The sequence below is a fragment of the Zonotrichia leucophrys genome, chromosome 6, assembly GCF_028769735.1.
Source record: "Zonotrichia leucophrys gambelii isolate GWCS_2022_RI chromosome 6, RI_Zleu_2.0, whole genome shotgun sequence".
In the NCBI taxonomy this organism is placed as follows: Eukaryota; Metazoa; Chordata; class Aves; order Passeriformes; family Passerellidae; genus Zonotrichia; species Zonotrichia leucophrys.
The window spans coordinates 5,496,712-5,783,897 of NC_088176.1; the positions used below are offsets into that span (position 1 = coordinate 5,496,712).

Sequence of the window (287,186 nt, forward strand, 5' to 3'; positions counted from 1 at the left end):
GGAGGGTTTGAAAAATCAGAGTGGGGGGAGAGAAAAAGATTTTAATGTTCCTGTCTGGATAACAGTTTGGAACGTGCTTGGTTTTTTACTGACAATTCAGACATTTTAAGTGGGTTAAAAACTATTTAGGTCGGTGATGCAGAGAGGTCCTGTATAATTGTGTGACTGATCCAAAGATGAAAAGTGGTATAAACTCCCTTATATAAATTGTTTATAACTCTTTTCAGCCTAAAATAGGGCAGCAAGTCCTACAAAGTGATGCATTTTTTGGCCCGATGTCCCCCCTGACAAACCAGAAGCCCTGTTTACATGACAGCGATGATTTCCCCATGCCAGAAGCAGTTCCTCTTGTTTGCATCCAGCACAGCTCATGTCCCAGGGCTTTTGGCAAAGCCTCGGTGCAAAGTGAGCTGTGGGGCATCCTTGATCCATCCTTTATCCCCAGGATTTCTGGGATTTTGCTGTGCTGCCACAGCAGCCGCAGTTCCGATCGCTCCCGTCTGGCTGTGATTAAGGGAAAGATGCTTCTCATCAGGGCTCTTCCATCCTGACCGATCCTGTGCAGATCCAAGGCAGCCAGGAGTTAAAAAGTTCCCCATTCCCATTCCAGGGGCTTGGGAAGAAGCAGGGAAAGCTGCTCCTGGCAGGAGGAACGGGAGCATGGCCAAAATTAGCAGCACCCTCTCCTGGCTCTCGGCTGAATAACTCGCAGGGATTCGGGGCTTGGAGAGAGAGCCCCAGCAGGGAAAGGTCTCAAGCTGCTTGTTCCTCAAACGCAGCGCACTTGGTGACCTTTTCTGGCAGCAGGAAATGCAGCTCAGAGACAGCAAAACTCTGCTCAAGCGGCTCTGCCTGTCAGCTGATGCTGCTCTGATCAAAACTTGGGGGATCCCCGTGCGCTGAGATTAAAATTGCTTTGAAAGTTGGCATTGTAGAGCAGATAACGCTCTGATAACATGCTTTGTGACACAGAGCAGAGCCAGCAGTTGTCCTTTCACCCCTGCTGCTCCTGCTGTGTGCTGTGCCCTGCTGAGCCCCCAAAGTCAGGACATTTCCTGCAGGAAGCAGTGACCACAATGCTGACAGCTCTTACCTCTGCTCCTGCCACTGATGCCTTGAGAAGGCTGCCCTAGAACAGAGACTGAACAGAGCTAAAGAATAAAGCAGGGATTTATTCAAAGGATCTCCTCCATGGATGCACCTTGGGCAGCACCAGAGCCCAGCCAGGGCTGCACCCAAGATGAACCAAAATGGCCCCAAAATGCACGGGGCACGGGCTCTGTCCCTGGGATCAGCTCTGCTCCATTTGCACCTTGCAGTTCATTGTCCCATCCCAGCTTTAGCCCAGGCAGTCCCACCCTGCTTGTTTTTCTCTCTCCAGCCCACGGTGTTTTTGTTCCTGGGCTGGATTTGGATCATTTGTCCTTGGTGCCCAGCTGGAGCAGGAATTGTTTTGTCTCCCTGCTCTGTGCACAGAGCTCACCATGCCCTAACATGAAGACCAGACCCACACATTAAAGCAGCACAGAATCTGAAAAATATAAAAGCTAAAACCTGAGGCATCACTCCAGCCTTTCCAGAGGTCATATGCCCAAAATTGAACCCCGTGCCTGCCTGAGCCCTGGGTTACTCTTAGGCTCTTGTTTCACCTGGCACAGAACTCTGCAAACAAGAAAGGCTGGCTGGGAAGAGCAGAGCTGTGGGCTCAGGGCTGGGGATTTTGCACTGCTCTGTGTCTCAGGAAAGCACCATCAGGGGGATGTCCAGACATGGGGCTCCTCTTTTCTTTGCCATACAAATTTCAAGCAGAATCTGTCAGTTTGTCCCCTTGCTGGAGCCTGGCAGCCCAAGGGGGATCATGGTGGTCAGTGTGTGTCCTGGACAGGGTGACATGCCCAAGGGTGACACTTCCAAGAGTGACACATACAAGGGTGACATGCCCAAGGGTGACATGTCTATGGTCCAAGTGCCAGGCTGCACTTCAGCTGGCAGGAGCTGAGCTCGAGCTCTATCAGCATTAGCAAATGTGGTTTTCATCAGGCCCATCTCAGCTGGGGAACCATTTGATGAGACAGATTTCAAGTGTTTTTCCATGTCATGACTAAGATGAGATAGCAACTTGAAATGTTTGTCCAACTTAGGTTAACAATTGCAGCACTGAGGCTCTCCCAGAGTTACCAAAAACCCCACTGACTTGGCAATAATTGAAACCTTTCAAGTCCTTTCTTGAGCTGCAGTCCAGAGGAACACCTGAACATAAATTTTTCTTACTTCCTGTTCTGTATTTACTGATTTCATCATTTTTCCATGGTTTGAATTCTAGATTTAGACATTTTTTACACCTCTGCACCACACACAACATAAACATATCCTTTAGGCATGCCTGAGGTGCCACAGCCAAGATGTGACAGCCAAGACATTGAGGAGAAGCTCATGCTCCTCTTAGTGTGTCGAGAGATACCAAACAATATGAAACCCCAAAAGATGAAGGACAAAATGCAATTCTGCCACAGATATCACTGAGACTGAGAACCCCAGCTCGTGCTGAGACCTCAGGGGCAGAGTTTTGGGCAGAGATGAGTGGGAAACCCATCCCTGTTGCTTTTCTTGCAGTGTTCAACCAGCCACTGCTAAAAGCTGTTCTCAACATCCTGACCAGGCTGCTGGGAGAATCCCCAGACCTGTGGGATTGAAATGACAATCTAACCCCATAATGAAGACAATTGGGCTCACAGAGCCCTGCCCCTGACTGCTGCTCACTCCACATCTTGGACACCGTTTCTCCTCAAGGAAGTATGAAATTACCAGGGTTTTCTTTAAAGCAGATCTTTTATCCTGGAGCCAGGAGGGTACGAGCTGTGTGTTTCATCCTTTCATTCCTTCCCCCCACCCACTTCCTTTCCTACTGCAGAGCAATGAGTGAACTCTTTGTGATCTCTGCTTTCAGGAGGTTCCTTTGCCCAGGCTGCTCCCTGCATTATCAGAGACTTCCCAGCTGACAGATGGCTGGAAGTGACAGCAGTGCTGCAAGGAATTAAGGAAATTATTTCCATCTCGGGGCTGGTCTCACTCCCTGCCTTCTGCAGCTTTCAAACTTTTTCCATCCACTCAGATGAAAATTTGTGTATCATTTACGGAGCACGAACGAAATCCCTCTGAAGCAGAATTTCCAGCCTCGGGGTGAGTTGTTGTTTTTGGAGTCATCACTGGGCAAAGGCTTGAGGGAAATCCTATCCTCTGTAGCTGGGCCAACAGCACTGCAAACTTAAAGATGATCTGTCTTTTTCTGAGCTCAAGATTAGGCAAGGAACCAGTAGCAGCAGTCACAAAAACTACTGAGTGTGGCAATTTTTTTTTTTTTTGGGTAATTGTTTGTGTTTTTTTATTTTGGTTCTTTCTTCTGGTTGGCCAAAAATTCCCTTTTGTGTGCAGGCGTGGAATATTCTTCTGTGAGAGGTGGAGAGCTGCCAAAACCTGAATCAGTCTTTTTTTCTTCTTCTTTCATTTTTGAAAAAGAGAGGCTACAAGTTAGGGAAACAGAACTGGGAAGTGCTGAGCCTTTTTCCAGGGCTCAGCATTTTCAAAGAGGGATGCCCAAGGATGCAGCTGACCCCCAGAGGGGTGGGAGTGGATGGAGAGGGAAAGCTGCAGGGCTGGGAACTGCCAAAGGCAGATTCTGTTCCAGGGTTCAGTGCTAAGGGCCAGCTCTCCTTGTGGATGTAACTGATGTCCCAACAGGGCTCTCAAACTGCACAGAAGAAGGAGAGGAAAAATCAGTTTATATTTTTGTATTTATCAGTTTTAAAAGGTATTCATGGTGTGTTAAATAAAATTGAGAAAGGCATAATAGTAACTAAAGTGACATAGACAAAAAAATCTGCATTCAGCCAAGTTCCAGTTTTGGTCCCAGGGGAGCTGTAGCTATAACCTGAAAACCATTATTTACCTCACTGTTGATTCCTAATTTGCCTCTGGGTGGGTGCAGCTGGGAACTAAAACCTCCGGAATCATGATATGGGGATGTTCTGACGACTTTAATTTTATTTATGTGGCAGCAATCTTCCATTGAGCAGCATTTTCCTTCAAGGCACGTCCTGCCTCACCAGGGTGGGAGATTTATGAGCATCTGGAGCACAGCAGAATGAGCACCCACTTCCCAGAGGATGTGCAGACATCCCTCCTATCCTCTCTTTGGTCTCTGTGGCCTCCACCCTGCTCCTTCACCTTCCATTTAGGAATAACCTACACCAGGATTATAACTTTGTCCCCCCTCTTCATATTCTCCTTTAAATTTTATAAATACAGTGGGCAGGAGTGGTTGTACCTCTGGACCACAAACTTTCCTAAATATCTTATAAAAACCATTAATTTTCAACATGGGTAAAAAGACAGTGATGGGAAAGAGAAGTCATTGCTACCGAGAAAAGGAAAATCACAGCTCCCAGTGTGGTGAGCATCACTGTTTTCCATGTAACCTGTTCCATGACTTTTTCCCTCTGACACTGGGCTGTACTACACAGTTCTGCTTTAAAAACAAAGAGAAGGGTTTTGCCTGGGGGTATTTTTTTGGTTTTATTTTTTGCCAGTGAGACCAGCAGCAGAGGTTTCAGTTTGCTGTGCTGGTGTGGATGGAGCTTTGGCAGGAGCAGCTCTGGCTGTGCCTTGCAGTGAATCCTTCCTGGGAGCCTGCAGGTGCCTCAGGTGGGCTCTGCCCTTGGCCTGGGAGGATTTGCAAACACGTGTTCCACCAGGGCTGCAGCCCCATCTTTTATTTCCACACATAACAGCACCAATTTAAACGTTAATTTATCAGGTGGCAGCTTTTGCATCTGCTGCAGGTTCATTGCATTAACACCATTGAACAGATTTGCTTTTTGGGGACCTGTCTCACATGCCTGGTTGGACTGACAGAAGCCAGAGATTCAACCTCCACCACGACATTAATGCTGGGATTTTCAGGGGCTCAAACAGCACCTGAAACTGCAGCTGGGGCCAGAGGGGACATTTTGCTAAATGGATGGAGCTCTGGTGGCCTCAGCACAGGGTGGACAGAGGGGGCTTGAGGATGGTCAGGGCTGGCAGTGAGGAAAGGATGGGAGGGTTGGGGTGTCAGACCAGAAGAGGAGACTCCAGAGGGATCTCAGAGCCTCTTTCAGCCCCTGAAGGGGCTCCAGGAGAGCTGGAGAGGGATTTTGGGCAAGGCATGGAGGGACAGGACACAGGGAATGGCTCCCACTGCCAGAGGGCAGGGATGGATGGGATGTTGGGAAGGATTCTTCCCTGGGAGGGGTGCAAAGCTCCATTCCCAGTGAGCTCCGTGTGAGGGGGGCACGGCAGAGCTGGGACCCCAAATCCCCATCGTGGCAGCAGGGCCCTCAAACCCCGGTTGTGGCCATGAGAACCCCAAATCCCCATTGGGGTCTCTGGACTCTCAAACCCACATTGTGGCTGTGACAACCCAAAAATTCATTGCGGCTCCAGGACCCCAAAACTCCCATGGCAGCCCCGGGATCCCAAACCCCATTGTGGCTATGGGACCCTAAATCCCCATGGCAGCCCCAGGACCCTCAAATCCCAATGGCAGCCCCAGGACCCTCAAACCCCCACTGCGGCCGTGAGACCCCAAATCCCCATGGTGGCCCTGGGACCCCTAAATCTTCACGGCAGCCCTGGGACCCCAAATCCCACTGAAGCTGTAGAACCCAAAACCCCATTGCAGTTGTGAGACCCCCAAACCCCTGTGGCAGCCCCAGGGCTCCCAAAACTCCCATGGAAGCTCCGGGACCCCCAAATCTCCACGGCAGCCCCGGCACCCCCGGCCCGTGCAGGGCCCCGAAGCACCGGCAGAGGGCGCGCTGGGACGGATTTTGGGGCGTTTTTGAGGATTTTGGGGTCCCTGTGGGTTATTTGGGGTTCCTGTGGGTTATTTGGGGCTTGGGGGATCTCAGTGTTTTATTTAGGATTTAGGGGTCCCTGTGTGTTATTTGGGGATTAGGAGATTTCAGTGTTTTATTTGGGGTTTTGGGGTCCCTGAGTGTTATTTGGGGCTTACGGGATGTCAGTGTTTTATTTAGGGTTTAGGGGTTTCTGTGTGTAATTTGGGGATTTTGGGGATATTTAATTTGACTTTTGCTGTATTTTTCCTGCACCCTGGATGCGTGGCTGTGCATTTGCTTATGGCTCTCTGTGCTTTGGAAGCTGCCATGGGATGAAGGTGGGTGGGTGAGGCACTTTGGAATAACCACACTGGCTCAATGTGTCCAAAACACGTGGCAGTGCCAGCACTGTGGTTGTGTGTAGCCATGATATTTTCTGAAAAATCCTTTCCTTGGGATTTTTCCTCCTGAAAAGCTGAGAGGCCTCAGGAGCAAAATGTAAAGAATGATTATCTGCTGCTGTGGAATGCAACAGGTGCACCTGTGATTGGTCTCATGTGGTTGTTTCTAATTAATGGCCAATCACAGTCAGCTGGCTCGGACTGTCTGAGACACAAACCTTTGTTATTTATCCCTTCTTTTTCTATTCTTAGCTGGCCTTCACATGAAATCCTTTCTTCTATTCTTTTAGTATAGTTTTAATATAATATACATCATAAATAATAAATCAGCCTTCTGAAACATGGAGTCAGATCCTCGTCTCTTCCCTCATCCTCGGAACATGGTCACAATTGTGCTCCCCTTTAATTCCCAGAATTAAGAAGGAGGAGGATGCTTTAGTGCCTTACAGAGCCCTTTCCTTGGAGATGGGCAATGTTGTCCAAGTGCCACAAAGCTGCTCCAGGGCTGAGCAGGTCCAGGTGGGTTCATTCCTGACCCAGAGCAGCTCTGAGCAGACACAAGGAACCATCACTGCCCTGCCAGAGGGAACAGCATATTCCCTGAGCTTCCAGCCACCCTCCAGGAAGCTCAGGAACCTGGGCTCAAAAACAGGAAAAGAAACAAAGAAACAGAAGCCCGGAGAGCTGAGTTCTGGGAGATGCAGCAGGGAATTTCTCAGCTTCGCAGCTGCTTTGCTCTGTGCCAAGAGAGTCACAGCTGCCTGCCCCACTGCTCACCTGGGGAAGTTTGCATGGAAGGAGAGCCAGGTGTAAATCAGAGTGTAAATCAGAATATTCATCACGAACACCCATGGCATTGCTCCCAAATCAGCTTCACATGTACCAAGAAATGTAGGTCCTGTTCTGCAGCTCTGCCCTTTCCCTCCCTGAGTGCAGCAGTGACATTTTTTTATTCTTTTTCCATCTTTTCTTTAGCACCCACTTCCAATATTCTTCCTCCTGCACTCCAGGCATTCAATCCCTCTGCTGTACTCCAACCTACAAATGATTTTAAAAGAATCAGAAGCAGTGAGTGATGTAATTGTGGCCAGACCTGGTCATGGAGTGTTTGTTTCACGTTTCAGGCTGGTGATTATGACTGAAATCTCACTGCCTGGACCACGAGCCTCTGCTGAAATCCAATAGTGAACGTGCCACGTGAGGCAAGGGTTTGACATCTGCAAATGGGTGCCATCTGTCTCTCCCTGTAAGAGCATTAACTGTCTAAAAAAGGAAAAGAGATGCATGAAACTTGGTCTGAGGTCAAAAGAATGTGAGTGAGATCAGGGGTTTCTGATTGCAAAGTAAAACGGGGCATAGATTCAGCCCCCTGTTACAGGAGCCTCCTCGTGCCAGGTCTCATAAGCTCTTAAAAGTCTGTAACACACCCAAGATAACTCAGCTGCCTTTGGAGGCATCAAATCAGCAAGATAGCTTCTGTTGCAGTGTTGGAAACAAAAAGGTTTAATAAAAAGGCAAAATAACAAACAGAGAAAAACCGAGCCAAGTGCAAGTGTTCTTGCTCCTATTAAAACACCTCCCAAAAGCCATTAGTTTCTTTGTTCACTTCTTTGTCTAGTAAATTGTCCAAGCAGGACTTTTTGGCTTCTGTCCAATTAGCTATCCTTAGGTTTAAGGTGAAGTCCCTTGGGCCTATGAGATGGCTTTTTCACTTAATCAAGGAGAAAAACTTCTGTACTTCTTTCCTTTTTGAGGGGACAAAGTTTTGTCACTCCATCAACAAAAAGCACATTGCTATAGCCCCCAGCTGTTCTTGGGAACTGGGGGGAGATAACTGCAGAAATCACACCTGCAGGTTTGGGGGAACTTGGGATGCACAGGCAATCATACAGCCCAGCCTTCTTTTTAGGGCCAGACCAAATGAGGAACTGAGTAACATCAGAACACACCATTTTGACTCGGCTTTCTGCAATTCTACTTCTGCTCCCACCCCCAATCTCTGGAGCAGGGACCAGGGCCCTGCTCTGTGCCAGAAACAGCTCCTTGCTTCTCTTTCCAGGACACACATTGCTCCTGGGGGCAGCAGCAATGGGGTTGGTGTGTCCATGCTCATTTTTCCCACTTTTGGGCTGTTTCAGAGCCCTGGGCTGCCAGAGGAACCTCAGCTCTGCCTGGCTCTGCCTTGTCAGGGATTTGGGACTGGCTTCTCTGTCTCTGTCCTTAGGTGTCACAAGCCAGCCCTTAGCCCAGCTTCACAAGAACTCCTTTTTTTAAAGGCTTTACATCACACACAAAGGCTTTACATCACACATAAAGGCAAATTGCTTGTTTTTAAAATTTTAAAAGTTTAATAGTAATAAAATGATTATAAAAATAGTAATACAACTAGAGTAATAATAGTCTGGACAACTTGAATTAGGACCATACGAGGCAATAGAAACAAAGAGTTACTGACAGTCCAGGTACGTTTTCTGGGTAACATAATCCTGAAAAAAGACCCACGTTAACAAAGGATTAACCCTTAAAAGCAACAGCCTGTTGCATATTCATACACCTCATACATGATGCATAAATTCCATTCAAACACAGGATTCTGTCTGGTCAGTGTCAGCTTCTTCCTCTGAATCCTGACGGTGTCATCCTGGCTGAGTGAGGTGGGAAAAAGTTCATTTCTCCTGATAATGGGGCAATAAATTCTCTTTCTTTGAAAGATTTGGGTGTCCTGTGGCTGCTATCTCACTGCGAGTCCTTTCTTTAGGAAAAAAAGTATCCTACATAGCATAGTTTATACTTTAACATTTTGTTATAACCTAAAACTATATTTAACACACTACTTAAGAGAATTAATAGAGCATTAATTTCTAGCACAACATATACAATATTCATTTTAATATTTATGACATACAATATTCATTTTAATATTTGTGAAAAGCCAATCATAAAATACACATTTTTCACACCTTGAAAACCAGAGCTGAGGAATCTCGACTTCTTCCTCGGTTGCAGGGCTGGGAAAAAAGACTTTTAATACCTCGGGAGCCATTCCAGCAACACAAAGCCCGAGACCATGGCATGGGAAGGAGCATGGAAAAGAGCAAAACTCCAGTTCCAGGCTGCGGGAGTAGAACCAGACCCTCCCATTAAAGCCGGAACGTGGGGCTGGTTTTTCCCGGCTCCAGGAATTCACCCATCCCGTGTGGCGCTCGCACATCCTTGGAGCACAATCCGCAATTACAGGCGGAAAGCTGCGGGTGTCTCACTTGAACCGGGAAACGCTTCGGGGGCCAGCAGGGTTTGGCAGCGACAGGTTTTACACTGCAGGTTTGAATGGAAAGAGGGAAATCGTTACCTGTGGTTTCACACAGCTCTCATTTGGGCCAGGACAAGGTGTGGGCAGCACCAGGAGTTCCTGATCTGTGGAACAGAGGAACCCTCAGTGAAACCAGCTGGGCTCCTCCTGCTGCTGCTCTGTGTCCCCCTGGGCAGGGCAAGGCAGCTCTGCAGCGCACATTGCTCTGTCCTTCTTCTTGCTCCTGTCCTCCATCTTCTGCTGGGATGGTGGCACTTTTGGCTTGGTTTAGAGTAGAGACAGACTGTCTGACAGAGGTGATGGGTATTGGAAAATTATTGTAAATAAAGTACATGTAGTTCTTAGTATAAAAAGCTAACACCACCCCAAGGGTGGTCAGCGTGCCATGAACCGACGGGCTGGACAGATCTCAGCAGGTCAGAGAAAGAATGCAATAGATAAAATAAACAACCTTTGTGGAAAACGCCAATCACTTGTTTTTAAAATTTTCAAAGTTTAATAGTAATAAAATGGCTATTATTAAAATAGTATTAAAATTAGAGTAATAATAATTTGGACAAATTGAATTAGGACAATATGAGACAATAGAAACAAAGAGTTAGGGACAGTACGGGTACCTTTTTCTGGGCAGTGACCTGCTCTGAACACTCACAGACAAAACCCAGCCCCTGCTCGTCTGCAGGGACTTACTGATCCTGGTTTGCCTGGAACATATCCCCAAAACTGTCACCAGGATATTCTCTGAAAAATCCTCTTTGCCCAGGATTTTCTCTTGGGAAGCTGAGAAGCCTCAGAGAGGAATGAAAACAATAATTATCTGATTGCTGCTCCTGTGTTTTGCTGCTTTGGTGAATGTTTGATTGGTTCCATGTGAATTGTTTTTAATTAATGACCAATCACCATCAGCTGTGTTGGACTCTCTGCGTCAGTCACGAGATTTCATTATCATTTCTTGCTAAGCCTGCTGATATATAATTTTTCTTTCTTTAGTATAGTTTTAGTATAGCACTAGCAATATAATATAATATAATATAATATAATATAATATAATATAATATAATATAATATAATATAATATAATATAACATAACATAACATAACATAACATAACATAACATAACATATCAGCCTTCTGGGAGCATGTAGTCAAATTCTCATCTCTTACCTCAGTCCTGGGGACCTCACAAACACCACAGAAAACAACTGTGGCCTAGGGTGTATCTGAAAAATTTTGGAAGGATGACTAGTAAAAAAATTAATTTTTTCCCCCCTGCCACATGGGACAAGGAAAGCCTTTTTGGGGAAAATTCCTTTCCAGGAAATCTTTTTGATTAAAAAAAAATATTTTTGCTTTTAAATTTTTTTCTCAGGTACTCCTAGCAAGGCCACATTGTATTTCTGTCTGAAGGTACCATTATGCACACAACAGCACTGCAAACCATCAGGGCTGCAGCAGCAGGGATGACTCACAGCTCCATTGCTTTGTGAGCATTGTGGCATCTCTGCATGCAGATTGTGACTGCCAGCCTCACATTTGAATTTTGTGTGGCTCATACAGAGCTGTGGGCACAGACCCTGACCTGCAATAGCCACTCACACAGAGAGATTTGTTCTCTGCCTGAGAATTGTTTTAGTCACTATTGAAAAAATGACAAAGCAGGTAAGAAAAGGAATGTGCAGCTTTGCAGCTGGACAGTGAAGGGCTGGGTGGAAACATTTCCATGGGTCCTGTCCCACTCCTGATGTGCTGCTCCAGCAGCCAGGGGGGTGCTGAGGGTCCTGCCCTGCTGCCATCTGCCAGAGAGCCCAAGGCACTAACCTGAGTCCAGCTGATGGCCTCATGGAGCACATCCAAAGCTCTTTAGCTCACAGTCAGGGCTCTGAAAACGTGCATGCAAGTGTTGGTGGATGCCCTGGATTGATGAGGAGCTCTAGCTCATCCAGGGCACCTGCAAATATTTGCATGAATGTATTCAGAGTGGGCAAACATTTATGAATACCTTGAATAAATGAGAAGCCTTGGAGGGTGAGGGGATTGCAAATCTCCTCTGTATTCCTTCCACAAGCAGCAGAGAGCACAGTAATCACTCCAGGGTGTGTGATGGAGAAGAGGCAATTCCTCCCCAGTGCCAAAGCTCTGCATGCAGTGGGGCAGTGGCTGGAGGTGTCCCCTGTCACTGGGGACAGAAAGGGGGAGCCCTGTGCTGCCAGAGCTCGTGCAGTGCCAGCTGTGGCAGCTACATACATTCCAGCAGATGATCCCACCAAGGTATCCCCAAACCCAAGCTGTGGAGCTGCTCCCTGGCTGTCCCTGCCATGTGTGGGCTGTGAGCTGCTCAGGGCAGCCACGGCTTCTTGCTGGGAACATTTGCTCAGCTCTGGCTGAAAGGAATCCTGCTGTTTCCACGATCCCTTGCCAGACTTGCCCTGGTGCTGGGCTGTCCGGAGGCAGAGCATCCCTCTGCTGACACACACAGTGAGGCAGTTTGGGTCTCCTTGGATCTCCAGGGCTGGAGCCCATCTCCAACCACACTGGGGAAGCCAAGAGGCACAGGATTTCTTGGGAGGAATTTTTTACTGCAGCTTCCCACACCGTTTGTTCATTGTGTTAACTTAACTCACCTTTCACCTTGCTGGGCTAAAGCCCTGAGGGTTTTGGTGTCAGGGATCCCTGTCGGTGGCAAGGGCAGCGATCTGCCTGCTCCAAATGGGCTGAGCGACGCCTCCTGCTGTGGCTGCTGATCCTCCCTAATTGCTGCCACCACGTCAGAGCCACATCAGGCTGGCTGAGATGGCACGGGACACTCCAATCCCTGCAAATTCCCTCTCACCTGAGCCCTCTGCGTCCTTGCTTCAGATCTGCCGACCTTCTGTGGGGAGTTTTCAGGGGATAAAAGCAGCAGTAATGGTTTGAGGGTCCCAGACCTCAGCACAGGCATCTCCTGCTGGGATCTGTTTGTGCTGCTGGAACTCAGCGCCACAGGCTGTACCCTGGGACCAGGGAATGCAGTAGAGGAGAGCTGGGAGAGAGAGATATTCTGGAATACACACAGCTTCCAAACTCCTGGGAGAGAGAGATATTCTGGAATACACACAGCTTCCAAACTCCTGGGAGAGAGAGATACTCTGGAATACACACAGCTTCCAAACTCCTGGGAGAGAGAATTATTCTGGAATACACACAGCTTCCAAACTCCTGGGAGAGTTACTCTGGAATACACACAGCTCCCAAACTCCTGGGAGAGAGAGATACTCTGGAATACACACAGCTCCCAAACTCCTGGGAGAGAGAGAGTTCCTCTGGAATATGCACAGCTTCCAAACTCCTGGGAGAGATATTCTGGAATACACACAGCTCCCAAACTCCTGGGAGAGAGAATTACTCTGGAATACACACAGCTTCCAAACTCCTGGGAGAGTTACTCTGGAACACACACAGCTTCCAAACTCCTGGGAGAGAGAATTACTCTGGAATACACACAGCTTCCAAACTCCTGAGAGAGTTACTCTGGAATACACACTGCTCCCAAACTCCTGGGAGAGAGAGATATTCTGGAATACACACAGCTTCCAAACTCCTGGGAGAGATATTCTGGAATACACACAGCTCCCAAACTCCTGGGAGAGAGAGATATTCTGGAATACACACTGCTCCCAAACTCCTCTGCATCCTGCTGAGATGGAGGGCCCTGCCTCCACGCTGTGCATGAGAACTTGCTACACAAAGCACTGCAGAGTGCTTGGCATTGCTGAAAATCCGCCTGAGCTGGGGCAAAGCCCCCTCTCCAGGAGCTGCAGGTGCTCTCGTAGGATTGTGAAACAACAGTGGCCAAACAGAGCCAGCAAGTGTGCCCTGCCCATCATCCCAGAATACTCAGGCTTCCAGGATGTCAAGGTTTGCATGCCAAAACTCTCTTTGCAATATGTGGTGACTGCTACCTATTCTTCTGCTGGATGAATAGTTCCCTTATGTTCTGGGAAGCTGATGTTTGATATGATAATAAAGTCTGAGCTGTGGTTGGGTGTAGAAAAACTTAACTTGAAAGGCTTTTATTCTGCTACATTTTAAAAGCTGATTATTATTTTTAGGTTGATTTTGTTTTTTAAACCATTTTTAAAAGTTTGAGCTAGGAGGACTGCTTTGGCCAGGTTGAAGTGTCCAATTACCTAACTTATTCCAAAAGAACAACCACTGCAGGCAGGGACATCAGATTTGCTGGGTCCCCTCCAGAATGAAGTGTGATGGAAGAGTGGGAGATCAAAACCTCGATTGCTTTTCAGTTTACATGGCATGTCCAAGCCAGTATTTCTCATTTGAGCTCAATGCTGCTCATTCATTTAGGAGCAGGCAGAGTGCCAGGGGCTGATGATGGAGAGCCCCACTGAGACATTGCTGGGCTCTCAAACCAGATTTGTGGCTGGACCCTTAGTGAGGATCTAGACTTAATTAGAGATTGTCAGAAACTGCATGAGTGATGGCTTTTTTTTTTTTTTTTTTTTTAAATACCAAAGGCATTGTCAGACATAATAAATGATTGCAAAATGTTCCACGACCCCGCTGCGGCTGTCATCTACATACAGTATAGTCTTTCTTTTTATTGATTAGAAACAGTAATATAATATAAAACAGTTCTTCTCTCAAGCCAAACTGCTGAGGTTTTCAGAGAAAAAGGCCATGGTTTGTACAGAAACCAGCTGCTGCTCCTGGTAGCTTGAGACAGGCCAGGGTGTCTGGGAGTACCTGGGAGAAAGGTGGGAATGGCAGGGCAGGGATTTTGGAAACCCAGAGGACATTAAACTGTGGGAAGGCAACCTTTTACATGGTGAATTTCTGCCAAAATTTTATATCCCAGTCAATAAAAGGATTTATCACATGGATGTTCCCCTGAAATCAACCCTAAAGATGCCCAAGTGTATCAATGGGGGCTGGGCCAGGTTTTCCCTTACTATTTAAATAATTTGAGTGTTTATTTGGCTGGTTTGAAAGGAGAGAAGCATTCTGCAATGGGAAAAGAGGAGAAAAAATATGCATATTGATGATGATGATGATGATAATAATAATAATACAAAAAAACTTCATAGTTTCAAGATGTAGAAATGAATGGATATTGAATAGTTCACAGTTGTAGGATGTAGAAATGAATGTATATTGAATGTGAAAATTGCAATTTTTGTAAAAATGCACTGAGTTCAGCAGTTACCTGGGATTAAAGAAGGTGGGGGGGAAATGAATCTCTTAGAAGTAGGATCAAGGTTTGCCTTGGGAAACAGCAGCTACAAGCTAATGGGATTTGGAAAAGATAAACCTAAAGTTCTGTTAATACAGACAAGTGAGAAATTAAAAGAGTTAGAATTTCACAGAGACAACACAAATTGTGTCACAGTCAGCTGGAGGTAAAAATGCTCAGCATTAACCTCAGCCCCCTGGACTTCTGTTCCAGAGAGGGATTGGTACCAAACTGCTTGGTCTTCAGGAAATTTGGGTTAAGAATCTCAAACATCTCAACAGCTGTTTATTGTACGGAATCTTATACCTGAGATCTATTTCTATGTGGGGGCCTGAATATATGTTGTATTGTAAGATCTGTGTAGGTCCGAGTTGCTCCAAACGAGCTACAGCTGCAAAGTCCTTAGTTGGGCACCAGTTGTAGCTCGTGAAGAGAACTGAAATAATTAGGGGTGGGTTGAGAGCCCAGGAGGAGCCCCTGAGAAGGTGGGAAGGATTGTGGAGAATGGCCCCAGCAGAGAGGCAAGAACAACACTGCAGAGAAGATTACAACATTTCTACTTAAGCCAACGTATCTTAATTCATATTTCCTTCTTCTTTTTGCCCCCAACCTGGCCTTTTTCTCTCCCCCTCTCTTTAAAACAGCTGTCAAAAAGTTCTTTGGCAAATCCTGCCTTCAGCCAAATATTCCAGGGCCTGGAGAGAGGGAAGAAGCTCGGTGACCGCCCAATGAGGGGCTTCTTACCCCATGGCCTGGGGGGCTCCTCTGGAGGCTCCTCTGGAGGCTTCCAGGACGAGCCCCTGCAGGAGTATTTCACTGAGAGGCTGCTGGAGCTGGGGAGCTGCGAGGGCAGGAGGAGCAGCAGGAGATGCAGGGGGTTTGCAGAGAGGAACCAGAGCCGGCGCTGGGCCGGGAGGGAGAGCGGCCCTGCAGCCCAGCACAGCAGCACAGGAATGGACAGCAAGGCTCAGCAGGAGATCCACAGCATCCTAAAGGTCTACTCTGGCGACTTCTTGGAGCTTTTGACAGTGCCCATCGCCGCTCCTCTGGAAGCGTTGGTGCAGGAGAAGTGATGCTGGAGATGGTCACAGGTTGTCGTGCAGTCCTGAAGAGTTGTTCCTGTTCTGCACCACTCTCATTTATAGCTCAGTCCCCTCTGATGCAGAAAGGGGCTTGTTTTGGGATTGCTCTTGATTAACATTGCATATATTTGTTTTCAGTTATTTCCTGGAAAGAATCAGCATGATTGAGCCATAGGTGCAGTACATACATGCATGTATTAGAATACTTAAGTTGCCTTCAAAAAAGCTGATTAGTGTCAGAGGAGTAGCTTGTTTCCTGCTGTGCACTTTGTGTTAATTAATCTGAGGAAAGGCTGTTGTATTCTGCCTCTTTATTTCGCTTTTTTAAGCCCCTTGCTTTTATGATGTCACTGTGGCCTGACTAATTTATCTTCTTACTGTGACTTATTTCTGACACAGATGCAAATAGTTGATGAGAAATTACTGATTTTCAGTCATTGCCATGAAATCATGAGGTGGATCACTGCTAGAGTCTGATGCATGAAGAAGCAAACACAGACATAAGATCTACTTTTAAATATGATCTGCCATTATGGTTTTATTTGCAGACTCAAAACCCCTTGACTGAAAAACCACCGCAGGGGCAGAGAGGAAAAAATGCTGGATTTAAGTTAGAGTGATGGAATTAAGTATGAAAGAAGGCTCCTTCCCTCTTTCCTTCTGTAAATACAAGAACCACATAGGGAATTCCTAATGTAATCTGAACTTCAAATTGTTTATTGTATTTTAATGTTTATCGTGGTCATGTAAGTATAAAATGTCAGCTGCAGCTGAATCCTTTTACTATGGGAAATGTCAATGTTTAATTCCACAGTGAATATCAAACCCAAACGAAGCAATGACTTTAGGCTTCCAGAAAGATCTATTACTGCCTGTGGTATCATCAGCAATAAATTCCTCATTATAGTTGTGGTTGGAATGGATGTTTCTCTCTTTGCTTTCAGACTTGTTTTAATGTGATTTAGCAAATAAACCATGGCCCTGGCTATACCCAGCCCCATCCTGTCTGACTCCTCTCCATCACTTTTCCCTCCTTGTTCCTCTGTTTCTTCAGCCCTGGTGAAACTTGCCCCAAGTTGTCTTGTCCCTTCTGCAGGTCACATTTCCCTTCTTCCCAACACCTGCTTGCAGAAATATTTCTTCTGCATTGCCTCCTCAGCTCTTGGCCTCATGTTTGTGTTTTTCAGACTTTGAAGATACCAGGAAAGGGGAGAGCAGATTAAGGAACTTCTCACATCCCTCTGCCACTTGCCTCAGGAAACAGCCAAGAGTTTCCCCCCTAAAAAAAGGGGAAGGGAAACATGTAAGACTCATTCCACATCCTTTTCCCCATTCTGGGATCAAGATAATCTAAGAGAAGCCAGATAGGATACTGAGAGCTCTCAGTCCTTTGTGTGTGGAAGAAAACTCTAAATATTTAGGACAAATAAACTTTTCTGAATTCCCAGTTGTCTTCCTGCTGCAAACGGAGGGAGCAGCCAATTAGGTGAGATTTTCCCTTGCAGGAAAATATTTTTATTTTGAAAGATTTAAATGGAAGTCTGAAACTCATAACGTATTAGCAGATGCCATTGAAGGGATGCATCTGGTTTTCATTGTGAGCTTGCCAGAGGTTAGTTTCTCCTCCAGGAGTGGATGCACAATAATAACACGGTATTATGTGAGGGCATAATAATAACAGTGCATGAGGAACAGTATTAATGGGACACAGGCAACCTTAATTCTTTCATTTCTTAAACATGTGGCTTTTGCACACTTGGATGTGTCCTTTTGAAGTTTGGTTTTGCAAGTCATTTCCCCATCTACAAGCTTTTCAGAAAAGGGAAACTGCTTGCCTTTTTGCTCCTGATGTTTTAATGGCTGTCACAGTGTAATAACCCCAGATTAGCAGGTCTGGAGCATCCTGAGCCTCTCTGCCATTTAAATGAACAGAGGAATGTGGAGACTTGCACTGTTAGGGTGAGACTGACATTTGCTGACAGCAAAGATAAACAAAGCTCCCTTAAGAAAAAAAATTAGCAGCAAAAAGCTGCAATTAAAAAGAAACCAGAAAGCCAGGAAATTTCTTCTCTGAAGGAGTGGTGAGGCTTTGGAATGGGTTGCCCAGGGAGGGTGGTGGAATCCCTGGAAGTGTTCCAGAAATCACTTAATGCCATGGTTTAGTGGACAAGGTGGTGTTTGGTCAAACGTTTGACCTGATGATCTTGGAAGTCCTTTCCAACCTTAATGATTCTATGGTTCTGTGATTTACCCAAGCACCTGTAAATGGGTTATTCAAGATGCTCAGCCTCTTGGCAGTTCCTCTTCTCCACTCAGGACAATTCAGAGCATCAGTTTTTCAGTTTTTAACAGGCCATGGTTAAACTTTAGTTTTTACTTTTACTGAATACCAAATGTGAAACAGAATTTCAAAACTCAAAAAAATAGACTGACTTGGCAGAAACTTGTAATGTTTCCTCCCCCAGAAGGACCCCATAGACCTGAAATTTCACAGTCAGGCCCATTTATGGTATTTTTCATCTGTAAAGCACCCTGAGGAATTATAAAAAGTTGACGTGTGTCTTTTAAATTGGATTTCCTTCAAAATAGTGTCATGACTTTCCTCTGAGAAGCTGCACATCCCATGTCAGAGATAGTGGAAAAGTCTAGGAAGACTAAATCTCCCTGGAGGGAACATTTCTGGATGTTTCTGCATAGAAAAGACATGAAGTTACAGAGAAAAAAAAGCAAAACAAAACAAAAAAAAACCAAAACACCAAGAGCTGTTAAGAGAAGAAATAAAATTTCATCTCATAGCCTCTCAGATTGTTAAAACCTTGTGAAAAAATGGCTTGGGTTTGTTTGGAAAGGGATAATATGCATGACCTGAATTTGTATAGTCTATTACCTTGGGTTTTACTGAGCTTAGCTGTTGGATGTAGCTGCTTCTTTCATGCAGATAATCTGTTTTCTCAATGTTCTTCCGTGCAACTTGATGCAGACACTGCCTGCCATTAGTAGTCTCATAAAAATATTCTTTATGCCTCTTTGAAAAGTTCTTCTTTCTCCTCTTAAAGGAAAAGCAGCGCACCATCACTGTCCTGCTGGTGATTTTGCAGCCACCCTTTATCTCTGTTTCTGTGTGGAACTCTGCACAGCACCCTTGGCTGGTTGTTGTTTTCCTCCTGTAAATTTATTCTCAAAGCAGGGCCTCATAAATCAGGCAGTGCTCACTTCTCTTAAAGCAGAGCTCAGATGTTCTGCAGCTCGTGTTCCTGCTGGGATTTTGTCCCCTTCTCCCTGAATTTACCCCAAAAGCTGCAAAAGTTGTGTTGGCTGCTGGTGCAGGGGAAGGGAAGGGGAAGGGGAAGGGAAGGAAGGGGATATCAGGTGAAACACAATCTGATGAGAACAGAACCTGCTCAAAATGAGATCCAACCTCAGGCTGGGCCCCCCAATCTCTGCGGTGGGACAGAAAACACAAACCACACAAAGCCACCCAGAAGAGATGGGCTGCACCCCACCCTCATTGTAACCATCTTCAGGATCCAAAGCACCTGAGGAATCTCTGCTTGATTAGGTGCCTCATTAAAGCAAAACATATGGTTTCCATGTATTTAAATTAAGGAATTTATTAAAAAAAAAGCCAAAAAACCCAATCAAAACAGTGGTTTGATCTAAATACAGCAGCACTGTGACATTACTAGGACATTATGTACGAAGAATCCAAGCAGCCATAGAACACAGAAGCCTTTATCTTCAGTAACAATCTCAAAATGAAACTAGCTTCATCAAACAATGTTAAAGATCTCCCTGGAAAGAGAAACAAAACCAAACAGACCCTCCCCACCCCTAACCCCTTGGATATTAGAATGACTTTTTTTTTGTACAATATCAACAGCCACTAGCTCTTCTAATTGAGAACACTTGCTTTAATTTATTACAAAAATGATCTGTTGACTCAGTTATGAAAGACAACTTTTAACATTGCTTTAGAAGTGTCTGCTCCTCTTATAGACTACAGTATTAGAAGTGCTTAAAAACATTTACTCCTGGATATGCTCTTGAAATTCAATCAGAAGGATATTCTGTGTGTGTTTATATACCAAATATGATTTTTAATTTTTAAAGCAGGTGAAAAGACTAACCCTAATATGAAACTGCAATTTTACAATTTAATTATTAGTCAGATATGGGCAACCACATGATAGTTCATGAAATCTTTAGGTCTATCTACATTGCTCAGAAACACAAAATAAAGTTTTTACAGCTTTCAGCTTCAAAAGGCTAAAATGTTCAGTCTTTTAGAAGAGTGTCCAGTGTTTAAAAGAAATGCAATTGAGGGAGACCGCATTCAATACACATGAAACAACTCGTTTGAGCTTGCTAATTAACATATCCAACAGCTGCATGTGGGGTGATGAGAAAGGAAAACACATTTGCCATCCAGCCACTACCTGAGATGTTTCTTCTCTGGGAGTGAATCTTCTCTGCAGGACCACTCCAGAAATCCTGGAGCTCCCCTCTGCAGCCCACGGACCCCAGGCACTTTTGCTCTTTCTGCCTCTTTTGCTTCCAGACCCAGATCCATGTTTGGGACTTCACACAGCACCTCTCTCTGTGGGTGCCCAGGGAATCCTTTGCAGGCATGGCCAAAAAAAGCTGAACCAATGAATGTTGTTTTGCTCCCCTCCTCATAACTATTTATCTCCATTCTAAAATCAGAGGAAGTGTTTCCATGTGAATGCCACACTCACTGGCCAGCTCTTCAGCAAGAAATGAATGCTTTAAACATTTGCACTGCCACCTCTTTGTCTGCTGGAGATGTCTTACAGAAGTGCAGTTTGTTCTGTTTCAGTATCTCTAAGGAGCTAAGACAAACAAATAATAAAAGAGTCCTAATTTAGGAGAGTGTCTCACTAGTCATGTAAATAAAGAGCAGCTACACTAAGCCTACTTCATTTAAATAATAATACAAAGGCTTGATACTGATCTGGTTTATGCACAGACTCCAAAGTGCTTTCCATTGACAGACAGAGAGCATCCCTCCGTGTTTGGGAATGGGAAAACAAAATTGCACCGAGGTTTGCCCAGGGCAGTGAGGAAAAACACAGCCAGAAGAGGAATACAAACCATCGCTCCTGGCTCCAGTACATACAGCAAGGAGAATACATATGTGCCAGCAGTAATATTCATGTTAATGAATAGGCAGCAATCTGTTTAAAATTGCTTCTTTCATAAAGCCCATTTGTCGGTACAGCAGCTTAGCTGATCCAACTGCAGCAGATTGTATTTGTATTATCACAGAGACATTTGGGGGAGGTCAGCCCATAATACTGTAGCATATTGTTGGCTTTCACCTTCTTTGATGAAATTTTTTCTTTTCCCCAAAGGAAATAATTTTAAAATCCTCTGAACCAATTCCTTTATCTTTTCAGTTTTTGCATTTAAGGAAAGACAATTATTACCAGCCAGCACTTTAATATTATTTAGTACAAAAGGAAGTGTGTCCTGCCCAGCACACAGAAGAGATGTTTTTAAATGATGCAGACTTTCTCTTAACTTTAGCATGAGGGTGGTTGTAATTATTCTCCTTACTCCAAATCTTTAGTATTATTTTCAGTTAAAGGTCATATTTGTGAAAGGCTTGAGAAAGACAACTCTGGAACTTCCTGATTTCCATGGAGCCACTGAACATTTGATTCTTCCAGAATTCACTGCCAAAGGAACCTCCCTGCAGCCTGAGACAGACTGGGACCATCCCTGGGCAGGAGAGCCTTGGAGTGAGGACTTCCAGAGCTCCTGCAGGCTTCCACATGATGGAAGATGGTCCACATGCCAAGAGACAGAAAGGATGTTCCTCCAAAGAAAAATCCAGTCTTTCCAAGATTGTATGGAAATGCCTAATGAATAAACTCCTCTGCAGTAACTTCAGTGAATATGACAAATATTAACTGAACAAATCAATGATCACAACTAATTGTGGAGCAGGGGTGCAAACACCAACATCTTGTTCACAACGGAGCCCGTTCCTGTCCCATGGACGATGGTGAGGAGCAGCAGCTGTGCTCTGGGGCTGTGCATTTATTGCTCTTGCAGAACAGCCTGTGCAGGGAGCTGCTGGCTGAGGCTGGGGTGCACAGGCCTGGCTGATGCTGGGGGATTCCTGCTTGCCCCATCCAGTTCAATGTTGACCCTCAGAGGGACAACATTGTCCTTGAGCCATGGGCCAGCCCTTGTGTGTGCCACCCCCAGGTCACTGCAGGAACTCTGGCCAGCACATGGTGGCCCCAAGGAAGAAGGTGCAGCAGTGTGGTGCCACTGCACCCCTGCTGAAGATCCACACCCCGTGGGACTTCACAGCCTGTCCTCCAGAGCTCACAGCTTCTGTGTCCTCCTCACCCTGCCTGTGCTTTTACCACTAATGCAAGTTCATTTCCGGCTGGTTCTTTCAGCTGAGGCATGGCCACTGAAAAAGATCAACTGGATTTGAAATGTCAGCAAAGCATTCAAGTAGATCCTGAGGTTTGGGTGAATGACCTTAAGAATCTGTGTCTTCAAATCTGGTGCTTTACTGGGTCAGCCAAGTTTGACTCCTACTGCTGATGGCACTCCCAGCTGATGGCTGCAAATTGAGGAGGTACCAAGCTGTGTTTATGGAGAGCTGCTTTGTCTCTGAGCTGGCAGGAACCAGCAGGGCCAGGTGAACACTGAGATATTGAATTCTGCATCTCCCTAACACTCTCTTTGATCTGCACTACCTGCTTGGTTTGATTACCTTCACACCTTTCCCAGCTTCACAAGCAGGTTTTTGTTCAGAAACAACATATGAGTCATGGCCATTCTTGTGAAAAACCTCTTTTTAGATAATCCAGGTCAAGAGTGCACATCTAAGAGTTTGGTTTTTTTTTTTTCCTTCATTATTCATTTGTTTAAAAAAAGCCTCACATCCAACAGTGAGAAAAAAATGCTACAAGACTCAAGTGAACCTTGAGACACTGTAGGAAATGAATAGCAAACACCTGACTCATGAAAGTCTGTCAACTAATTAGTGTTCATCAGACTCCTCAACAAAGATTTAAAAATAAAAGGCATGCTTGCATAATTCAGGATCAGATTGCAAACGATTTCTGATTCTTAAAAAGAGCTAAGTTTGCTCATCTGTCTATTTAAAACAAGCAACCAGATCTGAGCATATGCATTTTTTGGAAAGAATTTGGATGCTAACTGAAGAGGAGATAAAGAAAATTAATCAGTCTGGAAAGCTATTACAGAACTACTCCTTTCTACTTCTTTGTTACCTGCAAACCCACCTCAAAATTCACCTGGACTCAAAATACTAAAAATCTTATTGCAAATGCTCTCCAAAGTTGTATGACAAAATTGTAAATTTTTTTTCTCAGAGTTCCCAGTGGTTTTTAAATTTGATTCCATGGAGCCAATGCCAAATGCCTGTGGAAGCCTGGCTGTGCAGGGCACTGCCTGGACAGGGTTTCAGCCCTGAGTTCTGGGCCCAAACTGCACCTGGTCACACTATGGAAGTGCAAGGACTGTGCTTTTACTCCAGCTCTGAGTGCAAGGTAAGCTGAAAAAATAATAAAAATCATCTCAACAAAAATAAGAAGGAATAAACAAGAAATCCTGCAGGTTTTGTTGTTGTATGCAAACCACGACAAGGAGATCCCTAGGACTGGTCATTAGCACTTCTGATGGATTTTAAACTTTCCAGGGCTGGGGGCTGCAAAGTTCTGCTGCCCCAGCATGGTAATACTGTTTGTAGAGACACTGCAGGGAGGAAATCTCTGTCTGCTGGTGGTGTTTTGTGTCTCTCCCCTTCCTCTCTCACTGCTCCAAGGAGGTGGGATTCAGAGGGGCTCCATCCCAGGCTTGATGCCTCCAGGTGCACAGCAGCATCCTTCTTCCATGCCATGAGAACTCAGGGTACCCAGCCCTAGCATCACACCCTGCAGGTACCCAGGGAGAATGAATGCTCTCACCCTTCCAGGACTCTGCCAGAGCCCCAGAGCTGCTGAGTGAGCACTGTCCTGCCTGAGAGGACAGCAGGACAAGGCACAAATGCTGTCCCTAAAATGTCATCCACCACAGGGTAAGGCTGGGAGCATCTAAAAGGTATAACCAACATTTGCAGTTTGTTCACCAGCTTTCAGTAAGGGATTGGCTGGTATTTCTCAATACTGGGAAATGGTGAAGAATGAAGATTTGAGTCTTCACATGCCAAATTAGCAACATCTCTAAAATCCTGCATCTTCTATAAGATCTGCAATGCCACCATCTGACATGGGAGAATGGTTGAAGCCTCGTCTCCCTGTCTTGACTCTTCTCTGTCAGCTGCTCTATGCAAGTCCCTGTTCTGTCCCTCTGTCTCACAGCTTCAAGCTGCTTTGCTATGTCATTCCTGTGTGTTTCTCACTCAGGGATTTGCCACCACCAACCTTCATCCTTTTCCCCCTCAGCACTGGCCACACAGAACATGCACGTGGCAGTCTAATGAATTTTGGCTATTAACACTCCCACTGGAACATCACTTCCTTGGACCCTGGGGTAGCTCCACTGCTGGCTAACAGGATTTTAAACACACCAGGGTGGCTTTCAGATGCTCCTGATGACCCAAAGGTTTAAACAATTCAGGATAGTCTAGCCAACATTGTAAGGAGTATGGGGAACCAACACACCCTACAGAACACTTTGGGCTGCAGTTGTGGGCACAAAGGATTTCCAGTTCCTGTGGAAGGGAAATTACCCTATTTTTTGGCCCGGTGTTCTTAACAATAAGAGTGAAATACTTGAGAAGAGCCTGATTCTGATGCCTGAGGTACTGCTACTGATCCTGCCTGATCGGCTCATCCTAGTGGGGCAGAGTTTTTGTCAGTGGTTAAAGGATCCTGGACAAAGAATGATGGAGCTGGGAGTGGGAGTTATTATTTCATGCTGGCATTTCATTCAGTTGAGGATCTAATTGAGGGGATGTGTCAGGGGGTGTTTGCATGACACAGGGCAGTATTTTAAGTGCAGGCACAGACTGTGGGTTCTGCTACTGCCCCAAAGCAGCTCAGATCCCACCCTGAGCCTCCACAGCTCAGCCCCACAAAGCTGTCACAAATCTCATGGCTGGCACAAGCCAGACTGCTGAACTTCCCTCCTGCTGCCTTTGATGTGGGCAGCTGTGCAAAGACCTTGGGCTTTTGACTGCAGCATGGAGAACACTTGGAGTTCTGCTCTCCTTTCAGCAGGTGCAGGTTTGAAGTCCTAGAAAAAGAAATGGACATTTGCTATCCTGGTCACCTCTCCCTCAGCTTTGTTCTGCCTGTTGCTAGAAACAGCACAAACACTAGTGAAGGAAAAGAGCTTAAAACAGGGCTCCCTGTCTAACTAAAAAGCCTTTGATGGAGCAACAACACAAGTGCAAATCTCAGCTGTGCTGGTCCCAAGACATCACAAACCATCAGCATAGCAAGTAGCATTTTTGAATGCATCAAAATCTTGTCTTTTAGCATTTAATGCGAGACATTACAAACTAATGAAGAGGAGAAATGTATGCAGTGTTGCTGTAAACCAAATATACAGATGTAAAATAATTAAGAATAAACTGTTCCATAAAAATGCATGTCAATAAACCCCCGTGTGATAAAGTGATTTATGAAGAATTTTCTAGAATTGCTAAAAAGAATGATTTCTCGTTTGAGGCTCTGGAAGTCTTGAGTCACATTTTGTTTCTTTTAAAAAAATGTCTTAAAACACATGGCTTTACAGCTGCTGCTTGGAAAATATACACCTCCAAAGTCTGACTTTCATTTAAATACAAATGTACAAAATGTAAACTGAGACAATAGAGAAATTTACAAAACTTTTCTTTAAAAATAATAAAGACAAAATTCAGTTCTAGTATGATGCTATTTAAATACGTGCAAGTAGTCATGTTCATTGAATTTCTATTGCAATGTTCTAAAGAGACAAATTTGATTCACACAGTCTTGAGTGCCACCTCCAAAAACAGACCTGAGTGGAAATTTCTTCTTAAAATGTGAGGCTCCACTGGAAGGAATGGATAGAAAATCTCCATTTTGGGAGATCCAGATTTTCTTTCTTTTCACTCAACGGTGGAGGCTCCCTCATCCACAGAAGCTCCAGAGATTATAGTGGAAGGATGCAACATGTTGTTTCATGGGACTGAGCTGGAACTAGCTGCTTCCAGTGGAGTTTGAACTTACGTGATTTGAATTTATGTGATGATTTAAACTGGCCTTTGAATTTGGAGAACTCTTTGAATTGTTCTGATGCTGTAGGAAGAGGAAGAAAATGACAATTAGATTTCCATAATATGCTATGGTTTTATTTTTAATCCAGCATCTTTCATTTTATGATACTGGCTGGGCTGCAGGATTCTTGCTTGAAGATCTTCAGATGGAAAATATTCTTCATTTTCCTACCTGTAGTCTCTCTAGGTCAGCAGAACCATGGCAGTTCTTGAGCAATGCAGCAAAGACGATTCACTCCAGCTCCAGGAGCCAAATCAATTCACTGCAAAATGTCAGTATCTGCTAAATCTGACTAATACAGAGGGTACCTGCCAATGCTCAGGCATGGCTTTAACCCTACAGAAATAGCCCAGTCTAAGAATGTTATTGACATTTGCAAGTGGTGCCATGGTGTCTCATGAAAGCTGCACATCATTTTTTATCCAGGCTGCTCTCTTCTTTATTATCTTGCTTTCCTCCCTCAAAATGTGCATTTGCCTTTTTTTTTTTTTTTTAAACACATAAATCAAGGATTTTCACAAGGAACTTCTTAAAGGCTATTTCAGCATACCACTGAAAAACAGGTTGGGTGAGAAGTTTTCAACTGCTGGGAACAAAACTCATGGGCAACAATGGAACTGCTGGTGGCAAAAATCACACAGGGTAGATGAAAAACTTGGGATATGGAGGAAAATGTGAGAGCCAGCCCTCTCTAAGATGCTCTGCTTTTCTCCTAGCACAAATATCACCAGAACAGGGCTGAAAAAAGGTATCTACAGGAGTTTCCTGGTCTTAGTCATAAAAGATCTCACCTGTCGCTTAAATATTCTCTGTAGCAATCCTTTCTTGGGTGGCTCTGGGGGGTAGCTTTTGTTTAGGTCTGGTGAAATAGTACCATTTGGTCCAAATACATTCAGCTCCTTGAAGCACTCTGTTTCTATCATCTAATGGAATATATAGAGAGAGAGAAAAAAAAGGGAATTATTCATCTGCACTAAATAAATTCCAGTAGTGCTAGGTTCTTCAAAGTCAGCAGTGTGTGAGGAGAGTTAACAGTTGGATTCCTGCTGGTGTATTTGAGAGTATGAAAAGCAGAGGCTGAGTCTGCTCTGTGTGTTTGCACATCAGGCTTGTCAGAAGCTGCCCCACAAGACTTTCTGTTCTTTCCTCCAGCATTGCAGAGAATACCAGGCAGAGACAGGCACACTTACAAAATCCCAGTTATTAGCAGCCCTCTGCCCAAGTGGATCTGCTGTTTGATGCAGAGCTGGATTCTGAAATCCACTGTTGGCTGTGTTTGGATACCAAGCAGAGACAAAGACCCAGACATGGGAATGCTGGAGGAGCTCAGGGTGCAGGGTGAATGCTGCAGACAGTGGGTGACAGCAGGGTCACCAGAGGAGGATCCTTAAGGATTTCCAGCTGAGCCACAGAAGGGGCTGAGAGCTGCCCAAACACCTCTGCAGAAACCCAGGAGGAGGAAGTACAGTAGGATCCTTGCCAATTCACACAAGCACACAGAGCCAACAGATACAGTCACCTGAACCTGACATCTGTGCTACATTACAGATCTTGAAAGAGGCCATTTGTAACTCATGAAAGCATTAGAGTCTGGCAAGTTGTCCAGTAGCTATATATTACTGGAACATAGAGCTCCCCTTAAATCGTCTGTGTTACGGGCTTTATTGCAGTAATTTTGCTATGATACATCCTTACCTCATTTTGCCATGGAATAGACACCGATCCTGTGGAAAACTTGGAATAGAAATCGTCATCTGTTTGGTCCAGGTTAACTCCTTTCACTGTGGAGAACTGCTCAATGTCTAACACATCCTTGCAGTACACTGCTCTGGGCTATGTCAGCAGAAAAAAAAAGGAGAAATGACAAGAGGAAAAATATTTCTGAGTCGGACCATGTGCTTTCATTCACAGATTCAGTCAAGTGAGAATGTCTAACAAGTGTGTGTCTGCATCCTCCTTCTCCAGGCTTGCTCTGCCTGCATGTTTATCATCAAAGGCTGACTTCACTTTAAGCACATTAAGCTTCCTATTCCAAAGTCCTCAAAGCATCAGTCAAAGGGGGTTTTAGTCATCCATGTACCATCTGGTTAAGAGGTGAGGGGAAAAGGACAGAAAGAGCCAGAAAAGAAAAATGGAACCCTTCAGCAGTCTTTTCATTTAGAGAGGGAACAACAGAAAACCAGAATGTTTACCAGTGGCACACTGAGAGAGCCCAGGAAAGAGGCCTCAGATAGAAAGTGCCCTCCTGCCCAGATAGCTGTGGAGTTTGCAGCTTGGAAGTTTAAAGGAATGCATCCTAATTGCTAAAGAAAACAGAGGAGGTTTGGCACTTTTCCATTGTTTTTATTAATAGCTCAGCTGCTGGAAGCTGCCCAGAATTACCTCTATTAACTCTTTTAACTCGGCTGCATTTCTTCAAAGGAACAGTCAAATGGCTTTGCCTTTTTGAACCACTCAGTTTTCAGGGATGACAGAGACAAAGCTCTCTGCAGTGATGGAACTTTCAGCTCTATATTTCAGCAGTCAGCCCCAGGGAGCAGAAAGATCCATCAGTGGCTGCCTGTCACAGGCAGAGTGTGTGCCCAGGGATCTCCCACCCTTTGGTGTGCAGGGATCACTGAGGGGTGGCTTGTGGGACCAGCCTGGAGCCCAGCCCATGTGCAATCCTGCTGTCTGTCCCTGCTACCAGGACTGCACAGCCAGGGTGTGCAGCACTTTATTGATCTGGTTCTCAGCACTGTGACCAAACAAATTGACCTAATTCCTGACAGAAGTCCTGTTTGCTGGAGGCTGTATCCCTCTGCATTCCTGACAGCTGCAATCCAATTTTTGTAGAAGAGGATGGAGAGACATGGTTTGGACAACAACTTCTGCCATTGGCTATATAGCTTTGGGTGATTCAGCTGACTACAATAAAGACTGGGAGATCTATGGATGAAGTGCCAAATAAATTAAATTAGGGGCAGCTCTCGAGCTCCCAATAAAGAGCCATAAAAATTTATGTGCCTTTGCTTTTGCAAATATGTCCCTAAGAGGTGCCTTCTAGGCCTTACGTGCCGCAGTTTTTATGCACTCTGGCGGATTCCAAATTTGAGCCCAGAATTTTATAATTTTCTACATCAGAAAGAAATAGTAGCTTGTCTCTTATTTCTTCCCACTAAAGCAGGTCGTAACACCACGGGCTAATTGGCAGGAATAACTAGGCTGCATAGTAAAATGTAAAGCAAAACCAGAGCAACTAAAGTAAACTTTTGTAGCGTTCAAACCACTTTGGTTTGGTTGAGCCTGCAGCAAGGGGAATGGGAGCTGCCAAGATGTTACTTTCTTTAATATGTTAAAATGGCAGTGTTTACTCAGAACCATATGGGGACTTTAAGGATAGAAGCTCCAGCCAGAAAGAGAGCCCTGCAGGAGGGAAATAATCAGATAACTCTGCGCACTGGGCTAGAAACCGATACCACAAAAGGGTGGAAAAAGTTTTGTTGTTGCCAGTGCAACAAAGCCTTTCAGTATGTGTGAGCCTGGTGTGTAAATCTGGGCAAGGACTCAGTGTTGGGTTCTGTGCCCCAAAATGAGAGAGAAAGAGAGATCCAAATGCTCTCTAAGGTCCAAGTCACCCTCTCTGCTTGAGGTGACACTTGATGCTGAGCCTGGCTCAGATCTCTGCAGCAAATGACTGTTCTCATGATGATCCAGCTCCACAGAGCCCTGGACTTTGCATTTCTGGTTTCACCTCTATAAACCTGCATGCACACATTTGGCTTTCACTGCTGATTGTCCCAAGCACCACCCGGTTCTGAGCACACTTATTTTCACAGTAATGCCATGGATAAGGGCTCCCAGTGCTCCAGTGCCGTACAGGAACGCTGTGGTAAAAGCAGTGGGAATGGATCAAGCCCCAGGTTACATCTCCATGCCAACAGAGCCCTCTCTCCTCTTCCTCCCAGGCTCCCCACTCCAGCCCCACCACTCATCACACCTTCCTGGGGTAGCTCCCCGTGCAGAGAGCGATGACAGCCCTGAGAGAGAGAAGCTATTTTAGAAACAAACCTCTTAAAAGAGGCCACTGGGGGTCCTTGCTGTTGTACTTACATCAGGCACGAAGGGAGGATCCAGCATTCCTGCTTCTAACCGCTTGAAATTCATGCTCTTGAAAAAGGGGTGTCTCTTCACCTCTGCTGCCCCTTCCCCCTGACATCCCAGCCGCTGCTTCACGTCTTTGGTGAGGAGCTGAAACGTGCCAACAGGAAGGGGGAGGCTGTCAGAAAAGCAAGAGCTCCACAAAGATATTTTTATCTCCACTTGTTGTTGAATGTGCCCATAGGGATGTACAGAGGGGAGTTGCAACTGCTGTTGCTTAAAAGCTGGAGTTAAATGGATTAGGATTGCACTGTTCTACATGCTGGTGAAATCCTCAGAAAATCACCTGCTGTAAAGTGTTTACAGTCAAAATAGAGACCATTTCTTTTGCCTGCTTTCAGCGAACACTTTCAAGAGGAGACCTACATATCCTAGTAACACATAAAGATTTTACTTTCTTATATGTTATTTACATATAAAGATGCACATTCATAAGTTCCATGTGCTTTGTCTCAGTTCTTTTTGTTTTGCTTTTTTTTATGTTTGTAAGAATAATTTTCCCTCAGAAGAACAGGTGCTTAGGAAAAACCAAAAATACCAAACTGCATTTCCCTCACCCATTGCACTACATTCCAGAGCATCACATGGCAAACTGAACCACCCCTTTACAGCCATGGGGAGTTCCATCCATGGGGCCAGTGCCCAGTAATTATCCTCAGTTCTGCCTTGTTTGTTTTCAGAGAAGGGCAGTGCACAACCTCTACCTGCTACAGAGAGTCCTGCCTGTTTCCTGGGTACCCATAATGGAGCAATGCCCACCAAAGTGAACTCAGCATCTTTGCTCTATCAGATAAGCAAGTCCATGAACAGAAACACCGTGATAAATATACAGGAGAGATTCAACAGGGGAGGGTCAACAGCACCTTCCAGTGCAGGAGAGCTGGAGAGGGACCTTGGATAGAGGCATGTCACAAACAGACAACAGGGAATGGCTTTAAACTGAAGGGATATATACAGGGATATATATACAATATGATATATATACAGGAGAGACTCAATAGCACCTTCCAGTGCAAGAGAGCTGGAGAGGGACCTTGGATAAGGGCAACTCACAAATAGACAAAGGGGAATGGCTTTAAATGAGGGATGGCAGGTTTAGATAGGATATTAGGAAGAGATTCTTCCCTGAGGGTGATGAGGTCCTAGCACAGGTTCCCAGAGAAGCTGTGGCTGCCCTGGATCCCTGGAAGCACCCAGCTCCAGGTTGGACAGGGATTGGAGCACTCTGCTCCAGAGGAAGGCGTCCCTGCCATGGCAGAGGGTTAGACTGGACAGTATTAAGGATCCCTCCGAGACAAACCTTCCTGCGGTCCCTGGGTGATGCTGAGCCGCTCGGGCGGTGCCGCCGGGAGGCAGCAGAGGAAAGGGCACGGCAGGGAGCGCTGCCCGGGGACGGGGGACGGAGAATGGGGCACGGCAGGGAGCGCTGCCCGGGGACGGGGAACGGGGCACGGCAGGGAGCGCTTCCCGGGACGGGGCTGCTCCGGGGGATAGGGATGGGAGCGCTGCCGCCGCTCCTCCGCCGCTGGCCCCGGCGTTATTGGCCCGCAGCCGGGCCAGAAGCAGCGCTCAGCCCTGCCCGGGTGGGCTGTGCTCGGTGATGGCACCGAGAGCATCAGCAAAGCATCAGCAAAGCCCGGCGGGGCTCGGCGGCAGGCGGGACAGGGGCAAGGGCTGGGTTGGGCTCTCTGAGCCCGGGCAGGCACCGGGAGCACCCCCGGGAGATCCCCGGGACGGTCCCAGCTGCGGGTGAAGGGATGCCGACACCTTTGGGAAGGCTGGGGAGGATCCCGTGCTCTCGGGTGCATCCCTGCAGGAGCAGGAGCGGGAGCCAGGCGGGTTTTCCGCTAGGGCAAGGCTGCCTGGGGATGCTGATCGTGTGCCCAGCTCGGGGTTTGTGTGCCTAGATCAGGGTTTGTGTGCCCAGCTCAGGGTTTGTGTGCCCAGAGCAGGGTTTGTGTGCCCAGCTCAGGGTTTGTGTGCCCAGATCAGGATTTGTGCGCCCGAGCACGTTCTGCCTCAGCCACGAGGCAGCAGCCCAGCTCAGCTGCCTCATCTCACCAACAGGGAACGTGGAACTTGTTTGTTGCTAATGTCATGTTCTGCTCTTTCCTCTGGTGCCTGGCTGGAGCTGGGGTTTCTTGTCTCTGTCATGGGTTTACAGTGTCACAGCTCTTCAGGCCTTGCTACCACTGGGCGTTTTTACCACCTGGGCATTGGTGGTTTTCTGATCTGACTTCCAAACGCCACCCCAGTTCTGTTTCTGTGCTGCTGGGGGCCTCATTTCCAGCCTGAGATGGCAAATGGCTTTGGCAATCCGTGTGCCCCACGGTGCAGAGGCAGCAGCCAGGCCAGAAATGATGCTGAAGGGACTTGTAGACATTTTCTGCTCAGGTCTTTCTGCCCCAGCAGCAGTAGCAGGAGACTGAATGGTCAGAGGAATGGGTTTAAAGCCACTGCTGCTGGCCACAGCAGCAATGTTCAGCTTCCAAACAGCAACAGCCCTTTCTTCCCCACACTTTGCCTCTGATGCTGCCAAGCTGGTGACATCTGGGCTGACAGATCACAACTGGCTGATCCAAAATTGTAAAAAGACTTGAGGAAACATCTGTATGCCCTGTCATTCCCTGAGCAGAGAGATTCACATGATACTGTACCACATCCATCTGACTCACTGCAAAAGATCTGTCTCAGAGCACTTCTCTGGACTTTGCTTCCTCTGCTAGAAGGAAAGAGGGATGCTTTGCTTTCAAATAATTGCATTAGACTTTGAGTTCTCATGGTCCTGAGACTAGGATTTTTGTTGTGAGGAGTTTTTTGGGGTTGTCTCTGGGTTGTTTTAGTTTTTTTGGTTTTTTAAAATCTCAACAGTTTTATGCTCTAGCCTATTGAAGATGATTGCTTTGGAATTTCCAATCAGAATCAGGTTTATTCTATTCTGGTTGGGCAAAGAAATCAAAAGTTCTTTTAGTCTTTTATTCTCGTGTCAATAGGACTTTCCTGACAGTTGTAAAGAAGAATATGAAAGCAGAAAGACCATTTTTAGTACCCGTGGCTCTGGAATACTTTTGGAAATGATACCTTGGACCTTTGAGGAACAGCTGAGGAGCAAGTGGTGGAAGGAAGGGACAGATTTGCACCTTCCTGGAGATGATACAGGAGAGCTCTGCAGTCTCTGCCCTCAAGTCAGCTCTGAAGGGATGAAAAGGGGGTTATTTCCCATCTCTGGAGTCTGGATTCTGGGCTCAGTGGGGAGACCAGGCTGATGTGTGAATTTGCCCTTGTCAGGCTGTAGGATGTTTGGAGTGTGCGGTCAGAGAAAAGGGTAGCTGAGGACAGAAAAAGCTGCCTGGGGATTCCTGGGTTCCTCCATGACAAACAAGGGAGTATTCAGTAACTTCAGATGCAAGAAGGAAGTTTCTGGAGCATGAATGCAGTTGGTTGTGGGTGGCTTGGCCACTGCTGGCTGGAAGACACAAAAGGGAACAGGCCACTGGGAATAGGCTGGGGCTGAAAGAACAGGGAGAGGAGAGGGTTCTCCTGCAAAACCCTGCTGCAGGGCAGCTGCAGTCTCCTGAGAGTCCCAGGAGAGGCACAATGGAGAAAAAGGCTAGAAATAAATGGAACTTGAAAAGCTGTAGATGGAGCCAGCTCTAGAGATGGCAACAGGTGAAACCAGACATTCTTCCTGGCTTCTGTTGCGGATATCAAGACACAGCATGGATTAGAATATTTTCCAGAAGGGAGAATCCTTCCTTTCACCAAGGAATTATTAGTCTTCCACCATTTCCTGCTGCCCCAGAAGCTTTCTGCAATAATGAATCCATTCAAGAGCCTGAAATATGCATCCCATTTGGGAATGTGACATGGAAAAGAAAATGGAGATAACAACAGTATGTTATAAGTCATCTCTACACTTTTGTTTAATTCAGCTTCAAAGGTTTTGTTTAATTTGAATAGAGAGCAGAACAAAAGCAACTCCATCAGGCTGATGACAAGCCCTCCTGGGACAGCAGTGCAAGGGACCCCATCAAATGTAATTTAAATGTAATTTTACAGTGGAGCCTGCAGATAATTCACAGTTTCAAACCTGGAGATGGCCTGGGCCACCCAACCATGCATGAAGCTAATGCCAAAGAGCAGAGCTGTGAGTTCTGGTAAAAAAAACTCCAGTTGACACTGGACATTTAGGGTTTAGTCTGCAGAGTTCATGGGCAGAGCATGACTAGAACAGGACTTTCAAAGAGAGTCTTGAGTAGCAGCAGTAAAGTTCCATCAAGATCTTGATACAAAGAGCTCTCTGATACTTTTATGTCACTCATCTGATCCCCACTGGGGATTCAAACTCTGCAATGTCTGAGACTTTTTTCCATGACTTTGTTTTGCTTCCTTTACAAAAAGAAACAACTGTTGTGAGGATTGCTAAAAAAAGCCAGAAGTCCCCAAAGCACTGTTTTATCTTCATGTGATCAGTCAGTTCATCTCCAGACCATACCATGTAATAAATAATTCCAAGTTCTAAGATGTTAGCCCTAAAATTATAGGAGCAAGGAAAACAAAAAATTGCCACTCATGAAAGGAGACAAGGGGAATGCTAAAACCACTTCCATTGACTCTGCTGATCAAGCAGTTTAAGGAATCACCTAGGTAAAGTTCAGCCCTGACACTGAAGTAAACATTTTATTTTAAGCAATTTTTAGGGAACAGAAAAGCAATACTTTGGTCAATTACTAAATGAGAGCAGAGAGATGAAAGAGAAGTTATTCTTGGGCACTGCTGAACTTTAAGGTGTCATAATGCTGATTTCCTTGGGATGAAAGCAGAAAGGAGGGATGGCAGCAGGCAGGAGAACCTGTATGATGATAGAGTTTCTGATGGTAAGTGAGGAACAGGAAAAAATTGCTTTTAAGGAAAACAGAACCTGTTATATTTTAGTTGGTTGGGGTGACACTTTGAAAAGGGAATGGAGAACAGAAACATGGAACAGCTGAGGCTGGAAGCCACATGGCCTAGTCCAATCCCTCCAGTCCCTGTCCTAGTTCAAAGCAGAGGTTCCTAGAACAGGTTGTTCCACACCTTGTTTTGTTGGGCTTTGGATATTTCCAAGTGTGGAGACTTCACAGCCTCTCTGGGCAACCTGTTCCACTATTTGGTTACCCTCAGGATGGAAAAATGTGTCCTAATGTTCAGAGGGAACAGAACAGCTCCTGTGCCCCAGTTTGTTTCCTTTGTTTCCTGCCCTGTTGCAGGACACCCAACCAAGAGTTTGGCCCTGTCTCCTTTACACCATGCCACCAGAGACCCCTTGTGCAGGGTAAAATGGGAGCTGCAGGGATAAAAGGCACCAGGGAAGGCAATTCTGTGGGAAATGCAGACAAGCAGGGCCCTGACAGAGTGACAGAGCAGCACAGCAATGAGGGCCCATCCAACACTGCTGACTTGAATGCACTTCAAGTCACATCTCTGGATGCATGACTGCACTTGTCAGGGAAAACAGGCATGAACATCATGGAGTACGAGGCATAACCACAACAAACACGGAGCATTTCCTAGAAAGACTGGATTTTTTCACAGAAAAAACACACCAGGAGCAGCTATGTTATATGGGAACTATGGGTTGGGGAGCTTCCCAGAAAGCCAGCTGCCCCTGTTCCTAATTATTTGTTATTCATCTCTGTTTCAGTCCAAAATGAGGTCTGATTTATGGGAAATTACTTACAAAATGAAACATGGAAATATGGGATGGATGATGATTAATGGGAGCTATGATATGTGCCTGCAAAAATGCAAAAGGGCACAAACATCCAGGAGGGGCAGGCTGACGTGGGGTGACACCAGAGGGTTTTCCTATGAGTAAATGAACAAAGACAATGCATTTCCTGGTGGTGATGCTATTAGTTCATGGAGAAAGCTCTGAAGAGAAGGCTGGGCAACATGGTGGGAAACATTTCCTCACTCCTGCCCTGAAGAGTCCACCATGGGAAAGCCTTTTGTGCTGGATCTTCAAGAAGGCTCAAGTTTCATTTATATATTACAACTTTTTGCTTCATTTTGCATTTATGGTGGGTACTTTATGACTCTTTTGTTTCCTTGTTAAGACGCTGATGGAAAGCAACAAAGTTCTGGCCTTCATTATAAAAAGCAAAAAGAAATGGAGAAAATATGAATTTGAATAATGGATTTAAAAATAAAATACATCACTTGATAAAATAAATTACTTTTGGATGGGAAACCACAAAGGCCATCACACTCAGTACCAGGACCCAGACTCTTCCTGCCTCAAGATGCTAATGCTCAGAAAAGGAAAGCTTATCTTTGGATCTATTAATAGTTTGCACAAACCACCTCAATAAACATGCCACATGATTGGACAGGGAAGCTGCAGTGATCGAGTTTTCAGGAATAATTTATATATAGTCCAAGCTTCCCTGAGGCAAGAGGAAGAGCTAGATCATCTCCTGAGGTCCCGACTCCCTGAAACCAGAGTCTCCATGGCTGGAAGATGAAAATGACCACTACAGTGTCATGCCTGTCTGCTGCCCTGGGAGTGTGGGAGGTCATCCACAGCACTATCCCATCAATGCTACATTTAATTCTTCCCAGCTTTAAGCTCTCATGGTTATGTTCAAAGTCTATGTTCATTCTGTTATGCAAGGGAAATAAAGAGTAGCAAGAAGGGCTTCTACAGGTATGTCAGCCAGAAAAGGGGGGTTGGACTATGTGATCTTTAAAGGTCCCTTTCAACCCAAACTATCTTGATTCTGTGCCTCAAGCAGCAAGGTAGAATTTTGGCCTCACATCTCCATTTCAGATTAACAGCAGGACACGCACACAATTCCCTGCCACTCCAGCAGACTCTGCTGCTCACCTGGTGAGAGCTGAGATGCTGCCCGTGGAGAGAGGGCAGCCAGCTGGGGCCCATGGGATGGTGTGTGAGAGCCCATGGGATGGTGTGTGAGAGCCCATGGGATGCCCTGTGAGAGCCCCTGGGATGGTGTGTGAGAGCCCCTGGGATGCCCTGTGAGAGCCCATGGGATGGTGTGTGAGAGCCCATGGGATGCTCTGTGAGAGCCCATGGGATGCCCTGTGAGAGCCCATGGGATGGTCTGTGAGAGCCCATGGGATGGTCTGTGAGAGCCAAAGGGGGGTTGGTGTTGTAAGTACCCAACTGATTGATTGTGCTCAAGCCCAGGGATTGATCCCTTTGATGAGACACACCATGGGACTTGTGTCCCGTGAGAGCTGGGATGCTGCCTGTGAGAGAGGGAGCTCTGGGGCACATGGGATGGTTTGTGAGAGCCCATGGGATGGTGTGTGAGAGCCCATGGGATGCTCTGTGAGAGCCCATGGGATGCCCTGTGAGAGCCCATGGGATGGTCTGTGAGAGCCCATGGGATGCCCTGTGAGAGCCCCTGGCTGCCCCAGGTTCTCCATGCCAGCTTCACTGGGGGCTCTGCATCACCATTTAAGGGCAGTGAAGGGCCCAGAGCATCTCTCAAGAGTGATGTCAGTTAAACACCACCCCAAGGATTCAGGAATGACTCGGTGCACTGTGAGTTAATGACTTCCAGGCATGACTCTTGGCGGTGCTACCATTATTATTTTGCAAGGAGACTTCAGTGTCTCTTCTTGCAGCCAGCCAGCCAGAGTGTTGTGGATCTGCTCTTTGCCTGCCTGTTGCACAAGGCATTGGTGAAACCTTCCCTACCTATTTGTTGACCTTTCCTCCCCTTCATTCTCCCTCCACCAGCAAACACAGATAGGTCATTGTCTCCAAAGGAGACTTCACTCCTTAGCAAACAACACCCAGAAAAAGGCCACATCCTTTTCCAAATTACAATTCAGCCTTCTAAAGATGGATGTCAACAAGACATTGATGAATTCAGACGCAGCTTTGAGATTTCTCAGAGGGATTGAGGATTTCCATTGTCAGACATGGCTATTGTGCTACGAAAATGACTCCCAGCTGAAGGAGTGAGAAAACATTTTGAAGAACAGCTCAACAGTATTAAGAAAAGCTGGATACCCTGACACCCCGGGGGAAAAGCTGCTAACAAAGTTAGTGAGATGGGCTGGGACAACATTTGAGTGTCACAATAATTTCATTGCATAATCTTTGTCCTGCTTACCCCCAGCTCTCACCAAAGACAATGGAAGCGTGGGGTTTGCAGTTCCTTGCAGGAGACAATCAGATTCTTGCATCATCGAGTCCTTTTTCTTTTTTTCTACAAGTTTATAAAAGACAGAGATGCATTCTTGACTGCAAACTAACATTCAAAGTCTCATGAGAATAGACACCGCTCCCTCGGCCATAAAACTTTGGAGAGGGCTCGGGATGACCGAGATGAATCTCACGGAGAAACAAGCCCAAATAAACAGAGTTTGAATGAATAGAGAGTGCAGTCATCCCATCCACAGATGAGCTTGGTTAGTCCCTGTTTCTGCAGCCCCTCCATGGCCCCCTGTCAGTGCTCAGACCGTGTCAGACACAGCTGGTTAGTGAGGCTGCCCCACTGAGCTCTCCAGCCCCTTACCATTTTACAGATGGACTTGGCCTCCTCAGAGAACTTATGGGAGTACACCTCCTCTGTCTCCAGCACTCTTCTGTCCACTTCTTCCCTCTTCACCTTCTCTTTCCTCCCACGGAACGGCGATTGCCCAGCAATCATTTCATAAATGAGGCAGCCTAACCCCCAGTAGTCAGGGCTGAGTGTGTATCTCTGGTTGTTCAGCACCTCTGGAGCTGTGGAGAAGAGTGAGATTCCTTGTGGAAATGCTTGGTATTTACACAGGCACAGCATTTAAATGCCTCAAAGTTTCATTTTGGTGACTGAATACACATGCACAGAGAATGGTGGGTAAAATACAGAAATGCCTTCTGAAATGCAGCATGCTGCATGCCATGGTGTTCTCTCTACATGCTACATGCCTTGTGCATGCTATCTTCTGACTTCTCTACCAACTCAGTCCAATTAAAATTAAAAAAAAAATCATGAAAGAAGTTGGGTCTAAATATTAAGCAGAGACCTAATTTTAAGAGTTCCTCCAGATTTCTCCACTTAGGGAAGAAAGGAAATGCAAACACACATCCTGTAAACAGCCGTGACATTTCTTCAAAAGCAAATTCTGTCTCTTTGGTCAATTCATAGCTTCTCTTTTTCCCCTTTAAAGAAACTCCAATCCATTAATTTTGTGTTGCAACCACAGACAATGCTTTTGGGCAGAGAGTCACTGTCTTGCAGGCACCCTCACCTCCATGCAGGGGTACAAACACACATCCCCACGTGCTCACAAGCACAGAGCCTTGGTGTGCACGCAAACTTACACTGGGATAACAAAATTTAGACATGACAACTGATTTGCTTGCTTTCATTAAAGTCTCCATATGGTGTAACAGTGGCTCACATCAGCTAGTTTCTATTCAGTCAAATAAGCATAAGCAATTTTTACTCCAAGAAAATATGCCCACCCAGAGAATGCATGAAAATAATTACATTGAGTTTAGAAAACAGATCTAGTTAAATAAGGGAGTGTAGTTGTAGGCTTTTTTTTTTACCAATGTACAAATCTCTACTTGTCTTTTGTGCAGATACTCCTTTGCACACAGAGGAAAGCTCAAGCTGACCCTGGTCAAGATGACCATAGGTGTGACTTACCCATTTTATCATAACCATGCAAATACATTGTAACTCCTATACAAAGCAACAACTAGAAAGAAACCTTTATTTTGGCACATAACCCTCCTAAGATAAATCTACAATAAAATCACTAGAATCCCAGTTGCTGTCTCCCCTTTCAATTTTCTTTGCTGATTTAAGGTTATAGACCAGCCTCACTGAGAGCTGTAGAGGTCCAGCCTTTCACCCTCTTCTGATTTTCATTATCAGGATTTCTGTAGGAGTTGCTGCATGAAACTGCACCCAGCTGAATGTGAATATTTTTTATTCTTTTTCTTAAGCTTTCTTGGCAGAAATATCTCTAAAAGTCAAGTAACCTTGGTAAATTTTTAAAAAGATGAGCTGTGGAAGACTTACCCATATACCCTACTGTTCCTACTCTTCCACGGATTGATTCACCCTCGGGGATTTTGACAGCTAGACCCAAATCAGATATTCTAATATGGCCTGGAAGGAAAAAAGAAAAAAAACAACACACAGCAGATATAATAACCTGACCCAAATTAGTCCAAAACACACAACTGTGGTCATTGCTAAGCGACTCCTGCAATTTACTGCTCAGACATTTTAGGAAAAGAGTGTTCTGAATCACTGAATTGGAGCAGTTCCATTGATTGGGAAAAGAGGAATTATTAAGGGCACTACAACACAGTGAAATAGATGCTAACAGTAAGGCTGTGGACTGCAGTGGATTGCATCAGGTATTTTAAAACCAATGAAAAAAGGCAGAGAGAAGCATGCTGTGGGGAAGTATCTTGAACTGATCACAGAGGATGGATGGGCTGACACAATTCTGTAACTCTGTGATGGCTGAGGAGGCCACATCTGGTCTGCAAGTCAGCATGAGATTCGATTATCGCTGCCTCCAGCAATGAACGGGTACCTGGGTTTGCATAAAACCAGACTTGGCTCAGCAGAGGGGGAAAGTACTTTCAAAAATGGAGAGGGAAGCACAAATTTAGAAATCAGAGCTCCCTTTGTGTTGCACCAGCCTTGCTACAAGGATGGAAAAGCGGCGAGGGAAGGCAGAGAGCCCCAGCAAGGCCGAGCTCTCGAGAACAGCCCCTGCTGAGGGCACGGCTGCTTCCCTCCATCTGTGCAGAGCTCCAGCAGCTCAGCCACCCCTGGACAGGAATATCAGTGTATGCTGAGCCTCTTAATCACTTCAGAGCATTATTTGTCTTTGTGCGATATATATCCTGAAACTAACTTAATCTACTTTACTGTGAAAGCATCTCTGTAAAGCTCTGAGACTTACCATAATCATCCAGCAGGATATTTTCTGGCTTCAGATCTCTGGAAATGAAAGACAGCAGTTATGGGTATGAAGCTGGTTTTGATAACATAACCATACAACTGTGTGGGGGCATTTATTACTTGTAATAAACCAATTGAGTGTCAACTCAAACAGCAAGGAACTCCTGAAACCAATACAACCTTTTACAACTCACTTCACAGATAGACTGAGACCATATGTCTTTTCCTAAACTGGAGTTACAATTTTTCACTAAGCCAAGCTTTTAGTTCCTAATCTACCCTATAATGGACTCATCCATCTAGTCCTGTAAGCCCTGTAAACGAACCCCTATAGCCCTGTGTGTTGTAAAATCTCTCTAACATTTTCTGTTATAAAATCATATGTTAAAAAAGAAGAGGTTTTAAAATACTTTATTTACATGTGAAAATGGAAATAGCAATCTGCTGGGCTCTAATTTTCTATGTCTGGCATCTGAGTCAGACCAAATATGTGAATGTGTGTCCATGCACATGCACACATGTGCAATAACTTTGTTGAGTTTGGAAAACGCGGGGCAGAGGGGGGAATGCTGTGCCCAGATTAAGATTATTCTTACAAGCATTTGTGAAACTCTAGTTAGTGCCTGTGTGGTTTGGAGCAAAGCCATGAAAATGGGCAAGGTGGTCAATCTGATGTCAAAGATGTGCCTTTTACTGTTCCTGAGAAAAAGAAAACAAACAAAAAAAAATCCCCAGATCTGGGCAAGGTATAAACTTCTGAAGTAAATAATCTCAGTTTTCATATATTTAGCAGAGCCTGGGCAGTCTGAAAAGTTTGAAGGGGGAGCCAGGCAGGCTCCTTCCCATCCTGCTCGTGCAGAGGGGAATGAAGGCAGCCCAAGAGGTGGGAGCAGAGGTGTCGGAGGGGGACATGGACACGCTGGGCAGGAGTGTCCCAGCAGTGCCCCAGGACTGGGCTGTGCTGGCCTCAGCCTGAACGAGGCACCAGCAGCTGGGTGAGGCAGGAAAAACAGCATTGCTTCAATTCACCACACCATGCCCTGGCTTTTATCTAAAGACAGTGCTCAGCCTGCTGCAAATCCAAGCCCTGCTTGGCCTCTTCTTTTTTGTCAGTGTGTCAGTGTAAGGCTGCCTTGCATCTGTGAACCAGCTTGGTTCTGGTAACTTCCCAGAAAGAGTAATTTCTGTGCAAAGAGCAAAGAGAAAGCCTCACATCAGGGCACAGGGCAGAGCACAGAGCCCACCCCACCTCTCCAGCTGCACCACTCCAGTATCATGAATTTTCCTGTGTATGAAGAGGGGTACTTTATAGTTTTGACAATGCCTAAGTTGGAATTTTGAATCTTGCCTTGTTTTTATTTATGATTTCAAGCAAGAACACAGAGCTCTGTGAGTAATCTCCTCTCCTTGCTTGCTTCAGACCTTCCTGATCTCCCAGATAAACCTCACCCAGTGCCCAGTGGTACCAAGCCTGCTTTTCAAACAAACTGCTGAAATATGTGAAGGGCATATTTCTGAATACTGAGGAGAAGCTGTTATTTTGTTTAACATACCACTGTGGGCTTTCCCTGCCACTCAGCAGAAGGTTTCCAATGCAGTCATTGGACAGTCAAGGGCATTGTCCATTTATTTTTGAAAATAGGTTCTAAATCCTGTAAGAATCATTCCCTTGAAGAACTCAGCCTTCATCAGTTATTTCATCTTCTGCTCAGCAGTTATTAGTCCCACATAAAACTGCAACTGGGGGCAGTGATAAGAATCTTATGTGCAACTTGGGAAATTGTTGTCTTTGAATGAGAAAATGGGAGACTCCAGAAGGACTCTGAGAACATCAGTTCAGTTCTTAGGGTCCTCTGTGATTCAGGGCAATTAGAGGAAGCTTTCCTCCCCTCCCAGGCATCAGCTGTCATTCCTGTTTTCAGGATTCTGGCTCCTCAGGATCAAGGCTGGCTTCCTTTGCATGGCCAGCACTTCCAAGGGTTCATGACTGAAAAAAGTCCAGGAGGAATAAAACTCCCTGGTGGACACACTGACACATAAAGCTGCTTCCCAAAGGCTCAGCTTCCCATTTGTAAATTAGCCTTGCCCAAACACACTGAAACATAAACTGCTGGCACTGTGCCCATGCTCAAAAGGCAATTGTTTGGCTGTGCAGGACAGCCTAAACAACTCAATTAATCACTTTGGACAAGGCTTTACCATGTACTTGTGCAATGCCTGGGACAATGTGAGCTTGGAGCTTCCAGGCATCGCTACAGTATAAATGAAAAAAAATTACATGCATAAAAAATATTTCTAGAAACAAAAAAAAGTTATATACATATACATATATATAAAAATTATAAAATAAAAATCTGAATACATAATATAAATTATGAGCTTTAAATGAATAAAAATGAATTTTATATATATATATATAAATAATTTGAGTAGAACCAGCAGCTTTTTACATTTGCTTTCCACGAACAACCAACCCATTGACCTTTACTAACATGCTGCAGTTGAGAGATGTAGCACAAGTGCCATGTTTGACAAGGGAATTCTGAATGAGATGAATCTGACTCTGAGCCTGGTTGTTCTCCCAGGTCACGTCTGCAGCGTGCGTCAGCAGCGGCCCAGGAGATGGGGATGCATTTTCCAAAGCTGTGATTTACTCAGGAGCATTTTGTTTAAAGAAAATGAAATTAAGTCTGAAGAAGAAGTGTTTTGTGATGAATTATTCGCCTTGAGAAGGCAGTGGCATTTAGCTGCTATTTTTTATTGACCTATATAGCACTTCTCACGGGTCCCACAACACGCTGCGCTGTTACAAATGAGGGGTCTCTGCAGATGCTCCTGACATACTGCTAGAAAATGTCACCTACAAGGATGTAGTATCATTCATCACCAAAATGAATGTGCCATCTGAGGTGTAAAGTAGCAGCTCTTTTAAGAGTAGCATGAAAACTCCTGCTTAAGGAAGTAGGTGCCATTTCTCTCAGAGCCACACACTATTTTATGTGGCCAGATCTGATTTGTTCTATTAGAAAATGGAATTAGTATGGCATTTTACCAGCCATGTTATGAATGAACCAGTCATTTTTTTCACTAAAATATGATTGTGAAACACTACACTACCTCCTAAAATGTTTGAATGTGTGGTAGGAGGTTTTCTAAGGGAAAAGGAAGCCAGACGCTTCACTTATGATTTGATTTTTCAATTGACGTTAGACATTTAGTACCATTTTGTTCCCTGGGGAAAGAAAAAACTTCCTTCTTGGGTGAGCACCAACTAAATCAGCATGTTATCTGTCTGCCCTCTGTGTGCCAGCTAGCAAGATGCAAGGCAACCAAGTGTCAGTTTCTTAGAGATTTCCAAGGAACAACAATATTGCATTTTCCACGTATACAAGTGCATGCATCATATGTATTATACCCAGGCATATAAAATGATTTAAAGTGTGGCTTGGCTTTTAAAAATAGCATCTTATTGTCTATTAATCATTGTCCTTGGAAGTTCTTTCATCAATTTACAGGCCCTCTTCTGCTGTGAATGCCAGCAATGATGATTTCACAAGCGGGGATGATGAAGACAAACAAGAACCGTTGTTTACAACTACAGTGGCTGTTGATTAAAAAAAATAAATCCTCGTGGAGTCACAAGAACTCTGTCTGCAATCTGCTTGCTTTTCCAGCCTGCCCTGGAAAAGTGCTTGTGTAGAGCTGGGAGCCAAAGTGGAAGCTGAGAACTTGGGATGTGCCCTCCTGGAAGCGGCAGTGCCGGGCAGCGCTGTGCCCGCTGGCTGCACCCAGGGAGGGTGGGATGCTGCCAGCAGGATGCCTCTGTGGTGTGCCTGGGAATGGGCCCCCTTCCATGGCTGGCACGCCAGGATCACCAGGATCCCATCCAGCTAATCACACTCACACCAGGGGAGATCCATGCCCTCTGTCTCAGACACCCTCTTGGGATTGCAAGCCCTCTGCAACAGAAGTTTTCCCACACCTGATGTGCTGCAGCCCCTCCTGTAAAAATAATCTAACTAATTAAAACAGAGGCTTGGATGGAATGATCTCCATTTCATCCCAACTAAGAACTCAATTCCTTAATGAAATCCCTTTAAAGGAACTTCCATCATTTTCTTCTGTCGCCCAGTGCACACTGAGGTAGGGTTTGCGGAGCTTTGTGCTAGTTCTGGATGATTTAGACAGGATGTATTTAGGGAAGCAACTGCTTCCTTCCATGATTATTGTATCATGCTGTATTTACACAGGGCTCTGCAAAATTTCAGCCAAAGCACTCGGGCATCTCAGCTGTGCAGCACCACAATAAGAAGGGAGGAAGCAGACAATTCTTTCCTACCCAGAGAAGACATCCTGAGACTCTAGAGAGTGCTTACCTGTACACAGTATTTTCTCTGTGAAGGTCTTCCAAGCCACAAAGAATCTCTGCTGCATAAAACAAAGCTCTTTCCTCCTCAAAGCCTGGGTTTCCCATGTTGTAGATATGAAACTTCAGGTCACCTCCATTCATTATGGTCAGAACTAAACACAGTGCGTCCTTTGTTTCATAGGCATAGGCTAAATTGACCTAGAAAAACATTTGCAGCACAGTTGTGACAGTTCAGATGGCTGCTAAGAAGGAAGTGCTAGCTCTTCATTAAAGATTTTCATTAAAGTTTTTCTCCAGAAAATGAAAAAAAAAATTACATTGACTGAATTTGGTATGGGCTTTCTTACAACGGCAAACAGATTTTAAAAGTACGGAAAAATCAGATGCTAGGATTCTACAGAATAATTTGTGGACCAGAAACCCTCAAGGCTTAGATGGCTTCAGAGGCTGGACAAACATACTAATTCCAGGCATATTTCCCCATGTATGAGAAATGTTAGTAATCAAGGGAATCTACACCTCCTGCTGCATCATTTTGCATCCCAGTGAGTTCCCTGGAAGTCCCAGATACCCCAGTCCTGGGGTGATCAAACAGACCATCATGGAGATGGGAAGGTCAGCATCATCCCTGGGGGCTCTGGTGGGTGCCCAAGGAAAAATCAGACCAGCCAAAATCTACCCATCACTTTTAAATACGTGCCGTCCTCTGTCAGAGGCAACTAAACACTAAGCAAACATCTGTTGTATACAGAGTGTTTCCTGAAATAAGTATAAAGAACATGACAGGTGCTGAGATAACACCTTTTTCTAAATCTAAGGGAAGCTTTAAAGGAGGCACAAGAGCTGGTGTGACTCAGGAGAGCCCTGCATCAGGCCAAGCAGCTCCACCTCACTGCTCAGATGCTTCTGCAAGTCAGTCTCATCTGATCTGTTTGGGCTGAATCTCCTTCAGTCTCCTCCAAGCACCTCTCTCCCAGACCCTGGGAATTCAGGTGATCACACTGGATAAGAGCAGCTCATCCTGACGCAAGCCAAGGCTGTGAAACACATCCTGCTCCCATGGCAGGCACAGGCCCCTTGACTGCTGCACTTCTCATGGACCAGAGACTGAAATGAGACTCAGCAAAGGTACCCAGAGCAGGGCTAAGGAGCAAAGCAAAGGGATTCAGCTCCTGGCACCTCTCCAGGGGCAGGAGATGGAGGAGGCACTGGGTTCAACCAGAGCAGGTGAGCAGGGAACCACGGAGCTCAAACAATACTCACTACAAACTGACTATTGACTTTCTCTAAAATCTGCTTCTCGTTGAGCGCCATGGATTCGCCTTTCCTCTTCTTGATCCTCTTCTTCTCCAACCTCTTGCAGGCGTACATCTTCCCCGTGGCTCGCACTTGGCAGGCGCAGACCTGCGAACAAACGGAGCACAACGATTGTGGGTGATGCAAAGCAAACCCAGCTGTGTCTGGGCTGCTCTTCCCTCCTCACATCTCCTCTGCTTCAGTCCTTTTAAGGCCAGAGATGGAGGCTCAGTGAGCCAGGCCTAGGCGGGGGCAGCTGGGGGGATCAACTGCTGCTTCCAAACCTGCTGCGGAATATTGGTTTAATTATTTCACTTTCCTCCGCCTGCTTCCTCTCCCACCTCCTTTTGTCTGTGCAGATTTTAATCTCTCAAATCTGCACCTCCCCTGCCTCTGCTGCCACCTCCAGACACCAGGAAAATACAAATAAGGGTGTGACCCCAATTCCACCGTGAATGCAACAGCTGAACACAAAATAACTCTCCCAAGTGTCCCTTTGAGATTATGGTGTCACGAGGGGTTAAGTAGAACTGTCAGCAATTAATGTAAATCAGCCTCTGTCACATCAGGCTCCTGTACCTGCACTGTCTGAAAAGTAAGAAACAAAAAGTAAGAAACACTTAACAGAAAATTTCAGAATTACTCACCTCCCCAAAGCCGCCTTTCCCCAGCACCCTGTACTGCCTAAACGTGTTTTTTGTTACTGGTTGCCTGGAAGAAAAGGAAATAAATAAATAAACCCCCCCACCACACTATGTTTAATGCACTGTCTGTGATTTATTTATTTCAGAGCATACTTTTGAAAAGCAAAATAGATAAATATTATATAATCCCATTATTTCAAGGTAATTGTATTATATAATATAATATATAATTACATAATTACATTACTTCAATACTATGTATGGCTTGAACTTTTCAATTCCAACATATTAAGCTGTAATAAAATACAACACATTAGTGAGTCATCAGTATAATTTCTGCTAGCATCTTAGGACCAAGGAGGGTTCTGAATCTCCATTATACAGCTTTGGCCTTTGTTAAGCAAAGAGGAAGCCTGAGATCTTCCAGTGAGATATTAATTCCCATGACACATAGGGTGGGCTAACACATTGCTTTGCTTGGCCAGCAAGATGAGAAAAAGAGATCCAAAATTCAAACCACAACAGAAAATACTTCTGTTGTGTTAAACAAAACATGAAACTCATATGAATGAAAGGCAGAAACAATCCTGGGAGCAGGAGGATTTGTGTGACATTTGCAGGCTGGGAGAGCAGGAAGACAAGATCCAAGCCAGGCCATTCCCTCTGGGCTACCTGCTTCCTGGGGGAGCATCAAGGGCAAGAAGGGATCAAGAGCTAAATTAAGGTTAAATAAATCTGTCTTTGAGGGCAGAGTGCTCCCTTGACATCACTTGATAGGATCCCTACACAACCTCCCAGGCTTCCCACAAAATCTGCTCCAGCAGAACTGTTCCAACCCTACACCAAGCCTTTACTTTGCTACTGTAGAAGTTTTACAACACGACAGAAGAAGAATTCCAGGTTCAGGGCGATCCCGTTTTGTTTCCAGCACCAGGGTTTTACAGGGATCCCAGCAGTGGATATGAACATTCCTGCTCCCCTTGCTCCCCTCTGGCAGGCAGCCAGCCCACAGAGGGAGCACAGGGACGTGGCTGTTCTCACCACAGGGATGATGAGGTCGATGACAATGAAGAATAAATGCTGAACTGAATCCTTTCATTAATGCCCTTTATTGTTTTCCAAACTAGGGGAAGAATAGTATGCAGACACTAAAAAACTAGAAGAGGAAAAGATGTTTTTTTCAGTATTCCATGAGGCTGCTGCAAATGCTTTTGGGGTTAAAAGCATCAATTAGTATTGATAGCTACATGTTCAGCAATGTCCCTGGAATAAATGGACTCTGTGACTGCTCCTTTGGAGCTGTTGATCACTCCATGCTACTAACATCTCTTTGCTAATCCTAAAAACAATTCTCCCAGCTTCTTAAGCCAGGCATATCCAATAGCTTGTCACACTTGTTGGGGGAATGGAAAAAAAAAAATCCTCAAAGCATTGCAGAAAATTCCTTATCCCTAATGTGAAAACAGATAGGAAATAGCCTGGCTAGAGATGAATCACCCGATGTTTTTTTAATTGAAATGGAAGAGTAAATGCTGGGCTCAGTGAAGATGGCATGTGGAGCATGTCTTGGCATGAAATGGCTCTTCCCTGTGCCCACCCCTCCAGAGCAGCAGCTCTGCAGCTTTCCAGGGAGAGGAACTGGCACAGCTCCTTTGATCTGGAGGCGCCCTGCTGCCACACAGCGCTCACGGATCCGGCCCTGGCTCAGCCGCCGTAATTAATGCCATTTGTGCAGAATGGGGCTTCTCCCTGCCCAAGGTCACTGTCACCCAGCAGTGACCGTCTGTGCAGCACCCCCTGACAGGGGAAAGGCACTCTCCTTGCAAATTAATACCCACCAAGGCTGCCTGGTTATTAAATGTGCTCAGGAATGTCCAGCCAATAAATACAGCGAGAGGACCTATACGCCGCATTTTCCCTCTCTTTGGAGTGATTTAATAACAGTGACAACTGGTCCAGACAAAAAGTCACCACATTCAGAGGGCAGCTAAACAGAAAGACAGCTCAAGTTGCTGAATGTACATTAATCATACCTAATATGTTTAATGTACCTAAGCCCATTAAATGGTCCAGCACTTAAGCTGTAGAAGCAAACATTATCTCAAGTGTCTGATTTTGAGCATATTCGACAGACTTTGCATGGAAAGTAAAAACAAACATTTTAATTTATTTTTATTCTAAAAAGTCTTGTGACACTTACCTTTCCAACCACTTCCACTGGAGGAACCTGTCGAAGTACATGCTGTTTAGGTACTCTTGGAATGGTTCCCCACTGAGGTGGTCAAGGACAGATCTATCTCAGATGAAAAGGATATATAAGCATTTTATAATCCTGAACTTTGAGCAAAAGAGAAATAAAACAAGAGGAGAAAAGTCCAGAGTTCTCTTCTACTTTATTTTACACTATACTTTGTACTTTATTTTGCTCACTGTTTCAACATAGAAACAAAGTGATGTGCTTGATGTATCTCATAACAGGAGGCCTCATACAAGCTGAATACTGGTGATGCTTGCTGAAAATTATCAGGGCAACTCCCACTGGTTTTAAAGGACTTTTACAGAGGTTGTTAGCCACCACAGAGTGAATGTCTTTGCTTCTGTTAGTAAACTGAAACAACATCCTCAGGAACTGAGCTCCTAAACTTTGAGGGATGTTTACATCTGGATAGAAAATTTCTGGCTGAAGCCCATTTCTATCAAAGAGAGACCATCTGAGGCATCATTTTGAGCAAAAAGATCAGTTTCAATTCCTGCTATACAGAAGAATTAGTACATGTAACTAAAGTCAAAGGGGATTTCCTAACAGCTATGTGCTTTGTAGAGTAAAACAGAGGAAAGAAAAGTCTGAACAGGGATGTGGATTTGTTTCTGGATCAGGAAAAGAATTTTGGGGCTCATGCAGTAGATGGAGCCTTTTGCATAATGGAAGGAATAAAGGAATAAAAAGGTGAGTCTGCAAATGTGCGAATACAGTCTGCTGCTTGTGGCAGGCAGCAAACAGCCAGAGAGCATCAGGCATCCCATCAGAAAGGCCAAGGGCTTGGAACTAAGAAAACATGGGCTGAGCTGGGAGTTATCTAAAATGAAGGTGGTCAGGTTGTTTATCAACTGCTGGTGCTGGTTCTTGCTTTGCTTACTGGGGCTGCTGCAGCCACCTCTGCTGGCAGCACTGGCAGGACACAAGTTGGGTTTGGGTGAAAAGTGTCCAAAGAAATGAGCATTTCTGTCTGGGTATATACAGACACATTTGTGTCTGTGTCTGAGGGCATAGGGACACATTTCCAGATCTTGCTGGAAGGAGGAAATCCTCTCTGAATGACTGCTCTAGTCTGGGGATGGATAGTCCATGTCTTACCCTGGGGCAGTTCTCAGAGCAAACAAGTCACCATGAATAATGTGTCTCCTCAGTTCAGTTCCTCCCCGTTCATGAGCTACTATTTTGGGAATTTCTCAGTTACAATATTATTATTTTTTGTAATTCTTGCACCATCAATTTGGAGAAGGCAGGTAATTGCACATGTTCAGTATGCACAAGTCAAATTGTTGCTGTCTTCAATAGCTTTGGCTGAACACAGATCATAAGAGTTTCCCTTAATGGATTTAAGACTACAAAATGAAATTAAAACTACGTCTTAATTTACTTTAACAAATGTCCAAATTCAACATCAGATTTCTAGGTGATGTTGGAGGAGGGCAGGAGCAGACAGTCAAAATATTAAAGCTAAAAGCAGAAGTTACATACATGCACTTTTCTTGATTTTATCTATGAAGATGTGAATGGAACTCATCCCATCCCTGCTCCTCCAGGACAGCAGGCTTCATATCTGTATGTATGCCTCCATTTCCTGGTCTGACTGTGAACCCTTCCAAAATTAACATCATTCAGCACCAGTAAATACCAACAGCAATTTTTTAAAACTTCCTTTTGACCTCATTTTAGTCCGTGTGAGATGATCAGCATATTTATTAACAAGGTCCCAAACCTGGCTCATTCCTCAGTTTCAGGATGGGATGAAGGAGCCTGCATTAAGTGGTGCCCAATGCTCGCCCTTTCCATTCAGTTAATTAAAAGCTGCACGTATTTTAAAAGAACAATAGCTGCCTTTCAGCAGTTGTTTGCTTTTTAGTTCCCCTCTTTGGCAACAACAAAGTGCATTTTAGAGGGAACTGTCAGCTTTCAAACCCATTTGGGAGCTGGAAACAGGCACCAGGGGGGTTTGTGTGGAGCACAGCTCTGCCTTTGTCACTGGGACTGGCACCCACAACTGGTGCGAGGCACAGAGCATCTCTACAGGACACCACGCAGGGAAACTGCCTGTGCTACAAGGGAAGGCCAGAAATAACCCACAGCTCCTACCAGCTCAAAGAATAACTGGAACCAGAAAAGGTCAATGAAATGAGTCAAAACAATGAATGACAGCGGAGCAAATTTTACAAATCCCCATTACATCACCCAGGGAAAACAAACTGCGCTCAGCCAGCAACCGCACAGGCCCGCGTGCCACGAGCCCTCCTTTTCATATTTTTATTGGTTTATGATCTGCTGGTGTGGATGCACTCAGGGCAGGGTTTGCAAAGGCAGATTGCATACCTGGAGCTTTAGCACATAATGGCACAAATGGCTGCAGAAACTGATAAGCCTTTTCCCAGGCAAAGGGGGAAATAATGCACGTTGGTTTGAACGCCATGGGCAGACAGAAAGAATTAAAAAAGCCCTGTTCTCCTGGTGAAGATTTTCTGGAAAAGCCATGCAGAGCAAGTTTGCACATTCCTCTGTCTAAATGGACTGTATAGCCACTTAATTTTTATTCACTTTGAAACAGAGATGTTTTCTTTGGATACATTATCATTGTAGCTCTTTTCACACAGCATGAAATCCACGGCTGGCTTACTTGGCTGGAACACTCTGTCAAATACCTGAAACAGTAAGTGCCTGTGTGCATGCTATATAATGGCATGGAAATATTTATTACATTTTGTTCAGATGAAATGACTTCACCGCTTGTCAGCTCTGCCTCAAGGAGTGTGAGCAGAGATGTGAGCCTCAGGTTCAGGCTGGAATGTCACATTCCCGACCTGCCACATCCATTCCCCACGAGCTGCTGGCTGCAGCCCTGGCATCTTCGGGTGTGTGTGATACTTACTTTGTACAGGGAGAGAACAGCTCCTTGCAGGGGCTGTTTTCCAGTTTCTCCTCTGTCTGCTGGATAAGTTCTTGACTGACTTCGGGAACATAGGCTGGAGACTGGGGAGAGAAGAGAGGGGCACATTAAATCCTCCACGAGGTGCAGGTTCTGCTCTCCCAATGTGTGAGAGGCACATTCATTATTTATGCCCCCGAGCTGCTTCCATTCAATTCCAGCGGTTGTGTAAAAGCAAAGGAGCTTTACGTCAAAGAGCAGTAAAATAGGATACCGTGGCAACTCGCTCCACATTCCACTCTATCCTCACATTGCTTTTCTGCCTTCTCCGGTGCTTTCACCTCCTTGCCCAGCCTCATGAATATGCAGGACCCACTCCTTGCCAATTCTTTGAACTGCTCCCTTGCATCCCATGAAAAATGTGCTGGCCTGAGCTGTGTACAGCCCATTCTATTAAACAAAAGAGAATTTGCCCAGTATTTTCACTTCATGGGTGATTCATTGTGCTGACTGAAAAATTCATCTTTTTTTTTCCTTTTTTTACCAGGAAAGCAAAACAAGAGCAGAGCATTGGTACTTACTGATATAGATTGACATCTATCTATATATTAAAAAGATGTTCACAAAAGTATCTGGACACTTTAGTTCCTCCTTAGACAAAAATAATTTAGCAACTTTAAAATAATAATTTCAGAAAGGAACTTTGCCAACCAACCACATACACTCTTTTCATCCTCTCCTCCCTTTGGAGAGAATGTATATTCAACCCTTCAAACCTTACCAAAGAGAGGTCTCTTGCAATATGCCTTGATGGTTAACCAGTTTAGGACTTTTGGGACTAATTATCTAAAATGACAGATTTTTAGGCAGTCCACAGCCTTACACATTGACTGTATACTGTAATTATATTACAAAGTGTATATTTGTGTGTGTGTGTGCACCTACTTATTTCTCCCATCTACATGCAAGTCTCTTTATGTAACCAATTGGATTTGGGTATTTTCAATAAACTCAGCCATAGAGGGTAAAATCCTCTTTCCTTGCAGAAGCCTTAATGCTCAGTAAGGTCCCCATCCATGCCCACAGCCACCAGATGTGCTGAGTGGGTGGGGCACAGAGCATCATCCCTCATTCCCGGCCAGATGTTCTCATTAACTCACCCCTAGTCAGAGATATCTTGGCAAGCCCTGAAATGCATTGCAGGCAGAGTTCAAAAACACTGGGAATGAGGACAGAGGAAGGGGCAGAGGTGGAGCCACAGAAAATCTCCAGCATGTTGAGAGCTGAATTAAGTCTTTTATCTTTCCCTTCCCACTGCTGAAATGTGAATATGATCCCGGTTGTGACATGAAAAAGTAAGTTTGTTCCACTTGAATGTTTTTAAATGGGAACATGGTTTACAGAACTGTCTGTGCACTCTGTGCAATGCACTCTCACTGCTCAGCCTTGACAGACAATCTGCAGAACGTGCTGGGGACACCTCTGACCTCACTGAAATGTTTCCTCGTTCCCTCAATATATTCCTCCATTTCCTCAGCAAAAGATATCTAGGGAACACTCACTTTTAATCACAGACAGAGTAGATTACTAATAATTAAGAAGTCTCATGGTTTTTTGAGAGGTAGATCAGCCCCTCATGTCAACATCTAAAAGGTAGAGACTGAGACAAAGCCAGATTTTGTCAGCTTGAGTGACCACTGAGGTAACTACACATGCTCATAACAAAATCTAAGTCCCAGTTTTGGTTCAAGAGAGTGAGTAGAGGCAAGAGGGAAGCAATGAAACAAAAAAACCTCCTGTTTTCCAGTCCTACAGCACTGAAACTACTGGGGGAAAGACAGGGAAGCAGATTAAACCAAAGGCTTTTAAAGCAATATTCAGATATGAACAAAAGCCTAATAATTAGCAGTATTTCAGTTGATTTTGGCCAGAAACCAGATGAATGAATACCTTTAATTTACAATTTATGCACTCAGTGGATACACATTTGCACACACATGCTCACTGGTCGCCCAAGGTTGGTAGGTGGCTGTGTGAATCCAGTGGTCCAAACCCTGTTTCAAGATGATCATCCCTCTGATTTACAGGGAACAGAAACACCCCTGAACTCCACAGTTTTGGGGCTTCTGTGGACCAGGAGTGTTTCTGATGTGAATGGAGCAGCACTTCAGTAAAATCCGTACCGGGGCCTCTAACTGAAGTTACTACTGAGTACATCTGGAACTTGTTCTCCCTTTAGAGGTCAAAACAGGAATCCAAAAGCTAAGTACTAAACTGCATAATTAGTCATTTAGACCAAGTGACCTGATTCTTACTCATGCCAGGCAACTTCATCTCCCATTGGGAGTTCATTTCCCAGTGGAAGGTAAACTGCCTTGAGGTTAGTGTTGAAGATCATGCCCATGACACATTACTAGAGTACTAATCCCATCAGACTTTGTCTGAGATCAAAGTACACTTAAAAATAAATTATAAGCATCAGCTAACTCTTATTCATAAAGAGGAAATTAAATTCTTGTAGTGAAAGGGGGGAAGAATGAGCAAAAGAAATAGTAAGTAAGACAATGTGGGAAGCATTTACAAATGACACAAACTGCGATTCCTCTCTCCAAGTTTGTGGGAGATACAGTCACCACTTGGTTTTTCAAAACCACTCATTGCTGACCTCTGAGTCTTTACTCCCTCTGCACAAACTTGAGCAAGGTAAAAATATCAAGGTGGGCAAAGACACGAACTCACTGAAACCCCATGGATGGAGTAAAGCCTTCGAGTGCTGCGCAAACACCTCCCTAGACCACTCCATTTTCTACAACAAGGAATAGAGGTTTGGGGTTTTTTTTCCAAAGGCTGATCATTTCCAAAGCTTCTGTAGACCCACCAAAACATTTTGTGCTGTTCTACAGCCCCTCACAGAGTTCAGGGCACCACATGCCTGGGGAGAACATGCCCAACCCTTCCCAACCATGCCTGCAGCTCCAGGGAGCCTTTGTAGGATCCTTCCTGAGACTCTCCTTGAGACTTGCCAGTCCCCACTGCTCCCATTAAACAGCCATGGCTGCCACTTCCCCTGTGTGAATGCTGTGCATACCCACAGCCTTCGGAAGTTTAAACAAAGCCAGAAATAATTACAGCCCAAAACCCAACCCACCAACCTACTTCTGCTCCCCTGGAGAACCATTAGGTAGCACAGGTTATGCGTGCAAGGAAGCCTTTGGATCCCAAGAGTGAAAGCTTCCAAAGGTAACACTTGGGCCTTTTTACAGATGAAAAAGTTGCTCCTTCCCTGGAGAGGTGCAGAAGATTTCTGCAGCCACAATGAAATGGTTATTAACACCATTCTCCTGCTGCATTATGGGCAATGGCTGTAAAAGCAAATTTGGCTTTTACAAGGGAACAGAGACACCTTTTCCAACATATTAAATGTCCTGTGGCAGCTAGGAGAGCCATACACCGTGATTAAGACCATTACATCTGAGCTTGTGACAAAGAATATTCTGCTAACTCTTGAGAAACACCTGCAGAAACCAGTTACACCTTCTTGCATTCAAAACAAAACACTGGGGAGTTACAAGCATAGTTCCACATTTCCCCTAATGGCTATTCTGTTTCCTGAAGGCAAAGAAGGAGATTCTTGATCTCACTTACAATAATGTAATCAGAAATTATGCCAGTCAAACCAATTGATTAACGCTAGGCTAAAGCTGATGGAACTGAAACCAGATACATGGCAGCACAAAATGTGCTGAAGTTGATCCTACAACAAAAATTTCTCTCATCACATTATCCTTGTTGATCAGACATTTTAATAACAGTACAAAAGTCTACAATACTTTTACCAGGTTTTAACCAAAATCTCCTACCTCCTGTACCTTCTCTTTAATGGCCAGAAACTGAAAACCGCTCTACAAATATTTTGCTGGCATAGAAATAGCTCTGTTTTATGATACTCTCCCATTTAATTTTTAGGAAAAGAATGCGACTAGGAATCATGTTAGTGGTTATTTGAGAAACAAGAAATGGATATTTCTTTCAGTTACTTCTGAGTGCCATTAGCCCACCCTGAGAAAAGTCTCCTCTTCTAAACTTTTATTTTTTTCTGTCTTTATAAAAGAGTTCCTCTCAGATGCTCTTCCCTTTCCATTAATGGCATGAGAACAGCTGATACATCTCACACTTGCTCAGGGTTATTTGTGTTTGTGCCCACAAAAAGACTGCAAGCCAGCAGGGCCCTGTCCAGCAGCAGTATCTGGTGCTGCCCATGGCCTGGCACTCCACTGGAGTACTGAAGAGTAGCAAAGTCTGACTCAGATCAGATGAAAGCTTCCAGGCTCTGTGGCTCCCCATCATCTGTTATTGTGAATGTCATGTTGCATCGCTACTCTTTAAAACGTGGCCTCTCCTTTCCTGACAGCTCTGTAAGTTTTGCTACAGGCTATTTCACCCAGATCTCCAAGACCCAGTCTTTGCTGAGTTCACTGAACAGCACAGCCATCAAAAAACCTTCTCCTAAAGTCATCACTATGTGTTTGCCATGCCACTCACAGCACCTCTCAGTGCTTCCCCTGCGACTGTGTGGGGGAGATCCGACCTTGTGTGGATCTATCAGCAAATCAAACTCTTTAGCAAACAAGCTGAAGTGCTGGCAGTACCAAGGGAGGCATTCAGAAGATTCTCTTTTACTTTTTCATGAAGACGTGTTATTTGTTCTAGCTTTTCTTATGAGATAAGATACATTTCCCAACATTTACTGTGCATGACCTCGGTCAAGACATGGCGCGCTACAGGCGTTGCCTCCACGCCTGTGGGAGTGAAAGCAGGCAGGCAGCAAGCAGAGATTGGCACTTTCAAGGAACAGGAGCATTTTTCTGGCAGCCCAGCAGCTGGGGTTCACACTGGTGGAGCTGGGGTGAGGTGGGAAGGTGTCCCCAGTTACTCCCAGAGCAGATGCACACACAACACAAACCTGCGTGGGCAGAGCTGGCTCATTGTGGGTAACACTGGTGTTCCTGTGGGAAAAGTGCCCAAATGACAAAGTGGACTGAGAGGGATGTGTTGAGGATCCAGCTAAAGACGTGTCCAGCTGGGGTCACCACCATTTGAGAAACTTACAGAGAGCTGACAAGAGCACCAAGTGCCTGGAATGTTGGGAAACAAGCTTAGGAAAAAAAGCCCAGAGGAAAGCATTGAGGAATCTTAGAATCTGTTTAGGCTGGAAAAACAAGGGTGAAACTTGATAAAGGTCTTTTAATATAGAAATGTTTTTAATAAAAAGGGCAGGGATCAATTATTCTGCATATTCTGGTCTGCTCTGGGGGAATGATGTGAAGAAATCCACTTAATTGGATATGAAGGCTTTTTATTCTAATTTTTCACACAGGGAAGCAGAAGAACAGGCCTATGAATATTGTGGAATCTGTTCTCAAAGGTCTGAAAGACCTCCAAGGGCACTCAGACATCTGTTGATCATCTAAGTGTATTTGATCTCTGTTCAATGCAAGAAGCTCTTGAGCCCTTTCCCAGTCCTTTGTACCAATGATTTTGCAAAACACTGGGCTTCATAAAGCACAGGCACATGGCATGGCCATGAGAACAGATGAGGAAGGGAGTTTGTTTGCTGAGTGCTCACCAAAGGAAACCTGTAGCTCTGAGTAAAGGAATAAGAATCTTTTCTGCAAATTAGCAATCCTGCTTCAAAGACTTGTCTCAATCATCACTGTCTCCTAAAAAAATAAATGACGTGGCTTGCAGATCCCTGAAGTTCAGAGCAGAAAAAGGGAAAGCATTGAGTTTGGCCAGACTGACTTGGTAAGAAACAGAGCAGGTCCATAGTTCCGAGGTAATTCTTCATCCTTACATAATGACTTTCATCTAAGAACGTCAGAATATTAAATCTTCAGTGCAGGATTAAGTCTTCATGAGCTAGGTGGCAATCTCACAATATTTTACAGAAGGGTGCACAGGAGGTTGAGAGATGTGTTTAGCAGAGGATTTGATCATCACCTGTGACTGAAATCAAAGAAGTCGCACTGGGATAAATGAAAGCTAGAGATGCTCAGATTCCTCAAATCAGTCCAATTGTCCCTTGCAATTAGTGAATAAAGAATAGAAACCTAGAAGTACAGGCTTTCATTTCATACCAGCTCCTGCCAGTGGATGTGAGTCATCAGGTGTCTTACAGCACAACTGCTCATCACTACAGAAGCCATATGAACCAGAAAGATTCCACACTCTTTAGATTGAATAGACCTGATGCAAACTTCTGTCACAAACACAACTGCTTTCCTGGCAACTTTCAGGCATGCAGCTGATACTGAAACACGATGAGTTATTTTAAAAGTCACTTGCGTAAAATAAATAACGTGCAGCATATGTTATGTTTCAGGTTATGAAAACATTCCACAGCGAACTGGCTTAAAACAATTAAAAACCTTTCAGTCAATGGACAAAAGTTCAAGCTGTAACTTTTCTTGAGCTGCGTCTCAAATTGCCTTCCAAGCATTTGTCTTCATGATATGTGTGTTTTCAGATGTTGACAGCAATGTTCCACATATAATCTGTTTGAAAATCTCCACACAGATTTGCTACTAGTAGAGACCTCAAAAATATGACAGAAACAGGCTAAAATGAACTTTTTTTGTGTGAGATGATGCATGATCAGACAAGAACAGTTCATACACAAAAACCTGGAAATTCTGGCTTTATCCAGCACTCTAAACTCCAGCCAGGGAAGTTTCAGCCACGCAGCCAGAGACTGACTGAGGGAAAGTGTGAAGGGACTGACAGGGGGAATCCAAAATTCTTTTAGGTTGGGAAAGACCTTTAGAATGACTGAGTCCCATCAAGAAATTCAGAGGAGAGCAGCAGATGAGGAGATGGAATGTCTTGGTTGTATTTAGATTTTGGGAAACCAAGGCTGGGCATTCCTGGTGAGGGAAAGGATCCCAGCACTGCCACAGCACACGCAGTCTCCTGATGCCTTTTGGTGTTACACAAAGAAATCTTGGAACATTCTTTTGCCTTTCCCTGTGTCTGATCTTATCTATTCAGTCTGAGCTGTATGTGTGGTAAACAGCCAATTTGACATCAGGAGCAGCTGCAACACTTTAACTAATCAACTTCTGCATTTTCTCTTTACTTTTATTTTTTTCCCTTGCCACAGCCATTTGGGTCTGTATGAGCAGAACCAGCAAAGCAAAATATCCTGGAATTCATAATTCCAGGATATTTGCTTTGAGAGGACAGATGTAGGAATTGGCAGTGGGGTGGATGGGGAGCATGGAAGGCAGCTGTTATTAGCAGCAATTTATCTATTACAAGGGTGTAGACATGACACCTAAGAACGGGGGCCCACAGTGACAGACATTATAGACATGTCATGGGAGCCAGAGCTTCCAAAGCAAACCAATCCCACCAGGGGAAAAAGACATGAAATACCTCATCAGGATTACAGAGAGGGTCAGTGGCAGAGAAAATATTGAGCCCAATCCCAATACCCAGGGCAGGATCACTTGCGGTATCTGAATGAAGCAAATCATCAGTGCCTGTCAGCTGTGGGGTTTGTTTTGTAGCTGCAAGCTGATCTGGAGTCATGACAAATCTGTTTTCCCTCATATGCTGCTAAACTATCAAAACACATGTTGACACACAGAGAAATGCAATGAGTGGAGGCAGCAGAGCCCTCAGCCAGCAGCTGAGCATGTTCTGGCCTGGAGGGGTTGTACTGATACTGCACAAGGGGCCACCTCAGCTCTGGGGCTCGATCTGGAGCAGCTTCAGGCTCCCCCACTTGCCCTGGACTCCTCAGGTAGCCTCTTGTGCCTCAGCAAGCCCAGCAGCAGAAAAAGGAGAAGTTTCCTCCCTGGGTTCCCAGCATCCTTCCTCTTTGGAGCTGGGATACAAGCTGCAGTCTAGAACTGTGCCTTTCCTTGGGAAACAGCTGCCTCTGAGGTTTCCCTTCCGACAGGTGCATAGGAAGCATATGAATTATTTTTTGGCCATTCTGTTAGTCAGCAACAGGGCCTGCTATCTGGCTGTACCTTGTTTTTCCTCTTCTCAGCAGACATTTTTGTAGCTGCTCCTTTCTAGAAACCGCATTTGTGCTCCTGATAGTGGCAAACAAGCAACTGCCATGCAAGTGGTGTGAGTCAACATGCTTCCTACACACAGCTCTTCTGTCCAAAGTGTGGTTTCCTTGGAATGTTGACTTGTTTGATTCAGAGAAATCTGGGGGCCTAACCACAACAGGAGTTTCGGAGCAACAAAGGAAAAGGCTGCCTAGACTCAAGAAGGAGAAAATTCTTCCTGGCTCCTATTGGTGACCAGAGCTTAAACACCCAAAGCCCCATAGAAAGTAATTTTGAAATAACAAATTGTCCCATGAGACAACATTTAGTTGCTTCATCATCTCCTTTTGCAAGTCCAGTGAATCAGCTGCAGACTTTATACTCTTCAATTAAACAGAAACACTCACCACAATCCCAACCAGTGACAGGGTTTTTGGTACAGCTTATTTTATGGCTCTAAACTGGTCAGCACAGAAGATATGCTTTTGACTTCAATTAGTGAGAAATTGGGCCTCACAAGAAGTGCTTGCAGAATATTTTCCTGGATCTTCAAACCCTAGTCCTTCCCTAGCCATACTTTTAAAATGATTCTTTAGAAACATGCTCATAGAGGTTTCTTCACCAAAGAAACACATTTTTTCCTCCTTTCTGTAGACATGCTCATAGAGGTTTCTTCACCAAAGAAACACATTTTTCCTCCTTTCTGTAGACAATAGGTTTATTGGTGGAGGGGTGCTCATAAATCAGCTAGCTGAAATAGTTTTAAATAAATTGGTTTTTAAAGCAGGGGAAGGGAAAGTTTTGCTTGGTTTGTTGTTGCCCTTTTTCTGCCTTAAAAGCATTTTGCACCCAGATTAAAGGATGGAAACAGATGAAATAACCTGTCAGCAGGATGAGGAGGGCAGCTTAAGGAACAGAGAAGAGCAGGTTTATATCAAGCAGGATTTTCTGTCCACCCCACAGTGAGGCTGCTCGCAATCCTTTGGAGTGTCACAGAACCACTTTTGTCAGCAACCCAACAGAGCCATGGCTACAAGCAGTCAGATATTTGATAAAGCTTTTTGGGAGAACAATGTATTCCCACTATTACTAGCAGCAAACATGACAGGACAATTCTGAAAGCTTCTCTTCTCAGGAAGTTTTTTTTCTCTTGTCACATGTGCTTAATAGGTCTGGACAACATCCAGTGTCCAGCCTCTTATCAGGACCTTCCTACCTTTTAACATCCTCCTCCTGCACTGATGGATGGCCTAAACATTAGCAAGCAACCTTATGTTGCAATAGTCATAGCTTGGCTTCCTCTGGTAAACCAAATGTCATTTGTTCCATTAAAAAAACAAAAAAAACCAAAAAACAACAACCCCTAAACAGATAAACTCACTTACAACCTAAACGTTACAGAATGGCTTTCTTGCAGGAAAACAAACAGATCCCTGCTTGAATTCACTCCTGAGACACAAGGCTGTAAACAGGAGTAACCCTTCCCCTGCAGGCTGAAGCCTGATCCACACTGAGCTGATGTTTTGCCATCACTTGCAGAGGAAATTCTACACAATTTGCCTTCATCTTTATCCATTAGCAAGTCAAAATCCTGAGAAAAATCTTGAATGAAAAAAATGAAAATCTCAAAGAGAGTTCGGGAAGGTCTTGCAAAGAATTAGGAAACAAATGAAACAAACATCAGGCAGGAGCCCACTCACAGACAGACTGGAAACACCCAGGAAGGCAAACAAAATCACTGCTGGAAACAGGGCATTCCCACATCACCTGGATCACACAACCCATTAGCAGTCAGATGGCAACAGCCATCTGCAAGGAGCTGGGAGGGAGGACATTTATTGTAGGCAATGACATGCTGTTTGCAGTGGCATATTCCACTCTTCCTCACTTTTGCTTGTTGGACAAACAACATCAGTGCAAGGATAATAAACTTGCTATGTGCTTGATTTTTTGACTCAGGTCAGAGTCTGACTTGGTTGAAAAAAATAAATTAGAATACAAGCTAAAGTTTGGCAAGCAAGTTAAATGACTTTTTCAGCGTGTTGGATTACTGGGGAAAAAAAATAAACATTAATAGCTTGAAGTGTCACATATCCACAATTTAAATATGCTGGTTATCTCTAAATCAATTTGTAAAAAGACTTTTTAAAAAATCTCACTTTTTACAATAATATTTTAAGGAAATGAAATATATTTTTTCTGTGACATTTAAAACCCTGTGATTCCTGGTTCCATGTTAAATTAGCACAGTCTACCAGCTTACTGATTCTTCTAGTTACATCCTCCCAGCCAAAGGTGTCAGCCTCAGGCATCTCACTGGAATTTGCCTGACCTGTTCTTCTGATGCTACTCAGATGCTGAAGTCTCCAGATGCTTTTCCAGAATCCTAATTTCCTATTTCAAGGGAACCAGGTGAGAAATAAGGTATGATTAACTTCTATTCCCACCATGTGCCTCTTCATTCTCTGCTTTGTTGGGGTTCTCTGTTACTGCTTCTGAGTTTAGCACATGGAATCCTGAGCTCAGGGAGACATTAGTTGATCCATTATACTTTTATCTCCAGAAATCTGAAACTGAACCAGCAAAGCTGCAGCAAGTGGGGGAATGGATGGGCTGGGTAGGTCAGGACTTCAAAGGACTCCTGAACTATTGAGAAATTGTGCCCAGAAACCTGGGTGGATATGCCATGCCAGGTAATTTAATGTATTCTGCATGACACCTAGCATGGAATTCACCTCATCACACTTAAATCACCTAAAAGCTGAGACACTCAGAGCCTGCCCAGGCTCCCTGCAGCCAGTGGGCAGAAAGAGTCATCCCATCTCTCCCATCCATCTCCCTCCAAGGCTGAGTGCTGGGAATGCAAGGGGCTGGACTCACCAGAGGTCTATTTTAATGTCATCCTGTGCAAACACACAAAAGCCATCTCCTGCAGATTCCTGGATGGTTTGCAAGTCAGTGTTCCAGACAGCTGGAAAAGGCTGATTCCTTTTTTCCCATGTGAGCAAGGTTTTCAGGCAGAAAAGGCAGTTTCTGGGAAAGCTGAATGGACCTGAAAGTCTTTCAGAATTAACTTCCCTGGCCACTGGATAATCCATACAAACCAAATAGAAGTCATGAGGGGCATGCAGAGGGGATAGGGAAAAGATGACCCCCAAAACAGGGAGGAGGAAACTATAATTAGCATATTCATTAGCCAAGGGGAGGCAAATAGAGCCTTCCTGCTGTCAGATAACCCTGAGCAGATCTGCTCTCTGTTTGCAGAGTCCCTTTGGACGGGCTGGCTGCTCTGGGAGGAGCTGGAGCAGCCTGAGGCCTGCCCTGCCTCACAGGCAGATGGAAGCCAGGTTCACATGTGTGGCTGACATCCATTAGTGGAATTGAGTTTCCACTGTCCAAAGGGTCAAGTCAGAGCAATTCCAGCAAACACAGGGAAGCCAGAAGGCTTCTTCTCAATGAGCAAAGCATCCCAGTGCTTTTCCTGACCAAAAATGACAAAGAGTGAGGAGGCATGTGCACTGGGGGGGGGGGTGTAACCTCTCCAGAAGAACAGGGAAAGAGAAAGAGAGCGTCAATAGCTCTGATGAGCACAAAACCAGAGGAGGTGATGACTCCATCCCAGACCTTCTACCAGTGTGAGCAAAGGCATTGCAAGGACAGGACACAGGGACCACCCAGGGACCTATTCTGGGGCAGCATCATCAGCTCAGGGCAGGCTCCAAGTAGTTTCCACAGGCTCTCCTGCAAGTTTGGCACCACTGCAGGAGACAGAAGCCCTCAGTAAGTGTTTAGTTAACTAACATTTGTATTATAAACAGTGGGTAAAGGATGAGGAAATAGGACTCGAGCAAACCGTGAGAAAAAAGCCTTTTTGCCTGAGACCACAGCAAAGGGACTCCTAATCAAGGCAACACTGTGATTCTTCAGATTCCCTACCACACTACATTACAGCCTGGCCTCAGTGGCAGACAAACGTTTATTAAAAGAAATCCTGACTAGAAAGCATTAATTTGAGTAACACAGTTGCCATTCTGCCACCCAGACGTTTTCCCAGAACTGAACCTGGGAAAGATGAGCTTTTCCAGAGAGCCCACTGAGAAGGCACTTTCCTGGGCTCAGACACAGTGATCAGCAGAGATATTGATCGTGCTGTCTCTGCAGCAACAACAGGAATTATCCATTGATTTCTCTGGAGACTGGATTATGTATTGATTATGTGAGCTGCAAAGCAGAGGCCTAAGTAATGCTATCATGTCTGGCTAAAATGGTGCTCGTAGAGTAGTGAAGTCAATAGAAAGGGGAGATGAGAAATCCATCGAGGCAAAGGGCAGAGTCCCAGGGTAATTAATTAAATGGCAAAATTCTCCTGGCTCAAGTGATGCCAGGATTTCTGCTTAAGCATTTTGCATCCTGAAAAGTCCCCTAATAGGAGCCCAAAGGACGTAGTGAATAACGCTTTGAGCAAGTAAATAATTCTGGCCCATCCCGAGCCCATGTAACACTCTGTGGACAGACAGGCACCTCATTCATTGCTTACTTCAATTGGGTCATTAATGAAATGCATAGGGTTTAGAAAAATTTGAAAACTAGCTGTGGAGATAACTCCTGGACCAAGCCTGAAGGGGCCATCCACTGCAGCCAGTGAAAAGAGATACTGTGCTGGCCTTTTATCAGCAAGATAATGAGCTTACAGGGGGACAGAGATGACTTGCTGGATATAAGTGACATAAGCTGAATTTGCAGGAGAAAGATAACAATGTAGAAAACAGCCCCTGAAGGCTCACCTTTCAAAACACAGAGCCTCTGTCTTGCATTAAACTCTGCAGATTGCTTTACAGAAGCTTAATGTTTCTATCTACCACTGCTTCCCTTCGCGTGGCATTCAGCTTTTGTTCTGGACATCCCAAAAACTAATTATAACATGTTCCCGAGGAGGCATTTAGTAAAACTAAACAGGTAGAGGAAGAGGTCTCAGGACTTGAATCCAATTCTTGGTATGGTGTGACCTGAGGATTCAGCCAGAATCGTTAAGAAGTGATAGATGGAACTTCACTGATCAGCAAAGATGACTCACCCAGAAGCACAAGTGCTGAACTTTGCATTTATTTTGGAGCTGGAAATGGGAAGGAGGGGAACAAATCCCAAGGAGAGAGGCAAAGGTCCTTGTTGTCAAGATCAAAGCAATGGCCAAAAGGAAACTATCGGAGGATGGTGCACAGAGATGGGAGAGGTGTCTGTGAGCAGCAGCCTGGCTCAGATGTGTGACCTGGCCCAGCAGAAAGCCTCGTGCAATTTTAATTTCATCTACCCATCTTATGGAGATGTTTTCTTCTCCATAAACAACTGGTTTGAGAGAAGGGCACATTTTTGCCAGTAGACAAGTGGAAGGCCAGGCACTGCTGATCAGCCAGAGGCCCTTTCAAGGGACTTTTCCCTCCCTTCCCTATCCTATAATTGTTCATAAAAACAAAGACATAGTTTTGTTTACCAAAATCCCCACTGATAGCCTCAGACTGGTGTAAGGAGGTTATTGCTGTGCCCAGCCAACCTCTTGCAGCAAAGAAAGTGCAAACATGGCCTTTATTCTGTGCATTTCCTGGAGGAAAGGGTACTGGACAGGAATTCAGATAAGAAAATTCATGTTGTTGCTGTTCTTCATATTCTGTGAAGTATTTTAATGGGGATAACAATACACATTAGACATCCTGTTCAGTAACATTTTTAGTACCCAGCTGAGTCCAAATATAAACTATAATGGCATATGGAGACTGTCTTAAGAGCCATTTCAAATCAATTTAGTTTTATATAGCGTCTCTTCAAGTCTCTCAAGGTGATTTACAGTGAAAAAGCAAATAGTGGGATAGTGATTTAGTGGAGTAAGGCATGGCAGCTGTCAGGCAGGAAGGAAAAAATGCTGCATGGAGACGTAAAACTCTAATTTAAAAGCAGTACAAAGGTAAATATATCTCTTTGCTCTTCCAGTACAAGAAGCAGTCAGGTAATGAAGCCAGGTTGGGTTCAGTTTAATTCAACAGTTCAATGGAGCCATTTACAGATGGAACTGGACCTAAAACTGAACCTTTTCCACTCAACTGCTGAGATTAGGAAAAAAACAGGGAAGAAATATTTGTGACCAATTCATTTTACCATCATATTTCACAACCTCAGAAATTTCAGACTTCCTGTGGCTTGGACTTCTGCCCTAGGGGCTTATGAAGTCAAGAAGGCAGCTTTAAGTGTCTTTTTCATGGAAATTGTTAAAGCCTTTTTTAAAGAAGCAAGACTCTAGTCAGGAAACCTTGGCCTGGCTGGTGTGACAACCATTGTGCTGCTCCTGTGCACGGAGGAGGAATAATTCTTCAGAGAATGTTTCCCTCAGCTACAGGACACCCTTCCTGTGGGTTTTTTGCCCTCCTGCTCACCCCTCAAGCAAAGCTGCTGCAGAAGCCATGAAAACACTCATATTTTGGTGTTCCTAGTGTGGAGATCTAACATTTCCCTTCCATCAAAGAGCTCAGAACAGGCTGTTGGATGTGGCTGTTCCAGTGAACTTCAGGCAAGAGAGAGGGAATGCTGCTGACTTCCTAGGGCCTAGGTACACAGGATCCTGGGACAGCTCAGCATGGAAAGGACCTTTGAAGATTTCATGGGAAAGAGAATCTAGATGAGATGATGCAGTGCCCAACAGCATCCTGAAAACCTCCAGCGATAAGGCCTCCATCACACCCTTAGGGAGGTTGTTCTATGTACTTCTTGTTTGAGAGGCCTAAACCACCCATGTTTCCTTCCACCTAAACCACTCATGTTTCCTTCCACCTAAACCTTCCACATTTCCTTCCACCTAAACCACCCACATTTCCTTCCACCTAAACCTTCCACATTTCCTTCCACCTAAACCACCCGTGTTTCCTTCCACCTAAACCACTCATGTTTCATTCCACCTAAACCACCCACATTTCCTTCCACCTAAACCATCCACGTTCCCTTCCACCTAAACCACCCACATTTCCTTCCACCCAAACCACCCACGTTTCCTTCCAGGTGCCAGCATTTGTCAGGATTTGTCACTTGCTGTTGCCTGTATGTCAGGGACACGGTGGAAGCCTGACCTGCTTGTCCACCAGGACTAAGATTTCAATTTCCCCACAAGCAGGTAGGGGCTGTTGAGGATGCCAAAGCTGTGGAGAGCCTGAGCTGTGATCACTTGTGAAAGCACCTCCTTGCTCCAGCATGCTGGCAAAGGCAGGGTTTGCTGGGTGGCCTCAGGGCAGACGTCTCACAGGCTGTGACTCTGTGACTCACACGGGGCTGGGAGTCCTGCTGGGATGCCTGCTCATCTGGGAAAGTGCCTTCTCCTGCTTTCTGCTGCGCAAGAAGTGTATGTTTTATTAAATAAAGTGCATGTTCCCTATGCAAATGAGCGCCCTTTGGAAGGGTGATACACTGACACGTTTTATGTTAAATATGTATGCCCTTTAAAAACCGAAGCAAGAGCTAAAAATCATTTATAAATATTAAAGAGCGAGAAGTCTACTTTTTGTTTTCACTGTGTTTCTGATCCTGCACTCTGGGAAAAACACTCCTCACATTATAAGACTGAATTATCTGTCCAAGAACTAAACCTGTAATTTTATTCTATCAGTCAAGCTGTATGTCACGCTTTTTTTGTATCAAGACAATCAGGTTCTTTGAAGCACAGACACACACCTACTTAAAAGAAGCTTTCAGCTGAAAGCAGAAGACTCCAGAAACAGCAGCAATTTGTACCTTTCAAGGGACTGATTATTAAATAGAGAAATGCTGATTCCAATAAAAAGAAGGTTTCTTTGCTGGCCAGGATGATGTTCTATTAGGACATTTTGGGTCCAGATTCATCTGCTTGGACTGCAGACATCAGTCCTTTCAATCATTGAATTCTAATGTGTCCTTTGGAGATACTTATTTCTCTTTCTTGACAAGAAAGGACAGTAGGCCATCTGCACTCCTAACCTGACTACCTTAGTTAGGTATCTAAAATGAAATTAGATCAATCCAGGCCTTTCTCTGGTTTTTAAAGTATTCATTGCATGGGACACCTATCAGAAAGTCTAGTATCCAACCCATTGTTACAGCACAGTCACCCTTGCCTCCAGGAAGCATTTTCTGCTATGCAGGGTTTCCACATCCCTCTGGGAAGAAGCAGAAGTTTCTCATTAAGGAACAAAAGTGCAGCAAGACCAATGCAGACATTAAAGCACCACCAGCAGGGAGGCAGTTTTAGATTACAAGTGAAGGAGGGCAGCTCTGTGTTTCACAGGATCACAGAACGGGTGATGCTGGAAGGGACCACTGGAGATCATCCAGTTTCCTTCTGCTCAGAGCTGTTAAGGTAACTTGCAAATACCAGAAAAGTCTCAGGGCAGACTGTAAATATGCTGTGCCAATTTTACATACTGAGAAACCAGGTACATAGGTCAAATAAGAAGTCCAGGGCATGGCAGAGAATGGAAACTCCAGCTCTGGAGTCCCAGTATTTTTCCTTCTTGCAACACCACTGTTCTTTGTTGACGAAGAAGCAGCAGTTTTCAGCTTGGTCTTCACTGCACATTCACTAAATTATTCCATGTGCTTCTGGCTGCACCATGGATGGCAGGAGAGCCACTGGACAGCAGTGAAGGGCTTTTGGAAACCTGCAGCAAGACTGGCTGAAGTGAAGCAATGCTATCCTCCCCTCATTTTACTAGCTCTGCTATCAGCAAAATGCCTTTCTCCCCTTCCAGATGGGAGCTGGAGCAGTGGGAAATATTTTCCCTCAGAGTTTGTTGCTCTGTTGACAGGAATTTTAAGACAAAAGGTCATTTTGGTGGATTTAAAAAGCAGTGGAACTTCGTGCCCCTAATGAATGGGCAGCAGGAACTCCTACTGGCAGTGCTCAATGGCTGCACATGAAACTAGCCAGGCCCAGTAAATGAAACCAGATCCCAAAATGCAGCCTGAGATAACTGAAAGTATGCATCAAAGTTTATTGTAGGAAAATGACTGAGTGGAAAAAGAGTGGTCTGCTCTGCCCCTGCACCTCCAAAACATATTGTACCACTTAAACCCTCTAGAAAGACATCTGCCAAAAATGTGATTAATTCTCCTGAAGGTCAAATGTATTACTTTTGTAAAATAGTTGAAGCAGCAGTTGTACGTCTTTGATGACTCTTACGAAAGCAACTTAGGAAAAATCCCAGGATGGCTCTTGTGTTTGGAGCTGCTCTTGTGTTTGAAGCTGGATGTTTACTGCTTACTGGCAGTGACTTGTGCAGCAAAGGTGAAATGTGGTCAGGAAATGATTGTAACCCCCCCAGAAGGGCTGGTCCCAGAGCAGCCTGTCCCAAATTCCAGCAGCACATCCTGTGTCTCTGTTTGGAGTGCCACCCTGTGGATGCTGCTCCCAGGAGCTCCTCTCCTTCCCACAGACACCAGGCAACACTCAGGACCCACCCTGGGCACGAGGATGGGTGACAGAACCTCTGAGCTCCCAACCCCTCTGTCCCCTGCATGTCCCCAGCCTGGGGGAAATGGGGCTGGGGGAGAAATGGGAATTTCTGTACCAAAATACAGTCTCTGCTATGAAAGACCAATTTTGCCTGTGCTTTCTACACAACAGAATATGAAATGCCACCACCACTTCTGAGCTGGATAGGAAATAATTGGGGCATCTGTTGGTAACAGGTCTTTTGTATTACATCCCCCAATGCAGAGCTTTGTACACTGAGGAGAGCCCAAAAAAGCTATCTGCTCACCTACAGATGAATTAAGCCCCTGGTAAGTCCAGTTCATCCTTAGAAGTAAATTTCTGGACTGCATTATAATTTATTTTTTTTTCTGACTGTTTGTGTAAGACTTGCAGGTTTATTCACTGGAGATTGCCACCATAAATTTTAGGAGTCTGGGTTACAAAGCCTGTAACAACCTTGTTTAGTAAAGGTGTGCCGTGCAGAATTCCTTCAGTAATGCCACTTTGGCTGCCCCTTACCTCTGGGGTGAGGTATTTCATCATGATTTCCTTTCCTTTCTCTCCCAGCTTTTCATCTGGAGCAATTTCATATTCTGCCTGGAACAGACATATAAAAAATAAAAGTCAATATTTGCACTCATATTTCACCATTATAACTTCATTTTGGATGTGGCCTTAACAGAACACTCTGTATGAAAAATCTGAAGGACAAATATAATTTTCTGGTGGAAGTAAAACCTGAACACACAATCTTATTAAAAACCTTCCACTATATTTTGACCAAACCCTAGCAGTGCATCTTCTGGGGCTTTGTCTCTTAATTAACACCAATACCATTTAATTAATTTATATTTTATAACCTTGCAAAGCCAGCTTTCAGAAAGCATTCAGTGACAAGAGACACCTACTTCATTTGGTTTTGCTCACAAGGAAGTTGGACACAGAAGGTAAAATTATTTCCCTGAATAGTAGAGAAAGTGAATGTTTGTTAACCCTTGGTGTTTCAAGTGCCAACTGAATATATATATATATGTAGTCTTTTTTGTTTAATGTGTCTTTTCTATGCATTTATGCCTTGACCTTGGTCTAACAACACCTGTGCAAAGCAGAGTGACCTGCCCATTACTATTAGTGACCTTTGGCTCAGCCCTTGCTGATTTCTTAGACAGATTTCTTAGGACCAGGAGGAAACAAGAGAGACCACTTAGAGGAATAGGCACCATAAGCAAAATTCTCTTTGGCTTCCCTAGTGTATTAAAAAAGGAAGCACCCCATCCTCACACCCTATCTACATTTTAAAATTCTGACTGCTCTAGGTATTGAAGCATTACTGACTTTTGATGAATTTTGTTTACATTAGAAGCAAAAGAAGCACAATGTGTGTACCATGCAGATATTGATCACTTCAGCTAAACTTTTGGATCCATGGCAGGCATTTGAAGGAAACACATGCTGCAGGGGAGCCCAGTGGCTAAATGACAACAAGTTCTCTTAGGGACATTCTTGGCACTGCTTGGGATATGAAGCTTTAGCCTTCAGGTCAAAATATTTTCCAGAATTAAATAAAATAAAAATAAAAAAAAAAGAAGACAACAGCCTAGCAGTTTTTATGACTGTATTAAAAAAAGGATCCCAGAAAATCCTGCCAAGCCAATTAAATAACCTGGTCCAATACAAGCTGTCTGTGATGATAAACGAGGAGGAAGCTTAACAAAAAAAAAAAAAAAGGTAAATCAGACTGAACTGGCAAACACTTGGAAGAAGAAATTTCAGAACTATTGCCCATTGGAAGATGTATGTGCTGCTCCAGGCTGGATGCAATAAATCTGCAGGCTGGCTGTAATGGATACCCCAGCTAAGCAAACCCAGGAATGACATGGAAACCACAATGCAGTAATAATGCTATTCCCCTTCTCTCTGGCCAGGGCTCATTTAGCTATTGCAACTCAGGTCTGGAGCTGCATATTTACACACAGGCATGGCAGGTTGCTTGAACAATCTGGAATTATGACCTGACTTGGTTTGGGAAATGATAATGGCCACAAATAAGAATGATGAAAAAACAACCAAAAACTAAAACCTACAAGTACAGTACTTCTTTTTAAGTGACAGTTTTGGGGATGAAACTGATTAGGTTCTCATAAAACTTAATTCAAGGGTTTAAAATAATATTTTATCTAATTTCCTGTCCTTTTAGATGGTATCTGAGTATGGGTTATTTCAGCTCTTAAAGTACAGGAACTCTGAAATGGTTAGAGCATCTTAGCAGCATTTTTCTCCATGATTTCTCTCTCTTTCATTTGCTTTCAAACTCTGATAATATATTGTCTCCCAAGCAAATAAAACCTGATTATAAGTCATCATCTCCTATTTGAAATGAACCAGGGAGCTGTTGAAAAATTTGTTGTCCTTTTTGCCACACATAACCTCCAACAGTTACCTCCCATCAGAACTGTACAACAGGAAACAAATCAGGACAGACCAGGAGGCAGAAACTCAGCAAGAACTGACGTCTTGAAATGCAATTCCAACATGGGAAATGGGACCCAACATATGCTGAGCTAAATGCACACCTATACATGCACAGAGGATCTTGTTCTGCCTCAAGACAGACAGCAAAGAATAAAAGGAAAGTTAAATTACACTTGCATTTGACATTCCCAGAGAATGTGACATGGTGGTGGCGAAGGTGGGAAGTGACAGACAAGTGAGAATGTGAGAAGGAACCGTAAGCTCCAACTATGCACAGTGTTGATTTCACTGCAGGTCTGCACTAGAAGCCTGTTCCATTTTGTCCCTAAGCTCATTATTATTTCTCCCTTCAGTGCCATTCTTGAGCTATTCAGACCCTGGTGCATTTCCAGCCATGACCTGTTATTACAGCAGATAGACAGGGATGTCCCCATGCTCTCTCTGCCACCTGCCTGGGAAGCCACCAAGGTCCTCAACCCCTGGTCTTGTGCTTAAATCACAAGATACCTCCCCTTCTTTCCCAATGCTCAAAAGCACAGTTTGCAAATCCCTAATTGCTAGAAATAACATCATTTCTTACAATCCGTGGAACAAACTATTTTCCATTATTCCTTTGATGAATCCAGGCATGTGTTTCAAGGCTCCTGCTCTGAAGTCTAATAGCTTCCCCATGCCCTGGTTGGGTCAGACAGGGCCCTATTCATAGCCCATAAATGAGGGGAGGATTTACGATCACCCTGACTCCGTGGGACAAGCTGCAGGGAAGGCTCTTTCTGTGGGCAGGCACAGATCCTCCAGCACAAATGGTGAGAGGATGTGGGCTGGCCGCTGTCTGCTGCTAGCTTTTCTTCTGGCTGCTCTTTTGGAGGCAGTAGTCATCATGCTGGTGGCTCCTTCTTCCATGGAAGCAGCCGTGGCTGGGTGGGGGAATGGGAGTGCAAAGTGTCCTTCCCTTTGGAGCAGCTGCCCTCAGGATGGGCTGAGATCAATGGAAAAATGCTCCTCAGCTGGGAAAGGAGTAACATCCAGCCTGGTTGTGGGGTGGGACAGCCACAGGCTGAGGGACAGCTCAGGTCTGGGGCCTGTGATGCATGGAGAGCTACCAGGGCAGTGACACAGGGACCCCACAGGGGCTCACATTGATTCTGACACATCCATTTAAGGAGTATCTGATTTTCACCTCAATATTATTTGAGCTCCTGAAACTGCCCAGATAAAAATATGTGAAAATGGAAAAACATATCCAAAGAGATCTCTCTGCAGCTCTGGAGGATGCTCTCCCACAGCAGCATGGCATGGCTGAGGGAATCATCACCCCTCGTACCCACCAGAAGATGGAGGTGGGAACAGACACTCCCACCAGAGCAGTTCTGGCTTCTTGGTAAAAGTCAGGAACAGTGGAATCACCTTTTGAGCATCTGCAGGAGGTTACTGGCATTTCAGTCCCAATTTTTCACCTCCACTTTCTCAGCTCCCTCCTCCGTTATCTGAGAACATCTCTCTGCTCAGTCCTTCCTCAGACTCCAGGCTCTGCCCTGCTATTGCTCTGTCCTCAGTGCCTGTCCTTGCACTTGCCTCTGCTGGAGATTTAAAATCTGTGACTGAAAACTGGAAGGCAAACCCCAAACAGCTGGGATTCATAATAACTCACATTTCTAAATGAAAAGTGAACTTGAAACCATATTTTTCATATTTAAAGGCAGGGCAAAGAGAGCCCTTTCAACTGTTTGAAAACACGTTTTGAGTTAATGAGTTTGTTGATACCAACAAACTGGCATTTCTGATGGGAAAAGCCTTGAACAGCTTTAAGACACACACACACAGATGGTTTATATACCACAAAAGGGACTTAACCAAATGAAATCTCCCTAACAGCAAGGCAGGGTTTTCACAAATGGCATTAAATGGATGCTCACTCATCCTTCAACCCCAGGTAAGTGCCATGTCTAGTGAAGCATTCAGCTGAAAAGTCCACCCGAGGAGATTGTGCCTCTCACCCTGAGCCCAAATATCACAAGCAGAAATAACCTGGAGAGGCAGCAGGGCTACTTTCCTCCAGAGGATGTATTCCTGTGTGACTCGAATGTAAAAATGTAACCTTATTCACATTAGAGAGAAAATAATGACCAAAATTGTCCACATTCTCCACCAGTCAACCTAGATCTGGTCCACATTAAATTGTTAAAAGCCCTCCCTTGGCAAAAAAACCCATTATGAATGTGAGTAGATGAAGCAGGAAAGGGAGTCCAGAAGTGAAAGTCTTCATTTTAATGACAAATGAAAATCACAGGAGAGGAGAAGGAAGTGTCAGGGAATGTGCTGATGAGAAGGGGACAGGAGCAGGAGGTCCCTACTGAACTGGACAAGGTCCTCACCTTCCTGTGCTGGAAGCACTGGCTGTGGAGAAGCAAACACATCTTGCTAGCCCCTTGCCTGCTCACTGATCTGCCTTTTAGCACAGGAAACATTTTCCCTCGCACTTGATTCTGATGGCTCTCTTTCAACAGCTCCAATGTTGCTAGAATATTTGTAAGCAGAGCGAAGTTTGCTTCAGGGCTGTGCGTGCCTCCTCGGCTGAGGGCTTCTAGAGGAGCCCATGTAATCACAAACCATCTCCATCTAATGACAACAGCTTGTGCTCACACAGTTCCTCCATGTGAATGGCTCCACCAGGCTTTGCTGAGCCTTTCAAGGAGATCTCTGTGGTTCCAAGCACCCAGACCAGCACGTGATGCCTCCAGAACCCCATGGGAGCTCGGTGCATATTTCTTCTCAGCAATCAGGACCTCTGCCATGAGCTTGTTTGCACAATATCTGCAGCAAGAGATGGCTGTCTGTCCTTACAGCCCTCCTGCCAGCTGGGAGAAGGGGCTGCTGTTGCTCCATTTCCCAGACAGACAGACAGACAGACAGACTGACAGGTCCCACAGCAGCAGTGGGAACCAAACACCCACAGCTCCAGCAGTGCTGAGCTGCAGAGCTCTGCATCTCTTTGTTCTTATCACTGTTATCATCTAGAGTTGGGGCCTGCTGCTTACAAACCACATGTCGTGTTAGTCTGGGCTACAATCGATTGTGACTAATTACCCAAACACTGCTCTCACAGAACATGGGGAGACTTTATGCCTCTGAGCACTTTCCTCTCAATTACTGGTTGAAATTGGCCAAGGTATTCACAGGTCTCAGAGGGAGCTGACAGCTACACGCCTACATGCATGCAGAATTCAGTGATACAAATCCCTTCTCTTCAGAAGGCAGCTTAACAACTGTTTAACAGGGAAAAAATCCCCAAATCCTGCCATAATTACATTTGCAGGAGACTACTTCAAACCAGGTTAGGTATTTCACACAACAGCTGACATAAATGTCCAGTCAAGAGAGGATTTTTTTTGTCTCTTTACATATTCTGGTCTGCAGGTCTGGATGATTCCACCAGCCTTTGGAAGCAAAGGTGCGAGAGAGCTCAGTCTCTCACAAGGATGGTGAGAGGTTGTTAAATGTCTGACTCAGCTTCTGGTTTTCTCCCAGAAGCCTCAGTCACTTCTTTCCTTGCAGACAGTTGAGTGCAAGAGCACAAAAACTGAATAAAATATTGGGAGGCATCAAGCACTGGCTTCTGCCAGTGTCTTACTGTGCCACCTGGTAAAGTCACTTAGATGGGCACTGAAAAAGAGAGGTGGTCCTCTCTTTCAGTGTGCAGAAAGCTCTGTGAGTCCCTCAAGAACAGCTCAATATTATCCCCTTTTATCTTTTCCCCTTATTTGACATTACACAAAAGGTAATTTTTGCATCTTGTGGGGTGGGACACATCTTGTGTTAGAAAAGTAACTGAGACAAAAGAAAAGGAAGGCTTTTGGCTTTTCCTGCTTGTTACAGCAGGTGGTCTAGAAAAGGTTTCCCATTCCTGGTGGTCTCAGATTAGGGCTGTAAAGTCAGACTCCTGGTCTCATTATAGGGCCTTTTTTGCCTAACACAGGGCTTGGCTTGAATCCCACTACTCACTAAACACAGTGCGACCCCGCTGGGCAAATTTCAGTAGCAATCATCCAATTTAATGGCCAAGGGCTGTGTTGCTTGACCTTAATATTGCCTAATGCAGGGATTTTCATGGGCTGGGAGCAAGCTTATACAGAATAATTATATTTGAAATCAATAATATTTGAAAATTTAAAAATTAACTGCAGTCTCATTTGTTTATTGATTTCAAATATTTAAAAACTGATTCAGAGTTTATTGAACACTTTTTGTGATGCTTCAGATTTGCTGTTGTTACTGCAGGAGTAATATAAACCTTAAGATACCATATGTCCTCTCAGACTGTTACTTTTACAGCTTCAGGGCAATCCTCACATTTCCCTATACTTCAGAGTAGCTTCACCATGGTGCAAACAAAACAATTTTATTCCTGTTGGTGTGCATTGTTTTGCTCCTGAGTTCAGTGTTAGCCAGGGAGCGAGACCCTGTGGGCACTCACAAGTGCCAAGTTCATCTTGTTCTTTGGTACCATTTCACCTTTTGGCTGATCAACACCTTCCCCTCACACAGCAAAGGAAGTGACTGAGAGCCTTTTCCACTGTGAACAGCTGGCAGGACACATGGCCAAGCGCTGCCAGACTGGGAAAGAGCGTCAGGTCCCCCAGGGCTTGGGGGTGATGCTCAGTGCCTGGGTTAACTGATGGCTCACTGGGGTGGAAAATGGAGCAGATTTGTTTCTCAGTGACCTCAGTCAAGCTATTTCTGTACCTTGCGCCTCTGTTCTCTCTTATTTGAAAAAAACAGGGTGATTATCAGGGTGTCCTTTGTGAACCATCCTGAACTCTGTGGATGAAAAGCCTTGGTAAGGGATATTAGGATTACTACATTCCTCATCCTCTCTTGTCAGCCCATTCTCCACTTGCCTCTCCTCCCAGTGCCTCCCAGCAGGGCAGCCTTCACCCCCATCAGCAGACAGTGCTCACAACAGCTCAGGTGTTCACATGAAAGGAGGCCACAGCAGCACTGTGGGGGTGACTGTCCTTTCCCTCTCTGGTGGCTCATGTCCCTGAGTGTCCCTGTGCCACCAGCGGTGCCAAGCTGATGCTGGGGCCAGCCCTGTCCTGCTCCAGCACTTCAGACACAAAATCCCACAAAACAGCGATTTCTTGAGGTCAGAGGAGTCTCCTCTGTCAGGGGAACATTGCAAAGCACCCCAGAATACCACAAGAAGTGACTTACCACCGAGTCAAGGAACCTGATGCAGCACTCGAGCTCGGGCCGGGTCTCACAGAACTGCCGGAACAGGAGCCTTCCAATGGGCTGCTTCTCACATATGCTGCAGTAATCTCTCTCTGCAGGCAAGAAAGAGAAGAACAGAAGCATGAAAATGAGAACAGCTCTGCCTTTTGGGTTGTTCATGAGCTTAAAGCATTGCAAGTGAGTGCAGGACTACTACCCCAAATCACCACAACCTCCTTCTCCCTGCCACCACGTTTCAGGTATCCAAATACAAATATAATTAATGGCTTTAGGACTCAATTAAGAGAGGCTGAATTTTGTTGGTAAAGGTCAAGCGAAAGCCATTCAGCTATTATGAAGAAATCATTTCATATTTTTCTGTGGTGGAAATGTATGCAAAGGTACAGCACAGACTGGTGGTGCTGGTGGGAATGTGGGGAGCAAATTACAAGTCCTTGAAATATGAGTCATACATTAAAGGGCAGAAAAAGCTGGAATTTGTGGAGTCCTTCCTGGATGCTTCCTAGATATGCACTAAAGTACTAAAGTGCTCCACATCTCTGGAAATGCTTAGCCTACTTTCTATTAAACAATTATAGTAAACACTGCATTTTCAAAGGTTTCAAAATTTCTGCTATTTAATTGCTGAGCATTAAGGAATGGATAGAGCATATGGCATCTGGCTCATTTCAGTTTAACACAGCACTCCTCACAGAACTGCATTTCCCCTCAAAAGCCATGTTTAAATGCCATTCCTCTGTGCTGGTGCATCCACAGCCATCACTCACAGTACAGCAAAAGGTCCTTTGCCCATCACAAGGACTATCAGCAGGAGAGTATCAGCATCATTAACTGGCATGGCACCAGCACAAATGCCAAGGGCTCTGGATATTTTTCTGGTGAGAGCAGAAAATCCCCCAGCCTGATTGGAGCAGCAATACTTGCTTGAGACACGTTATTCCTCTACAAGTACACACATGTCAAACAACATACTGTGTTTCCTTAGGCATTCTTCTCACCACCCTCCTCGCTGCCATATGGCACTTGCTGTTATTATGGAAACAACCAGCTTCTAAACACATAACACAGCACTGCAAACAGACATACCAAACCCACACAAGTTGTCAGTGCCTTGGCTATTTCTCTCTTGGGCCTGTAGTTGCTCCTGAAATGTCTTTGATTCCCACTCTGCTTTGGCCTCCATGCCCTTCAGCTCCTCCCATTCCATGGATGAAGGCATCCAAAGCTGCCCTTTGCCATTGAGGCACCCAGCTGAAGGACCTGCTCAACTCAGCTTGTGCCCTGGGGACCATGTTCTGCAAAACCAGAATTGTCATAGAATCATGGAATGGTTTGGGTTGGAAATGTTGGAAATGGGTTGTCCGAGAATAACAAAATGGTTTGGGTTGGAAGGGATCCTAAAGATCACCTAATTACACATCCCCTGCCATGGGCAGAGCCACCTTCCACTATCCCAGGTTGCTCCAAGCCTCATCCAACCTTGGACACTTCCAGTGAAGAGGCACCCGCATCTTCTCTGGGCAGCCCATGGCAGGGCCTCCCCATGCTCTGGGGACATTTGTCCTGAACAGAAAATGCTGTTTGAGGTGCTGGATTTCTGCCCTGTAGCTGGGTGACAGCAGGCAGGAGCAGCCAAGGCTGCCTCTCCCTAGGGGAAGGAAGGAGCCTGCCCAGTGCTGCACCTGGCTGTGCTTCAGGAACTGATTCCTGAAGTACTTGGTCAGGAACTTGGTCTAGTGGTCATAGAGACATGGGCTGGGGATGGCTGAAATGGGCTTTAATTCAGTGTGTTCCTGCTCTGGTCTGGTTTTCTGAAGCAGCTACCAAAAGGGCCAGTGAGACCAGGTAAATTAGTGTGCTAATTGCACATCCATAACTTCACAGAACAGCAGGGAAAGGAAATAAGCAGCTAAACACTACAACATACAAATAAACATATAGATATACACAGATAAACACAACATAAATAAGTCATGAGCACAGACTTCCTCCTACTCTACAGAACTTGGCCAGCATGTGAGAAGGGTGACCCGCTGGTAACGAGGAAAAAGGAAATACCAGAAATAATCTCTGAAAATGCAACAGCTAGAGCAGCTCCCTGGAGCCATCCACGCCTCCGTCATGGATGTACCAACACAGACAATAAACACACGACAAAAACGCTTTCATTCCTTGTAGGTGACACAAATTATTTTCTTAGGCCCTGATCTTGCTGTTGGCCTCTCCAAGTCAGCTAAAGGAATCTGCACTCAACTAATTCTTGGGATGCATGGGCCCGGAGCGGACTAAGAAAGAAAAACACGTCTGAGCTCAAGCTGGAAAAGGAGTGGAAGGTTTTATTAGAGCGAGAAGTGTTTCAGCAGCATGCTGCACCCCAGAGATGGGGCTGGGGCACCCCGAACCGTGCTCAGGAGCTGCTGCAGGATGGGGAGGGACGGGGAGGCGGGCGGGCACCGCAGCCAGGGCTGGGGCTGGGCCTTGTGTCGCTCTCGTTCCGCCTGCCAGTAAAAACATCCATCCCGTTTCCAAAGTTTAAAAAATAGAAGGAATGATTTCCTGAGGAAATGGAAATGTTAAACACTTGGAAGTGAAACCATATGCTTGTGATGATGAAGTGTAACTAAAACAGCTCTGAGAGTGATATCTTTGGTAGTCAGACCCTCCTGCCTCAGTGCCATCCTGTTTAACACCTGCAAAGTCACCCAAAATGGGGGTGAAAGGCTGGGTGGGTCAAACTCTTGGGAAAGCAGACACTTCTCAGTGACGCCAAACTCTTTATTTAGAAAATATCGCTGGCAAACAACGCACACATGCGAGTGAATTCTCCATCTTCCTAACAGAGCAACAACACAGATTAATATAGAAAAGGTATTATATAAAATGCCATAATTAACATTCATAAGATAAATAAAGATAAATAATGTTTATTCATAATTCTACTGACTCATTTTTCCCTTTACTTCATAGCTTATGTACTGAAATACTAATTTCAGGAGCAGCCAGCACAAAGAACACACTGAAATAGTTGCACCTGCACACGTCATGCTGTCACCATTCAAAGCCTATGGCCAAATTTGTTCCCAAACAGATATTTTGGTAAGGTTCTGAAAAATATCTGAGCCCGCGCCTAAGAAAAATAGTCCTATTAACAAAATTTCATACCTGTCAAAACCTACCATTGATGAAGTGAAAAGCTCAACACAAGGTAATAGAGTTGCTGATGTCAAAATCCCCAACTTTCAATTAAAAGAGGAGAAAATCTAATATTTTAATTATATAAAAACCTTCCTGTGCACCGTGAAGATTTTTTTTTTGTCCTAATTTCTCACGTAAATACCTTTCATTTTTTTTGGCTGTCTCAAAATACCATCTTTTGGAGAGAAACTGGTCTGCAGAGACCAGGTCCCCCCTTCTCTCTCACATTTGCAATCTACCTGTGGGTTTTGATGGGCTAGTGATGAACTAAAAAACTGTGTGATAACTCTTGGCTGAAAATCAGTTTTTATGATATTCAGTGTAAACTGCAGGTGTCTAAGACTGCTATAAAAGCTGCACTTCTGCAACTCATTCTGAAGAGCTGCAAAGCCAAGCCCTGCAATCAGCTCGTGAGGCTTCCTCCTGTAGATGTCTGTGGGAAGGGATGAGCTCAGTTTAAGCCTCACTTTTAAAATCTACAAAAGCCAGGAACATCTTTTCAGCTCTTTGGTCATTTATTGCTGTGGCCAAGGACTGTATTTATGTACTGTCTGTTAAGTAACATTTTATTTTCCACCATACTGGAATCCCAAGAGCAGATTTTCCGAAGGAATGTGTGGAGAATTGCCAAGAAGAATGCACCATGCTGCTGCATGGGAACATTTGGGCTTGACCTCTGGATCCCTGCTATCCTTGGCATTAAATCAGATGAAAAATGAGTAAGATCCAAATGCAAAGTAATTATGCCGCCTAAAAAAGCCCCCACAAAACAAAACAACCAACAAACAAACACCTGGAACCCCCAAAGAGGATGTAGGAAGACTTAATTGTTGATTTCCTGCTCATGCTCAGTGATCCAAGATCAGAATTCATCTTCCCTTCCTGATTTTCTTCTTTAAGGTGAACCAAAACCACTCAGATGCTGTTGCAAGTCTGTGATTTGTCTGCTGCTCTCTTCCTCTCACCTGCTTTGTCCCAGAATAACAAAAATCACCCCAAATTAATGGCAGAAAGCATTTGAATGGCTCAGTCCCTACACTCAAGCTGGGCAATGGGAGCAGCATCTCCTGAGGGAGCAGCAGTCAGCTCTCAAGATGCTGGCACATCAGAAGTAAAACTTTCTTTTCCAAGGGGCTGGGGCTTGCCGAAGTGATCCCCAAAATCTGTGAGATGGATGGAAATTTCTGCTAAAATTGTCCCAAAATCACATGTCTCCCTCCTCAATCAAACTCAGGGAGATGCTGCTAAAAGAAATCCTACCCTGCCCAGCCCAAATACAAAACCACTTCTGGTTTTTTTGCCCATCTTTGCTTTCTTTATGTAAGTTTCCTTACAGGGACACACAATGAAAAGGAGGACAAAGGCAGGAACTAAGAGCAAGATTAAAGAATGAAGCACAACTGAACCAAACAGACTTTCACAGCCCATCATACACTGTGCACTTGTAGCAATTTCCTTCTTTTTGTCAAAAAAAGGACTAAATCCTTTAAGGTTCACAGAATTATTTTGTGTCCATTCAGAGTACTAACAGAAAACAAATTGCATCTTTAAGCACTGAATAACCCCATTTAGAGCTATATTAATATAAATACATTTTTCATTTTAAACCAGCAAGTCTAACACTGGTGCTTATAAAGATGTCTTATAATTTACTGCTGCTCTTCTCCAGCCAAAAGTGGAATTACCACTGTCTATGTATAAACTTAATAAACAGCACACACTAAACTGCCTAGTCTTTCAGGCTGATGAAAGTTGCTTCTTATCAAAGGATCCTTTGTGGATGTTTTAAAAGGATTTAAATTGCTTTGATTGCATTATTAACAGTGTCTGTGTTGCTCTTGTATTTCAGAATGATCTGGAAAGCTGAAACATTAGCTCTTGCATTCTACAAAAGGCAGTTTTCCATCTCTAATAAAAATGCTTCAATACAAAAGATAATCCTTGTGTTCAAGAGCAAAACCCCAAGTTGGGCCATGTTAGCACATCTGAAGATCCTCTTACTACCTTTTTACTCTTACTCTTAATTTTCTATGGTCTTCAGTCCTGGAGATGTCATGGCCAATAAGCCTTCATAAACTTTGCTGGGAACCCAGGTACTTGCAGTGGCAAACATATCAGATTTTTCTTTTTGAGAAACTGAAAATAGGGGACCATTTCTGATGAAGAAACTGGGATATTGCTGTTTAAACTGCAGAGCCTGATCAAAAACCTGTACAGCAACATAGAGAGGGATCTCTTTTTCATGGTGCCTGTTTGGGAATATTGCAGGAATGGGAGGAAGCAACAGGAGGGAAGTTCCTTGTTATTTGTTCCCAAACAGATATTTTGGTAAGGTTCTGAAAAATATCTGAGCCCATGTCTAAGAAAAATAGTCCTATTAACAAAATTTCATACCTGTCAAAACCTACCACTGATGAAGTGAAAAGCTCAACACAAGGTAATAGAGTTGCTGATGTCAAAATCCCCAACTTTCAATTAAAAGGGAAGAAAATCTAATATTTTGATTTGTTGTCTTTGTTGTCTGTTATTTTCTGGGATTTTTTGGGTTTGGAGGTTTTTTTTTGTTGTCTGGGGAGCGAGGGGGGCTGTTTTACAATGCAAACCTGTGGTTAAAATGCTGAGGACTCTCCATTCACCCTGTCCCCAGCAATGCATTTAAAAAGTGAGGCAAGCCAGATGGTTAGAGAGCACAACACAGGGATAAAAACGCCACGTTTCGGTTCATTCAAAAATTCCTATAAACTGTGGCAGCAAGTCACGTCATAAAAGCCTAACACAAGCATGCAGGCTCCCGTGGGAATTCATTTACCAGCACTGCCAATATTCTGTGCCCTGCAGACCTCAGTGGCATGCTGCATTTATAAAATGGGGCTAATGGCAGTGCCTGCCTCAAGCAGCATGGCCAGAAAAGGTCCATGGAGGTGTGGGAGCCCCGAGTGCTGCTGTTGGCCCTGTGGCTCCTGGCTATCCACCTGCAGCACAAACTCCAGCAGAGGAAATTCAGTCCAGGAGAGCACAGCAGAGCCCTTTTATACATGAACCACTCTGCTGCTCCAGAGCTTCACCTGGCACTTCAGGGAGATTAAAAAGGACGAGGCAGCCTCTGTCTCAGGGAGTGTTTGTCTTGGCAGCTCCAGAGCCCTGCAGGTGCCGGACAGCAGCTCTGGAGCCAAGGGCTGTGATGAAGTTCTCCTGCTTGTGGCAAAAGCACACTCTCTCTAACCATAAATATTTCATCTGCTTTCTTTCTTTATTTTTTTTTTAAATAAAACTTGGAAATTGTTACAACCTATGACAAGATAATGGCTTGATAGATTCCTTATTCTAAACAGCAGCTTGTCCTGCTCTGCGGTTCAAACCTGCCCTTCATTGCTGAGGAAAGCTCCAGAACTAACTTATGAAGTACTGGGGGAGAAGATTTTTTTGGCCTTCCTTTATTTTTTCAGCCTTCCTTTATTTTTTTCCAATTGAATTTAGGATTTTCTACAAGAGACTTGGAGACCCTCATCTACGCTGTTACAGCAAGAGTTGTTCTGGCACTGACTATCTAAGTTTAATTAATTAAAAATAAGAATGCAATCAAGCTTACTTGAGACAATGGAATTACCCCAAACTGGTTTTAAGTCCTGCCAACTTAATTTTCTCTATTTGTCAGCTGTCTTTTTTAAAACAAACAAAATTTAATCTCCTGATCATCGAACATCTAATGTAATTATTCAGATGCAGACAGTGTTTGCTTTGTATAACTTCCCTTATTTCCACTCTTTTCATGGCATTAGGCTACAAGGATAAACTCCACACATCACAGCAGCATTACACTGGAGATGGAAACAGTCCAGTTGGACCGATATGGAAAATATGCTTGGAGAATATTGGAACAAACTCACAGTTAAATACACTTCAGTGATACATATGGATCTTCTCATTTGTTTTTTGAAAGCAGCTGCATTGAAGCTTTGCTCATGGAATTCTATTTGAAAGTCAAATCCTACAAGCAGTCGCATAAATATGTTTGCACGAGTACTTGAACCAGAACTCGTTTGCGGCTTTGTGGATTTTGGACAAAGATTTTGACAGGAGGGATAACAACCCACCCACCCTTTTTGTAGCAGCAGCAGGAGGAGGATCAAACAAGATCCTGTGAGCTCAATATAATCACAGCACAGGAAAACAGGAGTGGGGTCCAGAGCCTGGGGAGGGACCCTCGGCTCTCACAGGGGAGACATTTGGTCATCCAGCCTCGTGCCAGGAGCAGAGTCAGATGGCAAAGTGAAAATGCCCTGCCCTGAGACCAGGCTGTTTGCCAGTGGAACACAAATTCTCATCTTAACAAAATCTGAGCTACTCTGCTGAGTTATTCCAGCCCTCCACCGACACTCCTGGTATCTTGTAAAAGTTACTCGCTCAGGCAACTGCAACCCTTCCATATGGGTCACTGAGCAAGCCCCGTGCTCAAAAGGAGGAACTGCAGGGTCAAGGCTCACCTCAAGAAGATAGAGTTCGCCATTAATGCTTGAACCTCTCAATCAGAGAATCAAAAATACCTGTGTGAATGATGGGGTGCAGGGAAAGACAACAAAAAATGGCTGCCAATAATGAAGACATTTGTTAAACCTGCTGAAACCACGGAATATTCTGAGTTGGAAGGGACCCAACCATCAAGTCCAGCTTTCAAGTGAACAGCTCATATGGGAATGGAACCCCCAGCCTTGGTGTTATCAGCACCATGCTCTGACCAACTGGGATGGAAAGAATGACTCCCACCCATTCCAGTAGCTCTTTGATCCAAGCCCACCTTAGTTTTCCCACCTCTCCTCTGTCAAGCACAATTTACATGAATAAACCACTCACTCTGTCTCTCAGTTCCACAGTCAACACCAGCAGGACAGTGGAAATGCATGCACCAGGATTAATCACCAGGAAATCTGGACTGCGAATGTGCAATGGGAATATTTTAAAGCCTTTTTTTTTTTTAAACTTAAATTATTAGGTACCATGTTCTTAAACATATCCTTTCTTTTACATTTGGCTGCCAGTTAAAATAACAGTGCACAGAAAGGGAACAAAAAGCAAAAAAGAGCAGGGAGACAGAATGACTGGCTGACAGACAGATGGGCAGGTGTGTTACATTTCTAGTCAAAAAATTCCCATTACTAGTAGTAAGCTGCTTTCCATTCCCATAAATCACACTTGAAAAGCACATGGCCCTGGATCAGTGCCTCTGGTGAGGTTTCCCAAGCACAGTGTTTGAACAGTCGCCTCTGTGGCCAGTCACAAAGGTATTCAGGGCAGGGTGGGCTTCCAAACTGCTTCACCCTGATCACAAAAGATGCCCCACCAACATTTCCCAGCAGTTTCATGTGGTACTGGTGCAGCCCCAGGGGTAGGGCTGCCCACACCAAAACGCTGACCACCACCCTGGCTAGAAAAAGGGTTTGCCTTTATCTTCTTAAATGGCTTTCAACAATGTCTCTGCCGCAAGGCCAGAGGACTGGAAAAAAAAATCCCTCAGAGAAATATGAAAGCTCACCTCAGAAACGCCCTGTGAAATTCGGGGAACAAACACTTAGTTGTTCTCATTTTGTTCTGCCTTGGATGGGAATGACAGAACTGGATGATTTGTTCTCAAAGACCGTAGCTACTGAGAGTTTTTTTCTTTTTATTTGGGACTTTTATGCCCAGTCTGAAAGTTTTTAACTGAAATACCAAACTTACTTTCTGTCTAGTGCTGTTATTTAGACTCCTGCCTGGTGACATTCTGGGTAACGCATGCTGAAAGAAAATTTCAGTAGAAGTTGCAATTTGAATGTTTAATGTTATGAAATCTACAGAACTGTTGCTGTTGTACATAGCACAAAATAAACATCTCGATTCCAGGAAACCAATGCAGACATCTTGTGAATCACTTTCTTAAGACGAAAAGACTTCTGCAGAGCTACTCTTTGACTTCTAAAGCAGCCCAGGTAGAAAGCAAAGCAGCTTTCCCTTCTCAAGATGAAACTTTTACCGGGTCAGTAAGTGGCAGAGAGCACAGAGCCACCAGCACAGTCACTCTGTGAGTGCATATTTAAGCAGCACATGTTACTGACAGGCACATAATAAAACTATTCACAGGCTTTACTTACTCTGCATGCTGCTCAATAGTCACTGCAAGTCCTAAGCATCCCAGCCCTTTTATTAGTGAATCCTTTTACAGAATAGTAGATGCTGTTAGTTGTTACTTCACTGCTAAATTTTCTTGGGTATTTTTCTTTCCATTTTTTTCTCCTGATGTTTTGAAACCCCAAGCTTCGAGTGCAACAAAAACCCACACTGGTAAAACTCTACTTATTTTATAAGTGTTTGTCAATCCCAACCTTTAAAAAAATTGCACAATCAGCTCAACCACCAACCTAAGTAATCAGAGACAATAATATACTGAAAAACATAATCAATCCTCAACAATTTTTAAGGGGTACCACTGACCTGTGACAACACTGCTAAATTACCACTTAACTGGATCTTTTGCTCAACTACAAGTGGCTCATTTGTATTAATAAAGACACTGACTTTGCCTTGGTTTTTATTGACAGGCTGATTTGACTGCCTGCTGAGAGACAGCCCCCTCTGAGTGGGTGTGAAGGAGCTGAGCTGCTGAGTAAAATTGATAGGAGGAGTGGAAAGGAGGCTTTAAAGTCATTTAGAAACTCCAAATGTACTGAAAGTAGCTTGTGCAAGAAAGGGATTGCCAGTGGTAAGTATTTTTTCCTCCTCTTTGACAGAAGTCTGCAGTACCAGGGATCCCTTCATACCAAATTACTGGGATGGATGCAGAGGGTGTGGCAGCTTGTGTCCAGACACAAAAACCATGAGCAGTCTTACTTAGGTCTACAAAAAAAGAAAAACCAATTTTAGAGAGAACTTCAATCTTATGAAAACTGCATTGTCATGGGGAAAATATGTGAAAACTTTTGCAGTTTTAAAAGTTGTTCTAGTGTTTGCATTTTTTCAGTTTATCTCTTTTTTTTCTGGTCATTTCTTGGTCTATTTTTCCACTGTCATACGAAAAACATCTTGCCCTTATGAAGTGTTTTTCCCCACTTTTTTTTTCCTAAATTTCAACATACAAATATCCAGCAACACAAAATAATGGTGTTTGTTTCAGATAATGTTTCAGATTTGCAAAACAAGAAGCCCAGACTATCACCTCCAAAGTTAGTGAAAAGATTTCAGTGAACAGAAGGCAATAATGATACAAACTTCAAGTAGGGTTGCCTACCTCATAAGCAGTGATAGGATATTTAGATGCTGAAAATGTATTTAGACATTTTACTTCTCTCTTGGAAGAGGATACTTCAACATGTTGGAGCTGAAGAAATAAATTAATAACTGAGATCCTAATGCTTGCCATCTTCAGCATCCTTCCACCCAGGTGCTGACCCACCAAGAAATTGCTTTGCTCAAATATATCAACTGGGTACACTGAAATCTAATCTGGTTATCTCATAAACTTTTATACCAGAGTAACACATGGCAAGGAGGAACTCTGGTGTGGTAAAGCAGCCTCACAACGACATGAGAAATTCATTCCCAAGTTATTCTGGTCAAGAGCATATGAGGAAGTGAGGTGGATGAAGTCAGACATAAGAACTGTGCAAGTGCTCATGCTGCCTTTTCTCAGCTGGGTGACACCACCTTCCCTCAGTGTGAAGCATCACCTCTGAGTCTGTAAATGTGAAGGGATGCCCAGACATGGGGAAAAGGATCATTTTTATGGGGCAGCCACTTAGATTTGGGTTGCCCCTTCAATTCTACCAAGCAGAGTAGCCTCTTGTACTTTCCTGCTGACCTCCAGAAAGGGTAGGGCAGATGCTGCATATGGCTTTTGGGTGCACAGATGTTTGGAGTAAGCTGTGGCTTCACCAACAGTATTCTGTGTCAGTCTGTGCATGGACAGACTGCTCCTGTCACCTCATCAGTCAGGGCAACAGCTGCTGGGAGTTCTCTAAAAATGGAATTCAGTGTGTAATTATCACTTTGGAGATGGGTAGGCTCTCCTGTGAGGGTGGGATATGGGATCACTCAGCACAGTGCAGGAGGCTGGGAGAGACCATTAGTTAAGGCTAAACAGCTCCATTCCCAGGACTGAGGTGCACTGTCTTCTGGGTCCTCAGTCCAGGAACTCCACAGAAGACAGGGATTTCCTCTTCAGCAGACACATAAAATGTACTTCTCTGAAGGGAAAAGGGGGAAAGGGATGGAAAAGAAGAGCCACATGGCTGATCTGAAAGGAAAGCATGCTTGCATTGACACTGAAACATTAGAGACATTGTTGGAGTGCAGTTCATCCTTGCAAAAATATTATCCTCGTCTCAATGCCAAGGTTGGTGAAAGTATGGGCTACTTGCCATGGAAGTGCTGGGTAGTTAGGCTAGACCTGTCATGGGGCTTATTTACTCTCTGCGCCCAACGTTTCAGACACACTCAAGTGTAGTGTTCATGTCTTGGCAGGAGCTTCTCATCCAGGCACCTTCTCCTGGTCCCCTTTGAGGAGTCTTCCTCCTCCGACATTGCAGTGGTTAAAATTTCATTGCTTGCTGAGAAAACCAACACTGATTAATTTCATCCTACTTGCATGGAAGAGGTAAAGTATGCATGTCTCCAGCCAGGGACAAGGAAATCCCTGCTGCTTACACGCCACATCGAATAAGCAGCCCATGGTTGAGGCCATTGGACTTCAACAGTCTTCATTCCACCCGCAGGAAAGAGGCAATTATCCATAGCAGCATGGGGAGCAAACAGGAAGTCATGCAAGACATTCACTTTTGATTACAGAATATCTTTTTTTATAGGACATAATATCCCACAAGGAAGAATTCAGCTTCAGCATTACATCGACGCACCCCAAATTATTAAAGGAACGTGACTGAGGTTGCAAAGCTCAGCCTCAAGACCCAGGAAAAACCTAAATTAAAGTTGCTGGTGCAGCCTGAATGCCACTGCTCACTGTTCTGGTACAGTCTGTAATTACATCACTGCAAACTGCTTTTCCCACAGGGCCTTTCCCTCATTCAGCGCACAGGACAGACAGTGCCTAATAATGAGCAGCTATTCAGTGTTTGGTGCTCTCCTCTGGTTCAGTGTGTGGCCCTGGACTGTATTTACTGCACACCAGTCAGGCCTGCTCTGGAGACACAGTGATTCATCTCCCCATGGATCTTTCTGTGACATCTCCAACACAGCCCTTAAATATCTCAGGTGTATTCATGGATCTATTTGCACCCCACCTTTGGGAGACAGAGACTCCAATTTTGCAGATGGGGAGCTGAAACATGTGAAGCTTAAGGCAAAAAGTGTCCACTGATTGGTGCTACTTGATTTTCTGTGTATTTAACTTTAAATGCTGTTCTCTCTGTCCAAAGCCAACCTTCCATTTGCTTCAGTTGGACACGTTTGTAACCAAGACCCAAAAATCTCAAGGCAGCTACTCAGAAAATGGAAAAAGCACAATTAGAGGCCAACTGTGAAAAACTAATTTTAAGTGACTTGCCTGTCATCACATAAGATCTATCCCTGTCCAGTTCTTTAGTATGCTATTCAATTGCTTTGGCTATGAGACCATTTCCTTTGATGCTGCAAATCCCCATTTAAATTTATCACACACCTTTTACCTCATGCCGTAAATGAGTCAGCCATTCTATGCTCCTTTATTAGACAACCCAGTTCCAGCCCCAGACTAACTCAGGCTTTTGAACTGACAGCATTAGGGCTCCTGGGGAAGAAAATTAATTACTTGATATATATATACTGAAAGATTAATTTAAGCTGCATAGGCAGACTTAATTCAAAATTTATTTTAGGTGCTCATTGTTTTAACACATATTTTTTGCACGCTTAATTTCCTAAGCTTTTAAGGAACTGAAGAAAAACTGAAGAACAAAACCTGCTGTGGACCAGTGAAGAAAATCTTGCTCATTTGGAAGAGTTTACACAAAAGGCTGGGAACTTTCGACTTGGCAACTTGAAGAATGTTCTTTTAACACAGCTTTTCTTGAGCTCTTTGCTAAGTTTTCTTTGAAACAGAAACTCCATCATGCTGACACTCATAGTGATACCCATAGCAGCAGAGCTGACACAGGGGTGTCAGTGTATCTGTTTGTGCTGCTTGTGCTGGGAAAGAAGCTGTAAATTGTGTTGGCTGATCATCCTGGGCTCTCCGGACTCTGTGGACCATGACTGCCCTATTTTTTCTTTCACCTTCCCATCCTAATTTTGCAGCAGTACTGCTCCTCCATTCTGCTTCCTCTAAGATGATTTCCTCCATTTCTACACTCATTCTCAATCTCTTTAGACAGTGGGTCCCAATTTCTGCCCCATCTGATCCCAGCACTTGTCCTACACTGACAGTGAGAGCAGTACAGGTGGGATATGGATTCACAGCACACCAGTAACTCTGCAGCACCTCTCCAAGTGCCACCCTTTGGGAGATATCTGCAAGACTTTGAGGCTCAGTCTGAAGCGGCTGCTGTCTTTCACTGGAGGGAAAAGCATGGAGAGACCCTCAAGATGGGATCATTCCCTGAAATCCCTAAATGGCCTCTCCCATTTTTGACCGAGACAATGAGCAGCATCACTGAGTTGCAGCAAAATACTGTTAAATTTGTCAGCTCCCTCAGCAACGTCCAATGCAAATAATATTCTCTGAAACTGAACTAGATCTCATACTTAGCCTGGACATTTAAGGAATAGCTATAATGGTCTTAATTCACCAGAGCTCATTCCCTCACCAGACTGATGACACTTCTTTGTCTTTCTGATCAATCTTGGCTTCCATCTTCAGACTGTTAGTTTTAATAAAACAAAATTAAAAAGAAGGAAAAAAAACCCGAAAAAATGTAGCACAGAAAATATCCAGCATGGAAAATTTCAGTCTACATAATTCTGGCAAGATCTTAATCTTATAATGTCCAATATTGGACAAATTCAATAATGGATGGTGCTACCCAGTCCACCAGTAACAGCAATCCTTATACAGAAGATTTAGCTTTGGGAGAAGAGTTGTTATTATTTATCATGTGTTACAGGGCCAGTTTGGGAACCTTGACTTGGGAGCCTCACTGGATGCTGACTGCAAAACACTCAGAGGATGCTATCTTTGAGGGTCATATGGGAACCAAAACACAAACAGCTTCTTTTCCCAGAGTTTTAGCCTAAATAGATAAACATAAAACAGCAGAAGATGAGGAAAAATAAGAGTGACTGCATAAGACTCATGAAACGTTTTTATAATTTTATGATTTGTAATAATCAAGCATTTCTGTCAGTTTATTGGGGATTAATATCACCTTGCTTTCCTTGAATTCCATTCAGTTCTTACATTATACATATTCCACATGAGCACTCTCTTCTCCCAATACCTCTGGCACAAATCTGAGCCTCTCTGGTAAGGACTCATAAGGTTATGAATGTCTGGACAGCCTGAGTAATGAAAGGCCATTTGGGGCCGAACCATTGACCACAGCTTTAACTTGCCAGGAAGCATAAAACATAAAATGTAAATTAGGTACTAATAACCCATTTTTCTTCTAAATCCCTGGTACAGATGCGCAGCATGAAGCACAGATTATGTTTTGAGAGAGATTTTGGAATAATTTGCAGTTAAAAATATTGCATGGGACCTTGTGTTGTGGCCTCAGAAGAGACTGAATTGTGAGTTGTTACTGCTGCCCTTGAACCCACTTCAGTCGATGGAAAGTTTCATTGGCACCTGGATTTGTTGCTTTGGGTAGCTGCCTAGCTACCAGCAAAACCCAGCACATAATACTGTCATCAGGGAAAGGGGAATGTGCAGTCCAGCAAGCAAGACATGCATGGAAAAGTACATTTCTCCCAGCATGTTTTGCAATCTCCATGCTATTCCCTCCCCATCTTCCTTTCCACTGATCTCATCTGTGGAGATGAAGTCAAGAAGAAAATTTAGGAAGTAGCACTTGCAGGGCAAGATCATTTTACTGCCTGTGCATGACCAGCATCATCCTTAACACAGCTTTGACCCTCTGGATGGGGCCAACCCCGTGTGAAACAACAGAAAATCAGGAAAAACAGCTCCTCAGTGTGTTCCTCAGTCAAGGGATCTGAAGGCAGCTTGAGGTTGGCTGGGCACATTTAGTTCCCATGTGACTTTGCCATTGTTGTGGTCTTGGATTCTGCCGGCAACAGTGTGCATGAAACTGCTGGGAAATGGAGCTACACGTTATGCAAGTCACAGCACAACATTTCTGTCGTGCTGCTTTCAGAACACATTCAAAGACATGTCCTTCATGTGTGAATTCCAACCTCCAGCTGCTTTATGGAAAAGGGCTGGAGCTATCAGTCCCCCCTCAGAAACCATTTCTCTTTTTCTGCTCACTGCAGCCCAGCTATAAGGAAATGACCGGCTTTCATCTTTTTCACCTCAGCCCAGGAGTATCTAAAAATATAACCTGTGGAACTTGCTTCTTGAATTAATTATGCTTCAGGTAAAAATAAAATAAATGTGCTTGGCCTTAATGAGATCTGCAACTGCTTCTCCATCTCATGGCACGCATCATTTTTAAGCAAAACCTGGATCCTTGTTATGTTTAAATAGGTCAGGGCACCTGATATGGCTGAGTCAAACCACTGCTCTACAGCTCAACAATTTCCACCATTCTTTGCACCTAGAAAATGAGATAATTCAATCAATACTTTTAAAAAATAAATAAATACCTGGTTTTGGCATGCAAAGAGGGGAAACGTGGCTATGCCACTGATGCAAGACTTAAAGAGAAGGCAGGAGTAGATCTCTACTGCACCTCTGCAGAATTGCTTTCCTGGAATAGATAACTCCCCCCAAAGAAGCAATGCAGGGGAAAGCAAACTCATTTCTCTTCACTCACTCTTCCTGGTAATAATTTGTAGCATTATTACTAATAATGATTATTTTACTGTGTGAATGGCTAATCGTGGCACAGAAGCAAGAACATATGGAGGGGAGTATGGTGCTAGGCACTGAATAAACACAGAAAAACTGGGCAGTCCTACCCTGATGAGTGGAAAGGTTGAGATAATACAAACAAATATTCATTGCTTTTGGACGCCTGTCAGAGACACCTTCCAAGCCTTCTCAGGTTCAACCACTACTGTTGATGTAGAGAAAGAGAATCATGACTTAAACAGGGAAAGGAGGAGACTCCTAAAAACACAATACAGAAACAGACTAAACAAGCCTCTTGAAGAAATATGCATTTGAGAAACTACCCTGATGGAAAAGATCTGGCTTTTTATCCTTCCCCCGCTGCCTGGACCTGCGGCACAGCAGCACGCTGGAGATACATCATGTGGTAACTCAGGGACACCAACACGGCAGGAAAAGCAACAATGCTGCAAGAGCAAGAAAATAAACCTTGAGATAAAGAAAAAAACAAGGAAAAGAATCCACAAGGTCTGGTCCAGTGCACACTATCACATTATTGATGTGAATCGTGACTGATCCTCAGAGGAGGGTTGATGTGCCTCTCCATAAATCAGGTCTTCAGGGTATATACATTACTAGCAAAGGACAAGCACCACAGTTTGCTTTCACATAATGATCCAGCAATGGCATTTAATTGAGCAGAATATAAACACCCAGGCTGGAATTTAGCCAGGACACTACATTTAACATCCTACTCTAAATAAGAAATTCCATATAGGCTGCAGTGTCCAAGCAGAGCAGAGACAAGCTAAAGTAAAAGATCTCCTCTGATAATCCTTCTCACAACAAACTACACAGACCAGAATTTATAGCCCTGGGCAACATTAAGAGTTGAGTCGACCCTGGCTGCAGCTGCCAAATGTGGTGGAGCACTTGGAGAACATTTGCTGCGGATGACAGCAAGCTTCTTTTGTCTTGGAGTGTCCTAGCTAAGTCCCCTGGGGGGAAAAAACCAAACAACCATCTGCAAGAGGTCTCTCTTCCACCCTGTCCTGCTGGCCTGCTTCCCTTGACTGATCACTGTGCTCTCAAATGAACTCACTCATAAATGTGACGACAGCCTCCCCGTTTTTTGGATGTCGGACTCTAAGCGAAAGGAAATCAGGGTGTTTGGAAAGTTGTCACCTTATCCTCTGCCAGGGACCAGGAGAATTTTCTTTTTTCATTTTTTTAGGAGTGGCCAAACCACTTTTGAATCACAGAGTCAACATGGTGAGCATGGCTGCCTTGCCTTGCTTTCCCCAGAACCAATCTGCACTGTTCAACGACAACGGCATGTGCAAATACTGGCAGGGAGTCAGAAAAAATATGACAGAAGGAAGATGTAAAATTCCAGCACAATTAAGCAAACTGGTTTGGGCTACTCTCATCAGTTGAGAGTAATTAGATCAGTAAGAGTGGCCAGACCTGGCTCTAGTGTGGAATAATCTGCTTGCATCTCTCACAAATGATATTTCCACTGAACAGACCCAAGACAACGCTCCCTTTGCCTTAGGTGTCTGTGTTGACCAGGCTGATTTCATCCATCCTGTCACCTGGTGCTGCCCTTGGCACAGCCTCACTGAAAGTACTGTAGCACATTATTCAGATAATTCCCCTCTTCATCCATCATTGTGAAAAGTCTTACAAATGTTGCAAGATAGTCCAGGAATTCATATAAAGTCCCTTGATTTCAATGGGAACTGTTTTACTGCGGAGATCTCCAAAGCAGATAATTTATATAATTGAAATGGCCTGCTTCTCTTTTTTTACCAATTCAGCATCCTTGAGAGACAACATTTTAATTTGTTATCTTCCTAAGTTTTTTATCAGATCTTCCTGTATTCTTCACTCCAGCCTTCACATAATTTTTTTATTAAATAACTGAAAACACCTGGTATAGACCAGGTCTTTCTGCATGTACTCAGAGGAGCCCAATGACTGTGAAAAGCTCAGCAAGCAAGGCCAGAGCTTTAAAATTTCCATGTGGGCATTCACATTTCAGTTGGAATATATTTGGGTTCGACAAAAAAAGTAAATAGGGAATGTAAGAAATCAATAATTAACAAGATCTGTTACTGCCCACAGTTAAGGCAGAGACCACCTTTTACTTGTGTCTGGGATCACATCACATCTCACAGCTCTACATCAGTCCAGCTATATGGCATTGACTTCATTCCTGGATCCCACAAACCTCACTGTCCATGAGCAGTTCGTTGTTGAGACGTGGGTAAGAGCAGAAATTTCAAAGAACTACAGTAGGTCATTAATAATAAGAATAAATGCCTGAGAGAATGCCTTAAAACAACCTTTCTCTAAAATTAACAGGAGCATAAATTTCACTTGCTGCAAATTAGAGACCAGGAGGTCCAAGCACGATCCATTTTCTAAGCATTCTATTTTAAAGTAGCATAGATCAACACCATGAAATGGCAGTGCATGTACACTTTGAAATAACAAATGCCTGCTAGTCTGTGCCAGCTTCAAAGGGCAACAGCATGAAACACCCTGGCACGTTCCTCTTCTGGCTGGGGGAAGCCTCTCACAAATGTTAGATGCTCCTGCTACCTCTTCACAAGGCTGTGCTGCCATTGTTTTCCCATGCCCACTGCATTAACCACATACAATCACACCTGTAATTCATGGGCTGCTTGGCAAGGGCCCTGGGCAAACAGCTCCTGTGAACTCAGCCAAAAGATCACAAGGAGTTCCACCAGCCCAAAATCAGAATGCCTCTTGTGGTGCTGATTTTGCTCTTCTCCATTTCATCTTGCCTTTTCATGATGGCTTTTTTATGGTGTCATTACCTACCATTTAGAACCTCATTTCTTTTCAGACCTACCACCACATCTTCTAAGGAGAAATCATAACATTTCATAGCAACATAGGGATTCTAAGTCACGCCCACCAAATTAAAATACGCCAATTCAACAGAACTCTGTGTGGATATGAAGTTGGTTTTCCTCCCTATCAGCAAGCAAGGTTGTCTCTGTAAAATGGAACTTTTAGTTCTTGAAAGCTCTGAAATGGAAAACTAGGAAAGCAACAGCATCACCTTTGCTACTGCTGCTGCAGAGGTGGAAAATAAAACTTTTCATGGCTTTTTTATGGTGGCAATAACGTTTTCCTACTCATCTCATGCTGCCTGAGACATCAGCTTTTGTATTAACTTTCGTACTTTGTATTCACTTTTGTATTCATTAGCTTTTGTATTCACTTTTGTATTTTGTATTCACTTTTGTATTCATTAGCTTTTGTATTCACTTTTCCTTGAACTAGAGCACGATCTTTTACCATGGCCAGAGCTGTGTTGCTCTCAGATGTTTAACCCTGATCTGTTTGATTCCAGGGCTGAATATGACCCAGAGTCCACATTCCTTGTGCTGACTGATAACCTCCTCCAGGCCACAGAGAGCTATTTGCCACAGCAGTGCTCCCACATAGGTCAGCTGTATTTATTACTGACCACATGGCCTTCCCCTTCTCCAGCAACAGAAGCTGCAGAGCAATGCCAGGCTCTGATTCTCTGACCCCAAGGACTCCATGGGAGATCCACACCATTCCCAGTTTTATTTCACATGCAGAGCTCTGACAGAACATCACATCTGGATATCCCTGGGTGCCCTCTTGGGCAGCTGAGTGACAGGCCAATCCAATAGGATGCAGAGACATTAACTAGAGCTTTCAAGCCTGAGGTGAGGAATAAAACTCATTTACTAAAACACAATGGAAAAGTCAGCACTTATGAGAAGCCAGACTGAAGGAGGCTGTTCTGTCACTCAGGTTCAGGGCTGGGCTGGATTTGCCAAGTATTTTTCTCCTTATGGCTGATGAGGAAACTGTGGGCTTGACATTTGACTGTGGACCTCTCTGCAGTGACTCTGCCTCTGCTGACTCCCCACAGCCATCTCCCCTTTCAGATGTCTGAGAGCAGCAGGATGCTTTGCAATGGATTTTTCCTGCTCAGCCCTGCACTGCACAGGGTTCCCATGGCTGTCATTAGCTGGGAGCTGAGTTCCAGCTCCCGTGGAAAACCCCACACCATAACAGCCTAAATAGCAGACATCTGCTGTCCCCTGCCCCAGGCCATGTCACTGCACTGGCTCAGCAGTGTGGGCTGCAGCTCTGCAAACACTCCTGGTGCAAGGGTTGTCTCCTCTGGAATGTGCTTCCCCATTTCAGCTCCAGCAGCCTGGATTTCATGACCCCTCCCCAGGTCATCCTGCAGGGTCCATCTGCTTTCCCAGGCTCTGGACGGGGGGAGAAGTGTGGGGAATTGTAAGGCTGCTGTAGTAAAGGCTTAGCTGTAACACAGCAGGGAGAGTTTGTGCCCAGAGACATTGGCTTGGTGGGTAGAAATCGCAGTGGTATTGAGTAAATCCGCCCAGAAAGCAGAATGGGGAACTGTTACTGAGCTGAAGAAGCAGACACTTATTGACTTTCTGGGACAGGAAATAAAGGGTTTTTACAACCTGATAAGTAAAACTGTCCTGATTAAGGCTTAAAGTCTATAAATTAAAAAAGAGGACTAGGAGGAAACACAGGACTTATGTCCTAAGAAGACAGAGGGATGGGGAAGTCCATTACAGGATTCTTCCAAGAGCCTACTTAAAATATTCAACGCTGATCCCTCTGCCTTCTAGCTCCTCAAAAGAAATCACCTCTTACATCATGCCATTCAAAATGAATTATGCTTTCAATTTTCCTTGTTTCCTGCTATATTCATATTAAACTATTACATTGTATGCAGGAAAGAATCCAGCAAAAGCAGCTCGGCGCATGCTAGGAATGGTTTTCTTCAGATGGCTTTAATGCTGAAGACAAAGGTCAGCAATTTCCCCCAAACAAAGCACTGGAATTTAATCTTTCCTCTGCTTGGGAGCAGCATGATTCCACAGTCTTCACTGCGTTCTTCAAATACATTCCTACTGGAGAGCAGGCCTTTAAAAAACCTTTTATAAAGCTGGGTTTTTTTTGCTCCCTGAGAGACTTGAAGCCATGAATACAGTATTAGGGAGCTGCCAAGTTATCTGCAGAGGACCTCCACCACTTTACCTCTTCCAGAGATTCTTGTTTAATTAACGCATTCCACAAGCTGTAGGGCTCCTCACAGCTGAGGATTCCTTCTGGAGGATGAGGGCACGGACAGTTCACACCAAATCCTGCAGCCCCCTGAGCAGCTTTTGGCATGCCAACTGCACAGCCTGGAAATGCATCCCAGAGCAAGGCATAAAACCAGCAAACTGCGCTCTGGAATTGGGAAGGAAGGGGAAGACAGCTGGAAATGTGCATTATTTAAAATGCTGTAGGATGAGAAACAGATGCTGGCATGGCATTTGTGGAGTTGAAAGTCACCCAACTCACGCTGCCAGTTGGCAAGCTAGGCTGGTATCAAACCCACAGCTATGCAAAACCCACCACCACAGCTGGCACCCAGGCTGGCAGAGCTGGCCAAGGGCCACTGGAATGTTCCCTCTCCTGCCACTGCACCTCCACCCTGCACCAGAGCACACACAGGGAACTCAGACTGCACCTGCCTGGGACATACACACAATATCTCCCTTTCAAGGGCTGTCTGTGCATCACCAGGACCCAAATTTGCTTAAATCAAGGGCAAAAAAGGCAGGAAGAAAAGCAAAGGGATGTGTTTGCTCTCTGATTTGTCTTGATGACCCACATCTCACAGGCAGAGCCTCCAGCTGAACTCCCAGTGCCTCCTCTCTCTGAGGCAGTCAAAGGAAAGGCTTTCTGATCCCTTCCCAATGCCTGCTGTAAGTGGGTGAGCTGGCAGCAAGATGAGATTCCCTTCCTCATTGCTGCCTACCAAAAAGGGAAGCCCTGGAAAACTGCCAGATCTGAGGACTTGTTAGGGAAATACGAGTTTGTTGATAGGAGGCAAAAAAACAGATGAGGCAGAATTCCACATAATTCTGCCAGCTAAAGCATTGTTTTGACTTGCATCAGTAGAAGGAAGCTATCAGCTAATTTACACAAAGAATAAAGGCTTTTGGGGAGATGTGATTTAGTATCATCAGCCTCCAGCAAAGAGTGAGACAGAAGGCTAAAACCATAGAGTCATGGAATAGTTTGGGTTGGAAGGCATCTTTGAAGGTCATCTAGTCCAATCCCCTGCAATGAACATGGGGGTTTAGGAAAAAATTATAATCTGTCCTTGGGGATGGAGAAGGACAAGTTTTCTCATTTGATATGAACAAGGAGAAAATAAAGGAATATCCTACCTATGCTAAGAGTTACAGTGAGCACTAATGGAGCACTCTGCCGATTTCAGTCTATAGGTGCTTTACTGGGAACTGGTTGTGGGTGATGGTTACTTTCCACTTAGCTCAATGGTGCTGTTGGGAACAAAATCCCATCCCTTTTTTTGAATGGGGATGGCAGGTCTCCATCAGAGCTCCTTCAGGATTTGGAGCAGAGGCCAGAGAGTGCCAGAAAACTTGCGAAAACCACACGGCTGCAGGGTGGATCCGTGTCTTCCCTGTCTCTGTGCTGGCCCTGCTGTAATCCCAGCCTGTGCTGGTGCACAGAGCCCTTTGCAGAGCACACTGGGAGTAACCACAACCTTGGGTGACCTTTGCCTTGGCAGCTCCTCTGAAGTTTGAAACTTCGCGTTGCCTCCTTTCGCTCCTTGAGATCTCACCTAAAGAAGATGATTTTTAACTCATAAGAAAGGTCCCTGTGCCCTGAGGAGACTTTGATGTAGATTCTAAAAAGGACATTAGTGCCAGTCATAGGACTTGGGGCTGTCCATGGCAAAGAACAGGGAGAAAAGGCTGTAATTCTCCCTTGCAGCTCTGACCACTGATTCATAGTCACACTGGCATAGACAATACTGACACAGACAATATTTTTAGAAGTTGGTTAGGGTTTTTTTCCATTGAAGATAATGAGGTTATAGTGCCCCATGGACACCCACAGTCTCCTGGGCAGGGATGAAAGCAGTCTTAGAAGGGAAGAGCTTCTACCTTGGAGGAAGAAAGCCTCCATGGAGCTATGGACAGTCATGAGGCCTACTCCCAGCACTGGGGCTGCTTAACAGCAGCTCTTTTCATGCTGGCTCTTCTCCCACAGGCAGAACGAGCCTTGGGAATACTCCCACTGATGAGACAAAGGGGATGTAGCTTTATTTACCTACAGGGGTTGTAACTTTTATTTCCCACTCTCGGTTCTCCATCCTCCTCAGGCACAGACCTGGGCACACAGAAGCCCCAGGAGCCAACAGTGCTGTTGTTCCCTTCCCAAGGCCAGGTTTGTTCCCTCCCATGTAGGGCCCACTCTGTCACCAGCACAGAGCTCTTTTCCAAAGATTTCCCACCTAGGTACTCATGGTCAGGCTTATCAGGTTCAGCTGAAGAGATCTGAAAAGGAAATCTGAAAAGGATCTTGCTTGAAGTGGCAGGGCTGCCAGCTGGCTTTGGCTTGCTGGAGAGCTGATCAGCATAAACATGTCAAACTTTTCTACATTAAATCAAATATTCCCTGTTATGCAGTAAGTTCCCAACCATGTGTTTCTCTCTTTGGCATTATAGAGTCAGTATTGTACCTTTTTAGACCTCTCTTGAAGCTCAGTGTGCTCATGAAGCCACTGCTCATGAAACAAACTATACCCACACCAAAAGGTCAAATGTGAGGAACCTGGTGCTCAAGAGCTGAATGTTGTTTGTTTGGACTGATCAGAATAGCTCTGAAGTGACTTACACCAAATTCTTCCTGTGCTCAAAACCCATGTTTCTCCATAAGCCATGTTTACAAATGCCAAAAATATTTTGAAGCAGGAGTTATGAAAGCCTGAAAGCACTTACTTATAGAGAGCTGTTTCAACATTGCACATACTTGTATGTAGTGGAGCCAGGTCCTGCTGCTCATGAGAACAGCCTTCACCAATCTGTCAACACTGACCTAACTTGTCCAAGAGAGGGCTCAGAAAATCAATGTGACGTGGAGAGACCTTCAAAGTGCCACTGTACAAACACAAAGCTGGTGCAGGGCTGGAGGATGGTGAAATCTGGCAGGTACAAGGAAGTTTGTAACCATCTCCAAAGATTATATTTTTGTGGGTCATTTAATGATAAAAAGACTCTCCATCTTTTGAAATCCATAATAGTTCTGGAAAGGTAAAATACTTCACGTTTTTCTTAATATATTAATTGAATTGTAATTTAAATGTCTTGGTCCATAACATATTTTTAAGGATTATAAGAGTTCAGAATATTTTTTACCATTTTTCACTGGCTTTACCAATGCCAGGACAACAGGGGGTTCTTCAACAAAATCAAGTATCAGTCTACCATCCTATCCGAACTTGGGAGTTTTTTTCATAGTTTGCATTACAGTATCCTGCTCTATAATTTCATTTCCTTTCCCTAAACTGGACTTTCACTCATCCTTTCCATTAGTTCAGCTAAGGGACAGCAGTTGAGGGAAATAGAGTATTTTATTTCATTTGTCTTAGAATTCCCTGGAATCAGTTTAGCATGGTAAAAATGTGATTAATAAGTAAATAACAGTACTGGCACAACCAGAGGCTGTGCTCAGAAAGGGCCTCATAGCTCCTGCTTTGATCCTGCAGAGTGGAGGTTCTATTTTAACAGCAATATGTAGCAGAATTCATGGCCATGCCCGAATTTCTGACCTACACAGCACAGAGAAATATTTCAAATTATCACCTCCAAGAGTTTCCAAAGCAGCACAGAGTGATTACCTGAAAAATAAATGGAATCTCTCAACAACTTCAGGGACTGAGCCAAACCACTGAAAAATCAGGCCTGGAGCATTCCACATGTGAATTCCCTCATGCTGTCTTGAAATCAAAATGAAAAGATAGGTGTAGGCCTATCTTGAAAACACTCAACCTCTCTTTTCCTTGACAGCTGGAAGCTGTGAGTGCATGGACAGCAATGGGCCATATTCCCACTAAGAGACTTCCCCTGGTGCATGACTGTTCCCAGAAAACCCAGAAACAAAGCCCAGCCACAGTCCTGGAGGCCTCTGTAGTAACCAGCAGAAGCCAAGTCAAAGTAACACTTCCTCTACCACTACTGCAAATGAGTTCTTTTCCTCAAGAAGCATTAATTTGGCTAATCCCATCCCAATCCCTGTAAGCCTGAGTGTATCCCCAAAGGTGAGAATGCCAGGCTGCTCACTTCACAGCGTCCCTATAGAGCAGGTCTAGCAGATCTTTTCTCTCCCTTTTCCCTCCCTGCATTTGCCTCCTTCCATTATGAGAGCGTTCCTGCACAGTTTAATTTAAGGGAAGCTTTCTCTCTGACTCCAGCAGAGCCAGCCAAGCTTTGTCCTGCCACCACCTTCCCCTCACCACCAGGAGCAAAGCCACAAGAGAGTCCTGCAGGGATAAGAGCAAGGTTTTACCATAAATGCAGCCCTACCTCTCATTCCCCATACCCAGCAAATGCTGAATTGGTTTTAAAATAAATTTCCTTAACAACCAAGTACTACTATTTAACAGGACCCGTGAGCACTTCTATAGCATTTTACAAATCACTGCATAAGTATTAATTAGACTTAATGACTCATATTACCTAATGAGATAATGAAAAACCCTGCAGCTCACAATATCTACTTCTATTTTCAGCAAGAGATGAAATAGATCTTGTAAAAGGATATTCTCTTCTAATTCCCTTCCTGCATATCCCTGTAATAACATTGGAAAGTAATTCAAAGTGTGCAAGTCGTGGCATTTTTTTCCTTCTCAGTTTGCAAAGGTTAATAGAGTCTTTGCCACAAAACACAAATGCAGAAGTTCAGTGATAATATTTGTTCCTTAGGAGGCTTTCTGTTGAAGGATGACTGGTGGGGGCTCACTTTTTGGTAAGGAGATGTGGATTTGCTGCCCGTTCTTTATGGGGAATAGCAAAGTCTTTCTTGCTTGCTTTCTTTCTGGGTTGCCCCTGCCAAGGTAATACTCAATGGATTAAGTCTTGTGAAATAAATTCTGTAAATAGAACGTGGGCTGAGATCATTTCAACTCATTTCCCCTGCGTCCCCTTCCCGTCCTGGAAGCTGTCAAGCACCAGCAGCCTGTTCTCCCAGTGTTAGTCTTGAGTCTCACTAGATGCATAAAACAGCTTGTTTTTCACATATTTTCTGTGATGGCATTAAAAAAAAATTACAAGGAGGGAAAAAAAAAAAAACAAACCCCAACCCTTCTCAATTCCACCCATAGCTATAAACTGGATACAGCTAATCTTGCAAGGGCACCAAACATTGCTCTGTTTGTCCACATTTGAGCACTAGAAACCTATGTTTATGATGGAATTACACTTGAATCTGAAGGATTTTAAAGAAAGGAACTGAACCAACTGTGGGTTTGTAAACAAACACTATGGTTTTGACGTCAGCCATATCATTTCATGAGCTGGAACTGTTTCTATCATGTGGCCAGTTCCTGCCCCTGAAGAGTATCTAATTTAATTTAGATGTATTCACGATATGGGACAGCACACCAAGTCCAAGAAACTACAGGGCAACTCTGCAGGAAGGTCTGTGCTGGAAAGATTGCATAAGCTGTGCTTTGAAGGAGCAACAGAGACCTTTTGGCTCAAGGGAGAGAGGGGAAAGCAATGTCTGCTGCAGAAAAAGAAAAAAGAAAGAAGTGTGTGGAGTGGGCACTGTGAAGGGGAAGGACTTTCTTTCTCCTTTAGAAATGAATTAGTTTGATGTCTTTTTCTGCATTAACGTAATCCAAAATACTCTGCATAACTTTTTCCAGAGCAATAAATCCTATCCAGAGCTTTCAGGAGTCCTTCCAACTTTGTTTTCAGTCCTTCTTGGGTTCTTCTCTCTGGTCTTTCTGTGCTGGCCCTGCAGACAACCACCATGGAGGATAACTCATCCAGGAGATCTTCTGTCAGGCATCACTCCAGCATCCATGGGATCACCCACAAGAAGCCCTCAGGTCCTGGTGACCCCAGAGGTGAAGCAGAGCCCCACTCCCTCACCTGAGCTGAGAACAAACACCCAGGTGAGGGGCTGGCACCTGGGTGATGGGAGAACAGCAGCAAAATATCCCTTTGCTACTGCTGATAGTGACTGAAATATGTCTTATGTTGCAGATATCTAAGGGCATCAGTGTGGGAAAACTGCTTTTCACACAGAGCATGATTCTGATTGCTAAAAACCCCCCAACCTGGCATCAACTGAATTTAAAGGGACGCCCTGTGTGATAAAAACATTATTTTTGAGCCTACATGTTTACCAGCTTGGGCCTTAAATTATATGAATTTCTCTAGAAATATTTTCAATTAAGAGTATAACAACAACAACACAGTATGCTGTCTTACTTATTCATTTAAATCTTTTTACTAGACAGCATTTTCTACTCCAGTAGTTCTAATTCCCCAGGTTTCCAGAAAAGCCAGCTCCTCCCAGAAGTGGTGCAGAGCTCTATGCTGGTCCTCAGCTCTGGCTGTGCACACACACTCCCAACACAGCCACCCTGATTCCTGCACTTTTGGAAAGCAAGGAGGAGATGGTTCCCCCTGCGGTTATTTAATGCCATGGAATCCTGACTGCTTGCTGAAAAACTATTTCCAATTAAAATGTAAGGGTTTTTTTCCAAGGAAAGCTAATGCCTTCTACCAAAAAAATATTTCTCAAAAACTTAAAACTCTAGTTGTATCCAAAAACACGACAGCAGCCTTACGTGCAGGACTCAGACCAATACTACAAGACAATCACAGAAGTTATAACCAGCTGAGCTTGGTTATTTACAGTGGAAGGCAAGCTGCAATTCCTTCCTTTGATCTGTTTGTTGGCTTCAGGATTACATTTCCCAACCATGCTTTTTAATCACTGTAAACATCAGAGGTGAAGAATTTGGTGGAGAGAAATCTGGCTGCTTCTTTGTGTTTTTGATCAGACCGGGGCTTTGATGCCTTCTCCTTCCCCATTCCAGTGCCTGAGCTTTGTATGTGACACCACCACAAGGCCTCAGGCTCTGGGTTCTCCACATGGAGAGCATTTCCCTGCCTACATCTCCATCTCCTGAGGGATGCAGCCCCAGGGGTGATGCCCTGCCCAGTGAAGAGGCGCCACAGCTACCTCACAATGAACACGACAGCCCACGCTGTCACTCAGTCTCTCAGGGACTCCCCAGCAAGCCTGGAAATTCACACTTTGCTTTTGCAACACCTCTCACCCATGGGTTTCTCTCTGCAGTGTTGGAAAACCTGTGGAGTCAGGAATCCTGGTGGGAATTCATGAAAGGAGAGAGGGAGGTCCAAGCCACCTCTGAATGAGACACCAGGGGTACAGCAGGAGGCTTTCTGCCACAGGATGGAGCTCAGTGCAGGCTGCAAAGCATTTCTAGGAAGCTCCACAAATACTCAAAGCATCTCAGTCTCATTGCACTGCCAGTTGTGCCTCCAGGCAGATGAACTGCAAAGTGACTGGGAAATAAAAAATGGTGTAGGTGAAGGTCTTGATCATGTCTGAAAAAAGTACAATACCCAAGAGAGTGATGGGGGGAGAAAAGAGGCAGCTTCTGTAAAAAGGGAGCATGTGAACTCTGTGGCTTCAATTTTGTCCCACTTACTCTGTTCACCAGCCCTACAAAGTGTTTCTCACACAGAAGTGTATTTTTAACAAGACAGAAAAGAATGGGGCAAAATTGGAAGCTCGAGCTACTTTTACCCCAGGTAAAAGGCAAATGCCATGCAAGAGGTTGAATGGCAAAGGAAAGATTTTTATTATTTTTTTTTAAACCAAGAATGGCCAAATTAGTGTTAATGGGGCTGATATTTCTGACTGTGAAATCTTACTGAAAAAAAAAATTAACAAGAGAAATCCTCAGTGATCTCTTCTACCTGAACATCCTGCACAACCAGAAACTGCTTTACCAAAGGAGTTAAAAGTTGTCTGCAACAATGCAGCAAATCACTCTGTGCAACAAGCACAGACACATTCTGTGGCAGTTTCCCCACAAGGTTCAATCTATGGGGTAAAAAAGTCTTGATTTATTATATAGCATTTGGACAGTTGTGAATGAAAATTTGCCAAAGATCAGAATAATCAACTCTTTCACCCAGGCAGGGTTTTTTTATGCAAGAAAAAAGCACAGAATGGGTCTGAGCAAAATAAATAAAAATTCCACACTTTTAACCAACAGAACCTTTTGCGTCATTCAGAAATATTTACAGACATCCAGAATCTTTTATCATCAGAAAGACACTCTGGCCTTTCAAATTGCAACTTTTTCTTATAATTTTTTGTTTACTGATGGCCTTTAAACTGGTGGATATCTCTAACTTTTGGCATCTCTTCATGTCATGTCAAATGCAGGATCTTTTAAAGCTGTTCCTTGGTATTTTTTTCTCTTCCCTTGAAACACCTCTCTTTTGCTAAGCTGTCATCTGTGAGTTTTAAAGATAGCAGAACCCCATCTACAGCAGCACCCATCACATGAGTCATGGTAGCAATGCCTCAAAAATCAGTTTTTATTGACTGACTGGGCCTCTGGTGCCAATATGGAAATCTTCCAACCTGGAAAGGGCCGGCTGTTTTAATACAATTAAATACAGCCAGGAAGAGGGCTGCAAATGGAAACATGCATTAGCCATTCATAGTATACAAGCCTCTCTCAGAGCCCAGCAAAGTGCAGCATCCCTGCTTCCCCTGCTTATTTAATTAGCACACAATGAAGGCCACTGAATTTCCCTGCAAAAGGTGTTGCGTACTTTGGACAAAAAAGAAAGGAGAAAAGAAGTTGCTTTTAAGTCCAGTCCAAAAAAATAGCTCCTTGGCTAAATGGCACTTTTAATAAAGACGTTTCCAGTGTTTGTTTATTTATCAAAAAGCAGTGTTTCTCTCGGGTGTTTTGATTTTTATTTCTGTGCACAAGAAGGAGGGGAAAAAAAGGGCTTCACTAAGCAAGTCTTTCAGTGAGACACCAGATGATGGATAGTCAAACACAGAGTCTCCTGTAAACACAGAGGTAACCAAAAGGTATGAACTGACTCATAATTGTGTCAACACAGGTCGCAGACCCTTGGTTTATTTCAGCCTTCCTGTTTTTCACAGATTTCTTTTCACACTACAGTATTTTTTTTAAGACACAGACTCTTTTCAGTACATCTTAGCGGGGTGCAAAAGCACACACGTTTTTACACCAAAATGTGGGCACCTACACACACATGTAGGCTGTACTGCCCCAACTTCAACAGCAGCATTTTCCACCTATTGCTTATGGCTACATTAAACTAAGCTGTGCAGTCCATGACTGCTCTAAATCAAAAAGTCCATCCCATTCCTGCCTCCTGCCTTTCCCTGGAGGCTCTTGGGAAGCATCCAGAAGAGAGGAATACAACAAAACCTCAACAGCCTAGTGCTCCAGCTCATCCAACCCTCCAAGACTTGCTGTGATTTTATTTTTTTTAACCTAAGTGGCAAGACTCTGTCTGATGGAAAATGCTGGGAGGAGGTCAGGCAGCAAAGAGGTCTGAGACGAGCAGAACCTGCCTGTATTTGTCCTGATCTCTAAACAAATTCAATTAGGCTGTAGCCTCTCCCTTGTATAAAGTTTAGAACCATGGTTTGGAAGGTTGGAAAGACCATCAAGTTCCAATCCCCCTAAAAGACCTTCCACTAAAAGCCCCATCCAACACAGCCTTGGAGGAAAAAGCCTTTCTGGGCTCTCTATTTCTGAACTAGAAAGGTAAAAAATTGTTAGGGTATGGGCTGAAGTGCAGACATCCCAAGACATTGAATCCCCTGCATGTCCCACAGCAGCTGAAGGACCAGGAAAGATGTTCCAGTACATTCCCTATACCTGTGAAGACATTAGTCTGAAATCCTGAGATCCTTTTAAAGGACTTGCAGAAAATAACAAAATAAGAACAGACTAAAGCCAGGGAAATTGTTCTTCCTCAGCAGAGGCAGGAAAAGAAGCCATTTAAGGCCAGATTGCAATGAGCAGTGCTTGTTCCTGGGCGCCCAGGGAGCACAGAGCCCAGTAAAGGGATCTGCAATGGATCCAGCCTGAGCACACACATGAAAAGGACTTAATGCTACCCAAGATGTATCAGACACCCTGCATGAGCCAGGAGAGGTTCAGACAACTGTTTATCTGGGATGTTTCAGCTTCAGAGATTCACTGAAAATGGCAGAGCCAGCAAGGACAGATAACATTATTCAGGCTGAGCAGTGCCTTATTCCTTGTGTAATTACATCCAGCTCAACTCAGCAAAAACCAGAGTTACAGAACCAGGATTTAGACCTTATTTCCCACTGTAGAAAAGGCAGGGGCTAAAATTCCCAGCTAACAGGTAATCACTGTAATGACTGAAACCAAATCGGCCCAGAGATCCCACAACAGCTCTGGCCTGGTTACATCACCAAATCATTCACTGAAAAAATGCAAAACAAATTACATTAGGGTGAAGCTGACACACACAAAAATGCCAGAAATAGCATTTCAGAAACAGAAATAATTGGCAGACTTAATTTTTTAAAGACTATTTAGTAATCTAGATAGTAGACCTTTGTAAAGAGAGAACATTTTATGCGGAGCCATTTTCCCCTTTGGAAACCAAGGCTGACAGAACAATGGGGAGAATTGCCTTTGCAAATTACAACATATTAAGTCAGGTTTGCTTCCAGCAGGTTCTGTACCTTCAGAAATTGGTCAGGCTTTGCATGTTTGTCAACTGGGGAAACCCTACACTCTATTCTCCTGCTTCTCCTCTTTTCTTTACCTCCCTTTAGCTACCACAGAAGGCAAAGGAAGAAAATTTTACTGAAGGAGACCATGAAAAGAGTCTTCCAAACATTCCACATATTTCCTCTGCATAAACATGCTGTGGATTTCTAATGTAAATAGTGCCAGGGCACTGTCACTCAGACCCCAGGAGCTCACCCAAGTTAGACAAATTATGCTGCCCGTTATCTCAGTTGTTACAGATTCTTGCCTTTCATTCATTTCTTGCCAGTGGCTGGATTTTATGTGCAGGGGACAAAAGAAGCCTCAAATGCTGAAGTTAACCTCTTGTGGTGAGACCAGTAATCCTGGGCTTTCCAGGGGAGAATGCAGAAGGAGATAGCTACTGGCCTTGTCTGCCAAGGCAGCAGTCAAAGGAATGCTGAAATTTGGCATGTGTGAGCAGGAGAAATGCAGGGCTGTGAAAATGGACACTGCAAGCTCCCTGCCAAATCTGCAGCATTTGGCCCACATGAATAAAACAAATTAAGTTAAAATAAGTTTTTTGCTCCATTAAGTTGAATAGGGGATGGTGCTGCTGAGCAAACCTGCCTGGCAGAAGCCTGGCTGCTGCTTCAAGCATCATATCCACACTATAATTAACACTAACTTACAGTCAGAAAGGCTCATTTCCTTCCAGATAAGGAGATACTTACTAGAAGGGAATGCAGGATGTGATGAGGGGATTCCTTTCTGAATGTGTTTTTACAGCCACACTGGCAGGGACAGAGGAAAAGCCCCTGCCCCACATGCCAGGTGTTGTCCAGCTGTGAAACCCCTTTGGGTACTGGAACCTGTGCATGGAACACAAAGGGCCTGGAAGCTGCCAGCCCCATGCCCTGCCCTGCCAGTGCAGCATTCCAGCCTCTCTGTCTGGTCCACAACCCCTTCAGGAACAGAAAATCAGCATTTTTTGCATGGCAGCACCACGGGAGGAACGTGCATTGCATGCCCACCTGTAAACTGACTCCCTGTAATGATGAGCAGCTTTAATGCCATTCTAATGAGCCAGTTCTGATAGAATCTTTTATTTATGCTGTGCTTCCAAAGAAGGGAAAAGCTCTTACCTATTGTTCTTCGGAGATCTTCACACTGGCTAATGTGAGGGAATTTCAGGATTTCCTTCCACTTTTTGCTTTTGCCTTTGCGTTTCCCTCCACCCCCTGCAGAGAGAGAAATACCAGGATTAGATGGCTTTGGGGACATAGTTACACCTAGAGTTTACCTGCCCAGTCACAGTTCTTATGGATACCATTGATGATTAAAGCTGAGACACTGTGGGTTGATGTACAACAGATCCCTGGAAGTGTTCAAGGTAAGGCTGAATGGGGCTCTGAGCAATCTGGTCTAGCAAAAGAGATCCCTGCTCATGGCAGAAGGTTTGCAACTAGATGGCCTTTAAGGTCCCTTCTAAGCCAAACCATTCTATGATTCTATGATACAGATCAAATCTCAACTTGTTTGAACTGAAAACAGACCAAGGGGGTGGAATCTGCCAGATCAGCTCCCTAAAAGTCAGTGGACTTGCTGCCCACCAGGTCCAGCTGAGATGACAGCATCACCTCTTCCCAGTCAAGAGCCATTTCACACAAGTCAAACCATCTTGTAAAATTACAGTTCACACCTTTTCAACACAGATATATCCCCCTTCTGTTTTTGGGACAAGCCTTGATTCTATCCCAAAAAAGTGCTGAAAAGAAGATCTGAATTCAATTCCTGCCATCTTCTCCCATCCTGCCATGGCACTACTGCTGCTCTTACACACTCTGGTCACTGCTGCTACCACAGGACAACTCTCTGACAAAATTAATAGCTTCATGAGGAAAAAAATCACTTATTGGTTCTTCTTTCTGTTCTGCTTGGAGAGGCTGTGCAGCCAATGGAGGAGGAGAATCCCTGTGGACATGAGAGCCCAGATGCAGACTGGGATTCTCTGAGCCCCTGTATTTACTGCAATTCAGTCCCTGCACACAAAATCGGATCCACTTGAGTCTATTTTGCATGCACTGGCATGCTGAATGACTAATTCAGAGCTGAGTTAATTCTGTAGAGGGGTTGGTAGAGTCACAATTGCAGATTGAGAGTGTCTTGGGTCCTGCATGACATTACAGGCTAAATTAGGAGAGCACTGACTCAAGAAGTAGCAGACCACCAGAGAGAAAACAGGAGCCTTGGAAAAAAATCACAAGTATTGCTCTCTGTGGGGCATTTCTGATCACACTGTCATCTTTGGCACAGGAAAGCTTCTTTTGAATCTCACCTTTTATTCCTTTGCTTCTGATGGCCAAAGGTTTTGCCATCATAGAGTCTGCCTTGAATTATTTTAAACTCCTTATTGACAGGAGCTGATTATATTTCTGCAGCATGCAATGTAGACCTGAGATGTCTGCACTGGCCCTGCAGGAACCAGCTTGTTTGGACTTTCAGGAGCACAGCCCTGCTATCCTTTCCAGGAATCAGACTGCGGAAAGCACAGAGAGCTGTGACTGCCTCCCACCACACAGCATTCTGCAACATAGACATACCCCTTGGGTCCGTCATGAACTCTGCTTCAAACCCCCCATCAGTGCATCCCAGCCACTGCTGCTGAAGTCATTTCCTCCCCATCTCTCTGCCCACAGCATCATAGAGCTTGTCCTGCTCTCTTGGTCCTGCATGCTGAGGGCCTTAGGTGAACTACAAAGTGCTGTTAAGCACTTTGTGGGCTGGGGTGAGCTCTGTGATCATCTGTTCACCAACTTGTGGAGCACATCTGCTCCCAGATGGCTCTGCCCTGGCTGCCAGTGGCCACAAGGGGCTGGATTCAGCAACCCTAAGAGTCTTCACTGGTGTTCATGTCCCCAGAAGCCCACTCCTGCCATCCTGCACAGTGGCTCCTGCACGCCAGGCTGCCACCTCCACTTGCTCCTCCTTTCCTCCTCTTCCAGGGGCATTTTCCTTTGTGCTCCTGCCCTTATGCCTCATCACACTGTACTTACAGTTCTGTCCCTACACCCTCCCTTCACATACTCCTCTGGGAAAATGATCCTTCCACCAGGAATTCCCGCTTCCTTCTCTTCCAGTTGTTCTCTATGGCTGCATTTTCTTCTCTGAACCATTCTTCCCTGAACTTTTCTTCTCTTTGTGTTTTCCTCACACTTATCTATCTTAGAATCACAGAATCCTACAATACACTGAGTTGAAAAGAACCCATCAAGGTAATTGAGTCCAGCTCCTGGCCCTGCACAGGACACCTCAAGAAACACACCTGTGCCTGAGAGTGCTGTCCAAATGTGTTTTGAACTCAGATAGGTTTGGTGCTGTGAGCCCTTCCCTGGGGAGCCTGTTCCAGTGCTCTGCCACCCTCTGGGTGAAAAACCTTTTCCTACCTAAACCTCATTTCTGTGACCCTCATTTCTGTGCCCCTCATTTCTGGCTGTTGCCACTGCAGCACCTCTGCCCCTGCCAAGGGTCAGACAGAGATGCTGCTTGGGGCAAGCAGGAGCTCTCTGCTCAAGGGATGCATTTTCAAACACTTTTGGACACAGGAGGCAGTGGGGGTCAGCCAGGTGAAACCATCCTTTAGGCTAATCTGCTCAACACTGGTACATCTTCACCCACTGAAGATCTACCCTGTAAGCACTAGAGATTCCAGAGCACACCTGCTTCTCCAGCCACCTTTACAGAAGTCCTCCCCAAAAGGCTCCATCTTTAGCAGCACCAAGCAACACAGAATACTGCAGAATAGCCCTTTGCTCTAAATGACAGCTCTGAGATTTGTGCAGAGGTGATATGATCCTGCTAAGCTGGGCCAGAACATCTTTAAAATCCATTCAATGTAAAATATGTATCGATGTATTTACATGGAATGATGTATTCCTGACATTAAATTCCCATCAAAACCAGGGAAGGGCTCTGTGGCCCCCCGTTACAACCGTGATCAATACAGCCAGCATGTTCCCTTCTCTTTTGTGGCTATCCTCCAAAAATAAGCAGCCTTGCCTGATGAATCATTTGCTCTTAGCTGAGCGTGAAGCAGCGTTCCTGCTTTGCTTGTGACGTCTTTATGTTAAAGATTCTGATCAAGTGCTTTAATCGACCTGACCTTTCCGCTCCCAGCTCTTCTCGTGGAGCCAGCAGTGTTTGCTGCCTCCAAACGTTAACTCTGGGGGGGTTTGAAGGACATAATGCACTGAGACAGCTGAGACACACAGTAAATTGTCTGGCAAAGCTAAAAGCTAAAAGGGGAGGTTTCTCTGAGCAGGTCATGGTGCAGGTTGCAGAGGGAAGCTTTTCACACGTTGCCTCGACTGCTGCCTTTGCACCCTCTATTCCATACAGGAGGATTTGCACTCTTCAAGGCAGCTCTCAGGGCAGGACTTGACAGACAGGCCATGTTTAAAATCTAAGTTCCATCAAGCAGTGTTGGAGGGTTTGACTGCTTTAAAATTTTGCTGTGCTGCTGACAACCAAAGGTGAGCTGCCAGCAGCAGCACGAGAGCTCAGCCCCGCTGCCTTGCCTGCACTCAACAACTCAGCATTTGCAAACTGAGGGCTGAAGCTAATTCTCTAACATGTCAACCAGTCCTGCAGGAAACAAAAGCATTTGCTCTACATCCTATCTACTGAAAAATACATGGCACTTTTCACATCATCTTGTGATGCTGCATGGCAAATCTAGCTCTGATCTCTGCTTGTGAGGAGAGAGACATAACCAGAGGCACACATGTAAAACATCTGCCAGCAGGAGTTACCCTTATCTAAAGTGCCTACCTTTTTTTCCTCTCCATTATTCAGGATATACTTATTCTCCTAACACCAAGAGGAGACAGGAAAACACCTGCATATTATTAAGCCAGTGAGATATTAAGTCAAAATTAAATGAGAAATCAGAGACAGAGGACAGAAGAAGATAATGCTGAAGAAGCATTTGAAGGCTTTGAGCCTGTTAATTCTGCTAAAGACAGCACCAAGCCATGCTCATGCTCAGATGATTGAATATTATTTACAACACAGAGTACAATATATTGTTGGATGAATTTTATTCCAGCACCACACCCGTAGCATATTCCATTTGTGCCTCATGCCACCATGCAAGGTGGATTTTAAGGATGAACAATCTGGCTTCATACTGCTGCTCTGTTCTTGGCCAAGTTGATAAGGCAGCAGCACATCCCCTGCTGCCAGGCCTGGCTAATCCAAGACAGCCAAGTATTTAATGCAATTGTATTAACTGCAATCTAGTTTACCCACAGATCACGGGAGGATGACTCCAGCTTCCATCTTCCCCTTCACAACAGTACCTGGGTTGTCACCCAGGGCCTCCCCAACAACAGCAGAGAGCTCTGTAGCCTCAGAATGCAAGGCCTTGATTACACAGTGAAAAAAACCTCCAAAAAAAATAAAAGTCAGAAAAATCATGGTTAGTGTCCTGTTTCCACTCACAAGATGTTCATGTTTCTTCTCTTCTTTCTCTTGCAACCCTTTCTCTGCTCTGTCCCAGGGAGGTGTTTGAAGCTATGTGCTCTATATGGAATTGCCATATTAGAGTAAGGTCTGCCAGTACAGGATGGACTGCAGGCAGCTTCAGAGGAAGATCCTGGAAAGCTGTTTCTGAAGTACTTGAAAAACATTAAATTTGTTCCATATTCTGTTAATTAGATATAGCTAACAAAACATGAAGGTGTATGGCTTCCAATCAATTTCTTCTTCTTTTTTAGCATCTGTGCTACTTAGAATCAGGCTGTTCTTATGATCCTGGTAAACGCCCTGCACTGCTGAATGCCCTCATGTCTCATGTGGGTGTGAACACCAAAGATTAACTGTGTATTTGTGAAGGAAAAGAATACTAATTTTAATCTTGTTTTCCTAGAGCGCCTTGTCCTAATGAGACAGCATGAATAAAACTTACCAGCCCATCATTTTCCCCTAGGAATTTTTCATGTCTAATACATTCAGCCTCTGAGGCGAACAGTTTCACCCTTATTAGACCTGTTTCATGTGGAAGTTCTCCCAGGTTCACTATTCTTCTTTCCTATTAGTTCCACCTACGCTCAGCTGTACTAGCAAATAAAACCAGCTTGTTTTTAAAGAATAAAAGACTGCTTGCTCTCTGCCCTTCATCCTGCCTCTCTCCTCTGGGGATAAAACCCCAGGAACCCTGGTTTATTCTGAAAAGATCTTAGATGATGCTCCTGATTTAACCTGTGCTTACAGCACTTACAAAGCTGTCAAGAACCTCTTTATGAATCCCCTCCTGTCAGCCCAAGGAAAATGCCATGAGTATGAGGGCTGGATTTCCAAGAGCAGGTGGGTGTCCACCATGGGGTGCAGAGCCTCTGCAAACCAGTCTCTTTTATCAGATACAATAAAAAGTCCACTGCAGGCCCTCAGAAGAGAATCCTGTTACACAGCCCCTCTTATCGACGCTAATCTGGTTTTATCTCCCGCAGCCTTTTTTGATGAGCGCGGCTCTGGAGAGTCACAGACCATGATAAGGGTTTTGTGCCCATCTCCCCTGCTGCCACAGCACATTTGCTCAAAATGCTGCTACAAATACCTAAGCCTGACAACCACTGTGTCAAACACCTCACTGCTTCTTGGGAATGAAGAGCAGATGTGTTTCTGTGCAAGCCTCCAGAACCACATTGCTGGGAATTTCACAAGCAAAAGCACAAGCAAAAATATGATGCCAGTTCCAGAGGGAGAACATGTAAGAGTCAGGCTGGCTTTGCAATCTGAGGGCAAAATATTTTATATACAACTGGCATCTAAAGCACCATTAACCTTGGCTTACAGAAGTCAGTGTTGATAAACACTTACTGCAGGAGTATCTGCCTATGATTTAAAGAAGAGGTCAGGTTAATACTGCAAATACTGATAAGAGGCTGAAACATGACTTTAACAGCACATTTTTTATGTTAAGTATAATAATAATAATATGCTTTAGTAACATCTACTGCCCTGAAGGGACAGAGAAAGCTAAGGGATTAGTCTTTGAAGACTGATCCTCAGGGCTTTACTATCATATGTCAAGGCCATTTTGTTACTCCCCTAGGAATATAAAGGAGTCTGCACAAGCTACCTGCATGCCTGGTCAGAGCACACTGAAAGGACTTAACTAAATTTAAAAATCAAGCCTTTAATTTCTGCTCTAAACCTTAAGTAGGCATCTCAGTTTGTGGCATTCTCCACACAGCTCTGCCTACATCATCCACTGGATATTTTTAATGCATCTTTTGAGATTATTTGAACAAGTTTTCTTTGGGTTTTGTGGGTCAGTTCACATATACTGGGTTTACATTTCACTGCTATGCTAACAGAGAGTTGCCTGGTCACAAATTTCCCTGGATGCAGTTTAATTTCCCCCAACATAAACAGCTATAGTTTGTCTATTATGGTGTCTCTCTCTTATACCTTGTATTTAACTGCATTGTGTTTATCTGCAGCTGATAAATGAGCAAAAAGAGATTGTTGGCTTTTATATCATGAACAAAAATAATCCAAAATATGCAAAATCTATGGAAGATTTACAATCTATTAAAAAACAACAAACAAACAAACAGTAAATTGAACAAAAATGAAGCCAGCTATAATCTAAAACAGTAAAATTGAGAAGAGCCCAAAATTTCAATTTCCTATTCTTGACTTCAAAGTAAACAAGGCTACTGGCACATTTTTGCTGGGTTTAGAATGCACTTCCATGTTCTGGCTGATTCAACACATCTGGGGGACTGTCTGGGGACTATTGAGAGGTTTTCTTCATCAATAGAGTTGATACCATAAAAACAAATTGTAACACCCCCATATCAATGATTACTATGGGAGACTAAGCTTTTGAACGGAGTTGTTGAGATTCAAGGTTATCACCCTGCTGAAAATATTAAATCCCTCAGTGGACCTTTCCTCCCAACTGCAGCTGAGACTGTATTTCAAAGTTCTACAAAATTCTGATGTAAAGACATGAAACCATTTCACTGTGATAACATTTGAGTCATCTCAGTTCTCTAACGTCAAAACATTATCATAGAACATATCAAATAGAGTGCTAAGATATCACTGGAGCAAAATGGGGATGGTAAATTGACATTCTTTACTTTGTTAAGATGATGTTTCTATATTGTCAATAAGAAGGTAGAAAAAGCAAATCATCTTTTCTCTTAAGCAGACACTTTCCTGCAAACCCTTTAATTTTTGACAAAACTTCATTCTCTGAAAGGAAGATTCTTTTGTCAGAAATGTTCTCAACTGTCACATGCTCTGAAGTACACAAGAATTAAGCAAGGAACGTGGTCTCCCCATAGTTGAATGCTTGAGTGACTCTAAATTCCCACATTTCTTACCAATTCCCTCGAGTTAATTTGCACAGCTGTGAATTACACTGTAAGAGACCTCCTTCCCATTTTTCCAAAGGAAGAATGCAAAGCCCTGCTCCAGAAATCCTGCTTGAATAGGGCTTGATAACATCTTTCCAGGAAGGAACTCCTCTTTAAGCAATGGCTTTTAAACTTATGACCTGTTCTATATATTTATTACCCTGTTTAGCAACATGCATGCAAGATACCAACCAATGCCTCCAAACCCAAACCTGCAAATGCAACGTGGGGTGGTCCTGTGCATGGTCAGGATGATGATCTTTGTGGGTGCACAACCCAAATGCTCTCAGGTCTGGCTCCTAAACCCAAAATACCTTACAGGGATTCCTGGATCTTAGTTAGATACAGAGGTAAGTGAGGAGAAACCTAAAAAGCTCTGCTGATTTGCTGATCCATAATGTGCAGTTCTGATATTTAGCAACACAACAGCACAACGTGCAACATGAGACAGGCAGGAGGATTGCAAGGAAACCTGACCCTGGTACAGGTAAATACCAGGGGGTCAGCTCTCCCGAAAAATAGGATGCCAGTTCCAGAGGGAGAACATGCAAAAACCCAGCCCTGAGCAGGAAACCATGTGGGTTCTGTCTGTCCCTGTCAAAGAGCTGTGTGGGCTTTTTCTCCTGCAAATAGTTCTGCAGTATCTAAAAAAATAACTTAGCCTCTGTGTTCCTGACATTTGAGTCTCATAAGGAGTATTTCTGAGCTGTGGGGAGGAGATCCAGCTGGAGGGGAGGTGAGAATTCAAGTGTTCCTATCAGCAGTCTATAGCTAGGCTCTAAGAATTATGTTCTATTCTGTTTTTTTCCCCTCACCTAAATAAATTTACCAACAAGACTGATGAAAATAATTTTTGTAGACATCATGAAAAATTAACAGCTTGAGACTAAAACAATAGCTTGTTTTATTAGACCTGGCTGATTAATCAGTTCCACCAAATTGGTAGAATTGGTAAAGCTTTGAGATGTTCTGACAAGAACTCAGAAATCCACATGTTAAAAATGGTGAAAATTAGGCTGGGAACCTCCTTAGTACATGTGTATGGGTTGTACTGACAAAATGTTTTTAGGGGAATTTCCCTTCTGTGACACCTTTTGCTTCCAGAGTCAGCCAGGAAGGAAAGTGCAGCATCGCAACATGTCTCACACTAGATCATGTTCTATTTGGGATCAGAATCAGACACATTTTTCTTCACCACAGAAGCAGACAACTACCATTCTCCTTGCTCCCCGTGGTCAAGCAACACACTAATTTCTCAGACATATTCAAAAAACATAAATTAAACGTTAGATATATGAGAAGCCTTCAAACACACCATAAGGGCAATGAGGAGAGGGGGTGAAACTCCCTGAAATGCCTGGTTACAACAAGCATTTGCCAGTTGCAGTGACTGACTGGCAGAGGGGAAAAGGTGTGGGCACAAGCACTGATTTGGAGGAAGGGGATTCTGTGTGGATACCAGGGAAAGCTGTAGGAGGGTGCACAGCACTGATGCAGAAGGACATGGCCAGCTTTAGGGGAGACTTCCCCCTCACTTAGCTACAAAGCCTGGCCTTGGCCCCATCATCTTGTCCAGCAACAAGGTACCAACAGCTGCTTTCTGTGGATGGTGCTGCTAGATCTCCCCTGAAAGCACAGCAAACATCCTCTTCCAAAACCCCTGACAGCCCAAGCTGTGATGGCAGCAGTATTGTCTGCGTCATCTTTGGGGATCATTATTGTAAAAGGTTACAGAAGGGATTTGGGTTAATGGAGGTAATCTGTGATTATCTGATGCAACAGATTGCTCTGCCAGTGACTCATTCCTTCTGCCACAATATACTGTGGGCTGCAGCTGCAAATACAGAGCAGGATGGAGCTGGCTCCCGAGCTAAGACTGTCCCTGTTGTCTGGAGAAAACCCTACAGGAGGGGTGCCAAGGCATTGCAGGTGTGTGACAGCGTGGCACAGCCTTCCTGAGGGGAGTGGGCTGCAGAAGTGTACTACAGTCACTCAGTCAGGGGTGTTACTATAGCTACCAGTTGAAGGACTCAACACAAAAAGCAGAACTAAAAAAAAAAAATAAAGAAAAAAAATAGGAGGTAGAAGACAAAAAACAAGGGAACTTGCAGAGCAAAGGCAGAGGGTTCCTCTGATTAGCTAATGAAGTGCTTCAAAAGCAGTGAGTGAAAAATGAGGCTTGAAGGTTGCATGGTGTAAGCGTCAGATGATGCAAGCAGCTGGCCCAGCTCGGCTGCCTCTCCCACCCACCCACCCGGCTGTCTTCACAAACACAAACCAGAGCTCCGTGCCAGGCATGCATTAACTATTTCCTCATGGCTCACACAGCCCTGCACTTCCACTGGCTCCCACTGCAGCCCTGGGGCCAGAACTAAAGCAAGGTATTGATTTGGGCCATCAGCCCCCCTGAGAGCAGCAAAGATCCTACCACCAGGGACTCCAGGAGTGAGCAAAAGCCAAGTACTGCCATAGCCTGGAAGATGCAGCAAGAAGAATAAACAGCACCATGCAGCAACCCCACACCTCCCAGTGGAAAGCCCCTGCCTCTGGTCTGGATGCCCAAGGCAGCCCAAAGCACCAAAAGCTGCTGCAGCCAGGGATGGGCATTTCTAATATGTACATAAATCTAAATAAATGTATGATTCCCACTCACATGCTTTCCTGACAGCCAGCTGCTCCCTTTGCTTGCTGTTATCGTCACTCGGAGATTAATGTCACTGCCTGGGACAGCTTATTAGCAATTTTTATTACAAAGCATACACATTTGGCTGGTGGTGGGCAAGAGCTAAGCCTCAGAGTAAATAAAATACCAGGACAGCTCTGAGGGAATGACAGAGAACAGATATCTGTGGGGTCTTTACCCTGGTTCTGAAAGGCAATAATGGCAGGAGGTCAGAGATCAGCGGCTTAATTGTCCAGTGAATTAATGGTGACGAACGTCTGTTTCCCCTCTTGTTAAAAGTGACACCAGATATTTCAGAGAAAGCAGAAGCACACTTGGCTACAAAGGAATGTTTTGAAGGCTGAGGCTGAGATTGTTGCCAGCCCCAGCCTGTCAGAGCAGCGCAGGTCAAACGAAGTCACTGTAGGGAACTGCTGCTGACTCCAGCACAAACCAGAACCTTCTGGGCCCAGACAGAGATTACCCTGCTCACTCTGGAAAGAAACATTGTTTGCTTGTGTTTAATAAAAAAGTCAGATCTAGAGATTTGAATATGCAAGCATAAAAAATAAAAAAAAAAAAATTAAAATTAGAGGAGTGTGAATTGCACCATAAAAATCAGCCTGCGCTTGTTTCCTCTCATTTTGAAGAAAAATAGAGAGCAACAGGAAAAAAAAATTACCAGAATATATTAAAAAATGCAAAAAAAAAAATCTGTACTTCTTCCCTCTCCAGAAAATGTCCCTCTTTCATTGTCCTGCACAACCCTGGTTCAACAATGCATCTCTTGGTGGAAATTGTCATCATGGGAGGAGTAAGGAAACTGGGAAATGCATGGGGACCACTTTCACCCTGTTAGTGACATTTTCTGAAGCTGCCTAATACTTTTCTATTGAAACAACTTCCACAGGGAAGAATGAGGTCTACTTATTTATTTTCTTCCAGTTGCTCAATCTCATTGCAATTCAGATTTTCATGTGTAGCTGTAAGAAGAAGGATGAAAGCTTCCCTTTGTTTTAAGGTGGTTATGTTAGCTTTGAGCTGTTGTGAAAGAGACTGTAGGGCACATCTCTCCCCTTCATCTGAATACATGTGGACCCCTCTGGTGTTTAATTTAATCTTCACAAACAAGGAACAGGCACTTTCTGAATATTAAAAAACACAGTGTCAACCTACCAGTCAGTTTTTGAGAAGCATAATGTGACTTCTTACGTGGCACGTAATCCCCCTCATTAGGGGACATGCTGATACCTTTAATTAACAGTGGTAACATATAACACTGTTAACAAGGATGCCTAACCCTGAATTAGGTGACTAAAGTCTAAGTATTCTTTCAGCAGTGTTTTCTACAGGGGTCATGATGACTGCAGACAGCCACACTGTTTTTTAAGTCAATCTATGTGCCCAGTCTCTGGCTGAGCTAATTATAATGGTGCCTTTAGCATCACTGCCTTTAAGCGTCTGCCAGCATGTCCCTAACAAACCACCAGGTCCATGTTTTTCTAGCCCAGACAGGAGAGTCTGATTATCAGCTCAGAGTTCATTCATCTCCAAGGCCAGGCTTCCATCCCACATGAATCCAGCTTGCTGAACTTCAATTACCAGTGGAGAAGTTCATGACACAACATCATTGATCAGTGTATTTGCTTGCTTCCTGCTGCTGCCCCTAATCAGTACCTGGGGGAGGAAGGCTGCTGGATCCTCAAAGGCTAAAAAGACTTAACATGGTCCTCAAGGGCCAAGAGAAGCATCTGGCTCAGCATTTGCAGTGTGAGGATGGTCTGACCTTCACATGGGCACCAGACAGACAGCGGTCCCTGCATGCCCCATGGCCCCTGTCCTTCCTGCTGAGCAAAACTAAGAGCGGGCTTCTGACAAGACAAAACTAAGAGAGGGGCTTTTGAAGACTTCTGAAAGGCCAGTGAGCTGCAGTTTTGGGAGGGGCAGTGGCCAGGGTGCAGCCACACAACCTGTAACAGTGCTGGTGGCACAGAGCACAGCAATGCAGTGCCAGGGGCATGACTGGGTATAAAGCCAATTGCATGGAGTGTGATTCTGATAAATGAGGTCTGTGTACTGCTTGTGTGGCACTTGGAGTCACTCTAGAGCTGAACAGATCTACAAGGAAGTCACAATCTCTGCAGCAAGATGCACTTTCTGTCCAGGTGTTTTATGAAACTCATTTTTTAGGGCTTGCTATCATCATTTCTTGTCGGATGTCAGGGCAGAGGAAAGAAATACAGCTATTGCTTTAGATAAAATTCTGATTTTCAAACTCATGAGAGAAAAACCCCAAGCAGCTGGGCAGAAAATCCCAGCTTCCTTATCTCACCCAGCTGCCCCAGTGACGCCACACGCTCTGCGCAGTGCTGAGCAGCACAGCAGCAAACACTGATCTTTGTGTCTAAGCATCTAAGCCCAAGTGGCCCATGTGCTATTTTAGCGCCTCCTGGGACCATTCTGGGAGATAATGTAATTAATATTATCTTGGTGACGGCTATTTACCACATCCCACTGGGAAACTGCAATCTGTGCTCGTGGAACTTGAACCCAATTAATCCCCACTTCCTACCAGTTTCAGGTGTCTCCTAATTTGAAGATACATTTACAGACAAAACAGGTCAGTAACTCTTCCCAGAGAGCCAAACAGCATCTTAATCACTCGTGTTTAATAGGAAACAAAGAACTGAGCACTGATAAAGTTCACCATTATGCTTTTGAGGAAAAGAAAAGTGACTACAGAACAATCTGATAACAGGAGAATTTGCTTCCTGTGTAACTCGATATTTATAAACCCTCTCAGCAAGGGGGCAAAAAGGAAATCATTTCAGCTGGATGGAGTTAACATTCCAAAACACGATTTGAAATGACAACACACACAGGACCCCAGCTGAAAACAGTGCTTCTGGGAAAAACATGCAGAAACAAGGGGAGGCAGGCAGGCCAGGGCTCCTGGCCCAGGTTCTCCAGGTGCTGGGGACATTGCTGCACCTTGACAGCACAGAGCCACCCTCAGCCTCCCCAGCAGCAGCCGGGCACAGGTGTCAGGGCAGCAGGTGGAAGCAGGATTGTCCTGGCTGTGCTTTCTACCTGTGATGGAATGACTGGATTTAACAACCTCCCTCTGTCTCCAGAAAACATGCAAGTGCTTCCACACTATGAAGATATGTTTTTTTTTTTTTATAGGTAAAGGCTAGATTTCCAGTCTTACTAGGATTTCAGTTATTTTCTATGCTTTTCTATAGTTAATCCTCTTGAAATGCAGGCTGTGGTTGCCCTAAAACCTGTCTGAAGAGCAGAATTAGTTCTCAACCCCAACAGCCTCAAGTCCAGCACCTACAACTCCAGTTGATTTATGGGGAACCACAATTCCAGCAAGCCCTTCAACAGGCCCCTTGTGAGAGGGAGAGATAAGGACCTGCACTGAGGAGTGCCCTCTGCACAAAATTGCAAGTACGGAGTATTTCTGGTGCAAGTGCTGTTTTCCAAGGTTTCCTGGTATGGAAGTTTTTCATGGGAGTATACCATGGGAGATGTGGAAGAGTGCTTACAGTGAGAGTAAAAATAAAAATAAATTATTTGTATTTTATGACTAGAAAGGCAATGTTCTAAATTATAAAAATCATCTCCCAGAGGCACAAAAACAATTTTGGGGGAGGAAAAAACCCAGTAGAAGGTACACCTATTTTGTTTCCCCTTTTCCACATTAGTAGATGACAAAGTCATTTGCACTTTGCTGCCTTGGCTTCAGATTATCAAGGAAAAGATTTCTGAGTTGCTTTTAAAGTACATAAATAAAAATAATAAAACCAACACAAACCTTGGCTTTTCAGCAGTGCCCTCTACTTAAAAGACATAAAAGCATTTTGCAAACAAAAACAGGGAAAGCTTTTCCAGCTTAAAGATTCATTTTGCCCTCACATAAATTAGCATGACTTTTACAGTCGTGTTGAGACACTCCACATGTGCAACTGGGAAAAGAAATTATCACAGGCAGTTTAAATGCTCAGCTTTAATTAGGAAAAAGAAAACCAAAATAAAACCAGACCCATTCTTCTTGAAAAGTTTTTCAGTTGATATTGTCAGAAGACATAAGAAAACTAGGGCTGCTAGATGCTTGCAGGAAAAGCATGCTTAAATTTGCTTTAAGCTGGAAAGGAACACACACACAGGTGTGGATCCCCTCCATCAAAGGGCTGGTCACTTGTCCAGGGGTTGCACATCACCTTCCTGCAGCTGAGAGAACAAGCAGCAAAAAGATCTGCTGAGAGCAGCCTGACACTTGCCCTTTACCAGACACCGGCATCCAATGGCACGGATGTTTCATCACTTCCACTGCTCACAGGACGACTTAGCATTTGCTTTTCTGCACTGCCTGGGGGCCAACAAATTCAGGACCTCTTTGTACGAGGCAACACATGAACACAGATCCCATCTCCAAGAGTTTGCAGCTGGGTAGAGCAGCCAAAAGCACTCCCCGTGACACGCTGGACCCGCTGCTGCCGCTGGGGATGCTCCTCTGCCTTCAGCAAGGGTTAGGATTTCATCCCCTGTGGCTGCAGAGGGTCACAGCTTTCCCACTCATCAACACAATTGCTTTCTGAGGAAGGCCCATTTTTCAAAATGGGGTGGTATTACTGAAAAAACATTAAAAGTTGCCAGGAACAATCAAGGGCTGTAAATGCGCTGTTGTCCAGAGCTGACTGCATTTCAAACAGATTCAATAAAAACATGATGATGGAAAGAACATTGAAAAATTAAGAGCAAGTCAGACCAGGTGTTTCTCCTCACTTTCACCCTGACATTTCTTGTCTTTCTGTCTTCTGCCCATCTCTAACATTTCTAGCATTAATGACTTATTTTATTTTCCAATTTTGTCCTCTTTTCACCTCTTGTTGACTATCAGCCTCTGAGGACACCTTCTATCTCTGACCTGTTCCAAACAGGACTGTTACCCCCCCACATCCCTTCTACTCTTCAAAGCAACCCTCAGAATAGGGGCTGGGAGCCTTTTGCTCTGCTCTTCCCTGGTTTCAGGGAAATGCCTCTAGGAATGGACTGCAACAGGCATGCATCAGTCTCTGAAGGATAAAACACAAGGGATTTTCCATCTGAAATCACTTGCCACAGGCCTGTTCAACCTCTTCAGGAGCTGACACAACTGAATAGAAGGAATTTATGGCAATTTGCTCACAAACACAAAGGGAAAAAAAAAAGCCAAGAATAGTACTTTGGTCTTGTCCTGAAATCCAAGAGAGATACAACAGCAGATGTCTTTCATCTATATGACCTTTTCCACTAAGACAAAGAGAGACAGGATATTAAATCACAGTTAAAGATTTTTATGACTCTTGGCAAGCATTTATTTATTATGGGTTTGTTTGTTTTGGGACTTTGTTTTTAGGCAAAGTGTTATTTTTTTGTACTTTTCATGGAACTCCAACTGAAATACCATAAAAACATCTGAGACAAATTTCTTTTGGGTGATTTGCACATTTTCAAAGTCACAGGCTGACTCCCCTTCCAACTCACATCACTCAGACCAGTGTGTTTAAACCAGAACAACCATATGACATGAGAACAGCAATTATCTTTCCACAAAGTCATGGGAAACCTTGCTGGTATGTGCCATCATCATGTGAGGGGGACAGGAGCAAATCCTTTAACCAGCAGATCTAGATCAGAAAACATGCTCAAAAGCTGTACCATGAAAATTCCTCAGTGGCTACAGTGGGGAACACACAGTGACAGCAGGACACAGCATGAGGAAGGTGAGAGAAAACACAGATTAATTGCATTTCTCTTCTTAATTTGCTTACACTCTTGAGGGGAGCTTTCCCTTCCATGCTCAGCTTACCTTACAGATGACTAAGCAGACAGGAGGATGGGGATGGCACCAGGAAAGACAATCCAGGGGAAAGGACATTGACCTCAGACCCTGGGAGGATTAGTTTTAAGTCCTTCTTCTAGCACAGATTTCTCACGTTATTTTAGGCAAAGAGCTGGGCTGTGTAAACACCTTGTGAAAGTGTGATCATAGGAGGAGGCTGAAGCAGACACAGGTCTGTTCACCCAGCCAGGGGCTGTTACCCCTGGAGGACAGCAGGTTTAATGGGCTGTGCCCCTGATTCACAGCTGCTGAAACTCCCTTTACCCAAAGGGCTCTGATCCCTGCCTGCAGGCTCATCCCACCTAAAGCTCCACAGCATCTCCACTCTGAGCCCTTCATCTTGCCCCCAGTCAGCTCCCAGCACATCACACAAACCCAGAGCATTTCCTAAGCCTCCCTTTGATATTGATGGGTGTAAATACATTAAAGACTAAAACATTAAAGACTAATACATTAAAGACTAAAGAGAAACCCTAAAGCCTGATAAAAAATTTTCAGTGAAACATTTTTCCCTCAGAAAACACCCATCAGCCAAAAGTAAATGTTTCACAGATGCGTCACTTCTGATAAGATTTTATTTTTAAATGTAGAAAATTCAAAAGGTCCTCAGTAAGATTAAAACAGTGTTTCAACTTCTGATTCCGAGCTATTTTACCCCCTTTAAAATACGACATTATATTTTATTACTTTATTCACAAGAAAGAATAGAATAGAATAGAATAGAATAGAATAGAATAGAATAGGAGATGTTGTTACCATTTATTCCCAAATTAAAACATATAGGCTGAGCTCAAACATTTTTCCTCCTCGGATTTATTTCACAGCACATCAGAAATGTTTGTATTCCCTTTGTCTCAGAACAGAAATGTTTTCTTGAAATTTGGGAAGGAAAACAAACAAACAAGCAAAACCCCAAAACAGGACAACAGCAGAACCTTTGGCCCTCAAAACCTCCCCAAGGCCCTGAGCTCTTGCAGTCGTGAGGGCAGGTGAGGACAGGCTGGAGCTCTGCGTGTTCTTTCTGAGTGACTAAAACACGACATGGGCCAAATGCAACCACATGATACTTCCAAAACGAGAACACATATGGCTGAGCATTTCTGAAAAGTCAAAATCTGCTCGCTCCGAAATCAATGGGCGTTTTACTCCTGACTTCTTGGAAGCAGGGTTAAGTCAACACCGGGTAAGACGGGAAAATCCCAATCAGAGATCAAGCACAGCGTTCCCCCTCAAGATTATTCATAAAGAGTGTGCAGACGTCATGAGAAAACAGAAGGTGCTACAGTGCTGTTATTTTTAAGCTGAGGGTGAGAAAATAGGCAGTGAAGCGTAGAGCAGAACTTCGTACGTTGCTTTGTCACCAGTCTTGTTAAGGAGCTCGGGGAATTTATTTTAGGGAGAAAAAATTCGTAGTTATTTCTGCTTCTTCCATTCAGAACAGACTTACTTTTACATGAACTTTTACAGGGTTTTTTTATAATACTTCTGTATTTTCTGAAGGTATTTCTTTGTGAATGCTGTTTTTCTGTGACCTGCCCCATTTTCAGAACCATTGAAAATGTCCAAGAATGCTTCTTTAAACTACCTAGAAGGCATCAGAAGTTATAGTCAGAATTTAAATCAGGTCCTAGCTGCCTGCAAAGCTCTTGCAGAATTGTGTCTTCCTTCTCTTGCAAAGAGCAATCAATTTGGAGAAGCTGAGGCAGTCACTGAAGTGGATCACAGGGAGCCTCTGTGCACAAAAAAGGGAGACCAATTCTAATCATCAGCATTGCAGGACTGTAATCCTTGAACTCAGGCATGAGCAATTATCAGTGTGAGAGTATAATTTATTCCTTGTAGTCAGCCACAAGATGGATATCCCATTGGGCACCAGTTAGATTGTTATACTCATTTTAGAAAGCTTAGCAATACCACTTATCATGTATGAAACAGCACTAATGGCAGGCAGCCTGAGCCATCAGATGAGTTTAATAAAGGGATTCACTAAGTTAGCCCTGCTCTCATCATGCAGGGGGGGCAGAAATCCTGGCATGTAAAAGGAACTACAGCAGCTTCTTGGACTTCCATACTGAAATCTTCCTTTGCTTGAAATCTCTCAACTGACATACACACCCTCATTCATGCAAACTTTTAGAGGATGCTACTCAATTCACCACAGGAAAGGAAATATAAGAAAAGTATAGGATTTCAACACCTTAGATCCACAGCTAATCTAACTGACAGCACACAGGAGTAATCCTGTCTGCATTATGATCAATAACCCTCACACCCCACCTGTCTGACAATCAACAAGGGAAAAACCCAGAGACTCCTCTCTGTATCTCCCAGCCAGGATTACAGCTCCCATCCCAAAAAATGCACTGGCAGCTCAGTTTGTGAGCAGCAGAGCCTGATCCAGCAGCTGGGACCATCCCGGGATGACGTTCCCCAGGAGCCATCCCTTCCTTCCCTCTAGCTGCTTTTCCCATCCCAGAGCTGACCAGCCTGTTCATGAAGCTGGACAAAAGCAGCCACTCAGTGTGGCTTGGCCAAGGTGTAAAATATCTCAGACAGGAATTTGGGTTTGCTCAGCCCAGCGCTCCCAGGCGCAACTGCGACACCCGCAATTAGGGCTTGCGGAGAACACACATCGTTACAGCTGCACCCTTGGGCATTCACCAAAAGAGAGATTTGCTTTTCTAATTGGCTCAATATTTTGAGAAGGTAAATGGTGAATAATAACAGCCTCGGCAGGAACATGAGACGGGATGAAAGCAACACAAACTCCCCGTTTACGCTGCCGGCTTCGTGGCGTGAGCCACATGTTGATTGACTCGCAGCCCTGGGAGGAAAGTGTCCTGCAGAAGACATCCCTCCTCCCTGCCAGGACACCTCTGCTGGCTTTGGTCACCTCAGCTGCCTTTTGGCCTTGGTGAACCATGCTGTATTTCTGTGCAGTTACAAACCTCATCTGCAGAGCGATAAGCTCCCCGTGGAGTTAGGAACTCGCTTCCCTTATTGCAGAGAAGAAATAAACAGTTCTTTGAAGGGAATGGCAGTGTTTAATTTGCATGGGCTGGATACTATTCCAAAGTTTAAGCTAGGTAAAATGTTAATTTCTGCAAAGCACTTCTACAGCAAAAGCAGCTTTATAAATGGAATTTGATAAAAACAATAAATCTAATTTTTTTTTTTGCAGAGATTCTTAAACTCCTATGCTCAGTCCTCACAAATACAAGGAAAAAAATCAAAACAGCAACATCCATCATGAGGTTAACTACAACTGGTCACACTTAACCTCTGATAATTTAGCCATGAGGAGTACCTTTTGATCATAAAAGCTGCAGCAAATGTAATGCAATCTATAAATATCACTGAGGCCACTGGTGGCTGAGCTGTGGAGTTTAACCTCTGGCTTGCTGATTCAAATGTGCTGGGCTATGAGCACAGCGTGCTGCAGCCTGACTGCTGCCTGGGTTCAGGGCTGACAGATGTCCCTTCCCAGAGCTGGAGAGGGGGATGAATGAATGAAAATCCTGCACATCATTCATGGCTGCCAAAGAGCTCATTTTTAAATGCAACCGAGAGTGGCATCCTTCCACCGCCTGCTGATACAGCTCCAAACGCTTCTCCTGCACTTGCTCTACCTTTTCATTTTTCTATGCATGCCATTGTTTCAAGTCTTTTTTTTTTGCTTTTGTGCAAAAGCCTAGAGCTTTCTCGCCTCAATGCCAGGGACATAATTCTGCTGTTTGCAGGGAGGAGCGTGACCTCAGTCTTCTGCTCTCCCCGAAAGAGCGAATCTTCCATTGACGTCAAGGGCTCTGCACACAGAGGGAGGGAGATAAGCACACTGGAGGCAGGATCTGCTTCGTGAATGAGAATTCTGCTGTAGGAATTTACAAGCCTCTCGCAGTCTCCTCTCTTGATTAAAGCCGGTGGGATTATTTCACAAATTCAGCTGCTGAGCCCTGGCTATTGGGAATCTGTCTCACACAGGGCTGGCTGCTGTTAGCCCAGCCCGGCTGCTCAGGCAAGCCAAAAACCACCATTATCTGTAAAAAAGCATGTCAGACATAGAGAGGGTCGTGTCAGAGGGGAGCTGCTGATGCCTCTCTGCATGGCATCTCACACCTATGAGCTCTGAGGGGCTCTTACAAAACCTGCATCCTGCTCGTGCTGCAGATTTCAAGCAATATGGACCTGTGGGTTAAATTAGCAGGGGTTATACCCAGCCTTATGCATTCCCTCCGTGAAGGAGAAGATGGGGCTTAGCACAGATGAACTGCCTGTGAGTCAGTGGCCAGGGCAGGCTGGGCAGCAGGGGCAGGGCAGGCACACTGGGAACAGGGCTATACCAGCTGAGAGCCCCTGCCCACCAGCCTGGGCACAAGGCCACCCCAAAGTGACACTGCTGTTCACATGCCTGCAGCAAACCTGGGCTGTGGGGTCAGGGACCTTTGGGTCATGCTCTGCCCCATGTGCAGTCCAGCCTGGGGTCAGCAAAGGGCTGACAGCCTCCCCTGCCACCAGCTCCTCCTCTGCAGTGGAGCTCCCCAGCCTCACTTGGCTCCTGGGTCCTCTGGGACACCAGCACTGGGAAGCAACCTTGAGCTGCCCTGTTCACACACAGCACAGCACCCTGAGAAACACCCCCAGAGAGGAGAGAGGACAGCACTCGGCAGGAACACCAGGCTTTTGAGCAAAGCTGCTTACTGCAAATACCATTACAACAACACAAACCAACAGCACAATCTGATTACACCGTGGTGTACATTTAACCAGGATTATCTGATCCTACATTTGTGTGCAAGCTTTCCCCTGCTCTCACGCACAGGGCTGTTTCACATTTATTTTTGTGCTGTTTTGCAGTGCACTGCTTGGTTATGATTTACCTTCCTTTACCATGTTGCCACCTCTGCAGGTGTTACAGCTGTAAAGTGATAATGGCTGCACATCAACAGCAAGTTTTGATCACAAGCGAGAGAAAACAGGTTTGAATGGATGCATGAATAATAACGAGATGCTAACTTTCTGCAGCAAAATCTGAAAGGGAAAGGAATGCTGTCAGGATGTCAGCAATGCAGCCCTGATCTTCATGGCTGGACTGTTACACCTGGTAGAACACTGTGGTAGGAACTTCTGTACATGAGGTCTAGCTAGGACACCTGAAGAAAGGGATGCCCCTCTGTGCAGATGGTGTATCACTTTACAGAATTTAAGAAATATTATTGACTGTACATTTAAAGCCTGAGTGAATCCTCTCTGTGATCTCTGCTGTTACACCCCAGCACAGCTCACACTGCCCAAAGGCTGGAAGGACAGGGAAGAGGGGCTGGTGTCTGGGCTTATGGGTGAATCATGTTCCACAAAGCAAAAAACAAAACAACAACCAACAAAACCTCCTTGTTTAAACAAAAGGTAAACAGTGTGAATGAAATATGAATGGACAGAAAATGATGAATTTCCTTACCAGCTCAGCCTACTGCAGGGTCAAAGCTCATTCACAAATGTTTTGGTATCACAAAGGAAGAACAAGATACCCACTTACAGCCAAGACCCTCCTCCTTTCCTGTTTTCCTGCAGCCCCAACAGAGCAGGGCAGGTATGTTAGAACAATATAGGAAATGATCAGCTTTGATATACGTAAGACAATGCTGATGTGGTTTGCAGATAACTCACACAGGCAGCTGCAAGTTACTGGTTAAGGTTCCCCAGCCATGATCACAACACTGGGTCATTGTTTCTGCTTGATACTTCACACAGCAACCTTTGAAAATGCCTACTGAAGTGTTTAATATGGAGCTGGGAAAGAGACAAAGGATAGATCATATCCTGACGTTCAAGATCTCATTTTCTTTTTCTTACTCTTCCTACGCAAAACCCCAAACTTTATAATCATGATAGTAACCAGGGTTTTTCAAAGTCTTCCCACAAGAAATGGGATTCTCTGCCAAAAGGCTGCAGCAGTGAGTTCCCCAGGTTGACTGCTCCTATGTCCATTTTTTGTTTTTTTCAGCCATTAGGTATTGCTTTATACCTTCCCAGCATATTAGGATTATAATTAGAAGTCAAAAAAAACAAACAAGGAAAAAATATGCTAAAGTTTCAGTATGATTTTCCACAGTATTTTTTCTATTCTCTAGTTATCTCTTTTTTTTTTTTTTTTTTAAATAGAGCACATGTGAACTTCCAAAATATTCCGATCAATTAAATTAAGGCATTTCCTCCAGTTCTCCTTCTTTTTCCTCTCCCCTTAGGATTTCAAATAAATTGCTGGTTGTCTGAATGCCAGGGGAAATCAAGAATTAAAATACAGAGCCATTCAAAACATCCTCAAGACCGTAGTCTGACACTGTGGTTTCTGTCAGCGACCACACTTTCATCTTATTGGGATGCCCTTGAAAAAATCTCCTGCTGTCGGAAGCAAAACCTGTGCCCAATTCATGGAATACATGAATGCAGCATCAACCCTCACAGGCCAAGAAATTCCAGAGACACCACACGGATTAGCTGTGATAACATCTTTTCCCATAATATTGAGCGGCGACAGGAATAAAAGACCAATGTTTTTAACATTTCAAAACCTGGGGCCAGCCCCTGAAGCAGGGCAGTGTGTGCACCACTGCAGGGGAAGAAGCCGCCCAAAAAGCTGGCTTGTCTCAGAGTCTGCCTCATGTATGGAGATCTCAACAGGGCACAGAGCCTTCACAGCAGCACAGCATCGTCGCTTTGACACTTGCTCTTCTTGCACCCAAGCCATCAGAGCCGTGCTTGAGGCACACCTGGGCACAGCAGCCCTTGGCATACTTATTTCTTCAGGAAGGGATCAGCACAACGCAGATCCAGGGAGGAAAAGTTTTGAATCCATGTTGTAACCACCTCCACATTTTCTTTCTGCTTAAAAACCCCCTCACTCATAGGTGAGATCCTGTTTATGCAGAAGGTGACAGCTGGAGGGACAGGGTGTCAAACGGGCTCCTTGTTGATTTAAAGAAAACCCATAAGTAGCTTGATTGGCTACACTTTTTGTATTCCAACCACAGCTCTTGGCAGGGTTTCCTCCAGCTTCTCTCCCCACACGTTGGCCAGTGCCATGGGATGTGCCCACTGAGGAGTGAACGCCACGTTTGAACAGCCACTACACAGAATAAAAAGCTTCAGAGGGCAGAGCTGCCTCCCTGGCCCTGCTCAGGGACTAGCAGGTATTGATCATGAAAACCCTCTCTGTGAATCACAGGAGTTTCTTAGGCCTCCAAAAACCAGATGTTGAAAGTCAGACTCATTCTCTCCTGTTGCCATAAACCAAAGCCCTGTGCAACCAAGAAATAAATGCCTCTGGGAAAAGGAGTTAGAGCATTTCAGGATGGACTTGTGCACAAAATCATGCTTATGTTGGGTACTTCCAAGGATTCTCTCAACTTGATTAGGACACCTTGAGAAGGATGACCCTTCAAATGCCACCATGAAGCTGAGACACAGTCACTGGGATGGCCTGCAAAGCACCAGCATGGCTGGGAGTGTGATGGTCAAAAGGACAAAATAATATATTTAGGGTGGTGACTTTTCTGGCAACCACAATTCCAAGCAGCTGATGCTCAATCCCTTGCCCCTTGCCCAAGGGCTCGTACTCCAGGTGGCAGTGCCCCTTCCACATCCCTCCTGGCTTGTCCAAGGGCCATGCCTGAGGGACCAGTGCAGAGCTATACATCCAAAAACCCTCAGCTGAGATACCTGACACACCAGCACCCTTCTTTATGTGAAATCCAGCAGGCCAACATAACTGCACTCCTGTTACTTTCCTGTCCATCCTTGATTAGCCATCATCTGGTGTCCTGTAGTGAGCTCTTGGCATCCTGCAGGCAGAATGCTGAAGTGAAGAAGCTTCCAGGCTGCCATAATCTGTCCCTGGCTGCCATTCTCCTGACACAAACACCCTGACACAAACCCAAGGAGAGCTGTTTTGAGAACTTTTGTGGTCTTATTTGTCATTGAGTGTGGAGATTACACTCTGCATCATCACATCCATGTCTGGTGCTGCTCCTCCCTCAGCCAACCATGGTCAGAGAGGATCCATCCCCAGCCTGTCCTCTGTGGGCACCACACACAGACAGGAGAGAAGCTGGGAGCTCCGTGGGGCTCCAGGCACACATTATGTGAAGCAGTGGTGCACCGTCCCCTCCCAGAAGCTCTCAGTAGTTTTCCACACTCTGTTGATCTCCACACCACACTCACTGCAGCCAGATACAAGGGAGACTTCCCACAGCAAGCTCAAAGAGCCCAGTGAAGAATTTAAGGCAGTTTTCCCCTGCAGCCCAGATAAAACAGGAGGGAGGAGAAGCGACTGGCACAGGCCCTGCTGGACAGCAGCGAGTCCAGACAGACTGTGATGGGCCCTGGCCACAAAAGACTGGGAAGGAGAGCTGTGTTCCTAGCCCCAGGTGTGAGCTCCTTCCCCAGAAAACAGATTTCACACTCCTCAGTGGTTTTTTGGCAGCTCTGCTGTCAGGAGCAGCGAGGTGCCTGGTCAGGAGCTGGCTCCAGGCCTCTCCCTGGCCAGGCCTGCCAAGACTGCTCCTCTCAGACAGCTCCTCACCCACAGCACAGCACACCTGTGGCTCTTCCTCCACACACAAGCAACAAACACGTGTCACCCCATGGAGAGATGTGTCTCCAGACCTCCCAGGTGGTTTTCGAACATGGAACCTAAAAACATAACTCTCAACAGCCATCTTGGGCAAGAGATATCAGTTCTGCCAGTTTGGTGGGCCTGAGAAACAAAGCAGTGCTTCCACATGAAAAGTTCAAGTGTGAGAAGCTGCTCCTGGTGGTCCAGCTCTGTTTCCATCCCTGGGACTGAGGGGAAAATGGAAGTTTTGTGCTGTGTTGAGACAGCTCAGCCTCTGCTGATGGATCCAGCACTCCAGAGAGATCATTTGGCTCCTCATTTTACTGCATAGCAGCAGGAACAGGGCCCAGACCAAGGCTGGGTGCTTCCAACAGCTGCTAAGATTTCAGCATGGCGTTCCTGCACAAAAGGCATACAAAAGGTTTTAGGAGAGCCCTCACACCACAACAAACATGAAGGGAAAGGCAAGGAGCACTCCACACACCTCACGGGTGGAATGGTCACTGTTTGTGGTGGCTCTGGCGCTCTGAAGCTCAAACCTTGATGACAAGGAGGGCGTGTGGGATCCCTGGCTATTGAGGTGCTTTGAAAATGCTGCCCAAAGCCTCAAAGTTTATTCTCTGTGGATGAGTCAGGGCCATCCATGCTGAAATACAACATCTTCACCACTATAAAGCCAGCTGAGACTGGTAAATCACAGTTTTATCTCTGAGCTGCCTCAGTCTAACTTAGAAAACACAGCTTCAGCCTTCATAGCAGTCTCTTTTGATGGCCAAAGATGTTATTTTGAAATAAAGAGAAGATATCCAGAAGATTCTCCATAAAAAGCACCACAAGCAGATTTTAAGAATAGGATCACCAATCGAAAGGGCTTAGATGGTACTTGTGGTGCTCCTACTCTGTCACTCTTGGCCCTGCCCTGGTCCCACCATGAAGCAGAATGGTGCAGGTGAGGTTTTACCATTAAGCACCTAGTGAAGACTTACAAAGAATGCCTGAAACAAAGAGAAAATTCCCACTCACCAACTGATTGAGCGCTAAAAAGCAATAAACTGTGAGGTGGCAGGGTGGGAACTAAAGGTGGAAGCAAAAGGTGAAGAAAACTAAAAAAACTAAAAGTGAAGGAAAAACATCTAAAAGGCAGGGAACAGTGCTAGGGGAAGGGGACAGATCCTCTACAAAGACAGTGGCAGGCAAATTAGAGAAAGAACACAGAGGCGGATGTTAGAAAAATATAATGTTCCTGTGGGTGTATCACTTATCAGCCATTCTTGCACATAAAACACATTTTTTCAACATTTAGAAAAGAAAAAGAATGACTGATCTGTAATTAGCAGAAATAAAGGCCTGGCCCAGATCCTAGGGTAGAATAACATTCCTGCAAAAGTGAATTTTGCTGAAATATTGGTATCAGACAGGGCAGGGCTGTTGCAGGAAAAGGGCAAATCCACAATAATTGGAACAGTCTGCCCACTAAGAGCCACCCAGCTGGGGACCCCATTTAATAAGCTATTTAAATCCTATTTAACAATCCATTTAACAACAATATGACCCCACTGAAGGGAAATCCTGGGGGAACAATTTTGCATATTTGATACAGGCACCTTTTGCACATCCTGCTGCCAAAGCTTCCCTCTACCTCTTCCTTGCTGGGGCTCACTGTGGAAAGAAATCCTCTGGCACAGCTGCATGGTTTGGAGTTTATAATGCAAACTGCCTTGACAATCCCTCCTGTCCTCCTCTCTCACTGGCACAAACCCACACTCATTAGGGTGAAGATGTCTGATTTTAGTTCCTCTGCCTCTCTCAACAGCCTGCGGCCTCACAGACCTACTTGTTTTGATGGTCATTAGCTCATGTCAAGCCCTGAAAGCATCTTTCCTACCACCAATCCTGCCCAAATCCACCCTAACACTCACAGCTCTGGACCACACCATCACTGGAGCAGCACCCTGTCCACAGCATGTCTTTAATCACTGTTCCAGCTTCACCTCTGCTACATGGTGTGCAACCTCCTCCTCCTGTCTCAGTCTCCTGTTTTCCTCCCCAACCTGTGCCAGCTGATGGAAAGCCAGGAGTGAGGGCAAGCCACCACCCCCTTGAGTGGGTTGATTCTTCAAAGCAGCTAGAACAACAAAGGGCAGCAATTTATCAGGAAAATATCAGCTGTCAAGAAAAGCAAATGCAAATAATTTCTCTGCTGACTGTTCTTTTCACAACTGCCACACAATTGTCTTGTTGATTCCCACAGCTGGATGCTGTAGCTTTCTCCTTGGCATATGTAATTGAAAGTGATGCTAGAACAACTTGAGTAAATTGAAATTGATTTCATCAACTGTGTATGTGTGTGTCAGTGACATGTGTCTTTTTTTCCTCCCCTCCCATTGTCCACTAGCATGTTCTCCAGCCCAGCAGCTGTTGACATTTTGTTTAATGGCACATTTTCCCACTGGGAAATGATGCTTCCATTAAACTCAAGTGTTCCATGAGAAGATACACAATTTGTCAACATTTTCACTAAAAATGGTAATTCAGACTTGACTGGTCTGGAATACTATGATGTGATAAGGTCAAAATGCTTCATCTTAGCTTCATGATTTAGATTTCTACATTATTATAGAATCACATAACTTGACACCAGCTGATAGAAGTGGAAAGCTAAATATTTCAGTCTCAGTGAAATATTTCACTGGAATACTAATATGTGAGAGAGGAGAAACCTTTTCTAAAAGGAAATTGCACATGGGAAATTTCCCAGCACTTGTCCTAATTGGGATCTCATTTGCTTCCATGCTACCCATGGATTAAGATTTCCAAGTTTCAGCCAGATGACAGCAGCCCGGAGTCCTGAGTGTGGGATTACCAGCCAGGGACATTTGCAGAATGGATTGATGAAGGAACTTCTCTCTTGTTGCCCTCACAAACAAACATAAATCTTCATTTCCTCAAGGCTGAAGAAGAACTGACAGACTTATCAGCGGCTCTGGGCTTTGCTGCAGCCAACTTTCCTGGTGCATGCTCTCATCCTTCTTTTGCCTCCTAATGAGTCTCCTGCTCCATCCTTCCCTTGCCTGTCCTAGAAGCATCTCTGTAGCTGTGGGGTTCTCAAATGGCAGTGGCCAGAGTCTCAATTACCTGGGAGGTCCTCCCAGAAATTTGTCAGGTATGGAAATTTTCCTTGCAACTGATGTTTTACAGGTAATAGCTGTTTTTAAAACAGCAAGTAAACAAAACACCAATTGCTTTGGTGCATATGAGAAAACAATTGAAGTGTAACCTAGATCACAATTTTTTAATTACAGTATTAAAAAAAGGCATTATCAGCTAAATACAGCAACTGGAGAAATTACTCATGAATATGCAAATTACCTGACAAAACCTTTCTGTAAATGCTTCAGTAATTTTTAGAGATAAACCTTGAACCAGCTGCCTCTTTCATTTGCCATCTTATTTGTTGATAAATATCCAATGCTCTCTACTTTATTTTGAGCAAATATTTTTAATGCAGTCATCCTCTAAAAGCACTTCTTGTAGATGAAATGCATTAAATGTACCTGAGGTTCTCTTCCTGCATTAAAGGGCATTTTAAAGCCTGGAGTACAAGAATTTTTATTTCCTTTTATCATTCAACATAGTAAGTGAACAAGAGTCACTGTGAACCTCAATGTCTGGCAGTAGCAAAAGTCCAAAAATCAAACATCAAAATTTTATGGCCATCTAGGACAAGACTTGAGCCAAATGAAGACTTCAGGGAATTTTAAGAAGCTGCACTGATGTTGCTCCATGGACTACAGCAGGAGTTTCACTCTTCTGCTCAGCTGGAAGGGTGAGAGAAGTGGAAGAGAGGGAATATCCACTGTCAAAAGTTTGCTTGAGTGCTTTGCTAAGGCACTTGAGGCTGCCCTCAGTGAGTGGGCCAGCTCAGAAGTGTGGGTATTGAAGGCAAGGAGAACTCTCCACTTGCTTGGGAAGGAGCCTGGTTCCAAGCTGAGCTGTGCTCCCAGGGAAGCCCAGCACTGTGGCCAGGGCCAGCTGTCCTATCCTGCCGCCTGAGGGGATGCAGACAGTCTCCCCAAGCTGAGGTGTGTGAGATGCCACCTCCACCTCTCACCATGACTCTCATTATCTCCACAGCCAACATAAGATTCCTCAGAGAAGGAATGAAGAGTGACCAACTGATTTGTGTTCCAAAGAGAGCTGCTTTGCAGTCACACCGGGCTTGAAGAAGTCACACCTGCCAGTAGCATGGAAACCCAGCCCTGCTGGAGGAGAAGCAGTTCTGGCCCCTCAGCCTGTGCCACTTTCTGTTCAGCTGTGGGAGACTGGGTGGGAGAGTGAGAACAGCCAGAGACTGACACACGGCAGCAGCCACAGCCACAAGTGTGGATGGATCCCCATTCCCAACAGGATTTCCATGGCTCTGTCTCTTCCCACAGCACTGGCCAAGCTCTGTCTCCTCCTGAGCTGTCTGCCCCTGTGCAAAGCAGCCCTTAGGGTGGGGAATATGTAACCCATCTGGTACGAAAGCCAAGCAGACTGCCCAGCTCACAGGCACAGCAGAACACACTGGGGTTTGCTCTGATCACTCTAAACACAAACACATTACCTGGATCTCACCCTTAGGAGGGCTGCTCTGCCTTAGCACAGACATCCCTAGCATGGTCCCAGGGCCTCCTTGGAAGCCACTCAAGGCTGTTTTGTTTCCACACATCCCCCCTGCCCCCGAGCAGCCGTCACACACATCATTATCCCAGCCTGAGACCCAACATGTGCAGCCACAGCCAGGGGTCCTGAGGGCAACCAAGGCCAGCCTGAAGGGCGTGTGAATAATTTAGGTAGGATGTGTATGACACTAAGCTGTGGACCTTTACCATCTCTAGGTTGTAATCCTACAGCCCAAACCTTCATTTGAAAGGTGATGTCACCATGATTAATTATTCTGTTATGAGTAAAGAGGAAGTACACCAGATATATATACATGTATCTGCATATACCCATATGTATACAAAAGACCAAGTATTAATTGCTAGAATAAATGAATAAATAATTAGAATATTTCTAGATAATTAGATATTATATTTTTAATAAATAAATATTTCTAAATAATTAGAATATATTCTAGAATAACTAGAATAAATAATTAATGCTAGAATAACTTAATACCCTAATCAGTATTAGTCAAGATTTATTTTTTCAATTTTTTTTAATTACAGAAAAAAAACATATTAGCATAGTGAGAACTGATATACACAGACTTAGTTTCTACCCTCTTTCCTGGTGCTATCCTCTCCCTTTCCCAGTGTCTCTGGGTCCCAAGGCTACAGGTTTCATTCTGGCATTTGGGGGTGCTTCGGTGAACCCCCATCACCTCATCCCTCTCCCAGCAGGAATATACTGCTCTTGTTGATGTTTTTTTTCTTCCTCACACTCAGATCCCCTTGGGGTCATTTTTATAAGTTTGCTGACATGCTTTTACACCTTTGCTCTTTCTTCACTGGCCTGCAGCTCCATCTGCATTCGCTATATATTATGGTTTTATGTGTGCTAGATACCATTTCATTGTTTCCCATAAAACAGTTCTGAACATCCCCAGCTCTGCCTTTCTCTAACTTCCCACAGGGGACTTGTTTTCATGGGGTTAGGCTGCTGTGGACTTGAGCTACACAGGAAAGGATCCCAGGTAAATCACCCTGAATTTTGGAAACCTGTGTCTTCCTTTGGTGTGTTTTTATAGACAACTATTGTGCACATCAGAAACATCAAACATGTTTGTTCAAGCTGTTGTTTTACAGCTTGACCACAGCCTCAGTCTTTACAAGAGGAAGTGAAGCTTTAGGAGGTGGCAATTAGCTCTGCAGCCCCCAGACACACGTGGGTTTGTAAATTCTGTGGGAGCAATCCAGGATCTGGAAGTGCCTCTAGCCTGGACTGGGGGGATGCAATTCAATGCCCTGTTTGGGGGGTAGGGAGTAAGGAACTGGTCTAAAACAAGAATGGTAATAAAATGCTTTGAGATTTGAAGAGAGAACAGTGTCACACCTTGCTCTGCCATGGTTTCAAGCCACTGGATGATGAGAACACTACAAAATAAATATCAATCAGCAAAAAACTCTACTTCCAATGCCTCTGTGCAAACAACGCATGTCCATACGCACATAAAGCACACACATAGGGATAACTGAGCAGAACCTGTCCCTCTCCTCTACCTGTTTGTTTTTTTTTTATTGTCTCAGACTTCAAACTATTTGGTCATGAACAGTTTATTCCTGTGTTGCCACAGCAGCAGCATGGCAAGGCTCCAGTTTTGTTTAGGTCTTGGAGTGACAGCTATGATGAACACAGCACATACACACACACACAAAAAAAAAAAGCTCCATAATTTACTACCACAGCACTTATGTAAACATGCACGAGAGATTTGGAGGAGACTCGGGCAGAGCCTGTGATGCTCCTGTCACTGGGAACCAGGCATACCCTGGCTATGGGCTGTTTCTGCAGAAAATAATATGTGTGACTGTCATGCTGCCCTGTGGAGTTATTTGATCCTTCTCTATCTCTGCAGTAGGATGTGCATTTCCCACCTCACAGAGATGGAAAAAAAAGCTCAGTGACTTTCTTTTCCTGCTCTGACTGCCAGGCGAGTGTCAAATCAAGGGATTAAGATACATTTTCCTCAAAATCCAGCCAATCTCATCTGGCTTCGCAGACAGTTACTTGTAATTACTTTTCTTTTCCCTTAAAGCCAATACAATTGTCCTCTGGACTTAAGAGCCGGTTGTACTTTTTAATGTAGAAAGTAAATGCTTTTTAACATACAGTTCATTCTGCTCTTAAAAGTAATTAATTTTTAGCACTGAAGAGAAAAGACTGCTTCATATCAGAGCAGTATCATAACAAAAAGGACTACCTTGAGGAAAAGATCCTGAGCAACAAATAAAACAGGAGTTGATTTTTCTTCATTCAATTTTCATATTTAGCTTCTTGAGGCAGCACTTTATACACATTTTAAGAGGTGTGTTAAACTGAATGGGACTTAAACACCTGGCTGTAAGCAGAATATCCTGAGCACTCCCTGTCTCCCAGGGAAGAGAAATTACTTTTTAGCCATCTTTCCCGTAAAGCCATCCCAGCCTGGCCCACACACGTGACTTTCTATCAGGGCAGTGAGTATGTGACAGCTGAAATGCAGAGATATTGATGGGTAATTTCGTGAGTGCTTCTGCCAACAGATGCCTCTGTGATGTACTTGAGGGAGTGCTGAGCAATGCTGACCGTCTGTGACACCCCCTCCATTTACTGGGATGAAAAAGCACTCAAGACCTCTCAGGACGTCTGCTCGCTGACAGAGAGTGAAATGTCCTTTTCAGTGTGCTGGGAAGGAGAACAATAAAAGGCCAAAGCCACACCTGGAACAGGCTGAGGTTCAGAGAAGGCTGCAAGACTGTGCAGTTTAAAGTCATCTTTAGCAGACAAGTCCCTGGCATCCACAAGCTCTGACTCCCTCTGATTGGAGACAGTGTTGTCACTTACTCGTGACTCATTTCCTAATAGGGAAAAGTAAATAACATTGGAATCCCCAAACACCTATTTTCAGCTCTCTGATTAAACTGAGCATGTGGAAGAAGAAATATCTCCTCTCTTGAAATAAAGCAACAAAGGAATGAAATGCTAAAATATCTCATAAAGATAAGTTCTTCAAAAAAAAGAAAAAGGGGAAAGCTGAACATTAAAGAGGTCCAGTTGGCGCTGTCCCAAGCATGAGGAATATATCTAAACTAGCATGAAGATCTATATCTGCAAGCAGAGGATTATTCTTTTTACAGCTTTCCCATAAAAACCAAAAGCACTCCTGGATGGAAAGGAGACTGTAAGTGCTACTATTATTACTGTGTTTATGGGGATGGAGGGGAAAAATACCAACAGAGAGCCTTGGGGGAGCTGGGGGTCTGAGCACATCAGTTTGTAGAAGGGGTGACTGCACTGTGGTTCCTCCACAAAGGAACAGAGAACACAGCACTTCCCACACCATCTAATGTTGATGTTGGAAATGGCAGATCTCTCCCGATACAAACACCCCAGTTTTGGGGGACAAGGAGGAGAGGTGCTGGGAAGAGTTGGAGTAAGTTTCTTTATAGACTTGGCAAGCTGAGATTATCCCAGTACCATTTGGATTTGGATTCTGAGCACAGCATTTCAGCACTAACATCAATGGAAGTCACCCAAGCTCTTAAATTCAACTACTGCTGGATACAACATTGCCTCCAGGTCTTTTAAGAAAGGTACTGCCACAAAGCAGGGAAATGGAAAACACTAAAAAAAAAAAAAAAAAGTAATAATAAAAAGTCTGCAGATGTTCTAAATTACTAGTTACCAACACCCACAACCCTCCCCACTCAATCTGTGGGCAGCACAATTTTCATCCTCCTTCTCCCCTCAGGTTATGTAACGTTTTGCGTATTTACTTTCGCCGAAGTCTGGTGGCAATAGAATTAACCCTGGCCCAGATGACCTTTACATAACGTGGGGCTGCTGGTGGCCAAGCCACTCACACCCAGCAGCTAAACCACAGCAGGGCCACCACAGCAGGGCCACCACAGCAGGGCCTGTCCTTCGAGCCGCCACTGCGCAGAGGCGGTGCCGCTGAACAATGCTGTGCTCTCCTCCACCCTCACATTCTCATTTTCCAGTGCTAACGCACAAGAAAGCACAAATAAGCATTTAGAACTGTCACTGCGGCCTCGCTGCAGAACTTGAGTGTTTTACTCCCACTCTTTTTTTTTTTTTTTTTTTCCAAGTAATACTGAAATGTCCCTACCAGCCACAGCTGGAAGGGCGAGTCCATGAAACACTACCAAACCCTCACCCAGTGCAGCAACAGAAACCAGGCAAGTGGCTTAAAAAACAGGAGTTGGGAATTTTGCTTCCAGTCTGGAGAAAGAATATGAGCCTGAACTGCCAGGCAGCTTTGTGTGAGGGAGCTCTGGCTACTGGGACCTGGGCACAGCTGTAGGGACATGGAAAAACAGCGATGAACCTCAGTTCTTAAAATGTACAAACGCATAAAGCACTTCTTTCTGTAGGTACAGCCTGGATCCCACTGGCAATGCTGGCCACAGAATAAACATGACAACTAGGACGTGACATTGCACACAAGCAGACATTTCTACTGTCATAAAGCAGTATCAGAGAGCAGCGTGCCAGGCTCAACCAGCACATACCACAAAGTACACACACACACCGTGCACCCTCTGGGTACAGCACAGCCTGCACCTCTAACAGGCACCATTCAGCTGAAAGGAGGGTTTCGAGGGGCTGCAGGTAGGGAGAGAGGAGTTTGAGGGGACAGATGCTAATATGGGCCCCTGGATACCTGTAAGGGACAAAATACCCCCCTTGGGTGTTAGTGGGGTTCAGCTGGAGAACACAGGGATGGGAAAACAGCCCCATCTGAAGGATTAGGAAGGATATGTGGAAAAGCACCTCAGGACCACTGATGGAGAGAGTGGAGCAGCAGAGGAGTCGGTGGCTGGGAAGGTGAGCTGGCTGGGACTCCTGCGAGCAAGGTGAATCAACAGCTTTAAAATGCCAAGCTCTCCATTACAGGAGTGGTGAGGGGGGAGGATTTATTGCAGCTGGCATTTTCCAGAGGAAAATAATTTACCTTAGCCTTTTAATGTATGATAAATGCATACAGATCTTGCTAGGGAAAAAAAAAACAAACCCAAAATGGCGTGAAATATCATGGTATTATCTTTAGGAGAAGATTAGTTGAGTAAGCCTTCGCTGTTTTGCGCAGGCTGCAAGGTCTGGATGATGCATTAGGAAGCACACTTTTACAATAATTTTCTCCTCAGGCATGACATATAAATGTATGTCTAGAATGTATGCCTATGGATGTCTACCACGCTCACATTATCAACACAATGTACCAAACTCCGGGTTCAGCTTATTTTTCCTTTTTTTTTCTTTTTTATTTCAGCGCTGATAATGTCAAGAAGTTGGGAGCACCTGGATTCAGCATCACAAGAAGCACCAACCACACTCCTTTTGAGCTGAAGTTAATACAAATACAAACCTCACAAACACTGCAATAAAGAACATAGAGAGGCTCCTAAGCCCCAGATTGAGCTGTGGAACCCCTCCAGGCTCAGGAATGGTTTGTGTTCCTTCCAGTTACCCAGGCCAGGTCTTCAGCTGCTGCAAATGAGCAGCAGTGGGGCCGCTGTGCCTGTTCCCCATCCTCTCCAAGGGATAGCTCAGAGCCAGGCCACGCTGCAGGTCAGCTCCAACCCACAGGCCAGCAGCTGCAGCCCCAGGGTCTCTGCCAGCCACACAGCACCCACAAGACTCTGCTCATCAGAGGGAAGGGGAACCACGAGCAGAGCCAGCAGGAGAAAGGAGAACCAGCTCCCCATTCATGTCCTTGCTGTGGCAGCCTCGCACATCCCTGAGGTGTGCGAGCACACATCACCTCCCCATTCGGCTGATCCAGTCTCTGAGCTCCTTAAAGGATTTAAACATCAACTTCGCAGGGAGGTCTCCTTAATCTCTGTTTATAAAGAGAGTAAACAGAAAGGTTAAGAGAAATGCCTGCCATCTGACTTTTCGGGAAGGCAGAAGCGAGTTGCTGAGAGGAGCACTGAGAATGCTTGTGTTCTTCCCAAAAATAAACAGTCAGGAAAATCAGGCTGTCATCTGTCAAGTAAGAAAGCAGTGTCAAAACAAAAAAAGTTCAGCCCAGGGTCCTCGAGTCCTTCTCTAGAGATCTGGTAGCATTCAAAGCTTTCCCTAAGCATTACATGTAATCCAAGGATTTCTCTGTAACATTCAGAGTTTGGCACTCAGTGGACTTTGGCTATCAAAGATTCAATAGCACACAAGTCTCCAAAGGGAAAGCATTAGATGGACACAGGGAAATCATTAGATGGACAATTAAGATGTTTGGCTTCAGATGTCAGACCAATTTCAAATTAAAACCATATCACCAGTACATTTTCCAAGTATGGCATATAAAAGTGTACATTTATCTGCACAGCATCAAAAAAAAAGCTTGAAGCCTAAAAACATCAAGGCTACAACTGTTAATTCTTCCTCTCTCTCCAGAGATGAAAACATAGGCAAAATCAAGGGGAAAATAATATTAAAAGTCTATGAAAATAATCCACAAATATGAAAGGATTTGGGGGTGAAAAAAAAACTGTAGAGAAACCTGACTTGCCTTTGCAAAGTCTTAAGAAACACTTCAAACAACAGAGATCAAACTCTTTCAAAATAAAGTAAGGCTTCTGACTCTAAAGGAGTTCTAATCCTAGGGATGTTTGGTTTCATTTCATTCAGAGTTTGTGCCAAGCCACAAAATTTGGGTCTGACCATTTCCCGAAGTTTAGAGCATTTAGAATCCAAAGATTTTGGTTTGGACCCACCACTAATGCCGTTATTGTATGGGTCAAATATCTTATTATAATGATAGTAAACATCAAGGGAGAGCTGTGAGGCCAGCCAGGGCTCCCTCTGCCAGCTAATCACCGAAAATGTTCACACACTGGAATGAGGGATGGTGCTGTGGATACCAGAGCTGGCCACAAACACTGCAGCTCTTACACAGCAGATCAGGCAAGCAGTCTCTGCACCCTAGGTTATGCAAATTCAAAGGCTGGAGCAAAAATGCCTATTAACTACTGTTTCTGAGGTGTCACAAAGAACCTTCAAGCCATGGCTGTGTTCAAACCTGCTCCTGACCCTGTCACTTTTGGCCACCTGCTTTCAAAAGTTTCCATTCATAATCTATGCAGATGAAAACATCCTCCATTCATCTCCCACTGCCTTACCAGTACTGAGGGGAAGGGAGCAGAGATCATGCACAATTGAACTGAATTTGAATTAAACTGCATATAAAGGTGAAGGGAATGACTTTCAAATGTGGAATGGCCCTGTTTCCTGCAAGGACATAAACAGGAGAAACAGCTACCAGCAGGGATTGCTAGAAAAAGCACAAGAGAGGTAGACAAAGCTGCAGAATGTATCACAGCAACAACCACATGCAGAAATAAGTACATTTTATTCCTCTGTAGAACAAAGCTTGCCTATGAAGATCTTAAAGCACTTCTTAAATGCTTGATGATGCATTCATCCTGGTGAGAAACTGGGTTCATTGTCATTTATCAACAGAAACAGAGGCCCAGGTGACAAGAGGCTTTGCTACAGGCTCAGCAGGAAACTGATGGAGTTTGGGAACAAAACAGAATCAGGTTTCTCCCCAGCCCCTTCCCTACACACCAATACTACTGCCCTAGATGAGACCTCGCCACAACAAACCACAAAACTGCCACTTGCCTGAAAACTACTCATTAATAAGCACAAACTGTGACTTGTGCAGCTCAACCACTTGGCATTACATTCCATTTTGGTGCATTAGCAGTTTTAAACCTTGCTTTCACTTGGGAAGCTCCCACTGCAATAAGCTGATTCAGTGGAGGGTCTCTGCCCTCGTGCAAGAAAAGAGCTTGACCTGGCAAGTACAAATGAGTACCAGGCTTTGTGTGCAGGAACAACTTGTTATGGCCCATTTTAAAACCCTGAAGGAGGCACAGGATGTCTAAGGAAAACATACTGTAGGACTGAATGAATGGGACATCAATTTCCTTGACAGAGATGTCCTGCCTGGCTGCTTTGCTCTTCTTGTATTTTTGATACACAGTTTGGTGCCTTCATTCTGTAATAGTGGGACCTCTGCCAGGTGTTGCTACAGGCATTCATAGTGAATGGCTTCAACTGTGAAATCAACCCAGTTTTCTCTCTTTACAGAGTAGGGAACTCTCTTTGTGATCCAAATAAACCTTGAAGAAGGCTTCAAGCCAACTTCGTCACTGTTTGCTCTTACGTAACTGGACTAGGAACACTCAGTACCCAGAGGTAACAACAATTCTCCTATATACCTAAAAACTACATTTACTTTGAACTTATCAGCAGCAAAAGCCTGTCATCTTTGGACATCATCCACTAGAACTGCCCAAGACAACTTATCTGTTATTTTTGGGTGCCAACAACAATGGACTTGATATCGTCTGCATTTATCAGAACGGATTTGTTACCCAAGATGCAGATAATAAAAAAACAATTCCTTGCCTCATGGGCAATATTTTTTTTTCTGCTGAACTGAAGTGACTTTCTATGTTATATTCACACACAAAATTCATGGCTTTAGGAATTCAAAGCAATTTATTCTTCAGGGCACAGATGAGCACAGCTGAAACCTGTCCACAGGGATCAGCTTCCACCTCTGCTTGTGGTTAGAGCAAACAGTGCAGAAACCACAGCTCCTCTTGTCTCCACACTGATGTTCTCTCAGAGGGCACCAAATAGCTGTGTCACCCTTGGAATCCCAACCAGTTTGCAGCAGGAGCACCTGAAGATTTCCAGCTTGAGCGCTGAGGTGCTGCAAGAGCAGATCCTCCAGGGTCAGCCCCAGCCCAGACAGTGCTGAGGGACTCCCCAGAGCCAAATCCTCTCCAGTGCCCACCAAAGTCATCCTGACCACTACAGCCTCAGCCTAAACCCTGCCTGGCATCCAAAAATATAGGAGAAAAAGGATTCCCAGCCATGGAGCCATCAGTGGAGAGCTCTCACCCCAGAGAAGCAGAGGAGGCTCTGGCACTCACACAGAGGGAGGTGGGCAGAAATGGGCTCAGATACCTCAGGGGAGGCTTCCTGATTTAGGTACCTGACTTTGGGGTGGTTGGAAGCACATAAAGCAAACAACATTTCCCATCAGGGATGTCTGGTGCAGGACCCAGCAGTGTGGGGTGGGTGCCTGGGGCAGACTGAGCGCCCTCATTTTGGACAATAGAGAGCAGCTGTTTGCCAGCTACCGTGATTCCTCTGGAACTGCTGGGTTGTTTTGGATCCTTTGGTGGCTTCCAAGGATCTGATGGGCATCTGTAAGCACACCAAAGGCCAGCCAGGCTGTGCTGCTGGAGCTGTGAACACATCTGTAAGTGCTGCAGAGCAGGCACAGAGGCAGGACTGTAACACGTACTCACTGCTGGGTTACACACACGCAGCCCAAACTGCTGGGTGACACTCAAGCACAAGTCCCAGAATGTTTAACCTGCATAAAGGGCTTTAAGTTTAAAATGAAATGAAATAAAAACAGCATTTAGCTGTGCATACAGCTTGCTGCCACCTTTGGTGGCCAAGCCAAAAGTATTAGGTAGAGTTAACTTTGGCTGACACTGCAGCCTTTACTGTTTAATTTCCTGATACTTAAAAAATAATTTTTTAAAAATATCTGTATCTTGAATATATCTGTGTTGGTGGGAACAGCTTCTCATTTTCTTTAACAACAGCTGTGTTTTTGAGTTCACATTTCACAGATTTTTCTCCTCCTAAGCTCAACTCCATTCAGCAGCACCCACAGCATTTTGGCACAGGCCTCCCTCCCCTGGACAAATATGTCACCAGACATTTCTGGCAGGCTGTCCCCTTACAGATAACCAGCGTGCCGAGCTAAGAATAGGATTAGCTGCTTCTCTAGCTGCTTTGTCCAGGTGCCTGCAGAAGATCACTTGGTGTGGCTGTTCAGCTTCTCAGTACTGGGCTGGGACTCCAGCAAGTTATTAGGAAGCGTGGGTGCTTGGATCAAAACACATCAAAAATCAGTGCTAAGCATCAGATTTCAGCTGTCCAGTGATCCCTGGCTAGTAACAAAAAAAGCCTTTCCCAAATATTTTATTATGGGACAGTCAAAGCATTACACTTTCCTCAGTCATCTGGCTCTAGTTACTGTCAGAGAAAAAAATTCAGAGTAGAGAGGCCAGTAGTACAGTCCAAGATGTGACTCTGGTTTAGGCAGAATTGCCTACAATTCTTAAGTGCCTAATATAATATACAAACAGTCCAAATTATGTATGTAATTAAAAATTAAAATAACTCAGGAAAACAAGTTTAGCCTTTACTGGAGAGCCAGATGTAGTGCAGGTGTGCTCAAAGGACTGCTGAGCAGTATTTATCATAAAACAGTTACAGGAGGTCCTAAAGCTTTCTGGCCTTTTGTATCTATAGCATTCTGCAAGAAATCACTTTTTTCATTTAAATTTGTGAATGTATTAAGAGGTAGAAGATAAAAAAATACACCCTGAAGAGACTCCTGTGGGGAAATAAGGAAAGAGGGGTTTTACATGGGAATTGAGTGCTACAGATGGCATAAAACAAGGATGATGGTCATGTACATGTCAGACTGTACCATGAGGCAAACATGGGGTGATGGCACTGGAAGGAGAGCTTGTGGACCTTGAGATAAAAATGTAAGAACCAGAGTTTATCACAGCAAAGCCAGCTGAGAGCCCCAAGAAAGGCTGCAGCAAAGGGAGAGCAATCACAGCCAGGAAGAAAGTGTTGGCATCTCCTGCACAAATTCTGAGTGGTTTCAGCCATTAGTGCAAAAGGATTAATTCTCTGCAACTATCACTCACTGACTGCACACTCCTGTGCCTGCATGTAAGAAGAGCATGTGTCATACAAAGACAGGATGGAAATGCAGCTATTCAGTGATTGCCCATTTTGATCTTTTTCTGTAACTTTACTTCCTCTGGCTGCTTTGAGAGAGATCTGAAGCCTCTTTGCCAATGAGCAGCGGCGAAACTGGGGAAAATAACTGCAGTTAAAATATCCCCTCTGTCAAGTGGAGGCTTCCTCCCTCTGTGTGCGTGCGAGGACGTAGTTCCCCTCCCATTGTGTTCCTGGGGACACCGATTGTCCCCCTGAACAGGGCCTGGCCAGGCTCTGATTAGGCTCAGCCACCTTATCAGCCTGCCAAGCACGCACAATTCAGATCTCATCACCAGCCTACGTCCTCTTCTTATCCCTGCTCCAGCATTTCCCTGATGTTTTTTCTTACGTGACTGCCCTCTGCACTCGAGGGCCACACTTTTGGTGGGGACAGGAGCCCTGTGAGGAGAGAAAACAAAGGCAGAGCTCGGTGCAGCCTGGCCCAGGTCCTGCCAGATAAGGCTCCGTGAGCCGTGCAGGGACCGACTCACCCACGACTGCCACAATCTGCTGTGGCCAGCGAGGCTGCCCTGGCTGCTGCTCACCAGGGCTGCTCATGGCTCCTCGATAAAGATGTGGCAACAGCTGTTTCCACACACACACAGGAGCCAAGGGCCTCGATAAGAGGCTGAAACTCTCTGCACCAACAGGGAGGTGCATGCAGAAAAGCTTGAGGGGGCACCACTTCACATGGCCAAACACACACAGTTAAATAACTCTTTTCAGCAGGTAGGAGGAAGGGATAGAAAAGTGACCTTTCCCATTAAGAATGACATATTTGTTTTGTTTCCCTACAAGCAGATTTTTCTGGCATCGTGACATGTAAAACATTTTGAACTTTCTAAGGAAACTGTTATTAAAGCTCTGAACATTACTGCGAGGGTGCGTTCGAAAAACAGAACAATTAGGCATTTCAAAGTTTATCTAACTTAGTCACTGGTACCTTTCAAATTTGTCACCACGAAGCACAAACAGTCGGAGGGGGGAGTTAAATTATTCCTGTGTACAATACCTCTGCCTATAGGAAGAACAAACCCCTGGAAAATTTATCTTTGTCTATAAGCCACCCTCCACCTTCCTGCTGCAGTCTCCTAGTGCACATACTGGAAAAGGAAGATTTTCTGAGACAGAGGTGAGGGGGTTTTAAGACTCGAGAGCCCTTAGGGAAACACTGAGAGCAGCTCTATAGAGGTAAGGGTCCAGCAGCTCCAGGTTTGCACACAGAGCCACAAGGCTGGCAAAGTGAGAGCAGAACCTGAGTCTCCTGGGGAATTATGTGATGTTATCTTCTTTACTCCTGTTATAATTCGCCATTCCAGCTCAGCTTCTACCAAGCTCCCCAGAAAAATTTTGCAGAGCCACTGCCAGTGTTTAAGGCTCTCCAAAAATTCAGGCAGACAGAAGAGGAAATTCCACACAACGTGCAGAAAGTCTGAATGAGGGGATTCTGTGAGATAACAGGAAAGGTGGGGCTGAGCTTGGGCTAGCACCTCCCTAACCAATTGCATGAACTTCTCAAAGAGGAGGTTTAAGGTGTTCAAAGGAGGTTTTCAAGTGATGTCAAGAGACTGCTGAACAGAAAAGTAATTGTAAAAAAAGGACAGAATTTGAAAGGAAATGTGTTTCACTAAAGGAGAAAACTCTCTACTTCTGAGCTGCTCTAAGAGAACAGTAATGGGGAATTCATTAGCTTGCTCCTGCTGGGAGGGTTTTGAAGGGTAGGATCCTGCCACGTTTCATGAAGTCTATGAAAGTGAATCCAACCTGCCTTATTTGAAGCCAGATTACCTTTCCCCCTTTTAAAATAAAATATAGAAGGTCTCTTTGAATTTTATTCAAATCCTGAAAAGCACAGAGTACCATGGTGCAGACCCTACTATTCCTGGAACGTGAGGCATCTCTGACCAGAAATGTTAGGGAGGCCTAGAAATAAATGCCATGACTTCATTCCATTGCTGCTGAGCTTCTCAAAACAATAATCTCGAGAGGAGCTGTAGGTGAAGAAAGGACAGAGGGCGTGATGGCATTTTGCTCAGAGAAGCAGGAGAGGACAGAACAGGCAGTGGCTGAGACCTGGTGCTCAGCCAGGTCTGCAAGTGGGGCTATTTTAGCTTGGGACAGAGAGAGGTGCAGGGGCAACAGCCTGGTGTGAACAGCACTGCTCAGGGCTGCCAAGCCTCTGCACAGCACTGCTTTTAGCAACTGAGGCAAGAAGTTAAAATAGGGGCAGATAACAGTAAAAGAAGCTGGGACATGGCTGTTGTTTTTGGGGTGAAAGTCACTGAACACAGCTGGAGACTCCATGGCTGTTGCAAAGAGGAGGAGCTTTGATTCTGGAAGAGGGGGTCATTGCTGGAAGCAGCAAATAATGTGGTTACAGAAATCCAGAAAAAGGATTCCATCTCCCAACAGGTTTAAACAAATACATAAAACAAAAAAAAGAAACCCCAAGAAACCCAGGAAGACTTCATACCATGTGTGGAACCACAGAGGGCTTTAGAGCCTAACACCCAAACTGGGAACCCAAATAACTGGGATTTCCAAAGAATCCCATTGCTTTCATTCCCTTTCAATGCTAAAAGTCTTTTTCCATACAGGAAAAGGATCTATTTATGTTTCATTAGTGCCAGTTTTGTGTATACCAATAAACTGTGTGTGTATAGGAGAGAGGGGAGTGTGCTATGCAGCTGTGAGCTTTCTTGGCTAATTACTTGTTTTCTCTTTCCGAGCAAAATAAATACAACAACAAAATTCAACAGGGCATACCAGCACATCTATTAAGGCTGTGCATTTTCCACCAGATTCCACTGGTATTTGTCTTAGGCTTAGAAGCCCAGTCTATGGTATCCTTCATAAACAGGAGCTGCACAAACACATTTCCTAAACCAAATAAAATAATACCCCGACTTGACACAGAGCAATGTAACGCAGTGATGCCAAAATGCCAGTTACACCAATGTTAAATTTAAGAAAGAATTCCCTCTGCAGCACCAGCAGCCTCAAAACATTTTGTCCTAAGCCTGGGAGCCTGTTCCTTACATATACACTCCATCCCCCAAGTTTTATAGGACACCACAGACTGAGCTGGGTTACTCACTTATTTTTTAAAAAAAGTTTATTTCAGCATCAGTTTTGGTAATGAGAAATGTTCCATGTTCTGAGAATGCTTTTAGAGTTTGAAACTCCTGAAATGCTTTAAAACTGTGATTTTAAACCAGAAATATTGCAACACTTAATACCCTCAAGCTTAACAACACCCTGGGCAGCAGCTGAATTATAAAATTTTACAAGAGGAAACAAAAGAAAGTTTTCATAAATTATTTGCAAACACCGGCCTTCTAAATCACAGTCTGCAGCATGGTGTACTTCCACTAAGTAATAACAGATATTTCAGGTCCCAGGCTGCCAACTGGCAAAACCTACTGGTGTTCATATACTTTGGAAACAGGTCCCAGACTAGACCTTAAAGCAGACTGACTTGGGGATGACTGCCTAATGATACAAAGATTTAAGAAGAATTTTTGAAATTCTTAGAGGTTTTCTTCTAAGTCACCTTCCAGAGGTGGACTCTGAAGCCAGATGTGTTCTGCTTTGAAGCAAGATGAACTACTCACACATATACATTTCCCCACACATAAGGGTTTGGGGAATAAAGTCATATTCAAAGGTGAAAATCAAATATCTTTAATAACCTGTCCATACACCAGTGATTTTCCCTTGCAGGAAAGAACATTGTCCCAAAGTGTTTAAAGTAAGTTATAAATCAGAAAACAGAAATGGAAATATTTTCCATATGCTTAATTTTACACTGTAATTATTCATTAACAAAGTCTACAGCTACACGTTGTTACACTTATGGGAGTTCAAACACTATTCTTGCTATTTAGAATATGTTATTCAGTTTGCTGCTAACTGCAGGCATTTATTAGCTCCATATTTCACTGGCAGCAATTATTGCTGGGAGCCATTCACTCACAACCTCTGCAGATCACAGGGAGGCACCTGCGTGGATGCAAAGCTCAGCCAAGCCCTAAACTGCCTGAAAACCTCCACTCCCTTTAACAGAGCAGGCTGCAAATAAAACCTGCTATCAGCACTGGCTTTTGGATGCGTGCTGGTATTTGAGGCAGCCCCAGGGAAGGCAGGGTGGCAGTGGCACACACCAAGCTGCAGCTGATTTAGCCAGAGGGAGCCCCGCTCACTGCCCTGAGCGCTGGCACCCAACACCCAACACGAGGGAGCCTCCCTGCAGGGAACACGTGGAGCCCTGGCTTTTATCCTCTGGGAGCAAAGGCCCCAGGATTTTCTCCTCCTTCTTTCCACTCCTTCCCCCGAGAAGCTCTGGGTTCCCACACAGCAGTTATTCCTTCAGTGCTTTCCAGAGCGGTTCTTTTGTTTTCATTGTAAATGAGTTTGTATATGCAAACCAAGATTTGAATCCCACTGCTGTCAGATGGGGTGGGCAGCATGTGCTGTCTCAATTCCCCTGTGACTTCAGCAGGTAGCCACAGTATAGCAGGAGCTCTTGTTTTCCATTGTGTTTTATTGCACTTGTACTTTGGAAAATCTCAGATCTTAATCTGCTTGGGTAAATTGTTTGGAGGAAACCAGCAGCCCTACAACCAACACACACTTTCCCCTCGTGGCAACCATGGCAAAATGCTCTCCCAGCTGCAAAATTACATGCAGTTTCAAATTCTTATTCTTGCAATTCTTCAAATTCAAATTCTTGCAAGAATTTGAAGCTGCATGAGAGGACGACTTTCTCAACTGGTTATAACCAAGAGATGAGGTGAAATAAGATGAATTAACCTCATGGGCTGCAAATGGGAATTGAAATAAGTGAAATAAGGTGAATTAACCTCATGGGCAGTGGGGAGCTGAGGTTTGTGAGTGCAATGATCAAAAGCCTCCAGGGCCATTCTGCTGCCTTCTCCTGCTCAGCAGCTCTGTGGGACCACAAGAAAGGGGCTGCTCCTCACTCTGCACTCTGCCCACCTGAGCTCATGGATAAAAGTAAAAGTAAAGTAAATATGCTTTATGCTGCTCAGGGAACAGGCTGCATCCTCTTCCCTTGTGCTTGCCAGTATTGAGCAGCACTAAAGGATTCTGCATCTGGAGTGCTACTATCATCAGAGGTAAACACTGAATATTTTTGAAGTTCATAAGGAGGGCAGGAAACACTAATGGTCACTTCTGCAAAATTACTGAGCTGTCGACATAGCCTGTAGCAGCCAGCTTTGTGAGGAAAGGTTAAGTGCCTGCATAAGGCTTTCCATACCTTTATGCTTTTAACTGTTGCTGAATTCAATATATGTGAGCTTACTGTAAGCTTATAAACTTTGCAGGAGTAATGCTATCACCCTTAAGGTATGTGCATATTCCCTTTCATATGTCAGCACAGAGCTGCCCAAAACTGAGAAAGCAAACCAGGATTTTCAAAAGCTTTCAGAAAACTCCCAAGAATTTCATTAAGCCATTCCTATAAAGAAAAATTACAAATTTTGGTGGTCAAATACGGATACTTAAGAAAATGTGAGGTATGCTTGGTTTCAGTGTCTCAGGAAGAACATGATATGCACTTATCTCAAAAAAATGTCATGAAGAAGCAGAAAGAATTCACCTGGTTTAACTTGAGAAGAAGGACCAACCTGGACATAGTCCTGAGGTTTTCAATCAGCCAAAGTCTACAGTGACTCCAAAGGGGAAGTTCCCAGGGTGTCAGCTACAGGAATGTTCCTTGATCTGCTCAGACATCAGAGTGGCATTACTCATGACTTCTCTATAAGATAATTAATGATGACATGCATTTTTTAAAATTTGCTTACATGGCACAGCTAATGGAAGAGCCAGGCTGAAAAATTAGCCCTAACAATTAAACAGGGGATCATTCCTGAATAAATAGTGTAAATTCCTGTAGAATACACTGATCCATGTATTACAAATTACTACAAAACAAATAAAATATGCTGATTTACACACAGAAAATAAAAACCACATGCTGCTCCACAGCAGAAGGGGACATCATTGCATACTCTGTTTTCCATGGAACAGAGACACCTGCATTAATATTCCTTTATTAGAGCCTTAAGTTCAGCTGCTTTACAGAACACAGGTCGGTTGCAGAAGAGATTTTGACCATGAAAGATTAAACAGTTGACTCAGATGCACCAAGTTTACTGGTGGTAGAAACCATTCTCCTATTCTCCAGCCTCATCCATCACAACTTAAAAGGCAGGAAAAAAAAATCTTCAATGCCAGTGCTGGGATACACAACTGTGAGTGGTGCTTGGTGGCCTGCTCCTCTCCAGTTTCAGTCTCCTGAGTCCTTTCCTCTTTCCAGGTGCAGGATTTACTCACACTTAGAAAAATTGCTCACTTTCTAACTGATCCCAGACCCCTCTTAAACAGCTGTGAGTCCCTGATATGTCTCCCAGGGCTGGAATTTCTTGCTCCCAGGGGCTGGATGAAGCGGCCATAGCCTGAGCCCTTCCCATGCAGACAGGGAAAGGGGCTGAGCCCCAGGGCACTGCACAGCTGGGATGCAGCAGAGAGAAATAATTCCCACCACTCAAAGGGCCAGCTACAGCATCCTCTAAGGGATCTGCACCTTGCCCAAAAAGTACTGTTGTTTCTTCATGAAAAGCATGTACAGGGAGAGGACAGGCAGAGGTAGATGGCCACAGACAGGAACATTTACAAATGAGAGTGTTCACCACCACAGATCACATCCCTTCATTTCCCACCACGTTGTAGTGGTTGGTTTGTGGGTTACCCTGGCCAGGAAAGGAGCTGCTTGTCAAATAACACTCCTCCACTGCTAAAAACAAGGTGGAGTCAGAGCACAAATTACACTGAGGTCTGTGCCAGTAGTTACAGATTGACATAAAAGCCTAAGCATTTGATTTAAAATATCCAAATACCAGTCTGATCAACTGGATTGATTCGTCCTATAGGCAGGTTACTGTTTTTTCATGGAGATGAATTACTGGATTCTTGCTTTTAGTCTAAAAACAGAGGTTCAGGACCCTGCAAGAACGGTAAAAACAGTAAATCGCAATGGTGAGGAGAAATTTTAAAAACTCTACAGAACTCACAGAGTTCAGTAAATTTTATTTGTGATCTCTGTGCTTATCCCATTGATATAAAGTGATTGTTAATATTCCTGCATAAGCAGTAAGCTGAGCCTTTGGCTTATTTCTCAAAAGTTAAAAGAATTGGCACCAAATATGCTTTCTTGTGCTTTTTAGCTTAGAAGAAAAAAAAAAAAGACACTCATAGCCAGTGGGTTCAATGGAAAATTATGGTGACTTTGCCATGTTTCATGAAAAAAGAAATAATATAATTGAGCTTGAATTGAGCCTTTGCCTCCTGCCCAAATTTTGAGGCTTCCTTCTTTTGAAAGAAAACAAATATACACCTCATGTAGAAGATCAAGACAGGAGCTGTTGGAAAGATAACACAAAGGTGTGTCAAGCTAAAGAAAGCTTCTCTCTCATACTGAAAAGAATGAATAAAAATTACAAGACCTGAGGAAGAGAAGGGGAAAGAGATTCCCCTTCCCTCAAATCAAATGTGAACTATGGCATCAAACTAAGCAAAAAGCACAATCAGAAATGGGGGGGACTTAGTGCCTCACACCAAGGAGTACTTTATAGACTGCTAAATCCTGAAATAAGTAGGTAGAAAAGTAGGGAAATGTCAGTTGTGGCTCCTTTTGTATTGTCATTCCTGGCTGCAGCAAGTGTATCAAGCAGGATTTGTGGTGTGGGTGATGGCTTAAGAGGGAAGAGATTAATATTTTATACAGCAGAAGTACCATGAAGCTGTTCCAAAGCATGGACAGAGCATGCAAACAAGAATGGAACTGTGGCCACTGTCAGAATCTGTTTTAAAATCTATTTAAGAGCTGAATTTGCACCCACTGAACAGTGTCAGGGAATGCAGTGGCATTATTCTCAGACTAAGACAAAGAGTGTAAGATTCTAGTTGTAAAATTAATAGCTGTGTTTACAAGGTCTTTAAGATGCTGCCTATTTTTACTCAGTGAATCATTGCCCTTCTTTACAAAGTATATTTCATTAATCTTAGCAATGCTCTCAAATCTCAGTGGAGTTGCTCTGCTTACATACCAAATCTGATGTTCGAAGTCTAAACTATTTGTCACAGTATTCAACTTTAATAAAATCTGTATTTATTGGAAGATACCATTTCCTCACATTATCTAAAATCAAAACAACTGATTCCTGTCAAGCTATTTCTCTCCCTCTTCCCCCTCCCTAGAGGAAAACAGTAAGATTTATAAAAAGCAAAATTCAGTCCTGTGCAAAACTTTGCAATCCTAAAACTTAGCTTCATCCTCCAGCTGAACATCATCTACTAAGGTCAAATGAAACTCCATCTGCAATGAGATATTAGAGGAGTTAATACATCACTTGTTTGTGTTTTTTTAAATGCAGTCACTGTGATTTGCAATCAGTCCAGATGAAAAGATAACAGCAATAGTGCATATCTGTGTTAGCAAAGTACCTGCAAATCTCATCACCTTTTTAATGAAACAAGCAAAACCTCCTTAAAAACCAGTCTTCCCACAATTATCTGGTGGAATTAGGCATCAGGCCCTCCAAGAACTTATACAAAATGTGTTTTTTTTCATACAAGGCAAGAGCCAGGAATGTAAAGAATTTCACTGATGAGCAACTGCTCAAATTGCCTCTGTCAACAAATTGTTCACCTTATGGGACTACTCACATCTGAAGCTTATTACCTTCTTCAGTGTTTATAAAATGGCATCTTCAGCTGGCACCTGCACTGGCAGGTTCTCACAGGCAGCATTTCTGCATTCCCCCTTTCAGATATGATGTGGCATCCCAGGATCTGAGCGATAACAGCGAGCACAGAGATGAACAAAGGGCAGAGGTCAAAGCTTTGCTGCCTGCCCTCTTTGGTATCTGGCCCTAGAAACATGCCAGACCTCTCACATTTACCTCTTCCCTGCACAGAATGCACATTTTAACAGAGTTTAATATCCAGTAGTTAATTCTCTATTTTAATTTCTTCTCAGCTCTTTGTATCTAAAAGCTGAATTTTTTTTTAATCCCTAAGTATTTCTTAAAATTTAGGCCAGGGACTCTGAACAAAAGCATGCTCTGTCCTCACCTTGTAAAATATTTCTGGGCTTCTAAACAAGCTTCATGCCTTCACACAGCTGGTAAACGTTTGCTTTAAAATATATCCCAACCATCCCTTTGAAAAAGATTTGTAACATAAAGACTTGAGCTTCATCTTGGAAGCATCATTTCCACAGCACGCCCGTAAGTTTTTAAAAGCTGCCTCCTACTTATTTCACTCTTTGCAATTACCAGTTTGCTTCTATCAACCAGCACACAGAGGTCTTGGAGAGGTCACTCAATAAATAATAAATTTCCCTATCTGCTTTCCCAAGTACGCTGACGAGCCAGAGTTTACTTCCTTCACTTGCCTCCACCAACAATCCCAGTGCCATGGTATTATTCAAGCCATAAGCTGCTAATAAGCAAGGATAAATTATTAGCAACCTGAAATGCTGGCAAAGTTAAACATTAACTTGTTGTGCACTCAGATTACAGCATTACTTTTAGGCAAGCTCTGTGCAGTGCAGGCTCCTACCTGTGCCACCTCCACAGCCCTTTGTGGCCTCTGGTATTTATGATACACAGAAAAGAGAGCTGTGTTCCCCAGGAGAGCTGCAGGCAAACAGCATCCCAAAAAAGGAAGAGAAAACAATATGCTGAATCCATCAAAGATTGTTACTTCATAGACTTTTCACAGCCAAATAAACATTCTGCAGCTGGAGGTCTGCATGAGCCAGAATAACAAATGTCCTGAGACCTGCTAGAGATTTTGGATTAGGCTGTCTGATGGAAGAGGTTGATCCTGTGCATGCATGCATGGACAGAGGCAAGTATTTAGTGTACAGATCCTGAAGATTAATTACCTGAAAACACCTTTCATTTTCTTTTTTTTATTTTTTTGTTCCCATGATTGGCAGGGTTTGGGGGTTCATTTTTCAGTGTGTTGCGGCCAGTGGCCCATGGGCAGGTATCACACACTCCTCTGGGGCATCAGGGGTGACCACTGACCTCTGAGATTTGATGGGTGCATTTCACAGTGCCCACTTCAAGTGTTCACCTGGGACCTTGTCCCTCAGCCCTTGGTGCAACCCTCATTTCTTTGCCAATCTTCAGTTGTCTCAGGAATGGCTCCTTCAAACACTGCCATCAGCTGGCAAATTCCTACATTTCTCATTCCCTTTTCCTCCCCACCTCTGGAAGAAGTTGGCTGTACTCACAGCTGCCTGGGCAGGTGGATTTTGACACTTTTGAACAGTGATTTTCTTGGCAGTGACCTTCCCCAACAATTCTTAAGGAACTGAACTGTTTCTGGAGAGGGGGCCCTGCTGTGAGCCAGCAGCAGTTGACAAGATGGAAAATCAGGGATAAGAATTTGACAGTGGAGCAGGGCTGCTCACAGGGTGCCACACAGACTATTCAGTGTATTTATAAATGGTCTGGAAAAGAGATAAATAACAAGATGGCACCTGCTGCCAAGATGAATTTCTTCAGGACAGTTGTAACAAAAACAGCCTGCAAAGAGTTGCAGGAGCATTTTGCAGTACTAAATCACTTAAAATTAGGAGGGAAAAAAAAGCTATATTCTGTGTCAGCACAGTATTGCTCATGGAAGAAAACAACTCTTGCTATATCCACCAAACAATGAGCTCCAAATTAAACACTGCAGCTCAGGAGACAAATTTCTGAGGTCACCATCAATAGGCCTAGTAATGAATACTTGTGGCAGTGGGGAAAAAACACAAACAAACATCAACTAAAAATGGTGACAAGAAAGTGCAAAGTGGTCAGCATCACTGTGCCACTGCCCACAGTGCACACCAGTGCCAGGTAGTTTTGGTCACCCAATTCAAAAAAAGGACAAAGAATTAGAAGATGCAGAGGGACAGAGATGACAGACTTGGACCTTTCAGCATGGAGATACATTATTTATAAGAGGACATGATAAAAGGTTATAACATCATGGATGGTCTAATATAAATCACAGAAGCAATGAAATCAACAAGTAAAAAAAAAAAAAAAGTTAAAGCTAAACCAACACAGCAAAAACCCAGAAATATTTGACTGATTTGTGGATAATTCCCTTTCTTCCCCCTCCAAGACACTTCCACGTGTTCACAATGGCTGCTTTCTGAGGCTGCCAAAACATAAGTCATGCATTGACCAAGTCCCTCATGAAGGACACATGTGGGGAAGCTTGCATGCTTTTCTTACATGATGGAACTCATCACCACAGAAAGCTGCTCAGGCCAAAAGCAGAAATGTGATCCAAAAAATGGATTAAATAAATTCACAAAGGATAGTTATGTCCCACAGGGTCCCTTTTGCTCAGTAAGTCCCTTGAATGGGAGGCTGAAGAAATCAGTCTGAGGAGGGATTGTGATATCCAAGCCTTTCCAGGCACCTGCTGCTGTTCAGTGTCCATCAGTGACATGTGACAAGAAGGAGATTTACTTCAAATGCTTTTCTGCTCTATCACCAGCTCTCCAAACCAGAGTGCTAAAGTTATGTGGTTTTTTTTCATTCCTGAACCATTCCTGTCTCACCCAGAAAAGAGTGAAAGGAGATGCACACTAAACACACAAAGCTTCCAGGACAGGTGTAAGGTAACCCTGAGAGAACCTCACATCATATGTAAATCGTCTGCATAGCTCTTCCCAAAACTCTGCTGCTGCTGAAATAAACAAAGCACAAACTTTCCCAGATGTGTGCTTCACAAGGAATTCTCACTCAATGTATGATTTGTAATTTGGCATCCTCAGAAAACACAAAACCATGATGCAAAGATGGAATGTAGATGTGGAATTGTTAAGGAAGGAGATAGAAAGGGGTTATTCATAGATTAGTCCAAACTTCTGTACTTGTAAGCTTTTTCACAGCTTCCAAATGTTGCACTGGGCAACCATCCTTCCTCTCATAGTAAGATTAAGATGAGTGTCTACATTCCCTTAATTTTCCATAACTGATAGCCAAGTAAAATCTCCTCTGAAAAGTTTGCATGGTGAGCAGTTGCATTTTTGTGCAACAAAAGAGGAAAAGCAGGTTGTTCCACTGATTGCTGCAGGAGAAAGGTTTGCTGTGCAAGTAGCAAGATCACCCCTACAAAAAGCAACCCTATTGATTTCCAGAGTTCTTTCCAATAAAACCTCTCCTCCTTCATAGAGAGGTTTTAGTGTGTCCCCTGAACACTGGGAAAATAAAGAAACCACATCTCTAACAACCAAACTGAAGAAGATGGAAGAGAGAACATTGGCTGAAAGAGATTACCAACATAACCTTCATCCCCAGGAAGAAACAAGACCTAACCTAAGGGGGAAGATGAAATCAGCAGAAAGCTAAGGACAAGCATGAAACACCACCAGTATGAATGAATATGTATCTACACATATCTACATCTTCCACAGAGATTCTGGCAACCTTGGCTAAATGATGATTTAGCCTGGCATCCATTCTTTCCAACTCATCAGCTTGTTGAAGGTGTCAGTTCCCCTGCACTGCCTACAGGAATATTTTGACGGAAGTGTCACGGAGGACTCACTGGTGCTGTTGTCACTTGGCATCACTGACATCTTCCCTTTGTTTCTGAATATCCTCTTCTTCCAGCTGCATTTCTCTCCTTTTTTAACCTTTTTTTTTATCCCACAAGAGGAGATCTTCCATCAGTGCCTTCTGCAAGTGCTGCTAAGTGAACACCACTGTAATGTTACAGAATTTCTCCATTCTCCTGGCAGGTAGGGCCTTTCCTGGGACACACAAGATAAAATTGAGGGACAACTTTGAGGCAGGCAGTTTTTAAAGCTTTCATTGTAAATAAAGACTTCCTATAGAGCCATGAAGGTCTCTCCGAACACATGCATGGAGAGGAAAAAAAGAAGAGTTTCAGTAATTTTAGACAGGAGCCTTGTCACGCAGACTAAACACTGACCAAAGAGCAACCAAGGATAATAGGAGTGTGTAAATACATAAAACCTTACATGTGGCCAGGAAACTGACATTTAATCCAAACTAATTAAATGTGTTTTAAACAGCACATCAAAGACTTCTCAAATTCAAAGGTGGTGTCAGAAACAGAAGACAGGGAAAATAAACTAGACAGAGAAGTGGGAAGAACAAAATACGGGAATTTTGGTCTAGAAAAATTTGGACTATTCCAACAGGGAGAGGAAATAAAATCATCCAAATTCATTCAGTGGGAGAATGATGTTAGGAAAAAGGGATGGCTTCAGGAGCACTGGGAACCAGAAAACATAATCTAAAAAGTCATCATCCTCCACACCCACACAAGGTAAAGATTGTCTCTTTGAGTAGTGAAGCAAAAGAGGTATTGTATGAAAAATACGGTAACTTCTAGAACTTGCAACATAACCTCAGCCTACCAGGAAAAGCCAGGCTCATAGTGAAATCATGCATTCAATGGGACCCAAGAGAATACTCCAGCAAGGCAAAAAATAGCTGCTCCAGCTTATTCACCGCCCCTCTGGCATCCTGGGGACAACAGGGAGCTCCACCAGCAACCTCAGCGGCAGAAACTGCCCAGAAATACCCTGATAAAACACCCTGGGGGTCCTGCCCCTTCCCCAGGGCCTGTCCCCACCACAGGAGCTGTCCTGGCTGGTTTTGAGGAGGGGCAGGGTGAGGAGCAGGTTCAGCCTCCCTGCCTGGCCAAGGAAGCCACCACCAGCAGGGAACTCCAGGGCTGAATGCACAAAAGCTGGGCTGGGCCATCCAAGCTGACAGGCTGGGAGAAGGAAAGAACAAATCCTGCTCAACTTGGCAAAGACTGTAACTGGGGAGGAACAGAAAGTACCTGGAAAAAGGAAAACTGTACAAAAGGGATTGCATGAGTGAAGGAGATGGGAGTAAGAAAAAAAATATAACAAAGATTTCTTGGGCTCATTAAAAAAAAATTCTAGAGAGACAGACCCATAAATGGAGTCATTTTTACACCAAAATGTTTCATACCTTAACAAGTACATGGCAGACCAGGGACAGGATGACGTAGCAGGCCTTTCCCAGTGGCTTCCAGTAGTTTCCCCTTAGCTCCATCCGTGTGGTTTTACTGCCTGGAGTAAACTGTGGTTTTACTGCCTGCTGCAGTGAGAGCTGGCTGATCCCTGAGCACAAACAAGCTGCATTTCCAAGCAGCCAGCAGAGCCCATGAAGTCCATGGGACTACTCATGCATAGCAAACACATCCCTAGGTGCTGGAAATGATGGATAGAGACGTTTTTCAGCCTTGGCTGTACCACCAGAAACTTCTCTGTGAATAACTATTCTCATGCTGGAACACAGACAGCCTTCACTATTGGTATTATTTGCTCCCAGGTCTGAATTGAGGCTTGAGTATCTGTGTGTAATTCTGCTCCTTTCAGCCTGCCCTTCTTCCCTAAATAACTGCTTTTAACAGTTTTTCAACTATCTCTGAAAGGACATATGAGCCAGAAGCAGCTGAGCCAGTGGAACAGCTTCATCCATCTTCCTCCTCACCTGTGTTTTGTTCCATCCTTTCATTTTTAACAGGCAACTTGGTGCATTTTTTTTAATTAAGTAAAATACCCATCATCTTTGCAATATTTTCTTTAGATTGTTTACTTTAATTTTGGTTTCCCTACTTAATCTTTTTCACAAAGCCGTACGCATTTTTAAATCTTCCAAGGAAAATAATTACAAAGATAATCCAGCTGAGTGTAATCAAACTGCAGGGTTCTGTATTTTCCTGGCCTTTTAATTTAATTTCACATCCTGTGGTCTTAAAGAAATATTAGGATTATATCATCTTGTTATTGTTTAGATTACATGCCAGTAAAAATAGGGGGTAACCAATTATTTTCTTCCCCTCTGCCACACAAAAAACTCATACAGCACACAGAATATTTTCAAAATAAAGATGCAGGGGAAGATCTCAGATGAGCATGAGTTAAATCCCTAACTCCCAGTTTTCTGCCCTGCGTTTATTTGGTTGGATTTTTACATAAGCACAGTAACTGCTTTGATAAAGCAATCTGCTTTTAAAGTTTTTCAGTGCAACAATATGGATCCTGATGTGATATTGTAGCTTTCCCTGGATCCATACAAACCAGAAGTCATCCACAGAGTAACACTGGCAGAAAATCAGCGTGGGAGAAGAATCAGTCAGCTGAACAACAAAACCACAACTGATGTCTCTACCCATGCAGGAGGACCCTGCGCCATCCTGGCAGCCAGTTTTGAGGTTTGTGGGGATCAGAACACATCTGCAGCAAGTCTGACTACACAGCTGGGGCTTCAGACCCCTCCCTGCAGGCACCCAAGTCCTCAGCACACAGGTCTCCATCCTCTGAGCTGGGTACAGATCTCTGGCAGCTCTCAGCTGGCACAGCAGAACCTGGAAAGGGAGCTCATTTCCAAGCCAGGATGCAATTGTGGAGTCTTTGTGGTGTGTTTTTATCCTGCTGTCCACAGGTATAAAGGGAAAAGGAAGCAAAATCAGCCACCAAGCAGGTGTAACACCCACAGGGCCTAAAGCAGCAAAGTCAGAGCTGCTGGATTCCTCTTGAAACATTTTCTCCTTCAAAACGGGGCAGCTCATGCCAACCCAACTCACTGGGGACAAAGGCTTGGACAGGTAGGGCTCATCTTGGGGTATGGCTGTGTTTAAAACTTTCATTCTGCAGCTGTTTATCACAAAGACACATGGGTTGGTTTGGTCCATGTGCTGCTGCTCTGGCAACACTCAGCAGAGCATCACTAAAACCACCTCTTTTGGGTGTTTTTGATTAAAGTCTCAGAGTATTCTTAACTAAGACAAAAAAAGAGTCATAAAGTTATGTCAATGTCTTGTATAAGCACTGAAAATTCTTTTCTGAGTGGATAATTTCAGCAACACGAAGTTAAAACCTTCTCAGAAAAAGAACACACTGATAACAGAGACAGGCAGTCTCTTCTTAGATTTATTATTTTGCACTTGAGGAAAGCAATCCCATGAGATTAATGGAGCAGATGTAAGTAGTTCTACTCAAACCTCCACAGTTAACATTTGTACTAAAAGTTTTACTACATAATAGGTTCTCTGTGTTAATAACCTGGCTCACTACTAAATATTTTTAAATGCCTACAAACCCAACAAGACAGATAGCAATCAGGCCATAACAGTTCCACCAACAACACAGGAAGGAGCAGTGAAAAAGTTTGGATGGAAGAGCTCTTGATTTCTCCAGCATTGCCACATCCCCAGCCCTGCTGCCCATGTCTGCAGACTGGAGAACCCCAGAGTGGGCACCAAGGACACAGCTACGGCTCTACCTTGCTCTGCATCAGCCCTGCTATCAAAAAATATTAAAAAAACAACCTAGGAAATATATTTCAAGCCAGTTCTACACACTCACATTTGTCCTAAGCCAGGTGTGGCTGCAGAAGTAATTACCTTCTCTAAAAAGAACCTTTGATGTGATTCAGACTTGCAGATTCTTTTCACAAAGGCCTGAAAAATCCTCTTTTCTGAATTTCCTTGATTAAAATGTAATGAGATAGTCTTGACTCTTCCAGGTACCTTTTTCCCCAGGAAGAAATGGTTCCAAGACACTAATATTTTTAAACTACTGCTTGAAAGCACCCTGTTGCATCTGAAGCAATGGCTGACTCCATTCTTGAAATACTTTTTTTTGAAAGTTATTACAGTGGTGAGCTTCTCTTGAACTCCAAAAAGAAAATTAAACTGAGACACCACATGGAAGCTTCCTTTGCTCACAATGTTTGTCATACAAGGAATGTTGGGTTTACTTCAAGGGATGGAGGACAGGACCTTAGATTCTGCATTCAGTGCACTGGTAAATGAAGTTGCAATAATCATATTCCCCATAGAGTTTTGGCTGCCACTACAGCCACCTTCTTTCCTTCAAAATATGCTTTTCATTGTTCTCCTGCCCTTTTTCCAACTGCTCCTCAGCCAAGTTCTTGGAAAGCAACCACGCTTCATGTTTAGGATTTATTGCTAGTCTTCTGCCAGTACGGACACACACAAATCTCTCCTGTGATCATCCTGCAAAAGCAAGCTAAAAATACAGCAATTTATGAACATTTTGCATGTTATATGCCATCAGTGTGCATGCATCAAAAAATTGAGTGCATGAAAGGCCTCCCCTTTTGACTAGGCCAACAGGAGGCTCTGCTTGGGTGCCATAAATAAGCTTATTTTAGAATTCCAGCCTACCTAAAAAGGGAAAAAAGCATTTGCACTGTGTTTCAGTGGTTGAAGATTTTTTTTTTCCTTTTACATGGTAAATTCTGCGCTTTAGATACTCTAGGTTTGACAAAAAACCACAGTTCATCTTCCAAAGTGGCTGCTTTAAAACTAATGACTAAATTAGACATCAGAGTTATCATGAGAACTTCAAAGTGGTGAGAATTGTCTGCACAAATTTTTTAAGGATTTTGCAATTTTAGAGTCAAGTTGTATTTCAGTTTTGAAATGTGTTTTGGGTTATCTGAGGAAGCTCATGCCCACAGAAGCAGCAAGAAACACCAGGGAAGGCTGATTTTATGGCTGGGAAGAACAGTTCATGAGGAAGAGTATTCAGGTAATCACCATGCTTTGGTCATGTTTTCAGACCCTATTGTTTATTTTTATTACAAAGACTGTAGTTTAATTATCAGCCTCTTTGAAAGACTTGTCTTTTGACAGGCAAGAGTAGATTCAAGACTGCGGATACAACTGAAATTCTGGATTAGGATTATATCAATTCCTCTGAGGCCAGGGAGACTCAGTTCTTGGTCTCTGCTGGCTCCTTGTTTCTGATGATGGCCTCTGTCAAATCACAGATTTGGAAGGTGACCTGGGGCTCCCTGCCCAGCCTGGATGGCAGCTGGGGGATCTCCAGGGCCCATGGCTGGGGGGTTCTGAGCCTCAGCCACCACTGACTCAGGAACACGAAGGCTGATGGAAAGAAAGATCAGTGAATTGGCTTTAGGCTGCCAGAGGGCAGGGCTGGATGGGATATTGGGAATTGTTCCCTGGGAGGGTGGTGAGGCCTTGGCACAGGTGCCCAGAGAAGCTGTGGATCCCAATCCCTGGCAGTGCCCAAGGCCAGGTTGGACAGGGCTTGGAACAGCCTGGGACAGTGGAAGGTGTCCCTGACCATGGCAGTGGATGGGATTTAAGGTCCCTTCCCACCCAACCATTCTATGATGCCATGAAGATCCAGATAAATGTTTTATCACCTCATAATCTGGGGTTCTTACTCAACCCAAAATGACTGCAATTGTTATTGTTTTGATTTTCTTTTTATGACTCTCATCTTTCTTGCCTTCCCTTCTTAGCTTATTCTTCTCCCCAGGCAATGCTAGATAGTTCCCAAATACCTATTTGGTTCCTATAATTAAACCAGATGTATTTTCTGTTCAGCCTGAAAAGGGATTAGTGATTTGTGAAATGGGACTTTGCATTCAAGAAATGAGAAATTACAGCTGAAGAAAAAGCATAAATTTACTCCTAATAAATAATGAATGGACTTTCAAATGCAGTAAATCTCCATTCTTGCATGTTCAAACTGACAGACTTCTGAGTATAACAAGTAACTTATGTGTAATTTTGTGTCAAAAACCTTCATATTCTGCAAAAATATTAAAATTTCCTGAAATTTATTCTCTGCTCAAAATTATTCACTGAAATGCATTTTTGTATGTGAACCACATTTACTCTTTTTGTTGCTCTAATAAGATTACTCATGTATCACATGGCATCAGTTAATTCTGGGTGTGCTTCTCATTGTGATCATCAGGATTTAAGTGCAAGTATTTGTGTAGCAGTTATAAAACTTGCCCCCTGGTATTTCAGCTAAAAAGCTCACTTTACATCTGGGGTGAAGGAACTTAGACAAGGGACTACAGGGAAAAAAAAAAAAGCTACCAAGGCCAGAGCAAGAGTTGCAAAATTTAAACCAATATTTGCTATGAAACATTTGTGGTGGCCACTCAGCCCTACTTCTGACTCCCTGAAATGTCCTCACTGCTGGATTTCACACTGCAGCTCTACCTAAACCCCCCCTTGACACTCCCTTTGCTACTGAGAGTAGGTTTGTGCTCCCCTTGCAATTCTGACAAAACTTCTGCCTTTACTGACATTTGCAGAGTGGTTCCATCAGTTTTCTTCTCCTAACATTAAGGACCACACTGCAGGCACCAACCAGCATGTGACTGAGCTAACACAGCTTTTGATTTTGACTTCACCAGTGGAAACACACAGGCACATACTTGGCTTAGGCTACACATTTCACCCAGCTAAATCTGTTGATGGAGTCTGCAGAACCTGGAACAAACTTATTTTTAGATACCATAATCTTCAATATATTAACTTGCTTTTACTCTTGGTCTTACATATGTTGTCTGCCTTCTTCATCTGCAAAGAAAGCCACCTTCATTACTCACTGCAAATTTTAAAACAACTTTACCCACAGCAGCCTGCAACAATAACTAAAGTGTGGCAACCTATCTCATACAGCAATAATACTTGTGGCTCTGTTGTCAGGTATATCATTTGCCCTTGTTCTTCCTTTGAAAAAATTTCAAATCCCCTCCAAAAAAAAAAAAAAAAGCTTTAAAATAAATTAGCACCAGGCCTCCAAAAATGTTGTTGGAGATTCATACGTGGTATAAAGAACACTTGCAATGTAGTTTGGAGGAAATCTTGATAAATTTCTGCCATTGGGATTATAGCTAACAGCTTCTTTAATGCAATTCTAACACAATAAAGCAACATGACTGTAACCATCTTCCTGAGAATGGTAGAAAAGGACCATAAAACTGAGCGGCACATTTAAAATTACTTGCAAAATATCAGCTCTCTGTAAACAACACACAATAACTGTAATTAATACCAGTCCTTTAAAGTATTCCTAAAGTCTGCTGAAATCTAAACCAGCATTGTATGACTGGTAACAGCAACTGCATCCTAAACAACATATAAAATGACAACAGAAAATAAAATATCTCCATCAGAAGTCAAAAAGTTATAATTCACTGATCTGCTGAACACCTTTGCCCTTATTATTATTTGTAGAGCTTTTTTGGGACGATCTCAGGACTTTACTCTTTAGCTAAGCCTCAAAAGTTCAACAGCCTGTGAGTTATATAAACACTATTCTACAATTTGAGTTATTTTCCCAGCAAAAGGATCGCTCCAGGGGCGGACTATTTGAATGATCTCTCTTAGGAAATGAACGCAGCTTTACTCGCAGCTCCACAGCTTCGGAGTGGCCGGAGCTGAAGCCCACCCAAGCGGGCAGGCAGCTCCAGCGCTCCGGCGGGCGGCGGAGAGCAGGCTGCAGGTTGCACCGCACCTAAAAACGCTCCAGCAAGTGCTCTCAGGGAAGAAACTCTGACCAAGGGCTTGGAAAAATGCCTTATTTTAAGCAGCAAGCAAGTAAATAAACACAAACATAAAAACGGGCTGGAGCAGACAGAAGGCGATCGCGTCTTGGCAGCGATGCCGCAGCCGTAGGACGTGTTGCTTGTGCGTGGCGCTCCCGCTCCAGCCGGAGAGATGCTCCGGGCGGACGGGGCTCCGCGGGGACCCCGAGCCCGGCGCCGCCGTGCGCAGCGCCCCGCGGCCGCGGGAGGATTTCCGCCAGCGCGGGGAGAGGAAACCGCGTCCGCTCCCCACGGGGCGAAAGAAAGCGCCGGGAGCCCGATCCACCGGTGGCTGTCGGGGTTCGTTCCTGCGAGCCCTCGGGGTCGGGACGGGGATGCTGGGGGAGCCCCCGGGCAGCCGAGGGCGCCCCGCGCCGAGCAGCGGCGGCTCCGCGGCGGCGGCTCCGGCATCGCCCGGAGCATCCCCGGGGCTGCCCGAGCGCGGCGGCGGCCGCGGGGGACAAACCCCGCTCGGAGACCCCCGCGCCAGCCGCGGGCAGGGCACAGCCCCCAGCCCCTCCGGCCGGCTCCGGCCGGGGACAAACACGCTCGCAACAATGGGCATGTTTGCAGCAACATGATCTCACCTAATAACGCCGAATAAGGCAATGACTGTACGGGGAAGCGATACGATCCTGCCGGTCTCACCACACGGCGCGGAAAGCTATTTGCAGATTTGCTAAGCCCTTTTGAATGAATGCATCTGCAGCTGACCTTTAACAATAGACGCTGAAATAGCACAATCTGTGGGACCAGATTTGAGGGGGGGAGGCGGGAAGGGGGAAGGAAGAGATGGGTGAATATTGTAATCTCTGCAATCTCATTCACTTCCTTTCCCAAACCCCCGCGCACAGGGAAAAACAGCGGTATTTTCCTTTTCGCCGGGGCTCCGTCTCAAACAAGCCGTTTCCAACGCCGGCACAGCCACATGGCACCCCGACAGCCGCCGCCGGCGGGACCGGCGCGCATCCCCACCGGTGCCCGCCCGCATCCCGCGGGCATCGCTCCGCGGAGGGGCGACTGCGACAAGGATGCTCCAGCCCCCTCTCCCCTCCCGCCGCTCTCTCACCTTCCCTGGCTTTCAGCAAAACGGTGTTGGCAACGATGTTTTCCAGCTCCATTGACGAGCTCGGGCAGCGCAGGCAGCGGCACTGCAGCAGGACGTCACTCCGAGGTGCGGAGTCTCCGGGCGACCACCCGCCTCCTGCCCCTAGCGCGCTGTCCCCCCGCGCATCATCCCCGCCCGCCTGCCCGCCCGCTCCCCCGCGCTGCCGGGCGGAGGCGGCGCTCCCCGCACTGCCGGCTCCGCCGCGCCCCGCTACTCCATCCTCCGCCCCGCCGGCTCCCCCGGTGGTTTGAGGGCTCGGGCGCTCCTGCCTCCCTCCCCCGGGGGTGTGGCACCGCGGAGCGGCCCCGCAGCCCCGCGCAGGCGCCGGCCCCGCCGGGCCGGGCACGCCGGGACGTGTAGTCCTGGGGCGGCCCCGCCGCACCTGGCGCCGGTTCCGCAGCCGCGCAGGGTCCGCAGGGAGGGACGGCCACTGTCCGCCTCGGGGAGGGCGAGAGCACGGGCAGGGGCACGGACGGGCGCCGGGCAGAGCGTCCCGGGCCGTGAGGATGGGTGTTCGCCGCCGGGGATGCTCGGGGCTCCCGCGGTCCCGGCCCCGGCGCTGCCCTGGTGCCGCGCTCCATCCCGCCGTACGGGGCTCCGCTTGTCCTGCCCGCGGTCCCCAGGGCTCCCCAGCCCGGCTCTTCGTGCGTGTCACCCCCCGCAGGTGCCCACGCTCGTGGGAAGGGGTCGCCGACACCCGCAGACGTCTCCCGACCCCCGCCCTTCTCTTCGGGACCTCAAAAGCCCCCGCAGAAGAACCCGAGAGAACCCCATCTCTCCCCCACACCATTGTTTTCACCCTCGTAAGGAACTGTGTGAAGCATCAGCCACTTGTGGAAAGTTTGTGAATTTTAAGCGCTAGATTACAACATGAGCTCTCCCCTGTCTACATAGGACAGATGCTCATGTCAGCATGATTCTGATTTTCCTAGCAACGGGGTAGATCGATTCATCAGGTCAAGCAATGAAAGAGAAATAAAAACGACCCATTACTCCCACTGACACTCTTCTTCCATCTATATTTGCATTGATTAAATCCACATGAAGCAAATCAAATTAACATGCACCTTCTTGTAAGTGGAGCACAGACACTACTCTTTTCTTCTTTTTTTTTTTATTGTACCAATTTATTTCTTTCCACAGCTACACAGAAATGGCCTGCAATAGCAGACCTTGCAGACTGCCTAGAACACATTTTCTGAACATAGGAAATAGATGAGAAATGCATTTAATGAATAATACCTTGCGGGTAAAATTGCTACAATAAATGCCTTTTGTACCTGATTAAGTGTCAATGGTTTGACCTTTGAAAGTTATTTTGCATAGCAGGTGGCATTGCTATGAACAATATTCCACAGCCTTTCTCCTGGAGCTTCAGAAAAACATTCAGCTTTCAGAGCCATTCCATGTTGTGGTTCCTTTCTTTGTAATACAAGTTCTATACAGCGGCAGTTGTGTCAGTAAGTACCGGAAGATTTTTCTCTGATTAAATAATTCTTGAGGGAGAAATTGCTTCCTGGAAACCAGAGCCTTAGCACTGAGATGAGGCTCCTAAGGAGCATCTGCCCTGCTTGTTGTTTGAACTCTTCTGTGCAAGCACTGATGTAAACAGACCAGATTATGCTCAGTTCTAAGTGCACTTCACATCCCTGCCCAGCCTCCCACTAATGATCATCATAAGGACAATTCAAACATCGCAACAAGGCTGGTGGTCGGTGGAAGACAGAACTTTTATTATACAGAATGTTTTTAATGCCACAAGCAACTCCTCTCCAGAGGACAAATGAAGGCATGTGTCTAAGTGCCCACTTTGTGAAGCACCACTCACTGCAGCAGCACTGGGATATTGCTGTGTCTGCTGTGCCTCAGGATGAGACTGGTCAGTGGGATTTACCTTCATGGGAGACTCCACAGGGAGCACTGACTGTGTTTGGTGAGTTATTTTTATAGAGGTGCCTGAATGGAGAGGGCAGATCTTGAAGAGCTCACGTATGAGTTGCACTGGAAATCAGCACGTGCATCCAACAGCTGTACTGCTCCTCTTATCTCATATCTGTATGTACCTCGAGATATGTGGAGTCACCCACAGTGCTGCCCTGTGGCACAAAAGCATGACTCCAATGTGCTGATGTTGCCCTGTATAGTTTCAAATATTTAATGCCTGAAAGGGCAAACCTATTTATCAAACGAGTTACGACAGATCTGTCAGGAGTTTGGAAATGCCACGGAGCTACCTAGTGTTCGTGAGCGGCGCAGCTCCCGCAGGCTCCTCGATCCTGGCAACGGGAGGCACGCTCAGCCAGCTCCCGAGGGAGCAGGGACAGCCAGGCAGCAGCGAGTGTGCTGGGACACAGGGGTTATTCCAGCTCCTGTGGGAGCAGGGATAGCAGTGAGTGTGCTGGGACACAGGGGTTATTCCAGCAGGAGCAGGGACAGCAGTGAGTGTGCTGGGACACAGGGGTTATTCCAGCTCCTGCGGGAGCAGGGATAGCAGTGAGTGTGCTGGGACACAGGGGTTATTCCAGCTCCTGTGGGAGCAGGGATAGCAGTGAGTGTGCTGGGACACAGGGGTTATTCCAGCTCCTGTGGGAGCAGGGACACGGGTTATTCCAGCTCCTGCGGGAGCAGGGACAGCAGTGAGTGTGCTGGGACACAGGGGTTATTCCAGCAGGAGCAGGGACAGCAGTGAGTGTGCTGGGACACAGGGGTTATTCCTGCAGGAGCAGGGATAGCAGTGAGTGTGCTGGGACACAGGGGTTATTCCAGCTCCTGTGGGAGCAGGGATAGCAGTGAGTGTGCTGGGACACAGGGGTTATTCCAGCTCAGCTCTGCTACAGGGCTGCTGAGGGTCTGCAATAAATGTGTGTCTGACTTACACATCTACGTGGAGAGCAGCGATTCTGACTCCATGCCTATTGGGAAGACCAATGAAAGGGGTTTTTTTCAATATTCTTATGTTAACTAACAAAGTCCCCCTTGTTTCTAATAAATATGACTCACTGTGGTGCACTGGGACATGGAAGGAGGTGTGCTCACTAGCACTCACTAGCACTACTTTGAAAAGCAAAATCAAGGTGACTAGTGTGTAGCTCCACATTAGTCCTCACTGCATCTTTCTTTTCTACTGCATTGTTAAAGCCTGATTAAAACCCTGGTATATGACACAGGCCTGAGATGGATGGCCCCTTTCATGGATGTGGCTCCCATGTGTTTCCACTGCACACAAAATCCATCAGTTGGCTTTTGCAGAACCCACTGCAGCATTTGGACTCTTACCTCATGACTGCTTCACAGCTGTCAGTAGCTTCTTTCTCATGTCACCTGGAACAACTGGTTCACAAAACCAACAAAGAAAATTAGGAAGAGGTAGATTTATTTATATCCATTTTCTCTTGTGGTGACACAGTCCTTTAATTTCAAGCTATGTCTGTACCTGATTTAATGGAACAGTCTGTGAGTGAGGGAGAAGGAAACAGGAGACCTGTAAATCTGTTCCACTGCTTATCTGACTCTATTCACTCTTGTAAAATGGTGCTGAAATACCTGGACTCAAAGACAGGGTGGCAGGGAAGGAATGCAGGGAAGGAATACATGTCTCTTTTGCTGGCCTGAATATCCTGATTCAACACTTGAAGGAGAAAAAGGAAAATTTAGTCTGAATCATATGCAGAAGCAACCAGTATTGGAAGGAAGAAAAAAAAAAAAAAGGAGAGGCTACCCAAAATTATTTCATATTCTGAAAAATGTGCTTTCTAAGGTGCTTTAAAAACATGCTTTAAAATTTCCATCTGAAGTCATTCAGGAGAGGCTGCTAAAAACCTAAAAGTGCTGAACATCAGGGTAAAGCAGGGCTGGCAGCCATCTTTCCTTTATGGCAAAAGCGAGGTTTGTAAATGAAACGCCAACACCGAGCGAGCCCCAAATGCATCAGTGTAATAGGAACAGGGAAGCAGCGAGGCTCAGTGTGATATTCTGAGCCACTCAAGGATGACTCATCGGCAGGGTGGGCTCGCACAGCTCCAGCCAAACACGGCGGCAACACACCCAGTTTGATCCTGGCTCCAGAGAAAGCGCTCGGCCTCAGCACGGCCGCCTGCACGGCCAAGGGCAGGACCCCCGGTGCAGCAGATGTCAGAAAGGCTTTTACCTACACTTATCAACTGGAAACATACCCTAACAGCAGCTATCTCCTCAATCCACGTTCTGACACTTAATTCATGCAGTACAGCCCGTTCATTATTAGCCCTAAGCTGGATTGTGCTTGGGGTTGCTTCTGAAACTTATTGCTACGAACGGGTAAATTCTTTCTCCTGCTGAGCTTGGGTATCAGCAGGTGGGAGCACACAGGCCTGTGAGAGCATTTGCAGGCAGCTGGAAGATTTTCCAGCGCCCCTGTGTGCAAGGACAGAGGCTGCCATCTACCAACAGTCACGGGGTGATGCATCGTGTTGCCGAAGCCAAAGTTTTTGCTTTGGTTTAGATAAAAATGTTTATGCCTCTATTGTTGTTTTTTTTTTTTTTTTTTCCATTTCCCAGCCTCTTTTTCAGTTATCTATTTCCTCAAGGTAGAGGACAAATGATTGTTACAGCATTTGAGCACATGGAATAACATAACCTTCTAGAAATTGAGCAGACTTTATTTTTAAACAAGCAGACATATGTATCCCATACTCTGCACAGAATTTGCCACTCATTGATCCACAGCAGCAGTTCTGGTTTGGGATTTGCGTATCCTTTTCATCAAGTTTAGAGAGAAACAGCTACTTTCCCCCTAAAATTTTCTTGTGGGAACAATGATCTTTCAAACAGCTCTTTAAAATCTAACTTACAAAACAATAATGGAAATAACACACAAGCATTGTTTGTATTCTTTATCATCTGATCTTGTAGTTTTTCACCAGAAAGACATAGTTAACTATTTCCAGATATGAAAAGACAGTCACAAAATGGGAGCAGGCACATAAGTATCCTCACCAAAAAGAACATTCACATCTCCCATTATCTATTCAAGTGCGTTATGGACTACTCTGCACCTTGTATAGCAGCTTCTCCTTAAAGCCTGCTGAAATCCCTGGAGAGTCTTTCAGCAACTTCACATGTCAATTTGAATCACACTTAAAGACAGCGAAGGAGACAACCAACAAGGTCTGGAAAAAGATGTGCAAATGGTATCACTCGGTAGATTGATTTTGAGCTTTGGATGTCAATAAGAACCAGGTTTAGCAGCTGCTCAAGCCTGTGCCAGAGCCAGAGCTGAGGAAAAAGGAACAACTTTTATCAGGTGCACTTTGGAAGTGACAAGGTCCATCTTCAGATTGCAGGGATGCTCATTTTGCAAAAGCAAAATGGAAAATACTCCCCATTAAATGGCAGTAGTTCAAGCTTTTGCACTGAAGTCTGAGAAGCTGAATTACGCTGCCTCCATAACAAAGCATGAGCAATATTTCCCCACCTGCAAGCCAAGAGTTTAAACAAAGAGTTTTAAACAAATATAACTTTCCGGGGATGGGGGGAAGGGCATTGGTTTAGAATACATCAACTTAGAAGTTTGGTGAATAATCATCTGTGGATGAGACAGCCATCCTCAGGAAATCCGAGCAACAGCCCTTTTCTGGCTGCCACAGTGCAGCTCCCACACCTGAAGGAAGGGAACCCAGCCACCCCTGGCACACAATTTGCTGCTCAACCCCAGGGCACTCGTCTGGGCAAACACATTTCTGTGTCTGAGGGCATGTGCCAGGTTTCAGACACCAATGCAGCCATGCCATCCTGCACTGCTCTGAAAAGCATCAGCCCAGGTAATGGCTGTGGGTTTGCTCTCTCCACCTACAGCTCCACAGGTGTCCCAGGCTCAGCTGCACTGCTCACTGCTCTGCCTGCAGCCCTCAGCAGCAGCACAAAGCCCTCCCACACCTCTGTCCTGGTCACAATCTCCACAATCGCTCCTTCCCTCTCCTAATCCAAGGCTGCAGGCTGGGGCACAGTTCACCCACACTCTACCTGACACACTTTCTAATGTGCAAATTGGTTACTCACTTCCACTTTCATGTTTTGGGTAGATAACATTATTCTGGCTGCTCTGCTGGGAATTACTTTCTTTTTGAGAAGACTTTTAGAGCCACGTTTCCAGCTGTCATTGGCTACATCTGGATTAATAAATTCAAGGTGCCAGAGACTGAAATTTGCCATGATGTTAAATGCCCAGAAAGGTCTCAGCACACTTTTGGACAACACCAACTAATACTGCCCCAAACAATTCCTAGGCATAGTAGGGAGTTAATACCAGCTGGTTACCAGCCCTAACAGGCAGGTTGAACATAATCCTCCCTCTTTTGAAGGCTCAGAGGTTCACTGTTACAGAGGTGATTGGACCATGCAGATGGATCAGTACCAGGAATAATTTCGGAAGTGGAGATTTAGCATTCATTGAGTTCATCCCAGGGGTAGCTGACATTTCTCTGGCTGCCTTTGGCTTTGCCCCCCTGATGCTGATGGCTGAGCTTATCCTGCTAGCAGAGCCAGACTTTTCTCCAGTCCGCAAGGTCCGCCCTTTCTAAAATGTTGTGGATATTAACACATATATGAAACTAGAAGTTATTAAAACCCAGAAGGGAAACTGGGTTCAGCTTTGTGTAAGTGTTTAGATAAAGGAACACAAAGAATGAAGCTAGGAGCTGCGAAGATGGTGAAAGGCCTTGAGGGGATGCTGCATGAGGACCAGCTGAGGGCACCTGGTCTGTTCAGCCTGGAGAAGAGGAGACTGAGGGACAACACATTGCAGTCTACAACTTCTGTGTGAGGAAGAGGAGGGGCAGACACTGATCTGTGCTCTGTGGTGATCAGTGACAGGACCCGAGGGAATGGCCTGAAGTTGAGTCAGGAGAGGTTTCAGTTGTATATTAGAAAAAACACCAGGATTTAGAAAAATCAGAGGGCGATTGGGTGCTGGAACGAGCTCCCCATGGAAGTGGACACAGCACCAAGCCTGACAGAGATCATGAAGTGTTTAGACAACACTCTCATGCACATGGTGTGACTCTGGGGGTGTCCTGGGCAGGACCTGGAGATGGACTTTCATGACCCTTGTATATTCTTTCCAACTGAGAATATTCTGTGATTCTGTAAGTGTAATCCAAGTGAGTTCAACAAAGTCAGAGCCAGTTGTAAGTGTGTATGAGGAAGGTTTCTGAGCACAAGCCGGGCTGTATCAGTGGGCACAGCTCGGGACATGGCACTGGTGAGGCTGCACCTCGAGTCCTGTGCCCAGTTCTGGAAGGACATTGAGGGGCTGGAGCAGGTCCAGAGAAGGTCAGGGAGCTGGGGAAGGGTCTGGAGCACAAGTCCTGCGAGAAGCAGGTGAGGAGCCAGGCGTGTTTACCCTAGAAGAGGCTCATGGCCAACCTTACCACTCTCCACAACTCCTTGACAGGAGGAGTCGGGCTTGCTCCCAAGTAATAAATGGCAAGACAAGAGGACATGGCCTCAAGCTGTGCGTAGGGAGGTTTAGGTTGGACATTAGGAAGAACTGCTTCGCAGAAAGGGCGATTAGACATTGAAATGGGCTGCCCAGGGAGGTGGTGGAGTCACGGTCACTGCAGGTCCTCAAGGACAGACTGGACGTGGCCCTCCGTGCCATAGTCTGGCTGCCCGGTGGTGTCCGACCATAGGTCGAACTTCATGGTCCGAGAAGCCTTTCCCAACCGCATCGATTCCGTGATTCCGGCGCGTCCCTCACCGCCCCTCCGGGGTTCCCGCCCCCGGCGCTCCGCCCCGCTCCGCCCGCTCCGCCCGCCGCTCGACATGGCCGCCGCGCTGGGGAGGCTGCTCCGCGCCGCGGTGAGTGAGGGCCCGCCCGCCGCCCGGCCTGCCCGCCCGGCCCCGCCGCCGCCTGACCCTCCCTGTCCCCGCAGGTGCCCCTGGCTGCCGCCGCCGGGAGGAGAGGCACGGCATGGCCCCCGGCCTGCGCCCGCCGCCCCTTCAGCCTCGGTAAGTGCGGGAGGGCGGCCGGGGAAGGCGCCCCGGGAGCTCCCCCGGGCCCGGCCCGCAGCTCTGCGTTCTCCCCTCCGCAGGCTCCTCGCGGTTCGCCGTGGCGGTGACCCAGCACGCCCCGGCCTTCAAGGGAACGGCCGTCGTGAACGGAGAGTTCAAGGAGCTGAGCCTAGATGATTACAAGGGGAAATACCTGGTTCTCTTCTTCTACCCCCTGGACTTGTGAGTGCGGCTTTCTCCCTTTCCCGATGGGCCTGCTGAAGGTCCTGCTGAAGGTCATCACAGGCGCTGCAGGGCGTTCTGGGTTTGTTCGATTTGGGCCAGTCTTGCAGGGCAGATGTGTCTGTTTCTAGGGCGTCAGTGATAAGATTGGGGGCACACGGCCATTGTGTGTTAAAGCAGTGGAGAGGGTGCCTGGAGAGCATCTTCTGGCTGCAGGGCCTGCGTCAGGAGCTGGCTGTGGTTCCTGTTACACTCAGATCCCAGGGCTGAGGACATTGCCTTGCAATTTGGGACTGCCTTGGAGACTCTGTCCTTGAAGAAGCAAGGCCAGCACAACTGCAGCTAACAGCTTTAGAGCAAAACGTGATAGGATGGGGGTCAGTCTGCTCGGAAGACTTGAATTGCCAAGAGTATCTTGGTGAATGTGGGTGCATGGAGAAGAGTTTAACCTGCAGATCTTTCTGCTATAGTTTCCAAACTCTCTGTCCAGAGAGTCTCTAGCAGAGGCAGTTTCTCCATCTTTGTGAGGAATCTGTCTAGAACTCAGAGATGGTAACTGGTGTGCCAGCTGTGCGGCTGTGACTGTTGGTTTGAGACTGAAACTAATTTTGAGCAGGAAACATGGCTAAAATTATCAGTCTGAAGAAAATGCCTAGAAACAGACATGAGTCTTCTCTAGAGAAGATGGCAGAATTATTACAGCCTGATGTCTCTTCCCACAGCACCTTTGTCTGCCCCACGGAAATTGTGGCCTTCAGCAACAAAGCAAAAGAATTTCGTGATGTGAACTGTGAAGTGGTGGCAGTTTCAGTGGACTCTCATTTTACTCATCTGGCATGGATAAACACACCACGAAGGGTAGGAATTGAGTATCTTTTTGGGACTTTCTCTTTTGGTTTGGTTTCTTTTCACAAGAGCTGTAGAGAAGAGAAGTTGAATAAATAATTGTGCCAACACTGATTTTTAATAGATTTCCTAAAGTCATATGCAATCAACTTCTAGATTTGATGACATAATTCTGACCTCTGTCTTTTGTTTTCTTTTTCATAATTGTCTGGCTTGGGTTTTTAACTTGTTTAGCTGTGATGATAGCTTTGTTGATAACATATCTCAAAAGACAAATGCTCAGTTTACATGTCAGTGTCCCAAAGTGCCTGTGACAGCTGATAATGCACAGAAACTATCACAGAAAAGGAGCAGCAGCCGTTCATTCGTTACTGTTAACAATTACCCAGCAGTGGTGGCTTCAGGTTGGAAGCAGAGGAACCACCAGTTTATTGGAGCACTTGTATCATTAATTCTCACTGGATGAAAGGGTCCCACTCTTGCAGTACAAATGGACGTTTTTTCTTTAGGGAAAGCAGATGATAAAGACTTTTACTGGAGAGGAGCCTCTTACAGATCTATATAAAAACACCTGTTTTTGATGACACAAAGCATCCCCCTGGTTTAGGCAGTTGTAGAGGACCACAGGTGTCCCAGGAAGGTGCAGAAGCACGTGTGCCATCAGCCCCAGCCTGTGTGGGCAGCAGGGTGCAGTTGTGCTGCAGGCTGGGTGCCTCCTGGCACCGCTGGGACATGCAGGGGGGGAGGAGAGTTTGCTGCATTTAATACACTTTGGCTGAGCCTGTCAAGAATATTTTCTGCAAGCTTTGTTCAAAGCTCAGCAGTGTAATTGTGGCCTGAGTTCCCAGCTTTATCCCAAAGGTGTTCAGGGTTTGTCAGTCGTGCTCAGTGCTTTACAGATGCACAGACTGTTCTCAGTTGGAAGGGACCCACCAAGATCATCAAGCCCAGCTCAAAACACCCTGCACAGGGTGGAAAGAATTCCATGGTGGCACAGGCAGGAAACTGACACCCAGAGAAGCTGAAGCCTTGGTTTCTCTGACATCTGTGCTCAAAGCTCTGTGTAGGGAACTCTGTTGCAGACAAGTGTTTGCAGGATCTGGGTCTGTGGCTGAGATTACACAGTGAATCACTGATGAGGCCAAGAATAGCAAAGCTAACAAACTCCAGCCTTGTTTCAAGGTTAGAGAGCTTATCTCTCTTGCAGTCTCAGTCTGTGACAAAAAGGAAAGAAATCTTGTTTGACTCTTCAAATAGTATTGAAATTGATTTGTGAGAGGCAGAACAAAAAATAACCATGTGCACTGAATAGAGCAGCAGAACTCTGACATACTTAGTGTGTTGGTAGGAGCATTGTGTTTGGAATCAGAATTGTTAAGGTTAGAAAAGACCTCTAGGATCATGAAGTATCATGATGATGAAGAGATGATGATCTCACTGCCACCACCATCACCATGTTCACCACTAATCATGACCTCAAGTGCCACATCCATGTTTTTTTTTTCCCCTTGTCCTGGGAAGTCTATTCCAATGCCCGACAATCCTTTCTGTGAAGAAATTTTTGATAGTATTCAATATAAACCTCCCCTGGTGCAATTTGACATAATTTCATTTTGTCTTGTCCCTTGTTACCTGGAGAAGAGGCTTACCCCCACCTGGAGTTGTGGAGGTCACTCCAGAGTCTCCTTTCTCCAGGCTAAATATCCTCAGCTATTCCTCATCAGATGTGTGCTCCAAAGTTTGTTCGTTCACAGGTTTGTTTCCCTTTCCTCCCCACCATGTTCATCGTGTTTAATTCTGAACACTTAAATATGCAGTAGAAACTTTTCTATTCAAAGCTCCTGAATAATATACAAAGGAAGTTTTTCTGGAAATGTATGGCTGTTGCCATTGGTGGCCTCTTAGCACCAAAATCAGCAATTCTAAAATGCACAGTGCAAAAGAAATTTTCACTTTCTAAAGAAACAATCTGTTCTTGATTACTTTAAAACAAACAACCAAAACAGACCAGAGCAACACCACACACACTTGGTTCCTTTCATGGAGCAGATGCCTTGGTTGTGTTTTGTTGTTACTGTGCCCTCAAGAGCATGGAATCCAGCACTCAGGAAGGATGATCCTATGGAGCTTTTTGTAACCAAGTGGAATATTTCTCTCTTCCCTAGAGCGGCGGTTTGGGCAAAATGAATATTCCAGTTCTGTCAGACCTCACAAAGGAGATCTCCCGTTCTTATGGGGTGCTGCTGGAAGGACCTGGCATAGCACTGAGGTAAGGCTGGACTGCTGTGCTGGGACACAACCCAGACTAACCAACATAGGGCACACTGCCCTCCTGCAGGGAAATGGCATCAGGTGAAGACTGGGAGATGTCTTCTGCTGCAGGATGGCTGGATGCCACCCTAGGAATAGGGCACCTGCTCATTTTGGCCATGAAACTGAGAATGGCTCCAGGCCTCTCTGAAAATGTGTGAGGGAAAAGCCTGGGAACTCCATGTCCATAGAAGGGCAATTTCTGATAATTTCCATAGCAGTCCCTGAGAAACAGTGGATTTGGGTAGCAATCTTCTGGAGACCTTCAGTTCCTGATCTCTTTGGCTCAGGAACTTTTGGCATTTGTTTACTGAGAGATTAAGTTAATTAGTATGGTATGATTGGGACTTTGGTTTTCACAAATACTTGTATGCAACAGGATTTAATTTAGTAGCATAATGCACAAGCAGCTCCTCACTCAGCACTTACAGATTTGACCAAAAAGACAAGGGCAGGATGTCAGCTCTCAGTTTTGAAGCACAGGTGGAACACTGAGTTCTCCCTTTGCTCCCTCTGCCTGGATTGAATAGTCTCCATAGATACTTAGTAATTTCACAGTACCACAGCAGTGGTGGATCACTCCGCTAACAAACAAGATACCCAGTACTGCAGGTCCCCTCCTAACTGATGTGTGTCACTGCTGAAATTGTGCACCCAATTCCTTGTGTTTGGCCTGGGAAATTGCTTTGCCTTGCCTGAATGCTGCTGCATTGCAGAGGTCTGTTCATCATTGACCCAAACGGGATCATCAAGCACCTGAGTGTCAACGACCTGCCCGTGGGGCGCAGCGTGGACGAGACCCTGCGCCTGGTCAAGGCCTTCCAGTTCGTGGAGACACACGGCGAGGTGTGCCCTGCTGACTGGATTCCAAACTCCCCCACGGTGAGTGACTCAGGGATAAATGTATCCTCCTCAAGAGAGCCACTGGTGCTTGTCTGCAGGGCTGGGATCCTCTCAGGTGTGAGGTGTGAGGTGCTTCACTGCGTCCGTGCCTGCTGTCAAAGCTGTTATCGGCTGGGCCACTTCAGTCTGTTTGTCTGAAAGTAATTGTGGGATGTTTGTGAAGAAATTTTCCTTTTAGGAGATGCAAATTGTGTTCAGAACTCCAAATTTGACTTGGACTCTCCATTAACTGAGCTCAGATTTTTTACTTACTTAATACATTGTAATTAAACAGAAAAACATGGTTTATAGGTTAGCCAAGTTCAGATATGTTACTTACTTAATGCATTGTAATTTAACAGGAAAAATGTGGTTTATATGTTATCTGAGTTCAGATTTTTTATTTATTTAATTCATTGTAATTGAACAGAAAAATGTGGTTTATCTATTAGCTGAGTTCAGATTTTTTATTTACTTAATTACTTACATTTTAGGTTTTTTAATTTACTTAATTACTTTTTTTTACTTTAAGAGGAAAAATGTGGTTTATACTGAAAATTTTCAAGTATGACTTGTACATGATCTAGGCTTTTGTCTTTCAACCAACTTTCAACGAATCAATGAATAGATCACTGTTTTTATAAAGTATGCATGTATTTTCTTGGATAAAGTATCAAATCTGTGGTTTTTATATCATACCTGTTCCAAGTAATAACTTAACTTTCTTTTCTTGACAGATCAAACCAAGCCCAGAAGGTTCCAAAGAATATTTTGAAAAAGTGCATTACTAAACACTCAAATATGTGGACACAATTCTTTAGTTTTGTCTACAGAAGACATTAGGAAAACAGCTGTGATTGTAAAAATTAATAATAAAAATAAAAGCTGTCATTTTCTCATGTTTAAGAAGAAATTAAATGCTAAAATATTTACTGACTCCCTTGTCTTGCTTTAAAAAGGGTAAAACTAAGGCTTTCCCCCTGCCTTCTGCAACTTCAGTTTCATGGATTTCTGTGACCATTATTCATCTTCTGAATGTTACAGTTACAAGTTACAGTTGCCTTCCACTGGCTTTTCCCTTTATCTAGTTTTGGACCAGAAAATTTCCTGCATTTCATTTTCTCACACAATGTAAAAGTCAGTTAAAAAAAAAAAGGAAAAATACAAGGATGGAATTTTGATACATGGTTTGTTTTTAATAATTTTTGCAGAGGAAGATGAATGTAACAAGTAAAAATAATTTAAAAATCATTGGTTTTGTGTGTAAATGCACTAAAATGTGGAAAGAATGTAAATGTGTGCCATTTAAAACAGAAGTGAGCTACTCAGGAGCACTAACAAGCATGAACTTTAATTTTGTTTGGGAACCCCCACAGTGCACTTATTGGAGCTTAATGGCAAAGTTTCTTTCACTTGAATTTGCTTGACTCTTGTACTGCTTGAAACTGATGTAGCATCTCTCTAGCCATAATAAAATAATCTTAACGTGGCCTAGCTTTTCTTTGTCTGTTTCTCTGGAAAGAACTGGGTGCGTTCATTGCCTCAGCAGCTCTGACAGCAGCTCACAGCCCATGGACACAAAGTTCTGTGGGGCTGCACAGATCAATAAAATGTTCTGTGTGTTTCTGTTTTCCATCTTTTGACCCTCTGAGCAAAGAAGCACAAGGTGGCTGAGCCCTGAGCGAGCTTTATAATGGGGAAGCTGCTGGAAGGGAAAAGCCAATGGGGCCAGGCCTTGCCTGCCCGGTGTGAAAAACGCCAATCACTTGTTTTTAAAATTTTCAAAGTTTAATAGTAATAAAATGGTTATAAAAATAGTAATATAATTAGAGTAATAATAATTTGGACGATTTGAATTATGACAATATGAGACAGTAGAGACAAAGAGGATATCTGGGTACCTTTTTCTGGGCAGCATAAGCCTGAAAAAGGACACATTAACAAAGGATTAACCCTTAAAAACAACAGCCTGTTGCATATTCATACACCTCATACAAGATGCATAAATTCTGTTCAAGCACAGGATTCTGTCTGGTCATCGTCAACTTCTTCCTCTGAATCCTAACAGCACCTTGGAGGCAGGAAGAAGTTCATTTCTTCTGCTAAGAGGGCAATAAATTCTCTTTCTCTGAAAGATTCAGGTGTCCTGTGGCTGCTATCTTGCTGCAAGTCCTTTCTTTTTTAAAAAAAGTATCCTACATAGCATAGTTTGTATTTTAACATTTTTATAACCTAAAAGTATATTTAATACACTGCTTAAGAGAATAAATACAGCATTACTTTCTAACACAACACACAGAATATTCATTTGAATATTTGCGAAAAGCCAATAATAAAAGACACGCATTTTTCATAGTTAGGATTCAGAAGAAGAAGTTGACACTGATCAGACAGAATCCTATGTTTGAATGGAATTTATGCATAATGTATGAGCTGTATGAATATGCAACAGGTTATTAATCCTTTTTTAACGTGGGTCCTTTTTTGGTCTCCTACTGCCCAGAAAAGGTACCTGGACATCTGTAACTCTTTGTCTCTATTGTCTCATATTGTCCTAATTCAAATCGTCCAAATTATTATTAGTCAAATTATATTGCTATTTTTATAACCATTTTATCACTATTAAACTTTGAAAATGTTAAAAACAAGCGATTGGCGTTTTTCACAGCGAGGGAGCCGCTGGAAAGAGAAAAGCCCATGGGGCCTTGCCTTGCCTTCCCGGTATGAAAAACCAGGAAGGCAAGGCAAAAAGTATCCTACGTAGCATAGTTTATATTTTAACATTTTCTTATAACCTAACTCTAACATTTTCTTATAACTTAACTCTATATTTAGCACACTGCTTAAGAGAATTAATACAGCATTACTTTCTAACACAACACATATAATATTCATTTTAATATTTGCGAAAAGCCAATCATAAAAGACACGCATTTTTCACAGTTGGGATTCAGAGGAAGAAGTTTACACTGATCAGACAGAATCCTATGTTTGAATGGAATTTATGCATAATGTATGAGCTGTATGAATATGCAACAGTAAGAGTTAATCCTTCGTTAACGTGAGTCCTTTTTCGGGCTTATGTTGCCCAGAAAAAGGCACCCAGACATCCATAACTCTTGGTTTCTATTGTCTCATATTGTCCTAATTAAAATCGTCCACATTATTATTACTCTAATTGTATTACCATTTTTATAACCATTTTATCACTATTAAACTTTGAAAATGTTAAAAACAAGTGATTGGCGTTTTTCACACCGGGGGAAGCCGCTGGGAAGGAAAGCCCGTGGGGCTGTGGGGCCGTGGGGCCTCTCCCCAGCGCGCTGCAGGGAGCGGGCCCCGGCGCGGCGGCTCCGTGGCCGGGCGGAGCGTGCGGCACCGGACCGGGCCCGGCGGCGCTTCCGGTGCCGCGGCTCCATGGATGCCAACCTGCGCTTCTGGAGGGCGGAGGGGCAGGTGGGCACCGCGGCCGGGAGGGGGCACGGGTCGTGTTAGGGAGGGTCCGCAATAACGCCTCCAACGTGTCTCCCTCAGTCTTTCTTCCAGAGGTTTCTCCTCTGGACGGACGCCTTGGATCCGCTGCTGCTGCTCAAGTCCTCCGTGAGTAGCGCGGGAAGGTCGAGATGAGCGGGCGGCCTGAGGGGCTGTGCCTGGGCCGGGGGGGGAATGGGGTCACCGCAGGGCTGCTGAGGAGAAGGGAATTCGTGAGGAACGTAGCGGTGGATGTCATGTTCCGCTGCCTAAAGGGGCGGCGAAGAGCTGGGGAGGGGCTTTGGACAAGGGCACGGAGTGCTGGGACAAGGGAATGGCTTTAAGCTGACAGAGGAGGTTTAGGTTGAGTAGCTGAAAGGAATTCCTGCCTGTGAGGGTGGCAGGCCCTGGCACAGGTGCCCAGAGCAGCTGTGGCTGCCCCTGGATCCCTGCAGTGCCCAAGGCCAGGCTGGACACTGGGTTTGGAGCAGCCTGGGACAGTGGGAGGTGTCCCTGCCATGGCAGGGGTGGCTCTGGGTGGGATTTAAAGTCCCTTCCAACCCAAAGCATTCCACAGTCCTGCAATAAACAAACACACGTGTATGCACCTGTGATTACATAAACCAAGAGACATTCTAGGCACAGCCATCTCAGCAGCCCTGCTCACACTGTGCCAGCAGTTGAATTATCCCAATAGTTTAAAAGTTTCTGTGATTGTGAATTCATTGTGTCTAGGAGCGTTCTTGCTTTCATTGTAAGTCACAGATACATCATTAGCTCCTAGGTTTGTTTTATAGCTGATAAATTGCACTGAAAATATTGAAACTGAGATGGTTTTGTTTGTTTTGTTTTATTTTTTTCTCTCAAATACAGAATGAAATACACAGAACCAGGTTATCAATACTAATCAATGAGAAGACCCTAAGTGAGCCCATACAGAATAATCAGGTATTTTGCACTGCAGTTAAAGTCTTAACATAAGTGTTTATCCATATCAAATTGTTGGTTTATGGTTTAAAATTCTTACTAGTTTTAACTTTTTTAAATAAACCTTCTGTTCTGCCCTAGTGTGTGCTTTGGTGCTGTTACACAACTTATGGGATGTGAATGCTTTATATTCAACAGGGAGAGAAATTTTAGGGGAAGAATATAATTAAAGGGATGTATAAAAGGAAGTGATTAGAAAAAGACATAGAATAAGTTTAGAAAGAAGATTTTACCCAACCTCTTCTGAAATTTAATTATTAACCTAATTTTCCAACTGTTGTAGATTAAAAAAGACTTCTTGCTAAGCCTGGTAAGTTTACAAAATATTTAGATTTTTTTTCCTGTTATTCAAGTATGGCAAAGATGTTCTAATTTGCTTTTTTTTTCCTTTTTAAGTCCAGTGTACATCCTGATACAGACAAGATAATTCCTGTTTTGTTTAGACCTCCAGGTGGGTTCCCTTAAGTGAAATCTTATGTGTGACTGAAGCATCAGGGAGGAATAGCTCATGGTGAACAGCTGCTGTGGTACCACAGTGACACTCACATAGAAAAGCAAGCAGACTCTTCTCTTAGTTGTATTGTTAAATGTGTTGAAGATTGTTTGATTTATTCCTATGGTCCTGCTGAGGAATTTCTCCCTGGGATAATCTGTTTATCTAGATGGAAACACTCTGATCAGTCTCTGCTTGTTGTTGCTGCAGAATGAGTTCCCAAATCCCTCCACATTTAACTGTCTGCTGTAATTTAAATTTTTCCCTTGATGGCTGTGGCTGCTGGATGAATTTACATTCTGGTGACAGATCAGGTGTGCTTGGGGTTTGTTTAGGAGCACAGGTTGTTAATCACAGATAACCACACTGAGGCTCTGCACTCATTATCTCCTGTGACCACTCACACTGTAGCAGCTTTTGTTCCACCTCTCTTTTTGAACAGAGGGCTGAACTTTCTTCAGTTATTTGGTTTCCAAGCAGCCCTGGGGAGGGGAGTTCATGAGGGCTCCTTTTGGCTGTGAAATCTGAATCTGGCTTCTTGAGCCAGGAGTGAGGGATAAAGCTTAGGGCTGGAGTTAATGGTGATGCTGGGGTTTGTGGGCAGTGTTTTACTTGGAGATGGAAATAGACAGGGGAAATGAGGGGAATCTTCTGCTCAAGACCATCCATCTACACTCACAGATGCTGTTTTTACTGAAATAAAGTTTTCTTTCCTTTTAGCTTTCATGCCCGTAACTCTTCCCTTGGTGAGTAATTGTGACAGATGCCAGTGTGCATCCAGCAAGGCTTCCATTTTCCAGAGCCAGGGGCTGGAGGGAGGGAATGGCAGTTTTGGGGCTTTATTGTAGCTTCAGCACAAGCTGTTTGAAAGACATCTGTTTTATGGGAAGTAATCTGGAAATTGAGCTCTTAAAGAATCTCCCTGGAAGTCCAAAGCTGTTGGTTACCCTTCTCCAGCAGCATTCCAAGAGACTGTTCATGTGTGAAGGACAGCTTTCTGATGCAAGGTGAGATCACTCAGCAATGAGAGCAAGGCAAGATTTGGGCTGTTCAGCCTCAAAAATCTGGAACTGCACTGGGAAGGGGTTGGAGCCTTGTGTTCTGTGGCTCAGACCCAGAATATGATTTTTTTCTTATGTTGATGCGCATTTGCAAGTAGGAAATGGTGTTGTCAGTAAATCACTAAAGATATAAAAATAAACTTTTGTTACTGTGCTCAAAAATGGCACCATTTTGTTTAATCAAATTTGTAGCTGTAATCATGTGCTTATTTATTAATTTAGATTATTTGGGTTTGGGCTTGGCCCATGAGTGTACATCCTGAGATATGTCATTCCATACAGCATGAACTTACATGGCACTGCTAGAAAGTACAGTGAAAGTCTTGAAGGCTGTTAAATTCATTAATAACAGTAATAAAATTAATAGAAATACTTATTTTTGATATTTACATCTTAATGTGCTCTCATAGATGTAGTTAGAGTCAGTGCTGGCATTAATAATAAAGATGGATGATCCATTAATATTAAATTAATTACTGATCTTTCTCTGAGGCTTTGGAGGTTCTCAGCCTTCCTCTTATTCAGTATTTTGTATTCTTATCTTGATTGACTGTTTTTTGAAAGTGTTCCACACCTTGAGCATGAAAGCTCAAGAAAGGTTGTGGTTTATTAAAGCTGAAGTGTGTATTCACTGTCTGAATTTGAGAAGAAGCTGGGAATTAACTCCTAAAACGTTTGATCTTAGGTCAGTTAGATCTAAGTTAGTGTTCACATCTCCAGCATTGATCCTTTCTCAATCATTTCTTTAATTAGACTTTTGTTACCTTAGTTATTTTATTTGCATCTATTTAAGCTTCACAGGCACAAATACATTTTTCTTTTGGGTAAGAAAGCACCTTGCTGCAATATTACACACAATGTTTTACCACTATTTGCCTGTGATTTATACATGTCTGTGTGCTTTCTATTGAACAAAAATGAGCATGTCACTACTGTAAGAAGAGAATGTGGTAGCCAGGAACCAGGGCTGATGGCCTTGGGCACTGCTGCCAGTGGTACCTCAGCAGTTCTCCTGGTGCTCCTGCACCAAAATCCTCCACACTCTTCAAACCTCATTTTCTTCTGCATTTTCCTTTTAGGTCATCATTTCATCTGTTCAGCGCCACGCAAGGCATTCTTTTTTTTGGCAGGTAATTGCCTCTTTCTTTCTACTTTTACAGCTCTTCTAGTCTCAATCCTGAATTGATTTTTTCTTACAATCTCTTGTTTCTGCAGTTTGTGTTTCACACATACACCACAGCATTCACTCTGGTAAATGGAAATGGCACCCCAAAGGCTCAAGTGAGTGTTGATTTTTATTTTTGTAATCCTCTTCATTGTGCAGATGCCATTTTGAACTTGATTTGCAAATGTTTTACAATGTATTTATGCAGTGTGGTTTTTCTGTCCTTAGGAATACTCACTTCAGCAAAAGCAGCTCTTGCTTGGCTTGGGAGCCATTTCCTATTCAGCCTGTGTTGGTGTAAGTATTTGCTCAATGACTGCTTTCCTAACAAGCTCTCCTGAGAAGGTGTAGGCACTGAGTGCCACATATCCTTCAGGATATCCACAGTGCCACATTTCCCTCAGGATATCCACAGTGCCACATTTCCCTCAGGATATCCACAGTGCCACATTTCCCTCAGGATATCCACGGTGCCACATTTCCCTCAGGATATCCACAGTGCCACATTTCCCTCAGGATATCCACAGTGCCACATTTCCCTCAGGATATCCACAGTGCCAGATATCCTTCAGGATATCCACAGTGCCACATTTCCCTCAGGATATCCACAGTGCCACATTTCCCTCAGGATACCCACAGTGCCACATTTCCCTCAGGATACCCACAGTGCCACATTTCCCTCAGGATACCCACAGTGCCACATTTCCCTCAGGATATCCACAGTGCCACATTTCCCTCAGGATATCCACAGTGCCACATTTCCCTCAGGATATCCACAGTGCCACATTTCCTTCAGGATATCCACAGTGCCACATTTCCCTCAGGATATCCACAGTGCCACATATCTTTCAGGACTGTGCTCTGGTGCTCTGCTCTGATGTCTTCCCACAGAACTGTTCAGAATAAGAATGTTTTCTGATTATCTGTCAGCCATTATTTTGCTTGGCTTCCCCTGATGCTTCCTCTTGTGTCAATTTCTTGTTGTTTTGCCAGTTTATCACACAGGTAGTGAGAGGAACTGGCCAGTGTTTACAAGCACAGGGTGAGCCACTGTTGTAGCTGATTTTTGATGTGGTGCTGTGGAAGAGATCTAACTCCAAACAAGTGGTGAGGTCTGCAAGCATCAGTACTGGACAGTGTTTGTTCAAATCCCAGGAACATAGCCATGAAAATACTGCACTGGATGCAGGGAAATCAGTATTCCAAAAGGGAGCTGACCCTGTGCTCTCTGCTGGGATAGGAGGTTTTGGTTTCTGGAGTTTGTTACATCAGAATGAGCTCAGGAATTATCATGACACTCATCACAAGTGTAGATGTCTCTGTAATTCCTCTCCTCAGCCCCCACACAAAGCAGTGATTTTCACAAGCTTTTGGCAGAAAAATGTGATGGTTCTTGCTTCTGTTAGAGGGAGGTTACACCTCTGCCCACTGCAGGGCAGAAGAGCTGGCCAGGATTGCTCAGGCCGTACAGAAACCTGGGGAGGCAGCCCTGCCTGTGGGCCATCATGGGAGTGCCTCCCTTTGTCCTTCAGGGGAGTCTCTGAGGGCCAGCTGGTGTCCTGGCCCTTTATTCCTACATGAAACTTCCTGCAAGTGTATTATGGGAATATAGAATTGGGCTGAAACTGCAGACAAGCAGGAAAAATACAGAAGTAAACCAGATTTCCTGTTTGGGGGAGAGAGGAATATGTGACACAATGCAGTTGGACAAATGTCCAAGGAATATTAGTCAGAGGTAATTATTTTCTTTTTTCTGTCTTTGTATTCACACTGCTGCTGTGCTCTACATAATAATGTTGAATGCTTTTTTTATCACAATATGTTTTGCATTCTTATCTAAAAGAGTGATTACAAGCACCTTCATTAACTAGAGAAGTTGTATGTTTTGCTGGAATGTTAAACCAAGGCATTTGTTTATTTCATAGATGGTAACCAAGTCACAGATTGATTTTCCTAACCTGTCACACTGAAATGCTGCACATTTTTTCAGTGGCCTGTTTCCTCTCCATGCCTTAGGCTCTCCCTCTTGCCTTCATGAATCGTTACATGTTGAAGAACTCATTAATGCACCTTGTGGTCAGAAAACTGCTGCCTGCTCCTCTGCTTGGTGAGTGGGAACAAGCTGTGCCCCATGCAGCTGCCTGAGGGCCATTTGCCTGTCTGACTGTAGAGTTTTCTTACTTTTGCACAAATGCTCTCTGTTTCTTCTCTGGCTGCCTTTGTTAGTTCCCTCCTTTCCGTGGGAGACAACTCTCACTGGGAGTGTCCCTGACCTCACTGGATTCTTGCTGGTTTTAGTTTCAGAGCTGCAGAGCGCTCTTGGGAGCTTTGTACACACACCTGAAAGCAGCTGGACAGATCAGGAGGGCAGTAGCAGTGGCACTGATGTGACCTGGTGTGGCACATGTGTGACACCAGAGTGCAGCATCGCTCTGGGAGTGCAGGAAGGGAGATTGTTCCAGCAGGGTGTTATTAATCCTGCAAGGAAAGTGGGACTCAGTTCATTACTGCAACAGCTCTACTGCCAGGGTGAAGTTGCATCAGGACAAGTTCAACTATTTAATGTCATTAATTATGTTTCTAATGCCATTATAGAATTTTTTCTCCTTTCTCAGGAAAAAAAATGATAAAATGCATCATCTCCTCTGTTTCAAGTTATGTGAGATGCCTTCTCAGATCTTTCTGAAGTACATTAGAGGTTTCTGGCTTGTTTCCTTGAAGCAGGTGTTAAATGTTCTTCCCTTTTCTTAAATGTAGAGAAAAGCCTGAGGGTAGTTGATTAGTGTTAGTCCAGCATTTGCAAAGTGTCCTCTGGTACACTGATGTCTTTATGGAATAGCTCTACCAAGAACTAATAAAAAGAGGCAACCTCTTCTTTCAGGCATGGTCAGATTGACAGTCTATGCCCTTCCTTTCAATGCAGGGTGCAACCTTTTCTGAAACCCTGTTCCTTTCAGGATTTTGTCTTCTGTGCTGGATTTTATGCTGAGCAGGACAAAACCTAACCACAACAGAAATCCCTCCACTTTCTCTTAAGACAAAGTACTTGTGGTTTGAGCTGGGTGGAAATGATTTTAAAGCTCTGAATCCACAATGACAAAGCACATTTTAGGCCTGAAGCCTTGCAGTCTCTCTCGAGCTTCTGAAACAAAGATTCAGATCCCGAGTACATTTTCATGGGGGAGTGTTTTTTTAAGCTGTCATGTTATTCAGATGTGAACTATTGAACTGGAAATGTAAAATGCACATAATTATGGATGTTACTATTGAGGCAGTCCTTTGGGATCTATTAAAGCAAAGTCCCCTTTACCCCTGCAGGTCTGACAAGTGCATTTACCGTGGCGATGGTGAGAAGCCCAGAATTTGATAATGGGATAGAAGTGATGGACAGGAATGGCAAGGTTATAGGAGTGTCTAAGAAGGCTGGTGAGAAGGTAGGTGAGGGGGTGGAGAACTTTTTTGACTTGCCTTTCATTCCCTGCTAAGAGCAGAATGTGATGCTGACAGTAGCTAGGGTTGGATGTATGGAATAAGGAATCCCACACCAGGTGCTGAATCTTTGGGCAGGCTTGGATTCCACATCTTCAGTGTCATCAAGGGTTGGCTGCCTCCCCACACCAGTATACTGAGGACCAGAGACACTGGCACAGACATTTCTGTTTGCTCTGGTCACCTCCAGAAGGAGATAAGACTCTTGGATCTTCTGAGGAACACCTCAGAGAAATGCCCTGTGTTGTGGAAACAACTGCATGAGCATAAGGATTTGGGGACAGCTGGAGAGAGAACTTCAGATTTAACACAGGCTACTTAGGATTCCAGAAGGTATAACCAATTGTATGAAGTTCAGCACAACTTTAAAAAGCAAGTCTTAGCAAAATTATTATCATGGCAGGAAATCTCATCAGTAGTTTCACCTTCCTTGTAAGGAAATTCTCAGTCACAAGCAGAGTATTTGCCTCTTAGCTTCCATTTAAGAAAGAATTCCTCTAGTGAGTGTTATCCCTCATTAACCTGTTGCTTTAAAGTCCAGAGTGTAAGACAAGAAAGCACTCAGGGCAGCAGGCAGTGCTTGAAGCTGCCCAGAACATTCTTTTGACACCACTTGTTTTGCTCTCTCCCTGAAGGCTGTTATGGAAACAGCATTGTCCAGAGCAGTCTTGTTTGGGACAACGTTCTTCCTGCCAGAAGTGCTGATGCACTGTGTGCAGAGGTGAGAGGCACTGCAGGGGCTGGGCTGCCTGGCCAGTGGGACTCTGCTTCTCAGTCTGGCTCTCACCATTTGCCAGGTTTTCCCTTGGGTTTGCAGTATTGCTTGCCTTGGTGGAAGTGGTGATGTGGGAAGTTGCTGTTCAGCTGCTGTGATTCTTTGAGGTCATTAAGTGAATCTGGTTATGTCTAACCCATGCTCCAGGGTTTGTAGGAATGAGGTTTTCCTCTCTGCTCCCATGCAGGAAACATGTTTGTGCTCTCCTGACAGGCTCTTTTCCAGCACCTACCCACCTCCAGTTCCATAATTTAACATTTGAGTTTCAATGTCTGTATCAAAGTTGTTCACAGCACTTAGCTTAGGTTTGTGTATTTGAAGAGGTAATGTGGCACTTGAATTTGCAATTAAAGCTGGATCCCAACTTCCTAATAGTTTTCCACCTGTTGTAAAACATATTCTTGCTTTTCAACATTTTAAATCCCTGTATCCTAAGAAGAATACATTGTATGCTTTATGAAAGGGTTCTTAGCCTGCCCTGAGCTTTTTGTCATGTAAATAGTACAGGTAGGGATCATCTCTGTCAGGTAATTTGGTATTGCCTAAATTGATTCCCTGTCAGCTTAAGGGACTCATGTTACCAGAAGACAAATGCAGATGTAAAATAAAATTTTATATCTATATGTCAAGTAATACATTTTTGTACAAAGTAAAACAGGGCTGCCCACAGGAACTGGATGTGTAAGGAAAGAGGGTAAGGCAAGAAAAATCTTAATGAAGGAACTGAGACACTTTAAAGCACTGATGTACTTTCTCTCCTTTTGTCACTTTGATCTTGCTGCTTTTTTCCTTAATCTTGACAGTCTGAACTTGGAAAATGCTGCAGGAAAGCACAAAACAAAGGAAGTTAAGAGTAAGAACATAGGAAGTGAAGTGGGGAAACATCTTTTGGAACCATAAGCCTAGATTATTACTAATTTCAGTAAAACAGTAGCTAATGCTCTTTGTGTCACTGTTAGGTTATTTTTTTATATACTGACATACTTTTTTCAATGTCTTGGACAGAGCAAGATTTGTTAAAAATCCTCATGCTTTGGGTCCTGTGAGGATGTTTGTGATTATGTCAGTCCTAGCAGGGATGCTGCCAGTCTCCTTCAGTATGTTCCCACAGTGTGGGGAGGTAAGTCCTTTCACAGGAATTCATTTAAGATTATTGTGACATTAAATCAGCTTTTCAGAACTATGGTCAGCACTCTGAAGGCCACATATTAAAAAAATCAACAGGATTAATGTGGTAGATCTTAAATGAGGCAGCAGAGAGGCTGCTTGTGAAGGCCCATGTACCAGGCAGAGGCTCACAGGCTTTTGAGGTCTGAGCTGCATTGTGTGTTATTTATATTTACACTTTTCAATGTAGGTTTATCAGACTTTCACAACAGTCTGAAGCAAGCAAGGTCAGGAGAACTAACTCTTGCAATTTTCAGTGGTTTCTTTTATTTGTCTAAACTTTCTGGTGTTTTAGTTTTTTGGGTTTTTTAAAATTTCTTCATCTCTTATGACAACAAAGCAAACTCAACATAAATGAGGGGACTTTTGAGGAATTATGTACTGAAATTAGGGCTGGTTGATGCCCTTTGGGCTTCCCAGTGGCTCAGCCCACAGCAGAAGTTCTCCTGTGTGTCACCCAAATATATTTACAGCTGGATTGGGTGATCCTAAAGGTCTCTTCACACCGAAATGATTCTGTGATTCTATAGTGAACAGGGATAATGTCACTATTTAAAAAAAAATAAGTATTTTTCCAATATGTGTGCACATGCAGAAAATGCTGGAGGAGGAAAAAAGCCCCAAAACAACAACGAAAAATCCCTCAAATCCCCAAATAAACAAAGAGCAAATCCCAAATCCTGAATGCAGTACTTGAATTTGTGCAAAGTGCAATGGAGTAACAAGGATTTAACATCCATTTCCAGGCCATGGTGGTGCTGATTCTATTTTCTCCTACATTGCAGATACAGCGAGCAGACCTTGAACCAGAAATTCTGTCATCTACAGAAGAAACAGTGTTCTTCTACAACAGGGGCATTTAGAGCCTGGCTTTTATACAGAAATGTGTGCTCTGATCCAAGTGAATCCTGAATGCACCACTGGTATTTGGGACTGAATTGTGATTGTGTGTGGCAAAGGTGCCAGATCTGGTGTACGATGGTGAATTTGGGAACGTGGCTTTGCCAGCCCAGTCTGGAGGCACACAAACACAGCTCAGCTGATGCTGAGAAGTGCTAGAAAAGCACTGTAACACAGCCTTTGTCACAGCCTGTGTTCTGTGCTTCCCCAGATGATTGATCCCTTAATTAAATGACTGCTGAGTACCTAAGTTTGTTCTGCTGCTGCAACTTTTGGTGTGCTTCTTTCCAGGAACCCAGCTGGTGAAGGCTTTGACACCAGCACTCCTGTGGGTAAAGCCCAGCTGGTTCTTCTCAGAACACTTTGATGTTCTCAGTGATCTAAAAATGCTCCTTTTGAGGATGAGATGTGAGTGAGGCAGCCCTGGAAGTGATATTAGACAAAGCAACCCTGATGGCAATAGAATATTGGTTTTAATTTAGTTGTTTAAAAAGTGCTCAGGAAATGGGTGACAAACTTGACTATGAGTTAATTCCTGTTTTTCTAAACATCCTTGAAGGAATTGTGAAGCTTGATAGCCCTTGAGCTTTAGAACTTGGTTTTTACACTGAAGCCATGAGGAGATCCCATGTCTTTCTGACCTAGTGGACAATGAGGAATTCCACTTTTGCAGGTTGGCTGTGTTTATCCAAAGAAAGAAAGTTCTTTTGATGTGTGCCATCATTTTTGTATATGTGGATCAGCAAGGTGATACATTTTGCTGATCCAGTGAAATTATCCTCAGCTGTCTGTGAAGAGCTGCAGGAAGAGCTTAGAGGAGACTCTGTGACCCCTGCCTATAGTTATGTGATGTGCTGCTAAGGCTCTGTGACAAGGATGGAAATGCACTAGATAATATAAAATTATTTATGTGAAGGTGATTAGCACAAGTGCAGCCTCCAAGTGTGCCATAATTTGACTTAGGCACAATACACAGGTCATTGCTCTGCTGTTGCTGCAGGATTGGATTTCTTTTCAGTGTGAGGAAAACAATGGTTGCCCAATCCAATCCATCCTACAGGAAGGGAGCAGCATAGAGCAAAGCAAGGAAAAATAGCAGGCCTGGGCTTCTGCAAGAGATTCCTGCAGTGCTTTTGGCACTGAACAAAAGCAGGAAGTTGGGGGTTGAGTTTAATTTCTTGTTTGAGTTCTGCCTTTTCTGAGCCTTCCTCTGACAACTTACTGGGGAAGAAGGTCAGACAAGGGAAGAGGAGAGAGGAGCAGCAGCACATCCTAAGGACCTGGAACTGGAGGGGAACATGCTCTAAAAAACCATATGGATACTGTCTGTAATTGGCAGGGTTTGCACTACTCCGCTGGAGAACTGTGGTGAATTTTTAAAGGTAAAGGATTGTTTACACCTACTGAACTCTGCAGGCTCACTCAGCCTCTGGGGGTGGTGTCCTTCAGTACATGGTAAAACCTCATCAGGGTCAAGAAGATAATTGTGTTGTGTCAGACCAAAGAGCCTGCTGAGCCAAATGTCACCTGCTCAGGGCAGGAGGTTAGAGCTAGATGATCTTTAGGGTCACTTCCAACCCAAACCATTCCATGATTCTAGCACAGGGTCAGGTGGAACAGGCTTAAGCCTCAGCCTGCCTCTGAGTGAAGTGTTTGTCTCCTTCCAAAGCTTTAATAGCAGAGGCACAGATAACACCCTGCAGTTAAATTACCTAAACTATGTTTCTCTATTCCTATTTCAGTCACATACCAAAGGCAAATGCAGGAGGGGTCTGATTCCACTCTTAGGAAACAGTAACTGGCACTACAGTGAAGACCTACACCTCTCCCCACTCCTTTATTAAACATAATTTAAGAATGGCTAAAGTAAGTGCTAATTACATGAACCACAGTGGGAACAAGCAAAAAACCCCAAAACCTAAGAGTAGAGCAAAATCAACAAATAGAAGAGAATATATTGGTGAACTTGGGATTGTCATGGTAACTAGACAAGCTATAAATTCACTGGCAGCACACTTGGATGTTTTAAGCAAATTGATGTCATTACAACTCCATGAGTAAGGCTTCTGGAATAGGTCTGGTAATAGAGTCTGTTATTACAGCTGCCCCTTCTCAAACTCCACCAGCTCCTTACTGAATACCTGAGCTGAAATTTGCCATATTAAACCCAGCCCCCTCAGGGTTATTAAATACCCCTTTCCCCCATTCTCATAAATGTTCCTATTGCCCTAATAACCAGAATTTTCCAGAAGAGGAGGGCAGGCACTGCCATTTTAAATTGTCAGCCTGGCTGACTCAGCTGCTTCCCAAATCAGGGCAGGGAAATGACACTGCCAAAAAGGCCCTGGCATCCTCAGCCTTGAGCCAGTCCCTGAGGTGAGAGCTGCCAGGAGCAGACACCTGGTAATCCAGAGATACAAGTCAGGGAACAAGCAGCAAAGCAGCATGTTTGAGGGACCTGGGAAGAGGAAACCTTCTCCTTTGTAATGTGGAATAAATTAACAACACACCAGCCCAAGGCAGGTCTGAGTCCTGCCTTAGCTGGCCCTGGTGTTAAGTGACAGTGCATTAGTGGTGGAACCAGTTTGAGTTGTGGTGAATAACAGATGGAAGCTTTCAGCTTCAAGGAAAACAGAAGTCTTAGTACAGCACAAGATGCTGTGCCTCACCCACTCAGCTTGTCATCTTGAAATGTAGGAAAATTCAGTGAGGCTTTCAGGCCCCTTTAATGTAGCTTAAAAAAAAAAATCAGCCACTCCTATGTTAAGAAATACTGAGATCAAAGCTTTTCTCAGCTGGAGCTGTGTCCCTGCTTCACCCCCAGGCCTGTAACCCAGCCATGCTGCTTTTCCCACATGCTGGAGGGAGGGAGGGAGGTAAGAGTGCGGAAGAAGAATGCGGAAGAGATGCGAAGGAAGGAGTGGCGAGGAAGAGAAGTGGGAAGGAGAAGGGGGAGATGCGAAGAAGAACGAAGAAGGAGGGGAAGAAGGAAGAGAAGAGAAGAGGAAGAAGGACAGATCCTGCACTGCACAGCAAACACCCCGTGCTGCTCAGTGGCACTCAAGGAGCTGCTGCCCAGCCTTGGAGTCTCCTCCTATCCCACACCACTGCAGCTCCAAGGAATGACTTCACCTGACCAGAGATGCTGTGACTCAGACTGCAGCCAGCTGCCTAGGGAAGGGTGTAAGGCACTGTGAGGCAGCTGGGAACTCCCTGCACTGAGCTTTATGGCTTGTTTTGAATCAAGAAATGGAGCTGCTTCAACTGACATCTCACACCACACAGTGAACAAACCCTCTGCAGCCATTTCAGGAGCAGTCAGAGGCTGAAGGCAGGAGCAGCCAGGATGTTTAAGATGGATTCTGTAACATGTCCCATGTCAAGTTTTTCCAGGTTGAACAGCATTACACTGCTCTCCATTGAACATTCCCCCTTCACACATTTGCCTGCAGGGGAACAGGGCAGGGCAGCTCCTAGCAGGAACTAAACCCCAGGGATGGAAGCAGTAAAGCAAGTAACCCAATTTACTCAGCAAAATCTCAACTGCAGGCACTGAGTGTTTACCCTGCTCCCCTTTCCAGGCCTCTGCCCTGCTCACTCTTTACCTTCCAATTTCTGCAAATGTAGTGGAGATGTTATGGTGCAGGAACCATTCACCATTTTGTATTTCTCCAAGAACAGAAAGGTAGTAAGATGAAAAAGTATGAATAAAAATTCCATCTGAAATGGCCTTTGCCTCTAGGAGGAAGAAAGGATGGCATCTGACTGCAAAAGAGCAACTGCACCCCAGCCTGCTTGTGTGCATCCTGGGGAAAGGGGAGCGAGAAATAACTAGAAATATTTTCCTGTCCTGACCTTGCAAATTTTTCTATTTTATTTTAAACATTTTTGAAAAGAAACAGTGTTAAAAGTCAATAAGAAAATGCAAGAACATTAAGATAATCCTTTGAACTCACTGAAGCTGAGAGAGGCCAATAAACGTTGTACAGTGCTGATGATAAAATCAGCAAGGACAGAAGTGTTAGCCCAAACCATGGCTCAATCCCAGTATTGCAAAATTAAAAGCTAAGGCCTGTGGCCCCATGGTCACAACTATTCAAAAATAAATTTACATAAATGAAAGGGCAGACTCTTCAGGAATTTTTTAATAGGCATAAGCATGCTATGAGTCCAGTTCCTTAAGTGCAAAATCGAATTTCATCTGTGTTGCACAAACAGCAGAAGGTCTCATACAACACTGAGATCTTCAACTGAAACATTTCCAGAACAGAAATCAAAACAGGCATTCAAGGTTTAGTTTGCAACTGAGCTCCTCTGCTTTGTGTGGCTGTCTCTAGATATGCCTTAAGGCAGTTTGTTAATAAGAAAAAAAAGGAATTTCTTCTCAGTTACACTATGGTATTAAGACAGCTGGCTGAAGCAGGTTCAGATTTTCCTTGGTGAAAGAATTCCATTTCAGTGGACTTTAAAGTAGGTCCTGAATAGAATTTTCAGCATAGTTTTGCAGTTCTTCTAATCTGACTGTTTTATAGGCCCCAAAACAGCAATATTAAAGAAGCAGCAATATTAAAGAACCATTAACAAAAACCATGAATGGGCAAATGGGGGAAAAAGCTGCAGAGCACTTACAGGTAAACAAAGGCAGTTGCAGTATTTTTCTCAGAAGTTAAAATTACATGCTACTGTGTTCAGAATTTAAACTTCAGACTAAGTGTTTAAAGCAGAATTTTACACCCCTGAAAATAGGGGACTGTTCTGAAACACTTTCATTTCCTGACTGTAATAACCACTCATTGTATACACAGAAGCCACATTCCTTAATCACATTCTAAAATAGATTTCCTTAAGGTATCATACATAGCAGAAGAACAATTCTTTCTCACATAGTTATTGATGAGCTCTACCAGTTTCAGAACAGCAAACTTCCAATTATTTAACAATATAAATACTGGTTACTAAAGTTTGAATCATAAGTATAAAATCTCTATGTAAAACCACATGCTACAGCCTATCTGTACAAAGGCCAGGAAAAAGGTTCTTTTTTCTTGTAACAAAGTGCTACTGCAGAATTGACTGATTTGTTGTGGACATTTCTGAACAAATACAGATTGTTTGGCTCAGAGCATTTCCTTACAGACTAAATTCTTTCAGAAGATTGTAAAGCAGTTAGTTTCAGGCTGCTCAGTAAAAAAAAACCAAACAAAAAACCAATAACAAACAATCAAAAAACCCCATTCTGGAGTTATGGCTGTGCAACCAAACAAGTAGGCAAATTTTAATTTTCTCTAAACTCTTTCCCAGTTTTCTGTATGACTTTGGAAGTTTCCATCTAGATTTCATTTACACAGAGCACCATCAGCCAGTACCTGTGTTCCAGCTCCAGTCATCCAAGAAGCTGCTGCTCCTCCTGTGGCACCTGGCTTTTTGAGCATTCCTGGTGCATAAGGCTTTGACTCATCTGATTTTCTCTCACATGGATCAGGAATGAATGGCCAGGTCTCTTCTCAGCTGAGAGCCCCAAGAGCTTCTCCAATGCCTCCAGCTGTAAGGCAGCACTTGTCCATGACCCCCACCCACTCCAAGCACAGTAATCCTGTATCTTATCCCTGCACCAGAGGCATGGGATGGAGTGAAAGGGGGAAAACCTCTAAGGCAGGAGTCCCAAAGAGGTGCTGAGCTTCAAAACATCCCTTCCTTTTCATACTAAGGCTGCCCATCAGATTTTCCCAGACATCCTTTATTCACACCTAGACACTTTCAAGTAGAAATAGAGAACTTGTCCATTTATTTGGGATTTCCAGGTACCAGGCAGTCCAGAGCAGGAGCAGCATCTGACACCAGGCTGGCATCCCTGGAAGCCCAGAAGGAGCACTCAGAGCATGTTCAGGTGTCCTGTGCAGAGATCAGCACATCCCAGCTGTGCTGCAGCCGTGTTCCAGACCCCAGGCAGACAAGTCAGAGCTGTCCAGCCTCTGCAGTGTGCAGGACAAACAGCCACTACACTGCTGGACACACAGCCTGGACACACTGGCCTGTGCTACTTGTACACCCACTCGCTCTGTGGGGTGAAACACAGGAGCCATAGGTACACAGTGAGAGTTGGGGGAGATAATGACACCAGGAATGTTCCCAAATATGTCTCCATATGTTCCCAGTCAAGCTCCAATATTCTGCATTACATCAGTAACTAGGACATTGACTCATACCTTTAGTTTTCATATAAAATACCAGGTATACCTATCTGGATGGCAGAGACAGCTTTTTCAGAATTGGTCCATAACACTGCAGTGCATCAAAATCAGATTTTGAGCATTTGTTCAGCAGCTGCTAAATGAAAAAGGAAATTTTCTGTGGCTGGTGGAAATCGCTTTTGTTTCAGGGCCTCAGCATTAAGGGTTGGTTTTTCATTGCCATCAGAAACTTCAGTAAGTGAGGCTAAAGTAGCCAAGATTTCTTTTGTCTTCAGAGAAATGTCCTTAAGGAAGAGAAAAACAAGCAACCATGAATACAGGATTAGGTATTAAAAGGTTTTCACATACACTTACAATAAAAAACAAAAAAAGGAAGCAATAGTAAATAAATAGTTCATTTAAATAAAGACCCCACTTGTAACAGTTCTTCAGCCTGCTCTTGTGCCATTTTGGATAAAGGAAGCACAGCCACTCCTCTCCTGACCTTACTGAGCTCTGGGACTGAGTCACACAGTTGTGAAGTGTCTAATATTACATGGGGGAGGGAGTGATAAAATGCCATCATCATAAAAATCAGGTTTTATGGCTAAGAAGCCACATTTAGCAGGACCTTTTAGAGGTACTGCCAATACTATTGACAAAGCACTGAGCAAAATCCATGCCTTGTGGAATAAAACTGGGAAGCCAGTCTTACAATCAATAGAATTTCTGAACTTTCTTCAGCAATGTAGTTACCCAAGAGATAATATAAACTAAGTAATCCTTAAAAACCTGAATGATAAATAAAAATGCTCATTTGTAAAAAGGCAGAAGGTAGAAGAAACTGACTGATTCTCAGTGCCACTCTTCCTCCTACTCCCTCCTTCTGCCAAGATTCAGCAATAGAAGTTAATTAGATTTAAAAATAAAATATTAACCTTAATGACTTGGCTGTCTGATTTATCTGGATCTTCTGCAGACTGAACAATTAGTTGTCCAATTTCTTTGTGAAGTTTTCCCATTGTCATTGCCTCTGTGTAAGAAAAAACCAAAACACCACACATAAAATCACCTTTTTTGTGATACCTAGAAATGCATATGAGTAGCACACCAAACTGAGGAATCTTTTCATGACTGCCATTTGAAATCTGTTGATAAAGGCAATAACTTTGTATCAACAGCCAGTACCTCTGAAGTGGCCCAAAGCACTGATAAGGAGCAGCAAGATGATAAGCAACATAAAAGGTTTTCTTTCAAATAATCCCCAGACTTCAGGTATTTAGTGCCATGTTTTTCTAAAAACTCATGTAATATATCTCCATTCAGCTTAAAGTCTCTCCCATGTCTAACATGGATGTTATGAAATCTCAATTGTGCATTTTTTGGAAAACAAAGCACATCTTTATACAAATTCCAACTTTAACCAGTCTTCCAGGGTGGCAATAAAATGAAGACAGAAACTCACAAATTGACTTTTCAAAACCTGGATGGAAGAAGGATCAAGATTGTTTGATCTACAGCAAGGCTGAGCAATTACTGTCAACTCTGGAATAAGCTGCCTCTAAATCCAAAATATAAAGAGCAACCAACCTTTTACTACAGGTGAAACTGTAATCTCACTGTCTGCCAAATTCACATAGACATCATAGAGGTCGGATCTACTGCTCACTTCAGAGTCTGTAAATCCAGCAATGTAACCTAGAGCACAGAATTGAGCAAGATTAGGATCTTCAGAAATAAAATCAAAAATCACAGTCCTGAAGTCTCTTCTAAGAGTATCTGACACAAAACCCAGTGGACCCAAGAGGCTGCACTCTTGATATTATCAGTCATTCCACAAGTGCTCAGCAGATGCTTTATTTCCAAAGAGCTTAAAAATGAACTCCTAAAACTGCCTAGAGCATGGATTAACTGCTAACACTACAGCAATATCACCAATGTGACATTTTAAACACTCTTCCTACTAAAATTACTCATTTGTAACTCATTATATTCTCAAAATCTCCACTCTGGAGCTTGCTGTCACAAAGTCAGCATTAGACTGGAACAGAGGAATAAACCCAGCAGATTTGCTTATTTATAGCATGTCAGATGAGCAAACCTGGAGCAGTTTTTTTCCATGGAAGGTGCTTAGTGAGCTGTAGAAATGCTGAAGATGAGCAGTCTCCTTGCTCATATTCTGTATAAAGCAGCCTCTTAATGGCCCCATGATGTGTCACAGGAACCCCTGCATAAAGCTTGGGCCTGTTCCTGGATTATGCATGAAGCACTGTGCACACTCAGCACTGTGTCACACAGACCAAACTCCTACAGGTAAAGTTCACCTGGCATGAGGAGCCTCAGACTTCACTGACATCAAAACAGAAGTCTGGGACTTCAGGGTTAGGAATTAAGAGAAAAAACAAACATTCCATAACTAGTAATGTGTAGAAGCTGGGAGAAATGTTGCTTATCTAAGTGAGCTGGTTCTGTACAACAGGAAGACTTTTAATCCCTCCAGTCAAAGCATCAAACAAGTCTCAAGGCTGCTTTGCATCTGTGATTAGGGATAGACCAATGTGGATCCACCCAAAGCCACCAGATTAACTAATTATCTTCCCACATACCTGTTTAGCTGATTTGCCTTTTCCAAAGAAAATTATGTTTAACTTTGATCAATTAACAGCAAAATAAGCTTTTTTTCCCTCCAAAGTTCCCTAGTGCAAAACTTTGCAGCAACAAGCTGAAATAGAATTTTCCTGGTATTTTTGATTAAGAAATCACCTCTACCTGTGCAGGCTTTTAAGGCTTCCAGTTCCTCCTCATTTAGATGCACATATGAATGAAGAATTGACCAGTCTTGTCGATGCCACACTAAAGCAGGCAAAGTCCTAGGGAGATCAGGGTGCAACTTGAGACACAGTACATTTTTACTTACACTAAATAAAGCTCCACACTAAAAACTGCATGCCATGAAAAAGAACAATAATCACTAGGGCCCATTTAGGGGTGTGTGTATGTATTTATATATGAATTGTAGAAATTTCACCTATCAGTACAAGCAGAGTTTATCACTCATTCCACCATTAAATTTCTCTGAGTTGAGCAACATAGAGCTAAACATTAAGAGGGATTCAACAAAATTTCTATGAAGAGGTTTATATTTTTTTCCTTAAAATACAGGCTTTTTCCTCAATAAAGGTTCAAAATTTGTTGGACTTCTGGGGGTGGGTGAGTGGGAAGGAAGGAATTGATAAAGTACCTGGTAAATTCCTGGATAGCTTCTATTCTAGGATGGTACACTACAATTCTCTTCTTTAACATCAGTGCAGTATATAAAATAACTGTTTCCATTCCAAACTGAGACACTATATCTAGAAAAGAGAGGGAATTATTTTATAGAAGGTATTTATGCTGATATTTTTTGAAGAAGCTTAATAATAACAGCACAGGTAACAGGTGTCAGCACAGTTTACTTGAAGCATAAATGAAGATTGCATTTTTAGCTGTAAGAAAGAAATCAGAGCAGAGACTGGGGCAGAGATTAACCTTTGATGGAGCCAGCAAGGTAAGCCTTCCGAGCATCAAAGTCCTTGCTGAGGAAGGATCCATTTTCTTCACTTTGGCAGATGCCCTTTGTGAGGACTGCAATGTAACTCTCCATCATTTTAACTGGGCTTCCATGCTTCAGGTAGATTCTGTGGGAAAAGGAGAGAGTCTGCTATTTTAACTGCAATCACTGCACCTATATATATATATATAAATTAAAAGTCAGTATCACAAATAGCAATATTGTTGGCAATAATTCCAATTCTGGACTCCTGGCTGAGGTTTTAAATACTAAACTAGAAGTTTTCCAACATGCACACAAACACATCTGTATTTTAGAATTTAAAATAACCCTGTATTTTGATTTCAGCTTTCTATTTTATGAATGAACCAGCATGGACTAAGATAGAAACACACCCCAAAGGTGCAGGTAGGTGTCCAGACAAAGGATTCTTTGTAGACTTGGAAGGTGTCTGCTTAATGAAAAAGCAACTACCACAGTAACTCCAGTAACATGCAGACTACGACTACAGCTTTTAATTTTTTATCCAAGTATCTTTTCTTCTGTACTCTTTACTAAATGATGAAAGAAAAATAGAAACATGTCCTTGATACTCAATAAAACCCCAAAATGACACAGAGGAAGCACAGCCTGAGAGAGCCATGCATTGTCAGCTGTCTTCCAGGAAGAACAGAGACACTGTAACCTCTTTTACAGATATTTCAGGAATAGCACTGAAGCTGTCAACTACACATTTTCCATGGCAGCTATAGCACAAAGCAACATCACACTTGAAACTCAATTATTATCATGCTTGGAAGAATCCATTCTAGATTTGAAAGGAAGTATTAGCTGATAAGTCAGCAGAAATGTGATCCACAGTGAATCTAAATTTTTCATGTATCACCAAATAAGAACACATGTCAGTTTTTCAGTGCCCTGCAGAATTGGTAAGTCTGAAAGCATTTCCAAGTCTGCATTATATATAGTGAGTCCCAAGAGCACAATAACCTCACAATTGCACCAATGATCTGCAAAATCCCAGGGAATACTCTTGGTATCGAGAACTGGGACTGAACTAATTTGGAAACTGAAGGAAAAGTAAAATAAGAAGCAGACAGAGAATGAGAATGGGGACATGAAGGGAAGTGAGTAAACAGGACAAGGAAATGAGAAGAGCTTTTTTGGTTGGAACAGGGCTCTCACTTCCCCACAGGAAAAGCAAAAACCATCCCTGGGTGCTGTGCTTGGCTCACAGGAGCTGCAAGCAGCACTTACAAAGATGTTGTGGAGGGATCCAAGTCATTCACCATACACAGGGCGATCTCTAAGTCCAACACTGACATATTCCCAAACATTTACACTTTTTAAAATATACTCTCAGAGAAAATGAGTGTGAGGGTGGTGGTGGTGTGTGTCTGGAGAAGATACAGATTAAAACTCAATAAACATCTGACATTCATCCAACACCTTCTGTATATGACAGCTCAAATCAAGGATTTTTATAATCTGATTTCCTTTGTAGGACTGAGTTTCCAGCAATTTGTTTGAACAAATGCAACCCAATGAATTGAACCTTTTGCTTTGGCAAGATCTAAGCATGCAGAACCTCAGGCCAGCTTTTGTACAGACCTGCAGAGGATCCTGGTGAAGGCTGCATATTTCTCTGGGTTGAAGTCTTTGGCTGTCAGGACAATGGAGAAGTGGGTCACCTGCACATGACACAGGCACAGAAACACACAGAGCTCAGGTAATGACCCCACAGGAACAGCCTTGGTCACTTCACTGTCCAAGCTCCTAACTGCAGCAATGGCCTGGACAGAGAACTTCTGTGCAGACTATCTTCTGCTTAACCTACACACAAGAGTTGCTTTCCTCTAACCTCATGAAGTTATTAAAAAACAGAAAGGCATTTTCCTTCCCCCTAGCAGGGAGGAAACTTTCAGAACTTGCTGCCAAAGAAGCCTGTGGAGGCAGACAGCTTCAACATATCTAGAAATAGACTGGAAAAACTACACAGACAGTAGGCCCACAAACAGAACTGCTCTAACTTCCTCAATCAAATGATTGTGGCTGGGACAGTACCAGACTGAAAGTCTGGAGACAACGATCAGGCTCACGTGTCCTCCTGAAATAGCATCTCCCACTGCACCTATTGAAGACAGCACTGTGACATTTAATTTTATTTTACTTCATGGGAAATAAAAACTTGGAGTGAGGAAAGGCAAGCAACATTCTGCTGTGGGCATACAAAATTACCATGTCATCTTTCTACTTAACAACATAGCACAAAACATGAAAACTGAACAGACTTAACCAACAGTTTAATCATTTTTATAACAGGGAAAAGACAGAACATACAACTATATTTGCTGTCTTCCAGTAATAAATGCAGTGGCAAAGAAAGTACCTACAAAACTCAATCCTTTAGGGAAAAATGGCAGCAGGTTCTATAGGAACAAGACTCTGGACACTATGAAACAAACTCCATAGAAAGAAATAAAATGCTGAACTTAAAATGCAAATTACCAAGAAACAGCAGCATGAAATAGCATTTGTATGTTAACACAAAGAATTGGGTAATGAGTATCTCAATCATTCTGCAATTCCATGTCCTGGTGACAAATGAAACAGACTAGCTGGACACCTGGACAGAGCTGCATCTGTGAGCACACAACACCTTGAATCCCTTCTCATTTCTCTCCATGAGAAAACACAGCTTAACCCACACAGACTTCTGCAGAAGCCCTCCCTGCATTGTGCTGAAAAACCCCACCAAGCCATACCTTCTTCAAGGCTGGAGAATCTTGAACTTCTACCGTTGTGATGTAGAACCAAGACCTTTTATACTGGCCGAACACAAACGTGTGGAGCAGTTGGTTTTCATCTGTAAGGCAGCACTTTCGCAGCAGCAGAGTCCTCAGTTCCGCTGTTACCGACGGATAACACCAAACCCACAAAACATCTCCGTTGGTGTCTTTTTCTATGGTGGAAAGATGTTCACTGTGAGAATGCCAAACAGCAGCAAGGAAGTAAATTGATGGGTTAATTTTTTTCCTGGAATCAGATTACAATTCCACCTTGCCCTGACCCTAGACATCAGTTCTGCCACTACGGTTCAAGCCTTAAGGCAGGAATTCTGACACGGGTTTTATTTTTTTAAATGTTATTCTTGACCTGCTTCACGAGGTCTAAGAAGCACCAAGTTTGAATGCACATTCAACATGAGCACGGCATTGAGGAACAAGCACCCGGACCAGCTCATTTATGATTCTCCCTATTTCTGATTTCGCAACATCAACCTCGGAAGCCGCGAATTTCAGACACTTCGGCCGAGTTGTGCACGGCTGAGCCCCGCAACAGGCAGAGCCGGCACCCCCGGCCCCGCCCGGGCCCGCGGCCTCAGCGCGGCGGGCCCCGGTCCCGCCCCAGCCCGGTTCCCCCGGCCCGGCTGCCCCGGCCCTCACCGATCAGCCCCACGGCCCGCAGCAGCTGCGCCTCCGGCTCTGCCATCTTCGCTCCGCCGCCTTCCGCCCGCCCGGCCCCGCTCCACCCTCACGGCCCCGCTCCGCCCCCCCGCCATTTACTGAGCGCTGCCTGCTGCTTCCTCCTCAGAACGGCCGCCCGTTCTCCGGCGGGAACCGGGGAAAAAAGAATGGGTCTGGAGAAAATGGGCCTTTTTTGTTGTCTGCGTCACAGAATCCCTGCAATAGTCAGACTGGAAGGGACCATGGAGCTCAGCCGGTGCCACCGCCTTGCTGAAGCAGGTCTCCAGAGCCTGGCACTCGGGCGTGTCCAGACGGCTTCAGGACACCTCCAGGGATGCTGACTCCAAACCTTCCGTGGGCAGTGTCCCAGTGTATGATCACTGCACAATACAGTGGAATTCCCTGTGTTCCTGCCTGTTACCTCTTGTCCCATTGCTGGGCACCACCTGGTCCATCTGACACATCCCTTCAGATAGTGACAGACATGGATGAGATCCCTGTTTTCCAGGCTGAACAGCCCCAGCTCCCTCAGCCTTTCCCCAAAAGGGAAGAGCTCCAGTGCCCTCATCATCTCCACAGCCCTCTGTAAGTCACAGTTCATGTGAAATGTTACACAAAAGGAGGGTGGCCCTGCTGGCAACCACCTCCTGAAATCATGGCCAGGATCTGTCCCCTGAGTAACCCAAACCAGACATCCCTGTGTTTCCACACAGCACGGATAAAGGCTGGCTCCTGCCCAGGCGGGGACTGAGTGGTGTGAGGAACAGTCATGGAAGCAGAACAACTATTTCTGAGTAACTCCACACACCAGCAAGTTTATTGAGAATGTAAATCTCATTTGCAAGAATGTAATGTTATTTGCAAGTTTGAATGAGTAGGGGCACCTGAACTGAACACTGGACTCCATGACCTTAAGGGTCTTTTCCAACCTAAATGATTCTAGGAATACCACTATACTGATTAGAAGAAACTTCTGAAATAACTGAGATAACTAGAGGAGCAACAGAAGCTGATAAAAAATGTGTGAAGATGTGGGAGAGGCCAGGCCTGTCCCAGCCCGGCTAGGGAACACGCTAAAGGGCAGCTTGCCATATGATTTTCATGAAGTCATCAAGTACACACATTAGTAGGAAGAGACAAGACAGACGATACAAAATTGTCGTGAGGGCTTTTATAGATCCAAAAACATGGAGTGGGCTGCCCAATAGCAAACCCAGTCATAAATACCAGGCGGGACACCTGCAGTCCCCATAAGAGCACAGCTGCCCCCATGAGAAGGATGCAAGGACAGCCACTGGCTCCGGTGACATGGGCACAGCTGCCATCCTGACCTCAGATACTCACCCGACATAAATTAATTTTATGAACACAAGAAAAGCACTTGTTCAGCGCTATAAATACCTCAGTGATGACTATTTAATGCAGACTGTACTAAAACACACGTCTGTCATGGCTTAGGAACAAAATTCCCCAATTTAGTGTTCCCATTGAAACACCCCAGACCATGCACACTCGGTCGCGTCCCCCTCACCTCCCCTTGTGATAGGATGGAGAACAAAAAGGGAAAGATCGCGGGTTGGGCTAAGAACAATTTACTAGAAGCAGATAAAGGATAGGAAAACGAACAGTAACAACAATGCTAATAACAGAGTGTGCGAGAGAGGCGAACGACTCACATGGGGCTCAGCGCCACCCGACCGCCCCCCCCCCCGCTAAACCCCCCGATTTAAGGCTCGTTCGGACAAAGGGCTTTGTGGAGCTCGCCCCGCGCTCCCCTCACAGGCCCGATCTCCCCATGACCCCATCTCACGATCCCTTCAGGCTTCTGGTCCCAATTCCCCTCCCGCCTTTTCCGCGATTCCCCCACGATCCCCTCCCGGTCCCGATTCCATTGCCCCGTGGCTCCGGTCCCGGTGCCGGTCCGGCCGGCAGCCCGCGCGCGCCGGGCGGGGTTTCCGCTTCCGCCGCCGCGGCCGTGGCGGCGCGCGCGGGCCCCTTTCCCTCCCCTTCCCCTGGCGCTCCCTCCCTTTCCGGCCGCGCGTGCCGCCTGGCTGGAGCTCGGAGCCGCCGCCGCCCCGTGAGGAGCCGCCGCCGCCGCCATCATGCCGGTGTACTTCCAGCGGCCCGAGAACGCCCTGAAGCGGGCGAACGGTCAGTGCGGGCCGCGCCCACACACACACACACAGCGCCGGGTCGCCTCCCGCTCCGTTCCCCGGCTCCCGGCCGCGCCCGCCTCGGGACCCCGCGGCCGGGCCCGCCCGGGAGAGCCCACCCGGAATCCCCCGGTGCTGAGCGGAGGCGGCCGGGAGCGCCTGCCCGGGTGGGAGCGGGCGGTGCGGCGGCGGCGCGGGGAAAGGGCCGGGTAGGGCCGGCGCGGCCGCGCCGCATGGCGGAGGGGAGGCAGGCCCGGCGGGCGCGGGGAGCGGGCCCGGCCCCGCCTCCCGCTCCCCGGGGCCCCACGGCCGCCTCCGGGCGCAGGGGGAGCCGCGGCTGGCACGGCCTCAGCCCGCCGGCCTGGCCATGAGCGGGCCGGAGCGCGCTGCCCTGCCGGGGTGAGCGCACACGCGGGCTCATTCCAGGCCCTTGTGTGCATCGTGTGCTGTGTCCCGTCCTTCGCGTGACTCCGGCGAGAACGCAAATGGTAAAACTCCCTCGCTGCCGCACAGGCTGGTAACGCTGGCTTGGCCCTGGAAGACCGATCTAGGGAGACAATTCAGCGCTGTAGCCGTTGCTTGCTGGACTGGTTATATTTATCAGCTGGCTCATTTCGGGCCAAACATATGGCTTTGACGCTTCTGTTTTTTATAGTATCCTATTTTAGGCCCTTAGCGAGACCATTTAGACTGATCATTGTCACAGGGCTGATCGAAAGATGACACTAAAACACATCCACAACTTACAGACGATTTATGGGCCTTTAAATGACAGTAGGAGAGGCTGTGTGGTCTGGGGACTCTGCATTATTAAAGTACTTAGTGTAACAAGAAAATGTGGATGTACTGCACATCCTCAAGATTTTTAATCAAAAATTCATTGTAAAAATTTTTCCCACAAAGATAAAACAATGAAAGATAAAATCAGCTTCAGTCAGCGTTCAGGGATGAAGATGTGTTGTATCAGTCCTTTCACTGGAAAAGATGCACATACCATAATATATAAATTTTATTTATATTTGCAAATACTTGGGTAGAGGAAGTGGTATTTGGTGTGCAAGTCACATTTCTGAAATATTGACTTCAAGCTGCTCATTATTATTATTATTGATGCTTTCCTGGAATTTAAGTTCGCATTTCTTATAGTGCTGCAAGTCTGCTATGTTGTGTTGAAGTGAAGGAGTGGAACTGCAGGGGGTGTTCTCCAGACAGATGCTGGCAATCCTGAATTTCAGTGGGCTGAGTGGAAAACATGACAAGCAGTGTCACATCTTACAAACTGCAGGGGCTCAATCTAACCACAGCCAAGCATATTAAAGGGTGGAAAGTCGTACCTAAGGCAGATTGTGTGTTGCAGGAAGCAGTTTAGTGTTAAACTGGCATTTTTAATGGGGACATTCAGTGCAGTTTCCAGAGTTTCAGTGTGTGTTTTATAAGGCTCAAGTGAGCATTAGAAGCACTTCATGTTCTCAGCGTCTTCAACATACAGAGGTGATGTTTGGAAATACAAAGAGAATGAAGGATTTTAAGTATATACAGATATGTAGGAAAAGTGTTTTTATAATTGATAAATGTAGGTCAAGGCAAACCCTCAGCTATTGTTATATTTGGCATTGCTTTGTACTCAGGCATGTAATGCAACTTTAAGGAGTGTTTTATTGTTGCAGATAACAGCCTGCTCACTGTTAGAGATACTGTAAAGCACTTGACATCTTTGTCACCTCTTGTAGTGACATGCTTTCTCAGATTGAAAACTGAGCTTAATTCAGGATTTGGGGTTAGCAGCAGTAGGTGAGTTGATGTGTATCAGCTGGTTCTTTACCACTCAGCTTCAGTTGCTACTCTGGATACCTGTTAGCATTTTAAGGAGTATAAAAGTACAAAAAGAAGGTAACTCTTACAGCTACTTATGGACTCAGCTTTACAGTTTATATGTTACAGATCTGAGTTTCCATAACTTACAGTTCCTACTGCAGAGCTTGGCATTGTGTGCTGTATTTGATTCTTCAGGTTCATTTTGTGCTTTTACTGAAGTGTCTCTTAAATTAGCCTTAATTATTTGACTTACTTGTAAGAACCTGCTTGGCCAGAGTTAATTAAAAGTTTCAAAACAACATAAATTAATTTTGTGCTTTGTCCAGTTGGTTATCGACCACTGAGCGCTGTGCTTGGAGTGCCCTGGCATTGTTGCAGGATCAAACTTGCCTTTCAAGTTTATTTTCGTAAATAAAGTGTAAAGCTCAACAGTAATTGTCTCAAAAGCAGCTCTGAGATAGAAGAGCAATGCAAATTATGGGATGGAGGGTAGCTTTATTAGAATTCCCCTGGTGAGTAAAGTACTGCTGGGCACTGCCACACCGTAACTTTGATTATCTTCAGTTGTATCAGGTGCTTTCTCTAGACAGGAGCTTGCTCATCTTCTGCCAGCTCAGTATTTACATAAACTGATCCATGAATATGAGCTGTTGTTGTCCTTAAATTAAAACCACTCTGCTGCTTTCAGTCTAAACCTTTTGCCATGTTTAACTTCAAATTTGAGATTCCAAAACTTGGAAGCTGTCTGACATCTGAGTCCCTGGAGCAGGCCCCTACTTTAACAGTTTCTGCCATTATTTCTTTAGGAATGAGTGCTTTCCAAGGTACTTCATGGCAGTACTGACTCCACCCTCAGCCTTTAAGAACAGGCATATTTCCCACTGGCTGTGCTTGACCTCCCTTATCTTTTAAACCTGTTTGCTTCCCATTCTGTGTGTTCATTTCTCCTGCTGTTCTGCAGTGCAGAGTGCATTCAGAGCAGGGTCTGTGTGGATGTGGGTGCTTTGCTGTGTTTTGTGCAAGGCAGAATGTGTGGGGTGTCAGAGGTGGGAGTTGCTGTGATGCTGAGAGCTCCTGTTAATGACAGCAGCTGCTTAGGGATGAGTAAATGGGGCACTGGTTTCAGCAGCAAGGCTGATCTAAAAAGTGTCTGACCTTTCAACTGAACTGCAGCAGCTTTTGATGTAACTTCTGTAAACTGAAGTGCTAAACCACTCAGGAGTTAAAAACTGCAAATGAACAACTTTGCTAAGTTTTTTTCCTTCTTCCCTCCCTCACCTGAGAGCAGTACATTCAGTCACATTTGTGGTATGTTGTGTACCTTGTTAAATGCCCATGGTAGGTGCTGTACCCACAAGCCTCCTCATCCTTGATGAAACCAGGATGGTTAAAACTGGATGTGGGCATTCATACATATTCGTGTGTATGAAGTGCTCAGTCATGCCTGGATGGATGGAGAGACAGCTCGGCTATCCTGAAATTCCCATGTAAATTTCCTGGTCAACATTTGTTTGCCAGTTATGTCATTGAATGACTGGCACTGAGTTGCCAATGTTTTTGGTCTGACCAACTAAATCAAACCACCAATGTACTCTAGATAGAATTAATGAAATACTGAGTGTTTCCTGTGTTAAGCATAAAAAAATGCATCTTCTGGTGTGCAAGTTTTTACTAACTGGGATTTTACTTTCAGAATTTCTTGAGGTTGGCAAAAAGCAGCCTGCCCTCGATGTTCTCTATGATGTTATGAAAAGTAAGAAACACCGAACATGGCAGAAAATCCACGAGCCGATTATGCTGAAGTACCTGGAGCTCTGCGTGGATCTGCGCAAGAGCCACCTGGCAAAAGAGGGATTGTACCAGTACAAGAATATTTGCCAGCAGGTATGGCTTTTGAATTTTTATTGGATGTATTTATAGCAAGAGTGGTATCTGTCAGCTGATATAATCTAAAAGTAACTGATTTGTCCTGAATTAGGATTAACCTGCCTTTTAGATATTCCTGGGTTTGTAGCAGTTACATTTTAAAAGATATGTTGCCTATTGTGGGTGGAAACATCTTCCCATTTTTTTGCCTTTGGTGTAGGTTAACATCAAATCCTTGGAGGATGTTGTTCGAGCCTATTTAAAATTAGCTGAAGAAAAAACAGAAGCAGCTAAGGAAGAATCCCAGCAGATGGTACTGGACATAGAAGACTTGGATAACATTCAGACTCCAGAAAGGTGAGCAGCCTGTCTTTAAAATGTAGCAATTCACAGAAAGTATCCCTAATTTAATTCACAGAGCTGAGATAAAAATGTGGTAGACTTGAAATGGAATACTAGTGGTGTTCTAGAGGTTTTAAAGGTAGGGATAAAGGCAGGAATTTTACATTGAATAAAATCCTGAGTAAAGAAAGCAAGCAGTAAGGAGTAGAAAATCTAGGTGCATTGGGAGTGGTTCTGGGAGTTGGGTCACCACTTTCCAGTGGTGACTGCCACTGCTCCAAGCTGCATCTGTAGTGGTTTTGGAGAGTTTATTATGGCAAACTGATTATTACTAGTTGATGTAGAGATGCTGTTAATTATATCAGATCAATGTAATTCTTGTGTGTGATAGCCTTCATTTCTTCTGACCACATTGTGCACATACAAACAAAAGGAAATGTTACTTTATATTTGCTTGGTTAAGTGATGAGATAATAGAAGAAAGAACATATGTACAGTCAAGAGAGAATTAATAGGATAGGTAATGAGAACATAGTATGGTGATAGAAATGATAGAAAATTGGAAGAAATTACTGAATATTTGTTTTGTGTAGGAATAGAGTTGTAGTAGTCAAATAATACTCATAAAAACCTGCTCTGTATTTACATGTTAAGAGCAAAATTCTCTAGTAGAAGTTGGTTGCAAAAAAGAGGAGGTGACAGACGTGTCTTCAATAGGGGGCAGTGCCATTCATGTTATTTCAGCGCCTGAAATTGTTACAGAGGAATCCACTAATAGTTAAACAGTGAAGATTGACTGACCTCTCTTCCTTGTTCTCCTTTCTATAACAGAGGACTAGAGAATGGATCTTTTCAATCACACTTCTCCTCTAAACAAGCACAGTTTCCTTAGTGTTTTTTAGGTCCTGGTTTTTGGACTTCTCATGCTTTTTTGCTGGATTCACCTCTTGATCTTTTAGAGAAAGCACTGGTGATGTGTCGTGTTTAATAGTGTATGTAGTACCCAAGGATGCAAATTAAAACTGCAAATGGTGTAGTAGAAAAGATACAAGAGTTGAGACTTTATATTAAAAACAGTTCAAAAAGAATTTTCCAAATGGAGGCTTAGGGAAGATGGTTTTTTGTGAGTTTAATATGTTAAGTGGATTGTTTAGCAGAAAGGGATCATAGCACTGAATTGGTCTCAGTGTCTTGGGAATGAAGTTCTAAGTGCAAGATTATTGTGTCTTACTTCTGATGTATTTAATCATCTGTTTCATGTCAGAATTTGTAAAGGATTTGAAATGCTGGTGTGAGTATTCTGGTGAATATTCTGGTTTCTGATGTGTGCAGATGATACCACAGCATTTGTGTCACATGTCAACATGAAGTGAACTCTGGCAGCAGTGCTGGTGACTAAAAGGGAAGTGTCAGCAAGTACTAAAGTGTCTGCATTGGCACTGATACTTGACTCTAACAGAGGTACAGGACACAGCTCCCTGCTAGGAAAGGGAAGGTGAAAATCCTGGACTTAGTTTCCTTTGAAGGATACAAGTTTCTGATGTCTTACCTCTGGAGCTTGAACATGTCAGTCATATAGGCAGTGGCCAAAGTTTGAAACTTACAATTTTGAAATATTTATCTGCATCCTTTAAAGGAAAAGGGAGCCATCTGAGGGATCAGTTTGAAAATAAGCAATAGACCATTCAGCAGCAATCAGCTGTTCAGATTTGTCCAGACTCGTCTTAGAACCTGGTAAGAAAAATTGATGCGAAAGAATTCTAGAGAATAACCCACTTCTCTTTTTTCTCTTTCCTTACCCCACTGTCCTGACTGAAGTGTTCTTTTGAGTGCTGTAAGTGGAGAGGACACTCAGGATCGTACTGACCGCCTGCTTTTGACACCCTGGGTTAAATTTCTGTGGGAGTCCTATAGACAGTGTTTGGATCTTCTCCGAAATAATTCTCGAGTAGAACGCCTGTACCATGACATTGCACAGCAAGGTAGGTGCCAAAGTTGGAAACTTGAACTGTAATGATGTGGTGTGTCCTCCTTAAAGGGAGGAGAGCATCAAGATTTGTAGATGCATGTGGTCAAAAGGAACAACAAGAATCAGAGGGTCCTCGAAAGCTTACAGAGTTTAGTAGTGAATGACATGCTTGGCATGAAAATTGGTGTGTTAGTCCCAGTATAACCCCCATAAGTGGGTTCTGGGTAAAGGGATAGGGTGGAACAAGAGAGGGTTGAATTAAAGAAGAGGGTTAGAGAGAAAGAATGGGAGGGTAAAAGAGAGAAGTCACCAGTCCTCAGTGTTGATCCAGCTGATGGGGGTGTCCCGGGGTGTACACACACCTGGGCTTGACCTTTTTATAGATGAGTTTCTCACTTGTTATGCAGATCTGTTCTCATGCTCCATCTGTTCTTCTGGACCTTTCTGGAAATGGGTTGGAGGGCTTCCAGGGTTTTGGGTGGTCTTGATCCCCCTCTACAGTCCATCCTCTCTTCTTGGCCTCTTTCCTGCACTTGTGTTGTGCTTATCTCTGGAAACCAGAACAAGGACTGGTGTTTGAGAGCTGTGGGATTAATGACAGGGTTTTAGTCTGTGTAATATCCAGTCATTTGAAAGCTTTGTTTGACTTTACCATCTTTAGATGACTTGAGAATTTTTGCCCCACATTTTACAAAGCCAAAACCTGAATTCATGCCATTCACAGGATTTTGTGTGCTCTTAGTTCAGACTAAAAGCTGGAATCACTACATAAATTAGAACATTTTAAAAGAGACTTAAAGTATTCCCTTTGCTTTTTAATCTTAATTATGTGGAAACATCTTCATCTTTTGAGGTCAAGATGAAAATGCGCTGCATTGTCACTTACTCATTATGTGTGACAGATTGTATCATGTTTGAGATGTCTTTTGACTGCAAATGAAGATTTTTTTAAGTGTACTGATTTACATACTTGAATCCCATTTAGAAGTACCATGAAGTCACCATTAGTGAACATTTTGCATTTCCATCGTTCCTTTTTGCAGCTTTCAAGTTCTGCCTGCAGTACACGCGCAAAGCGGAGTTCCGCAAGCTCTGCGATAACCTGCGCATGCACCTGGGGCAGATCCAGCGGCACCACAACCAAAGCACAGCCATCAACCTCAACAACCCTGACAGCCAGTCCATGCACCTGGAGACCAGGCTGGTGCAGCTGGACAGTGCTATCAGCATGGAGCTGTGGCAGGTATGCGCCAGGGCTCCCCATCACGCTTGCTCTGCAGCCTTTCCAGAATTTTCTCCAAGCTGTTCTTGTCTCATGGTACATGCAGCAAGGTGAAGAGAGGATAAGAGCTAAAGAATAAAGTTTTAATATCTAGAATATTGAATGCACAGACTGGTGCTCCTCCAGCATTTCAAACCAAGGTTTGATGGTAGAACTTTGAGAGATTTTTTTGTTTGGCTCCCCACCCACTTGGTTTGTAGCTTGAAAATCGGAATGAAACAAGTTTTCAAAAATACCAGCTTCTAAGCAGATAGTTAAAGTGAATATGTCCAAATAATTTATTAAGAAAGATGTAATTTCATGTAGCTGACAAAATTTTCAGATTTGAAAGTGATTGAAGATCACAGCTTTCAGTAGTATTAAATATTTTATAGTCTTATAACCTTTAATAAATTTATATTTTTCCGTTTTTCATGATGTTGCAAAAAACTTCCTAACAATGGTGTATTTGGTTGTTTTGGGTTTTTTTAGGAAGCTTTCAAAGCAGTGGAAGATATTCATGGACTGTTTGCATTGTCTAAGAAGCCACCCAAACCACAGCTGATGGCAAATTACTACCACAAAGTCTCAACTGTCTTCTGGAAATCAGGAAATGCTCTTTTTCACGCATCCACCCTTCACCGCCTTTATCACTTATCGAGAGAAATGCGAAAGAATCTCACACAAGAGGAGATGCAGAGGTGGGGAAAGATGCTTGCTGTGATCTTAGAATCTGCTTTTAACCCCCTAGGTTCAAAAATAAACTAAATTGTACCCCAAAAGAAGCAGATGACATGTATGGCTATGAGCAGCTCTGCCTAAATTGGCCAGTACTAATTGCCTCAAAAGAAATCTAGAGCAAGGAGGATGTTTTACAAAGCTGCAGTGTAAGTATTGTGAACATTAGCATCACCTTAGTTAAGCTTCTTTCCTTTACTGAGGAGATATGCAAGTCAATAAATATCTGGGGATTTGTTTTCTTTTTCTCTTTTGAGTGGTGGTATTTTCCTCACAAGATTTCACTGTTTCTTCTCATGCTATAGTTGATGTCTCCTCTGTTATTTCTGGTGTTTTTACAGTTTTGCATCATGGATGCTCCCCATTCCTCTCTTGAACTGGTACATCCATGAACAGGAATTAGTAAGCATTCATTTTGCACTTCTGCTTTGTCACCAGGATGTCCACTCGAGTCCTTTTGGCCACTCTGTCCATTCCCATAACCCCAGAGAGAACTGATATCGCTCGTCTCCTGGACATGGACGGGATCATCGTGGAGAAGCAGCGGCGCCTGGCCACGCTGCTGGGGCTGCAGGCGCCCCCCACCCGGGCCAGCCTCATCAATGACATGGTGGGTGCTGGGGGTCAGCTCAGCAGCTCCTCACTGCTGAGTGCTGCTCCTTCTAGAGCGCTCTGCTTAGCTGTGGGATGGCAACTTAATAGCTAAAACAGCTGTGTGGGTAATTGGAACTTAATTGCAGATTCACAAGGAGTGTTTGTAAGTGTTCATTATCACTGCCATTTCCAGTCTTTTATGTCACCCAAACTACAAATACTGATTTGAAACACTGGGGGATCTGAGACATGTTAGAATCTAGAACTTTGGGGGTTTTTTCCAGCTCTGAAGTGTGTAATTAACTGAACCAAGTGCTTATTTTTCTGTTTTAAATGTGTTTTGGATAAGCACAGGCCAGATGTCAAATGTTGGACCATATGGATCTAAGTGATTATGAAAACTTCCTTGTGTTTAATTTGAAAGGATGTTAGATTTATCTATCCTCAGACCTCCCCTAATGTTCATAAACAAATTAGACATTAAGTAATGGGTATTTTCAGAGAATGTTTGAATTTCTTGCAGTCATTTGCACTCATATCTAAAATTTAGGTTCAAAGCTCATTTTACAATTTGAATTAATTCTTCTTGCAGTACCTCTCCAGTCTGCCTCAGACCCACAATTTAAGGCTTCAGAAATTTAATAATGAACAGAGATGTGTGATTTTAGTTTGGATGTGGGCCTATGTTTGTGTAGTAGGCTTGTGTCTTAAAAAATGGCTGAGAATGGTATTCTAGTCTGGTTAGATTGTTTTTTTTCCACTTTTCCATTTTTAACTACATTTAAGCGATGTAGTGTAGAATTACTGTCACTGCAGTTAAGAATGTAATGAAAAATACCTAGTTTCCTGTATTAAACACATCTGTTTCCTGTTTAACTTGTTGAATATGAAATTCTTAAAGCATTAACTATTGGTTAATACTGTATTTATATTGAGATCTTTGGATTTTTTTTTTTGTTGACTGTAGGTCAGGTTCAATGTAGTGCAATATGTTGTCCCAGAAGTGAAAGAACTTTACAATTGGCTTGAAGTAGACTTTCACCCCCTCAAGTTGAGTGCCCGTGTCAGCAAGGTAAGGTTTTTGTAGCTCTGTGTGTGTAGCAATTGGTCTTGACTAATAGTCTGTTATTTCAATATTGATTTGTGGTAAATATCAACCAGCATCACCATGGCATGTGCATTGCATGTACACAGGTTACTGAAGTAGAATGAAAATTCACTCAGGTCTTTTGGATGCTTTTCAGAGGGCTCCATAAAAGTGCAGAGGTTTGATAATGTGTCAGAAGGTTTTGTTGGTGGAGATGATACTGAATTAATTTTGTTTAAAGGTGCAAAATAAGAATACTGTGGGCACATGCTGGCAGGTGGGTTGTATGCTAAGTGGAAAGATGAACCAATGACTGGTTTTACTATTAAAAGGTAGAGTGTTGGGAGGTAGAATAATGTGAGAGCTGTTGATTAGATTAGTGTAAATTCTGCAGTTGATGAAGCACATCATGTTCTTTTTCTTTGATAGTGGGAACAAAGATATTTGAGGTGCTAAAAAGAACTTGAAGGTAAATTAGCAGTGTGGTAAATGTTGCCAGTACTGTCAGTCGCCTTCATACAAAAACTGTCAGCTCTCCTTTGTAACTGTAAGTGTTCTGATCAAAGGATGCACTTCAGTAAAACAGTATCTGGACAGAAGTGCTCTTGTTTTAAGAGTGTAAACCAGAAATGTAACTTTAATGGTGAAGTTTGTACAGGTCAATGCAGATAGAGTAACTTTTCAGACTTTTGATAGGTTCTGAACTGGGTGAAGGACCAAGCTGAGAAGGAACCTGAGCTGCAGCTGTACATTCCTCACCTGCAAAACAACACCATCCTTCGCCTTCTGCAGCAGGTATGAGTAAAGACAGTGTATTTTCCTAAGTATACATAAGTTAGAATGTGCTTTGGAGGAAGATTAAGTTGGAAACTTTATTGCTGAACTAATTTTTCTTTCTATGAAATAGAAGACTGTTTGATTTTCAAATACATTTTTCTAATATATAACCCATATCTTCGGTTTGTGCATCATTTAAATACAGCTGTAGTAGCTGTACTTGTTAGTGGGGTACAGTGGTGTAGTAATCCTCTCTAGATTTTCTTCATTACTTCTCTTTGGAGTAATATCATGGAGGGAAGTCTTTCACTTTGGTTTTTAGTTTCTTTTTTTTTAAATTGCATTTGTATCTAAGTTTTTTTTGTAAAATGCACATTTCATTGACCTGCTTTCATTACCAGTGATGAGCAGTGTTATTTCTGGTGTGCTAAAGAAATAGTTGAAGGCTAATTAGCAGCATAGCTGGATGTAGTTACTGCTGCCAGTCTCCTTCATACAAAGCAGCCATTCAGGAATGGGGTTTAATCTGAATACAGTACAGAAATAGAATCCTCAAACAGTATTTGCAACTACATTAATATGTATACATTCATTTGTTGACAATTTAGCGAGTTAACTTTAAGACCTGTACAACAACTTTTACTTCTGATTTCTTTTTATTGAGGAAAAAGACTGATGTTTCTGTTGACATTCAGGTGGCCCAGATTTATCAAAGCATTGAGTTTGCTCGGCTGTGCACCCTGGTTCCCTTTGTGGATGCCTTCCAGCTGGAGCGCTGTATCGTGGATGCAGCCAGGCATTGTGACCTACAGGTGAGGGCTGTAAAAGACTTTGTGTCGTGTCTGGGGTCATGTGTATTGCATGTGATAAAAAGGAACTGGTTGGCAATGTGCAGGAAGAGACAAGAGTGATTTGGCTTTCAGTGCTAACTTCATTGAATCATTGAAAGTTCAGCCTCTTCCAATGATTTTGGTTTAGTTGTTGTTTGGGGATTTTTTTCCTAAAATATAGAAATAAACCTTCATTGACAGTGCTGTTTTTCTCCTACTAATTTGAGTGGTATAACAACATTTTTTTAAAGTTATTTCTGCTTAGAACTGCTGTTGACTCATGGAGGTCATAAGCAGAACAATAGAGAAATTGTTCAATAAAAAATACAATCCTTTTTCTTCCCTTTTTTCTGTTTTTGCAAAGGTTCGTCTTGATCACACAACCCGGACGCTGAGTTTTGGTTCAGATTTGAATTACTGTACTAGAGAGGACGCTCCCCTGGGCCCTCAGCTGCAGAGCATGCCTTCTGAGCAGATCAGAAACCAGCTGACTGCCATGTCCTCAGCTCTGGCTAAGGCTCTTGCAGTCATTAAGCCTCCTCACTTAATGGTAAGTCGTTTAAAGTCTTAGGGGAGTGTTGACAAAGCTTATATTTTAATGAATGTGTTTTCTCAGATTAGACATACATTTTACTTTCCTTTTTTTCAGCTTAGTGCTAATCAGTTTTTTTGCTTTTGAAGAAGTCATTCTTAAAGCACTCAGCTAGTTAGTTTCTGGTCATAACTAAAATATGACAAAATGTACACAAGAGGCCTGAGTTTAAAATTTCCAGTCTTGCAAATACCTGGTTTAGGATATAACAAATAATAACTGATAATATGTGAATTATATTACAATAATAACTGAATAATATGTGAATAATACAAAACTAGGATTTGTTTAAAGTTTTGCATGCATTTTTGAAAATCCAAGAGCCTGCTTCATTTATTCTTCCTTGAGAAAATGCTGTTGTGAAAAACTTGGAATGCAGCCTTATAGAACCAAACATCCCACAGCTCAAAAACTGACCTATCTTTGTCACTTCTTTTCCTCCTCCCTGGGGCTCTTGGCTTCAAGGTCAGACTCACATTTCAGGTTTTCCAGAGCTCTGTAGCAGCAAGGTGTAAATCAGTCTCAGATTTCCAGCATGCTTTGGTCGTGGCAAATTAAACCTTCACTTCTTTTACTAGAGCAGTGGTAATTTTTTCATTTGTTTCAGGTTTATGAAAGATTCATAGCTGACAAATTAGATATTTGTTCCATAGGGAAAAAAGGCTTATAGCAGCATGTCCATGTTAGATTCTCTACAGATTGAAATACTGAGTAATATTCTTAAAATCTAAATGCAGAACATAGAACTGTATCATGGCACCCAATGCTCACTTTATTATGTTAGCTTGAACATACATTAGTGATTTTATAGTGTTTAAGATAAAAATATTTTTATATAGGTTTTCCCTTAAAAATATTTGATTTGTGATGGGTATTGCATTGTTATTTTGAAAGAAAAAACATGCTTTAACTATACATTTGTGGATAGAAATGGCAATTAGTCTTGGACTTGACATGTAAGTACAGTTAAGTAGCTGAATTAAATCCTCATTTAACTCATTAGTGGTCATTACACTTGTAAAATTGGAGAACACAGTATCAAGGTTAATATCAATCTGTGTAGTTAGAGAAGCTACAGAACAAGTTGATATCCTTTTTTTCCTTCACTATTCAGGTCAAAACCTTCCGTTTTTGTCAGTTGCTTAAAAGCTTTTAATTTGTCACATTTCTAATAATTCACAAAGCCATTAAATTTGTCTAAAGCTTTTTACTTTGGTGTTTCTGGCCCCTCCATTTAGCTTTAAATGTGTGCAGATCTGCAGCAAAGTATGGATGTTGCAGTGTTTTTGCTGAGTGCCCTAGAAGTGACAGACTACTAAAAATACCCTGTGGGTGCTCACATTTCAGGAGTAGCGTGGCTGGGGGAGTGTGGCAGCTGATTTGGGCTGAATGCTTGGCTGGGCTCATGGAAATGGGCAGCTCCCTGAGCTGGCACAGTGACACCTCCTTGTGTGCACAGCATGAATGTCCACAGAGAGCTGTGGGGGGCTCTGGGCAGTGCTGGGGGTGGGAAGGCTGCTTATGGAGCAGCCTGTGTTCTAGTGTCTACTAGCCTAGTGGTTTTTATAAGGTAATGAAAATGCTTTTAAATATAATGTTTAAGTCATTGACTTGCTTTTTAATCATCTCACTGAGTGTTTTGTGTTATTTGGGATACATTTTTCTTCTATTGGTGTGCTTGGAAAATAACAAAAATAACAAAATTGAAAAGAACAGCTTTGATGAAATACAGTACATGTGATGCTGTGCTTGCAAACACATACAGAGACAAACAAGATTGGCCCACACACCCATTCCAGTTAGAGATTTCAATATCAATAACATCTGGGTGTACAATATTTTTGGACAGAAAATGCCAAATTGTGATACCCAAACCATGTTGCAGAATATTGTGTTTTACAGACAACTTTCTCCATGTGCACATGGTTCTGGGCAGCTGGCACTGCCTGGGATGCCACTTGGATGAGTGATTGCTTAGATTTGCCCCTACAGCTGTACTTCCATTCAGTTGGCACGTTGGGAGAATAGAATTAACTTTGCATTTTCCTTGAGAAGCACTTGCTTTGCTTACTGCCTTTTTAAAGGATTGTTTACATCATTGTCTTATTCTCCATTTCTATGCAGCAAGAGAAGGAAGAGCAGCATCAGCTGGCAGTCACTGCCTTCCTGAAGAACTCCAGGAAGGAGCACCAGCGGATCCTCGCACGCCGTCAGACCATAGAGGAGAGAAAGGAGCGCCTGGAAAGTTTGAACATCCAGCGAGAAAAGGAGGAGCTGGAACAAAGGGAAGCAGAACTGCAGAAAGTGAGGAAAGCTGAGGAGGAGAGGCTGCGCCAGGAGGCAAAGGAGAGGGAGAAGGAGAGGATCCTGCAGGAGCATGAGCAGATCAAAAAGAAAACTGTTCGGGAGCGCTTGGAGCAGATTAAGAAGACTGAACTGGGAGCCAAAGCGTTTAAAGATATTGATATTGAGGTAGGGGATTTATTGTTGCAGTGGGGAGTTATTTTGTTATTTCTGTGTTACATTGCTGGGCTATCTGAGTTTCATAGGTTTGTACTGCAACTAGTCTTTAAGTCTCTCCTAAAAATGAGACAATTAAGTAAACTTCAGTTCTGGGTTTGGATAGGACCATTTTTACTTGAGGGAATAAAGACCACTTTCTGTGGGAGTTTTGTCTCCTTTTTATGTTGATAACTTTACTTGGTTGTAGGATCTTGAAGAATTGGATCCTGACTTTATTATGGCTAAACAAGTGGAACAACTGGAAAAAGAAAAGAAGGAACTTCAGGAACGACTGAAGAATCAGGAGAAAAAGGTACAAAGTAGGAAGGGTAAAAATGTCCATACAATTTTTTAGTGAATGTGATCTGTATTGATGCATATATGTGCATACACACACATATATAATACTGGTGTTGGAAATGTTTAAAACTAAAGAAAGGTAAATGTGTTATAAACCAATTGGGTCTCTGGTTTCAGTGCAAAATTTAATGTTCTGATTAATGGAGTTAATTTGAACAAGGACCCTTAAGCTGGATGTGAACTGAGTCTTAGTTGGGAAGACTTGCAATTAAAAAATGTTCAGAACAGGTTAAATGTTCAGAGGAGGAGAGCCCGTGACGGAGAAGTGAAATTAATGAATGGTGTTAGTCCTCACTGAAAGAGAGGAAACTCCACTGCTAGAGCCCTCCTAGATGGCAGAAAAGGATCTGTCTGAAACGTGGGTAGCTATAAAAGTGTGAGAAATGGGGCATAATAAATAGAAACACACCGCCTGGGCAAGGTGAAACTCAGCCAGGGCTTCCTGCTCTATGCAGGAATGAAACAGGGGTTCTGTGGTACAGTTGGTGACTTGGGGCACTTAAAACTGGTTTAAAGAAAAATGGCAAGTAGGAGGTGGCAGGTTAGTTAAAAAGGTTCCAGTGAGGATCTTGGACACTGCAGGCCTCTAAAGCTGTTGCTTACACTGGACACAGGAGCAGAAAATCCATTACCAGTAGAATTAGTAGTCACCTGAGCGAATATGATCTACCTGGGAAAGTCAGCACAGCTTCTGTAAAAGGAATGTCAGCAAGGGCTTCCTCTTAGAGTTCTCTGAAGCTGTCAAAGCAAACATGGCTAAGGCTGATCTGGGTGCAACTAAGTTGGATTTCAAAAAAAAAGCTTTTTCCAAAGCTCTTCATAAAAAACCCCAAATTAGTAGTGTGACAAAAGGAAGTCTTTGAATTATGTTCTGGTTAGATAGATTTAAAAACTTTATATAGGGAAAGCTGGGGAAAGAATCTCTTGTCTTTGGCTTTGCATATTAAATGATGGACTTCAAACTTAACATTCTTTGCCAGCAGTGAGAACTTGGTTCCTCTGCATTTTGAGCTCTGTCTGCTGTTCTGGTCTCTTTATGTCTGAAAGGATGTGGCTGAACTGAAAGTCTGAAAGGAGGCCAACAAGAATTATCAATGATGCAGATTAACTTCTGTGGGGATATTGTCTGTGTAAAATAGTTCCCCTCTGTCAGATTTCTAGAGAGAGGATGTGGTGCCAGTCTGTAAGAGTGTCCCTGTTGTAAGAGCTGCTGGTGGGAGCGATTGTTCTTGCACTGCCTGCAATGGATAGTGGAGTGAGAAGCATCAAATGAAGCCAGCAGGAGCCGTGTTCAGAGCTGTTTGTAGGTAGAAGTTTGATCTTCATGCTGTGAGCCCCAGACATGCAGGAGTTCTTTCCAAAGTACATTATTGTATATGAGGAGCTTTGAGCTTAGGACAAGAGAGGAAATCCACTGTTTAAAATATAAAAATACTTTCAACACAGGAAGTGCTGGGAGCTGAAAATGTATGATGCTGATAGAGAATTAAGATGTGCCTCTCTCCATTCCTGCATCCTTGCCTGGCAGGTTCTTGGTTAGGCTGACCTGAGATGGTCCAGTGTGGTTGTTGCTATTTTACCATAACATATCAGCTATATTGGAGAAGTCTCCAGAAATCAGGGGTGTATGTGTGCATTATCTCACACTAAAGATGTGTTATTTTTATTCAGATTGACTACTTTGAGAGAGCGAAGCGCTTGGAAGAAATTCCTTTAATAAAAACTGCCTATGAGGAACAAAGAGTGCATGATATGGAGCTGTGGGAGCAACAGGAAGAAGAAAGGGTAAGAATTTTTTGTTCAGTTGATAAAATGTGTTAGCAATGCATGAAAAAATAGTAGGGTTTGCACTGTTTTCTTTTTCCAAAAAAGAAAGATTGAAATCTTTACACAAATTCACAAATTGTTAGCTTTGTGATTTCACTGTTTTAGTGGACAGCAGTTTCTTCTGTCTTTGCTTTGAAAGCGGTAGAGAAAATTTCACCTTCTAGTGGCTGGGGTAGATTAAATCCAAATGTATAGTGAAGTTATATTTTGTATATTTTCTGTTTTCAGATCACCACCCTGCAGCTGGAGCGTGAGAAAGCCCTTGAGCACAAGAGCAGACTCTCCAGGATGTTGGAGGATAGAGATTTATTTGAAGCCAGGCTCAAGGCATCACGACGAACAGTTTATGAGGTACATGAGATGTGGCATTACTAACAAAGTGCACCCCTAAAGTGAGGAACTAAAACTGATTCTTCATCAAACTAGAAACAAATTAGTATTTAAAATGGTTCAGAACTGTGGAATTGCTTCTTTTCTGCTTTGACTTTTAAATTGAATTTCTTGCACCTGTTCCTAGGTAGTATCATTTAAAGTTTTTGGCAGTTTCTGGCGTAGTTAATATGGAAAATAAAAGAGGGGTAAATTGTTTATTTCATTACAGGTATTAGTAAGGGATCATTGGGTGCTGTATAGGCAGGCAGCTGTATCTGCCTGTTTATAGCTTAGAGTATTTGGCTATGTGGCAGTAAAAACTGGCTTTTCCAAAAAAAGCAGAAGAGATGTTATGCTAATATAAATTAGTAACTGCATATGATTCTTTGTAATAATAGGGATAATTTTGGGTTTTATGTTTAGGTACAGATAAATTATGATTTAGGCAATTCCTTTCTGAAAAAGCAGGACTAATGCTGTACATGGTGATTTGATTGTGTCTTTCTTCTATGCTAGAGTATGTACTTTTATACAAAATCAACTACAGAAGAGTTTGGCATGCCAAACAGCTCATTTTTCAGTGGAGCAAAATTAATGTTGCAGTTGTTCTGAGTTTCTGTGTAGCTTTATTTACCAATTGTGTAACTGCCTAGCTCTCAGACATGAAAGTGGTGTTCTGAGGTGTTTTGTTGGCATTTCAGGATAAACTGAAGCAGTTCCAGGAGCGGTTGGCAGAGGAGCGGCGGAACCGTCTGGAGGAGCGCAAGAAGCAGCGCAAAGAGGAGAGACGCATCACTTACTACAGGGAGAAGGAGGAGGAGGAGCAAAGGCTACGGGAGGAGCAGCTGCTTAAAGGTGGCATTGAGAATCCTTCATCCTTTGCATCCTTGAGCCTTCCCATTTTGTAGCACAGCTAGTGTCTGCTTTTCCTGTTTCGTGAGTTTGGAGGAAGTCTTTCCAACTTCCAGTTGGTGCACCTTCCTTGCTTAGCTGTGCAGCATAGACAGGAGGGTAAAGCTTTGTAGCTCCTAGACATGAGTGAAGGAGGAGATAAAGTAAAGGAGGCTAATGAAAAATGAGTCTTTGATTTTAGCCTATAGTTGGAGTTCTGGCCACTTGTTTGTGCACATCTTAAAGAGAAAAGAACATTGGTGTCAGATCAAGAACTCCAAAATTGTAAACGACTCACACACCTTTCCCTGTGAATTGTTGTGTCTGATATCCCTAACAGCCTGTTTCAGGGCTTTAGAGGAGAAGAGGTGGTTGGCAAACTGCAGGATGAATTTCTGCCCTGTTTGTCAGTTGGAGGTTGAAGATTTTATGCTTCAGAGTTCATCACAACGCAATATTTAAAAACAAACAAGACCAGAAGCAGTCATGAATATCAAATTTCTGACACTGTTAGCTGATTTTTTTTGTTTGACTTTTTCTAAAGGAGGGATTCTCTGCTATGATTGAGGTAGTTGCTGATATTTTAGTTGCTACAGTTATGGTCTGTACATGGAATTAACATAAAGGTATTGGAACTTCTTTCTTGCTAGCTGTTCAAGATGTCTTATTAATGGATGTATCAAGGGTCCTTTTCCTATTGCTTTTGAGTTAGGCAACTTGCAGAAAACACTTTGTGGTTAGCTAAGCACATCATACAAAATGCTTGTATTTTTAAGTGTTTATTTTTTATAGAGTCCAAGGGGAGAGATTGTGTTGTGGAGCCCCTCTGTGGATGCAGCAAAGCAATGGAATTAGTGTGGGTAACAAGTTCTCTGTGTGTCTCCAACTGTGCAGAGCGCGAGGAGAAGGAGCGCATCGAGCGCGAGAAGCGCGAGCAGGAGCAGCGCGAGTACCAGGAGAGGGTCAAGAAACTGGAGGAGCTGGAGAAGAAAAAACGGCAGAGAGAAATGGAGATCGAGGAGAGAGAGCGCCGCCGAGAGGAGGAGAGGAGAGGGCTGGATGACCCATTCTCAAGGAAGGTGGGTAACTCCTGCAGGTTTCTTTCTTTCTGACTGCTCCTTCTTCAGTAGTTTATTTGAAATAAGGTGTTAGCATTGCAAAGTCATAGGTTAGTTTATTTATTTATTTCTTAAGTTACAATGTGAGTGGCTAATTTAATAGTTAAATGACTGTCACTTAGTTTCAGCTCACCATCAGGATCTGGAAACTCTAGTTTAGCAATAAAATAAAATAAAGAAATTACCTGGACGCTAAGATAGCCAAGCTGTTTAAAAACTAAATTAATAAAGACTAAAATGAATAATTAAATGACTGTCACTTAGTTTCAGCTCACCATCAGGATCTGGAAACTCTAGTTTAGCAATAAAATAAAATAAAGAAATTGCCTGGATGCTAAGATAGCCAAGCTGTTTAAAAACTAAATTAATAAAGACTAAAATGAATAATTAAATGACTGTCACTTAGTTTCAGCTCACCATCAGGATCTGGAAACTCTAGTTTAGCAATAAAATAAAATAAAGAAATTACTTGGAAACTAAGATCTCCTAGCTGTTTAAAAACTAAATTAATAAAGACTAAAATGAATATTGGACAAAATTGTCTTTAATAGAAAAAGAAGGAAAACTGTTGGAAGCAAGTGCAGAAAGACTCATGCAAAAGTCAGAAATTCAAGTGGGTATTGAAGGAAAATTCCCCCCAGATTAAACATAAAAGCATAGTTTTGTATTTTATAAGAAACATGCAATAACATAAAGCCAAGATGTGTGTGCAGCTTTCTCTTTACAAATATAACTTGGTTTGGGAAAACTCGTTGCCCCAACCCAACAGGAAATAAAACAACAAAAGTTACTTAGAAATATTTAATGGTTTAAAAGAATGTAATTAAGTATCATAAGCCTTCTATACACCCACTTTTTCAGAACTCACCTTTCAAGAGAACTAGTTTTAAATTTCATCCCCCACAGCCTTTCTCTTTGTTTAATACATATTTCATTGAGGAACACTATGAAGATAAGTTATCAGCTTGTATAAATTGTTTTGACAGTCTGTCAAGTAAAAAATCCTGATGGGTATTTTTCACATAAGAGGTCTTGGGCACTTGATTATATGGAAAAGCTGCCTCAGGTTCTGAGAGAGATACCTGTACCACTCCAGAAATTCCATTTGCAGTTTTGGGATTCTTTGCTCACTGTTGGTTTTTGGAGTAATTTCAAAAGAATTTAAGGAGACAAAGTAGTGGATATACAAGATCTTGGTTAAGCTGTATTGACAAATAAAAGCACTTTTCAAAGAGGGATTTAAAACTGGAATACCCTTCTTATAAAGAGGTTGTGTGATTATGTGAAATCAGGTATTTAGGATGTTTGGATAACTAGTTCCGGAATTAAGGCATAAAAATCCATTTAAATGATTTGTCTGGCAATGGAGAGAGACACTTTATTTTTAAAAAATACAGATTGATTATTGCTCTGCCTTGCAACCTGTGGGAATCACTAATACCTCACCTCTTCTGTGCACTGAGTAGTGGGAACAAAATTGGTTTTGCCAGACAGCTTTCAGTGTATTCAGTTACATTTCCTGATGAGATCAGAAAGCATAAAAGTAAATAATTACTTAAGTTCATGCCTGTTTTATAAAAGCCCAGGAAAAGCGAAACTGTTAGAACATCTCTTTTGTGTCAACAGGTAGTGGCTGTGGCTGACTGTAGCTGTTGTTCAATTGTTCATACACTTCTCATAAACTTTTTAGTGTATTTGCATATATCCTACCCTGCAGTTAAAGTGTGTGGCACAAGGGGAACCATGTTTGTTTGAACTACAGCAGAAACAATAAAGTCTGTTAAAAACAATCTTTAGTTACTCAAACTCGTAATAGTTCTGTGTTCTGCAGTGTGGCAAGTGAGTTTTTAATGACATAACATGCTCAAGAGTGAATTATATGTTGAAAATCTTTGTTTTAAACATTCACAGAGAATGTTGCTAATTTCTCTTGGCATGCAGGAATCTCGTTGGGGCGACAGGGAGTCAGAAAGCTCCTGGAGAAGAGGAGGGGAGCCGGAATCTGAATGGCGTCGAGCACCAGTGGAGAGGTAATCAGGGCTCCCCAAGCCCCAGTTACATTGGATCAATAGAAGTTTCCATTTTGGTGCTAAAGCTGCATTAACTGAGTCATATCTCATGCCTCTACATCTCTGAAAGTTACCTTCTATTAAAAAGTTGCTTTGTAAGGATCTTGGAATGAGAGAGAGGTTTTATCTTGGAACCATGCTCAGATAACATTCCTGTTTTATTTGGCTTAGATATGTGAAAGCAAGCAGACACCTTCTGTGTGTGATAAACAATTTGCTTCCTTGGATTCCTTTTTAAATTAACAACTTCTCTCCCACTCAAACATTGGTGTCAGTTCTGTAAATACAGAATGGAGAAGAATGACAAGCAAGTACAGTGTTCCTGGATGACAAAATGGTGAGATTTTCCATTTAGAAAATTGATAGTAACTGTGCAACTCCCAGAGCAGAAAACACATTCCATAAATTGAACTTAAGTTCTGAAGAGCTGTATTGAACAGGGAGGGATAGATTTCTGAAGGAAGAATATTATGAATGTACTTTGAACTTTAAAAATATAAAAAAAGTCCACACTTGTTTACATTTATTTTGGATATGTTCACTAATAATGAAAACTGTTTATACAGTTGTAGAAAACAAGATTTTTAACATTTGTCTGTTTTTCTGCTTCACATCAGGATGAACTGTAGCTAAAAATATTTCTGATGGTGCACATCTAGTTGTTCTTAAAAGCCTGTGCTGATGGAGATAACACTGCTGATTCCAATTGGCAGTATGTTTTATTGCTTAATTAGCCTTGCAGGTAGATAGATTTTTTGTAAATGTCTAACCCTAATTTCCAGTACAGCAATTTAAATCCATTACTGCTTGCTCTGACTCCATTGGAAGCAAGTTTATTGACTCTTTCTCTCTCTAGTAATTTCTTATAATGTTTTAGAAGGGCATGATCTCTATAAACAAAATAGAATTCCATCTTTCCTTAAAAGCTGTGTTGCCATTCTTGAGGGTGATCCACTTTGTCATGAACTGCAGAATCTAACAATTGGATGAAACTGCTTTGTGAAGCCTTTCACTACAAATATATTGCATAAGCTGTGGTGCCCCATCCTTGGAAATATTCCAGGCCAGGTTGGACAGGGCTTGGAGCAACCTGGGACAGTGGAAGGTGTCCCTGCCCATGGCAGGGGGTGAAATGAGATGATCTTCAAGGTCTCTTGCAACCCAAACCATTCTGTGATTTTGTGAAGTGTTTAATTTTTTTTGTATGCTTCAATGAATTTGGTTTTTTCCACACAGAGTGATGCAGCTTGTCTTAGTCATTTCTCATTCAGCTTTCCTAGAGATGGATTAGAGTAGAGGTAGTTTAAAAGTAATGGTTTAAAATTAGATTTAAAAATCCTAAGACACTGAGACAGTATCTGAATGAATTAAATACTTGTTCATCTGATAAACATTATAACCATTCTTCCACATGTCTTTTATGGTAAAATAATCAGATTTTTCAAAGGGGAAGATTATCCAATTTGAGTTTAAATGGAAATTAACAATCTCAATGTCTTGGTTTTTACCTCACAGATCAATGATAATTGCATTCTCCCTTATTCTTCCAAACCCAGGAAATGCACTGCTTGCTATTCCTCAAAATTCTCAACACTCCTGAGTTGTCACAGACTGTTGTCTCTTTGTTCTCACCTCTTCAAGTCCTACATCTGCTGTTTTGTAGCAAGTCATTGCTAGTTTTTTGTTTACATTTTAGTAGCATAGTGGATTTCTAAACCTTGGAGTGTTCTTTCTGTTGTGTTTTGGTTTGGGTTTTATTTTTTTTAAATCCCTGAGATTCAACCCCAGTGCAGCTTCTCTTCTGCCAAGAAGCAGGTACCAGTACATTTCTGTGATGTTCTACTTCTTGGTTTTTTGTTTTGTTTTTTTTCTTTTATTTCTGAGGAAGGTTAATTTCCTGAAATAAATTAATTTGGTGACAAAAACAGGGTTTATGGTCTAAATATATGTTTAAAATCTTGTAGACAGCAGACGTAATGGTGTGTAGGTTGGCAAGTGCTTGGAGAGAGGGATACTTCACTGATGGTTGTGGGGTTATTTAGTATTGATTCTTTCAGACTTAGGTCAAGTTTGCCAAATTAGGCTTGGTGTAGAAGCAAGCCCTCTCCTCTGTGGTGTTGCAGCAGCCAACCAACAGGGGACTGTCCAAACTGTAGTTTGAAAGGAGGTGATGAACTGCTGAGACTTTACTGGAGCTGTAGGGACAGCGATCTGCCGCTTTCCTGTGGCAATGAAGGGCGTTAGAAGGTGCATTTTGAAACTGCACACTTGGTGTTTGGAGCCACTCACCAAGTCAGAAATGGCTTTGAGGGATTTGATGCTGTTGGTGTAAAGCTTTCCTGGATGTCACCCTCCACTTTTCACTTGTTCCCTGTCACTTTACAGAGACTGGCGTCGGGGAGATCCGCGAGACGATGACCGACCGTTCCGCCGCGGGGACGATCTGCCCCGGCGAGGGGACGATCTGCCCCGGCGGGGTCCTGCAGATGACAAGGAGCGTCCTCCAGAGTCAGCAGAGGACAGGCCACCTAGACGGGAAGGGGACGAGGACAGGCCCCCGAGGCGAGAAGGGGACGAGGACAGGCCCCCCAGACGTGGCTTGGACGAGGACAGGCCGCCCCGGCGTGGTTTGGATGATGACAGAGGAAGCTGGCGAGCTGCAGATGATGACAGAGGTCCCAGACGTGCCCTGGATGATGACAGGCCCCCCAGACGTGCCCTGGATGATGACAGGCCCCCCAGACGTGTCCTGGATGATGACAGACCACCCAGACGTGCCCTGGATGACGACAGGCCCCCCCGGCGCGGCTTGGACGATGACAGAGGCAGCTGGCGCGCGGCGGATGACGACAGAGGGCCGCGGCGCGGGCTGGACGATGACCGGCCGCCCCGGCGGGCCCTGGATGAGGACAGGCCCCCCAGGCGTGCCCTGGATGATGACAGGGGCAGCTGGCGGGCTGCAGATGACGACAGGGGACCCCGGCGCGGGCTGGATGACGACAGGATGGCCCGGCGGGACGAGGACAGGGGACCCTGGCGCAACGCGGACGATGACAGGCTCTCCAGGAGAGACGATGACAGGGGCCCGTGGCGTGGCGGGGAGGACTCCAGGCCAGGCCCTTGGAGACCGTTTGGTAAACCAGGTAAAACTTATAAACAATAATCCTCCCTCCAAAGTATGCTCACAGATAGTGAATTTAACATACTTGGTACCAGAGGTGGGAGAATCAGCTCTGAAAACATCTGGATTAATTTGGCTTATATGGACACTCCTGTGTTCACAGGGTTCTTAGGATGAGGCAAGAAACAAGGATCTGACTCCCATGTTTCAGAAGGCTTGATTTATTATTTTATATATATTATATTAAAACTATACTAAAAGAATAGAAGAAAGGTTTTCATCAGAAGGCTGGCTAAGAACAGAAAAAGAAAGAATGATAACAAAAGCTTATGTCTCAGACAAAGTCTGAGCCAGCTGACTGTGATTGGCCATTAATTAGAAACACCCACATGAGACCAATCACAGATGCACCTGTTGCATTCCACAGCAGCAGATAATCATTGTTTACATTTTGTTCCTGAGGTCTCTCAGCTTCTCAGGAGAAAAAATCCTAAGGAAAGGATTTTTCAGAAAATACCATGGCTACACACTCCTCCACTTAGCATAATTAAACCTTTTCATTTGGTTGAAGTTAAAAAAATTGCTTGTGTGGGAGATATGTGAGGCTCACACTTAACACTGGTCACTTCCCTGTGTGCAAAAACAAAATATACAAGTTGAATGCTCTGCTGGGAGCATTCTCACTAGATTAACATACCTTGGACTCTTTCCCTACCACTTCCATTTGTCTGAAGTTAATCTTCTAAAGGAAGATTTTGATACTTCATTCAAGTGGGTGTGGTTTTGATAAGCCCTTCCTGTGTGTTCAGAGATAAAGTTTTTAACATTCCCTTTTTGTTTTTAACTCTTACTGAGAGTCCTGTTAAGAGCAGAGCTTGAATTAGATGACCTTCTGAGGTCCCTTAAAATCTAAATTATCCTTCTTGTATTGTTTATTTCTATTCTTAAGTGTCATTGGTGGTGTCTAGAGCTGTTCCTGATTCTTCTCAGAACTGTTGATGACATTTGAATGTTGGTATTATTTTGATTTCCTGGTTCTTTTCCCTTATGTATTGGCAGGCACCATGTCAGCTTCCATAAACACTAATCATATCATCCAAACCTTTAGAAAACTTACTATAAATATCAAAACTTGCACTCCAGTTTTTCCTATTTAAAGCCTAAGCAAGCTACATAATAAAGAACTCCCATTCATAAATAACTGAGCAGTACTGCAGGGTGCACTGTGTTAAGTGGATGGTAACAAAAGTCATATTTTAAAGTAGTGCTTTAAAAAGCAGTAAGTCCTTTAAAAATCTGCTTGCTTAAAATCTCCTCACTTGTGGATTTTCACAAAGAAATCTGCTGTCTGGGCTACACCCTCTGCTTCTTCTTTACTTGTTTTGCACCAGACCCTTGTGGTTTCTGGCTGAAAGCTGCAGGGTGCAGCCAGCTCTGCTGAATTGCAGCCCTGTGCATTACTGGCTTTACATTTAGCAGCTTGCACAGTGTTTTCTCTGTGCCTCCCATGTGCAAACTTCCTACAAACATCTTGAGTTGCATCTTCAGGAGGCAGAACTTGAAGAACCAGTTTCTGTGAGGGAAGTAAAGGGTTCTTTGTCTGCAAGAGAGATCAGAGGTCACTCACAAACTCCTTTGACTGTGTTTCTTTCTTCCAGGGGGGTGGAGAGAACGAGAGAAGGCTCGTGAGGACAGCTGGGGCCCTCCCCGAGACTCCAGACCTTCGGGAGACCGTGAATGGGATCGAGACAAAGATCGGGATGAAAGCGAGAAGGAGCGGGAATTCGACAGGGAGAGAGATTTTGATCGAGACGATCGTTTCAGGCGTCCCAGGTCTGACTGCTCTGTTTAAGTACTTCTAGAATGTTTCTGCAAAAAGAAAAAAGGGCTCTGCTGATACAGAAATAACGTGGAATTGCTGAGTGAAAGGAACAAGGGTTAGTTTGTGTGAAACTAAGCACTTCAGGGCAGCAAATGGATAGGGGCATTTTGGGGCCTTTTTGGTTTGTTATTTTTAGGATGATATCTGTTTACAGGAGGAATTCCACAATGCTTAAAATGCTTTTAAATTTTTCTTTTTAACCTATTATCAAGAGAATTCTATGTTAGGCTCCAGGAAAACAAAACCAATTTTGGAAGTACGTTAAATATACACCCTGTAAATATCTGTGTTGTGATTTATTACCGCTCCTTTCCATAGCAAAGATAAAAATCCTAACATTTTGTTTTATGTTCTGTGTGGCCAAAGGGATGAAGGCGGTTGGAGGAGAGGGCCAGCTGAGGAAACTTCCAGCTGGAGAGATTCGAGTCGCCGTGAGGAGTGGGACAGAGGTGGCCGTGACCTGAGGGACCGGCGTGGTGACGACAGGGAGCCGCCCCTCAGGAGAGGGATCCCCCTGCGATCCGGGGACGAGCGTACGTTCCCTTTAGTGTCCCCAAAGTCCTGCATGCTGCACAGAGCCTCCCTCTTCCTGACACTGCCAGGGGAATAGATTTCAGCCTGTCTTTAAACTGCCTTTCCATAAACAAAATAATAAACAGCACCTTTGGCATAATAGGGAGTTCTTCAGGGAATCTTAAACTATTTCTAATTGTGTTGTTTTCCATCTTAGTAGCATTTCACTTCTACAGTAGGAGGATAGCATTTCAAGTATGCACTTCTCATAGGATTGTGTTCTGGGTGTACATAGTCCTTGTGTTCAGATTATCAAGACAGACATCCCAGAAAGAAAATTCTTAAAACCCTTTCCTTAAAACTGTTAAAATGTGACGGAAATATTTCAGAATGAGGGTTTCACACTATTAATAGTATTAATTTTGATGACAGACATATATTAATTTCATGTAATTATTAATCCTTTGCTGTGTTCTAAAAATACGCTAGCAGCAAATCCATTTAGCCTGGAGGGACCACCACATCTTCCAATTCTGACATTCTTACCTTCAGAATCTCATTTTGTCTCTGCCCCAAATGTGGGTGCTCCTTGGGAGCAAGCTGGAACAGAGCATGGCAACACAGAGATGCTGCTGACAGAAAGGCAGAATGTGCTCAGTGTGGAGATGATTTTTTTAAATGTATCAAGAAGTTTTGGGATTTGACTTCTTGGCATCTGCCACAGCTTAGTTCACACACAGCCGGGGTGGCACTCTTAGCATCCTTTTGGTGGAAATGAACAGTTTTTCATACAGTAAAGGGTGGTGGATGCTGTTACCAGTGGAGTGATGTAATTCAGTACCATTTTACCTCTGATTCCAGTAGGCTGAAGAGCAATTTCCTCTCTTTTAAAAGCAGCGAAATTTTCCACAGATGTTTTTGAGTCAGGATTTTTCTGTTTTCAGGATTCAGTCATTTCTATGGAGACACTTTTGTGATTTTTATTCTGCTAATATAAGAATATATTTCTATGCCATAAAACCACATACATCAGTAGATCATTCTTACTGCAGCTACTGTGTTTTAAAGATGACACTGGGCTTGCTCACCACAATCCCAGACCTGAAAAGAGGTTTGAGTAGTTCTGCTGTACTTTCCTATAAAATCAAAACGTGTATTTGGCCATTGTGATGGTATTGCTGTTGTCAGGGCTGAGGATCAGTAAACCCCAGTGCAGGGTGGGGGCTGTTTGTAGCAGCTCTTGCAGGCTGCTGCTGGAGCGAGACTGAGTTGTTTCTGTTCTCCCCGCCCGCAGAGAGCTCGTGGCGGCGCGCCGACGACAGGAGGGAAGAGCGCGGCGAGGAGCGGGAAGCACCGCGGCGCTCGGGGCCTGCTCCTGCTGCTCCTCCAGCCTCTGCTCCCCCAGCAGCTTCCAAAGAGAGAGAAAGGGATGGGGAGAAGGAGAAAGGATCCTGGAAAGCAGAGAAGGAGCGCGAGCCCGCACGCCGCACTAAAAACGAGACAGACGAAGAAGGGTGGACCACTGTACGACGTTAAGTGGGAATCACAGAGTTTAACCGATGTTTTAGCTTTGATTTGATGAAATCCACAGATTATATTTGTGCTTATAAACATTCTGAATTTGGAATTCTTTAACCAATGTTTTGAGGTAACATGAAAGCATGAATTACTTACTCATATAGATTGATCATGCACAAAACTCACAGCAGAAGGTTGGAAATTGAATGCCAGGTTTTGAGATTTCAAATGATGCTTATTTCATGGGTCATTTGTTGCTAAAATAAAAAGAAGCAAGCCCAACAGCTGTCTTCAGTACAGCTTCTCTTCTGCACCAAAAACAGGCTGCCCTTTTTATTTTTAGTCTCTCTTAGTTTGGAATGGGGTATTATTGTCACAGGACACGCATCTGAAAACGCCTCTGCTCACACAGTGGAATTATTGAAAAAGCAGAGCTAAAAGAATTTGCATAATTAGCCAAAAAGTAGAAAAGCCCTCTTTACATAGGTATTTTTGAGGGCAGGCTGTTTCTGAGATATTCTATCACTATCTAAATTCAGTAAGTTGTTTAAATTTGAATTGAATACAATAAACATTGTGAATTAGCTACACTGGGATATTTTCTGTAGATTTACTTGAATCCATAATGCCTCTGAGGCCACTTTGCAGTCATTGTTCCAGTAATGTACACACTGCTGCAGTGTACAAATCAAACTTGCAGCTTTTACAATTTGTGTTTTGGTAAGCATATGGCTATGTACTTTCTGTTGCCAATATCACAACTGCTTTTTCCATTACTGGATAATTCATGCCTTTCAAGGATTTATAAATATTGTCATATTTAAAATGTGTGGTTTTGGAGAAATTGTTCAATTTTCCCCCCAATTCTTTGTCTTCAGGGTCAATTCTTTCCCTTTCCAAAAAAGTGATTTGTAGTAATGGCTGTGTTGACTTTAAAGCTGGGGTGCAGTAACAACAAGGAACAATCTGGTCACACTGAAGCCAACACAGAACTTGCTGCTGTGTGTTTCTTCAATGATAAATAAACAAGTTAAGGAATTAGCTGCTGCAGTGTCTTGACTTTTTGGTGAGTCCTGCACCGTGTGTTCATGCAGAACAGCTATTGAACAACCATTTTCTGTTCTCAGACCTGTTCTGTACCTGCTGAAGGAGAAGGTGAGAACACCTGGGCTAGTTTCTCCCTGAGAAACCTGGTGTGTGAACAGAACTTGTAATACTGCTCTTGTCCTTTTCCTGCCCTCTTCTGGGGTATCCAGGGCCAGTAGTTTTCTTGGGAAAACCTCGCTCTCCGAGCCATCTTCTCAGGGCTTGATTTTTGTGTCTTTGGATCCTGTCATTGCTGGTTGAATCACAGAACTCCTTCAGAAGTAGTGTTTTCTAAGCATTAAAAAAAAAGAAAAGTATTTTTTGTTCTTTATACAGTCCCAAAAAGGATGGAACTAGAGACCAGCAGCCATCCAGTTATGGTGGTTACTGGATCTGGAGTAGAGGTGCTGCTGTTCTTCAGCCACCTCCTGCTGTCCTTGCATTCTGTGTCACTGGATGCTATGAAAGGGGACACTGCTGGCTGTGGAATTCCTGTGGTACTTAAAACTGTGTTTGTCCAGTGTGGTTTTGAAGACCTCTGAGGCTGAGGACTGTACAACTGTTCTGGGAAGCCTCTTCCAGTGCTTGCCTGCTCCAGAGTGAAAAATCAGTGTCACAGAATGGTTTGGGGTGGAAGGGGAGCTCAAAGGACATCCAGTCCAACCCTCAGCTGCAATGAGTAGGGACATATTCAATAGGTCATGTTGCTCAGAGCTTCAGTGTTTCCAGGGAAGGGGCATCCACCCTGTCTCTGGGCAATGTGTGCCACTGTTTTCCACCCTCATTGTTAAAAAACCTCTTGTATCTAATCTGAATCAACCATCCTTCAGTTTAAAACCATTACTCCTTTTCCTATCACAACAAAGTCTGCCAAAAAATCTGTGCCCATCCTTCTTACAGGCAGGCCCCCTTCAAAGGCCACAGTTAGGGTTCTGTGGAGGCTGCTCTCCAGGCTCAAAAACCCCAGCTCTCAGCCTTTCCTCACTGGGGAGGTGCTCCAGCTCTCTGGTCATTTTTGTGGCCCTCAAAAAGTTTAGACCTCTCTCTTTTGGCTTCTACCCTGTAGCTCTCTGCTCACTGCGTGCTACTGTGGAAAGCTGGAATTTTCCTGATAACTTCCTAGTAGGAAATGGGAGACTGCTGTGAGGTGTTCCTTTTTCCAGGCTGTTCCTTTTTCCAGGCTGAACAAGCCCTGTGCCCTCAACCTTTCCTCCCAGCTGTGTGCTCCAGCCCTGGACACTGTGTTGGTTCTCTGCTGAACCCACATTTGGCTGAGTGCTGGTGTGGGGGGAATGGAACCCCAAAGAGCACACAGGAGAGATGGGGTGAACTGAGGGGGACATTTCCCTTCTGCAGGCTGGGAACAGTTCAGTGCCCAGCTCAGACAGCCTGGGCTCTGCTGGCTCGTGCTCACCTTTTCCCTGTTTGTGCCCCCAGCCTGGCACTGCAGGGCTCCTTCCTTGGCTGCCCTGCTCCCTCCTGAGGTCAGCAGGCTCCTGTCCATCCCTCTGGCCAGCAGCCCTGTCCCAGCTGTGTCCCCAGGGCTGGGTCCCCCCTCAGTGCCATCCTGTGGCTGCTTCAGGCCTGGAGGATGTTCCAGCCCAGCCCTGCCCACGGTGCTGCCTCTGTTATGTGGGCTCCATCCTGAGCTGGGTGCAAGGACAGTGTGTGAGACACTGCTGAAAGCCTTGCTAAAGCTGACATGAAGAACATCCAGTGCTCCTTCCCTCATCCACAAAGATACTTTATTGTAGAAGGCAGGTGAGCCAGGCATGGCTTACCCTCAGTAATTCCATTCTGGCTGTTCCCAGTTGTCTTCTGCATGTCCCCAAAAAGATGTTCTGGAATAATTTCTTCTGATTCTCCCAGGAACTGAAGTGATACCATCTGGCCTTTTATCACAACATTTGCCTTCCTGCAGCCTTGGAATGTGTAAATAGTGATTATACCTTCAGTTGCACAGTTTTAATTGTATCCACACAAAGACACTTCCACGCAGGGATGGGTGTTAGTCATCCCTGCACCAGCTAAAGCTGCTTCCCAATCTGTGTTGTTAATTTGCATTATTTGAGATTGTGGTAATGTTGTCAGTGAGTGTTACATTCTTAGGGCTGGGCAGATGTGAGCTTTGCAGGCATGCCAGGGTGTCTATTTTATTGCTTGATCTGCTTAGACACAATACTGTCAATGATCAAAAACCTCTGCTGACCAAATCCAACAGCTCAAACCTCCATCTCCATCATTAAACATGAACACAAAATTTGGCTACCTGAAAATGCTCATGAAGCCAAATGAGTTCTGTGTCAATCTTTGCCTTGTTTGAGTCACATTCCCTTAAACAGCTAAATTTTTCAGTGAACCTTAGAAGAACACAAACTGTGACAGGCTGTGTTTAGAAGGCAGAACTTAAGGCTGCTGCTGTTTGAATGGGTGCAAATGTTGCTGGATTAAAATAAATCTCCAGCAGAGGAGTGTCAGGTATGAAAAGTGCAGTTTCCTTCCTACTCCAGGAGCAGTCCAGACACTGACCCAGCCCATGGGCAGGGCCAGCAGGGTCCTCAGCAGAAGGGGGGCATAGTTGGCATTATATTTAAGCTTTACCTATAAAAACGAGTAATTTTTTTACAAAATCCACATTTATGAGAACTGGCAGGGTGCAGTGGTGTTTCTCCTGACTGGACCCAGCCACATCTGCAGCCCAGGACATGTCATGACTGACTCAGTGAGGCCATGAGGATGGTGGGCAGCCAGGAGCCATCTCAGACAGCAAGAGTACTGGAAGGCTTGTCTTGCTGTAAATGAAAGATATCGCTGTCATTTCCCTGTCCTTGGGCTGCTCTCCTTGGCAGGAGCTGCTGCATGTAAGCAAGTTTTCCTCCTGTGGCTAAAGGGTTCTGCTGAGTGGTGCCAGCCTACAAAGGGAAGGCATTGGGTCAGTGAAATGCAAGATCCAAATTGTGCCTCTCATTCAGGCACCAGTGCCCATCCTGTGGTTTACTGCAGCACTGCAAGAAGTAGGCACTCAAGTAGAGTAACAAAAACACCCAATTCTTCCTTTTTTGCCGTGGCAGGACCAGCTGGAGCTGAAATGTTCTACACTTTGTCTGGTCCTCCTCTTAAATAAATGTAATGCATTTAACTACAGTAGGATGGAGGTTCTAAAAACTATTCCACTGCATTTTACTAATCAAAGCCTCCCTTGCTGCACTTTAAGTTTCTCTCTTGGGCAGGAGGCTTCGCTAAACCTTGTTCCACTTTTAGTGCATCACTTGTTTTGTCCAGAAAACAGACATTTTAGAATCATCTTCCTCCCCATGCAACTCTTTGCAACTCATCTCCAGTAAAAATTAATCTATATATCTGGTGGGTCAAACTGGCACTGTAAAAAAAATTAAAAAAAGAAAAAATAAAAAAGGACATTTTATAGCTGTTGAGGTTTGGTCCTATGGCATCTACCTGAGGCACTGGTCAGCAGACTGACAGTAACCTGCCCAAACAGAACTTCCACTGAAGATGGGCACAAACTTACCTGACTTCAGCTGAATCAAGTTACCTATACACCTGAAAGTAGTTTCTAATTAAAAGTAGCTTGCTTTTTGCCAAGACTAGCACCAGCTGAGGATGACTGTCCAATATTGTGTTCACTGCTCTTGCCAGACTATCACTATAGAGAAGATTCCATGACTTACATGCACAAGTTTAAACAGGTGACCATAATATTTTGATTTGCAAATGCTTGCAGAAGAGTGAAAATAGTATCTCACTTTTCAGAGATTTCAGATTAAGCTCTTTGCTTTTCCTAGAATTTAAATTACCAATGCAAACAGCTCCCTGTATTTAAGGAGTCAAAGTAGCAAAACAAACACTGTCTACTGTAATAACCTTTCCAGACTGACCAAGAACAAGCATCTTTCTGTTCACTCAGTGCCACAAGGAGTGTGCTGGTACGCCAGAAATGACAGGAGCTCACTTCAAAAAACCAATCAAAAAATCCTTTGAAGTTTAGTTTTTGTTAGACTCACACTTGTAAATCTTTAAAGGGCAAGCTGTCCTGTTGAATGATTACATAAAGTAACTGAAGAGCCTTGCTGTCAGGCTGGCTTTTGCTGAATCCTGTCATCTTTCTGCAGTAGTCTGAGGTTTGTTTTTGGTTTTTTTACTTCCCCCACCCCCAACTGGTCTTGAAGCTGTTACCCTTGCACTTCACCTGTGATGGGATGCCCAGTGCTGGGTAGCAGCAGTCAGGCAGCTCCTGGCCTCTCCAGAGCAAGGCTGCAGCTCCCTGCAGAACAGAACCAGGAGCTGCAGGCTGTGGACACAAGCTTTCCTCTCACACAGGCTCTGCAGAAGGCCAGTGCCATGCAGGACACAGATCTGCTGTTATCCTGAGGGATTTCAGGCTGGTGCTGCACAGCAGCTGAATGGAAAGAGCAAGAGGAGGGCCAGGGTCATGGCAAACCCCTCCAATCCAGCCCAGTGAACCCTCAGAAAACACCCGAGACACATTTTCTCTTTGATCTTTCTTGCTTTTGTGTCCAGTAACAGTCAGCTGCATCAAAATGTATATAAGGATCTTCAAACTTCCCACAAGGAGGTAACAAAATTACAGAAGAAAACTCTTCCCACAGCATCACACTGGAGCTCAATTCTAATGTGGACACAGATTAAACCTATGTGGACCAGGAATCACAAAACCAAACACATCTAACTTTAACAGCTTAGAAAGAGCCTGTGGTGCACTCCCCATAGAGCAAGAGACAAAATGTAGTGTATTCAGCACAAGGATAGCTGCAGCCACTGAGTGTTATTTAATGCAAACCCCACTGCATTTAGTAATTAGACCTGACACCATCTTTGGAGCCATCTGATGGAGATTTAAGGGAACACTTCCACACAAAATCAGATTTTCCCTCCTAACTGCTGCAGCTGGGAGTCAACAGTGAGTAATGAACCCTGGGTCCCCACGCTCAGCCCATCCCACACATGTTTTGACTCCATCCTTGACTGTCCTGCTCTCCTGACCCCATCTGCCACCCTGCTGAGCAGCTTTTAAAAAAAAAACCCACTCGAGTGTGGATTACCCCTCAGTTTCCTAGTTCCCTTTTTCTGTCCCATCTCCTTTCTCACCTTCCTGGTGATGTCCCACCCCTCTTCACCTCCCTGCTGCACAGCAGTGTGACTCTGCCCTGAAAACTCCAGCACCCGTCTCTGCTCCAGAGTACTCTTAAACTCCAAACTGCTGCTGCTCCTTGTCCTGCCTCTGGGTAACAAAAAACCCCCCAAAAAACTAAAATCAAAAACAAACAAAAACTCAAAAATTCAAAACAAAACAAACAAAAAAATCCCAACTAAAAACAAACAAAAAACATCCAAAACAAAACAGAAATAACTGATAGACAAACCAACCAAACAAAAAAGCCTTTTTTCACTTTGGTATTAGAAGTGATATAGCCCCAGCTGATATTCAGTACCAAGGAACTGCCATCACCCAGAGTGGTCCAGGACTTCTGCCTAATTCTTATGCTTTGTACAGTCGGTGTAGAGTTAAGGATATTTGTTATCCACACGGGTAGATCTCTTTTACTTGCAGGGAGTTAAAGCCACATTCTCTGAACTCTTGAAAACAAACAACCTCCCTTTCTTCCGCTCTCCTACGGTCACAGCTTTCTGCTTTGTGCAGGTCTCGTTCCATCCGGGTTCCCCCATTCTCCACCACAAACACAGCTGCATCAAAGCCTGCTCCACTGCCCTTCTTTCTGCCTTTCTGTCAGCAGCACAGGCTCGGTTTGCACTCTAGCCCAGAGCCAGCACGTTTTCAAACACGCACTTGGATGTTTTCTCCCCTCAGACTTCCCCTAAAGCCGCGTATTCCACAGGAGGATCAGCGGGACCAGCGCCATCGGTGCCCACGGGAGGCAGGCTGACCGCTGGGACGCTGCGATTCCGGGAAGCAGCTGCGAACCACCGAGCGCAGCTCCGATGGCGATTTGCACACCGGTATTAACACCGGCCAAGGAAACCGCTGGGATGTTTGCTTTAAGCGCTGAAAGGCGGAGTGTTGTACCCCAATTAAACAGCTTGTTATTAGCAATGAAGAGCGGCTCTCCCGTCGCACGGAGCGCTCGGGCAGGCCGGGCGGGCGGCAGAAGGCGGCGCTGCCCCGCCACGGGCACCGGGACCCCCGACACCTCCCCCGGACCCCCCCCACACACCGCACCCAGTCAGACCTCGCCGTCTCCATAAAAATCACATATAGATATATTTTTTCTTACAATAAACAAACACAGCGCATCTCCGCCTCGCAGTGCCCGTGCCCGGCGCCGGGCTCCGCGCGTTCCAGCGCGCAGCGGCCGCCCCGGGGCCGAGGCCGGGAGCGGGTCCGGGGCGGTGTCAGCGCTGGGGGGCGCGGGGCGAGCCCCGGGGGTCCCGGCCGCTAGCGGCCCTTCCTGCCCAGCGCGGTCCGGGCGTGCCGGAGCTGCCGCGCCGCCGGCACTTTGGACAGGGGGCAGTACTTGATGGTGTGGGCATTGTCGCCGCTGGCGCCGCACAGGGGGCAGGTGTAGCGCCGCAGCACCGGGCACAGGACGCGGCCGTCGGGTCCCTTGAGGATGTGCGTGGTGTAGAGGGCCACCGCCTCCTTGTTGTTCCGGCAGAAGACGCAGACCTGCAGCTCGGGCTTGAGCAGGCGGGAGGCGGCCCGCGGGTGCGCCGGCAGCCGCCCCGCCACCACCACGCCGCCCCAGGCGTGGGCAGAGCCCTCCCGGCCCGGGTGCTCCCCCGAGCAGTCGAACACCACGGCGGCGGGGCCGCCGCGCCCGGGAAAGGGGCTGAACTCGGCGAAGCGCTCCTCCAGCAGCCCTTCTCCGTGGTGGTGGTGGTGGTGATGGTGGTGATGCCCGCACAGCTCCAGGTCGTGCAAGTCCAGCGCGCCCTCGAAGTATGGCCCCGCCGCCTCTTCTTCCTCCTCCTCCTCTTCCTCCTCCTCCTCGGCCGGCGGCACGGCGGCCGCTACCACCACCGAGGGGGGCTCGGGGCCGAAGCCCTTGCCGGGCCGCACGGCCTTGGTGATGAGCGTGGCCAGCCCCAGGTAATCGTTCCAGGAGTTGAAGACGTTCCCGCAGGCGCTGTGGTTCCGGCCGCCGTAGCGGGCGCCCGGCAGGCACTCCACGGGCGGGAGGTGCCGGTGCTGCTCCAGCTTGGTGCCCGGGAATGCCTCCATGGGAGCGGCCCCGCCTCGGGCGCGGTGCGGGGCAGCGCCGGGCGCTCCGTGCGCTCTCCGCCGCTCCCGCTCCTCTCTCCCGCCGCCGCCTCTGCGAGCGCGCGGCCGCGCGGAGCGCCTCAAGTAGGGGGCGGGGGCGCGGCCGCCGCGCTCCCATTGGCTGACGGCCAGAGCTCCTTCGCTCTCATTGGCTGAGTGGCGGAGGGGGCGTGGCTCGGCTGCGGTCGGGGCGCGCTCCGGTCCCGCAGGTGCGGCCGGACCGGGGACAGGACCGGGACAGGGACATCGGGATAGGGATACCGAGACCGGGACTGGGACACCGGGGGACGGGGATCGGGGAACCGGGATACCGGGGGACGGAGACGGGGACCGGGATGGGGATGGAGATCGGGACGGGGACCGGGACCGGGATGGAGATCGGGACCGGGATGGGAATGGAGATCGGGACTAGCACCGGCACCAGAATCAGGAGTGGGATCGGGAGAGATATCGGGATCGGGACTGGGGACCGGAATCAGGAGCGAGACCGGGACTAGGATGGGGATGGGGATGCGGATCGGGATCGGGATCGGGATCGGGACTGGGACCGGAATCAGGAGCGGGAGGGGGACCGGGACGGGGAGCGGGAGCGGAGCCGCAGGATGATCCGGGAGCAGCCCGTGTAGCCGGACCTGACAGGGCACAGGCCCGGGCGGTGCCGCTCCGAGAGCCCGGCACTGACACTGGCAGGGGGGAATCGCAGCCCGCCGCAGAGCGGTGCGGGCACAGAACAAGTTTAGCGCTGTACGGGAGGAAAGAGGCTCGAACGAGCCCTGTAAACTCATGGAGACAGAGCAGCAGGTGCCTTCCCATTGCTGCCAATAAGTTGTTTGGGGCAGAGGAGATTTCCTCTTTATATCTCTGCCAGAAGTGAGTTTTAATTAATTAAATTCGAGAAGGTGTGGCTGGGGTCTCAGGTGAGGTACAGCCCTCACTGGAGCGCTGCTCAGGTGTGGGGAAGCAATCTGGAATGTTGAACCCTAGGAAGGGATGGGCCTGACTGTGCTGTGCCTGTGAGCGCTCTTTGTGCAGTGGGAGGATGGACAGACGCCCTGGCAGCAGGACAGGCAGCAGGGTCCCTCAGCACCCACTGCTGGGCCTGCTGAGCCCAGGTTTTGGGGGCCCAGCCCTCTGGGCAGTCCTGCAGGGCAGGTGCTGTGCTGCAGGACAAGGCACGGTGGTGGGGAGATGCAAACCCCATTTGCTGCCCCTGATGGTTCCCCTCCAGTCAGGCCACCCAGAAACCAGATCCTCCTTTGGGAAGCATCAGGTGTGCTTTTCCATTTGGGCAAGAGGAGCTGACAATGCAAAGATCCTATTAATTTCCAGCCCCTGGTGAGAGCTGCTGGGCTGAGCAGGGTGGGTGGGTTTTGTCAGGAGTAAATATCTCTCCCCTGTGCAGGGCCCTGATTTGTCAGTCTAACAGATGCTCCTCTGGCAGGTAAAGCAGCTTTCCAGTGTGTTTTGTTTGCATCTGGAATGGGCAGGTTTCATAAGCTTAGGTATCAGGAATCCCTCCCTGGGGGCTGGATCCGCCTCCCCAGCCGCACAAAATGCCTGGGAAGTGGGTGTGCCCAGGACCAGGGAACAGCAGGATGGCTGCAGGGAGCGGAGCTGGCTGGAAGCAGAGTTTCAGAGCATGAATTCCCTGTCCGGAACCCACTGGGACTCCCTTCAGCACTGAAAACATTCCCAGAGGAAGTTCTGTTCCACACCACATTGTGTGGGACACGGTTCTGCACTGGGTGACCACAGGGACATTTCACTGTCATGGGGTGTCAGGCTGAGCCCAGAGCTCATCCCTGAGATGTAGTTATGTGACAAACCCTTGCCCTCTTCAGCAGAGCGTTCCAGGGCCTGATTTGCACTGGAATGGCAGAGGTGACAGATGGGTGACAGGGCACAGGGGGATCAGTCAGAGTGGCTGAGCATCACTTCCTGGAGCAATCGTTGTGTCTCATCTTCTGTAGACATTTCAAGAGGCAGAGTGAATAATTTCACATCACTGCTGTAGCAGGGTGTGTAGCTACAGGCAGAGAGGAAAATGACCCTGTGTTGTGACGAAGAACCTGGAGCAGCATAAAAAAACATCCTCGCTGGGAAAATATTGTGAAGGACAGACACTTATCACCAGCACTGCAGTAACAGCATCCTCCATCTGACCAACAGCTCAGCAGAGCTCACATACCTTGGCAATCCAAGTGTTTGGGAGGTGTTTCAGGAGTTATTTCATTATTTTCTTTGTCCAGACTTTTGCCCATGGACCTGCATGTTCCTTGTGTTGGGCAAAGACTCAACAGCTCCACTCAGGTGCCTGCAGAGCTGCCAGGCATTGTCAGGCTTGCACCAAGCTCATGCCAGCTCATTGGGGTCACCCAGGCACAGTGCTGGTGCCAGAGCAGGGAATCCCACTGTTGACATGGAATAATAAATCAAAGTCTTGGTGAAACTCTTCACCAGTTTCAAGCAGTAAACAAAATATGTGGTCAAGAAGAGCTAATAGACAGGCAGCTGCTTCTGGGAAAGACTGGTGTTTTGTTGTGCTTTGAAATGTTCTACATTTGCAGCACTGAGAAAATACTGTTTTGTCCTCACCTGGAAGTTGGGATTGTTTCTGACTGTGCTAAAATCCCCTTTAAGATCCCCTGTCAGGGCTTGGGCAGTGTAGGAGCACAGCTGCCTTGGGGTGTCTCATGTGAGCTCTTGTGGCACAGCAACCCTGGCAAACTCTCATCTGGAGCAGAAGTGACAAATAAACAGCTGTTGGCACTGTGAATTCAGCACCACCACCAAGCTCTGCCCAGCCAGGGGGAAAGTGTTCTGCTCCCTCAGAGCAGAGAGAAGCTGTGTCAGAAATTCGAGCTGATCTGAGCACAGGGAGCCACCAGATCTGCTGGGGTCTGAGAAATCTGCTGGGGGAGCTCCCAGTGGCCACAGCAATTTGTAAGGTCCAAGATTGCTCCTGGGAATACACACACACACGAATATATGTATGAAATCTGGGGCTGTGCCAGCTGCAGGTGAGTGAGGCCTTTGTTTGGGGCTGGAGGAAAGATTTCTTTCTTGGTATCAAAGCAAAAATGATCTAACAAGTGACTTAACAAGAACGATGGAAGGATTTAAGCACAGAGGGGTTTGAGTGCACGCAGGACAGCTGTCAAGTTTAGAGAGGGGATTAGCAGTTCATTTGAGAGATACATTAGGAAAGGGCTTACTCTGGGGGGCTGAGAGCTCCCCCGAGGCTGGGGAGGATTTACTGCCTGCAAGTGTTGATGTATTGTGCACGTTGTGAAGCTTGCCATCCCAGCAGCTTTGATACTTTCCAGCTTTTCTTCAAAACCCCTGTGGATTTTAAAGTGGCTTTCATTTAATGTGGGAGATGTTGACAAGCTCCCCCAGGAGGCTGGCAAGTTCTCAGAAGGGTCTTTTAAAAATATTAGCTTCACCACCACTTCTAGAAGAATTTTCCCCCCCTCTCTGGAATATCAAGGAGTGGTTTGTTTCTGACAGCACTGAAAATACACGAGGTGTGTGCTGACACAGGGGAGATATGCCCTGTGCTGCTTGGACTCCCAGCCTGGTGTTCAGCAATCCTATCTAAAGCTTTTGCTTAACAGATGATGCTTGTGTTTGGAAAGCTGAGGTTTATAGCACAGAGCAATCCTGTGCACAAGATTGGAAGCAGCTGGTGGGACTGGCATGGGCGAGTTGGGTTTCAGAGGAGGATACAAACACAAGTGAGGGTAGCAGAGCTTCAGCCTGAGGCCTGCTCAGAGGCCTCAGTGCCGATGTTCAATGTGATGCCTCAGGTTCAGGTTTTCTATTTTTCAGTTTCTGTGCTGCTTTAGTGTGTGGATCTGGGTTTCATAATAGGGGATGGTGAGCTCTGTACACAGAGCAGGGAGACAAAACAATTCCTGCTCCAGCTGGGGACCCAAAGAGAGCCAATCCAGATCTCAGGCCCAAGAGCACAAACAACGTGGGCTGAAGAGAGAAATGAAGAAGGATGGGACTTCAAAACCAAAAGCTGTAATTAGACAATTAGCTCAAAAATGCTAATAGGAAAAAACATAAAAGTGTGAGACCCCATGATGGCTTGTCCATTTTGTGACCATTTTAAGCTGTCCTGCCCAAGGTAGATCCATTGAGGCCTCCTAATAAATCCCTGCTTTATTCTATATCTCTGTGCAGTCTCTGTTCTAGGTCAGCCTCCACAAGGCATCAGATGCTCCTGTGGGAGAAGAGCTTCTGTGGTGTTTCCCTCCTCAGAAGGGAGGGCTGCGCAGGGAGGGAGCCTCTGCTCCCTGTCAGGGCTGTGAGGGGATCCCAGGCTTGGTGTCTCCCAGACTCCAGGGAAAGGAGGCCCTGAGCTGGCATGACAGTGTTGGTAAGAGGGATAAAGAAATCATCCCAGCCTCTTTTTACTGGCAAAAACCTCTGTGATGGAGGATTAGGGATGTAAAAGCCAGCCACAAAGCATGGCTGTGGTTTTGGGAGCCTTTCTTTGGAGATGTTCTTTTGCTTTTGTTGTGTGGAAGCAGCTGATCCTTCAAGGGAGTGGAAATGTGACTGCAAAGGAGGCAGTGATGGTTTCACCTTCTCTGGTCTGTGCTGAGCCCAGGGGCTGTTCCAGCATAACCAAACACATCAGGTGTTTCTTTACAGGGCACCAAACTCCCTCGGGGTGTAGAGCACAACCTTCACTGCACTGGGGGCAGGAGTGACTGCCCAGATCCCTCATTTTAGAGTGGTGTGACACTCCTCAGGTAACTGCAGCAAATGTTTGCCCAGGCCAACACAGCTGCTGGGGAATATGATGCATTTTTAGCTGTGTCTCAGTTTGATTTCACATTTAAAGTGCTGAAGAGCACACAGCATTAGCCAGCTCTGTAAGAACTGCGGCTCCACCTGGAAAGAGCTGAGGGCAGAAAACAAAAGGTGCTTCCAAGAATACATCATTGCCATCAAGCAAGCAATGTGCTCATCACAGCAGAAAGTTATATGGGCAACCTAAACATGGCTGTGCTTGAATTTCCAGCAAAATGCTGTCATTTCCCCTGGTTTGTTTTCTCTCTAGCAATGGCACCTTGAGCCAAGATCAAGGGAAGCTGAGCATTCAGCAGAGCCCAGAGTGCCCAGCCCAGCATCACCTGCAGCAGAAGGGGAGCTCAGGGGTGTGGGGACAGCTGAGCCTCCCCAGGGCTGACAGCAAAGAGCATGAGAGGAGATTTCATGCAGAGAGACAGTGCAGAGAGAAGAGAAACGCATTTCCTCTCCCCCCAGAAAAGTTTGTCAGCTGAAGGAGACAAAGTGCTTCCTGGACTTTTAAAATCAGAGCAATGCTGAAAGTGTTGGAAATAGAAGCTGTAAAAAAATAAGGGGAAAAAAACCATCTCAAGACTATTTTTACAATCAAAAATGTATCTAATCTAATTATGGTGGCTGATAAACAGGAGATACTATCAGCTCTTCCATCATCTCTTGCAAATGCATGGAATTTAAAGGAGAATGCAAAGGTCATAGACAACCAGCCAGGGTTTTGAGTTGCCCATCCAAACTAGAGCAGAACACAAATAAAGCCAAGAGCCAAATGATTATCAGCAGCACCATATTTGTCCTGAAGATATACTGACTTATGGAGAGGATGCCAAAGTGGCATGGAAATTCATATATACTGTTCATGAGAAAATTAAATGTATTTTATGAAAACCAAAAGGTAGGTTTGGTTTCTTATTTTGTTGAAGAACAGTTTGTGTTTATGCATTTTATTAATAGATCAGGGAAATATAATAATAAATGCTATAAGCACTTCAGTTCCTAAATGTCAAATGTGATTTCCCTTTACAGCAAATCCATGTTGAGATGGAGAACCAGGTACTTCTGCAAAGAGCCTGAAATGGCACAGGAGGTTAATTTTACAATTTTGTATGAATTAAATCAAGTCTATATTACTGAACTTTATTATTGCTGACTATCTCTGGATATCCCTGCATGAGGCTCTGAGCAACCTGGTCTAGTTCAGGGTGTGTCTGCCTGTGACAGAGGGGCTGGAACAAGGTGTGAAATCCCTTCCCACCCAACCCATTCTGTGATGCTGTGACCTCAAACTCACATTTTTGGGGAGCAGGAGCTCTGGTCTGATCTGATCTGAGCTGCTGACCCACCCTGTGACCTGCCTGCTGCACTCCTCTGCAGCCAGGAGTTCATCTTTGGAGCTCACTGTCCTGCCAGGTTGGTATCTGTGCCTCTGTCAGAGTCTGCCCCAGCAGCTGTGTCGGGTTTGTGCCTCTTGGGGGTATTTTGGTATTTTGGTTTGTGCCTCTTGGGGGTATTTTGGTATATAATTTGGTAAATTATATATTTAATATTTTGGTATTAATTCACACACTGAATTTTGGAGTGTCAGTGGGCTTCACCTGCAGGTAATGTTGTTTCACACTTTCCTTTAACTCCACAGTAATAATAAACGAAACCTTAGCCCAGCAAACATTAAGGATGTGCTTATTGTGGCAGGCCTTGCCACTGCAGTTTTTCTAAAAGCTGGAAGTTTTATAAGATGTCAGCAGACCACAGAGCTCTTAAAGCACAGAAAGGTGTCCTGGTGACTCACAGTGCAGATTAAACTCCTGTTTAATATCAGAGATGAAAATCCTCCTTACTTAAAGGGGCTGTCCAAGAGTTTGTTCATCTCCTGCTGCCCCTGCTTTCTTGTCTCTTGGAAGTGGAAAGCCAAGTCAATGCATTTGGGAAAAATCAGAGGTTTTCTGCCTTGGACAAGTCTCTGCATTCATTGAAAAAAGTATTTCAAATAAAATTTTGGCTAGACACTCTACATTCCTTTATGTATTCCTCCTCTCCAAAAAAAAAATCACTGCTCCAGGATATCCTTGAGAGAGCTCAGTGCTTGCATGAAGATTTATTGCTTTTAGTTTCTGAATCAGTTCTGAACTGAATTAGCAAATGCTAGTGCATATTTCTAATAGCAACAAGAATTCCAGCAGAATTTCTGAGGTCTGGCTGGCTGATTAAATCCAGCAAAGTCTCCTGCTAAGCTCCTTGGCAGAGCCAGCCAAATTCAAGGACTTTTAGACAATCACAAATTCAGTTCTGAAGATTTTTTATTGTGTGAAATTCTAACAAGCAGAAGAGATATATATGTATTAGTTGCAATGATCCATATAAATGTCATGCACACATGCAAGACAGTAGATAAGTTCCTGATATAATAATTTCACACGGTGAGGATAATAGCATTTCTTCTGACAACTCAATTAGTAAAAAATTCCTTGTGAAAAAGTCATTGCATTTTCTGTCAAGCTGATAAGCACAATTTAGCTGAAAGAGAAAAGCAATCCAAAAAATCAGGCTTGCACTTGGAAATTGCTTGTGCAAATTTACACTCATTTTCTGATTTGTTATTTGGTAAAGGAGTAAGCAGAGGGTTCTCCATTGTCCTGCCTTCTTGGTGGTTTCTTGATGTGAAATTGAAGTTGTCTCTATTGGGAAGAACAGTGATGTCCAAGAAAATAAACAACTGAAGAATACAGAAGTCATTAAAACACTGAGAAATAATTTTTTAATCAGTCTAAATTTACATTTCTGATACATTCTGGGCTTTGCTGTCTTCTCAGAAGTCACAGCCTGGGTACCCATGGACATCACTGAGTTTGGTGTTCCCAGCGTGTGCTAGTGTTTTGTCACAAATCCCATTCAGAGTCTGACCTGAGAGCATGACTTCATTTGTGTTTTCAGCAAGAACTATTTTGCTCAAACCTTTGGGTGCTTTTGAATTACTCTTTTTTTTTTTTTTTTTCTGAAGGGATAACCCACTAATTATACATGAAAATTGTACCTCAAAAGATCCATCTTAATAATATAATTGTAGCAGCAAAGCAACTGGTGTGATTATGTGCACCATTGCACTTTTCAGCCATTAACCAGCTTTTCTTGGTTAATGAAGTTAGTAAAACCTAGAATGTGCTTTGCTGGAATACATCCAGGGCAATCTCATTATCACCTACAAGCCTCTATAATTGGGGTGATAATGTGCAAAACATTATATGGCTGATAGAGGCAATGGGATTAAAAGAGGGCCAAGCTCTGCTCTCAGGCACACATGACAGAGCTTGGGGGTTTGGTGTGGGTTTGTGGAAGTTCTGTAGCCCCACGTGGAGTTTTGGGGGTGATGCTTTGGGCAGGAGGAGGTGCACTTGGAAGGAATCCAGCAGCAAAAACTAAAGAGAGCTGTGGCCTCTCAGGAAAGGGAGGAGGAATGGGTGCTGTCAAGTCAGGAGGAGAGAACAGTGAGGCATGAAAATGGTCTTAAATGCCTTCAAAAGAGGGAATAATCATTCTCTGTGATCCTGCTGGATAAGACACAGAGGAGTGTGTTACAGCACAGGGGATGTTGGATATCAGGGAAATGCAGGATAGATTACTGAGGACTGGTTGGATTCAGGGAAATTCAGGATGGATAACTGAGAACTGGTTGGTTGGATTCAGGGAAAGGCAGGATGGATAACTGAGAACTGGTTGGATATTAGGGAAATGCAGGATGGATAAGTGAGGGCTGGTTGGATTTAGGGAAATGCAGGATAGATAATTGAGAACTGGTTGGCTGGATATTAGGGAAATTCAGGATGGATAACTGAGAACTGTTTGATTGGATATTAGGGAAATGCAGGATGGATAACTGAGAGTTGGCTGGATATTAGGGAAATTCAGGATGGATAACAGAGGTTGGACATTAAGAAAATGCAGGATGGATAACAACTGTTTGGTTGGGTATCAGGGAAATGCAGGATGGATAACTGAGGGCTGGTTGGATTTAGGGAAATGCAGGGTGGATATCTGAGAACTGGCTGGACATTAGGGAAATGCAGGATGGATAACAGAACTGTTTGATTGGATATTAGAGAAATGCAGGATGGATAACTGAGGGCTGGTTGTTTGGATATTAGGGAAATTCAGGATGGATAACTGAGAACTGGTTGGATTTAGGAAAATGCAGGGTGGATAACAGAACTGTTTGATTGGATATTAGGGAAATGCAGGATGGATAACTGAGAGCTGGTTGGATTTAGGAAATGCAGAATGGATAACTGAGAATTTATTGGATTTAGGGAAATGCAGGATGGATAACTGAGGGCTGGTTGGAATTGCTTGCACCAGGATGTGTCAGAGGATTCTCTGCTGCTGCTGGGCACTAGGAGAGGAGTGAGGAGGTGGATTTTGTGCTGGCCTCTGGCCTCAGGCAGTGAGGAGGGAGCACCAGTGTCCCTACAATGGGTTTTATATGGCTTTTATATTTTATGTGTGAGGCTCCTGGCAGAGAGCTGAGAGATCTCCTTGGTGCTTGCACAAACACAGAGCAGATCTGCCAGGAGGATCTGTGATCAGAATTATGTTCTCAGCTCTCAGAATTATGCTCTCTCACACTCGGAATTGCTGTCAGGACTGCTGGTGGAAGAGAGAGAAGGCCATGAATGTGCAAAAAGGGAAGCATTGCTGTTTGCTCCCTTGGATAATACAGGTCACAAGGCTGGTTCTGTTTGTGCTTGTTTGAATTTCAACATGTCTTTTCAGGAAAAAAACATCCAAATGTTATTAAAAACCCCTGTAATGAAGAGTCATCCTGTCTGCTTCAGCTCTGGCTTTGGTAATAAATTCACTATTTACACTGGTAAACATGCGCCTCATGTTTCCAGACAGGACTTGCCTGCTTTCAGTGTCAAGGTTTCCTGTGCTAATTGAGGACCCTGATCTCAACATTTAATTCTCCTTGTGAGCACTTATATTCTTTAACCAAATCATCCCTTAAACTCCTCTCTTCACAAGCTAAATAGATGAAGCTCCTGCAGCTGTAAATGCTGTTTTTCCTTCCTTCATATTCCTTTCTGAACTCTCTGCAACTTGTCAGCTTCCTTTATGAATTGTGTGTTCTAAGTTTAACATGGCCCTCCGGTGGGAATTGCACCAGTAATGCCAGGAGCACAGGAAGATTTGCATCCTTTGCCCCAGTACAACCCTCAGACACTGTGTACAGCTGAAGAGGAGCACAAAAACAGGCTCAGACCAAGGTTCCTCCAGCTCAGCATTTTGTTTGTAGCAGTGGGTGGATTCTGAAGGGTAGTGTTTCCCTGCACAGCCTCCTTTTATCTTTTAAAAAATAAAGATACAATCTGGAATTCCATGCAAAGCCTTTGGAATTCTCATGTTTCCAAATGGCCTGGTACTCCTGCAGCTTCCCAGCATTGGTGCCATGGGCTGCCCTAGGAGTTAAACTGCGAACCAGAAGATTTGTGTCTTTGCTAGGAGTCTGGGAAAGGATATTTTTAAATCCCAGCAGGGCCCTGGGGAGGCAGAGCAGACGGAAGGACAGCGTGGGGATGGTGCTCAGCAGCAGACAGGCTCACCCTGATGGCTGTGCCAGCCCTGGCACCCCAAAAAGGAGAGGGAGCAAACCCTGGGCTCTGCCAGAGCTCTGAGATCCAGCAGATCCAGGGCAGGAGCCCTGGGGAGCCCTGCCTTGTCACTATAGGACATGAAATAACACAACGTGGACACACTGCTCTCGCAAGGTAAAAAGAGAATTTTTAATTTCTGACTCCAGCATTTAAAGATTTCCAAAAGTGACAGTGGATTGGAGGGTGACAGTGCCACCTCTCCAATGACACTGGACAAACCAACAGTCTGTCAAATTTCTCCTCTTCTATAAAGGAATGCAAACCAATAACTTATTTACATAAAATGTGTAAGAAAGTGTGACAGTGTTCACAGGGGTCTCAGGATGTGGGAAGAGATGAGGATCTGACTCCATGTTTCAGAAGGCTGATTTATTATTTTATGATATATATTATATTAAAACTATACTAAAAGAATTAAAGAAAAGATTTCATCAGAAGGCTGGCTAAGAAGAGAATAGCAAGAATGAGAACAAAGGTTTGTGTCTCAGACAGAGAGTCTGAGCCAGCTGACTGTGAATGGCCATTAATCAAAAACAACCACATGAGACCAATCACAGATGCACCTGTTGCATTCCACAGCCGCAGATAATCAATGTTTACATTTTCTTCCTGAGGCCTCCCAGCTTCTCAGGAGGAAAAATTCTAAAAAAAGGATTTTCCATAAAAGATGTCTGCAACAAGAAAGTTCATTACAAGAATATGAACATCAGAAGGCTTAGAAAAACTTAAAAAATCAAACCAACACTGCCTCCCTGCCTGTAAGGTCAGCTGAGGAACCACCAGGACCCCAAACCTGTCTGAGCATCTCTGAACACAGCCCTGCCTCCTCTGTGTTCCCCATGGAGCTGAGAATTCCATCCTGCCCTGAGTGCCTGGGGCTCCCCTGCCCCTGCCCAGCCAGGTCCTTGGCATTCAGCAATCCTGTCCCTGAGTTATCCCCCTGCTCTGCTGTGTCAGCTGCTGCTGTATTTGGAGAGGATTCCATGTTTTCTTCCAGGACAGAAGGCTGCTGTTGGGCAGGATGGCAGGAGGAGGGGAGCACTGCAGCCACGTTTGCTGCAGGTGCTGCTCAGAGATCCAAAGGACCACTGTGATCCAGCTATTCCACGCAGGCTTTCAAAGCCAATGCTGCAGGGCTTGCTCCAGTTTTAGTCTTTACATTTTACAAGCATTGCTGTGACATTCATCCCTCTAATTCCTGAACCTGCTGCATCCTCCTGTGAGAAAGGGCATTTTCACCTCGTTATTGTGGTGGGGACTCCTGAGCTAGGACATGGCTATAGAATTTGTTCATAATCACCTGCTAGGGCTGTGAAAGAGCCAAGAATAGGCTTGTTTCCCCATAGTGGGCCTTAATCACCAAAAAAAAAAAAAAAAATCCTTCCACTCCAGTGAAGCAGGTCACGTCAGGGAGCTGTGTGCATTAGTCCTGCAGCTCATAGACCTCCCTCATTAAAGAGTCACATGCTGCAGCCTGAGTGCCAGGCCAGCCTTCCAGCCGGGTGTTTTCAGGCTGGGAAGGCAAATCCTGGCATGGAAAAACTCAGCTTTCATCAGGCACTGTCTGAAATCAGCTAATCTCATTGGAGAGTGCACAGGGACTGCAAACAGGGGCTTGGTGCTGGGGGACACAGCTGAGACTGTCCTGGCTCTGCTGGGTCCAGCTGCAGCCCCCAATGGCTGGGAAAGGATTTTAGCAAAGCCAAGAGAGAGCTGAAACTGCCGAGCACAGATCCTGACAGCAAGCAAATAAATAACAATGCCCTTTGGGGACAGCAAATGAATCACATACCTGTGACCTTTGGTGTGCTCAGGGAGCTCTGTGGTCCCCAGGTAGCTTTTGTCAGGTGTCTCTGCCAAGGCTGAGGGGAGCTCTGATAAGTGATGAGCTGCTCTGGAAACATTTCTTCTCATATTACTAAACCCCTTTCATTAGCAAGAGGACAATTTATGCTTTCCCTCTCTGGTGACCTTTGCTGGCACATCTTCCCTGTGTGCCTCACGTTCTTCTGACTCTCTTTTCCTGACCAGCTCTGGGCACCTGCCTTTCCACTGCTTTGGGGATGTGCCCACATTTGCGTCTGGTTTTGTGTGTGCATTTGCTCAGCTGTTTCCCCAGGGTTTGCCAGAGCAGGGGCCACTCACAGCAGGATGCTCTCCCTGCTCTGGAGCCAGCAGTGATGTCCCCTGTGCCTCTGCAGAGAGCTCTGAGCTGTCCCCACCTGCTCAGGAGGCCTTGGCAGCCCTGGGGCTCACCTGGGGGTACAGGACATGTTGTGGAGGGCCAGAATCATCTCAGGTTTCATGTCTTCCATCCACTACCTGGCAGCAATAGCTGTGATGGTGCCAGTCCTACAGGGGCTCCTCCACAGCCTGAGTGAGGGATGTGTCCTAAACATTTCTAGTGATCACTCATTGGGGAGGGTTAGAATGTAAGAAAATAAAGGTAGTGCAGAAGGCAGTCTCACACTGAGGAGTTGCAGCTGTACCAATCACCAAAGATTAGGAACAGGCCTGCCCTTAACAGGCCACAGCTGTGTCCAATAATGATGAGTGCTATAAAAGAGTGGGTGAGCTGGGTGAGGAGAGAGTTTGGGTTTGTTGTCTGTGCTGTGAGGAAGAAGAAGGAGTCTGTGCTGCGAGGAGCTGTCCATGAGAAATCACCGAGAAGGTATGGGACTTTTGCCATAAGATGACAACAATTCATTGCTTCCTAGCAGCTGTGAGATGCTCTTGGCCACTTTCTGATTGCTTTTTAGCACAACATCAGGAGATGCAGCTGGAGGGCCCTGCCTGGGGTGTGTACATGGTGTTGTAGCACTGGCAAGTCTCTGGGTCTGATTGTGTTGGGGTGTAGAGGAAAATAACACCTTTCAAAGTGTTATTTTCCTCTACACCCCTAACAAAGTTTCCTTTCAAATGTGAAAGGAACTTGTCTTCAAATGAGAATTTTTCTAAATGGATTTGTTCCTCTGATTCACTGAGGCTTTCAGCCTCCCCAGAGCAGCTCCTGGTTCACTCATTTTTGTTCTATTAATAAATACAGACAAGCACTTAAATGGAGTAATGTACCTTAGAAAGGGAAAAAAAAGCCAAACCAAGCAACACAACTTGCAGTCCCCATGAGAGTAAAAAAATAAAAACCTATACAGGAAAAAGCAGTGCCATTCCAGTAGGTTTTCTTTGTTTACTGAAATGTATTTGATTCACAGGCTTAGCTCCTGAGGCTCTGTGGGGCCAGGGCAGTTTATACATTCCTCTTGTTTAAGGTATACAACATCATTTCCCCCACATCTTTCCTTTCCTCTCTCTCTTTGTGTGTTGTTGTGTTCTATATCTGAATCAACTGAGTGCTAATTTTTGAGGTTTTTGTTTGAGCTGAGGTTAAATCAGTATTTAACAGGGGAGCTGGCTTAGGGTTGGAGTGTCACAACACTCTCTGTGAGCATAAATACAATGTTGGAGCAGGATGTTGTCTGGAGTGAAAGAACAGGCTGTGTGACATTATGAAAAACCTTATTTCTGAAAACTTTGTCCTTTTAGCTGAGGTTCCCTCTCCTTAAATGGCTCTAATGTAGATGTGTCCGGGGTTAAACACTGAGAAATAATCTTTTTAATCAGTCTAAATGTTTTACATTTCTGATACATTCTGGGCTCATGCACAGTCCAAGCTGTGCTTCACCCTCATTGCTGGGGTTCCAGCAAAGGGCACATCCCTCCTCTTCCTCCCCTGCAGCTCCTCCACCCTGCCCTGCCCATCCTGCTGCCCTCCCAGGTGTGGAGCAGGAGGTTTTGTCTGTCAGGGTAAGAAAGGCACCTCTGGCCCTGCTGGGAGGAGCAGCAGAGGATCCTGGCAGCCCCCAGGCTCCCTTTGCAAGGGGGAAAGCAAAGGATGTGGAAATGAGTGCAGGGTATTAATAAGCCAGGCTGCCCCACATAGCAGGAGTGAAAGTGGGACAGGCAGCACACTGCTAATTTTACACAGGCCCAAGGGGATTTTTTTTTTTTCCAGGGAGTGTGTTATCATTATTTTGTGTCCTAAAGGGCCTAAAATTAGGACTTGTAAGAAGCAAGCCATGGTTGGAGTCTTTGTCCTAGGCCTTGGGAGAGCTGGGTCTCCTCATGCACCTGCCCATTCCGGGTACTCCTCAGCCTGGAAAAAAAAAAAAAACAAACAAAAAGATGGCAGCAGAGGTGCAGAGGGGTCTGGCTGCAAGTCCTGTGGCCCTGGAGGGTGCCTCTCCCAGTGTGGCAGTGAGGGATGTCCTCAGGGACATCCTTGCAGAGCAGGGCTGGGCTGTTCCCCTGCTGCACAGTGGGAGCTGTGGCCGATGTTTAATCAGGGATGAGATTTTGGGCATGAAGGCTTTCAGTCAGTGAATCACAGAGAACATTTGCAGCTTCTCTTTCAGTCCCAGCACTGCCTCTGTGTCCCCCCTTGCACAGACAGGCCTGGATGGCACCCAGGATGGCAGTGGGGGACACAGGGGTGGATCCTGAGTCCTGCCAAGACTCCTGCCTGTCCCACCAGGGGAGGCCTGGCATGTCCAACACCCTGAGCACCTGGCCTTGGACATGTTTGGGTCATGTTTCCCTCAGTTTTGTCCCCCTCACACCTGGGCTGAGGCCCCATCCTGCCATCCAAGCCAAACAATGCAGTGCTCAGTCAATGGGTTTGTTCACATGCTCAAGTTAAACACTATAAGTGCTTTTGCTTAATTAGGCCAGACCATGCTGCTCCTCGTGGGACTGAGTGCAAAGTGAGGCACTCTAGATTAGAACCAATATTTTCAAGCATAAAGCTGAAAATGAAGCACTTAGCCCCCAGTTCTGCAAATAATTAAGCACATGGGTAATTACTGATTTCATTCCATTCATCAGTTGTGTTGATTTCAGTGGGGCCACGAGATGCTGGTGGTTACTCAAGTGTGTGCAAGGTTGGGCCCCTAGGTTAGAAGATCTCAGGGACTGGGGAAATGGATGTTTGCAGAGTGTCTGGGCTCTGGGATGCCTGCACACCTCCCTGGGTAGTGCCAGAAGAATAATAATGCCACATTTAAATACTAATGATTTTTAAAGATGCTGAGCTCTGGCCTTACCCATGGAAATGTGGCTTGGGCTTTCTGTGGCAAGCAAGCCTCATCATTAATGGGGAAATGAAACAGCATTTGATATCTGGACAAGGAAATCTGTAGCCTTGTGTCCACCTGGGCTGTCATTTTGCCCAGGGAGGCTGTGGATCCCCCATCCCTGGAGGTATTGAAGATCAGGCTCTCAGTAACCTGACGGGTTTCCTACACATGGCAGTGGGGTTGAAGCTACATGATCCTTAAGATCCCTCCCATTCTGTGATTCTCTGATTATTTTCCAAAATATCAGTGTTAAAATAATGGTTTTCATTACTAACCCAAAAGGAAAAAGGTGAAATGCAGGCTGAAGTAGAGTTTGACTCAAGAAGTCAGCAAGAAGGACTTCAGCTGATATTCTTTTGTTTGGTTTTCCCCTGGCACAATGTGTTTTAACTCCTTTTAAAACCAGACACAGCTCTTATCTGCGAGGAAACACTGAATTCTTGGTATCACTTTGTTCCCCTGCAGCTGATTTGGCAGCGATGTTTACAGAACTCACAATTTAGGGGAAAAAACAAACCTGTGAAGGGAGGGCAGAAAGGAGGGAAGTGAACGGAGCTGACCCAGGAGAGGCTGCTGCCCCTGCAGGAGCAGCTGGTAATGATGCCTTTGATAAGGTGCCATGCTGAGGGGACCCTACACGGTTTCTCCTCTCATCCAGACGGCTGCAGCTTTAAGCTGATTGTGTGTGCCCTCGGGGGGGGGGTTGACAGTGCTGTGCTCTCAGCCAGAGCCACCACCAGCACCTCGTGTCACACACCAGGCTCATTAGCATAGCTCAGCAATTAAAGCCCCGCTCAGTCTGCTGTCCTGAGATAAAGAACTCCCAGTTTCTGGCCAGGCTGACTTGTGCTGGAGATGAATTGGCTGACAGCTTGCAGTGGTGACGTTCTGTCTCCTGAGTGCAGCTGCTCGCAGGGGTGATCTCTCAGAATGTGACTTTTGCAGAGCCAGCCAAGGGTATTAGCACCAACTAATTACAGGGAGAAGCCAGGGGCGATGCTTTTCCAGGAGTGGGAGCACCACAGGCCCCAAACAGCTGGGTAGTGCCAGTGCTGGTCTCTCCTGGAAAACAACAGCCCTGCTGGAGGAGAGCTCCCCATCTGGCAATCCCTTCTAATTCCTATAATGCATGCAAATGATATTTATCTTATTTATTTTTTTACTAGGCTTTAATGAAGTTTAGAGAGTGCTGGGCACATGTGGCAAGGCAAGGGGCTTCTCTTAGAGCGAGCCTGTTGTAATATTTGATCAGTGACATTGTGTTACAGGAGCCGTCTCAGGTTAGTTTTTTTCAATTTTATGAACATCAGTTTTAGGAAAGAAGTTTTCTTCTGCTTATATCTCAGTGCAGTGATCTTTTGCTGTTTGATTTTGGTTCTCATGGTTCTGAGCTTATATAAAACAACAGCATAACAGGGGGTCACCACATACAGAGTGCACAGGGGCAGTCACAAGGGTGTGATGTGGGCAGGAGAAGGGGACAAGAAGGTGTCTCTGACTTCTGCCACTCTGGAGAATGAACTCTTTGTGCAGTGAGTGTCCGTGTAAACCTTCTTTTCCTCTTATTAAAAATACTTCTCAGTGAGTACATGGATCCCCATAGAGCTACTTTAAGGCCATTAACAACAGACTCACTTTTCTTAATTACCCTTTGTAGAATTATCTCAGGATTCCCCGGGGTTCCTGGTCTGCAGGTTGGAAAGTGTCTATACATTGAAGGATGAAGTGTCTGATGGTGGTGGCTGAGAACACAGAAAATACAATTTCTGAATTAAGGACGACCTGCTGGTGTTTGCTTTGTCATGGTCCCTCTTATTTACCCCAGCTTGTAACTGTAGGGGACACAGCTGTGAATGAGAGCCATTGGAGCACCACAGCCCAGGTGGCCACAAGCTCTGTGTTTGCTGCAGAAAATGTTGGTTTTGGGTCTGGGCCAAGCAGGGAGCCAGCCCAGGCGCTGAGTGGTGAAGGATGAGAACATAAGTCTCTGATCTCTGTTTGTGGCCACATAAATGGCAGCAGGAGCCTGGTGTGTCTGGGGCTGTGAGATCAGCTTGTGTTGACTCTTTTGGAGCCAGCAAAAGTGCTGGTTAATCTGAGTGTGGCTACTTTGAAATGTTACTGCTGTTTTGGCAGTGTGACTCAAGGATTTCTTTGGATGGATGGTGGTGGGGAGGGAATAAGCTGTGTACACTGATGGTTAACTACATGGTGTATTTTGTGACGGTGTTCACAGGGGTCTCAGGATGAGGGAAGAGATGAGAATCTGACTCCATGTTTCAGAATGCTTGATTTATTTTATGATATATATTACATTAAAACTATACTAAAAGAATAGAAGAAAAGGATTTCATCAGAAGGCTAACTAGAATAGGAAAATAATGATAACAAAGGCAGCTGTCTTGGACTCTGACTGAGCCAGCTGGGCTGTGATTGGCCATTAATTAAAAACAACCACATGAGACCAATCCCAGATGCACCTGTTGCATTCCACAGCAGCAGATAATCAATGTTTACATTTTGTTCCTGAGGCCTCTCAGCTTCTCAGGAGGAAAAATCCTAAAGAAAGGATTTTTCATAAAAGATGTCTGTGACAGTATTTCTTCCCATTTTGCCTCTTTTCACAGCTTGTGTCTCCCTGGCACAGATGCTGGTAAGTGTCTGAGGAGCCCTGAGCTCCATGCACATGTTCAGGTGTATCCATAGGGAGCAGAGATGTGGCCAGTGGGAACTCCAAGGACCAGAACTGCCAGGTCCACTGCAGCACATCCCTCTGCTGCTGTGTGGAAACAGACCTGGGATTCTGAGATTCCAGGGCTGCTGCAGAGTGGGTACGGCCTGGCAGAAGTGCTTCAGGAATTAACAAAAGGCAGAATTGAGACCAGCAGGGCAGGCAGTCTCAGCAAACTGTCGAATGTACATTTTTCTTCATTATTTTCTCACTGAGCCGTGATGGTGTCTGATGGAGCATTATGGATGGGGAGAATGAAGGAAGTGTTAGCAAAGCTTTAAAACTAGCCACTGCTCTGGCTAATGAGGCAAAAAGGAAATTCTGGCTGTAGCAGCAGCAAAGTCCAACAAGAGAGAATTGGTTTGAAGTTGGAGTGAGGGAGTGGAGAGTGCATGAAGATCCTGACTGGGTCAAACAAAAAACCTTTCACTTTATAGCTTCTCTTGTCTTCTTATCTAGAAAATGAGCATCCACATGGCCACATAAAACTCACACACAAACTCACTGGTGACTTGCACTTTCAGCTGCAGTGATGTCTGCTGTAATTTGTTGTAGCTTTGATCCATGAATGTTTCTGGTCTTTGGAAGATGAGGAAGACTAGGAACTGTGCTCTTACTGCACATCTGGGAAGAGTTGGAGACAGGTGAGTGATCCCTGACGGCAGATAGAAATACACAACTTTTTGCTCAAACCAGTTTGGTGAAGGCATGTCTTGACCTTTTTGTGAAACCATGAAATGGTAAATGACGGCTATGATGTGCTACCCTTGCAGTAGTAGTTTCTCAATTATATTTTGGACAGATAGGGTCACATTTCCTTATGAGTGTCCCAGACCTCACTGTTGGAGAGGAATGCATTCAGTGCTCAGCTGCAGCATAGCAGGGATCCTATGGTGTGAGCTCCAAAGCAGCCCAGGCTGGTGCACTCAGCATCAGCTGCAGAAGTGCCTGGAGGTGTGGACAACTTGAAAATTCTCCAAATTCATCTCCAGTGTCTTAGAAATCACATGGCTTCCCAGGGTGTTGGCTCTCTGGCTGGTTTAAACCAAAGGGTTGGAGATGTACCTGTGCTTGGTGGGCAGTGAGGTGGCAGTACCTGGTTGGGAGCTGGTCACAGGGGCAGTAAAATGGAATATATTGTGCTCTGTCATGGTTTCTGTTACCAGAAAACAGAGAGAGAGAGAGACTCCTGTATGACTGTTATCACACACTGATGAGCTGAGTATTTAATGCTGCTGAAAATGGGCACTCACACTAGCATTGATCATATTGAGTGAAACACAGGGGTGAATAAAGAGTTTGGATCTTGCACCACTGAGTTGCCAGGGCTCCATGCAGGGAGAGAGCTGTGCTGCCAGCATGGAATCCTTCCAGGCAGCCAAATTCACAACAGGACAGAGGGGCTTGCACAGACCTGGGCATAAACTGGCCACAGTCCTGCAGGAGCTGGGTGTGTGCAGGTGCCCCCTGGCCCCTGGTGGCAGCTCCAGGCTCCCTGGCTTTGGAATTCCACACCAGAATGTGGCTGCAGAGGCAAACACCAGCTGGCTGTCATGTGAAAGGGAGGCAGATTAGTGGGGTTTGACAGCTCCTGGATACAACCAGCAGCCCTGAATCTCCTATTCCTTTGGAATGGGGAGATCAAAGAGCTGTGATTTGGAGGCAGCCAGGCAGCCTGTCACGGTGCATTAGGAGGGAACAACACCCCCCTGAGCCCAGGTGAAAATGGCTTTTGTGTGGTTTGGTTTGTGGCTTTAGGGATGGGAATCCCAAAACGCCCCTGGATTAGGCACACAATACACGAGTCCTTTGTGAGTTTGGCTAAGTGCTCTGCTGCCTGCTGGAATTTGCCACCCTGGGCTGCATCTTCCAAAAGAGAGGATGAAGGGAGAGGCCCTGTCTCATGGGGGCCAGATGGCGAGGGCTAAGGGGGTGCTGAGCTGGAGTTGGCACCTCTGTCTCAGGGGCAGGTGCTCAGCTTGGGGTCACCTGTGCCTTGAAGTGACAGCTGTGAGCTGGAGGGGACAGCCTGGCCTGACACCAGGGCTGGGAACAGCAGGGAAGGGCTCACAGCACCAGTGAACACATCAGCTGTGCCTCCCCCTTGGCTCACCTTGCCCTGTGCATGGAATGGCCTTAGGGAAGGATGAACACACAGCTCTTGCACACATCTGTGCAAGGATTTCTTTCCTAAAGTACCTCCATATTGTATTTGTGTCACCCCCAGGCTTTTGGTTTTGGTGTGACTTTTTCCCTGCTATTGATTTGCAGTGCTACAGAAAATAACAGCTGAATTACATTTGAATGATGAATCTTACTCCATGTTCTCAGAAGGCTAATTTGTTTTATGATACTGTATTATATTAGAGAATGCTATGCTACAACTATGCTAAAGAATATAGAAAGGATACTTACAGAAGGCTAAAAAGATAATGAAAACTTGTGACTTGTCAGAGTCCTGACAGCTGGGGCACTGATTGGTCTTTAAGTCAAAACAACTCACACCAGAATCCAATGAAACAATCACCTGTGGGTAAACCATCTCCAAACACATTCCAAAGCAGCAAAACACAGGAGAAGCAAATGAGATATTGTTTTCCTTTTTCTCTGTGGCTTCTTAGCTTCCCAGGAGAAAAATCCTGGGTGAAGGGATTTTTCCAGAGAATGTGGCACCTCCAGGCTCCTTTTTCATGTATTTGTGCAAGGTCTTGTGAACCCATGCACACCCTTGATGTTCACATCCATAGATTTAAAAGTGGTGGCAGTGTGGTTGAAATCTTTCAGAGGGACCAGCCCTGAATGCCAGACTTTCTGGGGGATTTCTGTGCTTAAGTTACCTCTGACAGGATGCTCAAAGTGCTTAGTATAAAGCCTGAGTTTTTCTTTTTTAGAGCTGCAGGTGCTGATATGGCCATTTAACAGGAGCAAAAATAACTTAACCAAAAGATGCCCTTTTATTAAGCCATCACTGTGTCTTAGGTAAAGTGTTCTTATTCTATAAATAGATGTCACTTTGCCCTAGGAACAGCCTGGTATTTTATTAACATTGTCTCTTCACTAGAACCTACCACCTATTCTGTAGTACTAAAATGGGAAAAGCTCTTAACTTTTATAGTCTCAGTTCTTTGCTTCCAAATGCCTGTAAGACTGTTGCATTTGGTTTAAGGTCCAGTTATGACTTTCTTTTTGTTTTTTAATGGACACTTTTTGGTTTTGTTGTGACTTTTTCCCTGCTATTGATTTGCAGAGCTACAGAAAATAACAGCTGAATTACATTTGGCTTCTCCTGCTTCCTTTCTCTTTGAGATGAGGTTACAACGACCTCATCTACCTAAATCAATAATGTGCTCCCAAATCTAATAAAGATTTAGCAGGGCCTGTAAAATAGCATGTAGCCCAGATGGAAAGGGAGGCCCTAATGTCCAAGCCACTCATTAGCTATTTATCAACCATTAATGATGGGAATAGGAGTGGTGTGTGGGGAGAAGGACACAAAAGCAGGACAGAACCTTCCTGGGTATGAGGAGGGGACAAAGACTGTACAACACATGTGCAGGCTGCAGTGTGACACTGGCTGGGGACAGGGAAGTCCCTAAAAAGTGGAATTTCAGTGGGAGTTTACTGGCAGAGTCACAGATTTTTATACAAAAAAACCCCTGAAGTTACTGTTCAAGAGGATATAACTAAGAGTTGAAATACATCTGGCTTCCCATCAGCTGACCCTGCATCTCTTTGCAGATGTGAAAGCACAAAAAGCTGAATTTCTTGGAACTAAATATTATAACTACTTTGATTTTTTTTTTTCCAGTAAAAGAGAAATCATCTATGTGATAGTGGGCCCATCTCTTAATCAGTGGTAGTGTTAGGAAAAATCCACAATTTCCCTGTTTTCTGCTTTAATTCCAAGACTTTTCTTTTAGCTGAAGGAAATCATCATGTTTTGAAATAAAATGAATTCATGAAATGAATAGCCACCAAAATTTTTTTTCCACCAGATTGTCTGAGTGCAGAATAAGGCAGGCAGTGAGTGCAAATAGAGAAATATAATTTTTCATCACTGTTTTTTTGTTATGGTTAAACATTTTTTATGGGTTTAAAGTTTTCATGCTTTTCTTGAGGCAGAGCTGTTGATTTTTGCTGGAGATGGGAAATGTTTTTTCAAGAGCAGGAGCAGCAGCATGAAAAGGAATTTGGCATCTCTGGAGTTTGTGGTATGCACAAATACAATCATGTTCCATGAAACAATATTTCAGATTCCAGCAATGCAGAACATAGTAGCAATTTCAAAGAAAACAGGAAATAGAAATAATTAGTCAGGCAGAGGGAAGAATCCCAAACATGACTGGGATACCAAATGCTTTACAAAGCAGTAGCCAAAACTGTATCTTTTAATCTTTGAATATCTGTGACGGTGTTCACAGGGGTCTTAGGATGAGGGAAGAGACGAGGATCTGACTCCATGTTTCAGAAGGCTGATTTATTATTTTATGATATATATTACATTAAAACTATACTAAAAGAATAGAAGAAAGGATTTCATCAGAAGGCTACCTAAGAAGAGAATAGCAAAGAATGATAACAGAGGTTTATGGCTCAGACTCTCTGTCCGAGCCAGCTGGGCTGTGGTTGGCCATTAATTAGAAGCAACCACATGACACCAATCACAGATGCACCTGTTGCATTCCACAGCAGCAGATAACCATTGTTTACATGTTGTTCCTGAGGCCTTTCAGCTTCTCAGGAGGAAAAATCCTAAGGAAAGGATTTTCCGTAAAAGATGTCTGCGATAAATATTCCTTCAATCTTGCTCTGAAGGTGGAAAGCCAAAATCAATTACACTAAATTTGAATTCTTTTTGATGAAGGCTGACTTCACATTTATCTGTTAAACAGCTGCAATGGATCTTTTCTGTAGTAACAGTTCCTGGCTGCTCACCTCTCACCTGGCCATGGTGCAGATCCAGGAGCTCTTTCCCAAGGTGGCTCTGGGAGCTCCAGGCCCTTCCCTTTCCAGCATCTCCCATGGCTCCAGCTCTGCTGAGTGCAGGGGAAGGATCCCAGCATTGCTCCTTGCAGGCCTGGCCCTTGCTGGGAATGGAGGCAGCTGTGCAGCATTCTTCAGGATGGGCTGAGGAATCCACTGCATCCGTTGCCAGCTTGCTGTTAAAAATCTGTGCTGTGTTTTCTGTTTGAAGCTGTCTGGCTTTAGCTCCCAGCCATGGGTTCTTGTAAAGCCTTTCCCTGCTAGATTAAAGAGCCCTTTATGGCTGGTATTTTCTCTCCATGGAGGTACTTAATACCCTGTAATCAAGTCACCCTTGGTCTTCTCTTTGATAAGCTCAATAAATCCTGCCCATCCAATTTCTCACTGGAAGCAGTTCCTCCTCCCCAGCCTTTAAATGGTTTTGGTGGCAATTTTCTTCATCCTCTAAGTTTTGCAGTTTCTTAGAAGACAGTAGAGATCCAAGGGCTGTCTGTGGTCCTTGTGCCTGAATCCACCAGGATCAATGGAGCCGCACAAGTGCTGAGCTGTGTGACTGCAGCTGCAGAGGTGCTCCCATAGGGCATTCACATGTTCTGAAAAAATCCCTTTGCCCAGGATTTTCTCCTGGGAAGCCTCAGGGAAAAAGGAAAACAATAATTATCTGATTTGCTTCTCCTGTGTTTTGCTGCTTTGGAATGTGTTTGGACATTGTTTACCCACAGGTGATTGTTTAATTGGTTTCTACTGTGAGTTATTTTGACTTATTGACCAATCATGGTCAGGTTGTGCTAGGACTCTGGAAAGAGTAATGAGTTTTCATTATTATCTTTTTAGCCTTCTGTAAATATCCTTTCTGTATTCTTTAGTATAGTATGGCATTCTTTAATATAATATAGTATCATAAAATAATAAATTAGCCTTTTGACTCCATGTTCTCATATTCATCATTCCTGCCCCTGTCTGGGCACCCTGCTAATGCAATACTTCCAGAGGCACCTTGTTCCCATGTAGACTAGTGTGGAGTAAGCTACTCTAACTAGTAAAGAATTAATTACCCTGCAAAAATCCTTATCAGCTGTATTTATCACTCAAATACATACAGGGCGAAGTATGGAGGGGCTTTGCAGCTGGTCTACAAGCAAAACTGAGTCAGTAGAAGAAATAACAATTGATGATTTTTGAGTGTATCCATACCAAAGAAGAAGACAAAGCTGTCAACATAGGAACAAATTAAAAGAGATACATGAATATTTTTGTAAGCTAAAAATTTTTGTAAGCATGTGTATGTGTGTCTTATTAAATTTCTATAAAACTTTTACCAATTATATTGACACTTATTACTTTACACCAATAAATAAGTTATTATGATGTAGTTAATAACTTACTTAAAATCACACTTTATTTTGTGTGTTCTCTAGGTTATATACACTCAAAAACTTTTTCTTCTTAAAACTTTTTCTTACCGTCCAACCTAACAGTAAGAGATTTGCAAGGCTGTTGGCATCACCTGCATTCCTTGTCCCTTGCTCTATAACTGGAATAAATAAATTTTTATGGATAAGCCCAGCTTACCAGATAAGTCATTAAACTGCATGATTTCCTCCAGGGAAAGCGATGGATTGTCCATGACACTGTGGAAAATGAATTTATAGAGAATTTTAAAAGATTGATAGAAGGTTTATACAGTGTGTATTTGCATGTAAATTTTGAGATAAGAAATGTTAATTTAACAGACCAATTTTGCAGAGCTGTGGGAATAGCAGCTTTTGAGGAGAGATTTAGGAAAGGAGAGTTCTCTGTGACCATGGCTGGCTCTGGTTGGGCAGAGGAAGGTTTTGCACGTGTAAGGATGGCTTGGCAGGCATCCCATGGCACATCAACCTTCCCTCTGTGCAGGTTGAGCTGTGCTGAGGTTTTACAGCCAGAGGCTCTCCAGGAGATGCTGGGTGAGCGAGAACCCCATGGGATGTCCTGCAGGTTCTGTTGTTTAACCATGGTGAAACTCATCCTGTTTTTAACTCAGTGCAACTACTGGTTCTGCTGGTGGTGTTTTGCTGCTCTAAGGGTTTGCATGGCTCACAAACAGGTTTTGGATGGAGTGTATTCATTTCCTTCTGAAATATGCTCATGAATGCGTGGCAAGATTTCTTTGTGTCTTTCTCCATCAGGACTGCAAAGGTTTGGGTTTGTTGGTTTGTTTCCCTGCCCGGAGCAGTAAATCAACAGGCTGTAATTAAAGATGTTAAGAAGCTCCTTCATTTTCCAGTCCAAAGTTTAATTTACTGAAGCATCTCTAACTATCTGGCAGCTGAATCACACATTTTCTATTTCTCCTCTCCTTTGTGGAGCAGGACAGAAGAGCAGAGACACCACTCTCAGTGCTGCTGAGTGACTCTATCAGCTCAGGACACCCTTGGCTGTTCCCCTTCCCTCTTCCAGAGCAAAACCTTTTTCTCAGCACTGCTCCAACCTGGATTTTTCCATTCCCTGGTTGCTACTGTTGTTCTCCTTTTGTTTCCAAAAAGAAAAAAAAAAAAAACAGATGTCTTTAGTGCTGTTTACCCCAGGAAACATTTTGAGCATTCAGTAATAAAACTGGGAGGAAATCCTTCACTTCCTTTATGCCTCCTAGCAAGTAACCACATCAATATGAAGTGAGGATGTTTTTGGGTACTAACCCAATGTCACCGATCAAAACACAGCCATAAATACTTTCAAGATGCAGCCTTGAATCAGGATGGTGCATGAGGAAAAGCCACTTCTGTTTTGGAAAGGAATGCTTTCCTTCTGCAACCACTTTCTAAATTGCTCTGACATTTAGCAATTAACATACAAAAGCTTTTGTATCCGCAGGATCATTTTTCATGTCAATAAACACATTCCTTCTCTTTTTGGTGCAATGTTTAATAATTCTCATTTCCTATAGGGGAAGAGAGCCCTTGTACTTTATTTGTATTACACAAATTACATGGAAGAAACAAAGCCATATCTGATGATAATTATTAAATTAAGAACATTTGCATAAATCCTTTTTTCCCCCCCTCCCCTAATCTAGTTTGCTGTTGGTAAACAGTGTGTTATCTAGGTTTAGCAAAGCATTTGGTTCCTAGCCAGATTTTTGCTTTCCCCTTGTCCTTTTTGAAGTTCTCTTGGCAGGCAGGATCTGCTTCTCCTAAGCTATCTGTCATCACACCAAGTGGATTCCAGCTTCAGACAACAAACGAGTTGCTATTCTGGATTCATGGCCTGAACTGTCATTAAGCCACTGCCTCTCTGCTCTGGGCTTTTAGGAATTGTCTCTGCTCCAGCCCCAGGCTCTGCTCTGGGGGCTCCTCACGGATGGTAAAGTGGGAAGCTCTGTGGTGCTCCCTGTCTGGTGTGTCCCCTCTGGGCAGGGGACTGAGGAGACAGCTTGGTGTGTGGGGCTGATAAAATGGGAAAAGGACTGCCTGGCCTCCATGGGAGCCCCTCAGATTTCCATCAGGGCAGTTAGGATCCAAGAGAGAAGAATAAACAAAGAATAAATTCATTTCCCCCCAAGCCCCTGCCTGGAAGCAAGGGTGTGTGTGTTGACAGAAATGATCTAACACCTCCTACAGAACAGGAGGAGTTGGAAACACCTGAAATGCCCATGAAATGTTTGTGCCTGGCAAAGGGGAGCCCTGGACTTGCTCTTGTGCTGTGTCTTGGTAACCAGGAGCAGCCTGTGGTGGCACAGTGCAAGTCAAGGGAATGTTGGTGTCTGCAGAGGCACAGAGAGCATGGATGGAACCTCCAGGGACCTCTGTTTCCTCTCAAGTGACTTTCTTGGGGTGCTGGAGGGGTGTGGATTTGGGTGGAGGAATATAAAAGCTGGGGCCATGTCAGGCTGCTGTTAGGTAGAAGTTTCTGGGTGGTTGCTTGTAAGAGCTTTGGTGGTTTTTTGGGAGAAGCTATGGACTCCTTTCCCATTCCCAGTGCCAGCTACTTTGGAACAACCTGATTTCATTCTCCTGCAAACACCTTCTGCGGCTGCTCTCACTTTTTGGGGAGTCCTTCTTCCCCTCCCCAGCTCTGCTGTTGGTTATTCATTTTCAGTAGTGTTTCTTTCCTTCCAAGGAAGAGAATTCAACAGCAATTCCAATCCTCAGCAACAGATGTTTCTGCAAGGAAAGGAAAGGACACTTGGTGTTTTTTAAGGCAGCATTTTCACCATCTCATAAATAAATAATAGCAGTTTTCTTTACTGCTCCAGGACATCCTGTCAGATCCAAGCCTGGAAATCTTTTCCTTTAAAAGCAGATGCAGCAGGCTCTGAAAATGATGGTGGCAGCCATGGGAGCAGCACCACCGCCCTGCTGAGATGTGCACATCCCACATGGATGTACTCTCTCTGCTGTGCCCTGGAGCTGGCTCCCAGGTTTGTGTGCCCACAGAGGCTCTGCCTGCTCTGCAGACTGGTTGGGATGTTGGGCTGGGCTCTGTCACTCATCCTGTCCTTTCCCCATGATCTGAAGCTTTGCCTTGGTGCATGGGGGAGAAGAAGGAGGTCAGACTGACCTTCTCACTTTGTCTCTAGAACCTACCACCTATTCTGTAGTGCTAAAATGGGAAAAGCTCTTAATTTTTATAGCCTATCTCAGTTCTTTGCTTCCAAGTGCCTGTAAGACCATTGCATTTGGTTTAAGGTCTGGTTTCACTCACCCACATGAGTGTGAGTGAAACTAGACCTCCACCAGCAGGTAGCACTGTAGGTGTCAGGCTGTGTCTCCATGGTACCTAAATTTGGGGCTGGAGAAGCTGGGCACCACCAGCAAAGCCAGGATCAATTTTGGCAAGCTTTGGTGCATGTCCCTGAACTTGATGGCATGCCATGCCTTTTGATGGCTTTGACTTTGGGGAAGATTTTTTTTCTTTCTTTCTTTTAATTTTTTTTAAGTATCTATGCCACGTCCTCATATCTTCCCCTCCATGTTGTGTCTTCCTCTGATTTTCCCCCCTGCTTTTGCAACACCTGTGAGCTTAGTTTTGGCCTCTTTTGGTCCTTTGCACTGCACCTGATATAATCCCAGTCCATTTTCTTGTAGTCGCTAAATTTCCCAATTTTCTCTTTTTTCTCCTCCCGCTTCCCCAGGGTGTAGCTGGCTCAGAGAGCAGCCCTGGGGCTGTCACAGCACGTCCTGGTTGTCTGGGGACTCTGTGACACATGGCTGGCACCGTGCAGTGCCTGACAAACCCTGCAAAGGAAGGATTTAGGGAGTGTGAGGGAAAGGAGGGGCCCTGCATTTGTGAAGCCTGGTCCCAACTACCTGTACAGACAGGAGACTCACATTGATTTAAATGAAATCTGGGTTGACCCCTAGCAAATGAGATCATTTGCAAAATTGAAGCCTTTGTTTACTTGCTGGATTGGAGCCTGACTGTTGGTGGGGTCCCAGGGACAGAGAGCCAGGCACTTAACTTGGAAATTACTTTAGTGCAATAATGTCATTACCTTTTATTGACCAAGCGTTTCCACAAGTGGTGAGAGGGGATTATTGGGAGGCTGGGATGCATGTGCATTATGTCACTTTTGAATCATATCCTGTTTGCAGGGGAGATGTGAGCCCTGATTGAGTGAGCCACCAGGCAGAGGGGTTTGTGTGCAGGAGCTGTGCTACTGTGTGCACAGGAGCTGGGGCTGCCTGCAGGAAAGGCTCTGCTGGAAAACTACAGAGCCGTATCAGACGAAATGCTTTCAACATATCTAAATCAAGACGTATGGGCTTTTATTTTTCATGTGTTACATATCCCTGAGCTCTTTTTGGTCAACTGATAGTCATTGGACAAAGATGCATTGCTTTGCAATTTACTCATTGCAGGGCTGCGACTTAACTGCTAACAGAGTAATATTTTTTCTCATATGTAACTTATCATTTGTTGGATGTGCATCCAGCATGGATTAAAGTTCCAGAGAGGTGTGCCGCTGTTCTCCAGGACTGACAGCCCTCAAACAGCTGCTGAGCACAGCCAGATGAATTTTAGTGAAGTCTTAGCACAGTTGCCTGCAAAGGCCTTTTCCCTTGCACCCACACTCAGCTGGGAAATGAAATACAAGATCACTGTGATATCAATAAAACATTCTGTCAGCAGGACATGTAAGTTACCTGGAAGCTGAATTCCATTTACAGGAATGGCAGCAGAGTACACTGCCTGCATTTTTTCCCCCCCAAGAATCAGTTTCTCTGATTGATTGCATTTGTGTTTCATCATGTGTTTCCAACACAGTTCTGTGATTCTCTGTTAGGGAATATTGTTTCCATTTGTGGTATTTTTATAAGGCTTAGGAAAGTAAGTGATACTAAACCAGGAGGTTTAGGAGAATGGTTTTCAAGCAGAAACAATAAGACTGGAGAAGGTTTCCAGTGTTTGTTAATATTCAGCTAGGCTTCAGTCCTTAGATCCTAATATTCTGCATTGGAGGCTATTCTAAAATTCATTGCTCTTAAGGGAACCTTTTAGCATATGTGCCTAAATATACTAAAATATTTCTCCTAAAGTACTTTTCCCACATTTTTGTGAGTTTGACTGTGCTGAACATGCTCAACTTCAGTGATTCTTACACACAGGAATTCTTGGTAGGATCATCATAAGATATATGCCCTGATCCTCCAGGACTAGTGACATGAGCAGTGTGAGGATCTGAGGGTGAGCTCAGGGCCAGCCCAGAGAGCTGTAGAGGAATAACCTTGCGGTAAGGAATGCTGGGTTTTTCATTTCAACAAAATTTCTCCTTCAGTGCCAGGAGTGATTCTCTCGGATGTTGCTTTCTCATCTAAATTTATATTGTGTAAATCAGAGAAACACAACACACTCATTCTTTTGGGGAGAAGAATATGACCAAAAATAAAGTTTCTTTTATTCAGATATTTAGAATATAGATTAAATGCCATGCTTTAAATAATACAAATGGAGCTTAGGGTTAGTAAGATAACTGGGTTTTTTTCTCCCTGTTTGTGATTAGTAAAGAGCATTGTGTTCCTGTTCTGCACTGAATCTCACCTGAGGCTGTGGTGATCTTGTCCCCATGGCCAGGGGGCTGTGCAGGGCTCTGTGTCCCCAGGCATTGGACGGCTCTGTGCCTGCTCAGCCCATGTTCCTGCCTGGCTCTTGCCCATTTTTTGTCCCTTGTGGCTGCTGGCTTTGGGCACAGGCACTGTTTGTGTTTGGGTCACAGGGGCACCCAGGCTAAACAGATTGTGCAGCCTAATCCATGGCTGTGGCATGAAGTCACACATCTCCCCAAGTGATATTTTATCTAATCCATTTCTGGCTCTAAGCAGATTATAAATTTCTTTCACTGAGCTTCTGTTTTCACAGAAATAAAGGAAGAGTTGTAGATGAGTTTGCTGCTAAGATTTGTGTGTGTGCGTGTGCGTACTGAGGATTTATTTATTAGATTTCTAACCATAAACAGTTTAATGTTTTTGAATTACTGCTCAGTCTCATTTAGTTTGGTGGTGACCTTGAGCCATACATTTCCAGGGCTCTTGCTAATGGACCTTTTAAATGATGACAATGACACACACCAGGCTCTTTGATAGGGGAACCACTGCTACACTGCATATTATTTTAATGTTATTCTACAAAATAACCATTATAGTATCATTATTATTTTTTAACTCTGGTTTTATTTTGTCACACCAACATTACAACAATCTACATCTGAAATATTTCCTCATTTGTGCAAAGCACATTTCTCTGCCAGGGGTAATGAAATGACCAAGCAGTGACCCTCATTTTTATGTTTCTCCTACTGTGAAGAGGAATTGAAGATGAAATGTAGAAGCTAATAGCTGTGCAGCCCCAGTGAATCTAGCAAATCTAAAGAGCCCAGCCATGGGATACATTTAAATATTAAAGCAGTTTTTATGTGCTCTAAACAATATTTGATGCAGTTCTCAGTATGCTTTAATCTGGCTAAATGGTTATTGTGTTATGTGTCCTAGCTGTAAAACTGTCGAGCTCTTTTGTGGTCAGGATACTTCTCCCCACTGCAATTTAGATTTGACATCAATAAACATAAAGGACCATTCTCCAAAATGTACCCTGAACAAGTTAATCCTGCATGAAGCAGGGTGCTTAGAAACCATCCACATTTATTTAATGCTTCCTTCCTGATGTGCCCTGTAACACTTGCTTGTAGGGCAGGGAAAGTGCTGGTTTTTCAAGGGGAAAATAAAAGGAACTGGACACAGTTCAGTCCTGCAGGGAGAGGGGCACTGGCCAGGTTCAGTCTGAGGCAGGAAAACCTTGACCAGCGGCTTTCTCTTGTATAGAAACAATGACAAAACTCTTAATTTCTTCTGTCTTAATTGCCTCTGTCCACTCCTGCTGGCCTGTTTCTTTGGAAAGTAAAATGCTTGCTGGAAATTGGCTGCTCTGGCTGATGGAGCATCTCCAGGTAGAGATGTTGGACTAGAAGTAGTTTTTTTGCATGCGTCAAGGCTGTGACTGAATTTCCTGCAGTTCTGTGTCTCTTGTCAGGTTTATTCAAGGCTTACAAAGGCACCAATGGAATTTTTCCTGATTTTGCAGTCTTCCTAACTGAGTTCAGGTTGTAGTATTATCTCCAGGGGCAGTAAAAACTACTTGCCTCCTTTTTACCTGATTCATGTCCATGAGATGTGTACAAGTCCTTTTCCCATTTTTTTGCTTCCCAAATGGGATTGAAATAAGGTAGTGACCTCAAAAGTGAGAAGGATCCTTTAATTTATTATTTTAATTTATTTTTTATTCAATATTTATTTATTATTCCATATTTCTTTAGAAAACCAAGCTAAACATGGAGAATATACACATTCTGTTTTTTTCCTTCTAGTTATAAGAAAAACCACCTCCATTTCACCTCCTCTTCCTTCCACCCCTGAATAAACCAATTCCAACCCCCAGTGCAGTGTGGCTGTAGTAGTAATAAGAAGAGCATTTAGCAACCTCTGGGAACAGAGTTTCTGAATTATCCTGAAATCTCAAAATTACTTTAGCAATCTCCTGTAAATCCCAAGTGGGCAGTGATCCATATTGTAAACCCTTCACATGTAATTGGAAACAATTAGCAAATTCTACTTTTGAGACCATCTTGTGACTTGTGCTGGAGGTGTTTTCTGCAGAGGAGCTCTGGGATGTTTGGGTCTGGGTGGAGGTGGGTGAATCAGCCCTGGCAGAAAGCTGATACTGCCCAGCCTACCCTGGGCCAGCATGGTGCTGATTAAAGTTTGGCTTATCCACTGTCAAAGGAAATGTTTCCCTGTTTACACTCCAGAAATAAAGCAGAGCATTGCACAGAATCCCAGTGCTGGTCTTTTCTGGACTCTGAGCTGCTTCTGGTCAAACCTGTTTCCCTTAAATAAAGTGATTTTCCGATTCCTGTAACTGACCTTCCTATCTCCAAGTCGAATGATCTCTGTCAGTCTGACTGTTTTATGATCTTGCTAATGAACTTTCCATTTTATGCTTCTTGTGTGATTAGCAATGCCAGAGGTTTAACCAAGCAGAGATAATTCATCAGCCTGAGCCACAGCTCTGAGGGCATGGTGTCAGACCCTCCCTTCCCACCCCTGCACTGTTATTTTCTCTTTGCTCCGAAATCTTCTCCATTTGTTTCTGAGGGAAAAGGCTCCTGCTTATTCCTTAAATGTTGGTCATTCTTTACTCATTGACAGTGAAATTCACAGCATTGTTTTGGAAACTTTCATTCTGTCATTTGTTTTTAAAATCCATATTAAGGTTCATGCAGATCAGTGAAAACAGAAAAACACCCATGCATAGATTCTGACTTGCAGTGTATAAAAAATTAGTAATTACTTGCATTTTTTGGGTGCAGCAACATTTATTTATGCTACAATCCCTTTTTTTCTGATGTTGTTTTAATTCACTGCCCTTGAAATTCAGAAATGAAATATTTAATCTGTTTCTGAGTGGTGAAGTCAGTGCACTGTAAAGGAGGACAGAGATTTCTCTGAGAATGACTGTGTCTGACTCAAGCGTGTTGGTTTGGTGTTGAGATTCCTGTTTGCTGATTGCAAGGGATTGTTTCCATTCTCGAGCTGCTTTCTGGGATTGGGGAATAGATCCTCAGTGGATCAATCCCTGTGCATGCTGCGGCCACACCTGCTCTGGGTTAGTGAACTGTCCAGGCTGACCATGTTTTGGCCACTCTCTTTAGCAGGCTGTGTCCATTCCATGCCAGAAATCTGGCTCCTGCCAGATGGGGGCTGTGGTGAGTAGGGAGCACCTGGGATGGTGGGGATTCACCTGGCAGGAGGATAAATCTCCCTCCCTTCAGTGGCAGAGGGGATTCTTAGGGGTGATGCCTTGTGAAGGGTGACTAGAACGGAAACTAGATGGAGTTAAAGAATAAAGTTGGGATTTATTACGAGACCTCAATGGATCCACCTTGGGCAGCACAACTCAAAATGGCCACAAAATACACGACTGGTAATGAGGTCTCTCACTTTTATAAATTCTGCTCCATTTGCACCTTGCAGTTCATTGTCCCATTCCAGCTTTAGCCCAGGCAGTTCCACCCTGCTTGTTTTTCTCTCTCCAGCCCACGGTGTTTGTGCTCCTGGGCTGAGATTTGGGTCATTTGTCCTTGGTGCCCAGCTGGAGCAGGAATTGTTTTGTCTCCCTGCTCTGTGCACAGAGCTCACCATCCCCTCATGTGAAGCCCAGACCCACACACTAAAGCAGCACAGAATGGGAAAAATATAAAAGCTAAACCTGAGGCATCAGGGAAACTTCAGAAAATCTTGTGTATTCCTGGAACCAGAAGCAGACTTGGCCCAACTCTACCATAAAGGCTGGAGTCAGAGCCAGTGAAACCTGCAGGGAGTAAGGATAGATATGGGCATGGGAGTCTTCCATGTCAGGACCTGCAACAACAGCCAGGTGAGAATTTTTGGCTGAAAAGACTCTAAGATGGTTTGGCTGCTCTAGCACCTTTCTTTGGACCTTTTTTATTAGCTTTTGCCCATTTTCATGATCACTGCAAATCTGGTAGATTCACCAGATTCGCTCAAGCTGTACCAGATTATGCCAGTGATGTTTTTAGTTATCACCTTGTAAGCAATGGGTGCAAACCTGTATTCCTTGTGTACCCACAACTACCAGAAAAACCCCAGCAATCATTAATCTGTCAGTGACACAGTCATTGCAGTGAAGAGACCTGGGATGTTGTGCACAGGATGCCCTTTATTTATCAGCTCCATGGAAATCAGGTGTTTTGCAGTGTGGACACCACTACCCTTTTCTCTGGCTGCTGGGTTTAGTTCCTGTGTACAACTTGCAGGTCATGCCAGGCAGAGCACGTTGGGATCTCTTTGTGATCATCTCCCCACTGCCTAACATGTGCCCTTCTCACTTCTGCTGCTGCCACAGAGGGCAGGCAGGCTCTAATTAAAGAGCAGGAGGGATGGATCTGCACATGTTGTTTGTGTTTGGGGACTCTCTGGCTCGGAGGAGCAATAATTGGCTACAGGGCCTTTCACCTCCATGGCATGGCTTTGAATGTAGATCAGCTTGGTGACTTTTAATGCCATCACCATGTGACAGCTGTTTTATGTGTGAAATTAGCTGCTTGTTTGAGCGCTCTTCCTACAGGAAGCCAAGATCAAGAATTACCACATCAGATGGTGCTATTAGGATTCCTTAAAAATATGTATAATTTTAAGTTTTGTGAACGTGCTTTAAGTGCACATAATGGTGTGTGTTGTAACAACACTGAAATAATTATAAATCCACTTAACTCCATATTTAATCTATGTATAGGAGAAATTAATGCTGTAGGTAAAATATTAGAGGGCTCCAAGATCTCCCTGCATTTGTGGTCCCACTATAATATAGGGCATATAAACCTATGATTAATTTAAAATTAGTCTGTGTGACTATCCCCTAAATGTGTAAAAATCACTGTGAAAAAGCAGCATCAAGCAGAAAAGGTCAAGGTAGCTCAGGGAAAATTCCTTCTTGATAAATGACTCCCATTTCCACGGGGGGAGCTGTAAGGAGAGATATGTCATTTTAGGCCAGTTGATACAGCTGAATAAAACAGATAAGCTTTTGGACACTTGGCCTCCTGTTTTTAACGTGCCAGCCCTAGGCTGAGGCAGCAGCTCAGCTCTTGTTAAAAACTTTTGCACTATTTTGTCAGCTGCAGCTGGTTTGCCTGGAGAGGAACGCTCTGTGTCCTCCTGGCTGGCTCCAGCCCTGCTGGTGGCTGAGCTGGAGATGTTTGCAGGAGGAAGTTTTGCCACTTGTGCTGTGAAGAAAAAGTGGGAGAGGCCAGGGAGATGTTCTGAGGCTGCAGGCTGACCTCACATTCTTTGTCCTCTGCTGCTTTTTGGAGCTCTGTTTTCCATGGCAACAGTAATACAGCTGTGAACCCTTGCCTCATTCCCCCTCCTTCCCACCTGAGTGGGAAGCTAATGATGCAGCTGGGAATGTTGACTAAATGTATTTGTGCTGGAGAGCAATGGCTCATGAAAGTTAAAACCTTCTGTGGAAAAGGTTTTTTTTTTTTTAATTTTAAAAAGAGCTTTTTATTGCATATTCATCCTGGACCACAGAGGAAAAAGGCTCCAAAGAAGAACCCAAGGTTTTGCAGGTTTCTGATGGGGTGGAAATCCTGAGCCTGGGTTACTGCTGTCCCTAGCTTGATATGATACCAGATTTGTGCAAAGAACAACAGATCCAACAGAAAAGGCTTGCTGAGACAGACACAGCCTCACCCTGCTCTGAGGGATGAAAAGGAATATCTGACACCCTGACATTTTTCATAATGTGGAATTCTTTTCTCCCAGCAGGTCCTTTTCAAGGTGATGAAGGGAAATTTCTCAGCATGGTTGTTCCTTGCTTGTGATCTCTAGATTTTCTGCTTGGTTGGTTCTGTAGGTTTGCATGCAATCCCTTCTTCCCCAGGATCATGTAATACCTATATTCCCCTACATTATTATGGTAACTTGTTCCCCTCAGTGTGAAAATTAAGAAACTCCCCATAATTCTGCAATCCCCCGTAATACATTTAGCTCCTCCTACCAGGTAATGAAGCCATTATTCACTAATAAATTAAACATGCAAGTCTGTGAAGGTCTTTTGTAAACAGATAAGGTGTTATCAGCTAGAGAAGAGAGCCTCCAGGCTATCACAAAACAGGATAATTTACATGATGTGAAGGATGTTCCTGAGATCCTGCAGAGACACAGTAACAGAGGATATCTTGATTTACAGTGGCACAAGTGGTGGCTTCTCAGGCCCAGTTTCTTGGGGATCTTCAGAGAGTTTTCAGAATAGGTTGGAGACACATCTGCCACAAGTCCCTTTCTGGATGAGCTCCTAAAGCCCTCTCCAGACTGCTCTTCTGTGATGGATTCATGCCCAGGCAAGCACAGGAACAGATTTCTACCAAAGGAAGTGAAAATGTTGCCTAACACAGGATTATACAGCAATACAACAGGTTTGGGACTCCTTGGTGAGCCCTTTGAATTTCCTGCTGCTCCATCCCCATCCCAGGGTGCACCTGAGCTTTTTATTCTTTGGAAAACCAATTGACAGAGACCCAAAGGAAAGATGTGCAGGATGAGAAATGCTGAGCTGTAGTATTTGACCTGGGCTTCAAAAGGTCCAATTTTACAGGTGAAATACTTGATGGGAGCAGTCATAAATAGAGGGGTGTTGGTCATTTAGCAACAAGGAGCGGGAGCAGTGCTTGGTGCATGGGGAAATTAACTGACAGGAATGAATGGGAAGATGAAACGCAGGGATACTGGGCACAGCCAGACTGTGTCTCAGGGGGGTGGAGATCTCTTTCATTAGTGCATCACACAAACAGCAGCTTGTCCTGCTCCAGATGTGCTCCATGCCTTCATCACAGACCTCTTCAGATGTGCTCCATGCCTTCATC

General features: G+C 44.4%; 6 protein-coding genes, 2 long non-coding RNA genes and 1 other non-coding gene across 12 annotated transcripts; 6 read left to right on the forward strand and 3 right to left on the reverse strand.

The window, feature by feature from the left end:
- Window positions 1-15,284: 15,284 nt before the first annotated feature.
- LOC135449627 (uncharacterized) lies at window positions 15,285-16,816 on the forward strand. The gene is made up of 2 exons (XR_010440786.1): window positions 15,285-15,336; window positions 15,460-16,816. It is a non-coding gene; the product is annotated as an uncharacterized LOC135449627 (long non-coding RNA).
- Window positions 16,817-19,497: 2,681 nt separating this feature from the next.
- On the reverse strand, window positions 19,498-172,745 carry GRK5 (G protein-coupled receptor kinase 5). Of its 2 annotated transcripts, XM_064716289.1 has the most exons (16): window positions 172,433-172,745; window positions 110,876-110,971; window positions 77,911-78,023; window positions 70,744-70,821; window positions 52,681-52,781; window positions 49,737-49,829; window positions 47,540-47,603; window positions 46,860-47,000; window positions 45,604-45,794; window positions 41,229-41,266; window positions 40,328-40,417; window positions 38,828-39,036; window positions 30,246-30,383; window positions 27,849-27,986; window positions 26,945-27,076; window positions 19,498-26,174 (listed from the first exon to the last, which is right to left on the reverse strand). In XM_064716289.1, exons 1-16 carry the CDS (start codon window positions 172,482-172,484, stop codon window positions 26,076-26,078), a joined length of 1,773 nt encoding a protein of 590 aa, XP_064572359.1. In that variant the 5' UTR covers window positions 172,485-172,745; the 3' UTR covers window positions 19,498-26,075. The 2 variants fall into 2 exon arrangements, with proteins under 2 accessions (XP_064572359.1, XP_064572360.1); XM_064716290.1 differs by lacking the exons at window positions 110,876-110,971; window positions 172,433-172,745 and having other exon boundaries at window positions 49,737-49,833; window positions 77,911-77,969.
- Window positions 172,746-180,220: 7,475 nt separating this feature from the next.
- On the forward strand, window positions 180,221-186,216 carry PRDX3 (peroxiredoxin 3). The gene is made up of 7 exons (XM_064716976.1): window positions 180,221-180,307; window positions 180,382-180,457; window positions 180,541-180,682; window positions 181,405-181,540; window positions 183,694-183,797; window positions 184,555-184,720; window positions 185,458-186,216. The coding sequence occupies exons 1-7, from the start codon at window positions 180,272-180,274 to the stop codon at window positions 185,509-185,511; spliced, it is 714 nt and encodes a 237-aa protein (XP_064573046.1). The 5' UTR covers window positions 180,221-180,271; the 3' UTR covers window positions 185,512-186,216.
- A 1,843-nt stretch (window positions 186,217-188,059) lies between these two features.
- On the forward strand, window positions 188,060-198,478 carry SFXN4 (sideroflexin 4). The gene is made up of 14 exons (XM_064717009.1): window positions 188,060-188,176; window positions 188,255-188,320; window positions 189,065-189,139; window positions 189,462-189,488; window positions 189,575-189,629; window positions 190,392-190,417; window positions 191,812-191,862; window positions 191,948-192,013; window positions 192,126-192,194; window positions 193,914-194,004; window positions 195,216-195,331; window positions 196,022-196,107; window positions 197,167-197,281; window positions 198,114-198,478. Exons 1-14 carry the CDS (start codon window positions 188,138-188,140, stop codon window positions 198,189-198,191), a joined length of 960 nt encoding a protein of 319 aa, XP_064573079.1. The 5' UTR covers window positions 188,060-188,137; the 3' UTR covers window positions 198,192-198,478.
- Window positions 198,479-203,945: 5,467 nt separating this feature from the next.
- Window positions 203,946-211,464, reverse strand: DENND10 (DENN domain containing 10). 2 transcript variants are annotated; one of them, XM_064717145.1, is made up of 9 exons: window positions 211,395-211,464; window positions 210,714-210,910; window positions 209,560-209,639; window positions 207,927-208,075; window positions 207,640-207,751; window positions 207,168-207,268; window positions 205,989-206,096; window positions 205,337-205,431; window positions 203,946-204,703 (listed from the first exon to the last, which is right to left on the reverse strand). In XM_064717145.1, exons 1-9 carry the CDS (start codon window positions 211,438-211,440, stop codon window positions 204,527-204,529), a joined length of 1,065 nt encoding a protein of 354 aa, XP_064573215.1. In that variant the 5' UTR covers window positions 211,441-211,464; the 3' UTR covers window positions 203,946-204,526. The 2 variants fall into 2 exon arrangements, with proteins under 2 accessions (XP_064573215.1, XP_064573216.1); XM_064717146.1 differs by having other exon boundaries at window positions 203,992-204,703; window positions 210,714-210,930; window positions 211,395-211,461.
- Window positions 211,465-213,410: 1,946 nt separating this feature from the next.
- Window positions 213,411-242,653, forward strand: EIF3A (eukaryotic translation initiation factor 3 subunit A). The gene is made up of 22 exons (XM_064716541.1): window positions 213,411-213,566; window positions 217,077-217,267; window positions 217,470-217,606; window positions 219,410-219,573; window positions 220,604-220,803; window positions 221,314-221,522; window positions 221,998-222,169; window positions 223,121-223,225; window positions 223,937-224,035; window positions 224,713-224,829; window positions 225,212-225,397; window positions 227,564-227,911; window positions 228,150-228,254; window positions 229,973-230,086; window positions 230,357-230,479; window positions 231,202-231,355; window positions 232,286-232,470; window positions 234,451-234,539; window positions 236,964-237,721; window positions 239,358-239,532; window positions 239,948-240,114; window positions 241,389-242,653. Exons 1-22 carry the CDS (start codon window positions 213,518-213,520, stop codon window positions 241,628-241,630), a joined length of 4,089 nt encoding a protein of 1,362 aa, XP_064572611.1. The 5' UTR covers window positions 213,411-213,517; the 3' UTR covers window positions 241,631-242,653.
- On the forward strand, window positions 224,386-224,518 carry LOC135450009 (small nucleolar RNA SNORA19). The gene has a single exon (XR_010440919.1). It is a non-coding gene; the product is annotated as a small nucleolar RNA SNORA19 (small nucleolar RNA).
- Window positions 242,654-248,932: 6,279 nt separating the features above from the next.
- On the reverse strand, window positions 248,933-249,994 carry NANOS1 (nanos C2HC-type zinc finger 1). The gene has a single exon (XM_064717108.1). It carries the CDS (start codon window positions 249,915-249,917, stop codon window positions 249,132-249,134), a length of 786 nt encoding a protein of 261 aa, XP_064573178.1. The 5' UTR covers window positions 249,918-249,994; the 3' UTR covers window positions 248,933-249,131.
- Window positions 249,995-263,007: 13,013 nt separating this feature from the next.
- On the forward strand, window positions 263,008-276,105 carry LOC135449633 (uncharacterized). Of its 2 annotated transcripts, XR_010440791.1 has the most exons (4): window positions 263,010-263,093; window positions 268,182-268,207; window positions 268,841-268,929; window positions 274,371-276,105. It is a non-coding gene; the product is annotated as an uncharacterized LOC135449633 (long non-coding RNA). The 2 variants fall into 2 exon arrangements; XR_010440790.1 differs by lacking the exon at window positions 268,182-268,207 and having other exon boundaries at window positions 263,008-263,093.
- Window positions 276,106-287,186: the final 11,081 nt, after the last annotated feature.

Bases quoted from the DNA above. Each gene is read 5' to 3' on its own strand.
- GRK5 (XM_064716289.1), bottom strand. From the start codon at position 172,484: ATGGAGCTGGAAAACATCGTTGCCAACACCGTTTTGCTGAAAGCCAGG. The intron at 49,830-52,680 runs GTAAGTATCACA...CATCTGAGATAG, and splicing joins CTGTTCTCTCCCTGTACAAA to ATCTGTCCTTGACCACCTCA. The intron at 30,384-38,827 runs GTAAGGGGCTGG...GGCACGTTTCAG, and splicing joins CCAAGTCCATCTGTAAAATG to CTCCTCACCAAAGACGTGAA.
- PRDX3 (XM_064716976.1), top strand. From the start codon at position 180,272: ATGGCCGCCGCGCTGGGGAGGCTGCTCCGCGCCGCG. The intron at 183,798-184,554 runs GTAAGGCTGGAC...GCTGCATTGCAG, and splicing joins GGACCTGGCATAGCACTGAG to AGGTCTGTTCATCATTGACC. The intron at 184,721-185,457 runs GTGAGTGACTCA...TTTTCTTGACAG, and splicing joins GGATTCCAAACTCCCCCACG to ATCAAACCAAGCCCAGAAGG.
- SFXN4 (XM_064717009.1), top strand. From the start codon at position 188,138: ATGGATGCCAACCTGCGCTTCTGGAGGGCGGAGGGGCAG. The intron at 190,418-191,811 runs GTGAGTAATTGT...TTTTCCTTTTAG, and splicing joins TGCCCGTAACTCTTCCCTTG to GTCATCATTTCATCTGTTCA. The intron at 197,282-198,113 runs GTAAGTCCTTTC...CCTACATTGCAG, and splicing joins TGTTCCCACAGTGTGGGGAG to ATACAGCGAGCAGACCTTGA.
- DENND10 (XM_064717145.1), bottom strand. From the start codon at position 211,440: ATGGCAGAGCCGGAGGCGCAGCTGCTGCGGGCCGTGGGGCTGATCG. The intron at 209,640-210,713 runs GTATGGCTTGGT...TGTCATGTGCAG, and splicing joins ATTCTCCAGCCTTGAAGAAG to GTGACCCACTTCTCCATTGT. The intron at 208,076-209,559 runs GTCTGTACAAAA...CTTTTCCCACAG, and splicing joins TTCACCAGGATCCTCTGCAG to AATCTACCTGAAGCATGGAA.
- EIF3A (XM_064716541.1), top strand. From the start codon at position 213,518: ATGCCGGTGTACTTCCAGCGGCCCGAGAACGCCCTGAAGCGGGCGAAC. The intron at 217,607-219,409 runs GTGAGCAGCCTG...TCCTGACTGAAG, and splicing joins AACATTCAGACTCCAGAAAG to TGTTCTTTTGAGTGCTGTAA. The intron at 219,574-220,603 runs GTAGGTGCCAAA...TCCTTTTTGCAG, and splicing joins CCATGACATTGCACAGCAAG to CTTTCAAGTTCTGCCTGCAG.
- NANOS1 (XM_064717108.1), bottom strand. From the start codon at position 249,917: ATGGAGGCATTCCCGGGCACCAAGCTGGAGCAGCACCGGCACCTCCCG.